This window comes from Camelus dromedarius, chromosome 28 (assembly GCF_036321535.1).
Source record: "Camelus dromedarius isolate mCamDro1 chromosome 28, mCamDro1.pat, whole genome shotgun sequence".
Lineage (NCBI taxonomy): Eukaryota > Metazoa > Chordata > Mammalia > Artiodactyla > Camelidae > Camelus > Camelus dromedarius.
In genome coordinates, this window is record NC_087463.1 from 6,575,596 (window position 1) to 6,837,892 (window position 262,297).

The following is a 262,297-nucleotide window of genomic DNA, read 5'->3' on the forward strand; positions in this document are numbered from 1 at the left end:
ACTTTGGTTGCATTTGTGGTCATCCTTAGGGGGAAAAATATTAATATTGGGGCTTAATTCGGGGTTTGGCAGATGAGAGCCATTTATTCTCACCTGAGATTTAGTAATCAGATAACTTGTGGGTCACTTCAATAAATTAGAAGGGAGTGGAGTAACGTACTTAGTAAGTGCTGGGTATGGCTCTGATAGCTTTACATATATTTTAAGTCTCAAAAATGACAAACCCAAAAAGAAAGTATTTTTATTATCCTCATTTTACACAAGAGAAAACTGGAATATAGGGTACTTATGTAATTCTGCTAAGATCACACTCATAAATGGCAGAAAGGGAGGTAGAATTCGAACCTAGGCAGTCCACACCTGTTCCTTGCATATATTTTTTGGTCTTTCATTTCATTAAGCATGCTAAGATGGCCATTTCATTGTGTGTCTCTAATAATTTCATTATCTGAAATCCTTGAAGGTTTTTGTTGTTTTATTATTTCTTCCCCTTGATCATTGTAAATTGTGAAGTATTTTTTGTTTTACTTTGAGCAGCTCATTTTCCTTGGAATTTTTTTTTTTTTTTTCTGGGGTGAATGTAGGTTCTTCCAGACACTTGGAATAGAATGGTTAACAAAAGAGACAAAACTCCTAGCCCTCATGGAACTCACATTCTAGTGGAGTCGACGGGTGTGCCAAAGAATGTGGGCCAAGTGGCGGGGAAAGGGCGGCTAACGAAGCAAACTTACACCTGCATGTACATTTCCAGGGCAGAGAGGAGGAAATGAGTTCCTGAAGAAGACAGAAAACAAATTGTGTCATCACAAAAATCAAGGAATAAAAAGGACTGCGTCAAACACAGATGTTGAAATTAGTAAAAGTCAGGTTTGTGGAACTTGGCAATTATGTGCCCATCCTGACATCAGCAAGAATTAATTTCAGGAGTGTGATGGTAACTAAGATTCTGTCATGTCAGCTACTTGCCAGTACCCTTAAGAGTTTACTTCTGTTTTTATTCTGTTGCATCCACTTGACAAAACCCAGCTCTGAACAGGATTTACCAATGAGCCTGCTGAAGAGAAGTCCTCCAGACAGATGGATGCACTGTAAGTCTGCAGTGTCCAACTCACTGCTGGTTTTTTTTCTAGTCCATTCTCTTTCCCAGTCTCCAGAACCACCACTTCTGTTGTCTTTGTACCTCCATCCTTACCCCTCTCCCCACTTCTGGGACTGGCCGTATCACTTGGTTCTCAAAGACATGAAAGTAAAACCATTAGGTGAAAACTTTAAACTCTCTGCTACCCAGATGACATACACGCCTGTGACCATACCCAATCCTTCATCTGCCATATGGATCCTTGGCCAAGCCCTCCTTCACCCCTGCATTTTCACCTCTCCCTCTCTACTGATTCCATCCCACTCTCCAAATTAGCATTTAAGCATCAGACTCGTTTCTGATCTTAAAAAAAATTCCCCCAACCACACATAGTCCTTTTCTACAGCCTCACCCTTCAGCACAGCCAGTTTTTGAGTTATCTTGCCCACCTCACTCCTTTACTTTGCAGTCTTCATCCCACTGCAACCTGGATTTACCCTCATCAGTACAAAAGGAAGATATAGATTACGACTCCTTAAATTCAAATATGCGTATTCATTCTTCCCCCACAGTTTAATGGATGTCTTACAGCCAATGTAGTTAATGGGTCATAGTTTAATTACCAGATTTTTGTTTATATCAGGATGTCAGATTCAATCAAATATAGTGTTTCTGAAATTAAAGGTTGTTTTTTTTTTTAAATGGATAGTCTATTTCTTATACGAGGCGCTTTTAACTTCATTGAACATCCTCTTCCTGAAATGGTCTGCTCTTGGCCTCTGAGGTCTCTCTCATTTCCCTTCTGTAGAGCTCAGCTGCTCCTTCTCAGTCTCCTTGTCATGTTCCTTGTCTAGCCCTCTTCTCACTCATCAAGTTCTCTGGATGAACCCTTGCACATCCATGGCTTCAGTGCTACTCACGTACCATAGGACAAGCCTGTAGCTCGTCTAACGGCAGGTGGGCATGACTTTAAGAGACATCAAATTAACTGATTCTTGTTCCAGTTCCAAAGTAGGGTCCAATACTGACTTAGGTGAAGTTGTTAGCCTTGAGAGGCAGACAAATTGCAATGTTCACATCCTCGACTGTGTTTGCACAACTCAGAGCAGCAATAGTTGGCCCAGATGACTTGACCTTAGTATACAGAGATTACATGCAGAGTTTCCCCAGCCTTACATACACAGGAGGCCGAGTCTACGAGGGGCCACTTAGGCTGTCAGGTTTGACACCTACTCGCACGTTATCATCTCCACTGTGCACGGCCTTACCAACCCCCCATTCCCAGCCCTTGCCCCATGTGTCTGAAGTCTAAATGTCCATGTGCTGACTTCCTCCCATATCCCCACCGTCTTTCATCCATTTGCCCCAAACATGTATCTCCTCTTGTTTCCCTCCCTTGTGAATATCTGCTGCTCAGATATCAAGTGATTTCCACAGTCAGCGTAAGTCAGATATAAATGACAATCCACCATTTCTTCATTCAGAAATATTTATTGAGCACCTACTATGCACCATACCATGTTAGGCTCCGGATGCAAGTGAAGTAAGATATCACCCCTGCCCTCATGGAGCTGACAATCTAGTAGAGGAAACAGACAACACACAGAACTAATACATAAAACAGACACAGGCTGTGCAATGTGCCATTAGGATCTCAACAGTGATGGGACAAGGATACGTTTGAGATAGAATGGTCAGGGAAGGCCTCTCTGAGAAGGCAGTGAAAAACTGGGTAGGAAGCCTGGCTCCCCGCTTACAAGCTACTAGACCTTAGGCAAGTCACCTACCGTCTCCGAATCTGCTTCCACATTTGTAGAATGGAGATAATCACACCAAACCCCGCAGATGCTCATTACTGTGAATGACCGTGACTACTCTTCAATGACTTCATGACGCTTGACAAGGCCTTTCATGATTCCTTACATACTTCTTCTAACAGTCCTTAGCACATTTCCAGCTGCTCTGAACATTTTCAGTCCCCGCCACCTGTGTGCTCTACAGCACCCCGCGCCCCGCCTTTTACCACTGCACTGCCATCTCCCTATTCACTTATCTGCATATTTGACTGGATTACAACTGTGGTAGAGGTAGGCATCTATCTATCCTGTGTTCCAAGTGCCTGATACAGTGCCTGGCATATGCAATAGGATTGCAAATATGTGATGACTTGATACTTTTTTTTTTAAGCCAAAAGCAGCAGCAGAGAGGGGGAGGACATGGAGGAAAGAGGGAAAGTCTGATAGAGGAAGGTCCTGAAGGTTACAGAGGAATCAAAGGCTCACATGGCTAAACTGGCCTCTGGCCGACCTCACCCTCTGAGACTGGAAAAAGGAAGCCAGGAAGCAGCATCACCTGCTGAGAAGGGTGTAGTTAGAAAAGGAGGGGCAGGCTATCACCAAAAAGAAAACAAAAGTGTCGGCAAGGGTGCGGCAACCCTCACGCACTGCTGGTGGGGCCGTATGTAGGTGTGGCCACTATGGAAAACAGTACGGAGGCTCCTCAAAAAGTTTAAAAACAACCACCTTGTGACCCAGCAATTCCGCTTCTGGAAGAAAGCAAGAAACATGAATTCAGAAAGATACCTGTGCACCCATGATCACTACGCTGTTATTTGCAATCGCCAAAATATGGAAGCAACCTAAGTGCCCGTCAGTAGATGAATGGGTAAAGAAGATGGAGTATTACTCAGCTATTAACAACAACAAAGGAATTTTGTCATTTTTAACAGACATCTAGAGGGTATTAATTACACTAGGTGAAACAATGCAGAGAAGGACAAATGTCATTTATATGCGACCTAAAGAAACAAATGAAACGAGAGCAGACTCAGAGAACTAATGGCTGGTTAAGAAGAATAAACCTCTAGTTATAAAATAAATAAGCCACAGGGATGAAACATACAGCATAAGGAATATGGTCAGTATTATTATAACTTTGTATGGGGACAGATGGTTACTACATTTATCACGGTGACCCTTGCATAACGTTTGCAAATGTCAAATCATGTAGCACACCTGAAACTAACATACTGTTGTACATCAACCATGTTTCAAGTAAAACAAGAAAAAAAAGGAGTGCCGACACGTGTATACATTGATGAGAATGGGCAGAAGAACAGCGCAATGCCATGTCAAAGGACTGGTGGGTGACTCTGAGAAAGGGCTCTGAGATTATGCTGAAGGCTGTGGTAACGAAGGGCCAAGTCTAAGTTGGACAAAGAGTACAGAGGAAAACAGAAAGGGTGAAATAGTGGTAGGGAGTTTCAATGGAACAAAATGTTGGAGGTGAGGTAACCAAAAATCTCACTGGCTGAAGTGTTGGATGGACCATCCACCAGATCAATGAGGATACTGAGAAGACAACAGAATTAGAGATGGTAAGATACACTGTGAGCCAGGAAGTGAGGTCTTCAGCAGATCAAAGGGAGTGATCAGGACGTTACTCGATAAGCGTACAGGTCACCGGAAGTGTAAGTTCTCAGCATGGGCTGCAAAGGGGCAGATTTTTTGTCAGAAGCCTCAGGAGAAATTTAGAAATCACAATAGAGAGGAAGGGCAGCAGCCAGCGCCTCCAGAGACATGTGGAGCCTGAAGACAGCGCACACCGGGGAGAGCCGCGGGGCACGGCAGGACTTCGGGGGACAGCCACATCTGCGGTGGGAAGGCCATTAAGAGAAAAATCAAATGAAAAGATGGAGACGCAGCCAGGTGGGGTTTAGGGAGGAAGGGAGGGTGGGTAGGCAATTGGGAGTGACTAGAATAGATACAGACGGGAGGCAAGTGAAGGTGAAAATGGGGGCAGGGGAAGCCTGCAGGAAACAAGCATGAGCTTCTTGGACGCTTCCTTTCTGAAATCTCACACTTACATCAAACTCACCATTGTCTTCCCTGAATGACTAACATCCACTCTAACCGCCTCCTGTCTCTGTAACAGCACCACTGGCTTGAGAAAGGGACTCAGCCCTTAACTCCTGTATCTACTCAGACATGAATCTTGGAGTTTTCCTTTGAAATGGCTCCAGTATCCACTATTTCCTTATCCCTGTGGCCATTATCTGAAATCAGTTTTTCCTAATTTTGTCTAGATTCCCATCAGTCTCCTAAATAGCCCACCTGACCAGGGTCACTTCAATTTAGTCAGAAGGCTTTTGAGGTAGGTCTGTTTCAGATTCCCAAGTCCACTGCGAAATTTAATGTTTCTTCATTTGCAAAATGGAGACACTACGACTTCCCTTGAAGGGCTGTGGTAAGGAATGTGACATTTTGTAAGATTCTCAGCACATCTGTTGGTAGGTTAAGAATTCCTGATTTTTGAACACTTGACTAGCCTTATCACTTTTCCAGTTTGAGCTGGACTGCTTTTGGCTCAGAAGACCCTGGCGCTGGGAACTGAGAAAGGCCGAAGTGAAGCACATGGGAAGAGGAAAAGAGCTGGCTACTAGGGGCTGGCCCCAGGCACAAAGTTTTCCAAAAAAAAAAAAAAAAAAGAAAAGAAGAAAAGATTTTCTAACTAAAAATGGAAAATGGGCTACTTCCGACTAGTACAAGTAAAACTAAGTGAAAAATCATTCGGTATCCTTGTGTAGGTATTTCTGGAACGTATCAGATAGATATATTTGAAACCGAGACACCCCAGGAAAATCTCTGCCAATCATCTCCAGATCAGTCAGCCCAGACCCCCAGGCTCAGGAGGGAGAGAGGGTCTCGACGCAGACGTCTGCAGGGACAAATGGTCCATAATCTTGGAAAACATGGTTAGACAGTCCTCTCATGCCAAACGGCTGGAGTACAAATTAGTAAAGCCACTTGGAAAAGTGATATGAATCAAAAACTACATATTTATAATAACCCTCAACTCAGAAATTCCGCCTCTAGGAATTTATCCTAGGGAAGTAATTCCTGTGCAGAGACGTGCTCTGTAACACTGCACCATGAGGTGCAGCTAAAGCGTCCAGCGGGCAAAGCTAACAGGGAGGCAGCATCCACACAAGTTTTTAATGACGTGGAGTAATGCCTGTAGCCTGAGAACAAAATCAAGACACAAATTATACTGAGAATGAATGAAACTATATAAAATCATACACTAGTAGCAAAGACTGGCAAGAAATACGGTGCTTCCCCCCTTTTCTGTATTACCTAGATTTCTCACAGAAGCATGTATCACTAACGTAAACAGAAAAAACCAGAACAGTACTGAATCAGGCAAGCACTAAAGAAAAATGGGCATTTTTATGTAGCTTTGTTTGTTTCTGCTGGGAATCGGAGCGTGGGTCCTAACAACAAAGTGGGGGCTTACAAACCAGTCATCCATCTGACTGGAGCATCAGACTCTTAAAAAGGCAGAGAAATTATTAAATTTGTTTCCACAAGTTTTACCACATTCACGTAGAACTGCTACAGGAAATAGGTGGTCAGCCAGGTCTAGTCATCGGTCACTGATCTAAATGACAACTCCACAACCCAGAGGCCCAGGGCCACAAAACACTATGTCAGACCCAAGTTTAAATGGCACACGGCTTGACATTTTCCAAGTAGAAAAAGAATAGAAAACTAAAAGTGTTTACTTGGGTGGGGGAAAAAAATGAAACCGCTGTGTGTGTATGTGTGTTTACCCACTGGGGGCTGGGGAGAAAGGGCATACCTGAGAACTGCTGCTTTGCAAAAATCAACTTTACTTACAAAAACAGACTGTTAACTAATGAATACCTTTTGGCAGAAGAAAAGCAGACAAGTTGGTTACTAAATGACGAACGTCCAGGACTGATGAAAAGGGAGAATGTCTGAAAGGACTGAATCTAAAGTCAGAATAAGCTCTGTTGAGTATCATTCATCTAAAATCTGACATTTTACCTTTTTTTTTTTTTTTTAAATTCCTTAAGATTCTAGCCCAGGAGAACTTGTCTTATACCAAGAGTTATGGTTCTCCTTATTTATACTCACAATCTCTCACCTAAGCATGGCATTTTCATTCTAGCTTTTCTGATTACCAGATAGATGTCCCATAAGCTTCAATTTACCTCTATTGTTCTGTTTGGCCTTTATAATTATCCTATGACAGATACTAAGTGTTTATACCTTCTGGGTAGAAATGGAAACAAAGCCCTGAAGTGGCTCACCTAAGGGTCAGAAAGTTAGTGAAGTTCAAGTAGACCTTAGGTGTGAAGCGAGACTTGGCACCCAACACACTGCAGGAGTTACCAAAGAAGGAAATCCCTTAACGTTTCTATGTGAATAAAGATGAAAGAAACAGGTCGGCTGAGTGTAAATGACAGACTCGTAATTGCAGCTTCTTTCCTTAAACATAACCACTGGTTGGCTGACATCTAAGTAAAAGCTATAGATGACCTCCTCTGAAACTGAATCACACTTGTTTGAGCAGACAGCTGGGCTAGTAAGAGAAACTGCTACAAAGTCAGGGTCTTACTAGAAATATTTAGTGACTGTACTGAAACAAAGGACAATGGCTTAATAAGCACGCTGTTGTCACAGGGCCAAAAGCATAAAGAAAAGTACTCATCTTCAAAGACACATACACAAAAGTCCCAATTTTAAGATTATAAACTTAAAAGTATATTTTTAAAAATGTTAGTCGCCTGCATGAGATAAATTAAAAACTGACGTAATTCAGGGGAAAGCACCAAAAATGAGCAATAAAACTGTTCGCGTAAAATAGTGAACAGGAAACAAAGCCCAGCTGTAAAAGCACAGAGGTACCACCTACAAGGACCAAGTAAATTAACTCGTTTCTATTAATTTTCTCATTTACCTTAGAAAACTTCGTTGGTTAAACTGGGGAGGGGAGGGTCTCTGAGAATCCAAAGGGTAACAAAATGATAACAAATATACAGCATTTCTTTATTAACAAATTATACCACACAAATCAGTTTCCTTTCTCTATCTGATTACAGAGTTAGCAGAACTTGCATCCATATTTAGAGCAGCGACATAAAATGTTACTAGGAAGAAATTCTGTGTCTGGACCAAAGAGCTGTAACTTGGACAAAGAAGGTCAAACGGGCAACTATGTTACTACTGTGAGAAGATGCAGGTTTGTTTTCCGTGTTTTTCATAATAAGCAGCTCTCCGAAAGGGATAAAACACTTAAGGGGATGATGCAGCTGAAGAAAGGATGATGCAGAAAATGACAGGGAATTAAATCAGTACAAAAAGAGCACAGAGGCCAAGAAAACTTGAGAAAGTGTAAAAAAAAAAAAAAAAAAAAAAAAAAAAAAAAACAAAAACCCAAGCAGTGACCAGTCAGCTCCTGAAGCCGCACCAGACCTGAAGCAGTGTGTTTCCTATTCTAACTGAAACAGGCAGACTCTTCATCTGGGCACTTCAGTTTGAAAAATCAGATTAATCATTTTATTAAAAACAAAAAGGTTTATTTTTAAAGTAGATACAGCTTAGGGAGAGAAAGCTAAACATTAGGGAAGTATTAACTCCTTGAGAACTCAAAAATGATTTAGGAAGCCAAATGAAGCAAAGGAGAATAGAAAATTTGGATAAAAAATGTTTCTCTAAGGGTAAAACTCAGTTTCCTGAGAGACTTAAAATCACACAGTAAGAGTGGTTTTCAATGTGGGTTTCAGGCCCATCCTCTGCAATCCTTTCTTATATTCAAACACTTCCAATTCTGTTTTGTCTTTTTGTGGTTACAGGAAAGACTTCCTTCTAAAAGAAAAAAAGAAAAGGAAATCTGATGCCATCCCCAACCCCTGTAATTGTTTGTTCAAGTTTGAAGATCACTGCTATGAGAAACAGGAGATCTAAAATATGTTTCCTTTGTCAGTGTTACTGAACTGACAAGTTTCAATGCAGATTTGTATATTATTCTATAAAACGCATGAGCAAAAGAAGTTCTTGGGAAGATATTAAACTTTGTTATCCCTACTGCCCCTAGATCTGTTCTTCCATTGTCTCCAAGCTCTCAGTATTTCCGGACAGTGTGAACAGAATCCTAACACTCCAGCCACACCCTACTCCAAAAACATTTCACTCAATGGCTGCAGAAAATTTGTTTTGAGAAGGTAAGCTCCCAATTTATAGAAATCTCTAGAATGAGAATGTACAATTACCAAAAATAACATACACAGGGCAGACTCTGCATAGCATTCTTCAACATAAACACTCGTGAACAGCAGCCAATCCCAGAACTTCACTCCGCATCCATCGGCACACAATATCAAAATTAAACGAAAACCAGGGAAAATGCTTAACACAAAGGCCATTTTTCTTTGATGGAATCAGGAAGAAGAGTAGAGCTGCAGGAAAAAAAAAGTGAAACCCAAGCTTTGGGCACGTATGAAGGCTTCATTACTTCAACGAAAACAGAACAAATCTCTGTGGAAAGGACTCATTCGGCAAACATAACTTCTTTCCATGTATTTTTCCTTCACATCAGGTTAAACAAAAGTTGCTGTCATTTTAGAATCATTGATTACATCTTTTTAATTAGAAAAAAGTTTACTTGAATATTTACATAATTTTATTGCTGTTTACTACAACAACAAAAAAATTAACTGATTTGTAGAATCCGTCCAGTAACACGTGAAACTGAAATCCATCTCTGAAGACACAGTTAAATGGCTGAACACATCGGATGCTCAGAGCACAGCATGAATAGGAAAAATCCTCGCATGTCATGTGGTTCTTGCTGTAGTCATTTGTGTTCATCTTTCAGAAGGCAAAAGAATCCGTCTGACATTTCAATAAATATCAAAGTAATTGTTACCAAAAAAATAGCTTCCACGGACCAGAGATCCAAGAAAGGGAGGTTCTGACGAATGATTCCCAGAATCGAGTGAGTCCTCCTTTAGTCCAACGAGATGACGTCAGGAATGTTACTTCCGCTGCTGGCTATGACCCCCGGCTCGCTCCTGCTGCTGGACGAGCTAACGTGAGTACTGCTCTCATGGGGGCTGGTGGTGGTGACAGACGTGCTGCTTGCTGTTAAGGGTGAGGTGAGACTATCCAAAAACATAGGAGGACAGTACTGCTTGAAACAAACAATGATGCCGATGAGGAAGAGGCTACATTGATTTTTAAATAAAGAGACTAGAAATTGTTAGGTATGCACAAGCGATAGTCACATATTTAAATCCCAGTGGGGTTTAAACGTTCCTCAAAACTTCACATCTTTGGATGGAAGGTGGCATGAATTTAATATTTACTAGTGAGCGCAGTATTTTCTTGATTCTCTCAAAACTGACAGAATTTGTTGACTAAATTATGAAGGAACAAGTACAAAGTCAACAATAATTGAAGTTATTTAATACTAAATACTGGCCCCAGAATTACGACTCATAACTTAGTCTCAAAGAGAACCTGTTCACTAAATGTATTTATACCAGGTTTAAAGCACACTGTAAAAGGGTAATACTTATCTTTAATGGTATTAAGCAAAAATTCTAATGCAAAATTCAATAATTCTTTCAAAATTTAATATTAATCACACCCTTCAGCAATATTAAGACTGATCAGCAGAAAAGCAGCAGCTGACTCCTCTGTACATACATGTAACAGTACCTGGGTAACCAGAAGGCAGCAGACACTAATATTGAGACTACACGGTAGCTAATTACCACAGGATGCTCAGAACGAGAATTACCACAAGTATTCACAAAACTTTGGGATAAGTCTTAAAGGAGATGAGATCTTATCTAATCTAATCTTCCTTTGAGATGTCTGCTTGACAACCCTCTCTAAGAGTTCATACTTCTAGTTTCCTTAACATCTGAGTTGCTGATTTCCAAACAAATTCCAACCTGAGGTTAGTACTCTAATATTGGCCAGGAGGAACAGAGAGACAGAGTTAAAAGCTTTATTTTATATCACCACAAAATATTTTATGTAAGAAACAACTGCACTGACTTTAGTGAGATAAGCGAGGTCCTGTATATACTACAAGAGAGGTCCTAAGTTTGTGTTTAGATTGTATAAAAAAAGATCAGTAAGGATATCTGACCAATATTATCAATTCTATATATTTTTCAGCCTATGATCAGAGATATTAAGAACAGAAATTAAAAAACTGAAGTTGTTTAGACTACGTGATCTTCAAAAAGATCGTAAGATGGGAATCACCACCTCACGTTTAAGGCTGCCAGGCGGCAGAAGAGCAACGACTAAACTCCAGGCTGCCTTTCAAAAAGTGATTCAAGTTTAGGGCGGACAATTGCCTTGGTTCACCAATAAAATGAATGCCAGGCACAGAGAGCTCCCAGGGACACTGGTAAAGGGGGAGAAGCTCCTGAAGAGCTTCTAAGAAGCTCTAAAGAGAGTTGCATTATCAGGTATTAAACAACTTTAAAATCAAATCAACTTCTAATTTTCCACTAAAATTAAGACAAGAATCTGGAAGAAGCCCCCAGATTTAACATTTTATTGCTACTAGCTCGCAGGCAGTTTCTGACTGCCTAGTAGGAGAAAGGTCCCCTTTCTGGTTCATAAAATGAATGCCAAATACAGCCTTGCCATCAATAGCCTCTATGCTTTGAAATCTTAACAATACTCAGGTTGCAGCCAATTTATTAACTCTACATCCTTTATGTGTAATCTGAACACATCCGTCCAAGGATAACCGGGATAAGGGAGAAATACGGAGGTAAAGCAGATCAAATCTAAGGATTCCAAGCAAAACTAAAGGCCCCACCTCACCCTTCATTTGGCTGACACCAAGCATGCCAAACAGCCCTAGAAAAACAAACTCCTCTCGGTTCCAAGGTCACTTTTTAAAAATAGGACGGTTCGCATACAAATCAGTACTACTTTAAGCCTGAAGAATCTATCTCCTAGGAAAATAGACACTTTGTGGCTTTTGAAACTACTGATGAAACAAAGTCAGCTCGGGGTGAGAAGAAGAAACCCCTCAATCTGGGCACACCACCTGGGGCCCCCGTTTCCAGGGCTGCTTGCGTGCTCAGACACAGAGTGCTGGACCAGGAAGCGGAGGCGAGACCTGGGGCGAGCGGATTCTGAGCAGCCTCTGAAGCAGTGGTCCACAGTTCTTCCTCTACCCCTCCCTACTCTCAACACTGCTCTCCAAGTCTCCTTCTCTGTCCTGCTTCCCCCTTCTGCTTTTCCCATGCCTTTTCCTCCTCTGCTCTAAGCCTATCAGTAGAGTCCATGCTCACTGCCAAGGCCTTCACGTTGGGAGGCTGGGATACTAAGAGTTTATCCCTGACGGAGAAAACAGGAAGGACTGGTTTATAACAATTTCACATCAGGGCATCCCCAAAGTCTGAATCTGCCTGCCTGCAAAAACAAGGGAGAATCAAGCTAATGCTTCAGTCTGTTTAATCAGTTTCGGCTAACTTCTCTATATAGAACAAGTGTTTAACAAATTATCTCTGTAAAGTTTTTTTTTTAATCTCCGTAAAGTTTTAACCTCCAGTCATCTAGCACTGCTTCTCCTTATCTTAATCACTCAAATGCTTGTAAGGAATGCTAACTGATTATATTAGACTAAACAAAATCGAATTTAAAATTTCAGTATTAAGGCTGAAATATAAATGGAAAAATAGCAATTTTATCCCACCAGTAAAATTGTGAAATATTTATATACTTCCTTTCCATCAATTTAAGTAACTGAGAGGTGACTGTCCTGATTTTATGCAACTGGTCATTTTGAGTTAGTATGACACAACCAACAATCACATACAAATTAGTTGCTTAAATTCAGGATACATACCTGGGTGTCAACTGGAATAAGGGAAAGAAAATCCAAACCTAAAACAAAAATGCTCTGTTAATAGGTGTCTCGTATTTTGGAGACAAGAATTATTTCCCCAAATCATTTTTTACTTATCGTAAGTCATTAAACATTTGGGCTAAGTTCTTACCATTCTGCTGTAGGCAAGAGCTATACCACGACCAGGCTCTTTCAGGACATTTAATGCACATAAAATGCAAAAGTGAACATATTTCCTGCCAAAACAACTGGAAAAACCACCTCCCAGAGACTTACAGGGAGCAGTCCAAAAGTTTTCAGATAAATAGAACTAGTCAAAACAAACTTTCCTCCTTCATCACTCAGCACAATGAGAAGCCATAAGATGAAGAAATAATGATCTGGATTTGGATCATTAAAAAAAACATACTTAGACTCTTCAGATACTTCACATTTATTTTTTAGACGTACACCACATTGAGCTTCACCTAAAATACTACTTCTTAGACAGAGAGATGTCTGTTTCATGGACAGCCTTCCATCTCCCTGTTCCCACAACAAGAGTAGTAAGTACACAGCTCAACGCTCTGCACAAAGCAAGCACTTGGTAACTGATGCTCACTAACATGCTAAATCTTACCAAGGTTTACTGGGTTATAAGCTAATGCAGTTTTCTAAACCAAACATCTGGGCTTCTCCGATGATGCTTTAGAAACAGGAATGTGGTAAAGGTTGCCCAGTAATACTGTTTTGAAATACTGAAGTTGTAACAGTGAATAATAATTTCAGGTCTGAAAAGTCTAGCAATTAACTTCAAGTTCAGGTCCCCTAGACCTGTTTGACTAAATTTCAAAATTGAAAAAAAATAATAAAAATCACACAGCAGGTATAGGTTACGAAGACAGGCCAATTTCTGTTCATTCAATGAATTTTTATATGTCAGGAGTCAATGCCACCTCAAATATAACGATCACACAAGAGTGTTGTCGGATACTAGACTGTTACTCTAAGTGGAGAATGTCAGTGGGAAATATTTAAGATACTGAGTAGCCAGTGTGAACAATTTATAACTCAAAATATTAAAGTATATGTATTCCTTTATAATCTCTAAATAAAGGTATGATAAAAAAATACGTATCAAGAAATACAGCCGTAGCACCAATCAATTGAAAGAAGTCATCCAACTTCTAAAGCATTTTTGAGACTTGCTGATACGACTTTTCATTTCACAAGCTTGTCACTAGCACTATGACACAGCAAGGTCTGAGCCAACACTGGACAAAGAAAGGGAATCACAACAGACTTTTCCCAGGAGCTCCCCATTAAACTGGTAACAAGGAGGTGACATCTCAGATACGCAGAGCTTCTCTTCACATTAATTACACTGTCCAGTAAATCCTCTCTCTGCTTCAGCTGAACAGTAATACAAAAGTTGTCTAGCCCTTATAATACCTTCTGAGAGTTTTACACAGTCAACATTTCTATCATCGACTAAGTCACAAAAATAGCTTACTGGCATGTCATTTAATCAATTGGCTCAATTTTATTAACTGTTTTGCTTCAAATGGTATATAACATCTTTCTTTATATAATACCTTCTGCTTTGAATAGTTTAATTTTATATGTTCAATCACTTTTAATGTTTGTTGAATCACTCAGTCCATTTGACTAAGTGAAACTTTCTTAATAAAGCTACAGAAAGTATTGCTGTTTCTGCTGGAAGACCATATACTGAATCCAAACATTTTCTAAATGTTTAGTCCCATTTCATGACCTCAATTTAAATAAATACGTAGGCGTGATAGAACTTTCAACCTGTCTCTGCAGCTCTAGCACTGAAGGCTGCCCATCAAGGTGCCAAGTGTCTCCGTATTTTCATTATTTCAGTTCCCAGCTCTCCAGAGGTACTGTAATTCTCTTTGACAAGTATTTCGTGTGTGCAGTAGATTGTATACAGTCTACTGATAAAAGATTTTAAGAGATTACCTGACCTGTATCTTTTGACACCTCATTCAGGATTAACTGAATATGGTGACTTACACAATGCCATATTAAATAAATAGCATTTTCTAAAATTTTGGTTGAAACCCATTCATTGTTCCCCTAGCATTACAGACGCTATCTATACAAAATTTAATAATGTTTCAATGTAAATATTTCTCACTGAAACCATTTTTTCTCAAACGGTAACACTGAAGTTTGATATAGTATTTCAGATGTTATTCCTTCTAGCAAAAAACTTTAAACTATTATCAAAGTCTTGCAATTATACTTTGTAAGCAGACTACTGAAACTCTTATACATGAAATACATAAAGTTTCATGAATAGTGATTAAAATGTTACTGCCTTATTTTATAAGTTTAGTAAAATGCTGTTTTCTTATTTCACCATTTCAACTGCAATGATATGTTGTACTGATACATTTTTAGGGCCTCTTAAATATTTTATGGTTGAAAATGCTCAATTATTTTTAACTGAAAAGCAGGTAGTGTTAAAAATTCTGATGGTATGGTTTTTATTAATACGAACTGAATTGTAGTTTTTAGATTTTAAATGTTTCTTGATGTCAAACTGACTCTACATTAGTCTTATTAATAACAACACATTTTCCTTACTTGAGCCATGAACTTTAACAAAACATAATCGCTACATGATTAAATATGTAAATGTTTAGCATTTCCAAATCTTAATGATACAACTTTTGGGCACCATTCACACCTGACAATATGGCACTACCGATAATAAGGCAGTCATATTTTTTCGTGAAATAATCAAGCTGTTTTCCATTCCATAAATACAAATTATTTATTTTGCATTCACTGTTGCACAGTATCAGAAGATGTTCCAAGCTGCCATTCATTATTAATATCATTTCTTCTTTGTTCTCCTGCAGATTCAGAAGATTCATGTTTATGATTTTTAAAAGGAATGTTAAGAAATGTAGTAAAAGTCTGTCAGCTCTCCGTTCTTGCTGTTCTAGTTAATATTTTATTATAAACTATTAAATTTATAAGTATCAAAACTGTACAGTATGACTAATTACATCAAAAGTATGCACCAAAAACCCCAAAGTAATTACTAATTACAAAAGAGCACATTAACAGTAGAACCAAAGTAAAAACTATTTAGGTGTAGTAACTGCTACATAATTCATAAATGACGATAAACTGGTAACTCTTCTTAAGTACAACAGATCGCAGTCTATGCAGTTTATCAATTGATAAGATAGCATTTCTACATTTTAATAATCAGCCCAAGATATTAGTCTTAGTTCCTTAATACCAGCTTAAAATGTATTTTATGAAATACAGTTACCATATTTTTCTGCATTTTCCTCAAATCCGCACATGTTATCAAATAAACAGTCTTACTTTATGCCCCAATTTTGAAATAATGTAAATTCTCTGAAATTAAAAATTCATCCAAACTCACATAACCTGAAAACTGACAGAGCAAGTGACTTGTACGTTGTATCTATTCTACGGCTAAATGGCCAGAGTCACTCAGTAAACAGAGTATGTTCATTCCTTTTTTCAGAATTAATTTTTCATTCAAAATCCTTAGAAAATGAATCCTTCTGGAATGCTTGTTTATAATATACACTAAGATGACAAATGAACACTCCTTAACTTCATTTACAACTAGCCACAGTTAAAGCAAAATACGGCAGTTGGGAATTAAGAATCTCTGAGTTTCCATCTTTCTTATGGACCATGAGACCTCACTTGTACCTCAGCATCAAGCTTTGTACACAATAAATACTTTATCATCGGTGTTTGCTGGGTTTACAAATAATTTTTTAAAATGCCAATTCCCGAAGTACATATGGAGTAAACGTATTTGAGAAGTAAAAAGTATTTTAAACTTTTTTTGATGGATACTATTTTTAGTCTATTCTTTTCCATTAAATTTTATTCAAACTGAATAAACTCTGAACAAATTTCAAGTGGCAAAATTATACTGGGCCCGAGTACACAACTGTCAACTGTTTCAACAACACAAATTTTGTCCAACAGAATATACAGTGGGCTGAAAATAAAGACCTTATCAAGAAGGGTAAAAGAATAAATCACAGGTCAAAATTAAGTTTGTAAATCCAGAAAAGAAAATTAGTAACAGGAGGAGGTCGCTGTATTCCCACTAAAAGGGGCATTCACAGAGAAGGGAAGTCACAAATTTAAGAGTCACTGATTCTAAGTTGCTCAAATTTGATTAAAAAAAAAAGTCTGCAGAAACAATGGCTATGGAAGGAGGGAAGAAGAGTGGGGGGGGGGGGAAGGTTAAGTTTTATAATATGGCCTTGGTTGCATAAGTCTTGGTAATTCAAGTAGTCTTGAAGTTTTTACCCGTTGAGTTAATATATCCATGAAAGGTGTCCCTACATATCAGCAGTGCTCTGGGGAAGCAGCAGGTTGACCCTATTTTCACAGGGTAAAGCTGGAAGGCAACACTGACCCCACCATACACCACTATATTCTGAAGTGATGGGCTACCAAGAAGTGATGGACTACTTAAAAAAAGGTATGAAAAACATCCTCCCTAACCTGTGAAGCTTCCATGATCAGTAAATCAAGAAAAAGTCCCTGAATATAAATTCTCTATGAGGGGGAATAATTCTGCAAAATTTTCCTAGTGTCCTACTTATTTATTTCCTCTCAGCAGGAATCCATAGATTGCATTATAGTTAAAATGACAGGAACTGAATGTGATATATTTAAAACAGGTACTGTATTTACATGAACCCTTCAAATTTTCTCACATTTCTATTTAAAATATTTATATTTGCTCCACAGATTAAGATTGAAAAAAATAAAAAGATAAAATTTGATTAAAAAAAACCAAACAACGCTTCACATACCTGGCAAATCGGATGACATGCTTGATATTGGCGTGTGGTGGAATGGTACTGAGTAGTCTGTTAATGAGGGCGGAAGAGCAGCAGGATCAACCGAAGTCACACTGGGCACCCTTACAGAAGATGGCTGATACATGAGAACCCTGTTTTAAATAGCACGGGAAATTACAAACAGTCTGGCTGTTAGTTCACAGGAGAGAAGGGCTGTACCTCTGGGCATTCTCAGTCGTAAGTTCGCTAAGTTTCAAAACAACTAAATGACGCTACTCACTACACAGTGCTCCAGCTACTCGCCTGTCAAAACTTAGTCTGATTCACTCTAACGTGGACATACGTTGGCGCTCAGCAGCAGCTGAGATGTAAGAGCAAGGTGGCATTAAAACATAATGAACGGTGCTGGAGTAACACAAAACTCTGATCCACAACAGAAATATACTTTACGTATGTTTTATTAATGTATGTGTAACATGTATGTGGATATTAGTAATTTTATAGAGAGAAATTTAGTAAAAAAGACTCTGATGATTTTATTTAAATCAGGGTATCTTTATGAGTGAAGCTACTTACTATATAGCTCAACCATAATTTCTTCTATTCTAACGTGAATCGTGTCTGTCATTAGCAATTTTATCCGGCAATTTCACCTGAGCAAAGATAGTCAATGCTAAAGCCACCCAGCCTGATAACAACAGGCAGCAGATAGAAATTAGAATTAGATGACCACTTAGGATTTAAGATATAACATCCAGAAAGAAAAACACTGGCTACCATGATACCATCTACCCTTCTAAGAGGGCTTATGATTTTGAAATTAGCTGTTCATGTTACTAAAAATACAAATTAAATACACTTAAGATACACTTTATAATTGGTATGTTGTATATATGTACACACACACACACACTATATATATATATATATAATTATAGCTTTATAATTTTAAGAAGCAGTATAATTAAACATATTTTTGAAAAAGTTCAGGGAAAAAGAGATGATTCTGCATTCTTCCTACTTAACGTTCATTTTACCTTAGTCCAGGGTAAGCAATTTGTAAGTTCTCAAGAAAATATTGAATATATACAAGAAACTAAACAATGTTCCTGACTTTGTGACTGATGGGGACCATTTCTTGGTCCCACACCTTAGCATGGCTGCAGTGGTAGCAGCCTCTCCGAGTTTTGCAATGCCACCCGAGGGTGACAAGAGAAAGAGAGACGCTGGGAAGTGAGTCAAGATAGACAGAGACCCGGTGAACAAACCTGAAGGCAAGGCCAAAAAGAAGTGATTCAAAGGCAAAATTTGGGACAAGCTCAATAATCTAGTTTTGTTTGACAACGTCACGTAAGACAAACTCTGTAAGAAAGTTCCCGACTACAAGCTTATAACCCCCGCTGCCATCTCTGAGAGACTGAAGGTTCACAGTTCCCTGGGGGCAGCCCTCAGGAGCGCCTTCGTAAAGGCCTCATTAAACTGGCTTCAAAGCACAGAGTTCAAGTAATTTCTACCAGAAACACCAAAGGCGGAGATGTCCCAGCTGCTAGTAAAGACGCATGAACAGGTCCCACCATGGTACATTTTGAAAAATAAACTTTACTAAATAAAAATGGGGAGGCAGGGGATGGGCACAGAGACATTAAGGTTAGCATTCCAAAGTGCTGCCACTGCGAGTTTAATCAGACACACACAGAATTCTGCAGCTGGAAGGGACCACTACAAACATGAAGCACAACCGACAGAAACTTAAAAGCAGAACCATCAAAGTCAGACCAAGATGACAAGCAGGACTTCTAAGATGTCCATTCCTCCTATTGTTCAGATTTTTAAATACTAGTAATAAGAAATGAAGACATAACATTATTTGCATAACATTCTTCATACTCTAAACACCTGACAAAACTATTTCATAACCTCGATTTAAATCTCAAACCACTTAAATAATCACAACTTACACAGACACTAGAGTCCTTCTAACACTAGTCTGCATTATGACATGAGGATCTTGTCCGGCTGTTATTCTGTAGTTTGTCAAAAGTGTAGATGTCGCTGGAAATGCAGAAAATGAAGTCACCTTGAGAGGACATAGAAGGCTGTGCTGGCAACTGTTAGTCTCAGAAAAGTGAATAAACAACATAGGTCAGAGTTCACAAACCTTAAACTGATGCATTAAGGGGGCACAGGAAGTATAATATGCTTGAGATGATAACATAAGCCTGGTATTTCAAAACATTTTCCAGACATAGCTGAAGACAGAAAAAAGAACCACCTGCCTCGGTCAGAATCAAGAGGTCTCCTGGCTTCCGGGGTTACCTGTCAACCTAAAACCACAACGGTGGACTCTGGAGGCAGAAAGAGAAAACCTGAAGTGAGATCAAGTAAGTCTGTTGTATTAAAGCACATTTTTTCTGGACGTTTGAAGACACAGGCCCTCTATAAGGATGAAAGCAGAACAAGAGATGACCGAAAGTGTTTTCAAATCACACATGATCCTATTCGTATCAGAAATGAGGGGATAGGGCAGGGGGGTAAGAAAGAGACTGCTTTATGTTAGTGCTGAGAAAGCAGTTTTTCTAGAAGTGGCTCTGATTATTCTGCCTTCCTCACAATATTAATAAATCTTAATTATATACACTTTCTTAAATTTAAAAGGCAAGCTTTTGAAGAAGATACACACACACACACACACACATACAAACATACATCTGATCTCATTTATTTTAAAGAGTTCCTACTTAAAAGTACATTTAATCACTTTTTCTCTGATACTGAAAAGAAACTGAAAGAAAAATTTCAGGTTTACAAGAAAAAGACAATGGCTGCCTTCCTTCTGCTCCCCATCTCTTCCTTTGATAACTCACACTGGAGATTGTCTTTTGTCCTGATCCTGAGCTGACCCTTCAACCTGGATCAGACCTATAGAAAACAACAACAAAACACACTTTCACACCCTGGCCCCTTCACTTACATTTGTAGAGGAGTGAGGTCAATGTCCCAACACACATCACACATGTCTCTTAACATGAAACCTTCAGTGATTAGGTAACTACTCCTTGTTTCTCCAATACAAAATGCTGTCACAACGTGTGGAAAATAGCACAATCCAGTGACAGTGCAAATTATTAAGTTAACATCCAAAGCCTCAGCAAACATCTGAAAAATTTAGTGGAGATTAATTTCCATTACCTGAAATTTGCAGCCATGAACACAAATTCAACTTTATATAGAATGGGTGAAATTCGCTGTTTGCTAGGATATCAAATTACCTAGTGGTAGCAGATTTTTGTTTGAATCAGAATCTTCACTAGGACCACGCTCAGAAAGGTAAATTATTCTAATGTTTACACAAAACACAGATATATAGATATGGAGTAAAAGGAATCATGGAGACATGTAAATGGCTATGTCTGGTGGAATTGTGGGTATAAAAATGTGATGCTATAAAATAATGAAACATTTTAAGTTTTTATATTTTACCTCCTCCTCACAGGATCAGCAAATACACAGGCATACGTGTACATAGGTTTTAAAATTTTACAGCGTCATCCATAATATCACAGCACAAGGGTGAACTGCTGGAACGCTGCTAGACAGCATACACTGGTATTCCAGACTGTGTATCGGATCACTGAGTTCATCATACTTGGCCCAGACTTAGATGTTTGAAAATTCAATAACTTGAACTTTTATCCATAAACCTGAAATTCACTGGGTGCTCCCACATTATGATCATACAAATATTTTAAAAGATTCAATTTTGATACCAATTCTTAATGATTCTTAATCTAGCTCTAATCTTAGTTTCCTGTCTTTAGAATACTTCGTTATTAATAACAAAGCAGTCATTCAATTTTCTAGGAATGGGGTAGGGGCATAATATTTAAAATTATCTTTTAATGTAGAAAAATTATCAGAGGTTTTCTAAAAGTCTAAGATTAAGGGGCCAGTTTCTTCTGATAGGGCATGCAGGTTAAGAGGCTAGAAGAATTACCATCAAAATGTTCCCAGTGGTTATCTCTGGGCAGAATACTTTTTACTTCTTGGTGCTTTGTAAAATTGTCTATAATTTTTTTCTTAAACAATATGTCTTGAAAAACAATAATGCTCAGATGATTTTGGGACTGTAACTTAAAATAAGTTTTCCTGGTTTTTTCTCTATTCTTTCTCCTTTGCTTACTACCATTGACCAAGAAGTCCTATGATAAACTTACACCTCAGAGAAAAACCATAAAAATTCTAGATGCTAACGCAAAAGAGAGGATATTAGAAGAATGACAGGAACAAAACCTGATCGAAGCCTAAGAGCTGGAAGGGATCACAGAGATGATATAACCACAGCACGAGTCTCCACCGAGACAGGCGGCATCCACTCTCCCTTCAAACAGAAAATGCGAGTTTAGCACAAAACATCAACTTTCTTAGTGTTCAGAAAACTCCAATGGAAAGTTTTTCCATGTATCTTTCCCCCACTGGACTTAGATCTGCCAGATGGTATAACAAAGAACAAACTTAACCCAGTTAATCAATGACTCCCTTTCAAGAACTAGAAGATAACTATATCCCATTCTCTTCTCCTGGCTTAACACCTTCAGTCCTTAGGACCCATTCACCCCTCAGGCTACAGTTCCCACTATGACCATCCTGTCCCTCTCCTCTGGCTGTACTCATTCGTTAATCCCCTTCTTGATGATTGACACCCACTCAAATGGTCTAAGTGAACGCTGTCTCACCTACAATGGAACAGAACTGGCACGGGTATGTATCCTAGACACTGCTTCTTTAACAATACAGTCTAAGAACAAATCAGCTCAAGTAGTGAACCCGTCAAACCGCTTAGTGAATTCTGACATTTTAAATAGTTTTTATCGGGAATGGCCATTAATCTACTGATGCCTTTCCGACATCTATTAAGATGATTATACACAGTTGCCCCTCGGTATCCATGGGGGATTGGTTCCATGGACCGCAACACACCTGCTCCATGGGTACCAAAATCCATGGATGCTCAAGTCCCTTATACAAAATGGTGTAGTATTTGCATATCCTCCTATATACTTTAAATCATCTCTAGATTACCTTATACCTTTTAATGTCCAGTATAATGTAAATGCTATGTAAATAGTTGCTGGCAGTAAACAGCAACTTCAAATTTTGCTTTCTGGACCTTAAAAAAAATTTTCCCCCCAAATATTTGTAATGATTCAGGTTGCCTGAACCCACAGATACGGAGGGCTGACCTGTCTTTATGACAAGATCCATTTTATCAATGTATTTTCCTAGTAAGAAAGCATTTTTGGATAAATCCTATTTGGTGGTCATGAATGCCACTTTAATATATAATTAAATGATTTCCTAAAACTGAATTCAGAATTTTCACCGATCTTCGTCATGTGAGCTTGTTCCATAATGGTTTTTCTGTTTGGCTATTGATGTGTAAGTCTAGTTTGGATATCAGGAGTTATGTCGACTTTGTGGAATGAGCTGGCTGGCTTCAATTTATAGACGTTTTAAACCAAAACTTTCATGTGTTACTGGTTTAGTCACAAATTTCTACCTTAGACTCACAATGTTAGTTTTCCTTGTCTTCTGACCCTAGATGAGGAGACTGACATCTGTCTATGGCGGCTGTCTCTGTGGTGGGGTGAACCATCCTGATCCCTCTGCGTGCTGAAGTCACTTCAGATTGTTACCTGATGTAAGTGCCAGTCCTCCAGTTTTGAGTCTTCATCAAGTACTGGTAAAATGTGCTAAAGGTCACAGAGAGGCTAGACACTGATGGCAAGCCACCACAGACACCCTCCAAGATCACAGTAATTCACGAGCCCACACTGCTATGCATGACCCTTTAACCTGGCATGAATCCACCGAACCACAGTCCTGTGTAACTCATGTGTTTCCAGCATATTCTGAAGGATATCATTAGAGTATAAAGTCGGGAAATACCACATCTAACTATTCATTCCCATGAGTCTCCACTTCAGTAAACATTTCAAAATTATATTTTCATTTTTTGTTTACCATTTAAATTCTGTAAGTGCCAACCAAACTGTCTGAAAGGAACAATAAACGATCAGCATCCCAGAAAAAAAAACCCACTTGAAATACTTACTTCATTTTCTGTTCTGCTTAAACAAACAAACAAACAACCCACCTTACTATGTGTAAATCACATCAGGAAATACAAGTATTTTAACAGTGAAGAAGGCAGCACAAGAAGTTTAATTCTCCTGGTTTCAAACAAAGAATGTTGCAAAAGTGCACCGAGAATACAATTTCATTTGCATAAAATGTCCAGAACAGGCAAATTTACAGATGAAAAGAGGACGAATGGTTGCCTAGACTTGGGGTGTGCATGGGGATTAACCACAAATGAACACAAGAGTTTACTGGGTGTTGAGAATATTCTACAGCTGAATTGTGACGATGAGTGTACAATTCTATGAATTTACTAAAATCACTGAATTGTGCCCCTGAATACTTAAGATGGGAGAATTTTATGGTACGTAAATTATATTCCAATAAAGCCGTTAGAGAAAAGTGCACCGAAAGGCCAAGAAGACAAGACAGGCACACCCAACTGAAACAATATGCTCGTGGGATGTCAAGAGGACCCTCTGCTACTCTTTTGCAGGCTCCAAATCTCTACGAAGCACCTCTTGCTAAATACTCAAATCTGTCACTGACTTACAGGTCAGCAACAGCTTCCGCCAGATAAATCACAAATGCACGCTGGACTGCATTTACTTGCTCGTATTTTGCCCTGGAGAGAGTGAGATCGGAAGGCAATCAATTTTTATTGAGAAAATTACCACGTGCCTGACACTGAGGCGATGTTCCTTCACTATCTTATTGAAACCTGAATATAAGCTTATGAGGTAGGCATTACTTAACCCCATTTTACTGAACAGAAAAAAGGAGGCTCAAACACGTATTTCATCCAAGATCACAGAAAACGTAAGCAATGGTGTCACAAAACTGGAATCCACACTCATCAGATTTCCAATTCCACGCTCCACACTCTAGGCTTGCTCATGTTGGTCTCTGATGCCAAATCTACTAGTTACAAATAGGTTAAAGAAAATGGGTATCAAATGCGAAATAAATCCTTAGACATGAGAAGATTTCAACTCTCTCTTCCCAAAGATGGGAATATTTTCTTCATCAAAATCTGCTTTCCTATAAACAACGTGCCCACTTAAAAATATTTCAGCTAAACAAAAGGCAAACTAAAACAGCCTTCTATGGTTATGCAACTCTCAGAGATATGTACAAACCTACCCCAAGAACAGTTAGTTCCACGTGTAATAAACAATAGTGAACTATAAATTAACAAACCCTTTGGTTGGGCTGCTTTGTGTTTCTGACATAAAGATGCATTTCCTTTTGGCAGGAGGGTCTTCCTCTTCATCAGAAGAGCTTTCTATCGTTAGGTCAATAACGTCCACTTTCTTCTTGCTCGCCTCATTGGCTACAGTCACTGAACAAGGCTTACTGAGGACACTTGAAGCTGCATGTAGGAAACAGAAGGAAAAAAAAAACCATGGATGTCACACAAACTCTAGCCATAAGAGCCTTAACTGTGCAGCACGTCCCAGAGAATTCACAGCCAGTAAAACCGCATACTCTGGCCCATGGACAGAAACCAACTCCCTAACTCCAGACGCCTGTCTGTAAAATTAGTTACTGACGGAGGTAGGGTGAGCTTTATGCCATGTTAGAGGATCAGAAGCCTCCTTCCGAAGGCAGCTCTGTTACCTCCCCAGCACTGCTGGCAGACACACGCAGATTGTGCTCCTCACGCCTCCCCAGGTAAGCACTCGTGTTAGACAGCTGGAGTCCGGGGGCTACGCTCTGGCCATGGACGAGAGTTACATGGCTCTACCGGCTGCGTATTCACAGACGTGTGGTGCTGTCAAGTCAGAATCAGACACTTGCATTCTAGCAAAGCTATCGATGGTGCTCATATCAAAGAATGGCTCTTCACTGTAAGCCAGAACTTGATAAAAATTTTCACACTGATAAGCTGAAAAAAAACCTTAAACATCTCACTTAAGTCACTCAGACATTTAAAGTTTTTCTTACCAACTTTCTACTAATCACTTAGATCCTTTCTGCCCAAGATATCACACACTGTAAGTTAACTCACCAATTCAAAGAAGGTATATTATGCCCTACGTTCTATTTAGAAAACGAATGCTACTTGATAACAGAAAACTAAGTAAGCAACCAATTAAGTAAATTATGATCTTTCTTGAAAAATGAGGGAAAGTTTGATCATTCCACCCATAGGGTCAGTAACAATCACAGGAGAATGATTAATATTGATTAAATGATTAATATTTTCTTCACTTCTTACTCTGAACCTATTATATTCATCACATTACCAGAAATGTTAAATATAGTCAGCATAAAACTCAAATGCAGTTGCGTGGATTATGTCAGATAAAAAGTAAGTTTAAGTTTACCTATGGGCTTCAATTACTCAAACTGCCCTTAGTTTCCTTACTCAGTGTGGACAGGGAGTTTGAAGGCTGAGTTAAGTATAAATCCTTGGTAACCATGACAATGGTCAAATGTCTTCCCACAAAGAGATGGAGACAATCTGTTTACTTTTTAGCAACTAACCTCTGACCACCTCCTCCCACCCTCCATTAATGGATGATGCCACCTCTCTAATCACACCTCCACCCCGTGGGGCTCCTCTAACAGGTGCTGCGAAAACAATTCTGAAAAACTGCAGAAATCTCACTTATAACTTTTCATGTTGTAACAAGCACCATATATTAAAGTGATTTTTAGGTGACTGTTTTACTTTATGTAAGAAAAATATACTATGAAAAGACTGATTATAATATGGTATAAACTTCAACACGCGTAAGAATAAAAATCACTAGGGAGACATCACATATGTAACAGCTGATCAAAAGACAAAGTGAGCAAACTGAGCTCCACATGGCAGTTCTAGCGGCCAAGGTTAACGACAAAGACAGCGCTGCACGAGCCTCCCTGCTTCGCTCTCTGCTGCCGTTCTGCACATACTTTCTATTTTTGTACACGGTTGGCTGGATACTTTCATAGCTTCTTTCTTCGGTCTCATTGGACACCAAGAGCCGTCCTCCTGGAATTTGATCTCATCCACATCAGAACAGTCATTGAGAATTTCCATAAAAAGCCTATAAGCCAATTAAGAAGTACATAAATATAATCAAACAGCTTTGTTCAAAGGTGAAATAACAAAGTAATACATTTTACCTTGGAGACAAAAGTCATGCTTTTTTGGTTTGTTTTGATATTTTAATACATCACACTTTATAACAAGTATCATAACCCCCTTCTTCCTAGGTTCTAGATCTTTATTGAGCAACTAAAGAATTCAGTGACTTACTGAGTATCAACTAAAATAATCAGTGACTAAACAGAAACAGACACCTGGAACCTCCTGGCGGGGACTGGCAGGGAAGAACCACCTTCAACATAAACACTACACAAACATAAAAATCACTGAATAAAAATAATTTATAAGCTTATTATCAAGAAAAAAGGATCACAGGGGTAGGGAAGGGAGGTAGAAACAGGGACATAAAAGAAGTCTCAATAAATTGAAAGTAACTCAGAGCATACAAGTTATGTTCTATGCTCAAAGTTAAATTAAATTTGAAATCAACTTCAGAAAAATACCTGGAAATGGAACGAAAACCATGAAACAAAGAGAACATAAAAACAGAAATCAGAAAATATTCTGAACTGAATTGAAGTGAAAATATAACAAAATCTGTGGAAGGAAGTTAAAGCAGTACAATCTTCCTATATTAGAAAGACCCAAATCAATAACCTCAGTTTCTGCCCTAAATGAAACGAGGAAGGAAAAAAAGAGCAAATTAAAGTGACAGTAAACTAGATAAGGGAAATAACAAAGAACAGAAACAAATGAAACAAGAAATAAAGAAAACAGAGAAAAATCAATGAAACCAAAAAGCTGGTACTTTAAGATCAATAAAACTGACAAACTTCTAGTCAGACTTGAGCTCATTCAAAAAAAAAAAAAAAAAAAAAGATAGCCTAGCCTTATGTCTGTTAAAAGAAACTGAATTTGTAAAAACTTTACTACATAAAAAAATTCCAGACCCTAATGTCTTCACTAGGAAATTCTACCCTATATTTGAGGAGACATGATACCACCACCTCCCAGCTCATCTACTGTTTAAGGCCAGCATTACCTTGATACTAAAACCAGACAAAGACATTATAAGAAAACAACAGGCCAGTCTCTCTCATGAACTCAGCAAAACAAATCCAACAATAAACCATACAAAAATATAACAAATCATGACCAATTGGGGTTCATCCCCAGAATGCAAGGTTAGTTTAATATCTGAAAGTCAGTATCAATCACCATGTTAACAGACTAGTCAGTTCAAGACAGCAAGACAAAGAAATAAAAGACATTCAGATTAAGAAGGAAGAAATAAAACTGTCTGTATTCATAAATTACTATTCTTACAGCATATCCTATGCTGTACAATAAAACTACTAGAACTACAAAAATGCATTTAGTAAGGTTTCAAGATAGAATATACAAAAATCAATTATATTTCAATATACAACAGCTAGAATTAATATAAAAACAACACATCAAAAATACAGAATGAGATAAATCTGACATGCAGCATGCAAGTCCTATATACTGAAAACTACCAAGCATTACCGAGACCTAATTAACTCAAGAGATGTATCGTATTCATGCATCAGAAGACTCAATACTGCAAAGTCACCCTTAATCTACCCCTTAATGTATCTATAGATTCAACATGATACAAATACACCCTTAATCCATCTATAGATTCAACATCATACAAGTCAAAGACTCTGCAGGATTTTTTCTAATTGACAAATCGATTCTAAAATTTGCAATGAAATGCAAAAGATCTATAATTGCTAAAATAATTTTGGAAAAATAAAGCTGCAAAGCTGGAAGATCCACATTACCCTGATTTCCAGACAGCACAGTACTGACATAAATATAGACAAATCAATACCCTGGGAATGAATTAAATTAAAGTAATACCTAGGGAGTGAATTCCAGTTTTGAACTTACCAGCTACGTAACAAAACTCTATGTACCCTACCCCTTGCTCTGCATTTCTCCATAGACCTAACTGCTCTTCAAGAAGTTCTAGGTAGGCAAAATGACATCACTAAGGTGACTTTACCTTCTTTCCTATGGGCCAGGAAATCTGATCATGGAAAGCAAAAAGAAAAGGAAACTACTCACTCTCTTGCCCCCAACACAAATATTGTAAAGATAAAAGGGTCACTAACCATAGTTTAAAACTAAGACTGAGTGTAGTTAAGTATATGCTGAGATATACCTACCCATCTAAAATGAGACTTTCATAGGCAGCTTTTTTGTCACACACAGGACAAATCCAGGTGGGCTTCTTCTCATTCATTTGCAGATAAAGGGCCGCATCAAAACACTGCAGATGTGTACAAGTCACTGCACGGCACGGGATTGTCAGCCTCATTTTCCCTAACTACAGGACAGGGAAGACAACAGGGAAACGTTTCAGAAAGGAAAATAAAGCCTCAATAGGAACAGTCAGTCATAAAAGTCTGAAGAAGTCACAGAAGAAGACCAAAATGAAAAAAATTCAAACTAGAATTTATTTCTATCAAGATCACTGTACATTTCATTTGGCTTCACTGATTGTGATTTTTAAAAGACTATTTCAAGTTTCTAAAGAAGGGAACTTATAAATTCACAGGCGGAAAAAGATACACATACAACGAAAACATGTCTTTCTCATCTGTTCCCCTATTTAGAGGGAACCACTTATCCATCTCTTGCATGTCCTTTCACAGATGCTCTATGCAAATCAAATTAAAAAATACTTCCCACAAATGGTGGCATGCAATACACACAATTCTGTACTTTGTCACATAATATAACTTGCTGCCTGTTTCACATGTATCGGTACATAAGAAGTTACCATGAAGGTACCGTAACTGATATGAAGTATATGATATGAAGAGTCATTATTTATTTAACCAGTACCCTCCTTAGTGATGGACATTTAAACTCTTTCCAATCTTTTATCACAACAGATACTGTTGCAATAAATTATCTTTAGCATAAATTCCTAAAGTAAAATTTTGGGGTCAAATAAAAAGTGTTTTGTGATTTTTGTCACATTGACAAAATATCTTCCACGTAGGTTACCTACTGACTTACACTTGTGCATGTACTAATGTGCTTGGTTCCCCTCAACACTGTCAGCACAGTGCTACTGAATCCTTCGATTTCTGTCAATCTGACAGGTGAAAAATACCCCATTATAGTTGGGGAATACATTTCTTTTTGTAAGTGAAGTTGAGCTGCTGCTTCTTTCTTTTTTTTAACTTCTAAAGGTCATTTGTGTTCCCAAGAACTGTCTATTTGCAATCTTTTCTCATTTCCACTTGGTTACTAATCTTTGGCTACCTATATTAATCAGCCTTATGTATATAATATAAATTGCAAATACATTTTTCACTTATGAAAATTTTTTACTTTTATATAATCACATATGTTGATATTTCAACATACTTTCATATAACCTAGTGCTCTGTTGGATTCTTATTCCAACTGGAAGAAGAGTATCAACAAGACATACACAGCATCGAGATTAGACCAGATGAAGTCTTTCTGTACAGACTTTCAAACCTCCCTGTATATTCCCTTTACAGAAACTGTTACCAGCTCTTTTATTCTGATAGAAAATCTGTTTCTCCTACCACACACCAAGCCCTGCAAGGACAAGGTCTACGATGCTGTTCAGCACTGTAATCCAAGTGTCACAACACACTACCAAGCACTCAGCACCTGCTCAGTATCTGTCAGCCAGATGGCAGAATGAATGGAGAGAGACTGAGTAAATGGCAAAGAGAAAGAAAAGGAAGGACTTCTTTACATACATCACAAAGGAAGTCACAGCAAACCTGTAACACCGTTAACTCTGCCTAATGGGTAGGATTTTTCATATCGTACTATTAATAATGTTACTTCCAAATAGACCTTAGTAATTTAAAATTTTCATTTTTGTTTGAACAATGGTATAATAAAGTCAGTATCATCTGTCAATGTTTATAATTTGTTTCTTTAAAATAATCCTCTAACTAAGCCTACTATGGTTTTTTCAGCCAACTGGTCTTCAAACTTTTGATTTCAGAATCCCTTTACACTCTTATTAAAAATTGAGAACCTCTAAGAATTTTTATGCATTTAAGTTGTATGTATCAATATTTACTGTACTAGAAATTAAAGACATTTTTAAAACACAAGAATACACAAGTACACATTCCATCAGACAGCACAGCAATGGCATCATCACTGTCAGGTAACACCTGTTAAATACCACTGTCTACCCAGGAAAGCATGAGAGCAAAAAAAGGGACAAATTGTGTCCCAGTATTATTTATAAAAATAGTCTTAACTTAGAGGAGCTCTTCAAAGAGTCTCAGGGATCCCCAAGTATCCCTGGGCTGCAATTTGCAAAGTGCTGCTTTTTCCTTTTTCTTCCTCTTCTATGCCATTTTCATCTCTCCTGTCACTGTTTTAGAATTTCCACAGCACAAAGAAATGAAAACATTCAGGACTACAAAGTTGCTGATCCTACATTTAATCTTACTCAAGTGTTTTACAAGACTTAATGAGCATTCCCCAAGTTAAGAAAGCATTTATTACAAACTGGCAAAATCTGACCAATTTCCTAATATTTATTATGGCATGTTAATTAAAAAAAAGATTTGAATGTGCTGAATTCTATTTAGTCAGATGATGGTGCTGTTTTGAAACTTACTGACTTTATGAATAAAATGGTATCTAACACTGGATATGAAACTTTTTAAATTAATATTAAGCAGGTAGTATCTAAATTGATTTTTACTTCATTGTAGACTACTTAGTATCTGTCTAAATTAAGAGTATAGTATGTGTAAAAATGGCCCGAATCAGTGGTTCCAAACTATTTGTAGAAGCAAGCAGAACCTTATTTTGTTTTAAATATATGAGTCAGAAACTTAATCCATAAAAATCAAATCTAGTTTGTCTCCCCCACCCTATGGGACAGAATGAAAATCACTAGCTAATATCACTAAGATGGCACTCTTGTGTAAAATTCAGACATTGTGTTCAAAAATATTATTATACACACTCAATCAGATCCCTCTTCAACAACTACCGTAAAATTACCTTCCTTACGTCCCAGGGACAGAGGTTTCTGCACTGTGCTCTCACCAACCAGACTCGTGTCTATCCTAAATCACTTTACAAACATATTGTGAAATAGAACATTTCTCCCACCACTTTAAGCTAGCATTTTCTCTCACTTTTGCCTGATAAACCCACAGGTCACCGCTTATCCTTCCAGGCGCCAACGATCCTGTTTTTCCTTCTCCATTTCCCATAACCACCCAGGACCCTGAGTTATTTCCAGAGTCAGCCAGCTGCACTCCATTCTGCTTTCTTCAACTGCTTCTAGTACTTGTCTCTGCCTCCAAAACTACTTTCATCATCTAACTTTTATCAATCTATCTGTTAAATCTCATCAAAACACCAGTGTCGAGTTTTCCAAGAACATATACCACATCCTACAATCAGCTACCCAACTTTATCACAAGTACAGCCGGAAGAGTAGCGTGCGCTTTCCTCAGAAAGTCCTCTGGAAAAAACAGGCAGGATAAACGCTGCAATAAAGCTCGAAAGACAGTCTCAGAAACAGACAGCCCTGTTCTCACTTGTAAAGAGAAAGAAAACATTTAATGAACTGAAAACAGAATCTTGTTACTTCATTACTTCAAATAATTGAAATGTTAATTTCCTTAAAACTGTTTTATTAAAATTGACACATTTAAAAGGAATGCTCCCTATTTTTATATAGAAGAAACCCTATATAACCACTTCCATATATCATTTTCACTATTTTGAAAGTCTGATAATCCATTAGTTTGCTTGCTGTGTTTTGTTCTGGTTGTTCTCATGTAGAATGGCACAGTGTTTTGAAGGAAAAAAGCAAAAAACAGGTTCCAAGAATACAAGACTTACAGAAAATGGCCTTGTGCAACTGTACAGCTCCTTAGGTTAATTGTGTAGAGGCACTTTCTTCCTGATAGAATAGTCTGACATACTAATACAGGTGACATGAGTTCCCGCCCCAAACAGCTGGCAATTAACATTTGCTGAATTTACTGCAGTTAAACCCTAAGAAACTGTTAATATCTAACTTTTTGACCAAAGTGGCAATGTCACATGTTTCAACTTAGTATCAATTTTAACTCAAGAGGGAAGAGAAAGGTAACGTGAAAACACTCAAAAGACCTCATGCCTGAAGGTTTGCACACAGCTTGCGAGTAGAGGTGGCCCCAGGTCGAAACACGTGGCCTCTGCCACCACCTCAGGGCATCAGTGGCCTCCTGCAGACCTCTGTTTCATAACCACAGGTTCCCAGTCTCAAAGCAATCCCAAGTTCATGTAATTCTATCCCTTTTCCATAAAGGTAAGCTAAAGTTAATGATAATAAAAAATAAAGCTTTTAGAAAGAACAGTATTTGTAAACACTGCTTTCCAGGATGGCAGAGAGGTGGACATATAGTCAGGATACTTGTATTTTTGGCCCAATGTGGCAATATGGTATATTGTTAAGAGAATCAGAATAATGTCAGAAGAGCAAAACTTTTATCCTTGCTCAACTACAAACTAACTGTGTGATGTGGGTTAGCCAACCTCTTTCAGTCTCAGGTTTCTCATCTGCAAAATGGGAACAACTCCATACAGGCTTGCTAAGGAGAAAGCATAAGGGGCAGATAATAGGAGCTCAAGAAACGGTTCCGTTCTCTCTCTGACCAATTCTCCCTCCATCTGAAAAACTACTCATTTCTCACAGTAGTAGCTGGTTACCAAATACCCCCCCCAAGCTATATTACATATTTTCTCATGAAGTTCCTCTCGTCTGGAAGGGGTCCCCTCCAACAGTACTGATGTTAAAGAAGACCTCATCCGCTATTCCTGACACCCCTCATCTCTTCTCCAGTCCTCCAGCAGCACAGTTACACGTGGTAGGTCTGCTTTTTCACGGGAGTTGGTTTTATCTCTCAAACTAGGCTATTAATTTCTGATGACTCCTTATCAAGTCTTCTGTATTTTCTCCCACAATTAGCTCAGTACCAAGCACACAGGAGGATCTCAGAGCTGCTGACTGCTTTCTCCCTCACAGTCTCTATGTTAGGAAATACAAAATTAAAAACAATGCAATTTAGAAGTACATTATAAACAGATTAAGACACTTCATACATTCTAATTCATTAAGCCAGAACTATCAAGTAGCATTTATTAGCTCCTAATAATCTTATTGCTAGTTTTGAATACCATTTATATTCTGATAAAAGGAGCCAGCTCTCAGCGGGGAGGGTGGTAGAGTACCTGCTTAGTGTACAGGAGGTCCTGGATTCAGTCCCCAGTACAATCAATTAATCAATCAACCTAATTACGTCCCCCTCTAAAAAATAAAAAGGAGCCAATTCTCTCTATATATTCAGTATTGGCTGTGGATTATCTACACTAATAGTGACAGATTATTCTGAATCTAAATCTCTCTTCCCTCTTGGATATGACATCCTTCTAGACCTCTCCTTGCTTTGTCATTGCCTGAAGAATGTTTGCTTTCTTTGGAATTACAATGCTTAACCACAAAGTCCTTAACAGGAAAATGAAAAAAGTTCAAAATTCTATCATAATATATCACTCATTCCCACACTTACTTTTTTTAATAGGAAAATTAGTAATTTATAAGAAGTAGAACGCCCCAGAATGCTCCATCACTGTACTTACAGGGCACATCAAGGAGACCCGAAGGCTAGTGGTGGCAATTTCACTATCAGGATCCGCAGTAAGTTTTTCTTTAACTTGAAAAAGAGGAAAATAAATTAAAAAAAAAATTAATTGTGACTTATAAACAGAATTATACAAATATATATCATCTTATTTAAAGTTTCCCAAACACTTCAAATAGGTCAAGAAACTACAAAAACAAAACAAAAAACCGAAGTGTTAAGTATTAATGTACTGCAAACACAGTACTTCCAGTATTAGGTTAAAGAATTACAAACTTGCAAACTCTAGATCAAATGTTTAATTGAATGCTTAAAACTCCTTTTTAAAAGTAAAATTGCAGGTAAGGAAGTGTTTCAAAACAGAAAGCTGTCTAAGACCTCAGAACCATACAATTAGGAAAGGAACTTGGAAGGCAGTGGTACTCTGAGCTTCAATGCTTTTCTAAAACACATTCACGAATGTTTTAATTAGGGAATATTGGTAATTTCCAACAACTGTCAAATCTGTAAACAGAAAAGGTAAGATATTCTTATATTTCCTCTGACAAATGAAATCTACTATGGATGTACACATGTGTCTGTGATCTTATTCACTGGGTAATGCATGCAAGTTACTGTCTATACAAGCAAATAAATACATATATTGCCTGTAGATGCCTAATTCTCAACACCACCACAAGGAGAACAGGACTGGAAGTGAAGACAGTGGAACCGAAGCAGGGTAAGAAAAATTAGGGAAGAGCTTCCTTGGCTCTCAGCTCTAGGCAGGAAGATCAATACTGTGCTGTGTGAAGTGAGAAATGGCTTCAGCATAAAAACACAAAATACCATTTCAACAGCCCTACTTGGCTCCCCTTTCAACCTACAGATCTCCTTTCTGGTTTGTTCAGTAACATGGGAGTAGCTGGGGGAAAAATACACTCTTTCCCCCAAAAAATGTTTTGTTCACTTAAATTTAGTTACTAAGCTGAAAATAATTTGGTTTGGGTTAGACTTTTTTCTCTACCTATTATTATACAGTATGCAAGCAAAGTACAAAATAAAACACCTCAGAAGGCAAATATTGGATGGATATCAACATTTCTTTTGCAAAAAGACCTTCTTCTTAGTTAGAAGTTTGTAAATGTACATCACACCACACAATGGAGGTTTTGAAGACTCGCATTCCTATTCTCAAGCCAAAGTAGGCATTAAAATTGCCATCAACTTGACATTTATCTAAGTAACTTCTTATAAAAAGGCAAAAAAAAAATCAGACTAGTTGGGATTTAAAATTAATCCTCTTGGGAGTGGTTTCTAAGAGGAGGGTTTTTCAATTTATAGGGCTCTGTTCTTAGAGCATTTTAAAATTCATTTTAGGTTTCTAATAATTGTTCCCAAATTGTTCCTATATGGATGTGTACGTGAGGCTTTTTCCCCCCATTAAAACATCTCATATGCTCAGTCTTACCAACATTACTTACTTAGTGCTCTGGAATGATCAGGGTTTCTAATACCTTTCATTTTTAATCTCTGTAATAACATGGCTGATGTGAGCTGTCGTACAAGGTATACAGACATGGAGTAATTCTACAAAGAAAGATAATCTGTATTAAAGATGAGAGACAATAGTCTCTTTATTTACATAAAATATTTGTCTAAGAAATTCTGGTTTCTAAAAATAACATTCAAAGTAACTTCCACAGGAAGGTCAATGACTGGGAAAGGAACAAAATCAACTCAGCGACTTCAGGGAAGATGAAAGCTTAATCATATTAAAGATGTTTCTCAATCACTTATCACTTTAAAACATCTATGTGAAAGTAAGATGGCTCAGATCAGTGGTTTTCAAACTGTGTTTCTAATTTAGCAAAACCGGGGCCACCATGGTGTAAGTGAGAATATACCATCCCATGACCACTTCCAAGTACAATTTTGTTTTTATGTAAAAGAGCTCCCATAATATTTTCTTTGAAAAATGAGTTCCACCACTGAAACAAAGTTCAAGTACCAGTGGTCTAAATTAACACCTCAAATCCAGAGTCCCACAGTTCTAACTCTGGCAGACACTTGCTACATGGCCTTGGGCAAATCATTCATATGAACCCCAAATCAGCTTTATTTTGAGAAAAATTAGGACATTAATTTCTGTTCCCAAATGGGCATTTATTTTACTGGGGCAGGGGCAGCTACTACAGCAGGTAAGACACATGAAGAAATGATAAATATACAAAAGACAAGGCCGGAAAGTAACAGCATCCAATCACACCCTCTTAGATCTGGCATCTTCATTAGCTATTTACAGAGCTATGAAAAGAAGAAATATAATTTTGCCTAAGTGCTAAAAATCTACCTTACCATTTCACTACATATATTCATTCAATCTATTCTACAAGAAACAAAACACTTTTAATTTAATAGCTGCCAAACCAAATATTTGAAATATCATTTTTAATGTCTTGCCAATAGTCCTTTCAACATCTGAATATACAATACGGTGTGCAAATTTTAAGTCAATTAATCATCATAATTGCAAGGAAAGAATTTTATTCCCATTATGTGGCCGGGGGGTGGGGGCACAGAGAACCCCTGCCAGGCCTTCAAAGTCTGCAATCATTTACTCAGAAACTCTGTAAGTTAATAATCGTTTAAAAAAGATACATTACTCTTCTGTTCAAATTCTCTTTGCTAAGCTTAAGAGCATTTATACTTCCTCATTTAACAATGCGCCTTACATCTGTATATAACAGCTATTCTCAAGATTTTTCATCTTCTATATAATAAGTAGGCCTCAGGGAATTAAGCAATTTTGCCAAAATCAGACAAAATTGGCCAACTTGAGACTAAGCCAAGATTTCCCGAATCCTTTTCCTTTATAATGCTTTATCACTGTACATTCAGTTCACGCAAATGAAAAGTATTAAGGATCATTGTCTTATGATAATACAAGTTCTGGTAAAAAGTCAGAAATGAGAGCTCAAGAGAACAATCGTTAAAGAGAGAGCAATATTTTTATAGTCCAAAGATTAATACAAAACTATCCTTCATATCCAGCTCTGCAATTACCGTGGTGATAAAACCACATAATTTCGGCTACAAACATGACTCAACTCCATACATAAATAGGAATACTACCCTTTACTTCTATGAAATAGCAACATTTAAGCTAATGTTCAGAAATTAACTGAAATCTCTTTTGCAATTCTATTATTTCAGTTATATAAACAAGCAGTTCTAAAATGGAAATCCCGTTGTATTAATCAGTATCTCATAAGTGATAAAATGCATTTTGAGACCAAGAATCAGGAGAAAGTCAGGTTTCTCAAAAAAGTATAGAAGAAACAATATAAATCGAAGTCAATATTTTCATACGAGATGCCCACTTGTCATCTGAAGTGTCAGCTGTTCATATAAAGGCTGGAACAGGTTATTTCTAATCACAACTTGAGTACCTTTAACCATTTTCCCCAAAGCCTGATAAAGCTTCCTTTGTTCTCTTCATAAATACACGACATCACCCAAAATTCCCAGTTTCTTAAAAATACTAAACACACTCATAAATACAACTGTGATTAACCATTAACTTAAATACTGTAATTATATTTATTTCCTTTATAAGAAAATGAGGGGATCATACGCAAGAAACGTGTAGTTTTTAACCTGAAGAATCTCCAAGTCTCTGCCCTGAAATGAAAATTACTGCTTTTGGGGGGTTACAAACAGAAAACTGAACAAGCCGGAGCTAGTAGCCTAAGAAAAAACAAAGTAAACCGACACCTAGTGGCATCACTGTCATGCTACTCAGAGAAGAGAATCATTACCTTTCCAATTTCTGATGCCCAAGAAATGGAAATCTGGTTTGGCACAGCAGAGGATAACCTAACTAAAGATGTGATATTCAAAGGGCGTCCAGGGCGCTTCTGTTCAATCCCATTTTTGGGTGGTGGTGCATAGCCCTATAACCATAAGAAAGAAAAATAACTTTAAATTCTCTGTAGAAGAATAAACATTTTTGCCAAGGCAGGTACAATATCTTGCCTAATTTCAGTTACATCAAGTTATTTTTATTTTATCCTTGGAAATCATATAGTCCTCACCCTCAGGTCACCAAGCCAAAATGACCTTTGCAAAACATTATAAAATATTTCACAACTTCAGAAAAATACAACAATAAAAATCCATGTTCCATCAAGAAAATGAAAGATGCTGATATCCCGCCATATTGGCTATGAATCTGTTTCCTTTTTAAAGCTAAAGTCGCACCCCTGTACACTGATTCTTTCTAGGAGCTCTCATTCAAAACACATTCAAATACTAGGGGCATTATTCTCTCCCACCCCCTGCCCTTACCCCACCCCATTTTTCCCCAATGCTGTTGTTTTATTGGAGACACCAGGGCTTTTGTCCTGAAAAACGACTGCATCTCCTGGATTGGTAGATTGCTTCCTCATAGTATGAAAATGTGACACTCATATGTTCTGAACTGGTAATTAGTTGTACTGGCTTGATCAGATTCAAGTTTAAATTTTCAGACACAAAAGCTATGTAGGGAATGTTGCACACTTCCTCTTGTACCACATCACAAGGTACATGTCTGTTTGCCCCATTTTCAGTGATGTCATAATGGATCAGGAGTTCCGCTGGCATCAGCCTGATGCTGTCACTACCCAGTTCCCCATTCAGCTCTGACTTGATGGTTCTAGTATCCACTGATGATATATGATGGTTACCTAGATCCATTATATGACTATGGATTGCATAAAAAAAAAAAAAAGGTTTTCTAATCCACTCTTTCTGTCTTTTGCTTGTATTAGTTGAAATCTTTCCATATAGAACCTGACCACATCAACATTTGGTTACCTTGAAATCAACAGTTCTCCCCCTTTATCAATTTTTAGAGCAATGAGTTAGTGCAATCTCCAATGGTTTATTTCAGTATGATCATAGACTCATTTATATATTTGAAGGTTTTGAGTCCATAGTATTTTTTAGATGTCAATATTATCCCAACTCAGGCCAAGGGAATCTCTTCAAATTGGCTTGTGTGTGTGCATGTGTGTATACATGTGTTTTAAAATAAGAAAATGTTGACTTTACTTCAATCCAGATTTACCATGAGGCAGACCACTGGTATAACTAACATATACAGGGAAAAGATAATATATCAGGAAAAAGAAATCTACGAACTCAGAAAGAGATATAGACTAGTGGTGCCAGTACTGATAAATTTTCTGCTGCACAAAGAGGAAATAGTTAGGAGATTTTTGCCAGCAGAATTGTAGCACACAACCTCTCCATTTTTTTGAATCTTTCCAAGAAATACTCCCCCGTCAATCCACCTCCAGACCCCGCAAACTTTCCACTCCACAGGTTTACCAAGATTTCTCAAAATCTGTTTAAAAGGAAAAATAATTCAGCCTCTCAAAATAACTTTCCAATCAAGGAGGGTTTTTTTTTCCCTCTTCTGCCCTTAAGAAGATGTAATTTTTGTCATCTGGCCGTCAGTCTGTCCACTGGCAGCACTTGAGTCAAAGGTGGAGGTGTGGGGAATGTTCTCGAAGGCAGCTGCACTTGTCTGTCCACGCTGCACTCAGCACTCTACAAGTCCTGTTATGAGCTGCTTACTGTCATTCCTGTATCGAGAGACTCTGGAAAAATCAACGGATGAAGGTGTCTTATAAAACTCGTCATCCCGATGTGGTAAAATGGCACATAAACTGCTTTCATCACTATTAGACAAGAAGAGAGGGACAAATTGCTACCACCAGAGTAATACCATTTCCCATTCAGTTCATTCTTTGTTCATGAAGCATTAACAGCTAACCATCATAGTTCCATAAAGACTGGATACTGCAACAAGGTCATACACACAGGGACTTGTCCCAGGACACAAATTTCAATTTATTCAGGGCTCTAGTTGGAAATCCCTTGACTGTGTCCAGTTTATTCCTCCAAGATTTGTTCTGTAATACACCAGGATCATGGGCAAGGACCACAGGTCAAACTCCTTTATGGCCTGTTGATGCTTCTTACAACTGGAACCAAGTCTCTGAAGATCTCCATGGTGGTGAAGAGATCAATATATTAGCTCCCACAGGGTCACTAGTTTCTTCTTCTGAGGCTGCAGTATACTCACATGATTCTCATCAACTTGCTTTATGCTAGTAAAGGCGCCAAATGTCAGTATCCCAGTCAAGAGAAACTGTGGGTCCAGAGGAGGTCTCAGTGGTTTTCCATCAGTTGCATGTAAATTTACATCAGCTGTTCCACAGGGGCTCGCAGGGCTGAAGAGGAAAAACCTCTTTGGGAAAGGCTGACATCTGATCTTTGGGATGATCCTACCAGGGTCAGGCAAGCTTCCCACTGCCCCCACCACCACCCTTATTGCATTCTGTTCCTGAAATCTGTTTTTGTCTTTGTTCTAATGTTCCATTTCTTCACGTCACTCACAAGTGCCCCTGCAGGACCCTGGCTGCAGAGGCGAGTGCCTGACTCATCAGACAAAGGGTGTTTCACGTGGTAGCTGGTATGTTCACAAACAGCCTAGTGTAAGCACTCAAGGGTTGGTTAGTGCTTTTGGAAAGAAACCAGCATGACTGACTAACAACATCCCAGAGCAAGGGCTTAGCTGCCTAATTTCTTCTCTCTCAAGTCCTGGGAGAGTGACAAATTCAGAGCTATCCTCTGTGGTGTTCCAAATCTCATGGATGAAAATCTCATACCAAAGTACGACACTGGCCCATTTGGAAAATTCTGTGGAGCCTGTGTGTATACGTCTCTGTAGCTACCATTATTTTCTGCAGCAATGACAGAGTTTAGGTAGAACCTCACACATTTCAGACTCAGCCCCTCATTGGGACTGTCATTTAATACTGGACAGATCTTCAAGGTGGGTCTACAGATCCCAAGAAGTTCATCACAGATCTTTTCCCAAGAGAATGAGAGCGTTAAACAGCAACAAAAGTAAAGGTCAAAAGAAATCTTAGCACGTTGTGGACAAAGAAAATTGGATTTGAAAAGCCATGGAAAATGTGCAGTCATTCCAAAATTCCAGGTTTCCTCTGCCACACATCTGGCCACCCACTGGCATCCTTCAGCTCCAAGTAAGGCTGCCTCTTCCCTTGGTTTAGATCTTTGTATGATCCATCCAGATAAAAGCCAAAAAACCTCCTGAGATCTCCTGTTGCTTACTGCCAGAAACCCAAGAGGCAAAATGTCCCACCTGGGTTTTGAATGTGCTTGAGGGCACGTAAGCATTCCTCCCAATCATGTCTACTCAGCCTCTGAACTTTCCCTGTTCGTCCCTAGATTACCTCAGCCTTACAGACACCTTTCATAAAGAGGTAGTGGGTGCCATATTGCTCAAGTCCGATAAATTTCATGAAGCAGTTATTTCTCAGTTCTCTAAGTCCGCAGGCTAAGTATGAGCAAAATGAGACTCCTGACAACCAAGAAGTCAGGTCTTTGACGACAAGGGTCGGCTTTGGCCAGGAGCCATCCTCACTGTGGGGTTCAGTAACAACCGCTTGGCTCTGGTCGAGCCCAGTCCTAGACTATGTTGTCTGGCTTGCTCAGCTGCTCACAGGTATTTTATTCCAGAGCCACGTCTTGTGCTCACCAGGGATGCTAAACAGCTGCCCATCTCCTTCTCAACAGTCACTCGGCTCTGCTGAAACAGCAACTTAGCCTAATGGTGGAATCACTGTTTTCACAGCACTTCTTCAGTTAGATACACCTCCACTCTGCAGTTCCCGAGAAACTGGCCATTCTCTACTATTATTTTAATTAAGGCTTTGCTGGCCTTCTACATAACTCTACCAAATTTGCAGTTTAGTCCAAACCTCAGTGGAGACAGATACATGGTCCAGTTGAACAATGAAGCATTATTCTAAGATCTGACTAGCAGGATCTGAAGAGCCTGGAGCTATCTGTCAGGTCAGAAACAGGCTATACACATAAAGAGTGTGCCAGGTGCCGAAGCCTGGATACTAATTCACTGCTTAAACAACAGGTTGTCAATCAAATACCGCTGCATCCATTCCCCATGTGTGTACATCAAGACCCAAGCCTGGAATCCTTAGCCTCCACGTCCAGTCACTCTCAGCAGCCTCTAACTGTATCTCATCCATGGCTGGCGCCCAACTAAATTCAGACATCCAGCACAACACGCTGCCCTATCTATATACGCATGTCCTGCCCTGCTACTAGGCCACGTGACGTGATCCTAAGACTCTTTCACAGCTTCCTTGCTTCCTGGCACAAGATGCTTCAGGCTCACTCATCTCCCCCAGCCCTGGAACCGCCATTCTTCCAAGAAGCCATGAATCTCTCTAGGGGAAAACAGTATTCAGTCTGGATGCCAGGACTGTTCACTGGTTGTCACTATTTCTAGGCCTTGTTAGTATTCTACTAAACTTACATGCAAGGCTGGCGAATAAAAAGCAACTTACAGGCAAAGGAAATAGCTTCCCATTTACTTTTATACAGAGGCTATTAGGATAATTATCTTCTTGAGGGCAACTTGTCTCCGCCAGGCAAAGCCTGCATTTAAAAAAAAAAAAGAAAGAAAAATTCTTAGTGTACTCAAACACACTATGTATTTCCAAATTCAAGACTACATGCACATAGTTAGAAAGCATAAAATTAAAGTAACAGAGAATTTCCAACTCGCCTCAGCTGAACCTGGACCGTATAATCCCTCCTACCACCTGGCAAAAAATCCCTGTTGGAAAAGAGAAAAAAACTGGGTTAAGAAAATACAACTGGAATTTACAGAAACATTCTCGCCAGAAAAAAGCATTATTGGTATTTTTATTCTTAGTCCTTAGAAAATGAACATTTGCCCACCAACGGCACAAGCCTTAATCAAGATGCTGCAGTGGTAACAGCCCTCATTTGTCTTTACGGCAAGTCATGTTCAATTCACGGGAACTTTCACAATGCAATTATTATTTCAACAGACAACAGATTTGGTTAATATGAAAAGGAGCACATTAGGTTCCAAAAGAGTTTAATAAATTGTTTGCTTATAGTGGTTCTTTAACCTTGGCTGAGCACTCTAATCACTTGCAAAATTTTTTTAATACAAAGACCCATTCACCAGGTATTCTCACTGGTTCTGAAGCACAGCCTGAGCATTAGTAGTTTTTGCAGCTAACACAGAACCAGGATAAAGAACTGGTACCTAGAGTCTCAGAATCTCTGTATCACGGCAATATCATAATTACATACTCAATTAAGGACACAGAATCTCTCAGAATTTCTAGATGAGAATCTAACAAGAGTCCCGTATCAAATATCTTTGGCACTGAACCTTCCGAACCCTTGCCTCTCAAAAAGGAGCCCGCAGTGCAGCAGCACTGTCACTGGGAGCTTGTTAGCAGCGCTGACTCTCAGGCCCCATCCCAGACCTGCAGAACTAGAACCTGAATTTTAACAAGATCCTCAAAGGACATGTATTCACTTTACAGTTTAAGAAGTCTTGTCCTTGGCTAGTATTATAAATCCTGGACTAGGTCAGAGAGAAGATCACAAGAGATTAGTCCTTTCTTGTGAGTCACAGAGCCCTCCATCTTGCTCCAGCTAGGCCAGTCCTCTTACTGTTTCCAATTCTCTCTGTTCACTGGAAGGCAATACAGCACTGTAGTGACCAGCCTGAGTCCCAAACTGGATGACCTTGGGCAAATTCCCTAACCTTTCTGTGCTTCAGTTAAATCTGTTAAAGACGTTAAATTACTGCACCTACTTCATGGAGTTACTGTAGCAAACATGTTAGTAACACAGGTAAAGTGCCGGGACATAAGAAATGCAAAACGCGTGTGAGCAGCCGGCTGCTATTATGTTAACTCTGTTCTGTTTCCCTTGCCAGCGGTAGTCTCCAACCTTCTCAAGTGTCTATTCAAAATATCCTAAACAACACTGACCTCTTGTGAGTAACCCATATAATTCCACTCCTTAAAATCAAGAAACACTTCAAAGTCTAGGCACTGGAGAGTCAAAGATAAATAAGACACAGTATTTGCTCTCAAAGGTCTCACATGCTAGTAGATAACAGATACAACTAAAATAACATGTAGGAAGTGCCACAGTGTATTATGGAAAGTGTGTGTTACGGAAAAGAGGGAAATTCAATTTTGTCTTGAAAGTTCAAGGCAATTACCATAATTAGCCCCAACAAATTAGAAAACAGCGTTTATACAGCAGTGGTTCTGCCTATTTCTACTTAGAGAGACAGGCTTCCATCAGTAACAGTGGCTTCCCTAGTGGGGTGAGACGCAACCAGAGATACACGGCAGAAACTTGTTAGGTGGGGAACATGATTTTTAAAAAGAGAAATGACAGAGGATGAATCTAGAAAGATAAATGGGAGAATATTAAAAGGGGTTTTGAATAGTTCATTGAGGATTTACACTTTATTCCAGTAAGGAAAATTAACATAAACTGAGAAGTGCAATGTGCTATATTTCTTCATAAATATGAGTAATGACTAAGCAACTTCCAACATCCGTTTCCCTGCCAGTCACTGTTCTAGAAACTTCCGCATGTTGATCTCATTCACCAGATATAAGGTAGGCATTTACCGTATGACACTGGGACAGGCTTTGAGAATATAAAAATGAGTAAGACAGTTAAAAAAAAAATGAGTAAGAGATGCTGGTTTCATCAAGAAGTCTGCAGATTCAAGTAGTCAAATAAATGCAGGAAGGCTGTAACAGCAAGTAAGAACAGTGCAGTGAGAGACAAAGAATGCGTTTGAGGAAATCTGGAAAGGCACTGTAGAAGAGGAAGACTTGACTGGCCCTTAAACCATGACTCAGGTTTGCCAAGCAGAGTGAGGAGGAAGAGGCCATGCGAAGGTTCCGAGCTGGGAGAGCCCAGTCAAAGCGCAGGCTGCTGGGGAAGAGAGCCAGGAGAGGAGCTGATAAAGAAAATGAGGGGAGCAGGATGCTGAAGAGACCTGCCAGGCAACGGAGTGAGGACTTCACGGGGTATCACTACAGGATTTTCGAGCACAAGAGAGAAAAAACTGAATGGGCTTTAGAAAGATCACTTGAACAGCTGGGAGAGTTAGGAGACTACTACAATTGTATAGGCAAAAGATGAGGGCTTGAAAGTTATTTAAACATAATTTACTAATTGATATTTAGAGATATTTAAAAGCTGACAGGACCCAATGACTCACTAGATACAGAAAGGGAGGATAAGGGGAGGAGGGCATCTAGGATGGGGCCCAGATTCTGGAAAGGTGCAGCTGGCCAGACGGCGATGCCGCTCACCAGGAAAAGAAGAGGCAGAGCCAGGTATGGCATTCAATCCCCAACCACTGAGTGAGGTGGTGATGATTTTTCCAACTTTACACACTGGGCAAGTAAGATTCAACAGGCTTTAGTAACTTACCCAGGGGCACACAGACCTCAGTGGTTGAGTCAGAATTCAGAATCCAATTGTTATTACTCCAAAGACCATGCTAGCTCCCTCAAAGGTTGAGCTGAGTCAAGTTTTAAATCTTGAAAGAGACACAGAAGCATCATCATTGGAGTGCAGCAAACTGACGGGATGTGGCAGATGAAGTGTGGGGTAACACAAAGAAGCCTCTGCCCAGGCAGATTCCACACCATTAGCGAAACAGGCAATAGGAGGAAATATACTAAGCAAAAATCTCCTTGAAGCCAGTTTATTTATCAACTCTGCACCCCAGGATGCCTGGAACATTGTCTAGACCACAGCAGATAGTAAATAAATATATGCTGCGAGACTAAATGAATAAATTAAAGTACAAAGACAAACAAGCAGGTCTGGGAGGAAGGCAAGTTCCATTCTGGATGTGCTGTTTGATGTGCCTGTGGGTCATGTATGTAGAGGCAGTGAGAAAGGAATTCAGAGGGAAGTGTTGGTGATTCTGCTGTCATCAATATAAAAAAAGACAAAGCACATTCACGGATACCATCACAGGGCAGTGAGAAGAGATTCACACAGATTCCAGTAACATGTAAGAGAAGTCACTGTGAGAAAATGAGCGCGCGTGATTAGGGAGGCAGTGGTACCCCATGGAAGGAGTAGTGCTATAGCCAAGAACAGAGCGGAACTCACTGATCAGTCTTCACAAGATGTAACAAAAAGAACAAAACCACCCAAAGCTGAATGTATTCAAGCCTCTGGTTTAGACCTTTTCACCATTACAGGCAAAGGGGAGGAGCTGGATGCACAGCAGTGGTTTTCAAATTTGCTGCACACTGGGAAAACCTACGGAGCTTTTAAAACTATTACTGGTTCCATCCTCAGAGACTCTAATTTAATTGGTATGAATGAATTCTGGGTATGTGGATTCTTAAAAGCTCCCCAGTTGATTCTAATATGCAGCAAAGTTTGAGAACCATAGGGAGAGAAGTTAGAAGGTATCACAAGAAGCATACTCACCAATCTAGAATATGTAATGTGCTAAGAGAGTCAAATGAACCACTTTTTTTCCAAAGAAAGTGGTAGGAAGTACTCGAAGAGCAGAACCAGAGCTCCTTGGAGAAGCTATCCATTCCAGAACAGGGGCAGAGAAGTCACAAGATGAGCCTGGAGCAGTGCGGGCATGATCAGAAACAGGTGGAGACATATCAAAAGGGCACAGGAGGCAACCTGAAAGAATGGCCAATGTTCCAAGGTGGAAGTTTGAGCAACAGTACAAATTACTATAGCACTGGATTATAACCCACTGCACTCAAGGGCCCACGCAGATACAAGCAAATAATTGAATAAATAAATGGGGAGAAAGGGACAGCTCTTCCTTACAGTAACTCCAATGTGCAAAAGAATAAAAACAGAAAATCACACCACTGGAACACAAGAGTGTTGATGATGAAGTAATCACTGAAGGCAAGATCCATGAGTGAACACTAAAATGGTGGGCAAAAATTTAGAGATACAAAGAATATGTGCCCAATCTCAACGTATCTTCCCCAAGATATTTACTAATAATAAAGGAAAAAACAGCAACTTTCAGTGCAGAAACCTGGTGAACAGTACCTTACCCAAGTGACTGAGATTAACATCACCAAAAATAAGATGTATCACTATGATGTAGCTCCCGATATGATACACGGAGAAGTGCGTGTAACTTGAGGTCTTCTTGCCAAAAATGCATAAACCCAATCTAATCATAAGGAAACAACAGACAAACCCAAATCAAGGAACATTCTACAAAACACCTGACCAGTACTCTACAAAAGTGTCAGAAGTTATGAAAGACAAGGAAAAACTAAGAAACCAGCACAGACTATAAGAGATTAAAGTGACTTAACTATGAAATGTGATTTGGGATCTTGGACTGGACCCAGGAACAGAAATTAATTAGTAGAAATCTCATGAAATCTGAATAAGGTCTGCAGCTTAGTTAATAGCATTATACCAAAGTTAATTTTGTGATTTTGATAACTGCATTTACAATTAAGCAAAATATTAATATTAAAGGAAGCTAGCTGAAGGGATTAACTTTTTATAACTCTTCTATAAACCTTCAAAGTAAAGTTTTTTAAATAAGTGCTTTGTACTTAACAAATACCTAGTAAATATTCTCAAGCAAGGGATCATCAAGGAATAACAAAGATGAATAATGATATGGTTTTAGATATAATATATAATTTTTAATTTATTCTATTTGTTTGTTAGTTGGCTTATTACTGTCCCCAAGATGGAAATTACTTCCAATTTATAAAAACTTCTAGCAATGCCTTGCGCTGGTGGACGTGAACTACATCAAGCTACATTTGATAATTTCCTCCTCTAAATTTTCTACTTTTTCTGAAACATCTATTATTTGGACACTGAGTCTCTTTCGGACTAATCCTTAGTAGGTTTTTTTTTTCTTCCTTTTAATCTTATTTTTCAACACTTTGTCTTTTTCCTGTTTGTGGAAGAACCAGCCTATCTATGCACTACTTTTTAGGAGCTCAAACTTTACCAGGTCAAATTATAAAATTATTTTGAGGTTTTGTTCAGAGCGTTCTCTCCCTCTCTCCTTATATACACACACACACACACCCCATACTGGATATACCATATATATTTTTTTTTTCACTCATATATATATGAGTAAAACAAATGTGATTAGTGAAAGAAATCTAAAGCTGTGTCCCATACTCTTCCACATAACAACAGAGTATCTTCAAGATGCCAGAGATGTGAGGCCCATAAATTTGGATCTAGCATCTTGGAAGAACTGACAATGCACAGTAACATATTAAGGACTCTGAAAAGCTCAGCTTTAAGAACTTACGTAATTATAGTGAATACTGAGTTTCTAAAACTTAACCACAGAATGCTTATTTTTGAAAAAATACTCAACTCTTTGTTCAACTCTTTGTTCTACTTTTAACTCCACAATCTCAGAAAATCATTTAACCTCCAGGAGGTTTGGCTTTCTTATCTAAATCTTTAAGAATGTAATTTTTAAAAGTCACATAAATAATATATTACTAACACTAAAGATGACTATTTTTTAACTGGAAAAGTATATACTACAGATTTCCTTTTCTTTCCTCTTACATTTCTTGGTTCATTTGCTTTTTATAAATGTGTCTACTTTAAGTTTGTCCTATTTTTTGAAACGGCGAAGTTAAGAGTACTTTTCATAACTGTTTTCAGATTTCTGCCAATTTTTTGGTCCAAGTGACCATACAGCTCAGGATGGTCCCAGTGTATGTTCTTATCCCAGAAAAATTATTCATAATGTCCACTTTCACTCTAGAAATGCCCGTTTGGATGATAAAGTTTACGATCATCTTATCTTTGAGCTGTTATCACAAGTTCTTTATGTTGCTATATTTAGAAGAAAATTTTCCTTTAAAAAAAGTTATGCCAAATGTGACAAAAAGTAATTCAAAAAGGGTTTTATTCAAAAAGGGTTTTATTCAAAATCTAAAAGTTTTTTTTCTAACAGAGTATTTATTAAATATGTGGCTAATCTTAGTCAAAGTATACTATGCTTGTTTGAGGAGAAATGGTCCAACTGTTATGGACTGATTCATGTCCCCCGCAGAATTCCTATGCTGAAGCCCTAACCCCCAAGGTGACTGCTGTGGAGATGGGGACTTTGAAAAGGTAATAATGATTAAAAGAGGTTGTAAGGATGAAGCCTTAACCCACTTCGCCTGATGTCCTTGGAAGAAGAGGAAGAGACACCAGGAAAGCACAGGAACGCAGAGGGAGGGCCATAGGAGGACACACAGCAAGGTGGCGGCCTTCTGCAAGCTGAGGAGAGAGGCCTCAGAAGAAACCAAACCTGTCAACACCTTAGTCTTAAACTCTAAGCCTCCTGAAATCTGAGAAAATTAATTTCTGTTGTTTAAGCCACCCAGTGTGGGGTACTTCACTTTGGCAGCCCCAACAAACTAACACACCAACACCCTGGAGAAAGATATCCCAAACATTCCTCTTACCTGGATATGCATATCTCTCTAACTTGTTGAGGTGTCAGAGCAAAAATAAAAAACTTCTCTTGAAAGCGCTGAATACTGCTTTGAACTGGGGAGGAGAGAAAAAAGAAAGATAATATTCAAATAACAAATCCAAGGACATAAGAACGTGTAGTAACCGGGCACTTCTGGTCAGCGTCTGCCAAATTCTGAAATTTTTATGGTTAAAATATGCCAAAATAAAGTACTAAGCTACATTTATCTTAGAATTATGAAAGTAAAGTCACTCTAAACCAGGTCCAGTTTTAAGCATTTATCATCCTTTATTCTCACACACTAATTACAGTCAAAGTATAACACAACTCTTCAAAATTACATTTCATCTTTGACTATAGTATCATCTAACGAAAAACCTAAAGAAGTCAAACTCCCCTCAGGAGAATTCTATCCACAACTCAGATTTTTTGTTTGTTTGTTTTGTTTTGTTTCTTTCTTTGTTGTGTTTTGTTTTCAATACTTAATTACACAGAGCAGACACATAAGAGAAAATTTAAAACTGAAATGTATTTTCTTCTCAAAGAACTTTAACAGATTATACTGATGCATTACTTAATGATGTTCTAGTAGTCATTAGAACAACGAATGCTTTCAACAGACCCTTGACTGAATACGTACATACATGCATTTCAATATTCAATTGTTTACACTTATCACTGAACACTGTTTTATGTGAAGATTTTAAAAATGATAATACTCCCATACACACACCAAATCTTTTCTAATTTTGTGAGATTTAAACAGAATATAGAAAATTTGAATCATCTGAAAGAATTTTTTTCTATATAGAAATAATCACCATATTAATAATCACCAGTGATGTATAATACTAAATATTTCTTTCCTTATAACAGCTGCAAAGACCATTTGTGGGACGCAGAGTACTGAGGTTTCATGCTTCTTGTAAACAGTGGCCTCAGTTCAGAATTAAGAAAGAGGAGAACGTTACCAGCTGTTCCATCACTAGAAATCATTCATTTCCTTTAACTCAGTCGTCATCCTCATCCCCTGTATCCAGTAAGTCATTAAGTTCTGTTTTTAAAAATTTTCTTATCGCTGCTTCCTCTCCATTTTCATTACCACTGTCTTATTCAAAACCTGTTATTACTTTGCACAAATGAAGGAGCAATCTGCCTGTTGGCCAGTCTCCTGTCAGAACACAAGTGCGGAGCTGGTCATTCTTAGCATCAATTTCAACACTACTCCTCTGCTCAAAAATGCTGAGCAGTGTCTTATCTCTGAATGAACCAAGTCTAAAACTCCTTTATCTATAAGAGCCTCCATAACAGTGGTTTCACCCCTTAGCAAACATCCATTTCCAATGTCTCCCCAAGTCTTACGCTATTCACAGCAAGTTTCTTCACTGTCTGGTCTCACAATTGTGCCATTTTTATATCTACTCTTGTGACTATTTACAGTTCTCCCCTCTCTTGATGTTTATTCTCCTATAAACTCCATCAATTCAAAGTGGGCACATTCATCCTTCAAAGTTCCTTCCAGTCTCACTTCTACTCCAAGAAGTCTGTTATCTCCCACATTCATTAGGCCAATGCGGTATCTACGCTTCCAGTTCCCAAGTTACAGGGATTCCCCATACAGGCATATACTGCTTGCTACTTTTCTCTCATGTTAACATTATCTTCCCAACTAGACAGACTTCCTAAAGCCCATCTCGTTCTCCCGACTTCTCCACAGTTAGTCTACATGAAGATATCCAAATTAAATACTCACCACATACTTGTTAACTGAGTTAAGAGAAATGAAACACAGTGTCTGAATTTATCCAACTTCTTCAGAAGTGAGATTCTATTTCAATAGCTTTACATTAATACACATATCATTTTAAACCTGTATCCAGAGGCTTAATGAGTACTTTCTAACATTCAAGAATTTAGGAATATGAAAAGATGTTGACCCTCATTAATTTTTCACCTACCAGATTAGCAAAGATCAAAAAACCAGTAATAAAATGCGGATGATGTATAGGGAAAATAATACACTCAGATGTTACTGCGAGTACAAATTGGCACCATGCTTTTGAAGCAACTGCCAAATTTCCCCACAAAAGTTGAATATCAAAATACTAAACACTCATACTACTTAACCCAACAAATTCACACCTAGGCATTTATACCTCATAAACATGCATGTTAAGTATTCAGAAACACATATGCAAGAATCGTCACAGAAGCAATGTCTGTGAGACTGCAAGAATAGTGCCTGAGACAAGGTATAACTAAAATACTTCTGAATAAACAATGAACATTGAAAACCACTGAAAATATACATCAACAGAATACTGGTTCAGTTATGGTACATGTACAAGATAACAGATCTACTATAATCTACAGATCTATAATACATTTCCAAGAAATTGTTACGATAGATGGTCATTGCAGGCTCTATGCACAGTGGATACAAGTAGAATCACGCCCTTCTCCCTCCACCAGAAACGCGGCACAGTGGCTCTGCAGGTGGAGAGGCTTTTTTAACGAAGGGGAAGAGAAAGAAGATGACGTAACATGCAGAGAAACGATTACCAATAAGACTCTAGCTGAGTGGTAACTGAGGTTATGAGGGACTTTCCCTTTCTGTTCTATTTCTTATGTCTGAATTTTCAACTATTAGCAAAAATTACTTCTGTAATCTGAAAAACACTGTGAAGATATTTTAAGGAATCAAAGGCTCATAATACCCTGAAGGTATTTCCCAAAATACCAGACATAGCAACACAGAGATGCTTCTAAACACGGTGAACAAAAAGAGCCAGCTGCAGAAGAACACAGTATACAGTGTGCCATCGCAAAAGCAAGCCAATTAAACATGACTTTTCCTATACATACACGGTAAAAGAGAAATTCAAAATCCAGAATAATGATAGGAAAAGGCAAGGAGACGGTGTCAAACATACTGGGAAAAAAAAAAAAAAAAGACACTGGCAACGTGCCTTCTTATAAAAACTGGGTAGTGGTTTCACAGGTGTTCATTCATGGATATTCTTTATATACTTTTATATTTTTATTTTATATATATTTTTTGAGGTAGATTGAATATAGACAAACTTTTAAAATAGAAAAGATTTCATCAAAAATTATCTTAAAGAAGAAAAACAGACAACTGAAAAGAAGATAAAAATACTACCTGTGAAAGCAAGTTAGAATAGCTATTTAAGGGAGGAGAAAAGAGATTTTTGTTAACTTGCTTTCAGATTAAGGGATTATCCACTTGCTACAGTAAAAACCTCAGCTACACAGAACCTCAGTATTACTGTGCACATTCTTGTTTTCTAGATGCCACAGTTTGTCATTTTAAATGCTAAAATATCTTTATTTAAACTATTTGAATAGAAATAATACCAAACTGCAAAACTATATAGTAATGTATCTACTTAAATAAAAGCTACTCATCGTGGTTGTTTGGGGGTTTTATTTAGCATCAATGCATGTGTCTTGCTGAACACTGATTTCCTCAATACTAAAGGGCTATATAGGTTTCATTATTACTGAGAGGTCTGGGGATGACATTTTTTGACTTTGTTTCTGTTTTTTCTTACCAGGGCTCTTCCAGTCTCTCCCGTGTTGTTACTTAATTCCTGCTCAACAATATGTTGATGGCTTAGAAATAAAAGTCATCTAAGAACTGTATATAAAATCAAGAATACACAGACTGGCCCACAAATGTCAAGAATATGTGCTTTGAAATAAAGATTTGGTATCTCCTTCAATTCCTGAGGATTTCTAATTCTCACTTCCCATAAGTAAATAGGTTTCTCCATAACAGTGTTCCAAATAAATGAATTTATCCAGAATTTTTATTTTTGTAAGTATTTTTGACATATATAACCAAATTATTAAAAATTAAGGCAAATTCTGAATGTCATTACATTGCTTTAGATATTATGGCACTAAATATTTTAGTTAAAGGTCATTACTAGAAAGGATTAAATTTTTCTACTTTTATTTGACTGACTATAAGGTATTATGCTGATTTTTTAACTTTCTACTTTACAAAGTCTGAAACAGCCTTTCTTAGATCAGTGTTATCAATCTGACATAAGACGACTACGTACACTAAGAAAATTCTTTTTCTTTTTAGGGAAGGCAGGATGAGGAAATGCTTAAACCTTGCTTTGAAACAAGAATCAGTTTTTAAAGTTTATAAAAATAATGACAGGTGGGACTCCTGAAAAATACATGAGTCAACAATTTTTTAGCTCAGGAGCCAAAAGCTATTTTATAAGCCCTGAAGTTATACGTATTTCTTACATTCTAATTTAAACTATGAGCAAAAGGCAGGTTTTTCTTAGCCACTCTTCAACACAAAATGCCTCGGGCATTACTTTATCTAAACCAAATGAGATACAAATGTTTTATTTCAGTAAACTTCTAAAAAGCTTACTACTTTTTCTTTTAACCTTATTGAGTGAGGATAATGAAAGAGAAACTCTATGAAGAACACAGAAAAGTAAACAAATTCCTACTTCTGTTTCTGAACAAAGGAAAGCATGGAAAGAAAAGCACAAAGACTCTTCAGAGCTCACTGCTTGGCGCACCACCGATGCTAAGGAGCAGAGAAGACGTGTTGCTGCGTCTTTTCTCATCTCCAGGCATCTTCCTTCCAGGCCACCAGCCATGGCTCTGAAACACCTTCCACTGTGACCTTCTCAGTTCCGCCTTAGCCACTTTCCTGAGGGGTCCCATGAGGTAGGGTCATTTAAGCGTATTACTGGTCTCAATATTTCTCACAACACATACAAAGAAATAAATTGGCCATAGTTTCTGAGAAAGAAACAAGTGAATGAGCCATGATGCTGTACATTGGTATAAACCAAAAAGCATGAAAAAGGGAGAAATAAAAAAATTATGGAAACATTTTAACCAGATAAATGAAACCATTAAAAAAAAAAGGTTAAAAACTAAAGTAAAATCATAAAAGAAAAACAGCTGGGCAATAAATGTTTAAAAGGTTTGTTCCTGTTATTTATTTAAAAAATGAAAAATCTAAACAAGATACAAACTTCCATCTATCAAAAGTGCAAAGATTAATAAAGACAGGAAGTAAAAGCGCCATGAGAGACATTCATTCTCTCACTTTGTGAAATTCGAATTGGTACAGCTATTCTGGAAACTAATTCAGCAATATGTTATCAAGAGTCCTTACTCTTTGATGCAATAATTCTACTCACAGGACTTTGTACAAATAATAAAATGTGAACCAACACAGAATCCTTATTTCAGAATGAATGTCATGAATGGATAAATGATTACTCTACCTGCATGCTCAGTTTTGCTAAACAAAAACAATGAAAGCCAGGAGAGAGGGCCTGGGAAAGGCACGGCCTCCTTGGTCTGCACCGCCAGGCCATACTGACCCCATTAACCAGCCCTGTCCCTCAAAACTTCCTTCTGGCTCAACCAAGATATACAAGTACAATTCTATACGAAACGAAAAAAGTATATTAGAGTTTTCAAATGACCTGAAACAAAAAGGCTTTTTCCTAAAATGAAAAGGAAAATAATCTCCCAAACTAACTATGAAGTACTATTTCCCCAACAGTTTATTTTATGAATAAATTCGAATACCTCTGTAAATAATTTCACTAGGCAGTAAGGAATTATGCCATTACAACACAGAAGTCATCAACCTCGGTAAAAATTCCTTCAAGTCACACGTAACACATGTTAATAACATTTAATAATATGATAAAACGTATTACATTTTCTAAGCAGTCAATGGCTATTAAACAAAAAGCTAAAATCCTGTATCAAACTGCCATTTTAGAAAAAAATTAAGTATAAAAGGTTTATCTCTTAAGAAAATTGTTTAAAAAGTGAGGTTAAACAGAAACTAACTCTCTTTGTAAAAATATCAAAAGGTGGAATCACAGGCAATAAATAAGATTGCTGTCTATTCTTAGACACACAACCTGAGTTCTAAGTTGCAAGAAGAAAGCTTGATCGACAAATTAACAGTTTTATATTAGATTTTTGTCGCGGCTGCCAATATTTTTATCTCTACATTTAAACATTTGGCATTTTAATGCCTCACTTTTATAATATTAACAGCAAATCATTAATCAACAGTTGAAGGCCTCTTGCTTTATCTGCTCTTGTCTGGAAGATACCTAATTTCTCTCCCACTTACCTAAACTTGTGGGCTTGATGAGGACATCAAGGACATCATAAAAGGGCAAGTTTTTTAACTGCACATCAGGATGGACAGGAGGGATTGGGGGAGACGGCTGCTGCATCTCAAACGTGGGTTTAGTGTCTTGAAGCAGCACAGAACCAACAGGAGAGGATGGCGAGTGAGGTGTAACTGAAGTGGAAGGCAACGAGTGGATCCCAGCCACGGCCAAGTCAGGCTCTACAGGTGAGGAGCTACCATCCAAACTGAAAACTGATGATTTGATTGTGGATAAATCAGAAAGGCCTTCAAGAGTCCGAGGGTATCGGCGTCTGTACAGTTCTCGGATTTTAATCTGAACCGCAGGGCTGCAGCCGCTCTTCAATAAATGCAACGCCCTCATCAGGAGGTCATGCTTGCGTCCACTTTTATTCCGTCCGGCAAAGCCTAGTAACACTTGTAGTTCAGAAACCCTAAAACTAGAAACCATATTCTAAAAGGAAAGAAAAAAAAAAAAGGATATAAACCAATAGTCAGCCCCAAGCACATAAAAACCCTATTTAAAATACACTGTAAAATCGGATTTTTCCAGCATTCTATCAATTGGCATGTGCTAATAAACAGCATTTTCACATATCACTTAGAACTGTTACTGTTTACACAGGCACCAGCCCTCCACCCAATTGCATTCATGCTATAGTGTTAACTACATTTTGTTGTACTAAATTTTCGTGATCTATGACCTGCTGCTTTCTATTAACCACCTCATTATCTGATTATGCTCAAATGTAAAGCCGTATTTGCTATATGACTATGAAATCTATAACCAGTGAAAATGTGCCTTTTCAAAAAACCAAGCCATACCAATACACAACGTAATATTTGTTATTATGGTATTATCACTAATTAACCAAACAAAAATTAGATTTTTGCAACCCTGTATCTACAACTTCTGATGCTAAGCAGGAAACTGACAAAATTAAGCCAGAACTGTAATCCAAAATCCAATGCTTTTTTTCACCCCAACTCAAATATGAAAGAACAGACAACATAAGAAAATAATATTTTTAAATATTAAAGGTAAAAAAATCACATACATCTTATTTAGCAGTTGAACTTCGGAAAAGGACTGAAATTCCCAGCTAATTAGCCCAAGTGAAAAAACACCTCTGAAGAGCAAGGATATGAGTGGAAATAAATCTTGACGGGCAAGAGTCCCTCCTTGCCACTCTGCTGACTTGTTGGCGGGTGTAAAAGGAAGATTCTAAGTAGCTCCCACATCTCACCTTCTATTTATTCAACAAAACCTAATAAATTCTTGTAACCACTTTGTGGCCTCGTAAATCCACCTACTTAAGTAATTTTCAGTCAATTCTGAGCTCAGAGGTAATCCACACCTGTGTCACACATAAGGCCAGAAAGAGGAGTAGGACCTGGGGCAGACCAACAGCCCTTCCAGACACCGACCCTAGGGAAACTTCCCCAGTCCTCCTCAGTGCTGCACACTCTACAGCTGCCTGGGATTCCCTCTCAACCAGGGGTTCCTTCTCAACCTGGAGGGCTGAGGCGATACCTACAGCTGGCACTGATTCATAGTCTGAAGCTTGTTTATATTTCAGTAGCGTAAGTAACATTACATCATGGAGAACACCAACACCACCACCAGCAGCAGTCATACAGACACAAGACATCTGGGATTCTTTCTAAAGAAACCAAGCTAACTCAGAATTCGTTATATTGCTTCCCTCCTTACACTTATTTTCACGTATTCTCACTTTAAGGGAATTTGTTTTATAGAAATGACAAAACAGAGCAAAAGGTCACCCTAAGCTTAACTGTCTTTTTTTAAAATAATATTTTATTGAAGTATAGTCAGTTTACAAGGTTGTGTCAATTTCTGGTGTACAGCACAATGCTTCAGTCGTGTAGGAACATACATACATTTGTTTTCATATTCTTTTTCACCGTAAGAAGCTTGACTCTCAAGAAGTAATTTCTGGAAGGTCTGATATTACTTATTTCCAATGGTAACTTTATTAGCAAAGAATGCTAATGCAACTGGTCTAATAGCTATTATAAACATACAAATGGAAGAAACAAAGAAAGGCTTAGAACAATGAATCACAGGATTCTGAAAGCAAAACAGAAATCCCCTGGTTTGGGGAGGGGGCAAAGGAAACAAAAGAGGACAGGATAGTCTTTGCTCTGCAAAATGCTGCCAAGACAAAGTACTGCTGGGCACTCGCTCAAAGATGATGGCTGTGAGAGTCAATGGCGCTCTGTGGAAAACTTCACACCAGCAATTAGTAGTTGAAGGTCAAGTCCTGGCATCAAGACTGAGGACCTCAGCAAAGTCATGTCATCGTTCTGGTCATCAGTTTCTATTTTAAAACAACAACAACAAAACTCTCCTTTATTTAGAGTTTACTATTAAGATATTCTCTAAGGAGTTTACGAAGTCAAATTCTATGAATATGTTTTTCTTGGCAAATCTTGCTGGATCCCACTTCTTAAAGCGATGTTTATCTTTTTTTTTTTTTAACCTCTGTCTTCAACCAAGTTTCAGCAGTCACCAGGAAGGTGAGCCTGCTATGAATACTACCAAGAATGAATTTCAGCTAATGTTTTCCACCAACCTCTGATGTCTACATTTTTCGTACAATTTTTTTCAAGTGGATTTTATCCAGTCTACCCTGCTTCCTCCCAAAGTCTGCCCTCTATACTTCAGTTACAATTGCTACATGCTCTACGAAGAGGAATTTCTCAATAAATGTCTGCAGACCCACTTTAAGGAAATTCATGAGCTACAGAAAACTATGTTGGCATGATTGATTTTTAAAAAGATACATAATCTGATTTCTAAAGAAAAGCTAATACAAATTAAGACTAGGACTTTAAATCAACCTTCTTCTTTATCAGATTTGAATAACACAAAACTATAAAAACATTTTAAAGCTGGGACTTTATAAAATTGAAACTTTACACACAGGCGTGAAGGCAAGTTGAAGGTGCTAAGAAAACTGGCAAAAACAGCACAGACTTTGGGGAAGCTCTAGTAGGCTGGAAGTCGTGGTAAATATCAATACAGCCCTGTAGGTTCTCCATCCGCTAGGATGTGTAACACAGGGAAGGGAGAGGAGCTGCTGAAACTGACAAGTCATGCTACTAACATCGCCTACCCTAGCTACAATATGAAAACCACCTACATCTTCATTTACAAGTAGGAATAAATTTTTAAAAAACCACCAGATAATCAATACATCAAAGAGTATGATCAAGCTGATGCCCTAAGAGAAACTATATGGCAAAGTAGAAAGTCACTCCAATTCCAGAAGTTACAGGAGGACCCAGCTGGTGGCCCTGTATTCCTGTGAAATCATGTATTCCCTATAATGAAATCCCTTTTTTACTTGAGAGACTTAACGTGGATCTCTTCCTTACAACACATTGATTAAAATAACTACACAGCCAAAAGCATCAAAACTGAAAGTCAACTTTAAATTAAAAAAAAAAAAACCAATAAAAAGAATACTACATTTTTTAGAAACCTATAAAACAAGCCAAAGCTTGGGAGACTCAATCTCCCTAAACGCTTCTACTATTACACAAGATTTAAAATAAATTAGGTAGTCAGTTCAAGAAACAAAAAAGTAACAAACACACACCCTCAAAGAGTGAAGAATTAAAGGATAAAAGCAAGAAAACATGAATTAGAAAGCAAAGTGCAAAAAGTCTGTAAAGTCAGGCCAAAAAGGAGGGAAGAAAATAAACAGTCTAGAGAACAAGAAAAGGAACATAAAGATCACAAATACGAAGCAAATTTCTTTAAACAAAGAGAAAAACACATGCAACTATATTCTAATAACTTACAGGCAAATCTTATTTCCTAGAAAAATGTAAATTACTCAATCTGATTCAAGAGGTATATTATCTTTGTCACCTTCCACTTCCAAAAGTATCTGCCTAAACAAGACAGCTTAATGGATAAATTCTACTAAGTTTTCAAGGAAAAGATGGAATTCTGTTCCTTAAACTTCTCAGGAGAGTAAGACTCAGAAAATCAAATACATGATAGAACACAAACATGGAAAAAGCTGTTGAACACAAATACAAATTTTTTAATATGCAAATTACTGTTTTTCAAACTTCACCAGGGGAGTCCACTCATCCAACCAAAATTTTAGGCAAAAGCCTGATGAAACAGGGAGCCTAGAATGCCACTTACTCTGTCATTTCCCAAGATGGATGATAGTGAATCTTTTTGTAGCACGTCTATGTTTCCTACCAGTACAGACACAAAAGCCCCTGAAGTGCCCAAATATAGTTTAATCTACGAAAATACTGGTTTAACATAAATTTAGTAAATTACTTGCTTAAGATGATTTCTGTCCTTACAGTCACATACTGAAATATTTATGGATAAAACTATAAAATACATGGGATTTCCTTTAAAATCACTTGGGGGAGAGTAGGTGGGGACATACACAAAAAAAGACCAGAGCTGATTATTGCTGAAGCTGTGTACTGGGTACATGGGGAATTCTCTACCTTTGTAAGTAAGAATGTTTCCATTAAAAAAAGTTTGTCTGAATAGGAGAAGCTGGTTGCAGGATAGATGGCATTGTACTAACGCCCCACATTTTCTATTAACATGAAAGTATTCTAGATTTAACCAAACAAAAAATTTTACTTGTTTGGAGACGGGGGAAAAAAACTGTGGTCTAAACACCATTTCCCACAAAAGGAAATGGCTTCAGGAAATGGCTAACTGCAAGTTGGACAAAAAATGCACAAGATGAGCCTAGAACATCTTATCCAGAAAGCAAAGAAGTCATCAAAGACCACTGGAATCTTGTCAGGACACAGAAAACAACCCAGGAGCCCAAGACAAGACAATCTGAGCAGCAAAAAGAACAGTAACTGCATCAGATCCCAACATATCAAATACATTTTTTTAAAAAATCATTGGTACAAAATGATACTAGAAAACAACTCACTGATCTCCTTTACAAAATACTGGAAAACCAACTCATGAGTATTCTGAAAATTGATAAAGAGGAAAACGATACAGAAAGATTTACTGGTTAAAAAAAAAGCCATATTATTATCTGGATAAATGCCAGAAAGGTACTTGATAAAATCCACTCCTGATAAAACCTCTCGATAAAAGGTTCTTTTATGTCCTGTGAGGTTTTTTAATATAGCTCTTGCAAATTTTTAAAATTTATGCCTTTGCATTTTATAAAAAGGTATCAAAAAGATAATATGGGAATACTAAGAACTCTACAAACATGAATTCAGCAATTTAGGTGAAATGGACCAATTCCTCAAAAAACACAAACTACCAAAACTTACCCAATATGAAATAATTTGAATATCCTCTAACTACTCAGGAAACTTAATTCTTAATTTTGAAACTCCTCCCTAAAAAAGATCACCAAGCCCATATCATTTCACTGGAGAATTCAACCCACCATTTAAAAAAGAATTAGCACAATTCTACATAATTTCTTCCAGAAAATAGAATGTGAGAGAAGACTTCCAAATTCATTTTATGAAGCTAGTACTATTCTGATACCAAAACTCATGATAAAGAATTCTCAGAAAAACGGGAATAGGGAAGAACCTCTTCAACTTAACAGAGAGCATCCACAAAAATCTAGGACCAAGATCTTAATGGTGAAAGACCGAATGCTTCCCCCTGAGACTGGGAATAAAGCAACGATGTGCTAGAAATTCTAGCCAGTGGAATAAGACAAGAAAAAGAAAAGATATACAGGCTGAAAAGAAAAAAATAAAACTGCCTATATTTGCAGATCCTGAGCAATCTGCAAAACAACTACTAGAACTGAGTTCAGCAAGGTCACAGGACCAACATACAAATACCAATCACATCTCTGTATCTAACAAAGAACATGAGGAAACAAGTTTAAAAAACAATGCCATTCATAATCACTCCAAAGAAAATGAAAATACTTATGTTCAAAAATACAACAAAACACAAGACTTGTATTCTGGAAACTATAAAATGCTAATGAAATAAGTCTGAAAAGATCTAAATAAATGGATTCTTCATGGATTGGAAGACTCAGCAAAATAACATGACTTTTCCCTACAATGATATACAGATTAACACAATTCCTAACCAAATCTCAGCAAGACTTTTCAGATATAGATGAGATTATTCTAAAATGTATATGGAAAGGTAAAGGAACTAAAAGATCCAAAATAATTTTGAAAAAAGGAAAGAGAGAGGAATCAGTCTATCCCATTTCACAACTTAGCTCAGTAATCAAGACTGTAGTATTAACAAAGGGACAGACACCGAGGTCAGTGGAACAGAACAGAGAACCCAGAAACAGACCTTCACAAATACGCCCAGTTTTTGACAAAGGTGCAAAAGTAACTCAATGGAGGAAAGACAGTGTTTCAACAAATGGTGCTGGAGCAATTGCATATCCACAGATCAAAAAAACGAACTTCCACCTAAGTCTAACATTTTATACAAAAGTAACTCAAAATGTATCACATGCTTAAATGCTAGAATAAAACTTTGAGGAAAAAAACACAGAAGACAATCTTCAAGATCTAGCGCTAGGCAAAGAGTTTTCAGACTTGACACTCAGAACAAGATCCACAAAAGAAAAAATGATATACTGAAACTCACCAAAATTAAAAACTCTTAAGTAAGACCATGTTTAAAAGGATGAGAAGAAAATCAAGAGGCCTGGAGAAAATATCTGTCTACCATATATCCAGCAAAGGGCTAGTATCTAGAATACATCTAGAACTCTCAAAACTCAACAGGAAAAAAAAATCCAATTAGGAAAAGGACAAAAGACATGAAGAGACATTTCATCAACGGGAATATATGGATAAAAAATAAGCACATGAAAGTATGTTCAGTATCATTAGCCATTAGGAGAATGTACATTAAAACCTCACTAAGGTATCACTAGATACATATCAGAATGGCTAAAATGAAAAACAGTGATAACACCAAATGCTGGCGAGGATGCAGAGAAACTGGATCACTCCATACATTGCTGGTAGGAATGTAAAATGGTACAGCCACTCTGGAAAACAGTTTGGCAAGTTCTTAAAAAAACTATACATACAATAACCATACAACTCAGCAATTGCTCTCCTGGGCATCTGTCCCAGAGAAATGAAAATTTAATGTTCAAAAAACAACAACAAAAAAACTATGCACAAATCTTCATAGCACTTTTATTCAAATAGCCAAAGACTGTAAACAATCCAGATGTCTTTCAAAAGGTAAATGGTTAAACAAATAGATACCATGGAAAACTACTTGACAATAAAAAGGGATTAACTATTGATATATGTAAAAACATGGATGTATTTCCAGAGAATTATGCTGAGTGAAAAAAACCAAACCCAGAAGGTGACAAAGTATATGAGTTCATCTATATATCATTCTTGAAAGACAAAATTATAGAAATGAAGAATAAGTGGGTTCCAGAGATTAAGGAGATGGAAAGGAAATGGGTGTGTCTATAAAAATGGTAAGATGAGGTATCCTTATGTGATGGAAATGGTCTGTATCTTGTGTCATTATCAATATCCTGGTTGTGATACTATATTACAGTTTTGTAAGACATTAGCATTGAGGGAAACTGGGTAAAGATTATATGGATGTTTCTGATATCTCTGTATTATTTCTTACAACTGTGAATGAATTGAGTTATCCTAATAAAAAAGTTTAATTTAAAATTACAAAGACCAAGACTATCACAGCAGGTTAATTCCTTTAATTCAATAGCATGACATTCACAAGAATGTCATTGACATTCACAAAAGAACACAAAAATGTAGGGGGAGAGGGAATTTTAAAAAGCAGGCAAAGTTAGCTGACCAATAGAAAAATAACAGGTATGTTAATATTAAACAGTAGTGTGTAATACAAAAAGCATTACTAGACATAAGGAGTCACTACACAGAGTAAAAATTCCAATTCAACAGCAATATATAATAAACTTAAATTTCATGTACTAGCAACAATTTTTAAATATAAAAATTGTAGAGAAGCTACAAAGAAAACAGAAAAAAATTCTAGTAAAAGATTAACATACATCTGCTCTCTAGACAAAATAAAGATAAAAGATCTCAACAGCAGAATTAACAAGCTTAACTATGGGACATATATAAAACTTTGCACCAACAACTGGAAAATAAACATTCTCTTCAAATAGGTAAAAAATGACCACACAGTCTCAACAGATTTCAAAGGATTGTACCATATACCGATCATCGTGCCCAACCACAACACAGTTACAGGTCAGTAACCAAATTAACTAAAGGAACTCCCATATGTTTTGAAATAAAACTTTTAAATAACTCATAAATTGAAGAATTCACCCCTATGTGATGCGGGAAAGCAAATACATAGAGTTAATGATCTTGAATGCCTGTCAAAATACTGAAAATTAATAAGCAAGGTGTTCAACTTTAGAAATCAGGAAAACAACAGAAATAAACCCAAAGGAAGTATAAAGGAAAGAAATAAAAAGCAGAAACTAATTAAATGGAGGAAGGGGGGGGGAATACATTGAAGAGCACTAAAAAAAAATTTAGTTCTTTGAAAAGTTTTGAAAAAGTGGGACTTTTAGCTTTTAAAACTCATCAAGAAAAAGGCATCTTGAAAAAGATAAAAAAAGACATTAACTACAGGTATTACAAAATAAGACATTAACAACTTAATTCAAGAACATGGATGAAATGGACAGCTTTCTATAAAAGTATAACCTACCAAAATTGATTTGAAAATTGAAAATATGAGCAATCCTATAACCAAAGCAATGGAATCAGTGATTATGAAGTGACTCACAAAGAAAATAACAGTAACAATTCTACAAGGGAATTCTACCAAACACTCAAGAAACAGATCTTTCTAATCTTAAATAAACTCCTTCAGAAGAAAGAGGAAAAGTATATATTTTTTAAATTATAGATCAATATTATTATTAGAGGCAAAAATCCTATTTTAACTTGATTCAAACTGAGCCAAGTAATGAAAAAAAGGGTCAGACCAGGGTTGACTTTATACTTGGGAACACAAGGTTGATTTAAGTATTAGAAAATCAGTCAATGTATTTCACTGTGTTAACTAACAGGTTACAGAAGAAAAACATGTGATCCTCTCAAAAGATGCAGAAAAAGCTTTTGATAAAAATCAACATCCATTCACTATTTTTTTTTAAGTTAGCAAACTAGTAATAGAAAAGCACATCCTTAACCTGAAAAGGTTATCTACAATAAACCTACAGCAAGCATCATACTTAACTGTGAAACTCTGAAAGCATTCCCTTTAAAATCAGGAACAAGATCAGGATGCCCCCATCACCGCTTGTATTCAACATTGTACTGGAGATCCTAGCCAGCACATTAAGGCAAGAAAAAGAAAGAAAGAAAACAAAGCATAAGAATTGGAAAGGAGGAAACAAAGAGGTCATTATTCACAGATAGTTCTGTCTACACAGAAAATCCAAAAGAACTCTACAGACAATTTATCACAATTAGAAGGACAGCAAGGTTGTTACACAAAGTCAAATTGTACTTTTATATATGAGCAAGGTAGAAAATATAATTTCAAAAGATACTTTTTTGACACAAAAATAAGGTACCTAGAAGTAAGCCTAACAAAATATTTACAATAGTTTAGCTGAAGAAAATTATAAAACTTTACTGAAAGACATTGCAAAAGACCTAAATAAATGGATATTATGTTTATGGTTAAGAAACTTAACAACAAAATGTTAGTAGTCTTCAACCTGTTTACAAATTCAATTTCCCATCAAAGTTCCAACAGGTCGTGTGTCTGTGTGTATCTACATAATTTTTTTTAAATGGTTCTAGAATTATACAGAGGAGAAAATCGTCAAGATGAAGGCAGGAGGACTTGGCCCACTTCTGTGTCCTTCAATGACTGACTGGATCATTTCAGACCAATCCTCCCTACGAAAACTTAAAAAACTGAGCATATACAAAACATCTAATTGAAAGTACGAAGCACTACAAGGCAGCAAGAACCTGGGAGGCCAAGACTATGGAAAGAAGCCTAGAAAATAGAGTCCAATATTTAATGTCTCTTTTCCCCTGGAGATATTTGCAAAATATAACCTGTAAGAGCCGGTATTTGGGATATATAATAAATGCAAATCAGTGTAAAAAAGACAGATGGCCCAATATAAAAATGGGCAAAAGATTCAGCAAGGCATCTCACACAAGATATGCAAATGGCCAATAACTATATTAAAAGGGGCTTAACATCATTACTCATTAGGGGAATGCAAATTAAAACCACTAAACATCCACCAAAATTGTAGAATTAAAAGGACAGATGAGAAAGGATGTGGAGCAACTGGAACTCTTATTATTGTGCAAGCGGAAGGGAATGAACAAACTAAAACTACATACAATGAAATGGATGAATCTCTTAAACAAAATTGAGAGGAAAAAAAGTCAGACACAAAAACATACACATACTATACAGTTCCATTTATACAAGGTTCAAAAAATAGGTAAAACTACTGTAAGATGTTAGTCTGGCCAGTAAGCGTCCTTAAGAAGGAGGAGTTAGTCACTGGGAGAGGACTCACGGGAAGTCTCGAGAGTGCTCGTAATGTTCTATTTCTTGACCTGCATATAGTTATTTTGACAAATTTCATCAAGCCGTACTCTCAAGATCTGTATGTTTTCTATTATGAATACCCTATAGCAATAGAAGTTTGTTTTTATGGAAGTTGTTATAAAGTTATAGTAATTAAAATAATGTGATGGTGCTGTTAGACTAAGAGACTAGAGTCCAAAAAGCATAGATAGATCCAATTGTAGAACTATAACAAATCAGTAAGAAATAAAACAGCAACAAAAAATCAGTACAAACACAGGCAAAAGACATGAACAGAATCTCAGAAGAGGGAAGAACATGTTAATAGTATAGTAAAAGATGCTCAAATTCATTAGCAAAAGGAAAAAGTAAAAAACTAAAAGGTGATATTTTATACTCACTGGCAAAAACTTTTAAAGTCTGATAAAAGTAAGTATTAGCAAGAAAGCTAAGCAATGAAAACCACTGCTTGCGGGAGAAGGCAAACACTGATACAATCCTCTTTGGAAAACCACCTAGCATTATCCAGTATTGCTGAAGATGCACATATCCTTAAGTCCCAGTAATGCTACTCCTAGAATTCCTAAAGTGAAACACACTTTATTAAACAGTCGCATTAAATGAGATTAATAAAGATTACAAACAGCATCATATCAGTGGTTAACTATGTTCACAAAGTAAGTTACTTTTTTCCTTTTTTTGCATTTTCAGAGCTTTTTGGATTTCAAAAGTATAAATAAGGGATTTGGGGACCTGTAATTGGGGGGGACTACACAAATTTCCAACAAGAATAGATAAATTGGCATTTATACAATGGAAACTCAAAAACAATGATAAACAACAACAAAAATCCCAAATACATACAGCATTATTTGATTTGTATAAAATTTTAAAACACACACACAAAAATATATATATGTGATTTCTATATATAATTTTATATATCTATATAATGCGGACAATATCAGGAAGGGGATCCTGCTGACCCAATGAACTATTTAACTTGTACGTTTATTTACCGATACCTTACCTATTATAAACAATATTTTGTACCTATTAAATAACTTAAATATTTAAATTTTTAAAATTAGCATGATATGCCTAAATACATAAACCAATTCAGAGAACTGTCTCAAGAAAATTTTTTAAAGGAATTAGTATCCTTAGAGAGTTCAAGGTTATTTTCCCCCATAAATCAAGGACAGGTTGCTATTTTAAAAAAAGGAGGAGGGGGAGAAAAAGAGGATAAAGCTCTTAAAAATCAAAAATATAATTACTAAAATAAATTCTATGGAACCATGGAAGAGTTCTAAGGCAAAGTCATGGATATCTTCCAGAATGTAAGCAAATAAAAACATCAATCTAGAAAGTTCAATATTTACCTGTCAAGAGTCTCAGAGAAAATAGGAAAGAAATTACCAACAAATAGAAGGTAATTCCCCAGACCTGAGGAGTCTTAGAACTGAAAAGGTCCCACCAGAAAGAATGAAAAAGGCCCACAACTAGACACACTTCACAACACCAAAGACATGGAGATCACCTTGAAGACTGTAAACAAGGTTACCACAAAAAGACAGCCAAGACGTTTGCAACGGACCTCTACTAGCAACACTGGGTGTTTTAAATTCCTAGAGCAAAGCATTCAGAATTTGGAGAAGAAAACTGTACTGCCAACCTATGATTCTTTTATCTAAACTTTCCATCAAGAACAAAGGCAAGCCACCCTCAAACATTTAAGAAATTATAAAGTGTATCATCAGCATACCCTTCCCAAAACAACTACTCAAGATTATATCCCAGTAAAATCAAAAGGAGTCTAAAAAAGAGAAAGGCATGAGATCCAATAACAGCCGACCTAACTCGGGAATGCCATGCAATCCCAGGATGACAGGTGTGCAGCAGATTCTAGAACTAAGCCACCCTAGGAAGGTTGAGAGCTCCACAAAGCCTATCTTCGAGGAAAGATGAATGGTTACAAGATGAGAACATATTGTGATATTAAAGTTTAAAAATAATTTCCATGAGCTCTCCACAATCAAGCAGGACCTGGTTGTATTTCTCCTTTAAGGAGCACAGGTTTAATAACAGAAGCAAAGTTCCTCCAGAGTGCCACACTACTTGGTTCTACAGTAACTAATACTTCCATCAACATGCATATTAGAAAGGCTGGTTATTCATATTTAATTTCTAGAATCTTCCTGTAGAAGCACAGGAAAGTTCAGAAGAGTTATAAACCATAATATAAATGCTATAAACCTTGACAACATAATAGAAAATGAAGACTAGAGGAAGGAGAATGGTGGAGGTAGGCAGAAACAAAGGGGGATGAATGTTAAATCCTTCTCTGAAAGACTGGGAACTAAAGAGATACTGTCTAAAACTGATAGGTCAAGAAACAGACATTTAACTATTAGAAAAAGTTTAAAGTATTCAACAACAGAATTAGGAACAAAAATGCAACTGGTAGAAATCAAAGTGCTAGGGCAGGTGGAAAACACAATCACCCAAATTTCTTTTCTACCAGAGAGTCAGGCAACAGACACCGTTTAGAGTTGAGAGAAAAATCAAGATACAGAAAGATATGCTTTATTTTTGAGTTTTGGGACTAACCTAAGGAAAAAAAACTTAAAAAAAAAAAAGTTAAAGGCAGTTATATCCAGGACTTCAGAAAGAACTTTTACTTTTCTTCTTGAATTTTTATGCAGTCTGCACAAGTATTGCTTTCATTAAGAAAGAAAGAAAGAAAGAAAGAAAGAAAGAAAGAAAGAAAGAAAGAAAGAAAGAAAGAAAGAGATGAGGAAAAGAAGTAAGAGATTTAAAAATGTTATTAAAGCCATCTTCCAGAATTTGGGGGGGGGGGTCACATAATTTGTCCAAGGTCATACAGTTGAAAACCATGCCTCTCCAATACTAATACCAAAAAAATACTTTCTGCGGCACAATCAAGATTTGCTTTTTACTGACTTGTATGAATAACCAAATGAAGATTTCTGAATGTCTATGTTAAGTTTATACTGCTCTCTGCAGAGTCACAAAAACACTTATTTGTTTCAAACCATTTTTCCAAAAAGTCTAGAGTAAAGGCCATGTTATTAGTGGGTTCAAAATGAATATTCACAGAGAATAGTTTGGACTTTAATACCAATTGACTCCATATCACTTTTACTTCAATTCAACTGTGCAATTTTTTAAGTTCTGATATTTGAAAAAAACAGACTAGCGGTCAAGATAACTCAGTGGGGAAAGAATGATCTTTTTAACAAGTAGTCCTGGAACAACTGGATATCCACATTCAAAGGGAGTTATAGCTCTACCTCACACCATATACAAACCTCAAATTGGATCAACAATCTAAATGTAAAAGCTAAAACTTTAAGTAAAAGCTCTTAGATGAAAACAGGCATAAATCTTTGACACCGGATAAGGCAATGGTTTCTTAGACTTGACATCAAAAGCACAAGGAACAAAAAAGAAAAACAGATCAATTAAACTTTGTCAAAATTAAAAACATCTGTGCTTCAAAGTACACTATCAAAAAACCAAAAAGACAGCCCATAAAAAGGAAGAAAATATTTGCAAACCATGTATCTGATAAAGAACTTGTATCTGGACTATATAAAGAATTTAAACAAACAGACAAAAAAAGCAAATAACCCAATTAAAAAACAGGCAAAAGGTCTGAATAGACATTTCTCTAAAAAATAAGCCAATAAGCCCATGAAAAGATGCTCAACATCATTAGTCATCAGGGAAATGCAAATCAAAACCACACTAAGATACCACTTCATACCCACGAGGACAAAGATGTGGCAAAATTAGAACCCTTATAACACTGCCGGTGGGAATGTAAAATGGTGTAGCAGTTGGAAAAGATTTTGGCAGTTCCTCAAAAACTTAAGAGTTACCACATGACCCATCAATTCCACTCCTAGGTATCTATCCAAGAGAATTGAAAACCTATGTCCATACAAAATGCAAACACCTGTAGATGAATGTTCATACTATCCAAAAAGGGCAAACAATCCAAATGTGCACAAATTCATGAATGGATAAACAAAATGTAGTATGTCCCAGACAATGGAATATTATTCAGCCATAAAAAAGAATGAAGTACTGATATATGTTACAAGAATATACCTGAAAAGATTGTGTTAAATGAAAGAAACCAGACAAAAAAGGCCACATGTAAGATTTTATTTCCATGGAATGTCCAGAATAGGCAAATTCATAGAGACAGAGTAGATTAGTAGATGCTGAGGGTTGGGGGAAACAGGGCACAGAGAGTGACTGCTAATGAGCATGGGTTTCTTTTGGGGTGATTAAAATGTTCTGGAATTAGACAGTGGTGATGGTTGTAAAATTTTGTGATCAGACCAAAACTACTGAACATTTTAAAAGACTGAATTTTATGGTATGTGAATTACATCTCAATAAAAATTTTTTAAATAGACTAGCTAAGATCCAATCCAGAAAAACCAAGGCAAAAATGCTAAGAGAAACATCTGGAGAATACAACAGTTATCACAAAAGAGATTCATGTTTACCAGAGGGAGGGTGCAGACCCAAGAAGCAAACAAACATAAAAATGAAAACAGCTAAGAAAATCTTGGTTTACTGACTAATTAAAATTTATCTATTTCATTTTAAGTTACATATTTGGTTTTGAATGTGCTAACATAATCACCTGACATGATCTCAAATGGAGTCCTGGAAATTTTAGTTGTGTCCACTAATAATAGCTTTGAATTACAAAGTGAATTCTGTTACATCTATCATATCTATTAGACTAGTTTTCACCCAATACTTGCGGGCCCCAAGGGATGAAGACCTCTAACCTCAAATCCCCCCATTAACTTTCCATTCTCCACCTGTATCCCAACAGTGTCTGAAACTATCATGATGGGAAGTAAGGAACCAAACATTCAAGCCTTCAACGCAGAAAATCTTCTAATACAGAATTACTTAAGCCTTTCAGTAGATCTTCTGTGTCTGGTTTACCAGTATCTATAAAGAAAGTTATAATCACTGGCTCTTTCACTGGCCCAAATACATATCTACACTTTTGCACACACATTCACTGGAGATAATAAACTCTCAATGCACAAAAGGAAGGGGGTGAGGAATACAGGAGAAAGAAATCCTTAAAAAGAAGAATGTTACCACAAGATTCCCCCCTCCACCCCCGACACTTTAAGTAGGGAAAGTGGATTAACCAGGTTAAACTGTAGCAAGGACCTTTTTAAGGACTGAAATTATGCCACCAGGAGACCAGAGTAGAAAAACCACTCTGGCTGAAAAAGAGATAAGGGACTTCAGACCCCAATTACTCTGCCTCTCCTTCTTCACTGAGTTTGGTGCTACTGGAGACTATTTTGGGGAAAGAAAGTGGGGCAGCAGTGACAGATGTCCAGGTAGTCAGATTATATGAGCCTATCCCAGGTTAATTCACAACTAGTTAGTTAATTCACAAACTAGTTAATTCACGAACTCCTAGTAACATAAACGCTTTAAACAAGCAATTATTCAACTGAATAATTTCTTCTCTAGCGCCTTGAAAGTTTCTAATACGTGATGCATTACTATAATCACCTCTGACTATACAGACCATCATTTCCCTTCACAGAGAACTTACCCCTTTTCCCTTCCCTCAACCCATCAGGATGATCTTGAGAATCAGGTTTGTATAAGGTGACTCTAACCTCCCGGCTATAGACCTACAGACGATTAGAACAGACGTGGACCCCGCCCCCCACCTAAGCTCAGCCAATCAGATCCTCTCCCCGAGAAGAACTGAAGAGAGATGTGCTAGTATTTATTGGTCACTTGAACTGAAGGCAGCAAAGTGTAGGGATGCCACATTCGGCTGTGACTGAACAAGACCTCTGGTACTGGCTCACAAGGCAGTCTTAACTGAAATTTGCCAGGCAGCTTCTTAATGTTCTACAGGAGTTGCCTCGTCAGGAACTCCCCTCTGCTGAGCCTAAAAAGCAAAGGCACAGGAGTCACTGTCGCACAGTGAAGATGACCTTTCCCCAAATTCCCAACCTCCAGTACAAGAGATGGCAGCACTAGCAGGAAGTGACCTGGTACAGTTGTACAGGCCCTAGGGAGTCACCCTGAATGAAAATGGACAAAGATGATGGAAATTCTCTCAGCGGCATTAACAGCAGCCAAACATGTGGCATCCAGGTCGGCTGGCCATTTCCTCTGCTGCCAAGAAGTTAGCCAACAAATCAATGCCTATGACTTTTCTTGGTCCTTTTCCTTTAATTCACTTCATTATCACTCTGATCATCAGAATATATTCTGAAGCAGAGATCATTTAGAAAACGTGTGATGTTTCTTCACCTCCTCCTCCTTTCTAAGGAGATTTTTAGTCAGCTGTCCGGTTTTCCCTACAACACTGTATGTCACATGAGAAGGGTGCTTGGTTATTTATCATTCAATTTAGTTCCTAGATTGCAAGATGATAGCTAGGAGCTCGATGTGGACCCAAAGGAAACTGAACAGAGCAGTACAGAGTACCTACTCTAAAGCTAGACCTATGAGGTTAAAAATCCCAGGACTTCCAGTATCGGTCAAGCTGTGTGATCTAGGTCAGGTTATTCAACCTTCCTTGTGCCTCAATTTTTCATAGAATTGTTGTGAGAACTAAGTAAGTATGTATGTAAAGTGCTTAAACCAGAGCCAGGCATGTAATAAGCACTTTATTACAATGGATATCTGCCACCATCATCATCATCATTGCAGTGGGGAGTGGGGAGAGATACAGCACATCTTTAAACATAGAAGATGCTACTGAGCAGCTAAGGCAAAGACTGGGTTAGATAACTCAGCATTTGCACAGCCCATACCTCCCTTCCTCTGAAAACTCTCTCCAGTTAGTCTCTGTTGCTCACCTTATGTGAACTGTGGGGGAGTGGGCCATCTTCTATAAAGGGCAGGGAGAAGACAGCTCATTTATAGAAAAAGATGATGAAGCTGATCCACAAAACAAAATGGGAGTGGGGAGAAAGAGGGGTAAGGGAGGAAGAAAGGGTAGGGGGAGACGGTGGAGAAGGGGGAAAAGGTCGAAGTGCGGGGACTGGGAGGGAGAGAGACAAAGAGAAAGAAAGTGAGAAAATCTATGGTTTCCAAACACTTTCTAGTTCCAGGTTCCATTCCAACCTAAGCACTGACTGCCCTTTCTGCCCTATACCAATAAAGACATTCTCCACTTTTTTTAAGCTTTAACCAACATTTATAGAGTCTAACACAAATCTTGGAAAAGTTTTCATTGATAAAAAAATCTTAGAAGAGAAAAAGTTGTGTACATCCGTTATTACACGAAAATTAAGACAATATTGCAGATAAAAGTAAATTTAACTACAAACTTCAGTATTCTCAACCCATCCTAAACCTAACAAATGAATGTACACAGGTGAGAGGCTCAGGCCTGATTGTTTCAAAAGCTCTACAGCTGAGGCTCTGAGACACTAAAACCCTCGCTCTTATCAACATGAACACTCTACCTACTATCAAGGTTCTCTATATAAGCTAGTACAAGGCATAAAATACATTAATCTACTTTTCTCTCTACTGAGAATTAATTTCTGAAACAGCAGAGGGGAAATGGAAGGCATTACTCAAACTGAAACAATTTCCCTTTAGATCGAAACCATGTTCACCACATCAGCCAGGTAACCAGCCAACATCCTTCCCCCAATCCCATCCCGAGCCTAGTAGGAAACCTACAAACTGAATCTTTTGGAAGATTCCTCTTCCTCCTTATTCGGAAAAAGTAATCCTAACAACACATGTCTATGTTGTGCAAACTGGCCGCGGTTAACTTCAAGTTCCTATTCATCCCTTCTTTGACTTTTTTTTTTAATCAGGGTTTCCATCCTTAAGTATCCCATTTATGTTGTCAGTAATTCAGCGATCGATTTAAAAAAAAAAAAAACTGGCTGATTTACCACGGTTTTGCCTCAGTTGAGGACTGTGAAGGTTATCAGCCCAGGGAGACATATCTTTTCCATTCTAACCCCAACACAGCCCATTTCAAACGTCTACTATACAAAGGTATCAACAATAAAGTTGTGACCTTGTTCTAAGGCGAGGAAGAAAAATTTTCAAGAGCAAAACGAGTTCACAAACAAACCTCATGACAGCACGGACTTTGCGGATTTCTTACCACGGCACTAAGAAAACATCAAGGTTTAAGGCCGACTGTTGAAGGCAGGGTTCCCCAAAGACCATGCTTCTCTCCAAGATGTTGAGGAAGCACTGGTGGGAGGAAGGGGCCTTTCTCGTGACAGATCTGACTAAACGGTAGCGTCAGCCACAGAAGAGAGAATCCCTAAAAGCAACTTCACGTTTCAGAAAACAGTCACCCACCAAGTGAGTAGCCTGTAGACTTAGGAATCGCCAGACACGTACACCCCCTTGCGAAGGTGGAGAAGCAAATCCTGCTTCCCACCTCATCCCTTAAAACAAACGGGGAAGTCGGGTCCCCACGAGCCCCTCCCGAGGGAAGCCCCGGGCCCCCGCGCGAAGCCCCAGGCCCCCGCGCCAGGTGTGCGGATCCCTGACCGGACCCACCGGCGGGCTCATCCTGGGCCCCAGGCCCGCCACCCCCGCGCGGCCCGGGCGTCCTCCGCCGCCTCGCTCCCCTCCCCCGCCCGCCTGCCCTGGCGCCCGCTAGGAAGCCGGCCGGGGCTCGGGGCTCCGCCAACCGGTTCCCGCGAAACAAGGTGGCGGCCGGCGACGTTGCGGCTTCCCCGCCTCCCCTCCCCTCCCCCGCGGTCTCCGCTGTCCACTCCCGCGGCCCCGCTTACCCTCAACTCCTCGAAATCCGCCATTTTATACCACCCGCGGGCGCCGCCGCCGCTGCCGCCACAGCACCCCCTCCCGCTGCCGCCAACAACGCCGCCGCCACCACGGCCGCCGCCGCCGCCTCCAGCACCATCCTGCACTGGGCGCCACTAAAGACGCCGCGGCCACCGCCGCCGCCGCTGCCGCCGCCGCCGCCGCCGCCGCTGCCGCCGGGCCCGTCACGTGACCGGCGCCGGAGCTCCGCCCCGCGCGGCCCCGCCCTCCCGTAGCCCCGCCCACCCGTGCCGCCCCCTTCCGCCCGCGTCTTCCGCCCGCCCTCCCCGCGAGCGGCGCTCGCCTGCTCTCGGCCTCCTCCTCCTCTCGGCCCCCGCCCTCGCCGGCCGAGTGCCCGCCTCCCGGTCGCCTTCCTGCGCCCGGCCCTGTCGCCTAGCCCGCCTCAGCGCCAGCTGGTGCCTCCCTGCCCGGCGTGAAGGCCCGGCTCGATTCCCTAAAGCGCCGTCGCGACTCCACTGTTACCGGCGGGCCTGGAGGAGGGAGTGACTGAGGGGAAGAAGAGGTGGCTGGGGACCCGTGACAGGAACATTTCGGGAAAATTCTTACGGTGCCCTTCCCCACGTTGGCAGTGGAAGGAGGGAGCACCCATAAATAAAGCCATCCCCCTGAGTAGTTTTGGCGGAACAACCTAAATATGCGTGTTGAATAAGCTTTTGTTCCGATCTACTGGTGCAGGGTTGGTGAGACCTGATTGGGTTGCTAATATCCTCAGAGTACTAACCTGGCTGGGTCTCTCCGACTTTGAAGGGCGGCTGAATGTCATGGACTGCAGAGTTGAGAGAGTTAGGGGAGGGAAGTTGGAGAAGTGAAATAGGAGAGCGCCCAAAAGAGTCCTGATGAAAAGTCGAGGGGTCAGGGAAATCAGATAGCTAGGAAAAATGAAATGTCAAAGGCAGAAAAGATGGAAAGAAGCTTCCCGGCACCCCTGACGTGCTGACAAAGGATGAGAGGGGATGCTAGATCAAACTGATCAAAAAATTCACTGGAACAAGTCCAGGGTTTAAATTTTCTTGAAGAGGTAGTTGGAACCCAACCATGAAAAGACTTTAAAACAGGTAATACAATTTACAAGGCCCTGCTTAATCTGGTTCCTACCTGCTTCCTCTTCTCACTCCCCCTTCACTCCACCAGCACTGAACTTCTTCCAGTTCTTCCATCAGATTCTCCCCACCATCAGCAGCACCGCCTTTTAAGACTCTTAATGTTGATCTGTGGGCCAAGAATAACTTCCCACTCTACCTCTTCGCCTAACTCCTGTTCATCCTTCAGGTCTCAGTTTAAATATCACTTCTTCAGAAAGACCTTCCCTAAACCCATATGCCCCATTGTAATTCAGATCACTCTCTGACTGCTCATAGGACCTGAACCATTCCTTCACGACATTTTTCCATGGTAATTATATAGGTCTTTGTGTGATTATTAAATCAATCATAATTATTGTTTAACTTTTTTCTTAAAAAAATTTTTTTAAACCCATTAGACTGTAATGACTGACAAATGCCTGGAAAATTGTTGGCTTCCTACTTGTTTAGTGAAGAAAAGAATGAAGAGTCTCTAGAGTAGGTCCTAATTCTGTATCTCCACCGTTAATTTTGCAGTCTTAGCTTGGCTTATTCTTAATCTGAGTTTATTCTCCATAGGCCTTGATTTCCACCTCAGCAGAGTTTAACATTGTTCAACAAACATTAAATAAAGGCCAATATAGGCCAGGAGCTTTGGGTAAATATAAAGATCAACAGGATACAATATAGCGCTCCCACCAAGGAACTTACAACCCATAAGAGGCACCAACACAAACAGAATTATAAGAAGCAAAGCCGTGCTGAGATTGTTTGAAGTGTTCATTGTAGGGATGGGTAGGTTTGACTGGAAAGAGTTCTAGATGGTGCCCTATTCTGGCCTAAACCAGTAATAGCGGGGATTAGATCAGGACTGTAGCTGTCAACCCAACTACTACAGAGCATTTCCAGGCCAATTAAATCAAGTGTGGGCCCATGCCCCGAGGTAGCCTAATCAGGTAGACCAGTTAGCATCTGGGACATGTATTCAGGAATTTTAGAGTTGAGGAGATTTTCTAGCACGTGAAACACTGTAGTCATTTTCCCACAATGAGGGGCTAACCTGAAGACCAACCCATCTCATAGGTAAGAATCAGCAAAAAATATCAGAATTAGCTTTAACACCTATCTCTGTTTGTCAGTTTTCTTAAGCCAATCCCTTTCCTTTACTATTGTAGATAGTTTGAGATGGGTTTTCTATTAGTTGCAACCAAAAGAATTCTGCAATAGGTTGCTACTTTGTCTCACCAGGCCAGATGACAAATTTGGCATCTTTTTAAAACTGCATTCCCTAATATTCAATATTTGTTTAAAGGAAAGACAATGGTAAAGGGTAGAATGGAAGTCTATCTCTTTACTGTGATAAACAATTTAGCTCTGGTCCACATTTGTATATACTATTCATCAAAAAGAAATCTCTGCAACTTACTTAGATCTAACTTCCTTGTAATGTGGCATAACATATCCTTGGATGGGAGTGGGGAAGGAGAGAGGTATGGAAGCCTCACCATTACTATAGGCCACATATAGAAATGTTCCCCTAGAGGAATTCTGTTAAATTTTCTCATTACATTTTCAATGGTTAAATGTGTTAACACTCTTTATGGATTAAGGTTCTAGGCAGTTACCCAGCTGGGCCAACCCTTTAATTTGGCCCCAATTAAAAAACATAAGCATTGTAATTAAAGTGTTCTAAGATTATACTACATGGACTGACAAGTCTCAGGAGTAGCTTTTCTACTTGTCTAACTTTGGCAAAGTCCCAACCTAGTTTTTCTGATCTGTTTCAAATCTCAGGATGCTGGAAGATTAAACAAGATAAGGAATGTGAGTACACTTTATAAACTAACAAAGTGATAGATGATCAGATGATTGTTTTTTAAAATTTAAACAGCTGATAAGCACACACCCCAAAAAAGTATTTAGAAGCACTCATATACCCATATGAAATATGCTAGTATCTTTTGAAAAGAGTATTCAACCTAGTTGGACCATGCATGGAATATTGAGTTTACCTTCCAAGCAGTTGTCTTGTGAACCCATTCTCTTCCTGTCCCTGAGCCCATCAATCCTCCTTGATCTCAACATCTCTCTTTTCCTTTCCCTGGATTTCTTCCTCTTTCACTATATCCATGTTCAAGCCAACTAGATAATTTCAAGCCACTGTTTTTCTTTTGCCAAGCACACACCTATTTTAATCACATTTCTTCACTCCTTTACACTTTGCAGATAGTGCCTGGCCTCAACCTTTACTGAAACTAATACAGTATCAAGGAAAATGAACAATGAGCTTATCTTTTATTTTATATTTCCAAGTTTTATTCTGAAATTTTAAACACAAAAAAGTGAAAGCATAACACAGTGAACATCTATATACATTCTAACTAGATTCAACAATTCTCAATATTTAAACAATTTATATTAAAGTATAATTTATATACAGTTAAAGCCTCATGTAAATGCTTATCAAGATACAGAACATTTTCATCGCCCCATAAAATTCCCTCCTGCCTCTTCCCAGTCAAACTTCCCGCCAGAAATAAACAACGATATGATTTCTTATACTGTAGAGAGAATATTTAAATAAAGAAAACCTCTCTACTTATTTTAAAATGCTAGTATAACCTTAATGCCAAAACCAGACAAAAATTAATTTCTTATCTAACTTATGAATGGATCTTATCCCAGTAATGCAAGGATGGTTTCACACTAGCATATACGTTAAAGAACTTGGTGATTTGATACAACTCAACAACTGAGAACAATCAAAAAATCTGGATTTAGAAAACCAAAAGCAAATGCCTAATATAAGGAATTATCCAGTCCAAATCTTAGAAGGTGGTAGTGCAGGCAGTTAAACTGAACATTTGTCCTGAGGCATTTGATAATCCAAAAGTAAGATCTATAAACTGAGCTATGGCTTTTGCAGGATTGCTGGGCAAGAGAGAAGTAAATCTAAATCTAGTGCCATAGAAGATGTAAAATCTAATAAACAACCCCCATATGTAATACAAGACCCCAGGGGGTAAAGATAAACCAGAGATAAATCAGCACTTCCACAAACTGCATTCAGGTTTTACAGTAATCAGGAAATCTCACTCCCTGAATATTAAATAAACAGGTCCTAGAGTGGTACTCCACAGGCACTGGGCAGAAACAAACAAAAATTCTCTTTAGATGAAGATGTCATCACCCCAAACCTCAAATTATCGTACAGATAATTTTCCAAATAAAACGACTAACATATAGTCAAGATCAGAAAAAGACTGCAATAAAAGCATGCTTACAAAATAAATAAATAAACCTTGAAAAACAATCTAATAGAAACTCTAAAATTGAGAAGTTTAAGAACACAATGGATAGGTTTAATAGCGTATTACACAAAATTAAAGAAAGAATTAATAACCAGAACATATTAGAAGACTATTTAGAATGAAGCACAGGGAAATGAAAAGATGGAAACTGCAAAAGAAAATAGTAGAGACAAACATAGACTTGAGACAGAGAAGATAATATTGAAAAAGTCTAACAAATATTTAATTGAAGTCCTCAAAGAACAAAAAACCAAAATGAGGCAAAAGCAATATGTGAAGAGATAAAGCCTGAGATTTTCAGACTGATTAAAAAAATACTGCAGATAAAGGGTTAAAATGCTTTCCCATTCTGCATGAAAACTTCATTTAATTTTCATTTAATTTTCTAACTCTTGGAAACATGATAGAGGTTTATGATAAAATGACCTCTGATTAGTAAATTGTCTCTGGACCAGGAAGATGTATAAGTGGCCTATAAATACCTGATGGGGATCCCATACTTGGGACTTAGGATCCTGAGTGAGTTCAATTCACCAGTAAAATACAGCAATTTTTAATTTGTATGCACTTAATGACATGCCCTTAATGTATCATACAGAACTGCAGTGAGAAATAGACAAAATCCACAAGTATAGTGAAGCATTTTACCATACCTATTTCAGTAATTGATACAAAAGGCAAACAAAAAATCATTAAAGAGAGAGATTTTTTGGGCAGCATAATTAACAAACTTGACCCAGTGACTACAAATAATGTGCAGGTAATGTATTATTTTAAGCACATATTGAACATTTATCAAAACTGAGCATACACTGACAATAGAGCAAGCCTCAACAATTTTTTAAAATTAAGTATACTTGATTTACAGTGTTATGTTAGTTTCTAGTGTACAGCAAAGTGATTCAGTTATGTGAATATATATATATTCTTTTTTATACTCCTTTCCATTATGGTTTATTACAGGATATTGAATATAGTTCCCTGTGCTGTAGAGTAGGACCTTGTTGTTATTTTATATATAGCACTTTGTATCTGCTAATCCCAAACTCCTAATTTATCCCTCCTCCCTCCCCCTTTCCCCTTAGATAACCATAAGTTTGTTTTCTATGTCTGTGAGTCAGTTTCTGTTTTGTAAATCAGTTCACTCATATCATATTTTAGATTCCACATATAAGTGATATCATATATTTGTCTTTCTCTGTCTGACTTACTTCACTTAGTATGATAATCTCTAGGTTCATCCGTGTTGCTGCAAATGGCATTATTTCATTCCTTTTTATGGCTGAGTAGTATTCCATTGTATATGTATATCACATCATCTTTATCCATTCACCTGTTGATGGACAGTTAGGTTGTTTCCATTGTCTTGGCTATTGTGAATAATGCTGCTATGAACACTAGAGTGCACGTATCTCTTCGAATTGGAGTTTTCTCTAACTATATGCCCAGGAGTGGGATTGCTGGATCATATGGGAACTTTATTTTTAGTTTTTTTAAGGAACCTCAATACTGTTTTCCATAGTGGCTGCACCAATTTACATTCCCACCAACAATGTGGAGGGTTCCCTTTTCTCTACACCCTCTACAGCATTTATTATTTGCAGACTTTTTGATGATGGCCATTCTGGCTGGTGTGAGGTGATACCTCATTGTAGTTTTCGTTTGCATTTCTCTAATAATTCGCAAAGTTGAGCATGTTTTCATGTGCGTATTGGCCACCTGTATATCTTTGTAGAACTATCTTTTTAGGTCTTCTGCACATTTTTTGATTGGGTTGTTTGGCTTTTTATTATTGAGTCATATGAGCTGTTTGCATACTTAGGAAATTAAGCCCTTGTTGGTTGCATTGTTTGCAAATATTTTTTCCAATTGTAGGTTGTCTTTTCATTTTGTTTATGGCTTCCTTTGCTATGCAAAAGCTTATAAGTTTGATTAGGTCCCATTTGTTTATTTTTGCTTTGATTTCTATTGCCTTGGGAGATTGATGTAAGACAATGTTGCTATGATTCATGTCAGAGAGCGTTTTGCCTATATTCTAGGAGTTTTATGGTATCACATCTTATATTTAATCTTTAAGCCATTCTGAGTATATTTTTGTGTGTGGCATGAGGGATGTTCTAACTTCATTGATTTACATGCAGCTGTCAAGTTTTCCTAACACCACTTGCTGAAGAGACTGTCTTTTCTCCATTGTATATTCTTGCCTCTTTTGTCGAAGATTAAATGATCATAGGTATGTGGGTTTATTTCTGAAGCCTCAACAATTTCCAAAATTGTGAAAAAATATACATAACATAAAATTTACCTTCTTAACCAATTTTAAGTGTACAATTTGGTGCCATTAAGTATAGTCACGTTGTTGTACAACCATCACCACCATCCATCTCCAGAATCCGTTTTCATCTCGCAAAATGGAAACTCCATATTCACTAAACAATAACTCCCTATTCTCTTTTTCCCCCCAGCCCCTGACAACCACAATTCTGCTTTCTCCATGACTGTACCTACTCTAGGTACCTGATATAAATGAAATTATACAGTAATTTGTCTTTTTGTGGCTGGCTTATTTCCCTTAGAATGTCTTTAAGTTTATCCATGTTGTAGCATATGACAGAATTTGCTTCCTTTTTAAAGGCTGAATAATATTCCATTGTATGTATATACTATATTTTGTTTATCCATTTATCTACCCATGGACATTAGGTTATGTCTTAGTCAGTTTGAGCTTCTAAAACTAAATACCACAGACTGTGTGGCTTAAATAACAGACATTTCTTTCTCACAGTTCTGGAGGCTGGGAAATCCAAGATTAAGGTGCTAGCAGATTTGGACACCAATGATGAGGATCCTTTTCCTGATTTATAGATGACCACCTTCTTCCTGTATCCTTACATGATGGGGAGAGAAAGAGCTCTGGTTTCTTGATCTCATAAGGGCATTAATCCCATTATATAGGGCCTCCTCCCTCATGACCTCAACTAAACCTACTTACTGCCTGGAGGCCCCACCTCCAAATACTGTCACATTGGGGATTGAAGGATCAACATATGGGTTTTTGAGGGACATAGACATTCAGTCAATAGCAGGTTGCTTCCACCTTTTGGCTATTGTAAATAATGCTGCTACGAATAAATATCTCTTCTAGACCCTGCTTTCAAATCTTTTGGGCATATACTCAGAAGTGGAGTTACTGAATCATATGGTAATTCTATTTTTATTTTTGGAGGAACTTCCATACTGTTTTCCAAAGCAGCTGCACCATTTTACATTTCCACCATCAGTGCATGAGGGTTCCAATTTCTCCACATCTTCATCAACACTTGTTATTTTCTGGTTTTTAATAGTAGCCATCATAATAGGTGCCAGACGATATCTCCTTGTGGTTTTGATTTGCATCTCCATAATGGTTAGTGATGCTGAGCATCTTTCCACATGCTTGTTGGCCATCAGTATAACTGCTTTGGAGAAATGTCTATTCAAGTACTTTTTTTTTTTAATCAGGTTATTTGATTTTTTGTTTTTGAGTTTCAACAAATTTTAAAGGATTGGAATCATATAGATTAAGTTCTGTGCACAATTAAGTTAGAAATCAATAATATATAACTAGAAAATCACCATATTTTTGGAAATTAAGAAACACCATTCTAAATGACCTACATGTTAAAGAAGAAATCACAATAAGAAATTTTGAAACTATTTACATGAATGATACTGAAAATGCTACATGTCAAAATTTGTGAATTCTGTGCACCGTTGGTGGTATAGTGATGAGCGTAGCTGCCTTCCAAAATTTGTGAATTCTATCCAAAACCATTGTTACAGGGAAATTTTTAACCTTAAATCATGTGTTAAAAAAGAAAAAAAAAAAAGGCTGGATGTATCAGTTGATCTAAACAACTCTAAGAGACAGAACAGAAAAATAAACTCAAGGAAAAACATATTAAACATAAGAGAAAAATTAATAAAAGGGAAAACTAAACAACTCATACACTATGCTTGGCCTTTACTCAAAAATGATCAGAAAACAAGATCAAATGACTAAAAACTAACATGGCAAGTTTGTGAGAAGCTGCTACAAGTCTATTTTTCATCCACTTCTCTATCACAGAGATTGTCTTGAGACAGTTTTTTATCATCTCCCAGGTTCTGATGAGATATAATAAGCCATTTTAATAGTATGTACCTTTGACATAATGTGACGAGAATGGCACTTTACCACTGTGATTTTCCTCTCAAAAAACCTACAACCCCAGTTTAATAATGGGCAAAAATATCAGACAAATCCCAAACAAGGAGCATTCTACGGACCTCCTGACCAGTATTCCTGAAAACTGTCAAAGTCATTAAAACCAAGGAAAGTCAGAGAAACCATTACAGCCAAGAGGACCCTAAGGAGACACAACAACTAAACGTGATTTGGGATCCTGGCATAGAACAAAGACAATAGGCAAGAACTAAAGAACTCTGAATAAAGTATGAACTTCAGTTAGTAATAATATGTCAGTATCTATTCATTAGTTGTGACATATATACCATATTAATTCAAGATGTTAATAATAAAGGAAACTGGGGTATATGGGAACTCTGTGCTATCTGCCCAACTGGAATCTAAAACCTATTGTATTTATCATAAAATTTTTTAAAATTATAGTTGTCAATGATTAAAAAGGATTTTTAAAAAATAATCTCAACTTTTGAATGCTTGTAAAAAATATAAAATTTCCTGTCAATTATGTCTGCAAGAATTGGAAGACATTGACATTAAGATGTCTTGATCAGGAAGTACAGACATCTCAAACATTAAATCTGCTCATAGAAGTGCTCTTAGCTCTTCACTAAAATTTCTGAAATTTTTTATTTGAAAGTTGGATACAAATTTAATGTTTTCTATTTTCCTTAATACTTTAGTATTCCATTCTTATAATTATGAGGCAAAAAGTGATGAGCTTTTTCACCAAGCTCCATAGAGATGTTTGTAAATCCCTTCCAGTTTATCAACATGCCTCAGGAATTTTGTTTTCTTTGTGTTAGGACCTGAAAAATGTTAGGAAGCACTAACCTAGAGAAACTCTTATGCTTGCACGTGTGCACCAGGAGATATGTACAGATATTTGTTACATCACTGTTTGTAACAGCAAGAAATTATAAACAACTTATCTTGCCCATCAAGAAGAGAGGTGGATATATGCACTGTAGTGTGTTCCTGCAAAAGAATAAGTAGGAAAATATAGAGTAAGAAAAAAAATTCACAAGCCAGAACTGCATATAAGAATATGGACAAATTCCCAAAACAATGCTAAATGAAAAAACATCATTGGAAGAAGTTATATACCCTTTATATAAATTTTGCAAAAAGATAAAACTAAGCTGTGTATTTATGAATATGTACATAAATGATAGAAGTTGAAAAACATACACATGAATGATGAAAATCAAAACCAGAACAGTGGGTATCTCTGAGAATAGGGTTTGTAGGCTATTCTGGGGGATTCTATGTGTTTGTAAAGCTTTCTTTCTTTAAAAAAAAAAAAAAAAGATCTGAAACAAACAGCAAAAGGTTAAGATATGAGAGAACTGGAAGGTTGATATACCAATCTATTATTTTCTATATCTGTATGCTTGAAACATTTCACAATAAAACAGAACACAAAATATATCCTAAATCTGATCATTTTTGACTACTTCACTGTTACTGCCACCATTGTTCTGGATGACCACAGTAGCCTCCTGTCTTTCTATCTTGCTTTCTATCTTGTTCCTCTACAATCATGCTCCGTATAACAGCCAGAATGATTTTTTTCATAAATATAAATCTGATTTCACCATCTCCTTATTCAAAATCTTTCAACAGGTTTACAGCACTCTAAAGATGAAAATTAAACTCCTTACCACAGTCCACAGGCCCTGTTTTATCTCCCCCATTTGGCCCTTACTCTTCCTCCACTATCATTATTTATTCCCTCAAACTGTTTTATTTTCCTTTTGGAACTTCTCATTATCCCAAATTATACTAAGTGATGGTTTAGGGAAACAGTTCTTCCCAGAGTCCCCACCCCAACGGAATATAAATTCCATGAAGGCAGGGGCTTTGTTCTCCATTCTGTCCCTATCATTTGACTCATATTAACTATGAAATAAATATTTTCTGGACAAATAAATAAATGAATTATTTCGTTTTCATTCAAACAGAGGAGGAATGGCATTTCAGTGGTTAAAAAAACCCGGTGTAATCAAATGTATGGAGCCTGAAAATTACAGGGTACTCTATTGGCAGTAACAACAATTGCTAAGACTCATTAAGCACTCATTATGGGCCAGGCATTTCCAAGCACTGGACCCACCTACATTTTGGGGTGCATGTCAGCTTTCCTCTCCTTCTCATGGGCCCTGCAAACCCATTTGTGACACGGGAGCCTACTCCCCAGTCACACAGCTGGTCAGATTTGGAGGAGGGCAGACTGAGAAAGGCCCATCTGTTACCCAGGGGAAAGCAATCAGTTTCTTTTTCTTGAAAATTTGTGCTGAGTGACGTGTCAGCTAAAGAAGTTTGAAGATGACTCATATGAATGGCAGGACATTTTTGAGTGAAGGGAGCAGCTGCTGCGGTCCTTGCAGCTGCACTGGTTTCTACCCTTTCTGAACCTCACTGTTCAATGTTTCCTTGGCTTAATGGCATGTTACCCCCACTATTCTTCCAGGAAAATCCACTGCCTTCATTTAAAAAAGTAATATGGGTAGGTAACTCTGTCTTGTTGATGATTCATTCTTCTAGAAACAAACAAGAAACTTACAATCTCTTAATCAAGGAAACTTGACTAAGGCAGTCTTTCCCACACATGGTCTCATCCAACTATGAGACGATATTACTATACCCATTTTACAGATGAGGAGACAAGGCCTGAACAGGTCTAATACCTTTACTAAAGTTACAGAGCAGTAAGTGACGGGGCAATATTCCAATCCTGGTCTGTGTGCCTCTGAATCACTCTCCGTGGCTGCAGGAACAGCGGCAGGAGGACTGTTGTGGAGATGAAGTTAGAAAGGCAGGACAAAGATTTTGATACCACTTAGAAAATGACACTGAAAACAGTGATGGGGTAAAAACCAGATTTCGTTCCATTTTTGGATAAGGTCCAGTAAAAGGTCTTTATTCTTACATTTCAACAACCTTTGGCAGAGAAAGATTTATACCAACACAGAAGATACAATGAAAACGTCTTCTCTTCTCACTGACAGAGTTGACAGTTTTTAAGGAATGGCAGGATACATTCTTTTAAAGCAACAATGAAAAATGGAATTTTAACAATATATATTCAGAGATGACATAGTTGCCTGTCACAGGATTGGCAGATAAGCAGGTGTATTTCTTGTCGTTCTTGAAAACTCCCTCTCATTTCTCTCATGCCTGGAGAAGCTCTGGGGAGGGGGGTTTGACATCAGTGAGTTTGTGAACACAGAATTCCGAGGTGTTTGCGTGGGGAGAGGCTGGTGGAGAGAAAGGGATAGGTACTGACGGATTCACGCACAGTTTGAAAACAGTGATCAGTAAAACGAAAAGCTTATGATTAAAAAACACCCAGAATTCACCCTGTAAAACATCCTTGCTGTAAGAGGAAGAACAAGTGGGAAAAACTCTTTTTCTCCAACTGAAGTTGGGCTGTGTTTTTCAATACTTTAGAAATATTATGCCTTGAGAAACAAGTGACAGTGACAAAACTTGGAAGCGTTACCAAGGTGCACACCAGACACAACTTTGTTACTTCGGTGACTATTTGAACAATGTTTTAAAACTCAAGAACAAGAAATTTAATGAATTTTTTATGAATGGAGAGGACAATAACATTTCCTTAGAAAGGGGAGTTTTCCTTTTCTCTGTAGGTATTAATAGTTTAGAAGGCAATTAATGGATACATTTTAAAAAATGGGTCCAGTAATGCTGGTAGGGTCTTCACTCACCTGACGCCCTCCCTGAGTCCGTGGAGTGACAAAGTCCTTTTCTGAGGCAGAAGCCACACTGTCTTCCCATGGAGATGTCTACTGCTGTGCGGGTCCAAGTCCTCCACGAGCCTAAGGGCCACATTGTGAATGTGAGACACCCTGTGAGGCGTCCCACGGGAAGTTCGTGAGGCCAGGACAAGAGCTGCCAGATGTCCAGCATCACAGGCCCCCAAAGAGATGGCTGAGTGGCTCAGCTGGAGCAGGTGCGCATCCGTGGCTGGAAGATCTGCTTTCTGATCTTGCCCGACATGTTGGAAAACGCACCCACAGTAAAGGGCAGAAAAAGAAAAACTAAGGCTTGTGCGGCTGGGGAAAAACTGCTATTCTGAAGGCCCAAGTGGGCACGAGAGAAAGAGGATGTGGATATGGGATGCGGAAAGATCTTCCAGGAGCTAAGATAAATTTGTTGAATAGAACTTTGCCCTTATTTTTTTCTTTTATGTTATCTGGGTTGGATGGTGGTGGTTGTGATGTATATGCCCTCGGTTTTCTTTTGACATCTTTCTCTTTAGATCAGGGGAAATGTTAAACTTATTAAATATGGTGGTGGGTTTTTGCTTTTGTTTTCTTTCTGAGAGAAAAAAAAAGTTCTAACCTAGGGGCAGTTTTGCTCTCCAGGGGTTCAATCGACATTTGGCAATATGTGGAGATATTTTTGGTAGTCATAATTTGGGGGTGCCACTGTATCTAGTGGATGGAGGCCAGGGATGCTGCCAAACATCCTTGGATGCACAGGTCAGCTCCCTAACAACAAAGAATTATCTGGCCCCAAATGTCAATGGGGCTGAGATTGAGAAATCCTGCCCTGGCCCAACAAATCTCACTGGAGAATTTCAGTGAGAAAACATGCATTCCTTTCTAAAAAGGACAAAAACTCATGCTTCTGCCTTTGCTTTTTCTTTCTAAAATGGTGGCATTAATTAAAACAAACTTATGGTTACCAGAGGGGAAAAGCGGTGGGAAGGGATAAATTGGGAGTTGAGATTTGCAGATACTAACTACTATATATAAAACAGATAAACAACAAGGTCCTACTGTATAGCACAGGGAATTATATTCAATATCTTATAGTAACCTATAATGAAAAAGAATATGAAAAGGAATATATGTATGTATATGTATGACTGAAACATTATACTGTACACCAGAAATTGACACAGTGTAAACTGACTGTACTTCAATTTAAAAAAAAAAACTAATTTAAATACAGGGTGAGATGAAATTGGGGAGGGTCAGACATGTTAAAATAAGGGATTTGGATGCTCTAGGACACAACATAAAATTTTGTAGGTAGTAGTGTGATAAGATCTCTATTCTAGAAAATTAACTCTGGAAATAACTCTGGGGTCAAGTGACTTCCAGAGTCTCTCCTCTTGGTCCTAATAGTCCCTGTCCCATTATTTCTCATCTAGACTACTTCCACAGCCTCTTTTTTGACCTCCCAGCTGCTGGCAGTCACACTGTCAAAGTCACCTTGATTTCTGATGAATGCTTTCACCGGATATAGAATTCTAAGTTGACAATATTTTGTTTTCTTCCAGCACTTTAAAGATGTATTTCTATAACATCTGGACTGTTTCTTTGTCTTAAGTCTTGTAAAGAATGCTGCAATGAACATGGGTATGCAGATATCTCTTCAACATAGTGATTTCATTTCTTTCAGATATATACCCAGAAGTAGAATTGCTGTATCATATGGTAGCTCTATTTTTAATTTTTTGAATAACCTCCATAGGGTTTTCCATTGTGGTTGTATTAGTTTATATTCTCACCAAGAGTTCCCAAGGGTTCCTTTTTCTCTACATTCTTATCTTTTGTATTTTTTATAATAGCCATTCTAACAGGTGTGAGATGATATGTCATTGTGGTTTTGATTTGCATTTCCCTTATGATTAATGAGGTTGAGCATCTTTTCATGTACTTGTTGGCCATTTGTATGTCTTCTTTGGAAAAATGTCTATTCAAGTCCTCTGCCCATTTTTAAAAAGGGTTGTTTGCTTTTGCTATTGTGTTGTATGATTTCCTTATATATTTTGAATATTAATCTCTTATCAGAAAGATGGCAAATATTTTCTTCCATTCTATAGGTTGCCTTTTCTTTTGATTGATCATTTATTTTGTTGTGCAGAAGCTTTTTAGTTTGATGTAATCCCACCTGTTGATATCTGCTTTGTCATTTGTGCTTTTGGTGTCATATCAAAAAGAAATCATTGCCCAGACTAATGTTAAAGAGCGTTTTCCCTATGTTTTCTTCTTGGAGTTTTATGGTTTCAGGTCTTACATTTAAGTCCTTAATCCATTTCAAGTTAATTCTTGTGAGTGGTATAAGATAGGGGTCCAATTTCATTCTTTTGCATGTAAATACCCAGTTTTTCCAACTCCACTTGTTGAAGAGACTGTATTTTCCCCACTGAATATTCTTGGCTCCCTTGTCAAACACTAATTGACCAAAAAATGTATTCCTTTCTTTTTTGGGGTCTTTTTTTTTTGAGAGGGGAGGTAATTAGGTTTATTTATTTATTTTACTTTTTTAGAGGAGTTACTGGGGATTGAACCCAGGACCTCATGCATGCTAAGCACACACTCTACCACTGAGCTATATACCCTTGCCCCCAAAATGTATTTCTTAATGCGGGTCTCAGAAACATTTGAAAGCCAGTGGTAATGTAGAGAAAAGTCTTTAGAAAAAATTATATTAAATTTGGAAATAAGGCAGAAGAGTACAGCATGTCCTTTCAATGTTATACTAGAGCAAAGTTTAAGAGGCCCAACTCTGTCCAAAAGGACTTTTTGTGATGATGGAAATGTTCTGTATCTGTACTGTCCAATACATTAGGCATTAGCTACATATGACAATTGAGTATTTGTGGCTAATGTGACTGAGGAACTGAATTTTTAATTTTAATTAGTTAAAATTTAAATACAAATGGCCCTAGTACTAGAAGAATGTATCTCTGTCCTTTAGAAAAGAAAATGTCAAGGTTTTATTGCCCTGTGGAATGTTAACTAGTTTTGTATCTAACCTAGCAATCTTATTCTAACATTTTTTTCTCAAAATGTCTATAAATACCCAGTTCCTCAAAATGCTATTTAAACCAGCTTTACCATCTTACTGGCTCCCTCAAAGAGTTAGGTAAAATCTTTGACATGTGTCTGTTCATATCAAAGAGAGTCATATTTTTGACTTTTTGAAAATCATGTTGACAAAACAATGTAACGAGTGTAACATGAAAGGTATGTAGTAGAATCAGGAATTAAGTTTCTCTCCACCTCGGCCCTGCCTGGAGTAAGTGTAGTGATCTGATAAACTCCACTGAATTTTCCTAGAAAGTGATTCCTCACCTGGCTCTTAGTGGGCAAAATAGGCTTTTATTAGGCAAGTGTGCTTGTGTCGGGGTGGGAATGACAGGTGAAACTGGACAGAAAGAGTAGCAACATGGTGCAGTGGAAAGGAACACTGGCCTCAGTCAGGAGACTTAGGTTTGCATCCTAACTACCTTGTTGAATAACCCAGAATTGGTTAATTCAGCGCTTTGAACCCATTTCCACAGCTGTCAATTGGGAGTTTAATAACTTCTCCATGTGGTGTTAGGATTTAATTAAATAACCACGTAGATCATATAATACATTATCTATCTGGTCTATAGATGTTGAATAAAGTATAGCTATTATTACTAATGGGAGAGTGGTGAACAATTTCAAGTGGTGCCAAGTTTAAATAAGGTAAAGTGCAAAATAATCTATAACTGGATTTCCTAATTTGGAAGTTACTGGCAACTCTGGCAAGAACAACTTCACAGGAGAAGGGACAAATGTGTTGAGAAATGAATGGAAGGTGAGGAAATGAAGAGAATGGCCAGTCCTTTCAGAAAGTTCGAAATGAATGCCAGCCAGGTGATTCAATTAAACAATTATACGATAAGAACTTTTTTTTTTTAATTGAGGAGATTTGAATATTTTTGTATCCTTAGGGGAGAGAATGGATGAAGAAAGTCAAAGATAATGAAGAGGGGATGGTTTAGAGTAAGAATCACAGCAAGAGAGACAGAAGGAAACAACATTGAAGACACAAGAGTAGTTAATACATGAAGGAAATAAGGTGGAGGAAAATGTCAAGTCCGTGTTTGTTCACTTCTTTTGAGAGTAGGTATAATATGGAGGACGTTGGAGAAGAAGGGAAAGTTTAATTCACAGTTTGTATCCCAGAAAACTCCTGACAGCCAAAACCTACAGATTCTATCAGTCTAAATGGACTAAGTACAGACAATTTAAAAGTAAAGCAGGAAGGAATTTCCAAACCTTTACCTTAATTGGGAGGGAGGGGGGAGCCTAGACAAGATGGGATGCCAAAATAGACTTGGGAGCATAAGCTTAGGCCACAGAGGCCTGAATAACTGCCGAAATCAAGGACAAATACTCTGGAGGGGGAGGGCATGGTTCAAGCGGTAGAGCACGTGCATAGTAACTTACATAATGGTCTAGGGTTCAATCCCCAGTACCTCCTCTGAAAATAAATAAGTGAACCTAACTACCTTCTCCCACCAGTAAAAATAAATAAATAAAAATATATAAGAGAAATTTCAAGAAAAAAAAATTTTTTTAAAGGACAAATACCATGGGATATAAACTTCAGAGACAGAATTAAGAGAAAGAAAACAATTGCAAATGCCCCAGGATCTGCCAATCACCCCCTTTCTGTCTCTTGATTGGCCAGTACAGGCGCAAACGTCGGGTTTAACGGGCCTATTTTAACGTTGATTGGCATGAGTAAAGAATCCTCTTTGCCCAGTGATTGGCTGGCATGTCTAGGCTCTGGCCAATCCTAAAGCGAGCGGGCTAGATGAGCGTCAGGTTTCCCTGAGCCGCCTTCCTCGGAGGCTCCTATCCTCCCTTTTCTCGGTCTGTAACAGTGTCCTGATGGAGCTTTCTTACCAGACCCTCAAATTAACGCACCAGGCGCGGGAAGCGGTAAGGAAGGCATATACACGAAAAAAGCTGTATTACCAGGAACTTCTCTCCCCTTGTTGCTGCGGGCGGGTTCGCGTGTCTCCGGTTGCTATGGCGACCGAGTCCACTGCCCGAGTGCCGCAAGGGTAGTGTGGGCCCTTACGCCTCACCGGTTAAGTCGGGGGCTGGGCTTGAGGCGGTGATGGGGAGGAATGGGTCTGAGACCCAGGCGGGTCTGGGCTTGACAGCGGGTTTGGTGAAAGATGGCAGGTTGGTTTGTGACTGAGGAAATGAGGTGTCGAGGGGTGGGTATTATTACGCAAGCTGAGTCTTGATGGGTGAGCGGGTTTGCGGAGTGGTCAAAATGAGATTGTTAAAAGGCAGGACAACACTGTCCTGGGAGTTGGAATACTGGGCTCTGGTCCTGGTTCACTACTACCAAGGCTGAGAGGCCTTAGGAATTGAATTCCTTTCTCGGGCCTCCGTTCCCCCTTTTGGAAGTAACGTAATTGGACTATAATCCTTTTCACACAGAGATTACATGCATTCTCCTGTTGTGTGTGTTTTTGGTTAACTGGCCCAACAATACTTTCCACAACAAAAAACATGAATTGAAGATGTACTGTATGCCAGTCACTGGGGAAATAAAAACAAAGCTTTAGTGGAGGAAAGGGATAAAATTAAAAAAAAAAAAAAAAAAAAAAAACCACTGATATCTGGTGCCACCTCCAGAGATTATGATTTACTGGTTTTGGTGTTTCTTGAGCATTGATATTTTAAAAAACCTCAATAGGTAATTATAATCTGTAGCCAAAATTATGAACCACCACTCCCACCTTAAAAAAAAACAAACAAACAATACAGGAGCTGTCTCCACTGGCCATCTTGGCTGACACCACCCACTCCAACGTTTTCCTTTCCCCACTCTGAGTGCTTTCCTCTTCCCTGCTCCAGCACTTTCTTTCCTTCTCTTCTTTTGAAGAAATAAAGCAGCCATTTGCTTTGGGGGGAAAAAACAATATTACAAAAAAAGGTAACCCTTTGGCCTCACATCCCCTCTACCTACCAGCCTCTCTCCAACTTCTCCAGTTTCTCTCCAACTTCTGGGAAGGATTGGCTGCATTTGCCGTTGCTGCTTCCTCACCTCTGGACTGTGCTAAGCCCATTCCGATCTGAGCCTGTACTACCTGCATCAGAACGTTTTGGGTTGGCTTTTAATAAATCAGATTCTTGGACCTGCCAAGAATTACTTAATCAGAAATTCTCTGGGATGGAGGTCTTGAAACTTACATTGTAAATGCACACTCTAGGTTTGAAAACTACTGCCTTAGGTGGTCTCATACGGTGTCATGACCTCTGGTGCCGCCTGTATGCCAACAACTCCCCCAAACTGACTCTAGACTGGACTTCTTTGCTGAGCCCTCAACTGGGATGTCTTGAAAATTCAGATTGTGATCCAGTAGTTCTGGGGCGGGGCGTGTGTCATGAGTTCCTGCGTAGTACTGATGCTGCAGTGATCTCTGGGTAGCAAAGACCTGTGAGTAGAGAATTTGCTCCTATTCCATTTTGAATTTCGTGTTTAATTAAAATAAGACTTTTCAATCTGTAAACCTCTGCCACTTCCTTTTTTTTTTTTTTTTCCAACTTGAATGTAAGATCCTCTAAACTGTGCTAAGGGCAAGGAATCTGTGAGGAGCAATTGCTTCAGGGTATTTAATTTGACCACCCAAGAACAAACACAAACAGTAATTGGTACCAATGCAGAAGAATGGTTTTTAGAAAGTCGTAACTGAGCCGCATATTCATGTGAACATACAAAATAATCTGAAACAGTTGCTTTGATTTATTCTCGTGTCATTACACGTACTTTTCAAAAGATGGGACTTTGCTTATGTGAGACTTTTATATTAAATATCTACTGTAAAAGTGTTAGCTAATTAATGAGGTGGATGACTAGGCTTTTAAATGAGTGTTGTTAAATGCCTTAGATTTTATTAATTGCATAGGCCTCTTAAAAAAAAACTAGAGTAATTGAAAATTTAATTACATCTATGTTTTTCTTCAGAGAACTAAGGCTTATTAAACTTTAAATTATCCAACATTAAAGGATCTATTGAAATACCAATAGCTATAAACAATGTGCAGTTCTAAATACTAATTAAACAAACTCTAAATCACCATAAAGCTAAGCTGAATTTTAAGTAACTCTTATGCTTTAAGTGATCAGTTCTCTCTTACATAAGAAAGATTAACCACTTCACTGCTGACCACTGCTGTAGCCTTGTGGGCGTCTTTAAAAATACTGTGGCCGCTGTTGAACCACTTTCTTCCTGTGCCTGGACCAAGAAAAGGAAACTGATCAGAAAACCTGGGACATATTGCTCGTGTCACATTGCTACATTTAGAGATTTGTTCTTTTTTTTTTCCTTTTTAACTACTAACTGAGAATATGAGAATCTACAGCTATGAATTTGTATATTTGATGTTTTGGGTTTTAAAGATCCTTTCTTTTGTAAAAATAACATTAATTATACTAGGTTTTATTTTTAAGTACAGAAAGTATATATCTCACTAGAGAGATAAATCTTGTAAATGTTAAAAAAAAATTGGTATGGCTTTCTGCTTTCAAATGTGATAGTGTAGATGGTACCAGACTAGCCTTTCTGCTCTAGGTAACTAGAAAACTGGACTAAATATATGAATAATCTGTTTTCAGACAATGGACAATGTGATCATGAGAGAAGGTCTTCTGATGGGTTCCAGCACACAAGGAATATCTAAGCAGAGCACAGCAGTTTTGCAGAGATAAGGCAGAGAGTTGAGTTTGGGAGGACTTAGGTGCTTAGAATTGGGAGGAAAGGAGGACCAGAAAGGAGGGAGCTTTGCAAACAGTTCCATACTTCTGAGTTTAGGGCTGAATACTAAGCTGTGCATACATGGAGTGAAAACGTTTTGAAACTGGGGAAAAACCAATTACCAGGGAACTCTCTATACTGAACAACTACAGTGCTCACATAACACTGAGAGACAATTTCATTCCAACCGAACCGAGTGGAGACACCTTGTGGAACAGCAGAGCATTTTGTAGAGATTCCAGGAAGGCAGTGCCTTAAGAGAAAGCTAAACTTAAAACTGTAGAATACTGGTGACTTGAGATAACCTCTTTCCTGACAAAGTTTGATAGGATCAGACTTACCTGCAAATACTAAACTATCTGCCCTCCAGAACCCCTCAACACACCTAAAAGAAGGCAATAAAATCTAGATTCACAAGACTGGCATCCAAGAAAAAGTTACTAGCTGTCATTAAAAAAAACAGGAAAATGTGGCAAAACTGGGACAAAAATCAGTCAACAGAAGATCCAGAAATATGAGAAAAGACAGAATTAGCAGACAGGGTCTTTAAAAGTAGCTATTATAAATATGTTTAAGCATTTAGGAAAACATGATTATAAAGAGGAGAAAAACAGAAGATATAAGAAGAATAAAATGGAACTTAGAGACTTGAAAAAGAGGCAGAATTGTTTCTGGGTCCTCAAGTCTGTTCCACTGGTCTATTTGTCTATTTCCTATGCCAATACCACACTGTCTTAATAACTGTAGTTGTATCCATTCTCAGTATCCACTTGAGCAAAGACTTCTGCTTGTTCTTTTTTGTCAAATGGCCACTAGTTTTGACAACATCTGTTTACATGTTTTAGAATCCACAAAGATTGCTGGATTTTGATTGGGGAGGCAGTGAATCTGAAGATAAATTTGAGAAGAACTGACAGTTTAAAAATAATGAGTCTTCCAATCAAAGAATATAGTGTCTCTTTATTCTGGCTTCCTTAATTTTTTCAGTAGCGATTTAGAGTTTTCTGCATAGATGTTTTGCCCACCTTTTGTTAGAAATACCTTTTGTTTCTTGATACTTTCTAAATGGTTTTCATGTCAGTGTAAATGGTTTCTTGTTTTTTGGGGGGGAAGGGAAGAGGTAATTAGGCTTATTTATTATTACTATTTTTTTTTCTTTTAATGGAAGTACTAGGGATTGAACCCAGATCTTTACCACTGAGCTATAACCTTCCCCCCCACCCCCGTTTCTTGTTTTTTTAAACTTAATTTTATGTTTGTTATTGATATGTAGAAGTGCAACTGATTTTGTGTATTGACCTTATTTTGGCAACATTGCTAAATTCATTGATTACTTTTAATAATTATCTGTGAATTCTTTAGATATCTTTACATACTCAATCAAATTATCCATGAATAAAGACAGAGTTAATTCTTTCTTTTCAATTAAAAGAATTTTTTTTATTTGTTTGGGGGGAGGGAATTAGGTTTATTTATTTATTTTTTAATGGAGATACTGAGGATTGAACCCAGGACCTTGTGCATGCAAAGCATGCACTTTACCATTTGAGCCATCCCCTCCCTTCTTTTCGATTCTTGATGCCATTTATTTCCTGGCCTACTCTTACTGATTAGGACATCCAATATAATGTAATATTGAATAGAAGTGGGGATAAGAGGCATTATTGTCTTTTCTCCAATCTCAAAGGGAAAGCTTTTAACATTTCACCCTCTTCTACAATGTTTACTGTAAAGTTTTTTTGTAGATATCTTTTTGTCAAGTTAAGGCAGCTCTCTTCTATTCCTAGTCTGCCTGAGTTGTTTGCTCTTTGTTTTTTTTTTTCTTTAATCAAGGAAATGATGTTTAATTTTATCAAATACTTTTCTATGTTTGTTGAAGTAATCATATGACTTCTCTTTATTTTGTAATGTGGTGCATTAACTATATTGCTTGATTCTCTAATATTCAAACAACCTTACCTCACTCCTGGGCCCCTGAAGTTTGGTATTACATAATGCTGATTGACTTTGCTAATATTTTGCTTAGGGTTTTCCCATCTGTATTAATTAGTGACACTGGCCTATTACTTTTCTCTTTAAAATGTCCTTGTCAGCTTTTGATGTAAGGGATATGCTGTCCTCATAAAATTAATTGAGAAATGTTCCCTCTTTCCATTCTGTAGAAGAAATCATGAAGATTGGCATTGTGTTGCTATTGTTGAATGTTTGGTAGAATTTGCTTTAAAAGAAACCTAGGTATGGAATTCCCATAGAAAGGGTTTTGTTTGTTTGTTTGTTTGTTTTCTTTTTTTTTAAACAGATTCAAGTTCTTTTCAACAGGACTATTGATACTTTAAAAAAATTTTTTGGTGTCAGTTTGGTATATTGTGTTTTCTTGGAATTTATTCATCTCATCTAAAATTTCAAATATATTGGCATAATTGTTCATAATATCCTAGCTTTTAAAAATAAATATATGGAGGATCTGTAACCATCTTCCCTTTTTATTCTTAACATTGGTTATTTGTGCCTTCTCTTTTTTTTTCCATCAGATTACCAAAGGTTTATCAGTTTTATTGGTCTTTTCAAAGAACCAACTTTTGTTTTGTTGATCCTGACTATTGTAAGTTTGATTTCTATTTCTCTACTTTTATATTCTTAAAATTATGACCTTATACTTTCCTTGGATTTATTTTATTATTTTCTAATTAATATAGTTGGTTAGCTTATTAATATTTACCTTTTTTCTTTTTTAACAGATGCATTTAAAGATATAAAATTTCCTCTAATCACTGCTTTGCCTGCTTCCACATGTTTTAATATGTAGCATTTTAATTTTTTCCTTTTCATTCAATTCCAAATATTTTCTAAGTTCTATGGTGATTTTTGTCTGATCCGTAAGTATTTAGAAGCGTATTATTTGTGTATAGGAAGTCTATTGGTACCTTTTTACACTGTTTTCTAGCTTAATTGCATTGTGTTTATGTAACAATATTCTACATGATTTCAGTTCTGACATTTGTCCAGAATTGTTTTATGGCTTAGTGTATGTTTAAATTTCTTAACTGTGTTGTTTAAATCTTTTATATCTTACACATTTTTTCTTCTTGTTCTATTAATTATTGAGGAAGGCATATGAAAATCTCGCACTGATTATACTTTTTGCCTATTTCTCCTTTTGATTTTATCAATTTTTGCTTTATTTATTTTGATGTCATGTTATTAGGTACATAGAAATTTAAGATTGTTCAATTAATTTGTGTGTTTGTGAGATAGAGGTTAAGCTTCATTTTTTCCCTATTTGGTTATCCAGTTGCTCCAGCACCTTTTAAACATTTTTTGAATTACAGTGGCAACTTTGTAAAAATTCAAGTTACCATATATTTGTAGGTCTATTCCTGAGCATCTTGTCATATATTTAAGAGTCATTTGTGTTTCCTTTTGTGTAAACCATCTTTTCCTATGTTTTCGCATTTTTATAGTAAATTATTGTCATTTTAATCATTGATTTGTGGGCCCTTATTATATATAATTAGGGAATTGACCTTTTGAATGGTAACTGAGTTGTAAATATCTTTCCCAGTTTATTTATCTTTTGACCTTTTTTTTTTAATATATTTTAAATTTTTGGGGGGGAGGTAGTTAGGTTTATTTATTTTTTAATGGAAGTATTGGGGGGTTGAAATCAAGACCTCATTCATGCTAAGCACACACTCTACCATGGAGCTATACCCTTCCCTGTATATTTTTAAATTTTTATACGGTCACATATATCAGTCTTTTAAATTAATGGCCTCTGGGTTTGTGTCCAAGAAGGCCTCATCTACTCAAGAGATTTAAAAAAAAAAAAATCTCACGTTTAGTACTTTTATTTAATTATAGAAATACAATCTGGGGATAATATTTATTAAGACTATGCCTTACTGTTTACAAAGAGGCTAGTTAACAACAAAAGCACAGTTGATCTTAAAATCCTCAGTGAGAATGAGGCTTCTCATCTTCAGAATCCTAAAGTGTTCTCCAGGCAGGGAGACCGTGGCTGTGGCATGAACATTCACAGGTACAACACTTGAAAACTACAGGAGTCAGAGTCCAAAAGTTTTTACAAAGCAAAAGATTCTGGTCTCCTTTGGAAATCCCATTCCCTAACCCCCAATGCCTCTATATTCCTCTTCCCTGAATTCCATCTCCAAGGCAAGGCCTCAATTTATCATCGGGAGAATCTGTTCTTGAAATCTTTAATGGCCTTGGCCATCATTGGGGCAATTTTTTTCGCAGGTTTTCTGCTGCTGACCACACGCATCAAATGGGTACTAGTGGTGCTTGGGCAGGCATAGGCCGGCTTCTCGTGGATGAGGTCAAGGCTATTGTTGTTGGAGGGAGCATGGCTGCCTCCTGTGGGGTATGGGGCTGGCTTGATCTTGACTTTTTCTGGGACAGCTGCTCCTCCTATTTCAAACTTCTGCCTCCTTCGAACATCAGCAGGTGGCCTGGCCACAGAGTTGAAAAGGATCATCTGTGCTTGTCGGCCTTTGGGCTTATTGGCGTGCGCAGATTGGATGTTCACTGCCAGCGCTCGAAGCCGCTGCTCTCGGGCATCCTGAAGCCGCAGGTACATCTCTCGCCATGACTCATCCTCTTTTGGCCTTTCTTTCCTAAAGTTTTGGTGACAGTGAATTTTCCATAATTTATCTGTTTCTTTGACTAGTGCATGATTGTATTTCTCTATGCGATACAGCTGATCAGGTGCACAGCTCTTCAAAATGGGTTCAAGAACTGAATATGGGACTCCTCCCACTTTAAAGATTGAATTGATGTTGTTTTTAAGTACCCAGATGCACTGTTGGCGCAAGGTCATCATTTTGGGGAGATAGGCACACTTGGAACCAGAATATACCTGCATCTTAGAGTTCATTCTGCGTCCAGTAAATCCAACGTCTTCCTCTTTCTGGGGTGAGGGCAGTGCTTTTTGCTTTGGTCGGAAGGAGGACATCAATTCAAAGGCTGGAAGTGGACAGTACTTGGCCTGGACCCTGGGTAACGGGAGGTCTGGCCATACTGGTAATGCATCAGGGGGCACCTTTTTCAGTTTGGCCCAGTCGTTTCCAGATGGTGGCAGCTTCCCTGATTTGTTTTTATTCACCTTAGATAGTTCCTGAACCGAGTCCAAGTTTTCACTTGAATCATTTTTTTTAAGTCCTTTTTCTTCAAGAGCAGTGGCTGAAGTTTTCCTAATCTTTTTCTCCCTGGGCTGGTCGTGGTTGAGGTGTGACTCCAAAGACATGGTGGGCGGTTTGAATTCATTATCCGTAAATTCAGAGAGGGAGCCCCCTACTGGCGTTCCATCCGAAACAGGAGGTCTCATTTTTCTTGTTTGAATCTTTTGGTTATTAGAAATCTTCTCTTTCACCTTGGGCAAAAGGCCTCCAGAACACTCGGCTGCGTCTAAGCGGTCGAGACTTCGCTTGTTTTTGTCCCATTTGGTATTCACAGAGTCTTCGTGCTTTCGCTTTTTAAGATGGTGGGAAAGTCGCCTGAAGGGAGGTGAAAACTGGATGCCGTGGCCTTCTCTTTCCTTCTCCTTCTTGACACCACTAGAGGGCGGATTCTCCTTCGTGTGGCCCAAGGAGAGAGGCGGCCTTGGGCTTTTCTGTCTGGAGAAGTCAAGGCTTGACTTCTTGCTGATCAAAGCAGAGGACGTCTCGTGTCCCTTGGCACCCACCGGGCGCTTGTCCCCATGATGAGGCTGGTGCCCTCTGCTTTGACTCCCAGCCCCGCTGCCGTGGGGTGCACCCAGGCGGTGGTCTTGACTGAGCCCCCGTCTGGCGTGAGGGGCATCAGAGGGGCCTTCTCCGGGCCTCCGGTGTGCAGCGCCGGCCTCGGCAGGGCGTCTGTGACGGTCCCCGGTCATCAGACGAGGACGCGTAGACCATGGAGGGGACTGGCCGTAACCAGAAGATCCTGGCCTCGAAGAAAAAGCTGGAGAAACCCTGTGGCGCTGCCTTCTGTCCTCGCCCCTCTCCGGGCTGCGGGACCTGTGGTGGGACCTGGCCATCTCTGAGGGGTTTCTGTGCTTCTTCCGTCTGTGCTCGGGGCCGCGCGGTTGGTCCCCACGGTCCTCTCCCTCCATTTCCTCCTCCTCCAGAGGAGCGGCCCTCGGGCGCTCTCGGGAATCGCCGTCGCGCTTTCAGCTGGCTCGGGGCCTCCACTGGCCGGGCCCGCCGCGGCGCCGCCGTTCGCGCCCGCGACTTGCCGTCGGGCGGACCCGGCCCTCCGCCGGAAGTGCTGCCGAGCCCGGCGAGGCCAGGGGCGCTTCGCGTCCTCCCACCGTCCCCTCGGGTCGGTGTGGGCGGCCGAGCGTGGGCGCGGCCGCGGCTCCTCCGCACCTCGGTGCCCCGACGCCGCGGGCCCGGCCGGCTGTCCGCGCCGCGCCCACCCGGCAGGCCCGCCCCCCGCTGGGGGGACAGTGAGGCGTCGGCGACGGAAGGAAGCCCCAGCGCCCCCCTCCCGTGGCGGCCGCGATTGGTGTCCGGATCGCACCGCCTGCCGTCAGGGGTCCGCGGGCAGTGGGAGCCCCTCACAGTGACCGCCCAAGCGCTGTGCGCCTGCCGTCGACTAATTCCAGCCTCAACACAACCAAAGACTGGTGTATTATCCCCATTTTACGGCTGAGGAACCTTGGGGCTTCTTGGGGGCTGGGGGACAAAGTAACTTGTATGCGGTCACTTAACAGGAAGAGGTGAAGTCGGAATCTGAGTGGAGGTGGTTTAAGCCCACTGTGAGCACACGCCTATTGTTAGGTCGGGAAGCTGAGGCCAATTAGAGACAAAGGGGTTTGTCTGAAATCAAACAGCTTAGCCTCCTCATTAATAGTCCCTGTGTCTGATTTGCCCTCAAAGTGTCTGACAAAGTCTTCAATAATTCTTTTTTGGGGGGAGGGGGGTAATTAGGTTTATTTGTATATTTTTTTCAATGGAGGTACTGGGAATTGAACCAGGTCCTCGTGCATGCTAGGCATGCACTTTACTACTGAGCTATACCCTCCCCCTCAGTAATTCTTGATAATGATCGAATGGCCATTTGCTCTAATTACCTGAACAGCAGCAGTAGGACCTGAGTCACATCAGTCTGAAACACCCCAGGTATCCTTGAGGGTAATTTATCTTAGAAGAACTAGATTCATTTTTATTATTATTTATTACTAAATTTATTACTATTATTACTAAAAATAACAACTAGACCTGACTTAAAATGCCAGTATTGATTGCATCTCCTTTGGTTAGATCAGGAGCTAATTCCGTCCTAGATAGATCTCAAAGAATGCACCTGGCCTGACCTCTTGCCCAAATCAGAAAAACCCAGTGGTTGCTCTTTCTTTATTTTCTATATTTACATTTTTGACCTCTTGAACAATTCTTTAGTTATACAATCTGAGGTATCAATTTTTCCTTCAACTTTCCCCAGTTGCCTTCAGATTTTTATTGAATAATCTATATTTCCCACCATCATTCTAGGATTAAAGATATCCAAAGTCTTAGAATTTATTAGATCTAAGAATTCTTGACAGTTATTTTTATTTTCAATGTTCTCAATAGTATAAATTGGCAGTTCTAATAGCATATGATTACTTACATAATTCTAAATCAAGTTTAAAGAAATGATAGTAGCAGAGTAAGAAGATAAAACCACCACAGTCCTACAACCCAGATACACTAAGGAGTTACCTGTCAATGAAAATTAATCAGTAGTCAATCTATGAAAGAAATGGAAGTTTTATTTGAGCCACATTTGAGGATTATAATCTAGGAATAGCAACTCAGAAAGCTCCAAGAACTGTTCTGCTCATTAGAAATCAATGAGCAGTTACACAAGCTTTTTGAGACAGAGGACTGTACATCAGATGACCTATAATTGGCAGTTTACATAATCCAGATCTAAGCGCCATGTGACTCCTGAGATCGAGAAGGAATGTTATCTTTAAGGGGTTGTCTTACGATACTAGGAGAATAGTGCTCTTTATGGTGGAGCAGGTATTTCTGCAGATGGGGAAATTTTGGTTGATGCAAAATACAGATAAACGATGTTGAGGGGGGCAAAGGGGAGAGAAAATTTTTTATATTTAAATTTTTCACGTGCCTGTTGGCCTTCTGGCAGCCTTTTTTGAAAAAATCTATTCAGATCCTCTGCCCATTTTTAAATCTGGTTGGTTGTTTTTTTTTGATGTTAAGTTGCATGAGTTATTTGTATATTTTGGATACCAACCCCTTACCAGATATAATGTTTGCAAATATCTTCTCCCATTCAGAAGATGACCTTTTTTGTTTTGTTGATGGTTTCCTCCACTGTACAAAAGCTTTTTAGGTGGATGTAGTCCCATTTGTTTATTTTTGCCTTTGTTTCCCTTGCCTGAGGAGATATAGTAAAAAAAAAAAAAAAAAAAAATAGAAAACCAGTGTCGAAGAGCATAGGGCATATGTTTTCTACCAGAGGTGTTATGGTTTTAGGTCTTACATTTAACTTTTTAATCCATTTTGAATATACTTTTGTGCATGGTGTGAGAAAGTAGTTCAATCTGATTCTTTTGCCTGTAACTGTCTAATTTTCCTAATACCATTCATTGAAGAGGCTGTCTTTTCCCCATTATATAATATTGCCTCCTTTGTCATAGATTAATTGCCCAATAAATGTGGGTTCATTTCTGGGCTCTCTATTCTGTTCCATTGATCTGTGTGTCTATTTTTGTGCTAGTACCATACTATTTTGACTACTGTAGCTTTGTAGTATAGTTTGAAATCAGGGCTTGCTCTCTTGATGCAGGACCCCCAGGCCGGGGAGCCTGATACGGGGCTCAAACCCCTCACTCCTTGGGGAGGACTTCTGCAGTTGTAATTATCCTCCCATTTGTGGGTTGTCCATCTGGGGGGTTATGTCTTGTCTGTACAGCATCTCCACTCTTCCTAACTGTCTCGTCGTGGTTCCTTCTCTACATCTTTAGTCATAGATCTCTGCTAGTCTTCCAATCTTGCTCATCAGTAGTTGCTCTGTAAATAGTTATAATTTTGATGTGCTCATAGGAGGAGGTGAGGCCAAGGTCTTCCTACTCCGCCACCTTGGCTACTCTTATTTCATTTCATTTCATTTCATTTCATTTCATTTCATTTCATTTCATTTCATTTCATTTCTTTTTAATGACACTGTTCATGAAACCATGCCAGTTGTTCTGCAGAACTTCTCCCCATCTAGATTTGTCTAACTGCTTCCTTGAGGGTTCACCTGCTGTTCTCTTCCTGGTGAACTGGAACTTGGTACTAGAGGCTTGATGGATTTAAGTTAAACCGTTTAATTGACCTCATAGGTGATACTGGGAAGTTCACATTGCACACGTCAGGAGACTGTGGTGTGGTGGCAGTCTGATCTCTCCATCAGTAGCTGTGTTGCAACTAGAAAGTAGCCTGTGTGAGCAAGGGCTTCTGAAAAGAACATAAATGTCATAATTCCATCATCTAGTTCTTCGGTGTTTAATAACAATAGCCTGGTATGCAAAGTCCCCTGTATTTCAGTAAGCTTTATCGTTCTTTGAAATCCCAAATTCTATAACCAGTTCATACTTGGGGTTAACAAATGCCTCCCTTTCTGGAACACTGTTCCTGAGCATAGTTGACCCGCTCTGACTTTGTACTAAGTACAGTGAATGCCTTTCCTGGATCTGTAGACACCCCTTTCGGTAATTCTAGTGCTTTGTCAAGTTGTGCAGCATTTGAAAACTTAGGAAGTTTCCTGGTAGAAACCGGAGGTAATCAGGAAATGAACAAAAAACAAATTAGAACCTATGGGTATATATAGTCAAGCTTTTAAGTGAGTATTAGATGCAGGGACTGTAAAATAGAACTACAATAAAAACATTTGAAAAGAAGAAATGTGTCCTTTTTAACTGTTTGTTTTTGAGATGGAAAGCTTAATGCAAAATTTGGATCTTATTACAGAAAATTGAAACGAGCTCATGCAAATTAATCTCCATTGCACCCGTAAAAAAGAAATTAAAAGCACTAATGCTGCATGTGGTGTATATACAGTAACATTTCCTAAATATCTTCTGGGTCTAAAAGTAGGAATGATATTCAATGCTTCCTTTTCCTCAGGCTACAGTATCATAGGATTCAATTTTGAATCTGATAATAGAGGCACTTTTGTCGCACAATAGCCCACAAAGGAAATGAAGGAGGTAGAAAACAGCCAGATTATTGAAGCAGAGACAAATGAGACGCCTCCGTTAGACGTTCACTTCTGGGCCTCCTTTCTTGGGTAGACAGAAATTAATTGAGCATCTAATTGTGTCCACTTCAGGGGAGTGCCATCTTTACAGTTTAAATTGACCATTGGTGCTGGGTTATTAGTTTTTTAATTCAGAAGACAATTTGCTATGCTAATTTGAAAGGCATGAGTAGAAAGGTGTTATAGATCTGGCCAACTTTATACTTTAAATTAACAAATTTATGAGACCATATTCTGTGTTTCAAGTAACATCTTGAAATACATCTCAAATATTTAGTACTAGATACTGAATAGAGTTTTCTTATCTCTCTTTTCTATTCTTACCAAATTCTGAATTTCCATCAAACTTATTTCAAAGAAAAAGTAGCATTATTCTTTCAAGGCCTGGGCGCTCCCAAGTATAAGCTGCGTAGTGAGAAAGCCATTGCTGAAGTAGCCTCATTACTAAACAGGATTCTAAGTCACTGGCCCAAAGAGTGTCCTTCACTCCCCATCATCTGCCATAGAGATCAGGACTGTTTGCCAAAGTATGTGACTCCAGAGAAAAAACCCTAGAAATACTCTTGACTGGAGTTGGGACAACTACCATTTTCCAGGAATATAATAAAAACCCCACACAAGCCCTTCTGATAGATTATTTATAGTCTTTGAAGGATGTGGTCAACATTGCTCAGATCAGCTCAGGATCCAGAAGTCCCTCTATCCTAAGAATGAGAGTATTGCCCATTCACCCTGATGTACCATGATTCACTAGGTCAGTGGTTCACTGTTTAAGCAATTCTCCAGGGATTCTAAAAGGAATTTGAGGGAGATTATTCTGACAAATCCTCCAGCTCAAATTCTGTAGGGCCAGCTATGAAACCCAAGCTCTACTTATGGACAATAAGGCTCCTGGGTTTCTCTGCATTGGTGTCTATGCACATGGAGGCAGGGAGGTGAGGTCAGGGGACGTGGGAGTAGGAAGTGTGGTGTGGAGGAGGTGCCTTGGGGTGACTTTGTATGGATCCTTCCAGTGAATGGAACATCCAAGGCCAGCATCAGTGTCAGGACATACCTACTGAGGCAGGAGCAGGGGACCCGGATGTCAGAGCGGCTCATCTGCCAAGGTGATGATGGAATTCCTTAGCCTAGAAATTTTTTGATCTGTGAAGAGTTGACCCAAGTCAACCTATCTCTTTGCTTTTTACTTGCCGAAGTATTAAACAATTCAGAAGTCTGTGGATAAAAATCTAAGTTGCTGTGCCCCATCCCATTCCTCTACCCCAAGGTGACCACATAATCTAGGCTTTTATTTCTTTCTTTTTCTATGAGCGAAGGAGTGTGGATGTGTATTGCTGTGATTTCTCGTATTACAACGTCTTAGCATTCGGTAGATCTGCATATGTTCGCATAGAAAGATGTTCAAGACATATTATTAATTAAGTGGGGGGGTGGGGAGCAAGATGCCCGACAGTATATACGAAATGATTCCATTTTTGCAAATTTAAAAAAGTTTGTGTATATATTGATATATTCATAAACCCCTTTCAGAACTATTACATGAGAAATTAACAATGGTGCATAGAGTGAAGAGAGAAACTTTTTAAATTTTTGTACTAATCGAAGTTTTTCTTTGTCAAATTTAAACATTATCTTTAATCAAACATTCTATCCCTGAGTGACACAATACGTGGGAAAGGGTGGTGAGTGGGTGGAGAGACAATACGGCTTTGTCAAAATCTTTCCTCATCGGTGTAGTTAGACCACCTCATTCTTTTTACTGGGGCATCATGTTCCATAGGAAGGCTGTATCATAACTTACTTAACCACCAATGGACATTTTAGGCTATTTCTAATTTGGGGGGAAATACACATAATGCATTATTAAACATCCTTGAACATTAGGCATTTTGCACACATGGAGTACTTCTATAATATAGTGTAATTGATCTAGCATAAATTGCTGGGTGTGGAATTGCAGGCTCAGTAGCCATGTGCCTTTTTCATTTTGCTCTGTAAAACGATTGTGCTAGTTTACATTTCGACCAATTATATCTGAGTACATTTCTTTCACACCTTGCCAACTCGATATTATATGGGTACATTTTTTTCATTTCTACATTTTTTAAAATTTGAGATTCTTATGGAAAAAAACTTATTTTTGTCCAGGTGAACTGAAGAAATATTAACAGTACTAATTCAAGTGCTTTCTTCAGCTTTTCTGTGCATTGCAAGTTAGGATAAAACTGAAAAGAGAAAGTAGAAAGGGAACATCTGCCGAGATGATTTTGTGTTTTCTTTTCTGGCCGATAAGTCTACCCTGTAGCCACACTGACCCAGCAAGTTTGTTTTACAGTCAATTCATCGGAGCAAGTAAAGAAGCATCATTGCTACATCCCAAGATGAGACTGGGCTTTACCATCAGGGTGGCTGTGTGGGTGTTACGCAGCTCCGCCCCCACCATTACCATTTTGAATAACTTCAAAAGATTTCATGGAGTTATTTCTATTACCAGTCATATCATTAATTTTATATATCAGGGCAAAAAATTACTCAAGTTATTTACATTCATTTTAGCCCTTTCCCCCCTTTACCTCACCATATTTTTTTTAATTTTAAGACAGCTTTATTGAGATATAATTCACATACCACGCAACTCATCCATTTAAAGTGTACAATTCAATGGCTTTTAAGGGCAGGGGTTGACAGTTAAGGGGTGCAGAGTTTCTTTTTGAGGTAATGAAGATGTTTTAAAATTATCGTGGTGATTGTATAAATCTGGAACTACATTAAAAATTTTCTGACTCTACCCAGATGATCTTTAGGAAATTCAGGGCTCTCAGCCAAACCCAGTGTAGTAAGTTTCCTACTGAGGAACACAAACAAAACACTCCTGGCTGTTTTCTCTCAGCATCCTAGTCATAGGAACATTTGCATTAGTGCACTCGCTTCCAGATGGAAGGATGGAGGGACTCTGAACTGTGTGAACAAAGCAACGAACAGCTGTTGAGCACCTGCTAATCACTGAGAATGATGCTGGCAGAGCACCCGACAGTTTGCAAAACACTGTGCAGGTAGAAATGTCCCTGCTCAGCATCCGTGCCGTCCCTCTGGGAATGTTCATGGCTTTCAGGGCTCTTTAATCCAACTTCTTTGTTCCCAAAGACTTTTGCATACAAAAGAGATGGACTGGCTTTCTGTACAGCAGGACTGTGACTCTTTAGGAATTAAAGGCACGATCTCCTATAAGACACACTACTCCAGGTGCAGCTGGGTGACTGACTGAGGCTGAGCCGGTAGTTGCTTTGAAATGGTCACTAAAATTGTGAGATACTAGGTTTGAGGAATTGTAAGAGACACCATTCGTTGCTATGTGAGGTCAGCTAAGAGAGACTGGTAACCACAGTTATTTAATTTTGGCAAATTTGGCACACAATTTTTGGTAAATCAGAGCAGCAGCTTCTCTCTGGTCTGCTGTGAATATGCAGGGATGGGCGTGGACAATGATGAGGAGGGGTAAGTGCAGGGGAGGAATTGGGGGAAGGAAGAGCATTGGCCTGGAAGCCAGAGACCTAGGTTCTGAATCCAACCCCCGAGCATGAGTTTGAGAATGTGTACATTTAGAAATATATATCATCCATCTTATTACTGCCTGCTTAATATGCAGTTTTGTTTTTATTTTGCAAACTTGATTTGGACTGTATGTTGTGATGACTGTCGTCTTTATCATGGAAATCGTAATTTGGAAACACCTACATTTCATTTCCCCCTCCTCATACACTAGATGGCACTATAGGCAAGGCAAATCAATTTGCCAAAAAAGACTTGGACTCTCAGCGCCAATTTTGGTGAATTAGAAAAGCTTCAGTCTTCACCAAGAGGAGTTGTGTCAACATCTTCAGCAAGATGAGGGAAAGCTGCCAGTGTTGGACATCTTAATAGGATAACGTCATTTTGTGTAGTGGCTTTCAAGGTTTTCTTCTTTTTTCCTGTGACCAACTGTAAGACGTCTTAGACTGGGATCCAGTTCACATACACACACAAAAGCAACAGAAGTTTCATGAAGCAGTACTAAGCCTTCTTACCTGTTGTGCATTCTGTGATAATTCTCTTGCATTGAACTATGAAGCGTGTGACCCAGTAAGTTGATTTCATGTTCTGTAGTTTTAAAAAAACAATTATCTGGTGACCTTATGGAGAAATACCAGCCTTTGCTTAGCACTTGGCACCGTGCTAGGTACTTTGGGAGACTTAAAGAAATAGTTAAGTGTACTTCTGTTTTCTGAGAAAGAGAAGAGTTACGTGTCGAGAGACATTAGCGAACAACCCTGTAAGACGCTGTGAAATTGTGCCTACAGACAAGGAAACTAGTAACTGCGGAAGCAGATAACTCAAGTGGAGATATTCCGGAATAGCTGGATCACATCTAAGCTTTTAATTTGATATGAACTTTTTTGGGGGGAAATGACATACTGTGAAACCAAAGTAGTCAGAAAAATAAATACATTCCATTTACATAAAGTTCAAAAATGTGAAAACTAAACAATATGTTTTTTAAGGATGTATATATATATATGGTTGGTCAAACCGTAAAGAAAACATAAAGATGAGCATAAAATTCAGGATAGAAGTTACCTCTGGAGGAAGGAGAGGAAACATCTGAAAGGAATACACCAGGGAGTTTCTGAGATGTTGAACGTGCTCTGGGGCTTAGCCAGGATGCTTGTTATTATTACCATAATTATTATTAAAAATGAATGGATGCGGAGGGTATGGCTCAGTGGTAGAGCGCATGCTTAGTGTGCACAAGGTCATGGGTTCGAGCCCCAGTACCTATGTTAAATTTAAAAATTATAATAATAAATAAGTAAACCTAATTACCTCCCCCCCAAAAAAACAAAAAAAATTTTAAATGGATGTTTTATACGCTCTTCTGTATGAATTATATATTTCATAATACCATAAAAACACAGCAAAGATTACTATATAATTGCCTTCTTTATTCTTTATCTTGTCTTGGTAAGTTGCTTCTGGTTTGTTAACTCACCCTGACTAAAGGGATTTCTTCAAGGACAGAGGTAGAAATGCTCCCAGGGTCATTGTTAAAGAATGGTCTGTCATACACTTTTAAAAGTTCTCACATTATCTGATCTGTCCTTGAGAGCAAATCTGGATTTTAGAAACAGTCAAATCTACTAATAACATTTGATGAGGCATAATTTCACATAACAGGACTCTCCACAGCTGAGGGCTGTGCTTTCTGTGCAGTCATTAAAAGTCATGTTTTAGAAAAACTTTTAAAGACTTGGTAAAATATTTACAAAGTCTTTTTAAGAAAAAAAGCACACAGGTTATCAAAACACATGAGAAGCCTATTTTGTAAGAAGGTGGAAAGAATGTGACTAAAATATTTAATTTTTTTCTTGTGCCTTTATGCAGTGTGCCAGTTTTCTCCAGAGCCACATATACTTTTTGTAAATATGGGCTGGGGAAAGACTGTGGTCATTAACCTATACTGAAGATACTTTTAAATGAGGAATTTCAGAAATGTTTTGAGCAATGAAATAAAAGCATGACCTGCTAAGGTGACTACTTGGAATGGTAACTCCATTTAAATATATTAGGTTTGATGTATGTGTTTAAAAATTAGTTAATACTTAAAAAGATAGACATTATTTTTTAGAGCAGTTTGGGCTCACAACAACATTGAGCAGAAAGTACAGAGGATTCCCACAAACCCCCTGCCCCACACATGCACGTGCTCCCCCATTATCAACATCCTACATCAGATGGAACTCCACTAACACATCATTATCACCTGAAGTCCCCAGTTTACGTTAGACTTCACTTTTGATGCACATTCTATGGATTTTGTCAAATGTATAGTGACATGTAGCCACCAATATAGTATCATACAGAATAATTTCACTGCCCTGAAATTCTCTGTGCTCTGCCTCGCTCCCTCTCCCCTGGACTCTGGCCACCGCTGATCTTTTCACTGTCTTCATAGTTTTGCCTTTTCCAGAATATCACATAGTTGGAATCATACAGTAGCAAACTATTGATACAAATAATCAAGAAACAATCTATAGTAGGAATAGAAAAGAGTTTTATTTGAGCTAAACTGAGGGCTAGAGTCCAGGAGACACAGATTCAAGAAGCATTTGAATTGTATCCTGCAGGACTACAAAATGGGGAGGCTTATAAAGGCAGAAACTGCAAGGTTACAACTAGTTACATGAGTGTTTATCAAGAATTATAATTGGAGCTGGCAAGAAGTAAGGGAGCTTGTTTTTTTTAAAACATTTTTTATTGATTTATAATCATTTTACAATGTTGTGTCAAATTCCAGTGTTCAGCACAATTTTTCAGTTATACATGAACATATATATTCATTGTCACATTTTTTTCTCTGTGAGCTACCATAAGGTTTTGTGTTTATTTCCCTGTGCTATACAGTATAATCTTGTTTATCTATTCTACAATTTTGAAATCCCATCTATCCCTTCCCACCCTCCACCCCCTTGGCAACCACAAGTTTGTATTCTATGTCTATGAGTCTATTTCTGTTTTGTATTTATGCTTTTTGCTGTTGTTGTTGTTGTTTTTGTTTTTGTTTTTTAGATTCCACTTATGAGCGATCTCATATGGTATTTTTCTTTCTCTTCGTGGCTTACTTTACTTAGAATGACATTCTCCAGGAACATCCATGTTGCTGCAAATGGCGTTAATGTTGTCAGTTTTTATGGCTGAGTAGTATTCCATTGTATAAATATACCACATCTTCTTTATCCAGTCACCTGTTGATGGACATTTAGGCTGTTTCCATGTTTTGGGTATTGTAAATAGTGCTGCTATGAACATTGGGGTGCAGGTGTCATCCTGAAGTAGGGTTCCTTCTGGATATAAGCCCAGGAGTGGGATTCCTGGGTCATACGGTAAATCTATTCCTAGTCTTTTGAGGAATCTCCACACTGTTTTCCATAGTGGCTGCACCAAACTGCATTCCCACCAGCAGTGTAGGAGGGTTCCCCTTTCTCCACAGCCTCTCCAGCATTTGTCATTTGTGGATTTTTGAATGACGGCCATTCTGACTGGTGTGAGGTGATACCTCATTGTAGTTTTGATTTGCATTTCTCTGATAATTAGTGATATTGAGCATTTTTTCATGTGCCTTTTGAATCGTAATAAAATTTATATGGAACCATCAAAGACCTAGAATTGCCAAAGCATTACTGAAGAGAAAGAAAGAGGCTGGAGGAATAACTCTCCCAGATTTCAGACAATACTATAGAGCTACAGTCATCAAGACAGCATGGTATTGGTACAAAAACTATGGAACAGAATAGAGAGCCCAGAAATGAACCCACAAACTTTTGTTAAACTAGTCTTCGACAAAGGAGGCAAGAATATACAATGGGATAAAGACAATCTCTTCAGCAAATGGTGTTGGGAAAACTGGACGGCAGCATGTAAAACAATGAAGCTAGAACACTCCCTTACACCATACACAAAAATCAACTCAAGATGGATCAAAGACTTAAACATAAGACAAGACACAATAAACCTCCTAGAAGAAAACTTAGGCAAAACATTATCTGACATACATCTCAAAAATTTTCTCCTAGAAGAAATAAAAGCAAGAATAAACAAATGGGACCTAATGAAACTTACAAGCTTCTGCACAGCAAAGGAAACCAGAAGTAAAACAAAAAGACAACCTACGGAATGGGAGAAAATTTTTGCAAATGAAACCAACAAAGGCTTGATCTCCAGAATATATAAGCAGCTCATATGACTCAATAAGAAAAAAATAAACAACCCAATCCAAAAATGGGCAGAAGACCTAAACAAGCAATTCTCCAAGGGAGCTTGTTAAGTAAGGGTTGGTTGGGGTCCAAAGTGGTTGCATCTGATAGAAGACATTGTTTTGAGAATGGCTGTTTGTATCCTTGAGTCTGATATAGTTCAGAAATTCAAGTTCTCAGGGATGCAGGAACGTGTCTGAAACCACATCTACAATGGCCACCAGGCTCCATTTTTGAATACCTGAACCACAGTTACTCCTTTCTGATTTTTAACTGCATTCCTATCTTTAATGGTTAAAGCAGATGTACAATGTATGTGTGGTAGGCCACAGAGCAGGGTATCCTAGATGAAGCCAAATCATATACAAGCCAGAATGACTTCCCCATACCTCGGTCTGTGAAAATTTCTTTGTAACCTTTTCACATTGGCTTCTTTCACCTAGTAATGTGTATCTAAGTTTCCGATACGTCTTTTCATGGCTTGACAGTTTTTCTTTTTATTACTGATTAATATTCCATGCTGTAGCTATACCACACTTTATTTATCCATTCAGCCACTGATGGGCATTTTGGTTGCTTTTGTAAATTATGAATAGAGCGATATCAAAAATTCAGTGTGCAGATTTGTGAGTGGACATAAGTTTTCAACTCTTTGGAGTAAATCCCCAGGAGAGCGATTGCTGGACCATATGGTAAAGAGCATACTTAATTTTGTAAGGAACCACCAAACTGTCTTCCAAAGTGGCTGTAGCCCTTTGCATTCCCACCAGCAAGGAGTGAGAGCTCCCAGTGCTACATCCTCACCAGCACGTGGTGGTGTTAGTGTTTTGGATTTTCACCATTCAAATAGGTGAGCGGTGCTATCTTGTTGTTTTAATTTGCCATTCCCTGAGGATATATGATGCTGAGCATCTTTTCAAGTGTTTTATTTGCCATCTGTGTATCTTCTTCTGTGAGATGTCTTTTCATCTCCTTTGCCCATTTTTAATTGGGTTGTTTGTTTTCTTATTGTTGACTTTAAAGAACTCTTTGTATATTTTTATTTATTTATTTATTTATTTATTTATTTATTTATTTATTTATTTATTTATATTGGTGGGGGGAGGTAGTTAGATTTACTTATTTAGTTTTAGAGGAGGTACTGGGGATTGAACCCATGACCTTTTATATGCTAAGCTTGTGCTCTACCACTTGAGCTATACCCTCCCCCTCTTTGTATATTTTTAATAATAGTTCTTTATTAGCTATGTCATTTGTAAACATTTTCTCCCAGTACAAGTCATTACGTTTTGTGTTATCTTTTATTACTATGTTGTAATTTTCCTTTTATCTCCTTTTCTCTTGGACTTCTGATATCCCTGATTTTATTTATTTTAGCCTGAACTCAAAGCAAAACATTTAACTAACAAGAACCAAAAAACCCCCCAAAAACCCCCAAATGTATACAAAGCTATGTGATAAAATGCAAATTAGTTTTTTAAAAAAGCAGTTACTATCTTTTGAAAACAAAATAGAAATAGGCAGAAAACAAAATAAATTTTGGTTGGAAAGGTGGTACTTAACTGTGCTTCCTTCACAAGCTCTTTGAAACACAAGTTGCTCTATTTTCTGTATTTTTTGGAAATCTAAATAAAAGCTTATCACCTTAAGCAGCAAAGTTTTATTTGAATCATTTTGGATGGATACCTTTATAAAATAGTGTTTTACCTGCCTACATGTACAGCAAATATTGGACGTAACTGCCTTTTAATCATAAGAGAATAGTACATTCAAAAAATAAGAGCAAGATACTGTGAAAAAGGAACAATCAGAGAATAAGAACAAGCTCTTGGAAGTTAAAAATTATCATTGTCTAAATAAGTTTTGTAGAATGGTTCAAAGACAAGGCCAAGGAAATTGCCCAGAAAATAGAAAAAAGGGACCAAGAAATGGGACACTATAGGAAAGCAAAAAAATCTTAAAAGATCAATCCAGGTGATGCCCCGTTCAGTTTGTAGAGGTTCTTAAAAATAAACCAGAGAAAACATAGGGGAGTGATTTAACAAAGAATTAATAAAAGGAATTTACTTTGAGAATGGAAACATGAGAATGCCCAGCTTGACAATGGCCAGCACAGTGACTGGAAGAAGCCTGGCACCAAGGAAGTTATATGATTTCAGAATGCCAGAGTTAAAAATAAGATTCTGAAAGATTCTGGGGAAGAAGAGATCCTTTACTTGCAATGGATCAGGAATAAGAATGTTATGTCCTTTCAAACTATCAAATTTAAAGTAGAAAAAAGACATTTTCAGGCGTGTAAATTCTCAACCACCTTTATCCCTACGTACCTTTACTTTAGAGGATGTGTGCTGTTAAATAAACCAGGGACCAGTGAAGGAGAAGACTGCTTTCTAGGGGATCCAATGCAGCAGAGTTTCAAAGGGAAACCCCCAGATGAGCATCCACAGCAACCTGGAGTGGAGAGGGAGGCTGGAGGGCTCAGGGGAGCCGTGGGTCGCGGGAGTGTAACTGATGCGTCATCTGATGTGTTTGATGGTATGGAAAGTGATATGAGGGGCCTTTAGAGGTACATTGGTGTTTGAAAGTTAGCATTAGGTATATAGAAAAGTAACCAGAGTTTTTAAATAAGGCAATTATTCATTCCAGGGGAAATAATGTTGTACAGAAATGGTAAAGTAACCGTAGTATTTTTTGATTCAGCAGTGAATGTATTTACATGGTCATAATAATGTAATCACTGAATACTGCTTATACCTCTAAGAAGAGGAGAGGGTGAGAAATGTGTAAGGCAGCTCAGTTCTCGTCTACCTTAACGAGAAGTGAATAGTGTAATGTCTAATATTCACATATTATGAAACCGTGATTTTGACACATAATACAACACAGATGGCATTATGGTAAGTGAAATAAGCCAGTCACAAAAGGACAAATGCTGTATGAGTCCACTTGTCCAAGGATCCTGGAATAGGCAGCTTACTGAGACAGAAAGTAGAATGGTGGTTGCCAGGGGTTCGGGCGATGGGGTTGGGGAATTACTATTTAATGAATACAGAGTTTTAGTTGGGAAGATAAAAACGTTCTGAAGATGGATGGTAGTGATGGTCGTACAATTTGTACTTAATGCCACTAAACTGTACACTTAATAATGGGTAAAATGGTAAATTTTAAGTTAGGTGTATTTTATCACAGTAAGAAAGCAACTTAAAAAGAAAAACATTATGGTACCATTTGATTTTTAAATAACTATGCATTTAAAATTTTTATTACATTAAGTTTTAGAAAGCTTGGATGAATGCCTGAAAAGTTTTTATGTGTGTCATCAGCGTGTTTGTGGATAGATTTTATGACATAATATGGGCCACTTAGCACTCTTTTTTTGCTTTTATTCAGTTCTTACCAGTGTTCTCCTTAGATAAAGGTAAGTTATTTTCAAATAAGGGAAATGTTATAGAAAGTAAATATTTTATGAACACATTTCCAGGGAATCTGAGGTACCAGATAACGTAATGGAGCACATTAACACTGTGGATAAAAGTACAAATTCATCCAGGTTGAATAAGGACATCATTATGCAGGAATTTCCCCTTCAAGTCCCCTGCTACTCAGTGGGTATTCTATATGCTCGGCTGTGCGGTCCCCCTAAATGGTTTACTGGACCTCATCTCTCTTGTGCAGAGTCTGGGTGGGACTCCGAGTGAATTTAAGACGGAGCAGCAGGTAGGTACCTGTGATGTCAAAGCTTGATTTCTGGCTCACAAGTTTATCTTTATCATCACTTTCCTTTGCGTGGTCCAAATAGACATGTATATTTCTTTCTTTGTGGTTATAAGCAATAACATGCCAATTAGCTTGGCAATAAGAAGTTAACTAGTCAAGTGCAAACAATCCCAACTGAAATCATTGTGCCTTCAGTTTACAATTGAGAAGGCAGCTCCAGAAGATGGTAACAATGGAAAACAACTTTATACATCCTTAGAGACATCAAACTGCCTTCCAGCCTTTAAGTGATGCTTCTTGCTTTTGACAGGTTACATTTACCTTCAAGGGTTTATTGCTCTAAGAGGAGTGTTATATTTCATTGTCATTCCATCTAAATTTTCCTTTTTTTTCACAGTGCGAAATGAGGACAGAAGCACGACGAAAAAATCTTCTTATTTTGATCTTGCATTATTTAACACAAGAAGGGTACGTTACATTACGGATATTTACAGAGATGATTCCTCTCTTTCTCTGACCTCCACTTTTCCAGATACACACTTTTTTTTTAATCGAAGTATAGTCAGTTTACAATGCTGTGTCAATTTCTGGTATACAGCGTAATGTTTCAGTCATACATACACATACGTATATTCATTTTCATATTCTTTTTCATTATAGGGTACTACAAGATATTGAATATAGTTCCCTGTGCTGTACAGAAGGAGCTTGTTTATATTATATATGGTAGTTAGTAATAGATACATGCTTTTAAAAACAATTAATAATTTAATTTTTTAGAGGAGTTTTATATTTCCAAAAAAATTGAGCAGAAAGTACAGAAAGCTCCCATATACCAGCAACTCTCAGCCCTGCCCCATCTCCCGTTACTAAGGTCTTATACTGGTGTGGTATGTTTGTTGCAATTGATGAGCCAATATTGATAAATTATTATTAGCTAAAGTCCTGGTTTGCATCAGGGTTCACACGTGCTGTACAGTCTATGAGTTTTGACAAAAGCATAATGTCATGTCTTCACTACTGTTAGCATCGTACAGAATAGCTTCCCTGCCCTAAAAATCTCTTGTGCTTTACCTGTTCCTGCCCTCGCCCCACCCCAGCAATCTGGACACATATTTTATCGCCTCATTTGCATAGATTTTTTTACATTTTATGCATTTGAAAACTTTTTAAACAAAGCTACCCAATTCATGAGATACTTTCCCTTCCTGGTTCAGACTTGAAGATAGTGTAAGCATTTCAAGTAGGGTTTCCGAGGTCCCAATGCTGGCCAATGTACCCAATGATAAAGTTGTGACTCCTCAGTTTCCCTTCCCTCAATATGAAGGTATTGCGTTTACCTGGACCACCTGTGCTCAGCAATGCCCACTCTATAACTGGCAAGGGGAGGAAAATTGAAAGTATTGGAGGTGGCCACCTACATCATTTAAAAATGTGCAAGTGTAGTGGGGAGGGTACAGCTCAAGTGGTAGAGCATGGGCTTAGCATGCACAAGGTCCTGGGTTCAATCCCCAGTACCTCCTCTAAAAATAAAAACAAACCTAATTACCTCCTCCCTACCAAAATAAAATAATAAATAAATATTTTTTAAAAAATTAAAAAAATAAAAATGTACAAGCACTCACAGTGAAGGCTGCTGATACGCTGCTGTGTTGAGAGGAAGAGAGCCCACTAAGTATCTAAAGGCTACCGTTTGCTTTAGAGTTTCCTTTCTTTTCAATTTTTAGCCAGAAAGAAAATAGTCAGGATTCGGGCTTAGGGCTTAAAACTTTCAAGTTAGAGCAGTGGTTCCTAACCTGGAGAACCCCTGGGAGGACCTCTGGCAATGTCTGGAGACCTTTTGGGCAGCACACGGGCATCTGATGGGTAGAAGCCAGGATGCTGCTAAACAGCCTTCAGTGCATGAAACAGCCCCAAACATCAATCATAGTAGGATGGAGAGACCCTTCCTTAGAGCAGGAGGAATCAGCCAGCAGCTGGCGTTTTCCTGAAAGGCTGAGTGAGCGTCTTTTCCTATGATGAACATAGTAGCTGTCAATGATTCTGGAGATCTACTGTAACTGAAAGTCAGATTTAAGCATCTGGTAACCCTAGTGTCGAGGTAGGAAGGAAGGAGATAAGGAGGGTGGGAGGCAGCGAGGACAGAAGTAAGAGTTTATGATTGTCTCACTGAACTGTGCTGGCAACAACTGTTTTATTTTACTTTTTAAATTTCTTATTTTTTTAAGCTTTTTTTTTGAGGGGGTGGTAATTAAGTTTATTTATTTATCTGTTTTAATGGGGGGGCTGGGGATGGAACCCAGGACCTTGTGCACACACTCTACCACTGAACTATACCCACCCAGCGCAACAGCTGTTTTAAATAAATCCAGCGCCCTCTTGAGGGGGATGACTCTTCTAGAGACCTTGAGGAATTTTTCTTTGAAAATTTAAGGGAAGTAGTTGTTAGGGTCCCCACTTTACATTTGAAGAAATTGAGGTGTAAAGGAGTCAAGGAACTTTCTGGAAGTCTCCTGGCTCTAAGTGGGAGCACTTTCTAGGCCCGTCTCAGCCCCAAAGTCTTCCAGCGTCCCATTCCTCTGCTCCGATGTGGAAGACTTGTCTTTATTTGAGGATCACCTTGGGAAAATCAAAATGCGTGTAGCGCATATTTTTGGAGTTTTTTTTCTTAATGGCTTTTTTAAAGTCAGAAAATGAAATCTCTACAACTGGACTTAAGCATTCTTTTATTACTTAAGTCTTTGAACGATTTGTATTTTTTGTTTTTCTGCCAGAATTTCAGATGCATGCCTTTTGGTGACAGATTATAACACTGCACGTTTGAACAAGCTTTGTTATTGAGTAATGTGACTTATTTTCTCCCCTGGCCTGGCCATGTAAGATCTGCAGTTACAACATGTGGCCTTTCTCATAATACCTTAACATCGCAGTTTTGGAAATGGCCTTTTCCCACTGGTAAATATGATGAACTACCTCATTTTTAACACAAAAACGTTTCTTGGTCCATTTACTTTGAAACACAGGGTTTTATCAGACACTCCTCTTTTTGGTGCTGGGAATTTAAGTTTTATTGAAAAAATGGCTCATTCTTTCCACATCACCACCAGTCTCCGACCAGAGAAATGAGTGCCCCTCCCCTCCCCAGCTGGCCCCCAGCAGGCCAGTCAGGTGATGCCCAACTGCTAAATCTCTGCGTCCACACACAGGTGGAAACAAGAACCAGAGCAGAGCAAAGCTGACTTCGGTCCTCTCTGTGCCTCAGTTTCCCTATATGGGATATGAGAGAGTTCCTGAGATTGACGAGCCTGGCATTCTGCATGTGGGCGGTGGATTGCCCCGCACTGTTCACCATCCATCCGTGGAAAGCAATTCCAAGGGCAGCATAGTGCCGAGTGTCTGCTCTAAGACAAGGGCTGGTGGGTTGGCGCGGTAGGGAGGGCTTCCTGGGGAAGAACACAGACTCAGGAGCCAGCCTGCCTTGGTTCAAACGCCCACTCTACTCTTTGCTAGCCAGTGACCTTGGGCAAGTTACTTACTCTCTTTGTCCCCTGAGTTCCCTTGCTTGTCAAATGGAGTAATGGAAAATAGTGTTTAAGTATCAGTTAGACACTATTATTATGAGGATTAAATATGTGACATGCTTAGAACAGTGCCTGCCACAAAGTAAGCATATATGAGTGCTTGCTGTTTTCACTATGGAGGGGGTAGGATTTGGTTGTTCTTTTCATACCTAACCTGGTTCAGCTAAGGACTTAAAGCAGCTGGAATGTGGGTTTGGCCCATTTTACTTTATCTACTGATAAAATCTCAGCTCCATTCAAAAAATCCTGAGCTAAATTACTTCAGGGAAGTGTTTTTGAAGTGTGTGGAACACTGGAACAATCAATCGTTCTGCAGAGTGTCAACTGACGTTACTTTAAAAGAGCTTTATGGTCAAGTAAGCTTGGCAAACATCGGGTTAAACTGAGTTAAGCAGGTTTCCTCACTTCAGGACTTCTCAGATCATCGATTTACTAATGTGCAATGGGAGTATATGTCCTTAAGTCACAGGAGTCAGGGTTTTGCAAGCCAGTTTGGCCGAAGAAAACCTTTTTTTCACCCTCAGGCCATCTTCAGAGACTAGTTTTCCATGGAACACTTTGAGAAATGCTGCCTTCACAGATTAACTGACCTTTGTAAAACCTGAACTCTGCTTACAAGACCCGAACACTGTGAACATTGTATTAATAGACGCTCAATAACTGTTGCTTGAATAGGCTGTGAGGAACTCACTAGCATGTAGATGGGTAGAATAATTAGAGAACAAGACACAGTCCATTACACAGGTAATTCCTGATTTTATTGTAATGTATTGTGTATTCCAGAAACTGTATCAGAAAGGAGAATTGTCAAAACAAAAAGACAAAGAAAAATCACAAAGCTATCCCCTTCTCCTCTTATGGCCTCAGGAGTCTACTGTGTATTTACAAAGCATGCACTTCCCCTTTCAGCCACGAGATGGCCTCTTACACATCAAATCAATGACAATTCTACTAGAGTTGATCATTTTCCTGAGACCTGCTGGGAAAGGGACTTGTGAGTGGATTATTTCAAGATGAAAAGTCAACTCTAGGTATTTTTAAGGGCATATCACTGTCAGAAAAATAGACCTTCCTTTAATGAAAAACTGAGAATTCAGTGAAGAGGATCGATTACTGTGGACTGGAATAAACCAAGAGAAGGCTTTGTAGGGAAGGTGACGTGAGCTGTTCTCGAAAGACGTGTAGAATATGGATAGACAGAAGTGATGGACAGATGTGAGGACATTCAAGGCAGGGGCACCAAGAAAGAAGGGGCAGAGTGTAAGTGGAACAGTCAGGTACACAGAAGGACCAGAGTCCAAATGTGCGAGGGTGAATGGGTGAGATCAGACAGTGGAAGTTCATGCATGTGGGTTCTTCTAGTTCCGCACATGCATCTCATTTGGCTTGAGTGCCTGTCAACAGCCTCCCATCTCTCCTACCGTGTCTTTCTCATAACTGCTCATGCCTCTTCCTGCAGTCCTGTCCTGTCGTCTTACTAAGTTCAGACCTCATTCAAGCTCAGACAGTGGAACAGAAACACACAGAAATGGTTTTGTTTCCCTGGTCGGTCAGTTAGGAAATACGGCAGCTGCCATCATCTATCTTTTACAGTTTTATTTAAGTCAGAATTCTATGATCCTGGAAAAAGTTCAGAATATAAAGTGATGGCAGGAAAGCAATCTTCATATACAAGCAATCTGTACTGTATGTTCCCGTCTTCCTTTTCTTTTTATTTTTAACAAGTTCATACAAGTAAGTATATGGTATTTAGTCATTAAAAATGTTTTGAAAGAGGGAAAAGGTTAACAGTCATTATCTGAGTGATGGGATTTCTTCTGACTTTTTATTTTCTAGTTTTAGTCTTTGGACTTATCTGTATTTTCTATTTTCTATTACTTAGTTTATCTTAAATGAACATGTATTACATCATACTAAACAAAATTTTTTAATAAAAATGGATTCTGTTTTTCTCTCTGTAAAATGAGGATTAAGACATAGAGCAGAAGCCTAGTGAGCCATTCTTAAGTATAGAAGCTGACTGACAATTGATGTTTGCAAATTCTTTAAAATTAGCCAAATCATTGGAAATAATTATGGCAAACTCTTTGAAGAAAGTTCAGTCTTCTAACTGATCTGAATCTGGGGCAGGGAAGAAAGCATAATAAAAAAGAAAGCTTTCTCCCCTACCTTCCTAGATTCAAAATCAAACAGAAAAAACTCCAGCTGCAGGGAGAATTCTTAATCTGAAGTTTTTGGATAAGCGCCTGCAATTGTATGCTAATTTGTGCATATCGGCACATTTTTCAGGAGAGAGTTTTTGGTTTTAAAAGAAGTTAAGAACTCAGATTGAAACCTGGGGAGTTTTTCCACTTTCAGAGGATTGTGAGAAAGGAGCTTGCTTTTACTGCTAAGACCACTTGAGTCAGACAGCCTTAGGATGGAGCAGGGTAAAAGTGAGCCAAGAATCCATGGTGAAGACACTTCTTACATACAGAGGTACCTGCTAGTGTAGTCTGCGAGTGATGAAGAAATGACCAGAAATAATACATCCAAGTAGATGACGTCTTCCACTGCAGATCCTCGGTGATGGCGATCTGCGTTGTTTTGGAATTCCCTTCAGAGCTCATGATGTTTTCTTTTGAATTGCCTCAGTGATGGGCAAATCTTGCCTGTTGGGGTTGAATTTGGGTTTTCTCAATTGCCAAGTGTTACCTGAAGTGAATACTGGTAGAGAAAGAAGTGATCAACTTGGGCAAATAACCATTTTGTCGAAAAAGAAATGAGTGTGAATCACAAGACATTTTCTTAGTTGACTCATGTATTTGACTTGTAAGTCCTTCCAAAATGTTTCGAAAGATAATATTTGGTTATACTTAACATACATGAGGCTCCTTATTCTGTAGGCAAAACTCATACATTGTAGTTTTCATCTTACATGCTATTTAATGTAAGCTTACTATTTGTATTGGGTCTCTTTGGACTTCTAATGCCTTTCTTTTGTTTACCTAGAGTTAATTTTTTTGTTTTTTTTCCTTCTGTGAAATGGCCAGATACATTGATGCAGCCAATGCTTTGGAGCAAGAAACGAAACTTGGGCTACGACGCTTTGAAGTTTGTGACAACGTTGATCTTGAAACTATCTTGATGGAATACGAGAGCTATTATTTTGTAAAATTTCAGAAATACCCCAAAATTGTCAAAAAGGCATCAGACACAGGTACATGGCTATTTTCCGGAAATAAGGCTTTATCTCATCTTTAATTTTGTGTTTTTCCCTCATTTTATTCCCAGATAGATGATAACCCTTAGCCGGCACTGAAGGAATAGACCAGAAGGACTGGGTGGCCGCTCTTAGATCCAGTGCAGAAAATTTAAACACGATTGTCTGGACATTGACATCCTTTTAGTCATGTTGGCATTTGTTTGAGGAATATTTTGGGTCAATGAAAGCAAAACCCCAGTGTATCACAGGTACTTTTTAGAAGATCAACATTACTGTTTCTTGAGAGGTGAAAAGAGCTGTTGGAAGACAATAAATGACAGAAGACTTGTTTCTTGTTAGGAAGACCTATTATCTATCTTGAAAATAACATGAAAATGAGTATTGGTGAGGCTAATAGCTCATGTATAGATAATGAAATGCTTTTGAAAGCCATCAATCCAGATACTGATCAATATAATGCAAAGACCCAGTATAGGTTAGCAGTCAGGGAGGCTGGCTGGAGGAAAGATCTAAAGTTAGGGCCCTCTTTTGTAGTGACATTGACTTAGAAGTCTGTAAGTGGGGGAAGTAATTATAAACCAAGGGAGATCATTGTCCTGTTTACAAGGCACTTGTTAAGCCACAGACTTTAACATTTCATGTGGGGACCAGGAAACCAAGAGAAACATCAATTAAAAATAGCCAGGGCCGAATCTCTGAGCTGGAAGGGGTCCGAGAGAGAGGTGTTTTATCTGAGCTCCCTTCCAGTGCCGGGTTCAAAGCTCCACATCGTTGGCTGGTTGTTGGATCGGGGTTTTGGCAGAAAAAAACACTGACTCCTAACCCCTGGGCCACCAGGACTGGTATTGACATGATCTGATTTCCAGAATGCTAGTTCTAGCTTGGAACCACATTCTCCTGGGATGCTGGACGCAATGTCTTTCTTTTAAGGTAAACCGGCAACTGATAAGTGTTCCCTGCCAGACTCATGCAATCATCCTGGTGTCCCAAGGACCACAGAAAAATGGTGTCAATTTCATGAAAACTTAATGAAATGGAAACTATAAAGCTAGCCCACATTGGAGGTGCCACCGAGTTTGTGGTCTCCAACACGTTTAATATCTGACGCCTTCGGGGTCTTTGTGTGGAAATGCTTAGGGAACACGGGCTTCTTTCCCTTCGCTGGTAATTCCACTCCTCTCTAGGTGAGAACAGAATCTTAGAATTTCTGGATTCTAAAAGGCTATAGCACGGATTTTAAGAACAATGGCAAAAGACAAATATACCTGAAAAAAATCACTTTCTCTTACAAATTTAATCTTTCCTTTTCTTCCCAATATCTGTTTTGCCACAGCAGAAAATAATTTACCACAAAGAAGTGGAGGGAAGACCAGAAGGTAAAGTCAATGGTAATTCATCTTGACCAACTCAACTCTAGGAGTTTGTGAGATCCATTTCCAGAAGATTCTCCAGTGCGGCTCCATGTCTGCCCACCAGCTATACCAGCCTGTGGCCATGTGACCACGGGTTCCCCTCATGTTACAGATATCCAGGACCTGGGCCAATGGCTGTCACCTCTCTGGTTTTACCACACTTATTTGCATCCCCGATGCTCTGTCTTTCTAGACTGGGTGGTGCGAAAAGTATGGATCTCAGAGATTAAAAGACCCAGGTTCAATTCCCGGCTCTGCTACTTACAAGTTTAGAGCAAGAGACACATGGTGTGTTCCCGGCACCTAGTAAGCACCCAAGAAATATTATTTCCCCTCTTCAGATCGTACCTGTCATTACCTTGTGCACTCCCAGATCACCTGTCCTGACTGTCCGAGGGAACGCGAGTCTGTCTTTTCCTCTCTTTTTTCTTACACTCACCTTCTATTTCTTTCTCCAGCTTCTCAAATCCAAATCTTATTTGGGATTTGTGGGCATCTGACTGGAGCCCCTCCGTCTCTTGACTGTTCTGAGTTGACACAGTCTCCCCCACTCTTATCTCAGTGTCCATCCCGTTCCCCTCTTCCCACTCTGACCACACCCCTGTCGTCAGCGCCTGTTCAGAGATGCCCAGGACGGCACAGCTCTGACATCAAGGCCTGTGAGTTTTTGCTGTTACAATAAAGCCAGGAGGGGAGGTTATAGCACAGTGGTAGAGCGTGTGCTTAGCACTTTAAAAATAAATAAATAAGCCTAATTACTGTCCCCCCTCAAAAAACAGCTAATAAAGCCCAGACCTCAGGGAAAGGGGGATGTGGGGTTCCGGGAGGGGCCCCACAACCATTCTGGCAGTGAACAAAATTTTTAAAAATCTTAGAATGCAATTGAAAGAAGAAAACTTTGATTGTGATGGAAGCAGCTCCTTAGACCCTCAAGAGGTGTCGTGAATCCCGGGAGCCCCACTGGGCTCCCTGCTCTGCGACTCCAGCCCCGGGCCTGTAGCCTAAGAAGGAAGGGATGGAGACACCTTACCTCTTACACGAGCCACGAGGTTTGGCATCACTCATAGAAGCGTCGTGGGGCCCGGCCTGTTTTGTGATAGTACCCCCAGTGACACTCGGCCTTAGGCTGCCTTCGCTTTGTGCTGTTCTTGAGGAACTGTTCCATCTTTTTGACCAAAGCATTACTCTTTTATTTATAGTTTCCGTAAAGCTAGTCAAACTCCAGTAATAAATGAGAACTACTTGTGAATACTAACAGTGAGGAGCATCTTAAGAGGCCAGCTTTGGAGCGCATTTGGATTCTGCTTGCTTTTCAGGCACACGTTGATGCCCGGAGCTTCGTCAGCATTCCTTCCCCAGCAGAACATTCTGTGAACAAATGGAGCAATTTGCTGCCCTTTGGGGCTGGGGCTGGGGGCTCAGGACAGCTCGGGGCTTCTCCAGCCCGTCTCCGGCTAGCTGTTTGTACGCGGCCACGTCGAGGTTGGTTAGCAAGTGGTTGGAGTCAGGAAGGGTAACTAGGAAAGCGGTGGATGGTGTTTGCTTCTAATTTTATACTCAGAGATAATTATTGAAGTGAGAGGTTGGGTCGTGAGACTGGCTATTAGCAAATGAAAGGGCTTTTCTCTAATTCTTGCATCTCACACCAGAGAGCAAGCTCCCGCTCTACAGATTTGCAGATGACCCAAAGGAGGAGAAGTCATCCGGTGTGATGGATGACAGAATCAGGACACCAAAAGATCTTGACAATTTGGGAGACGGGTCCAAAATAACAAGATGAAATTTAATGAAATAAGATTTAAGCTCCAACCAAAGATCACAACAGAGAGCTCTGTCATAACAAAATCCAAGACCTGGAAGTCTGAGTTAACAGCAGACGCAGAGTGAGTCGACAGTGTGATGTGATTGCTACTGTGGTCTTGGGCTTCATCAATAGGAGTACAGTGTCCAAAAAGTAGGAGGTGACTCTGTTCTGGTCGGATGACAGTGGACAAAGAGAAGATGACCGGGATGAGGAAGCATCTGGGCGCCAGGTAACCTTAGGGTTGCTTGGAGCAACTGTTTAGCTTGAAGAGCAGAAGGTTGTGTTGGGGCGAGGGTGGGCGTGGCCTACAGCAGCACAGCCGTGGTCCTCACTCTCTAAAGGAGCATTGGGCCTGCTTTGCAGAATTCTGCAGGGCACTCCAAGGACTGGTGACTAAAGTTAAAGCCGGGTGAGTTTGGTGTCGTATTTGGAAGGATTTCACAGCTCATAGAGCTGACTGGAAATGAACTGAATTGCTTTGCACGTTAGTGCACTTGCCTTTGGTCACGTTGAAGTAAGTCTGTGAGTCAGTTACCTCCAGGGGGAAATCAACGTGGGAGAATAGACTCCTAGCTCCTTGCCAGCTTCGCAAAGATCTCCTTACTTCATTTAAATCAATGCTTCGAAGCTGTTTATAAGGGTTTGTGCTTGTGAAATGCTTGGTACTCGTTTCATAGATATTTCATTTCTGTACCAGCAAAAGCCCTGAGGGACGGACCTTCTTCTTCTTAGTTTACAGATGAAAAACAGATGCCTTGAGACACCACCAGGTGCCTGCCTTTTATGACACCCACCCCAGTGTGCCCAACGCTTGGGTCACCACGGGCGGACGTGGGTGGTGGTATTGGCGTGGTGGGATTGCTGGCCAAGTAACTATGCATTTATATCAGACACAAACAACTTTGTCTTTCCCACGAAGAAATGGAGTTGAAATAGCAGCTCTGTGAGACCGCTTAGAACACGGGGAGAAATTCTTTCAGCAAACATCCTATAAATGCATTGCATGTGAAGGACCAGAGAACCAAACAGCTCCTCTTGGGGAAGCTCAGGTTCTGTCCCCCGCACATGTCTGCCTCTTTCTGGATGTCATCTCCTATCTAAGAATATTCCAATACTGAAAAAACGAACAACAACGACAAAAAACCCCCCAAAAAACAAATTCCAATACTAAATCTCATACGGACTTATGAGGATGTAGTGAACAGATTTATTTTACCTTTGAATTGATGTATGACACAAATACAGTCAAATGTATATATGTTCTTTTTTGGGGGAGGAGGTAGTTAGGTTTATTTGTTTATTATTATTTTTTCAATGGAGGTACTGGGGACTGACCCCAGGACCTTGTGCATGCTAGGCATGCGCTCTGCCACTGAGCTCTAACCTCCCTTCAGTATGTACCCTTGTAATCACCACATGTCCAGCCGCTCAGCAGGCCCCCTTCCAGTCAGTACTCCCCATCTCCACCGGAGTTGGCTATTCTGACTTCTAGCCCCATCAATTCATTTTGCCTTAAGTGAACAACATTTGGTGAAAACTTGTTCAGCAAATGTGAATGATCTGTGACAACAGAGATGAGGTAAGTTTTGTTTTCCTTCCACGAGCCCCCTCTGATGGTTCTTATACACGGCCCGAGAGGTACTTTAAGTGGGCAGGGTACACCCAAGCAGACCAGATTAAAACGACAGACAAATCCCTCGGTTTCCTAATGTTTCTTCATTTGAGCCAGAGGACTCCTTTGTCTCCTGCACCTTTCCCCTGGCCTGAGTGCTAGTCTTTAAGGAAGGTGGGGAGAAACATTGGCAGAATTCTTATAAGGCAGTGTGTTCTGGGGACATAAAGCTATCTGCAGAGGCCAGGTGGTGTGAAGGGAAATGAAGAGAGGGAGCTGGGGGGCCTCCAGGAGGAGGTGAAGCCTCTAGCCCAGTCTTGGAGGAACCCAGAGGGTAGACTGATGAGGGCCGGGCCCAGGATGGGCAGGGTGGGAGGACAGTGCAGATGGTTTTGCACCTGTAAATCTTCTCAGAACTCTCTTGAAGCATGTTACCCAAGGTGATTAGCTACTCAATTATTAAATTTATTTACATATTGTTAGAATTATTTCCTCCAAGGTCTTTGTTCCCTCCCCCAGGGTGATGAGTGACAGTTGTCAAAATCTTCCCAAGATCAACCAGCAGAGGCCACGGTCCAAAACCACAGTGGGGAAGACAGGCGACGCCAGACCCCTCCCCAAGGAGCACCCTAACCAGGTCGGGATGGCTTTGCTTGGCGTTGGTAAAATTGCACGTGGCTAAGAAGCAACCCCAAGAAAAACGTCACATTTATTTGTTTATTGAGGACAATTTGATTGTGTTAGATTGTAGATTTTTATCCAGCACACTGGGTTCAAGTGACAGGCAGATCCCCGGGCTTCCGAATGTTCCTTCCACTGGGCAGGAGGATTCCTTCCTCCCCACAGGCTTGCTCCTGGTCTGAGTGCTGGGTGACAGGCCTTGAGGGCTGAGTCCTAGGCCCCATCAGAGCAGGAGGGCCAGCTTGCTGCACAACTCAATCCTCCTGCCTGAGGGAACTGTGGGCGCCAGGCCTTCCTGTCCCAAAGCTCGTCCCCAGGTTCCTAAGTGTAGCCAGGGGTGGTGTGGCTGGGCTCAGAGTCTCCTGTTGGGTTTCTGCAAGGCCTACATGGTTGGTCCCCACTCCAGACCTCCACATGGGACTCCCTGTGCGAGGAGATGGGCAGCAGGAGGAGAGAGCCCAGCAGGTGCGTGCAATCCCTGCCGAGAACCTGCAGCTTTAGGGCAAAACATACCAGCTTTCACAGGAAAGAGAACCAACGGGAATGGCGGAGAGGGCCGGGGAGAAGGGGCGTCAGAGTGCCCGGTGGGACAGACAGACAGCATCGCAAAGTCAGAAGGAATCTCGCCTTTGAGGAGGCTGTGTGCTTCTGAGTGTTGCAGACCGACTCGGGTGGAAGGGAGGGGAAGCGGGCAGGGAGGCTGAATCGCACGGGAGGCTGGTTGACTGTTGACTCTGCTGTGTCTCCAAACTCAGCCACCCTGACCGCAGGAGAACTGACAAGCCAGTGAGTGGCAAAGGGTTGAGGCCCAACAGTTTCCTCCACTGGCTGTTCTGCTCGGAGCCCGTGGCTTCCTAGGGCGGTTCCTCTCAGTGGCACCGGCAGTTTATTCATCTTGTTGGATCTGCCCAGAAGTGATGGAACCACACATGGAGTTCCCTGTTTACAGAACAATCTGGGAAGATGGGACGGGCAGCTACAACCAGCATCTCTGAGTTGCTGGCCACAGCTGACTTCTCACCGTCTTCCTCTTTCTTCAGCAGCTTGTCAATCACACTTACGTGGGAAGTGCTGACTTTGGCTTAAGCGTATCAGGACTCAGCAAAGCCAGCAGAGAAGAAAACTCGCGCCCGCAAAAAGTAAGTGGAACTCGTGAGCCTTACACTGAATGGGGAAATTCCTTTTTCTTTTCGAAAACGAACATTTTTAAATGTTATTTTTGACACACGGGAAAGTTAATATGTGATGATCAAAGGTTAGTTGCGAGGTGAACTGGGAAGAGTGCTGGCTGAGGATGAGAACCCTGGGGCTAGTCTGGATCTTGCTTCTGGATAGATGGAGTTTTTTTTGTTGTTGTTTTTGAATGAATGGCCGCATCTCTAAGGGGCTCAGTGTCCCATTTGTAAATTGCAGGGTTTGGCTGGGGAGAGATGGCTTCTAATGCTCCTTTTGGCTTAAAAATCCTGTGATGACAATGATAACCTGTTCTGCATTATTTAAGGAGCTGTGACCTCATACTCTTTCTCTCCTGCCCTGAGAGTGGTAATGGATCAGTGGTGTGCCATCCTCCTTGGAGACTTGGCTCCAGCCTTGAATGTAATTTAATGTGAACCATGAAACCTCAGCTGAACATACGTCGTACCTTCAATAGTTATTTCTCCCCCTTTCCTAATGAATCTCATTTCCTAATTTCGTAAATAAGAGTCTCTCAAACAGAAAAGACCCATATTGGGTGGTTGTAGGACAAAGGTGGGTAAAAACATGTCATGTGGAGATAAAAAGCAACATCGACACCAGTTTGTGTCTCTTGATTGTAAGTTCAATGGTTGGATTTCTGTAAGTCATCCGTCTCTCTTCCATCACACGGGACTGCTGACTTAGCTCTGGCCAGCAAGCCTCAGGCAAACTGAACTCTCGTGTTAAGGGCACTGGGAGTGTCTCCCTGGAGGTCAAAGGGAGCCGCTTCATTGGCCTGAGCTGGCTCCTCTCGGGGGTGATCACTGGAGGTGGCACAGTTGAATCAGCACCTCCCATGGAGAAGTCCTTCCCTGCTCGCCGTCACCTACTTTTGTCCTGTTTTGCTGGTCACGTGTGTGCCCAGCCGTGTTGGGGCATCAGTTGCTGGCATGAACATCTCACACTGATGTGAATGGATCTTCCTGATCAGGTCAAGGAAGGGGCTGTTTAACCCAGCACTTAACCTTTGAAAGAGTCTGGCTATAAATCCTCTTTGCAGCAGAAATGTCCTCAGGGTATAATGTGGCAGAGTTTTCTCCCTAATGTTTCATAAGCTGAATGAGGGTGTCTGATCAGGGGCCCATCTCCAGGATGGGTCTCTAGTCGCCATCTCGGAGCCCCTGGCTTCATGATTCTCAAGTCCCCCTGAAAATTTAGTAGCTGTATTGTTCTTAAAGGCACATGCTTTGGAGTCAGGCTGGCCAGGTTCAAACCCCCGGGTCAGGCCTTCCTGGCTGTGAACCTTGGGTGAGTTGTTCAGTCTCTCCAAGCCTCACTTCTCTCACTTGTGAAATGGAAATAACCATGGTGCCCACGTTCAGTGTCATAATGAACAGAGAGCATTAGTACAGTGGGGCACGCCCAGCGCATAATAAACACTCAATAAATGTTGGCTTCTGCTATTGTTATTTTTTACACGCATCCTTGCTTGTTCCTTCTGCCTCTAGGGGAGACAGGTGGCATCGGACGGAGTATGGGTATGGGAGACAGATATCTGGGTTTCAATCCTGGTCTTAATTCACTTGTTAGCTGTGTGGCCCTGGGCAGGTCACTTAACTTTTCTGGCCTAACCTTCACATCTTTGAAACTAGGATGGCACTCCCGATGAGCAGAAGTGTCTGAAGAATTGGAAATAATCCTCACGAGGTCCCTCGCACGTCTGCTTTGTGCCAGGCACTCTAGTGGGTGGTGGGTGTACGGTATAATCAGTAAATAGGAACTGTCATCCTTCTTCTGCCAGTGAGTTCTTCCCGTGTGAAACATTGTAAAGGACGAGACAGTATGGGGAACAGATGGTGTGTCAGGGGCTGAAAAATGCTGGGGGGTTTTTATTCAGACCCACGTCATTCTGAAGAATTTATTTACAATTGTATTTCTTTCCTAGAGTGCCCTGGCTTGAGGAAATCGTCTTGTTCATTATTAGCACAGAGTTAAGTTCCCTTCAAGTTCGCCCTTCTTCCCGAGGTCCATGCATGTGTCTTGCTTTAAGGAAGCTGAGCCATTAAGGATCGTCTCCTGTTTTAATGGTGTAAAGAACCCTTACTCCCTTTCAGGGCCAAATCATTGACTTCCGAGGGCTGCTCACAGATGCCATCAAAGGAGCCACCAACGAACTCGGCTTGAACAGCTTCAACTGCAACCCAGACCCCTCAGTAAGTGGCGTGTGACATTCCCCTTGCAAACTGCCAAAATCCAGACGAACTTTAGGAATAGAATCTTGAGTCCCGAGAAACCTTGAGATCAAGTCAAAGGTCATAGCAACCTGCCAGGGTTTGTGTCACAGAGATCCATGCCCTGTTTTTCTTCCTAAGTGATGGAGCCGTATTGTAATGCGAGGCTTTCTATTCCCACCGTCAGGAACGGCTGCTGAAGCCTCTGAGTGCATTTATTGGCATGAACAGTGAGATGCGAGAATTGGCAGCCGTGGTGAGCCGGGTAAGATCTGATATTCGATTCACAAATTTACGGAGGCGGACTGGGGCTCCTGGAGCATTGTGGGCTGCTTCTTTTATTAATAACAATAAATATGATCATTTATTTATAAAGTGCCCCCACTTGCAAAGGCACTCATATTGTTTAGAGGCACAATAATGCATGATAAATAAATTATAGAATCATAAAATTACAATACAAAAAGCCCACCATCTCACTACAGAGGCCAAGAAAACCCAAAGAGAAAAAGACATAGAGTGGAAGGGACAGGTGAAAGGTTTTAGAGCTGAGCCAAGAGTTAAGGAAAGAAAGCCTCTTAGAGAAGGAAAGAGCACGTCTGCGTCTTGTTGAAATAGTCAAAGCCTAGAAGTAGGGATGTTGGGAGTCTGATTTCATAGTTGGAAGTTTCCATGAGAAAACAGATTAGCAGGAAAGCTCTTACCATCCAGACTCCTGATTTTTCAAGCTGCCCCCAGAACCTAAAGGCAGTGAAGTCTAATGGTTAATGACAGAGGCTCTGGAATAGGTTGACCTGGATTTGATGTCTAGATATTCCTCTGTGTGACTCTGGGCAGGTTCCTTGGGAAGAGAGTAGATTCCTGAGTTACAGGAGATTTCTCTAATTTCCAGCGATCTCCTATTTAATGAAGGACTGAAACCTAGGCAGGCTCAGACAGATGTTTAAAATGATGCAGAAAAACTGCAGAGCTGCTCTGAGGTCACGAAGGGTTCCCTGGTTCTCTGTGCAGCCCAGCAGTTGTCCCCTGCATGCCTCTGATGTGTCAGGCATGTGCTGGCGGCTGGAAGCACAAAGGTGAGCCAACCAACACAGTCCTTGCCCGCAAGAGTTTCTTGTCCCACCAGAAAGGTGCACTTGGAGAGTGTAAAGGATGGTTCTCGTTGTGCCAAAGAGTGGGGAGGGCATTAGCAAAGACGATACACAGGAAATAGCCATGTGAAAAAGACTAGAAGAGGGCAGGGGAGGCAGTCTGGGCAGAGGTACACACCTGTGTGTGACATTGCACAGCTCATGCAGTGTTTCTAGTGAGCCAAGAGGGACGCAAGGGGTGGTGGGTGATGGGGCGGGAGGGAGATCCCAGGGTTCCTGAGTGCGGGCGCTGTGAACTGGGCCCAGGCTGCATCAGGCTGTAGGGGACGGGGAACCTTTGAAAGGCATCCATCAGGAGAATGGGATAATCAAATATGCCTTTTAGATAGCTTGTTCTAATGACAGTGTCGAAGGATGTCAAAGAAATTGAGACAGGGAGACCAGCTCTGAAGTTATCACCAGGGAGCGAGGATGAGGGATTGAGCCAGGCTGGTAACTGGGGTACATAAGAGAGCAGAGAAAAATATTTTTTATAATCCCAAGTCAATAGTCTTGTTACTGTGTTTGCAAAAGGATAGCATGACTAGTGATGATGAACTTGTAGAGTGGAAGTGGCCGGAAATGCTTCCATCTGGAATCCTTTCTAGAGCACCATGGGAAGCGGCCAGCCAGCCTCTGCTTGAATGCTGACAGTGACGGGGAGCTCACCACCTTGAGAGGCAGCCCTACTGAGTTCTGACTGATGACTTTTGATCAATATAAGGAGGAACTTGCTATTGGGAAATTGAACACTCCCATGTGGAACTCAATGTCAACTCTAGGAGAGAGCAAGAAATACTGAGACCTTGAACTCCAAGGTGGCTGAATCCCCATTGTGTGCCAAGCTTTCCCTAAGAAAGTGAGGTAATGAGTGTTGAGTGGGCCGGCATGCAGGTCTGTCCTTTAAAGACAGGGTGCTTCTCCCAAGATTTTGGAAGACTGAGCCCTTTCTCTGTCGTCTCACCCAGGAATGGATCATATATATTCTGCACCACCAAAATCACCTGCATAAATAGTTTCTCTAATAAAAAGTGTCTCCCCTGGTGGAGGGAACCGGGAGGTTGAGGGAACAGGAGTGGGAGCCTAACAGCTCACCAGGATTTAAAAAATATGTTTTTATATTTTTGAACCAGGTGATTGTATCACTTATTTAAAAATTAAATTAACATAAAAGTATTTTCCAGATTGTTCTGTAGTCACTCAGAATGACTTTAAAAGGGCGAGTTTTTACTTTTTCTTTTTTTTTTTTTTTTTTGCTGTAACATTCTAGATATTCAGTTTGCCCGAAATAGCTCCTACTGAAAAAGGCCCCTGAGTGGCTCTTCTGAGCATCTTCTGAAATTGAAGTTTGGCAACTGTAAATTACTTATCAGTAAAAGCTACCGTAATTGATTACCCTCGGTGGTTGCTGCAAGGCTCTGCTCTGCGAGGGGAAAACTGTACTTTTGCTTGGTTGTTGGCGTCCTTGGATTTTGTTGAAGCAATCACGCCTGATGGAAGTAGGGAGCGATCACTGGGGAAAAAGAGAAATTGGTTTCAGAGGAGCATTATCTCTTTTATGCAACAAATTAAGAAAGTGTTTTCGAGATCAAGGAGCAAGAGAGAGGCCGGGCAGCAGCTAGGAACCATGTTTTGAAGTCAAAGCTAATGTAATTTGAAGGCACCTTCTGCAGCTTGTTTGATTAGGGTCGTAAATCAGCATGATTTGCTATTGACTGAAGACAGGTCTAGGAGATGGTTTTTTTTTTCACCCTAAAAGTGCCATATTATATCAGCAATATCTTCTTCAGGGAAAATCACTGAATATTTTCATGGCATCCCTTTACTGAACTAACTCCAAATATATATACACATATGTAGTATATGTATATACACATATATTTGCTATGAAAAGTTTTTATCACAAGCACTCTGTGTCCTATTGTAAGTCCAGTATTCTGCTGTTCCTGTGTTTATTACAGCTGTGCAGGAGAACATTAGTTTTAACAAAATGATGAAATCTGCATTGCAGGACATTTATCTCCATAATCCGAACATCAAGTGGAATGACATTATTGGGCTGGATGCAGCCAAGCAGTTAGTCAAAGAAGCCGTTGTGTATCCCATCAGGGTAAGGATGGGAAGCCTCTGGGGAGCTATTTCTGTTCATTCTCCATTGGACAAGCTGTAGGTCACATACCCACCAGGAAGAGGAGGACAAAGATGGTTTTCTGTCCACAAGTTAACTTTTTGCCTGTATCACAACGCTTTGTCCACACCGGAGCACCAAGGCCCAGTCCATTCTAGGCAATTTGACACCATGTTATGTATTGGCTGAAGGCAGGTGTCTGCTCTAAGTGGTAATTTAAGATCTAAGACTCTAGTATATATGATTTGTCAGTTACTATAGGTTCAAATCAGACAGCCTCCCTGAAAATACACTTATATAGAAATAACCCCGTAGGAGGGAGCATCTCACTTTGTTTGCATGGGTCTCCCCCCGCACCCAACACCCCTATCATCTGGGGCTTTGCTGTGGGCTGGCTGTACAGACGAGACAGCCCCTTCCAGGGCATCAGTCAGGAGAGCCATTGTGTTGCTCTCATTGCTCATTCTTAATAAAGCTTTGTGCAGTGCGGCTCACTAAAGAGGAAGAAAACTAGAAAAATGAGACTCTCCATGTTTGCTTTACAGCAGTGATGATGGGAAGGTCAGTGTACCACACAGCTTTTGCCCCACAGTGAGTGCAACAGAACAACAGTCACGTGTTCATTTGCAGTTCTAGGGGTAGGCACTTTGGGCTGGGCTCGGCGGGGCCGGCTCGTCTCCTCTTCTACTCCTCGTATTTGCTAGTCTTGATTTTCAAGTCTCTTCTTACATTCACTAAGGTCCCATGGGCCAAATTCACAAGGCCAAGTCCGGATTCAGGTGGTGGAGAAATATACTCTGCCTCTTGGTGGAAGGAGCAGCAAACAGTTGTGGCCATTTTTGGTCATCTCCCGCAGTCAGGGTTACAAACTGATTTTCTTGAATAATCTATTTATGCTCACCTCTGAGCCCTTGCAGCCCCGGACTTCTGGTTGCTTCTATTCTAATGAGTTATTCTGATCAATACATTTGGATTGTTCTTTCCTTTCTTACTTCCTGCGTCCCGACATGGGGATGAGAAATATACTGGGGTGCAGAATGAGCACCAGTGTATTCCCTGTTTCCTCCAAGTGACTCTATTGTGCAAGTCTTCTAGAAAGGCTAGACCATCTCACTGAATCTCTCTGGATGTGTTATCTCCGTAGTATTGTAAGTACCATATGATGTCGAGAATTTGACTTTAGCAAGAAGCTAAAAACATCTAGTTATAATTTTACTGTTATTTTCCCTTCTCCCTCCTTCTCTACCAACTCTACCTTCCCTCCAGATTGTCTGAATTTGAACTAATGGGAGAGACTCACTGAAGTTCCATGCGTGTCCTGTTTGGAGTCAGTGTCTCATAATATATTCTGCACTGGATGGTCTCAAGCTTCCAAATCAGGCTTCACCAGAGCTTTGAGCTTCATTCACATGCACCTTTATTTATTTGTTGGTTCTAGTGTGCATCTTAAAGAGCATCCCTGCTTCACATCATTCAAAAGATTGCCCAGTGCTCTGCATATAGAACTCTGGGAAAAATGATATGCATGCAAGAAATGATGAAAAGGAAAAGTACCTACATAAGCCTTTCTTCTCCTTAAAATGCTCTTTTAAAATGCTACGAAAAGGGGGGAGGGTATAGCTCAGTGGTAGAGAAGCCCTGGGTTCAATCCCCAGTACCTCCATTAAAAATAAATAAATAAACCTAATTACCTCCCCCACACAAAAAGAAATGCCACAAAAAAAAAAAAAAAGCCATGCATCCCATCAAATGTGAAGGTAAAATTGGGATAAATAAGATGTATACATAGAGATCGAGAGAAAGCCAGCCTTCAACAAAGGAGGGCCCAACCCAGAGGCATGCAGCGCTTCTCTGGTTTTCCTAGCTGGCCGGGGTGGGCTAAGGGCGGGCTGGCTGCCGTACAGGTGCCAAACCTCATCGTTGTTCCTTGTTCCCATAGTACCCGCAGCTGTTTACAGGAATTCTTTCCCCCTGGAAAGGACTGCTGCTCTACGGACCTCCAGGTAAACGAAGCTTTCTGTTCTGGCCGTGGAATTAAGCGTGCGTGCAGAGGATGAGCTGCCCCATCTGTCCTCACTTCAGTGACCGCTGAGGAAGCACCTCGTTCTTGGCTTGTGCGACTGACTTCTGTCTGTAAGCAGAGGAATGGAGTTTGAGGGTGACTCGTCTTTTATCCACCTGTGTCTCTAGGTACCGGAAAGACTTTACTGGCCAAAGCTGTGGCGACAGAGTGCAAAACAACCTTCTTCAATATCTCTGCCTCTACCATCGTCAGCAAATGGAGAGGGGATTCGGAAAAACTTGTCCGGGTAAGGGTGCTTGATTTGGGTTTTTTCAAATAAGTGCCGGCCGAAAACAGTGGTACAAAATGATGTTACGTCGTATCTGTTTTTAAGTGACTTACATGTTCGACATCCTAGATCTTAATTACCAGAGACCGGGAGGTGGACTGACTGCTCTATGCGGGTATCAGTCGTGCCCCCATCAGCAAACATGATCTCCCTCCCTTTGGGAATTTGACCAACAGCTCTTTTTTGATTGATGCAACTTAAGAATGCAAGCTGGAAAAGATTGTTCCTGAAGTGGCCTATTTTTCCTTCGTTCAAGAAGCATTTATTGTTATTAAGCATGTGCAGTATATTCAGTTAATTTTTTTAATGTATTTTCTTTTTTATGCATTTTTTCCTATTAAAGCAAAGCTGAATAGGATTGTTCTTTTTTATCTTAGTTATTATTTTTGTGTGTTGGGGGGAGGTAATTAGGTTTATTTACTTATTTGTGTTTAATGGAGCTGCTGGGGATTGAACCCAGGACCTCATGCATGCTGAGCATGCGCTCTACCGCTGAGCGAAGCTCTCCGCCCCTTACTCAGTTAACATTTATTGAGAGGGTGTGCTAGTCCCTATACCAGCTACTCCAAGGAAGAATCAAGAAACTTAAAACTTCGTTATTCTTTCAGATGCTCTGAGCAGCTTTCCTCCACGGTGCCCATAGCCTGCAGGGATTTTTCTTCCCTTCAGTGACTATTTCCATCTTTGCAATATCTCCTTCATAGTATATAGTACATTGTATATTATAAATTTAACTCTATCTTCCAGTCGCCTTATGAGACACCTGTTTTTGATTTATGCCTCAGTGTAATGTGGATCCTTCTCAGAAACCTGTTAAACTCTCGCGCTCTGTAGGGTGACTGATAAGTCATCAATACTAAGAGAATCTAAATCTGATACACCTTCTGAGAAGAAATTACTCTAAAATTCTGCTTAAATTACACTGCCTTGGATAGACTCATTTTCAAAATGTTATGGCTTATTTAGAAGTGATAATGAAATATTTTTAAAGGATTAATTTACCTAAAACAGTCTATTATTTATTACTTTGATATTGTTCCCAAGTTACTTCAAATATTTAAGTTTTTCTAAATTCTTATCACCCCTAGCAGATTGTAATTTGTGGAAATCTATGCTGACATCTTTTATTTCATTGTTCTTGAGTCTGACTCAGGGCCAGATGGAGTTTACACTTAGCTGCTCCACGTGATTCTGGTTAGCTAGATTTCAGTTAGCTTAAATCCAACTAACCAGAATTCTTATCTGCCTGAAGACTTTTTTTTTTAACATTCCTTTTCTGTGTGCTGAGAAACAACAAAACTTACAAGAGTTCCCCAGAATCTGTTTAGATTCATCTCCTATTATGAAAAATGGTGTTTAGAACTATGCAAGGTGCCCAGAGAAAGAATTCCTTATGTCCCCTGGACAGGACTTTCCTAGGCAGAAGAAGAAATTTAGATGTTTTATGCCTATTCTTAACAAAGATTTAAACTAAATGGATTTTCTTGTTTAATGTTGAATAGCCAGGGAAGTCTTTTAACTAGAATGCTTCATTCTGTGCCAGCATTTTATATAAAGTTTTCCTCTGCTTCAGTATTCTTTTGTTAGACTTCTAAGTCTAGGAAATGATTCTGCCCCCAGTTTCTTTCTTTCCCTTACCATATATTTAAAAAGTAATCTTTCTTACAGAACGAAATGGTATATAGAGCCCTGAGCCTTCTCCCCAGAGGAAATTATTGCAGTTGCTGGTGTAGCCTTCCAGGGCATTGATTCAAGACCTTGTGGGCTGTTTGCACTTAACAACATAACTTGAATGTTGTTCCACACTATTGTGGATAGACAGAACATGTCTTTTATGTCTGTGTAGCGTTTCATTGCATGAGTATACCAAAACGTGATTAACCAGTCGTTTCTTAATGGACATTTAGGTTGTTTCCAGTCTCTTGCTATTATGAACAAAACTACGCTGAAGGGTCTTTGCATATAAGTGTAGTGTAGGGCAGTTAGTTTCTTTGAAGTAGAGTTGCTGGGTCAGAAGGAAAGAAAACCACTGATTGCCAAGTTCCCTGCCAACAGGGTTGTACCAGCTTACACTCCCATCAATGGTGTGTGTGTTTGCTTCCTTGCACCCTGGCCAACACCAGGTGGTACCCAAATTCTAAAATCTGTGCCAGTCTGATAGTGAAAGTAATATTTCAGTGCTCACATATGCATTTCTTTAATTGTGAATGAATTTGAGCATCTTTTTATAGATTTAGAAGATACTCGTATTTCTTTTTTTCTGTGAAATACAGTTTTACTTTGGACATTAAAAAATAATTCAAAGGGAGAACAGCTAACTTCTGCTAACCTTGAAGGATCTTATTATTTATCCTTTCAGAAATTACTCTATTTTCTGAGCCCTTAGAAAGAGCCTTAGATGGAAAACCTTGGTCATGCTGTCAAGATTCTTATTGTGAAGCTTTCAGGTAAAGCCCTTCAAGACCTTCCCCTAAATCAGAGAAGCTTTCCTACCATTTGCTTCTCTTTCTATTGCAATTAAAGGGTTATTTATAGGGAACCCTTCGGTTATGTCTCTCCCTCGTCCCTAATGTTTGTGCCTCTTAGGAGTTGATGCTGTTGAATAGTTGAGTGGTGTCTTTAGCAAATGCACACACCTGTTGGTGCTTACGTCTTTCAGCACTCCTCCTCCAACCCCCAGTTGTATGATTTAACTTCCTCTAAGTACTTTCGAAAATTTTAGACTAATGCTTCCAGAGCACTTACCACTTACCCACTTACATTCTCGGGCCGTGGGAAGAGCAGTGTCTTCAATATGGGGTCGTGGGCTCCAGGTGTGGGTCTCCTTCCAGCAGGATGTTTGGTCTCAGAGAGTCTCCTGGTCTCTCTGCACCTTAGGGAGCTCCTTAAAAATGTGTATCATTCTAAAAGAATTCTAATACTCCCATTTTTCATTGGATAGATTGCTGCTGTTGTAATTATTCTTAATAACAGGTATATTCTTTTTGTGTATATATATTTTTTAAATAAATTTTTTATATATATTTTTTGAGCTTTTCTTTTTTGTGATGGGAAGACAAGCTACCTGCTTCTAATGAGGTGCTCTCTGTTGTGTCAAAAAGGCATTGGTGAGGCTGCCGCCCCCTCTCTCCCCCTCTTTGGAGACAGCCTGCACTGTGTCTACGGAGTGTGTACCTACTTTTACTCTAATCTGAGCACCCAACCCTCACACCTTGTGGCCTCTCTCTTGCCTTTCGATGTATCCCTCTAAATAAATCTACCTTTACTCCAAAAAAAAAAAAAAAAAAAAGGCATTGGTGATGAGTGTCCCAGCACTGACACTGTTCTCTTGAGCTGCTTAGGCTGAGCCAGTTGTCTTGGCCAAATGAAACAGGACTCTGTGAAAGGAAAACACTTGGGCCTCAGCACAGAGGCACCACACACATAAGCAGGGGGGAAGGCGAGGAGTTTCCCGCAGGCGGGCCTGGAAGGGATGACCTGCTCCTACCGTGAAAACCACAGTCTGGCCTTTCGTGAGCCCCTCCCCTCTTACTCACTCTGTGACGCTTTGCTAGTGCTAAGTGATGTGGAGAGTAGGTCGCCTATGCCTATCAAAGGACACCTGTTCTTTTCTAAATCTCTAATGCTTTTGCTGATCAACCGGTGAAGAATTGTATATGGTGCTCAAGAGATCAGTTTCAAGGTTAAAAAAAAAAAGGTATGTTTTTTATACTCTTTTCATCACCACCGCATCTCCCTTTAGAGCTCTTTATTTTGTTTTTATATGTCTGTTCTTTTGCTGGTTGCTTTCCTATTCTTGTTCAGTCTATAATGTTTTATTCTGGGATGGAACATTTTACTCAATTGGGAATTGCCTTCAGGTACCTATGCCTACCAAGCAGCAGTGCTGGGGACCCCGTGGAGTAATTTGGGGAGCAGAAAAGGGCAAAATTCTTCAGCCTCGCTACCCATGACCGAAACTGCACCCTCTTCCTGCCATTCTTCTTTCTGAGAATAACCCTCTTGTTGTCCCTAAGTGTTAAAGGGAAAAAAAATCATTAAGTGATTTTACATGTGCTTTTGTGTCCATATAGAACATGTCATTAGCAGGGCGTGTCAGGGGTTAACTAACCAATTGGAAGCTCAGGAACTGAGTTTTATCTGAAGCTCTCCCATTTATGATTAGTAACCTTGAGCCAACCCCTTATTCTCTCTGGCTCTAATTTTATCAAGTGATAAATGGGAATAATTGGACCATCCAGCCCCATGGGGTGGTGCTAGGGAGAAATAATCATAATGATTATAAAGTTGTTATGAAATAACAGAGTGCAGCATAAATGCTTAATATGGCAGCCATCGTAAGCTTTTAATCTCTGGGAGCATCTGAGGACTTTAAGTAGGTGAATTTGAACATGTGGTTGCTTTTCTCCCCCACCAGGTGTTATTTGAACTTGCCCGCTATCACGCCCCCTCCACCATCTTCCTGGACGAGCTGGAGTCGGTGATGAGTCAGAGAGGCACGGCTCCTGGGTAACAGACAGGGTTTTTTTTGGTCATCACTTCTCCCCTCTTGTAAGTGTGTTTGATGGTCGGAAGCCCATCGACATTTACCAGCAGAATGAGCCTATTAATAAGCCCACAAATTTTCTGCAGACACACGGAAAGGTCTTTAAATTAGATCCTGTTAACTGAATAGCTGATTTAAGTAGTTTTTATAACCGGAGGAAATGTCCTGCCCCCTCCCCCATTCCCCACAGAGTGGTTTGCAGGCCTGAAGATCACCCAGCCCCACGCTCCCGGCTGCCGGAACGGTCCTGGCGGCTCAAAACAGCTGCCCGTGAATGCCTCCTCTGGAGCCAGAGGGGCTGCCTGCGGGGGACGGGGCTGCCAAGGGCCAAGTCCCGGGAGGCAGTTCTCGACAGGGTGTGTGAGGCCAGGGAAGTCACCACTTCTCTGTGACACCAGGTTGTGGCTCAGCCTGCTCGATTTTAAATATGTCACATGTGTTACCTCTAAAGATTAAGTGTCCGCTCATGTCCCCAGCAGGAGAGAACATGCCGCAGACTAGTAAGTTTCTCTGTGCGCGTGTGTATTTTAAGAGTGCCTTTCTGTCTTCCTCAGGGGTGTTCTTTGAACCTTTTTACTAAACCTGGTGTCCCTGGCTTGAAAAAACAGACCTCTGGGTAATCTCAACACAGCTGCATGTATTGATGGCCTCTAAACGCCTGTCATCAAGGCAGAAGTCATAGTAATAAAAAGCAAATAATTATCTCATTGGAAGTATAACTACAGTGCCGTTTATGAAATTTTACTTATTAAAGATCATTCTCCCAGCAGGGAAAACAACCACTGAAATGCACCCAGGATGCATGGGATTCATGTCGGTGATTGAAACGCGACAGTTTCTGTGGCTTAACGGGTGCTAGTCAGCCCCAGGCTGGGCGCTCTGCCCCTCCAGACCGGGCCTGGTGGGAGCAGGCAGCTGCCCGGGGGCCAGGCTGGTCGCGCGCCACACTGCCGTGGTGGTCACTCCCTCTGCAAAGCCCCGCGCACCTGGCCCGCTTTAACTTACGGTGGTGACACTCGCTCTTAGATGCCCTCTGTCCGTCTCCGTCCCCGGGGTTCTCCACAGCCCTGATTGAGCTAATTTGGAAACTCTTCATCTGCTACCCAGGCGTGTGTCAGTTTCCTTGTCCGGAAGTTTCACACTAAAACTAGAGTCTTCAAAGGATCAGAGCATAGGAGCAGGTGCTCTGAAGACTTTCGGGGTCATATTATGTTAAAAGAATAATAATTACTGTAAATGCTAAATAAATATGTAACTATACTGTGAGACGGGCTTCTCTCTTAGATAGTAACGGGTACCGTTTCTTAAAAGACCCAAAACCTTGGGCTGCTACTGTATACATGGAGAGATGAGAATTTGAATACTGTGTTGTGCTAGAAAGGCATCTGTGGTCCTTTTAACTCAGTCTACACGAGTGTAGAGGAAGGAGGGCCTGCTGGAGGTGGCCAGTGTTTAGAGCTAGTTTCTGCTGTGCGGGTCCAGTGGTGTAGGGAGCTGTTCCTTGGCGGGAGGGTCACAGACAGTGGTGGCAGTGGTGGCAGCGGGGAAATTGGAGGGTGTATTTGCACAGAAAACCGCCTCTAATCTGCTGTGTGAGGAAAGCATAGTTTCTGCATCATTTTCTTGCCTCTTAGAAGAGAATGAAACAGATTCTGTGTGGTATTTATTCATCTGTCTTCTGGAGTAGTTTATATCCATAAATTGGGCTAAAAGAAATAGTGTGTGTAAAATACTTTCGTGCCTTCTATATAAATAAAAAGGATTATTTTCAATTAAGTCATTTTTTTAAAAAGGGTAAATAATACTGCAGGTAGACACACCTGGGCTGCCTTTAACCCACCAGCACCACTGTCTCCCCTTCAGTTATTTTCTGGTTCACTGCCAATCTTTGGTGCTCTTTTATATAATATCTTCATTATATTCATTTACTTCCTTTCTTTTACTCTCTGTTTGAAAATAGTACCAGTTTCTTATTTTCTCCAACCCTGGGACGAGTAGCTCCCGAGAAGGTGGCGGGGAAGGGGCTGATTGTCAGGAGGTAGACCCAGGCTGCAGTCACTGAGTCCTTGCTGTGGGTGTCACTCTTGTCACGGAAGCAAAGACCCTGCCTCTCGGGAGAACCTCACCTCCTCGTCTTCCTCTAGGGGAGAGCATGAAGGGAGCCTGCGGATGAAGACGGAGTTGCTGGTGCAGATGGATGGGCTAGCTCGCTCTGAAGATCTCGTGTTTGTCTTAGCAGCCTCCAACCTACCGTGGTAAGAGATCTAGGGAGTACGTTTGGAATACATTTCCGGGAGCCTCTGAGTACAGATGGAGGTACCGTGTTGACCACTTTGGGCAAAGTCTCCTCGTTGGCTTTCAGCCTTGGTCCAGTCCTCAGTCCTTGCTCTCTGTACTGCGAAAGGATCTGCCTAGAAAGAAGCTACATAGGCCAGGGTTGCCACTGACAACATTTAAAACGGACATTCTGAGCTGAAAGCCAAATGATTTACTATGTTTAAGCAGGACTTTGGCAGAGAACTACAAAATGCTAAAATCTCCAGGACTTAAAGACTATTCCAGAAATAATAAGGATTTTAACAGTGTTAAAATTAAACTTTTATTTTTAAGTTAGGAGGAAAAACCTGTAACGTTGCACAGTAAATAGGAAGCTAACTGATTTCTAATTGAAAATACAATCTACTCTTAAGAGTCTTTTATTCAGACTGTATCCCAGAGTGGTGTAGGAACAATTCTAGAAGTAGGACTGGGAAATGAGATGTTGACTAGAGAAAAACAGTATCTACTCGGAGAGAATATTTTAAAAAATAATTATAATCCCTTTGTAGTTCCAAGAATATTTTCGCATACATCATTTCTTTCGAGCTGCAGGTGAGACAGGAGACAGATAAGGAAACCATTCGCAGAGGGGGACCAAGGTCAGAAGAGGTCAATCCACACAAAGTCAACAGCACACTGACGGAGCTGGGACTCCTGACACCTTTCCCCCGTCCCCTGTCCTGTCCATTTCTGTTTCCACGTTCAAAGATGAAAAGAGACATTCTTTTGTCCATGCTTGCTGGTCCTCTAGGTCCCCCCAAAAAGAAGTCCCTCAAAAGAGATAGGATCTCCGTGTGTAATCTATTATTTTAACTGTATTCATAATTTCAGCCTGGCTCCACCGCTTCTCAAGTTTAGAAGGCTTTTCTAATGTGCTAACGTGATCAGCATTTTACACTTTGAAGATAGAGGTGTTTACACACAAGGCGAAAGTTGAATCCAAACAAAGAATCATCATTTAAATGTGGCCGTGAAATCCTTTAGAGAAAGAATCTCCATTCCTTCCCCTGTTTGAAACAGAGCTGAGCATAACCACGTTACTTCTGTGCCAGGGGACCGGGAGAGTCAGCTGAGGAGGGTGTGTGCAAAGCGGAAGGCTTGGTGCATGGGTCTGGGAAGGGCTGTGGCGACGAGGGACAGAGGGACCCCCCCCCCCGGGAATAGCTAGGTCTTCGCTGAGGAAGCCATTGTGTTGCCGCAGTTTCCCTAAGGTGATCAGTTTTGGGTAAACCTCAAATAAAATAGTTCAGAGAAGGAAAAAAAAAGCTAGTAAACAATCAAAATTAAGAAATGAAATGGAGAAAGGCTTTTCTGAAGGAACTGCAGCTCATGTCAAATGGTAAATACATATGTGCTTACTCTAGACTTAGAAGTTAGATTGATTAGATTCAGGATCAGTATAGTGTTTTAGCAAACATACTTCATAGGGGGTGCCGTGAGCATCACACTGCGTCGCATGCAGAAGTACGTAACGCCCTGCTGCCCCCTTTTGGTGTGTCAGGCTCCTCCAGTGCACAGCTCCCATCCATAGGCTTAGCATCCATTGATGACTTTGCCTAAATCACATATTTCTCTAGGGGTGTGATTCTGTCATTCCTTCTGATTGACAGCTGGAGTTACTCTCTACCACAGAACTTTCCCCCATCCAATAGGGTCGTTTGGCTACCCTGAAATATAGTTTATAGCAGAAAAGTAGGATTCCTTCTCTTTGATTTTTAGACTCATGAGTTGCTGCCCTAGCAATCTCCAGTGGTGACCAGTGAATCACCACCCCCCACCTCCGTCTTATCACTATCTCATGACTTGTTTGCTATAACCTCGTTTCGTTTTTTTTTCATAGCTTTATTGGTAAAAAGTTCACATACCATACAATTCACCCATTTAACGTGTACAATTGAATAATTTTAGCTATATTTTTTATGGTTGTACAACCACCACCACAATCAATTTTAGAACATTTTTCTTCACCCCAAAGAGAAACCTGATATCCATCAGCCATCACCCCCAAATCCCCATCCCCGGCACTAAGTAAACACTCATCTATTTTCTGTTTCTATAGATTCGTCTCTTTTTATACCTAAGAGTGGAATCATTATGAAAACTCTGTATTTAATCATTTGGGGATCTACTAAACTGTTTTCCAAAGTGGCTGCACCATTTTACATTCCTGCTAGCGACGGATGAAGGTTCCAATTTCTCCACATCCTCATCAACACTTGTTGTCTGTCTTTCTGATTATAGTCACCCTAGTGGATGAAAAGTGGTGTCTTGTCTTTTTGATTTGCATTTGCATAATGACTAATGATACCGAGCATCTTTTCACGTACTTATTGGCTGATGGCATGCTTTCTTTGGTGAAATGTCTTTTCAAATCCTTCGTCCACTTTACAATTATTGAGTTATACGATTTGTTTTATATATTCTGTTTTATGTATATGCAAGTCCACTGTAAGATATATGACTTGTAGAGCTGCTCTCCCATTCTGTGGCCACTGGTCAGCCCTCCCTCCCTCCCTCCCTCTCTGGATTTTTTGTCCCTCTCTCTCTTTCTGCCTTTGCTAAACGTCCCATGTCTGTTCTGCTTCCCAATCTCCGAGCCTTTCAGAAGACCTTGTAACTGGTTATTCTGCAGCAGCGCTGTCTAACAGAAACATAATATGAGGCACACACATACCTTAAAATTTTCTAGTCGCCACGTTCAAAATGTGAGAAGAAACAGATAAAATAAAATTTAGTAACATTTCCTATTTCACCCAACATAGCCAAAATATTATCATTTCAATATGAATCAATATAAAAGTTATTGTGATATTTTATGGGTTTTTTTCATATGAAATCTTTGCAATCGGTGTACATTTTACATTTAGGGCACGTTTCAGTTGGGACTAACCACGTTTCAAGTGCCCAGCAGCCACACGTGGCTGGTAGCGAGCGTGTCGGGCAGTGCAGACCCAGAGGCCAATTAGCTGCCCCCATGCTGCTGTGATAGAGGGTGATAACTGCCTCCCCGTGTTCACTTCGTCCTCCTAATTTAACAATAGAACCCCAACTTTTGGATTCTATTTTTTAGCCTCGCCTGCTGTTAGGTGTGGCAAGGCCAGGCTTCTTTGTTATTTGCACGAGGTGACGCAGGCTCAGTTTGAATATTCTGCCCCAGACCTGGAATCAGGCACTGATTTACAGAGCCCTCCTTCCCTTCAATGGGAAATACTGTTTTTAGAGATCACAGTCTCACAGTTACGGGTGTTCCTTGCTCGTGGATTATCATTGCTTCTTGGCTTTTTGATTGGGCAGAGCTAGGAAATACATACGTCATTTTAAAGATGAGTTCATGCTAATATGTCCCGTTCAAATTTAAGATGACAAGGTTTTTAATTAAATTATTTGATTTTATATTTGTATCTTTTCTCTAATTGTGAAGGTTTTAGTTCTTAACAACATTAATATAATTACTATTCACTTTATCCTAATATGCAGATTATGTAGATCTCCCACCATGCAGATTATGTGTCAATAACAAGAGTTTTCAGAAATAGTACCAGCTCGATCATGGCAGTAAACGTTTTGATGACGACAGTGGTACAGACCTGGCGTAACTGAGATGGGAGAGCTAACTCGGGATTTCTCAGGCTCAGCACTCATGACATTTTGGGCCAGATAACTCTGCTGTGTGGGGGCCCCGGTGAGCCAGCATCCCTGGCCTCGCCCCACCAGATGCTGGTCACATCACCCTCAGTTGTGACAACCCAGATATGTCTCCAGGCATTGCCAGATGTTCCTGGGGGAGGGGGCAAAGTCACCCCCAGTTGGGACTTCTTGGACTAATGGAAGGAATGACGGACATTATATGGAGACAAACTATCACAAGCACCACTAATAGGCTCCAATTTTCTTTTTAAGAACTCCATAAAACGACTGAACTTGGTTTACTTACACACAAGGTGGCATATTATAGAAATTGTGCTGTATTTTGATTTTTTCCAGAACAGTATGTTCTGCAGACCTTTCCAAATAAGGACAGAACATCCTCCCTCCCTCCCTTTTTAGCTGCGTGTTTTCCGTCTTGTTCATATGATAGTCTATCCCAGTCACCTGCTGATGGGCGTTTGGGCTGTTCCTACTCTTCTGCGGTTACAAGAAATGTTGTGTGAGTAACGGTGTGTGTGTGTGTCACTTAGTGTATTTGCTGGTGCATCTTTGGAGTAGGTTTCCGGAGGTAGAATTGCTGGGTCAGAGGGTTCGTGTGCATGATGCTGTAACAAAGGCTGCCAGACTTAGCTCCGTAGAGGTTGTACATTTTGTACTCCCGCCAGTGTCCCGCTTTCACTACTTGACATTATAGAAAGAACATTTCCAATGTCATTACATAATCCTTGAAAATTGGATTTTGTACTGGCTGCCCAAAATTCCCACATGTGAATATACCACAATTTCATTAAACATTCTTTTCCTGTTGAACATATATAACTTTCTCTATTATAAATAACACTGAAATGAACTTCCTTGAATAAAAATCTTTGACCAAAATCTAGTTAATTCTTCAGGACAGAGTTCTGAAAGTCTGAGTGCTGTATCAAAGGGTAGAGATGTTTATTTAAAGTCCCATGCTACGTGTTGTCCAAGTACTTCTAATAGGAAATAGAGTGTATTTTTATCAATATTGGGACAGACCTTTATTTTGGCTTCAGGGTCTTAGATGAGGGAATAAAGTTACCTAATTCAAGCACTCTGTCCTTCTTGGGGAAATAACTCAGTCATACAAACTATGTAGAACCCTGTCCTACAATCCCCAAGGAAATTTTTGATGGTTAGTGGTGTTTCTCATCTAGCATCTTCCAGGGCACTTGACCATCATTTACTGCTTGTTAACTCATCACTTCCCCTAAACAAATCCATTCTGTCCCAAAGGGTTAGCCATCGTCTCCCTTCTCAGCAGGGGGACGGCGTGCAGTGTCTTAGTTTATTCAGTGCTTCTCCGCTGAGGAGCCCCTTCCCTGATCTATAGCATCACAGAGAGGATGAGAAGGAAGCAAGATTTAACAGCCCGTCTGTGTCATTTGATGTGCAAATAAGCAATGAGAGGAGTAACAAAGGTTGCATCTTTAATATTACCACTCAGAGTAACAGCCATGGAAGTGAGCGTTTAACAAGCACAATCAGGACTAATTTGACCCGTCTCAATTGTTGAGTATTCACAAACTCAGGCCCAGGAGTCCAGAGGGAAACAAAATACTGAACAGGGCCATTAAAGCGAATGCCATCTTTAGACGTCTATTTAACTTGATGGTAGTTCGTACAAATAAGGTGCAAAAATTGTTACGTGTGCAGCGTGTTGAAACTCATCTTTTCCTTGCTATTTGCAAAAGGGCTAGACATTTCACTGTCCCTCTTAAAAATCACCCGCCTGGTATAACCAAAGTCTGGATTGAAAAAAAAACTTAATATGGAGAAGAAAGCATAAGATCCAAGAGATTACTGCACTGGAAATGGGCAGGAATGTACCGTGTAAACTTGCTTCTTCCCATACGAGCTCCCTCCTGTCCGGCGTGAGATGTCTGCAGAAGGGTACACATGTGATTGAAGAGCTCAGCGGGTACAACCCCGGGCTTTTCCACAACAACTCCATGCATCTCCTGGGCTACAGGGGGAAGCTGTGCTCTCTGAGGTCCTACCTTTTAGCCTCCTGCCTTGACTGTCATTAACTTCTAAATTAATGTTTCTCCAAGAGTGGTCTCCCACATGTCAGTAAGCATAGTCCAAAAAATAGGTCTAATGTCTAATGAGTTCAAGAGATACTGAGTTAAATAGAGTTCAGCTGATTTCCTCAGTGGCAGGACTTCTCACTGTCTTTAAGATGCTGTTGTTGTGACTCTCCAAGAAAAGCTATGAGAAAGCAGTATGTTCCATATTTATTTGACCCCAGAATTCTTCCCTTAAGGAGCATTTCATCAGACCGGTGTTCTATTTGAAAACCTTCTGGGAAACTGGTTTGCATTAATTCACTCTGATCTGATGATTGCATCTTTCAATGCAGTTACATTCAATTAGGCTTTCAGGCTTTTAAAATCTTTTATAGTTTTTTAAAAAGTGACAAGAGGCCCCAAATGAAGTCACTTGTTCTAAGCCTGCGTCACCAAACTGAGACTCAGTACCTAATCTAATTGCCGTTTCAGCCTCCCCAGGAGTGTAGCCTTAACCAGTCAGGCTGGAATTACCTGGTGGGCACTAGTGAGGTAATCTATCGAAGGACTCCCGCTGTCCCCCAAAGGAAGGTGACCTTACCTGAAACAGTCCACTCTTTGCTGATAACTTCCTTCTGCCTATAAAAGGCTTCCATTTTCTGCAGCGTTTCAGATAGAGCTCCTTTCAGTTTGCTGGACGGGATGCTGTTGGATTCCTGAATCACTGAATAAAGTCAAATAGGTATTTACCTTTACTCATTTGAATTTTGTTTTTTAACAATGGCACGTTTGTGCATACTGGTGATGGAACTGCTTCTCTCCTTACAAAGCTCCCCTCCCCCACGCAGTAATATTAAGTCCGTGATCCCCACACGTGGTTGGTGGGTGACTCTGATACAACCAGGAAAGAAGTGCGTGGTACAGGGTTTCGTAGGTGCAACGGGGCAGACACGTGACTGACTGTGTTGCCGGTGATTAGGTTCTCGACTTGTCACAGAAGAGACAGGGAGGTTAAGAAAGTCAAGTGAGGGTGTAGAGAGCGGGCAGGCTCAGGTGAGCAGCTGCCCTGAGTTTCTTTGGCAAGTTGTTACATAGGGTGCAAAAATGAACGAGCGGAATATTCGTTGGGGAGGGAAGGGTTTGGAGTCATATTCCCTGATTTTCATCCCGACTCCACCTTCCTGAAGGGAGGATGGAGTTCTGTCCTTATTTAGTCTGAATCAGAAGTGTCATGGCTTCGGTGCACGATGGGGACTTCTAATCTGCAAGGCTAATCTTATTGAAGCTTGTCTTCTGCTTGTGAGCTCGCTTCTCAGAATGAGAAGTGGCATCTCTGAAGATGACAGTCCCCGCATAGAGACTACGTCCTTCACCTCCTCTTCAAAAGCACCGCCCAGCCAAGTGAGTGGAATGAGTCATCCCCTAAAATCATCATTTTCATTGTTTTCACTAAAGATGAAAATAGAATGTTTCATTCCCATTGCCCAAGTCGATGCTGGTTTTCTCTGTTACTTCAAACGAATGATGAGTATAGGATGCTAATTTTCAACCAAGCGAATCAGCTTCCTCAGTAGAGCCTGAGCTTTAAGGAAGCATGAAGCCAGCCACCCTGCACCACAAGTTCCTTCATTCACCTAAGTAGTATTTGTTGAGCCCCCGTTGTAAGTATTCTGCCTCATGGAGGGAAGGGGGAACCCAAGATACATGGTCCATGATCCTTGGCCTCTAGACGCTGACCTTCTGATGGGACAGTGGATGAGATACAAGCGCAAATCACTGTGACGTGAGGCTGTAGCCGGCCATGGCACTGGTACCGACAATAAGTAGAATGAAATTGTTATTGGGAAGAGGCCATTTCCGATGAAAGAAGTTTCACGAAGAAGGCACAGAGAGCACTTGAACGGGGCCTGTAGAAAGCCCCTGGCTCTTGGCAGACAAAGTGGAAGTTCCCAGTGAAGAAAGAGGCCTGAGTAGATCCTCAGCTGTGATGGCAAAGGACGGATTCAGACAACAGCAAACAGAGCCGCCTGGCCCACGCGGGCGGTGGAGGTGGGAGCCAGCCTCTGCGGGGCTCACTGTGGGAGACGCCGTAACCTTCAGTGCGGTCTTCGCTGGCTCCCTGTCAGCAACCAGAGGATACCACAGTTCCTTAACCTGCTCCGCATGGATCGCCACGGTCACTCGCTCCATGCTGGTTGTGGACGTCCTGCAAAGACTTTGCCTACAGCACTGGAGGTTGCTTTTCTCTTCCCACACTCAGATGGTTTGAACTTCATGTTTTAACTACAGAATGAACAAACGAGAATTGTGTTTGGTTTCCAAATTCTGTCAGATTTGGCATGATTACTGTTCCAGGAACAACATGGTTTAACAGGGGAGCTGGGCCAAGGGGCTGAGGGAGGGGCCCAAAGACTTAGGGCAGGATCCCAGGTGCTCAGTGGTCCATGCGGGCTGCCTCGGTGGCCAGTGGGCGCTGCCACGTTGTATAGAGCAGTGGGCGTGGGTCCAGTGGCCCGTGGTGAGGTCTGCGAGCCTTCCCTGTGTCACATGTCACTCTCGCTGGTTGCTTTTGACCTCTGAGGTGATGGAACTACCAAATGACGAAAGGAGATGAGAGAAAAGAATAATGAACGTTTCAGAATCAAAGTGTAGCAGCTACAGGGACTGTTTTCTGGTTGCCGGAGGTTAAATTTTTCACATAAACATATTGACATAAAGAATGATTCCTGGGTACGTTGCATTTGCCCTTTGTTTCCTCCCCTGTATGATTCTACTGTTATTGATGTCATTAAAAGTGCATTCATCAGGCCCCGCTGTCGGTGAGTTGCACTTATTTTGTGCCCACAAGCAGTTTTGAGGTAAATCTCTTGCTTTAGGGCATTAGCTGATCAATACGACCATCTGCAGTGAGGGACCGTTTTCCCACCTGGACTCCCATTTTCCCAGTGCGTTCGGGGATCTGGTCTCCCTCTCAATACGAAGTCACTCTGGCTGGAATGGGGAGACCTGAAGGTGCTCCTACCAAACAGCCCCGCTTCTGCAGCCCTGCCCTTTCTGGGGGGGCAGCTGGTCCAAGGAAAGGCCTTGGAAGAAATACGGCACCTGCTTGTCACCCCATCTCTGCCATTTCCTCACCTTATTCTCTCTTCCTCCCTGGTTTTCAGTTTGGGGTTCTCAAGTCTTATTTCATCCTTGGAGTTTAGGGGACCAACATGCATGCCGTCCCCTGGACCAAACCTCTCCTCTGTTTACTTAGAAGCAGGGAGTTTGTCGTCGTCGTCGTTCCTGTGTGCTGGAGACGTCGCAGTGACAGTGCATTGGGCAGGTGGTCGGCGTTTCTGCACTGAGTCCCTAAATGTGACTTTCATGGTTTCTCCTCTCTCTCCTCACCCCGCCCTTCACGACTCACTTCACCGCCTCCTGCCGCTGCTTCAGGCCCAGCTCCCTGCTGCTACAGCCAGCCTGGATTCCCACGGACGTACCTGGCGTCCAGTTGGTGTCATCTTCTTGGAGACGTGTCTTCCAGAGCCTCCTTCCCGGCTCCAGACTGAGCTGGCTGTCCTCTGTTCCCGGGACCCCGCTTGTCGTCCTGGAGACTTCCTTCTCTTTCTGTGGCCCTTTGGTTTGGTTTCTCTCTCCCATTGGTACTTTCCTGATAAAGGGACATGGGACGTAATCTTTCTAGGCTTTGCATGTTGAAAATCTCTTTTTTCTAGCTTTCCATTTAATTGATGATTTGATCAAGATTCAGATGTCTATGTTGGAAAGTATTATTCCTCAGAACTCTGAAGGTGTTGCTCAGTTTTCTTTGGTCATCTCACACTGCTGATGAGAAGTCTTCTCCATCCATTGTGTGCAGCCCGTTTTTTCTCTCTGGAAGCTTTTATGAGCCTCCGTTTGCTCTCAGGGTTCTGAGATTGCCCCGTGATGTGACTTTGAGTCTCCTTGCAGTTGCCGTGGTGACTGCCCCCGTGACGGGCATGGGCTGCAGAACCTCACTGTTCCGGTTCAAGTTCAGAGCCGCCATTCACTAGCCTTGACCGCAAGCTAGCTACTCAACCTCTAGGCCTCAGTTTCCTCATCTTACATGGAGGTAACAATAGGAGACCTACCTCATAGGGTCGTTCTGCAAATTAATTAATATCTGAGAAATGCTTCAAACAGTGCCTGTCACTCGGTGAGTGCTATTTAAGCATCAGCTTTTATTAATATTTGAAATATAAAAAAATAATCTCCCAGAGGTCTGCAAAGTTCCCTTGACCCTGTGTCTGCAATATAAATGTTGGCCTTGAGAGGGGTCGTGGTGGTGCAGGTGGCTGAGTCTCTGATGTGAGATGAATTTCAACAGGGTGAGGCTGAGAGATAACAAAGCAAAAGGGAAAAAGAAATAGGATAATCGTTACTGCTGGTTAAAAAAAAAAAAAAAAGCTCTTGGATGTGGATTCTTCGCTCAGGATCGGAGGAATAATAAGTAATGAAAAGTCACAATCTCTTAAGAAATCTGGCCACTCCAATTCAGGGTTCAGATTCGCTACCTCGAAAGGTGTTTTCATGTTTTCAGTTTAAAAGGAAATATCATGACATAGATCCAGGGTGAGAGTAAGAGAAACGGGAGGGTGTTGGGGAAATTCCTGGTATCTTCATGAACGAGAAAATCTGGTTACAGTGTTTTCACTGCTCCTCTTTATTAGAGGCTAAGCCAGACCGACACATAGGCACCTCCAGTTTCTATACTAGAAAATCAAACAAGGATTTCCCTCCCATCTTGGGACTTGAAAATTTAACATATAAGGAGTTCACAGACACACTCAAAATGATGTTTTCACTAATTTTTAATTTTTTAATTGAAGTGTAGTCTATTTACAATGTCGTGTTAACTTCTGGTGTACAGCACAGTGATTCATTTTTGCATATATATATATATATTCCTTTTCATTATAGTCTATTACAAGGTATTGAATATAGTTCCCCGGGCTATACAGCAGGACCTTGTTGTTTATGTGGTAGTTAGTATCTACAAATCCCGAACTTATCCCTTCCCACCTCCTTTCCCCCCCGGTAACCATAAGTTTGTTTTCTATGTCTATGAGTCTGTCTGTTTTGTAAATAAGTTCATTTGTGTCCTTTCTATTTTTTCAGATTCCACATATAAGTGATATCATATGGTATTTTTCTTTCTCTTTCTGACTGACTTCACTTAGTATGACAATCTCCAGGTCCATTCATGTTGCTCAAATATTTTATTCTTTTTATGACTAGTAGTATTCCATCTCACACACACACACACACACACACACACACCCCTCACAACTTCTTTATCCATTCATCTGTCGATGGACATTTAGGTTGCTTCCAAGCAAGTAAATAGTGCTGCTATGAACATTGAGGTGCATGTATCTTTTTGAATTAGGGTTTCCTCTGGATATATGCCCAGAAGTGGGATTGCTGGATCATAGGGTAAGTCTATTTTCAGTTTTTTAAGGAATCTCCATACTGTTTTCCATAATAGTGGTACCAAACTACATTCCCACCAGGATAGGAGGGTTCCTTTTTCTCCACACCCTCTCCAGCACAAAATGATTTCTTTTTTAAATTGAAGTACAGTCAGTTACAATGTGTCAATTTCTGGTGTACAGCACAATGTCCCAGTCTTGCGTATACCTACATAAATCTGTTTTTAATAGGAATTGTAACTCAAGATAACCAAAGAGCCCCAGTTAATGAGGAAAAACTCTACTTTACATAATAATTCCAAATAACACATTTGGAATGGAAACAATTTTAAATTGCTGTTTTGCATCCTTCTCATGAAATAATTGATTCAAAGACCACGAACTAGTTGAAAGGGAATGGGAAGCGAGGTATTCACATGGTGCCAAAATACTATATGTAGAATAGTTACTTACTTGCACAGAGGTGAATGAGAGATCATGCAATGAACAGATCTGTGGTCTCCAGATGATCTCAGTAATTAAACACCACATCACTAACTGGGACACACCAATATGTGGATCCCAATGTAACGAATATGAAAACATCATCATCTATGAAATATACTTGCCAAAAATGTTTCTCCTGATTCTAATTAAGCTTTTACATCGAGCCTTCCATCTTGGAGGACAGGGGATGGAGGAGCCAGTTTACCTGATACCGTGAGCAAAACCTCAGGTGAATCCGGAATTTGGGACATTGTACAACTAGCCTTGTTGTTTCAAAAAGGAGCCGAGACAAGGAGACTGCTTTAGATTACAAGAGATTTAAGAGACATAATCATATGCAGTGCATAATCCTTGATGGAATTTTGGTTGGAAAAGATATTTTGGGTGTGATTGGAGAGATTTGACTACGGAATGAGCATTAGACATATTATGCACTCAGTGTTAATTCTGTTAGCATCATGGTGGTATTGTAGCTCTGTAAGAAAATGTCCTCTTGGGGAAATGCATATGAGGCATTTGGGGGTGGGGTTTCGTGATGCAATTTACACCGAAATAATTTAGCAGGAAAAGATAAATAGATATGAAGCATATATGGCAAAATGTTAACTGTTGTTGCATCAGGATGGTAGGCAGGTATGTGGACATTCGCTGTTTTAGTCTACTTTTCTATTTGCTTGAAATTTGTGTACTAAGAACATTCAGGAAATGGACTGCAGACGCAAAAGTGCATAAACCTGGCCCGACAGTGTTTTGGGAGGAGCAGGAGTGAGGGTCTCAAAGGGCTGCATTTGCCTTGGGCACCCCGGAAGGCGCATTCACTCTTGAGTTCACCAAAGCAGTGGCGTGAGGTAGCCATTCAGGCCAGAATGGGAAGCGCCCATGGGTTTGCGAAGGATTCACGCACTTCCCAGAGTGCCCGAGTGACTGCCAACAAGAATGCATTCGCTGGCAGGATCAGACTGAATAACTGATGTGACACGTGCAATGAGGACGCTTACAGGCATGGTGGTTGCAATTTATTTCCCCTCAAATTGTCGCCTAAAATTACCTCCTTCACATGGGGTATTTGGGGGAGGTATTTTCTCTTTCTCTGTTTCTCTCTCTCTCCTTCCTCCCTCCTTCCTCTCTTTTTTTCTTCTTTTTAACCACTTCTCCCAAACAGCATGCAGTGACAGCCCCATCCACCCAGGATAGACGCAGTCACAGGTAAGAGGCGGCACTGTCTCCTGCGATGCTAAATTTGTTCTTCAAATAGAGTTGTTGCTTAAGAAGTGAGTCCTCCACCACCCCAGGCAGCTCGCGTCTCTGGCGTGGTTTCAGGGAGCTGGACCGCGCCATGCTGCGCCGCCTGGAGAAGCGGATTCTGGTCGGTCTCCCCAGCCGGGAGGCCAGGCAGGCCATGATCCACCACTGGCTGCCCCCCGTGAGCAGGAGCAGCGCCCTGGAGCTGCGCGCGGAGCTGGAGTACAGCGTGCTGGGCCGGGTGAGCTTCCCCGGGGCCTCTGCCGGCAGGGGGCTGGCCACGTGACAGTTTCTTGAGGGGCAGGGTCTTCTCGTGAGCTGTTTGGAGCCTTGAGTCACTTAGAAAAGATCCCAACAACGCAATGGGCCTCTCCTTCATGAAACAGTGAGCTCTGTCCCTTGGAAACATTTGGGCAGAGAGAGCTGTGATGATGTGGAAATAGCATGGGGTTTAGACTTAGAGAAACTGAGGTCAGATCCTGGCCCCACTGCTTATTAGCTGTGTGACCTCAGGGGAGTCACTGACTCTCTGAGCCTCAGCCTCTTCACCTGCAAGCTGGGTAACACATATGCCGCAGGGATGCTGTGACGGTTCAGTGAAAGTCTTTCACAGACGGAGAAGCTTTAGGTACCTGCCTGTCACCCCCATTGTCACTGGTACCGTTGCCTCTTTGAGTGGACACTGGAACACGATGTTCTCTGATGTTCCTCGAAGCGGGTGTGATCTCACATACAAGAAGGAAAGTGCCTACCAAGTTTGATCGTTCTTGGACTTGGGCACAAGGGCCCCGTCAGGCTGACTTGGGTGGTCCAGACCTTCACCAGCTACTTGCCCCTTGCACGTGGATGCTGTTAGGCAGGTGTTCATTAGCCAGTTTCTGAGGTTATCCAAACACGTTAGCAGCCTCTCTCCCCCCAAACATTACTTACCTGGGGAGCTTTCATACAGTGTTCACGGGTGACAGATACAGACTCCAAACAGGGGCTCTGATACTGGGTCCTGCCCATAAGAATGTAACCACCACTGGCGCCCTGGCTGTGCCTAATGGCTGGGTCTGCGGCTGTTTCAGGAGACCGAGGGCTACTCGGGCTCGGACATTAAGCTAGTCTGCAGGGAGGCAGCCATGCGGCCTGTGAGGAAGATCTTCAGTGCCCTTGAAAATCACCAGTCAGGTATGGTTGGGATGACAGCAAATGTGCTCCGGGAGAGAAATGTGTTTTAAAATTCAACTCTCACCAGCAGGTGGCGCCCTGCTCCTGTTCTTGGTGGCTCTTTACACGCGCACTCCTTCCTTGGGCAAAAACCTTCCTGCACTCAACTCCTTCCTCCTCTGCTGTTCTGTTTTGGATCAACTTTGCCCCTAGAGATGATAAACTCCTTTGGGCTCGGGCTTTTATTTCTCTGGCACACTATGGCGTTGGGCTGGATCCATTTGCGGCCCCTATATAAATATTAAATAATACTTTATAACAATATATTTAAGTCACATTGTGTGTATGGGCTTCAGCCCTCTTTAGTCTTGCCTTTTGCTGCATTAACCATTAAGAATGCTGCATTATGCATTGTCTCGAAAGAAGGTCTATTAGCGTTTCAAGAGCATCGATCACCATTAGGTCGATCCGTGTGCCGTGACGCCTGTGTTTTTATCTAGAGAGCAGCCACTTACCTGGGATCCAGCTGGACACAGTGACCACTGCCGACTTTCTGGACGTGCTGGCTCACAGCAAGCCTTCAGCAAAAAACCTGACTCACAGATACGCAGCCTGGCAAAGTGAGTTCGAGTCTGTCTGAAATCACGTGTACCCTGACCTGGCCACAGAGACAACCGCAGAGGCCGCCCTGTTTATTAGTGTAAATAGAAGGACGTGATACTTGGAATAGAAAAGAGAAAACTACTCTTGAAGACTGGACGGGTTTGGACAGCTGTATCATTTTGGAAGTAGTTTCATTGTTTTTTCATGGTCAATGTTGGTGAAATATCGAGGATTCTAATTTACAGGCCCATGTGCTGTGCGGCCGTGCAGTGGAGACTTTTCTCACGGTGAGAGGCCATAAAATGTTGATGAACAACTTCTTGTGAGTTTCCCTGTTTGTGAACTGGTATTTTCATTTGGAAGGGAAGGATGTGGTTGGGAAGCTGGGTTGGGATGCACAGGGTGGTTCGGCGTTGGGGGGCCGACGGAAAGCTAAGCCTGACAGACCATCTGATCAGCTGACAGTTCAAGACGGGGAAGGAAAAGGAGTCCGCTTCTGTAGACAGTATTCTGAATCTCATCAGTTCTCCCCGATTCCAACCCTAACCAGTTTCATCAGCAGCAAACCCCTCCCAGACTAGCCCCACTCAGGAATGTCCCCGACCGTCTCCAGGGATGAGCTAAGAGCAGTGGGGGCCAGGAGACCACCTCCACTAGCTACCAGCTGGAGTGTTTTGGGTTCTGGCTCCTACTAACATCTTTGACTGTTCCCATCTCACATCCCGTGTGCTCTTCCCTTCTCTTTCCATTGCCACAGCTCCCCGGTGGAGCCAAAGCTTAGGATGGGGTACCTGAGCTTCTAGAACAGACATCCCATCTCCCCTGCTCTTAGGTGCCTTCCTCCACAGCTAGAAGCATCTCCTTCAGAAACCCACAATCTCAGGCATCTACTTTCAACTCCTGGTAAACTCTGAAGGCTTCCACTCAGTCATGCCACCCCCTCCCCACCTAGAACTTTCCTACCATAAGTCACCTGTTCTCTCCTTCGCCTTGTTTTCTTCATCCCTGCAAGGCAGACTCCCCCAGAGAAGACAAAGTTCCAGGAAAAGGGACACTCAGGGTGGCTAAACAGTCCAGAGGATTTTACCCTTGTAAGCAAAAACATTTTGGGGTACTGATTAGAGTAGAATATTCTCAAATGCCTCATAAAATGTCATTTCACAGAAAATGTAGTCAAATTGAAAATATACCTTATACAACAAATTTAAAATAAACAAAAGGACATTTCATCTTCGTGTAAGCGAAACTGAAACTTCGTGACCACTGGGGCTCGCCCTGCGCAGCACTGCCGACACCCGGGGTGTCAGGGTCTCTTAAGCGCGAGTGCCTCGGACCACTGTCGTTACCAGTTTCCAGCATCTGCCTTCTGTGCCTTTGGGTCATTATCTTTGTCAGGCTGTCAGCTGTCACTTCTTGTAGCTGTCAGCCCATTTGCTCATGGCCTTTGTCATCCTTTCTGGTTTCATAAAATCTCAAGTGGACGGAACCTCAATTATTGTTCATTTGCTGTGGTTGGAAAACAGGTAAGTGTGCACCGTGTGTGTCCTTAAGAGCGGACAGCACGCTCTGTGCCGACAGGGCTGGGCACTCTTAGCTCACTGCCTGGGAGTTCTGGCTCCATTCGGGACCAGTGTGGTTTGGCCATCCCTCACGGCAAATGCCATAACCATCCACTTTCAAAGCCACCTCCACGTCCGTCCTCCATCTCCGCAACACTCCACCTAAATCCAACCACACAGCCCCTCCTTCTCTCCTCCCTCCCTTGGGAAGTCTGTAAATACTCATGCATGTATGTTTTTAGGTCATGTTTTTATTTTGGTGGCTGCTTGTTAGTTTTATACATTTTCTAAGGACTTCCTGCTTTGGATGAAACGAAATGTAGTTCTTTCACCCCTTTGTCCCATCACAAACACCTCTTTCCCTACCATCCCCAAATAGGTTTACTACAGTTTCAGGTTAACGGAATAATCAGTATTATTATGACATTGCTCATTGCAGAGCCAACTAGTGAATTAGGATTACATTTCCTTTCTTGTTGTTTTGTCTTTCTTAGAAATAACAACTGCCTTGTTTTTTCATTTGCTTAATTTTCTAAGAATTTATTCTTATTTTTATTTGGCAACACTCTCAGATCCGTCACATACCCACCAGTATTGTCTTCCAAATGGCCGAACATGTCAGATAAACTTTCAGTCCCATTCCCGCACTCTCCGGTCCTGGCAGTGTTAAGGGGAAGGGGACCAGGACTGCTGCAGAGTAAGCAGAGATTTGCTGAATTCCATCTTCACCCTGTGTCTCACTGCGGCCCACCACCTTGCGTGCTGTCTCTAAGGCCTTAACTTCCATAGTCCCGCTTGCCACTCCATCCACCTTCCGCCTCCCAGCTTACTGCAGCTTCTCGTCCACGGGGGTCTCCTCTACCATTCTCCTCTGGGTTGTCCTTGTGGGCTTATACCGTCTTTGTTCCTTCTCATTTCAGTGGGGCTTTGAGGGAGATGAGCAAACACGAGTGACCGATCTACTGTTTTAGTCTCTGGTTATTTTTTTCTTTAAGCAGATTAAAAGTGTATGTGAGTTTAAGGGATACAGGAGATTGACCCATTAGCTGTTGGTGGAACTTTAACCCCACATGTGGTATTTTCGTCTGAAGCAGAGGTCACACTCAGACGCCTGTGGGAACCTGCAACACAGTAACACACGGAAAGTAAGACACGGAAGGGGCGGGGGCCGTGGTGAGCTGCAGAGGCCAGGGCTACCTGACCCAGCTCCAGCGGGATGCGGACAGTCAGACCCGACTCTGCCAGATCGCCCGTCCGTCCTAGGAAAACCAGCCGCTGATCCGCACTCGCCACCTCCTGACACTCAGATGCTGGCGACTGAGGCCAGCCGCCCGCCTCCCCCGCCTCCCCCGCCTCCCCCGCCTCCCCCGCGGCTCGCTCTCCCGCACTCCGTTCTGGCCGTCGGGCTTTCCCGGGTGCACCATACTTACCTAAGGTGATGGCACCCTCACTCTTGCTGGCTTTCTCCGTCTTCGTCAGTCATCAGCGTCTCTACCGCGTTGCGTGGGTGTTGTCTGTTGACCCTGCCCCAGGGTTAGCGCCGTGGCTGTGGGACTTCTCTCCCTGCTGTGGAGTGAGCGAAACACTCCTTATAGTGACGCAGACAAAGGCCATCAGCACTGTCCGCAGCACTCCGTGGCTACAAGTCGTGATCGCCGGTCCACAGTATTTCGCTCACTGCACGCCAGCCCTCTTCTCTGAGAGGATTTCTTTACACAGTCATCTTTAACCTGTCAGAGCCCTTTGGACTTTAAGATGTATTTTTATTTTTCAATTTTCCAACCAGAACACACCTTAGGAGTACGGGATACAGTCTGTTCTGTCGCCCTTAGTGCTTTACCCTCGGGGGCATTTAATGGTCTGATTTTCTGAGGCACAGGAGCCAGGGAAACAAGCAGGCCCTGAGATGTGTATGACATTGGGGTGAGCACTGGAAAAAGGTCTCAAAGTGTGTTTGATTTGAACAGATGAGCAGTTTGGACTAGGATAAATGATGTCTGGGGCTCTGGCACCCTGCTCTGGTCGCCTCCTAGGGAGAGCAGCACGCTTGGGGTGCAGGCCTTGATGGAGGGTGGAACACGAAGTCAGCAAAGGCCCTGTGCACTCAGGCCGAGAAAGGCTTTTGTGACTTATGTCGGAGAAACCCCATCATGCAAACCCGGCTCCGTGCAAACAACTGGTGCCAGGAATAAGGGACTCAGCTGCGTGAGGTCGGTGTGTTCATGACACAGAGGACTGCAGTTGTCAAAATTCTTTATTGTCGGTGCCCAAGGGCTGCGGCTTCATCCTCCGTGAACGCCGCTGATCCAGCTGAACACGACCAGCGCGGGTGAGTTCTGACTTTCCTGTCCAACTTGCTTCAGTAATTTTTAAACGTGGGACTAAGAGTGAGGTGACAACACCATCATTCCAAGGGAACTGCTGACATCCGCAGCTACAGGTGTATGATGGAGCCGTCACTTAGACATGGGCTAGCCCCCTCTTCCCTCCCAGGCATTACATCAGCTCTGACAGGTGCAGAATGGCAGGGGCACAGCCACCGCAAAACCAGCTGATTCTGGAGGTGAGAGTGAAGAGGCTGGAACAACCGTGCCTCCTCCACTGGACTGGCCCTCTGCCTGCCTCCGCCCCCCTCCTCACCAGTGCGCACCTGCCTCACAGCGGATGCTCAACAACCATCTCCTGACAGTGGGTGCCTCTCTAAGGCCCTTTCTAAGTCCTAAGATGTCACTTGGTCCCTTTTCTGGGGTCAGGACAGGATTACAGAAAAGCTGAAGCAAACACTATCCTTGGGTCAATACCACCAGGCAGCCCTTGAAACGAAATGGCTAGAAAGTGAAGTCCTTGACATTCTTCAGCTGTTAAATCTCCCTCATGAGGCCCAAGGCAGACCAGCCAGCCGGGCTGGGAAGGTTTTCAGTAACCTCGATCTAAACCAAGATTTTTATTTATCCTCACAAACTTCACTGTGGACGGGTCAGTTAGTAAGATCTATATACTGTTTGTTAAATAAATAAAATACCCAATTAAAAGTATTTTAATGGCCTACAGGGCCAGGCTAGAGTGGAGAAGAGCGGAGGAGCTGTTTCTCCTGGCTGGGCAAGCTCGCCCACTCCCGCCACTCACCCACCTGCGACGTCTCCTGCGTGGCTCTAGCTCTAACCTGTCTCCAGGGCACCCCGGCCATTACTGAAGTGTCTAAGGCCTCCCCTACGGGCAGTAGGTCTAACATGAAACTGTTACCCTCCCTCCCCACAGCATTAAACTCCTGTAACATTCACAGCTGGTTTTTACAGGCTCGGTGACCACCTGAGTGCCCGTGCTGTGGGGACAAGAGAGGTATGAAGACCTAAGTGCCATCCAACAAGAGCTATGTGGGAGGAGGGAGCACTTCACCCCATCCTGCGGTCAGGGTGGCGTCACAGAAGCGGGGACACGGCATCTGCATGCCGCCTGGGGTCTTCTCACCAGCTCAACTAGTAAGGCCCCTCAAGGCAAAAATCCTTTTCTTAAATGCTTCTTTTGCAGCATGGCACTTGCACACAGCAGCTCGCGAGGAATCACTGAGCTGAGGGCGGCCCGCGCACCAGGCCCCGCGCGGCCAGCCCCTCTGTCCGCAGCCGGGGCTGCTCTCTGCCGGGGCTGGCCTGAGGGAGTGTAAAATGTAGCAGGACGTGGCTGTTTTAAATTCTCAGGAAGTCTTTCCCTACTGAACTGAGATGAGTCCCACCAGCCTTTTTCAGGCGGTTAAATGCGACACTCCTGCTACCTCTGCACGGTCATCACTGCAAACATGGAACACTTAGCATCCGCCTGATTCTACTCCAAGCACTTAACATACAGGTTATGCATCTGGCCCCCTCAGCAGGCCTGTGGGGTGGGCACCAGCATCATCTCCACGGCACAGGTCAGGGGAGGGAGGCACGGGAGGCCCACAGTCACGGAAGCCAGGTGCCGGCGAGGCTCCGGACCTGTGCCCTCTGCCCCTGTACTCATCTTCCCATCGGGGTGGTGGTCCCACCACAGCTGTCCTTCCCACTCTAGGAGGTATAAATACTAAGTTGGGGCAAAAACAAGAACAGTGTTCACCAAACGACCAAAAAGAGGGAGCTGCCATTTATTTCGCTTTGCTCCCTCCCATCCAAGACCAAGCTGATCTCTAAACAAGCATCAAAACCCGAAGCTCATTAACACCGTGCACTTCAATAAGGTGAACACTACAGCGATGCACAGTCACGTGCTAACAATTCAATGCCCACGAGCCCTGTAAGACAATTGCAAAGGCCCAGGATCATCACGGTATGCAAATGACTGGGAAAATCATTACTTACTTAGTCCCCCTCATTCTGGTGGGCTTGACACGAGAAGAATAATCCATGCTACAGGACGAGATTTCATTTTACAGCTGTAGTAACCAAGTGCATAAAAGCCTGAATCTGTCCCAGTAGCTTCTGAAAGATTTCTCCCACAGTGTCAGAGGCAAAAATAATGAAATCCTGCAAATGTACAGTTAATTGGACCCTGGTGGACACTAACCTCAAAAATGCATGGTCTATAAGACATTAAAAGCTTGATTTTAGTTTCTGCACTGTTCCTGTTAATAACAATGTCTAATTAAAACATCTGTAAAATACTGATAGTTTTAATTTTACATAAAATTTCCAAAACAACTGTTACACAGTGTAATAGGTATCTGCAATGAATAGGTTATTAATGGAAATATTATTTTAAATTAAAATCAGGTTCTAAATTTAAATTAGTCATCTCTGGCTAATGAAGAGAAAAAGAAGTCACCCGTGCTGGGAATAACACAGTAGCTAATCTAGTTTTCAACATCTGTTAAAGCAAATTCACTTGATGGCTTGGGCTAAAGGACAATTCATTTTGCTGCTTCTGTCCTGCACCCCACTTGGCACTTCTAATGGATCTCACAGTTGAACTCAACATTAAAACTATAGCCTAATGCACCCTTTAATGCGTTTAATTCACAGCCTGAACCCCACCCCACCCCCACTTTACCAGGGAGCAGACAGCAGAGGGTAAGGCTCCCTGCAGCAGACTCTCCCTCCAGCCCTGTGAACCTGATGAATATTTTAGAAAGAATGGCACAGAATCTCAGCTCTCCCTTTCTTTGGGTCTCATCTTCTTTTACAAAGTAAAACAAAAGGCACCAGCAAGGCTTAGTGCCGGGCTGCAGCTCAATACCCCTCCTAGTTACGGCGCAATCGCGACCAGCGCTGAGGGGTCTGTCTGTCTGTGGTGGCTCTCACAGCACAGGGACTCATTCCAGATGATGAAAAGCTGCGTTTCAGGTTGCTTCTGATTCGCATGATGGTTCACAGCAGATGCTGCAGAATGTGGTCCACAGCATGAGGGAAGCTCTCACAAGTCAGGTAAGGAGCTGGATTAATTTTTTCTTCATCTGCTGCTCGGTATTTCCCTGAAATGAAAGTAAAGCCAGTGAACAGAGGCCACTGCTCAGAAGCCACATTCATCACACCGGGGCCACCACAGACGCACCCTGACAATGACCAGAGAGTCGGCTTTTATGGAGGCTTCAGGATGCAAGGAGGCAAGTCAGAGAAACACCGTGCTCAGCATCTCCCAGGCCCTCTGGTCTGTCACCAGGGCCGGTCACAGGTCTGGCTGTCCTGACAGCTCAGGCTGCCTTCACATCTCCACAGCTGGTGGAATCACTTTCTCTCCCCACCAGCCCTTAGATAGGAATGGTTACTAAATCAGTGCTTTTAAACGAAAGCCCAGACCCCACAGGGCAGAGGCCTTGTCCGATCCCGGGGGTGACCGGGAATGGCGCGTGCTGTTCCCAAGCAGGAGCCGTGAGCCGGCAAGTGAGCGGCCTGGGGAGGGGAGGGCGGGCGGGAGGGATGGACGCTCAGTGCTCACAGCCTGGGCCCAGCACGCTGCTTAACTCTCCCGGACTCTGGGATTCAGGACCCACAACCAAACAGCCCATTCTGGAAGCACAGGATCCCAGAGAGCTCTCACAAGTGTAAATCAGACGACGCATGGTCCCTATTTAAATACCCTTCATCTGTCCCAACTCCCTTCAGAAAGACCCTCAAGTCTCCACTGTTGCCTACCAGGCCCCCGGTCCCCCAGCCAGCACCCCTCTCTCCTAAGCACGTGCCGCCCTCACGGGCTGCAGGCCGCTCCCGGACGCCCACCACCCCCTCTGCCTGGAACATTCTTCCCACCTGACTCTGTCCCTCACGCTTCGGGTCAGACCCACCTTCCCATCTAACTGAGATTCCCTCCCTGTTTCTCTCTCTCAGCATCCTGTTCTCTGTCTCCACTGTATTTATGACAATTTGTAATCACGTGTGTTTAATGTTGGTCTCACGGCTGAGATGATAAATTCTCTGAGAGCAGCAACCAGGCCCGGGACATTCCCCAGTGTACTCCCAGCACCCGATCCCCAGTATTTTCTTTAAGAACGATGGAAGGAAGGAGGCAGGATGGACAGATGGACGGACAGGCAGAACACACCTCAGCAGAGGCTGGGGAAGAGGCCAGCCGCCCTGCAGCCTCAGCACTGCGTCTGTGCCCGCCCGGCCCCCTCGCCCTCTCATCCCCTTTTCTGTGATCCTACTGTTTACTCTCCTGCACTTCCCAGTATCCTCTGCCTCCATCCAGTTCCCCAGCAATAGACCCACCATGTTCTACACTTCCTTCTACTTTCCAGAACTACCTCTTTAAGAGCCTTTGTCCAGCAAACACCAAGCCTGAAAACCCCTTGCCCCACACCTCTGCTCCCGGCCCTGTCCTGACTGAGTTCCTACAGGAAGGGAACCAGCGTCAAATGTCCAAAGGCAGTGAATGTACGCCTCACTCACCTGAGTGTCCTCAAAGCACCTGTCCACGGGATGGTCCACAGAGCAAACTCTATTGCTAGTTTTTAAATTTTTTTCAAGCTTAAATCCTACTGAGTATAAACTCCTTTGCAAGATTCCTGCTTGGTCGCGTAGGTAAGTTAATGGCTGACTACTGCTGTACCGCCCACTTCCTGGATCCAGGTCTAAGGGCAAATGTGTGAAAATCAAGGTCCTGAGCCACAGAGACAAGGGCATGCAGAACACAAGTGGGGTTTCTACAAGGTACAAACTGACACAGAGGCTCAGGTACGTGTGACAGTTCCAGCAGCTCGCCTGCGTCTGGCATGCAGCAGGTGCTCAATAATGCTGGCTGAGTGGATAAGGCAGGCCCCCATCACTCAGGCCTGACTCAGCGTGGCAGTCTATACTTCCCTGGATGAATACATGGTGAGTGGAGGGCGCATGCAGGAAGCCACGTGATGACATTAGACCGGGGGACTCCCGTCTCTTCTAGGTGGCTGCTTTACATGCTCAACGGGAAATAAATTCTGGTTAGAGTGAATCAAAAGCCTGTTAACAAATCATGGAGCAAATATATACTGAGCATCTATCGTGTGCTACTCACTGAGGAACAAAATTGCTCCAGACTATCGCCGAAAGGCATACGAACTCACAGAACCAACTACGGAACCATTTATCTGCTACTGAACTGACAGGAGCTGATGACAATTCTTGGACAAGACTCCTGGTTGCCGTCCTCAAACCTGTGCTGTCCGTCCCAAGCTTAGCAGGTGCCATTTGGGGGCAGACTTCTCCATTTTATCCGGAAAGGCTCATTAAGTTCCCACACACAGTTCTCATACCTGCTCTGTCCTTACCTTGAAAGGACTTCATTAATCACATGCCACATAGGAAAACTGCACAGACTCATATACCAAGAGTGAGAAGGGACCAGTCTAACCCCTTCATTCGTAAAGGGCCCAGAGAGGTGAAGGGCCTTGGCCAGAGTCTCACACAGACGGTGCAGAGCTGAGACCGAGACCCAGGACACCCGACTGGTCCCCTGCCATGATACTCTATTAGCTGAGACTTTCCCATTAAGTCCTTTCCCTTTCCTTAAATTTGTTTGAGGGACCACACTTAGGATACCTAATTTTGGTATAGAAAACAGTTACTAAAACAGTAAGTGAAAAGATAAGAAAAGGTTTTTTTTAAAACATTAGACATTGACACAAAATTTTTATCAGATCACTCAGCCAGTTCCTGAAGAGACCACGCCAGCATCTTACAGCTGGTGCAAAAAAAAGGTATTTTGACAGAGCCCCACAACCGCCGGTCTTTTGGCCCAAGGGTGATCTGTACACCCAGAAGCTCCCATAAACGCTGTCAGCTGGGACGGTCACCTCTGGGGAAGTGTTACAGCACCTCTCAACTTGGTTCGGACGTTCCTGGTTTTGTACAGTGCAGGTCCTCTCACATTGTCTTTTTCTCCCCTGTGGATCCTAAGCCCATTTTATTTTTGCTTTGTGGCAGAAAGAGAATTAAAATGCCCAGTGGGCTTTACAAAGACTGTTCTTTAAGCAACTGTGTATCCTACCGTTCTGTTTGAGAGAAAGCTTACACAGAAGATACGTACCAGTCTTCACCAAGATGCCCCGCATGCCGACATTCTGCGCCCCACCAACATCATCCCTGCAATCCTAGAAAAGCACAAAGAGGCACTGAGTCCAGTGCCGTCAGCTCGCCAAGAAAACCTACCGACTGACTGACTAGGCTGGGATGGCCAACTGTAACCCCATGTTTTTTTCTTAAAATGAAAGAGAGGAAGGTATAAAGAAAAGGGCAACCCCACAGGTAACAGTCTGAGGGAACATACCATTTAGAAAGGGAAGCGTCCCAGAGGTAACAGAGCAATAATCCTAGTAACCAAACATGAAAAGTACACTTACAGGGCTTCGTGTTTTGCCACATGTACATCTATTTCCCTTTAAAAGAGATCACAGAAAAAAAGGATTCTATCACTAGGCAGCTTTTGAGGCGAGTGATCCAACTGCAGGGCAGTGAATGAACGAGGCTCAGAAGACAGCTTTTCTGCCGCCCGTGTATCATACTTTCCTTACTTTCCATCGAATCGTCCCTCACAAGCGGAATCAAGTCAGATCAGCTGCTTAAACAGATTGTGAGACTATCTGATGTTCAGTTCACACTAGGGGATAAAAGATCAGCTTGAAAGGGAAAGTCTTCTTTTCCAATTCTTACACAAGATAGGGGAGAATATACTTGGTGGACGGTGATGACAAATACAACATAATAAAAATCCAAGAACTGGAAGAAAACATTAAAAAAAAAATCAATCCTGCCATCTCATGTCTAGAAGTAGGGTTCCTTCAGACCATGCCCCATAATATGCCCTTAAAAAGCATGCGTATTATTCAACAACAGCCCTGGGGAATGAGTCTTAGAATGTCAAAATCTTCATTCAGGGTCTAACTTAAGATGTTTTCTGTTGTGTCAAAACTTGCCTTGTTGAAGCTGTGGAGACGGGGGAGGGAGAGAGAAGGGAGGTGGGAACACGTGGACAAGGAAAGGGAGGGAAGAAACGACCACTCTCCCGATAGTGACCCTCCCCGCAGCAGGACGCTGCTGCTGTGTGCCCTCCCACCTTCCATTCTGTCCCAGGACCAGTATCTCCAGGGATGAAGAATTCTGGAGTCCCCAGGCTAAGGTATCCACCTTCCCAAACACACATTTGCCTGGGAAAGTCAGCTCAAGGCCTGCCAAGGGGGAAAGGCATTCCCGAAAAGATGGTTTTTCAAAACAGTATTGAGTCCAGCAATTATCCCACTGGGTTTTAGGTGAATGATGTGGAATGAAGGGGAAGGTGGAATCAGGAGGACCGTGACACAGCTCACCCAGCACGAGCTAAGAGGGCACGGGATCTGTAGTTGGCCTGGGAGGCAGCCCAGGGCCTCGAGTTCTACCTCCAGCTGCGCCACTAATGAGTTACGGGGACGCCGGCCTGGAGATCCACCTCTCTTGGCTTCAGTTTCTCAGTCTATAAAATGGGGGTTTGGACCAGACAATCTCCATGGTCCCTTCCAGCCTAATGCGTTATTATTTAAAATTGAAATATAATCCTTGCCACCTCCTTACCACAAGGCAGTGCGCTTTCTAGCTCTTTCCCCCTCATGGCGCACATAGAAAATAAAGTTTTCCCAGTACACAGGGGTAAACCGACAGGGGGCCACAGCTGGAGGGCACTGGCTCGGGGCCCCCAGTCGTCCAGGTCCAGCCCTGCCGCTCAGAGGGCTGAGACCATCAATATCCTCAGCTATCTGTGGCACACTGACTGGGGAGGGAAAAAATCAAGAATGGGAGAATTCTTTAGGAACAGGTAGGTGTTCTCTGAATTAAGTAATATTCAAAAAAATTAAATTTGTGTAGAAGCTTTCTTCAAAAAGACATACAAAGCATTTCAGTGACTTGCATTTGACGGTCTCTTGCACTGTGCATATCTCATCACACTATGAAGAATGTCAGAAATAACCAGCGTTTCAGTTCTTTAGAGGAGCACCAGTCCACACGTACTGGGAAGCCTGTTTCACAGGCAGCCACTTACTCCCATCTGATACCACCAATTACAGTTTCAAAGTATCTGACGCTGGCTCTTCCCAGCAGGACACGGGAGCTCGGGGCACTTCCTGGGCTCGTCTACTTACATCTCCTATCATGACGGCCTCCTCGGGTTCACAGCCAGTGCCCCGCAATGCCTCCAAAAAGAACGTTTGTGCTGGTTTCCCCACGACTGTGGCTTTGGTGTCTGTGGCAAACTCCAAAGCAGTCACAAATGGTCCAGGCCCCAGGGCTAAGCCATCCTTCCTCTTGTAATACCTGGCTTTGTGGATTGCTATCAGAGGCGCCCCGTCCAGGAGTAACCTAGAGAGACAGAGAAAATGGAAACTGGCTAAAAGCAAGGCTTTTATGACTGGGAAAGAATGTCAGACTTACAAAGTGGTTTTAGTCACACTCACAGAAACAAATAGTTTCTTATTAACTTTTAATGACTTGCTGTCTTCTAATGAATTCGCTAGGAACTGCTGGGAATTACACTCAGATACACTAAAGAAAGGTGATAGATTATTAAATTTGGGATTGCTTCAACCTTTTACCTTTAGTGGTTTCAGACACTTTACCCAAATCGCCAGGGAAAGAGAATTAAGAGAAGTAAAGCCAAATAAGACGCTCAAGGGAAGCAGCTTAACTTAATGAGGAAAGTTGTTTCAACCTCCCTAACGGCAAGCAGGTGGCTCCTGAGCCTCTGACGCCGCGGCACACCTGCTGCTGCAGGGATGAGCCAGCTCACCCCTCACAGGCCTGGACTCCTCTCTCCTTGACTCCAAAACACAAGCTTCCTTCTGATTCAGAAATTCTTCGGAGCGCTGTACAGACACTTTCTGCTTGAATCTCCTTCCCTCTTCGTTTTACCTTTTGGCTGCTTCTGACATTACTCTGCAAATCAGGCCATCCTCCCTGAGGAGCACACGGGGAGGGTAAGGGACAGCCCATGTCTCAAGTCCCGCCCTCTGTCCTGACGTAGGACAGATGCTCTCAGACCAAGCGAAACGCCATAGTTTCCCGTTAGTTTGAGAACCAAACTCTACACATACCTAAGGACCCTTGTTAGTGACTCAGGCAAAACACAATAAAACAAATCCCCAAACCCCACCCAAAGAAGTCTGCCATCCAGCCCAACAGCGCAGCCTAGTCACACAGCAGGGACAGTCACGCACGTGCTATCATCTAATGGAACGCGGGACATGACGGTCGTCTTAAACTGCTTTTATCCAATGTGATAAATGATCTCACTAGCTTAATTTACTTTAAGCCATCTACTTAGTTAAAATATTTAGTATGTCCATCGAGGAAGAATTCATCACATCTTACCCTTCACAATTATGAGTAATTAAGCGCTCAACTATGAAACTGCTAAATTATTCTTGTCAGTGGGCATGGAAATGCCTTCCTGTGGGAGATGCAGAATTCAGGCATTTATGATTATTTTATTAAGTAAAAACCAATACTGGATTATTACAGGGCCTTATTGTTAGTTACTACAAATTGCTCACAGCACAAGACAGATCCTTAAAATTTATTCACTAATATTAACACAAATTTATTTCTTAAAGCAGATCTTAAAATCCAACTGCTGGGAAACCTGATAAAGCCACCATGCTGACCTTGAAGAACCACAGCTGCAGCAACGAGAGAATGACAGGTGGTTTACCGTCTCCCCTCTCCCCCAACCTCCCCGCCGCCCCCAATCCCATTTATTTGCTGCTCTGCCACGGAACTGGAATTCTTTATGCAACAGACCTCAAAATTGCTTTCCACTTACATAGCTAAACTAAAAACTCATTTGATTTAACTTTGTTAATATTTTATAATGTATTAACTGGGGATAAGACTTATCAGCTTGATTGATGTGTGCACTTAATTCCCAGGCAGCACTGGAGTGCCTTCCTTGGAAGGGTGGAACCTGTGGGCTCCTCTCCATTTCCCTAAGTGGGAACTGGTCCTCCAGGAGGCTGAGGGAGACAGGCAGCTCTCACGGAAGTGGTTCCTGCTTCTGTCATTCTCCTCCGCACAGCATAAGCTTTATTGAGGCTTTGAAGAGCCAAGGCATGTTCAGGATGGACTGAAAGGTAAATGTTTTCTAGGACACAGATTAAAAGATTTTTCATAGTTAAACATTTTCAAAAAATATGCAAAAATCGACACCCCAATACTTGGGAGTGTTTTTCATACCTCCTAGACAGGGCAACAGAAGGTTGGTTGTTTTGTTACCAGAAGTAATGCATCGGCAGGAAATCTGAGAGTTTTCTGTCTGTATTTAACTATAAGCCCACTGAGGCATAAGAAGTGAGATAAAAGAGGCACAAAGAAGGCCTGATGCAAAAATCTCTGGGTATGAATTCCACGTAGGCAAAGGGAAAAAAGGATAAAAAGTCCTAGCCAGGGAGCGGGGACAGAATATAAAAAATCTTAGGCAGAGAGCAGTGAGAGAAAAGCTTATGGAATAACTTAAATTCAGAGCCACAGAACGTTATTGAAAGGGACCTTAAAGAACACTCAGTCCAACATGCCCCGTTTTATAGTCCAGGAGAACACCCGGCGACGCCCGCCAAGACCAGCGAGAGCCAGACCCAGGACTCCTGAAAGCCAGTCTAACACTTTTCCAAATAAACTAACTTTTCTAGAAAAATGATCAAATTTTCACCTTTTCTGCTGAAGACGGTACATGTGGAAATGAAATTACACAGAAGCTTAAGTAACTGTCAGAAACCTCCCAAATGTCCAACATCAAATGTTGAGTCCTTTTCTTCCCACTCCGCAAAACAACCCTCCCCCAATCTTTCCCAAATCAATAGTCACCCCGTTGCTCAGGCCAGAAACCCAGGAGTCCTCCTGGAAGTCCCTCACTGCCCCACATCCTCATTCACCAGCAAACCCAGTCATTTCCAAGTTCAAAACAAAAATAAAGACATCTCAGACAGCCTTACTCTCTGCTGAACTTCTGAGACAGTCTGACGTTCTACACTTGCCCTGTTACTTCAATCCACGGTTCAGGCAAGAGCAGGAGGGTTAGAAGCACAGATGGGATCATGTCCCTGCCCTGCTCAGAACCTTCCACAACCTCTCACCACAAAGAGGATGAAATGCAAAGGCCTCACTGCAGCCTGGAAGGCCTTGCCTTGTCTGGCCACTGTCTACACCTCCAAGCCCAAGTCACTGTCCCTGCCATTATGTTCCAGACACAACAGTCTTCTCAATTCCTAAAAAAGGTCAAGTTCTTTACTGCTTCAGCCCCCACCCCTCCCACGCTGTTCCCTCCTCCTGAAACAGTCCCCCACGCTGTTCACACAGCCGTCTTCGCTCATTTGTCAGGTGTCAGCTTACATGTCAGCACATTGAAGGAGCCACTCCCAGCGTCCCCTGTGAAGTGGACTTCCTCACATTTCACCTCTGCCTCGCCCCCCTTTTTCTTTTGTATCACTTCCCACAGTTTGTGACGCTTATTTAACTGTGTTTGGTTTGTCTTCCTCACTAGGATATCATCTCCACTTTGCCCATCAGCTCTACTCATCACTGAATTTCTTTCAAAAACAAAAAAAAAAAACAAAAAAAAACCCCAAAACCAAACCAAACCCTGGTAGCTCTCACTAAATATTTATTGAATAAATTCTGGATGAAGCACCGTATGCTTCAGTGTCTTGAGCTATAAAATGTTTATCTTCTTGGGGAAGAGAGATGATATATACAAACTTTTTCACATTATCTGACAGTAATGACAACTGTTGCAAATATAGCAAGTGTCACACCTATGCTACTTAGAACAGGTCACAGCAAATCAGTTCATGTGCGCGGGCCTCGGCTTTCTACCAAATAAAGGGGCTGAGTCAGATCGGGTCTTTTCTCCCTCAGCACTTCTGACAATTTTTTTTTTTTTTTTTTTTACTGAAAAATGCTTTATCATGGGGTCTGTCCGATACACTGCCAGGCGCTGAGTGGCATCACAGCCTCTACCCACTAGATGCCAGTAGCATTCCTCTTCCTCCAGCTGTGACAACCAAAAAACATCTCCAGACACTGCCAAATGTCCCCTGGGGAGCAAAAGCATCCCCAGTTGAGAACCAGTGACCCAGATGAAGCCAAGATTTTGACATCAATACATCTAAAACTAATACCAATCAACCAGACAAACACAAACCACCAAAGTTCAAATTAAAACAACAAATCATGAAATACATCAAAGGGAAATCCTACCAACGTGTCACTAACTGAAGCCTTAAGAACGTCTCCAGTGCTACACTGACGCAGCGACATTCTCACTGACAGCAGGCTACCCACTATCACCACTTCTACTTAGTGCTATAGCTGGGGGCCCAGACAGCATAATAAAACAAGAAAAAGAAATGAAAATACAAAGATTGGTAAGGGAGAGATAAAACTGCCATTATTTGTGGTTGACACAATTGTCTATGTAGAAAATCCAATTTTAAAGATTCTGCAAATAAATTACTAGAATTAGCAGGTAAATGTGAGGTCACTGAATACAAAGTTAACACAGAAAATCTCGATTACATTTCTATGTATTAGCAACAAGCGATTAAAAACAAAATTTAATAAAATCCCACTTACAATCATCAAACAACATGAAATACAACAATTAGTTTAACAAAATGTCTAAGATCTATACTCCGAAAACTGAAAAACACTGAATGTAAAAATAAAATCTAAATAAATGAAGCTGTATTCCATTTTCATAGACTGCAAGACACATTATTGTTCAGATGCAAATTCTATCCAAAACTATAAATTTAATGAGTACCAAACTCCTAGTGGGCTTTTTTTTTTTGTGGAAATTAACAAGCTGATTCCAAAATTTATATAGAAGGGATATAGAATCTTGAAAAAAAAAAGTTAAAGAAGTTACACTACCAGATATTAAGACTTATAAAGCTACACTATTCAAGACAGTGAAGAATGGCACAAACATAGATAAAGAATCCAGAAACAGAGCCACACCTATATAGTCACTTGATTTATGTCAAAAGCACCAAAACACCACCGCAATTCTGGAAGGGAAAGAGTGGAGCTATGCAGTAAATGTTGCAGAAACAACTGGACATCTGCAAAGAAAAAATGAAATTTACCTCACACAACTCACAAAAATTAATTCAAAACAGACCCCAGACCTAACTGTTCAAGGTAGGACAACAAAGCTTGCAGAAGAAAACACTGGAGAGCATCTTCATGACCCAGAGGTGGGCATAAATTTCTTAAGCAGAACAGAAGAAAACATTGACAAATTGGACTCCACCAAAATCAAAAACTTCATGTTCTCATACTGTTAAAGGAATGAAAAGGCAACCCAGAGAGGGATGAGACACCTGCAGTACATACAGTCAACCAAAGACTTCTGTACGTAACACACAAAGAGCACCAACAAATGACTAAGAAAACTACAACCCAATCAGAAAAGGTCAAGGACTCGACTGGGCAGATCACAAAAGAAGTTGTCCAAGGGCCAATGAGTACATGAAAATGCTTCAACAATATTATAACAAGGAAAATACAAATTGAAACTCAGTCAGAAGCTGCTCTACACACCAGAAAGAACAGCTGCAATGCCTGACAAGAGACCGGTGAGAACGCGGAGCAAACGGCGCTCTCATTCACAGCTGATGGGAACGTAGGACTTGGCATAATCACGGTGGAAAACTGTTCGGCAATATTTACTAAAGGTAAGTACTTGTCCTATTATCTAGTAATTTCACTTCTAGACACAGATCCAAGAGAAATGAGTGGGTATGTCCCCGCCTCCCCCCAAACATGCAGAAGAATGTTCATAGTAGCTTTAAACGTAAGAGCCAAAATCGGAAAAATCCAAATGCCTATTAACAATAGAATAAATAAATAAATTGTGGAATATACATACAATAGGATAACAACAACAACAAAAAAACAAAAGCAAAGTCCTGCTACATGCAACAACTTAGATAAATCTCAAAAATAGACAAAAAATGCTGTAACTGTCATTTCATTCATACGAAGATCAAGAACTGCCAATATTGATAAAGCCGTAGTAGTGGTTACCTTGAGGAAGAGACTGTACTGACTGGGACGGGGAGCCTTCTAGGGCACTGGAAATGTCCTGTATCTTCATGAGAGCAGGGGTTACACGGGTATATCAATGTGTAAATTTCCATTGAGTTATATACTGACAATTTGTACATCTTACTGTATATGTTACATGACAATTGTAAAAAATCAGTAACAATGTATTTATGTGGTTTATTCACCTAAAGCTTTTATTTAGAGTAGCAAGAGTCGCCTTGACCATAAAAGAATCTCCCTAGTTAATTAAAAAATGAGTAGTGTGATATTAAACTCAATTCTGTATTCTGTGATTTTCAAATTGGCATAGAAAGTTGTCCTCCCGCATATACTAATGGAACACTTTAAATAACTCAAGTTTGTAAGTCTTCAACAATTTCTCATCTCCAGAGTGTTTTTATAGTCTGGACTTTAATTAAAAAGACTGCATAGCAGCCAATCCTTCCAAAATGGAAAAAGTCCACAGAAATACTTAATTTGAGCCCTGCTGCCACACACATGTCTAGAATTCCTCATGCCCAGGGCTCTTAGAAAAGGTTCAGGAGTTACTGTATAAATGCAGTCATAACCAAGGCCATTACTGTTGGTTTTTCTCCCCTCCTTTCTCTTCTTCCCTTTCTAAGGAATTGAATATACTGGAGTAATGAAAACTTTTTATTTTTTTCTTAATGAGATGGGGAAAAGAAAGGAAGCCAACATTCAACAGAAACCATTTATGGGGATAAGACTCTCCTCCCAAAACACACAAGAAACTAATTTATGCGCACCGCTAAGACTTTCGGAGGATTCTTGTACCTTGTTAACAATTACAGGAAAGACGCCATTAACAAAGCTTCAAAACACTATACGTAAGCAGACTTCATCTCTGCATGTAAATGTGAAAGTTATGATGTACTTGTCTTCAGTTGTAACAACATTTTAATAGGCTCCTCTAGAAGCTGGAGAGCAGCTGCTCTTAATTTAGAAAAAAAAAAATTTCTGTGAACTTTTCCTAGGTTAGCAGTCCTGTGCAGTTTTCCCCCCAAATTCCTTTGATCCAGCAGCTGTACTTCTGAAAAAACATCTTAAGAAAACATAAATGTTGCTTAACAAACATTCAGTTTTTTTTTTAAACTAACTAAAATTCTGGAAATAACCAACAATTAGAAATACATGGCTACAAAATTTACTGCACTTTTTAGAAGTGGAATATGCTCTGGGAATCAAACATGTTTTAGAATATTTAAGAATACAGAAAAACATGCACACTATATTGTTGGGGTTTTAAATGGCAAGTTACCACACAGTGTATGTAAATCCTCTGTTTTGTCTAACTACGTATGTGCATGGAAACAAACTAGCTATGTGCCAAAATGTTAACTGTATTTCTGTTAGGTGCAGGATTACAGGTAATTTTGTTTATGCATTTTTCCTTTTTGAGCATTTAAAAATTTCCACAATGATGACATATTACTTTTGAGGGTAGCTATTTTTAAGTCTTTCTAGTTCAAGTTAGACTAAGTGATCTGCTTGCCCAGGTAGCGTTTCTCCTAACAGAGAACATCAAATTTAATTAAAATTGGTCCATTACTAAAATATTCAACCTTTGGGTTTCTAACAGGTTAGAAGATGAAAAAAAAAAAAAAAAAGACCTTGCTACAAGCTACTATAACTGTGAAAATAAATGAACTGGAGCTATAGGTATTCATATTGATGAATCTTATTTCTAGGGGAGAAAGCAAACTGATGAACACAAAAAGTATAAAACACTCAAGCAACTACTATATACTGTCTAGAAATGTGTTTCAAGTACAGAGAAATGCAAGACAATGATAAACACAAAATTCACAATTCAGATTATTTTGGGGTCGTGCTTGATAAAACTAGGGAGGGCTACACAGGGGATATCAAACAGGTTGATAATCTATCTTTCTTAAATTGGTTGATAGGCATATGGGTATTCATTATATTACACTTTGTATCTTTTAGTATTGGGTAAAAAGAAAAAAGCCATCAATGGCTCTCAGGATGAGAATGTTTAATAGAATTCAAACCCAAATCATGTCTGTTCTCTGTAACTGGTTCATATCCTTCCCTCAAATCAATTCTTTAAAATTCAGTGTTCTCAATTTCATTCAGACATTTAAGACATGTTTGTAGACAAACTGTACTGGGCATTTCAGTGGGGCCCACCCATTCCAAATACAGTAAGAAGCAGTGTAATGTGGAAGGCTGACATATCTGCCTGAGGCCGGTATGCCCCTAAAGCTGGTATTCAAGGCAGCAATACAACAGGATTTAAAATCCAATGTTTCTTCTCATTATGAACTTGAATAGTAATTTAAGCAACCGGGGGTTCATCTGAGATGTCTTTACTTGCCACTCACAGTCCAAAGAGCTGCAGTCATTGGTTGGAACACGTAGTCTCTGTGGAGACATCAATATGCAAAGAAGGGCGAGGCCTAAAATCTTTCTGTTAACTCTCCACCAGCTGTTAAGTGCATTTGTGAAATTAGAGCTGACCTATAAGTGCACTGTAATGCTCTCAAATGCAGTGTTTAAAAAAATCGATATGGTCAGGGAAGTGTACTAATTAGGCAGCATCCGAGCAATTACAAAGTCAGTATTATGTCAACACACATTTTTATTACCCTGAGTCTAGTATTTATCTAAGACAGAGACCTCCCAACTTCCTATTAAATATGTCCTTCCCAAATTACCAGCTAAAATCAATCAATACCTTCTCCTTAAATTCTGCGGTTCAAGAAATGAATAAAATGTAGTAGGGGTAGATTCAGAGGTAAGAAGTAACAGCAGGTTCTCTATTTCAACTGAAAAGTAATTTTGGTACAGTTGGAAACCTTACCTAAGGAGCAGGTGAGATAATCCCCCTGTCCCTTAAGAAGCGAGCGCATGTAACTGAAGCTGGTGAAGCCAAGAAATTTTAACACTCAAGCAATCTGGCACAGCAGTGGACCTCTGGGAAATAATGTCTAGGAGCGGCTACAAAAAAGCAAGTTTGTTTTTATTTAAAGAAAGGCTTCACTGTCACAGTGACTAAGAGCCACAAATGAAAGTGCATTAAGCAGCCACAGTTTTCAGTAACCAAGGATATAAAGTTAATGTGCAAACGGGAAAACGGTGACCATTCCCAGAGTGCTATTCCTGGTCAGAGGGGCTGTACACGAGGACAGCCATCTTCAGTATCAAATACTGTGCCCAGATGCGTGCACCTTGCAGGAGTTTTAAAGTTTCCCATAAACATTCTGATTCTAGGGTATATACATCAATAAATGAATTCTACATCAAGTATAAGTTAGAATGATTCTTGCAGGCCTTTGTACTGGTAAGAATATATTGTTTTTATAGCATTCTTGCAGTTTAATACCAAAAATTTATCAAGCTATTAAAAAAAATGTTTTTTTCAGTTAGTTCAATGTATGCCCATGCAGTATTTAGAACTACTTAACTTGTCATAAACTTAAAGGCAAGTTACATGGTTTAACGTTCAACAAGAAATAAAAGGCAAGATGAAAAGTGAAAAATAAGTAAAAAATGAAAAATCCAAGGGAAAAGAAAAATCACAATTTCACTCTAGGGCAGAACTGCGAATAAATTCTGGTCTAATTTACTTAGGAATCATGATAACCAGTATTTTTAGAAGCAGCAGCAAAAAGTTCATATAAGTAAAATGCACACACAAGTGAAGATTCGTAACGTTTTACATGTTAGTTGTGGTTCCTCCCATTTCTACCAACAGCCACTGGAACATCTCTACTGATAAGGCCCCCAGTTGGAACAGCCCCACCCTAAACTTATCACCTCCCGGGCCCTGCACAGGCAATGTTCTCTAGCATGTGTGCTTAGGTCAGAAACATGGGCATCCTCCTTGACTCACTGTCGTTCTTCACCCCTCAAACCAACGGTCCATCAGGTCCTGCTGACGCTACCTGAACCTGATTTTCTTCATCCCTGCTGCCACTAACCCAGTTCAGACTACCATTATCACTCATCAAATAATTTCTGTGCTAGAGTACTCAAATGTGCCAACTTTTTCAACAGCCTGGATTCTCACTGGAGGAAGAATTGCATTTACCGTTTTTGGTGCATTAGCCTGGATCCTGTTTTCTTCAGAGATCACAGTCAGTGAAGAATCACAGGAGTGATAATAAAACTGCAAGCTTTATTTATTTAAAATTAATTATTTTGGGAGGGAGGTAATTAGGTTTATTTATTCACTTATTTATTATAATTATTTTTTTCTGAAAGGAGGTACCAGGGATTGAACCCAGGACCTCGTGCATGCTAAGCACTGCATTCTACCACTGAGCTACATCCTCCCCCTAAAACTGCTAGCTTGAGAGCTGCAATTTTATTATAAAATTTTGGCACCAAAGTATTGATCCTATAAGCCAGAAAAGCTCCAATGTTAATCACATTTTATTTATTTATTTATTAATTAAACATTTTTTTACAATATTGTGTCAAATTCCAGTGTAGAAAACAATTTTTCAGTTATACATGAACATATATATATATCATTGTCACATTTTTTTTTTTGCTGTGAGCTGTCACAAGATCTTGTATATATTTCCCTATGCTATACAGTATAATCTTGTTTACTATTATGCATTTTGAAATCCCAGTCTGTCCCTTCTCACCCCCGACCCTTTGGCAACCACAAGTTTGTATTCTATATCTATGAGTCTGTTTCTGTTTTGTATTTATTTATTTATTTATTTTTTAAGATTCCACATATGAGCGATCTCACATGGTATTTTTCTTTCTCTTTCTGGCTTACTTCACTTAGAATGACTTTCTCCAGGAACATCCATGTTGCTACAAATGGCGTTATGTTGTCGGTTTTTATGGCTGAATAGTATTCCATTGTATAAATATAACACTCCTTTATCCAGTCATCCATTGATGGACATTTAGGCCGCCTCCATATCTTGGCCATTGTAAACAGTGCTGCTATGAACACTGGGGTACAGGTGCCATTTTGAAGTAGGGTTCCTTCTCCCTAAAGTGGGTCTCTTGTATGCAGCATATTGAAAGTTCTTGCGTTATTATCCAGTCTGCCACTCTACATCTTTTGACTGGAGCATTTAGACCATTAACATTTACAGTAATTAAATTAAACACAGATGTGTGTTTATTGCCATTTTGAACTTATTTTTGCAGTTGATTTGGTATTTCCTCTTTGTTCCTTTCTTCTTCCTTTTGTGATTTGGTAATTTTCCTTTGTATTATGTTGGATTTTATTTAGTTTTTGTGACTCACTTGTAAGATTTTGGCTTGTGGTTACCCTTTTTTGTAAGTCTATTAACCCATTACTATAACTGTTTGTATTAAACAAATAGTAATATAATCTCAAACCCATCCTACAGAGAACAAAAAATTTAAAAAAGAAAAAAGAAACTCTGTATTTCCTTGTTTCCCTCTCCCACTCTTAATGATTTAGATGTCTTCTTTCACAATTTCATGTTTATTTTATTTGTAATTCATGATAGTTATCTCCTTTCCAGTTATGAGTTTCTCATTTTTGTAGCATCCTGCTTCTTTTCTATTTAGAGTAGACCTGTCAATATTTCTTCTAGCATGGGTTTAGTGATGCTAAACTCTTAGTTTTTGCTTGTCTGTGAAATTCTGTCTTTCCTTCTATTCTAAACAATAGCCTTGCTGGATAGAGTACTAGGCTGCATCTTCTTTTCATTCAGGACTTTGAATATATCTTGCCACTCCCTTCTGGCCTGTAGTGTTTGTGTAGAGAAATCAGCTGAGCACCCTATGGGGGTTCCCTTGTAACTCATTCTTTGTTTTTCTCTTGCTGCCTTTAGGATCATTTCTTTATCCTTGACTCTGGCCATCTTGATTATGATATGTCTTGGTGTGAGTCTGTTTGGGTTCTTCCTGTTTGGGACCCTCTGAGCTTCCTGTACTTGGATATCTGATTCCTTCTTTAGATTTGGGAAGTTTTCAGTCATGATTTCTTCAAATATCTTTTCAACCCCCTTTGTTCTTTCTTCCCCTTCTGGAACCCCTATTATACATAGATTGGCACACTTTATATTATCCCATAGGTCCCTTATATTGTTTTCATTGTTTTTTATTTGTTTTTCTCTCAGCTGTTCTGCTTGGGTGCTTTCTGTTGTCCTGTCTTCTAGATCACTTGTACACCTGCTTTGTACAGCCTTTAGGTCAGCTCTCATCTCAGCAAATGAGTTTACTGATTCTACTTGGCTCTTTTTTATAGTTTCAATTTCATTTTTGACATATTTTATATCTCTAAACACTATCTCTTCTAGTTCCTTCAGTACTTTGATCACTTCTTTTTTGAAATCTTGACCTAGTAGGCCATCAGTGTCTATTTCCTTGATCGTGCTTTCAGGGGATTTCTCTTGATCTTTTAATTGGGAGTGGTTCCTCTGCTTCTTCATATTGCTCATATCTCTCTGGCACTGTGGCTTAAGGAGTATCAGTTATCTATTGTGGTCCTTAAGGAGTTTATTTATCTACCTAAAGCCTATGCAGGAATAAAACTTCAAAAAAAAGAGAATTTTAAAAGAATGGGGGAAAAAAAGGTTTGAAAACAGTGTAGGATCAATAATAGAAGAGCAAGTTGAAGCAGAATAGCAATTGAGTTGAGACGTCTTTTAAAAACCTTAAAAAAAGGAGAAAAAAATCAGAAAACAATATTTGAAACCTGTGTATAATCAGTAACAGGAGCTCAAAACCAAGAGAAATAACAATGAAATGAGGTGGATTTTTTAAAAATAGTAATAATAAAAAGATTTTAAAAGAAAAATTCAAAAGGAATTAAAACAGTAGACATATACAACTGTTAAAAAAGTAAAAATTAAAAAGGTAATAGAACAGATATAAAAAAAAATTAAAAAAAAAAAGATGTGTTCTCCGGAAGACTGTATGCTCTTAATGATTTTATCGAGGAGTCTTTCTGTCTTCGCCCTGTTTCGTGAACTCAGCTTGCTGTTTCCAGAGGCCCTCCATTGGCGCCCTCCTCTGTGCTGGTCTGCGCTGCTCCCCCTGTCGGCAAGCAGATCGCACCCCCTCCCAGCACCGTGGTCAGGTGCTGCGTTCCTGCCTGGAAGGCGGGTGGCCGACCGCCCTCTCCCAGTGGTTGTTCCACTGCTCTGTGCAGCTGCCCACTCGGCCTCAGGTCAGCACTCTGTAGGCGGGCTCGGGGAAGACCGTGGAACAGCCATGCCCCTGCTCCGTGCCAAAACCCAGCTCCTTGCTTGTCTTGGCAGCAGTTCTGTCTGAGGTGCCAGGGCAGAAGGACCCTATCTGCCTCGGGCTGTAAACAAGCCTCAGTCCTGCCTAGGAGGTTGCAGAGCCCCTGGGTGCAGATTCAGGGCTCGGCCCCGCCCCCACCGGGGCGCTGTGCATAGGAGGAGATGGCGGCTGTGGCTGTGCCCCGCCTCTCCTCTTGTAAGAAGCGCCAGTAATGGCGGCGCAGGTCTGAGGAGACAAAGGCTACGGTGCCCCTCCCCCCAGGGTACACCAGCACTGTTGCTTTGCGGTTTTTTTTTGTAATTTATGGGGGGCCCAGGTTGTTCTGCTCCGTATCCCCTCCCAGCCACAGCGAGCAGCACCCTGCCGTCCCCCGGGGCTGCCTCAGTGCAGCCGCCCCCGTCCTCCGCCCAGCTCGGGCGGCCTGACCTGGCCCCCAGCTGCCGGCTCGAGTCTCAGGACCCCTTGTGCCTGTTTAACTTAGTTCTGTCGGTCAAGGGCTGCTCCGTGCAGATCTGAGCCTCGGAGGTTCCCCTCCGTCCCGCTGGCCTCTCCGCTGGAGGCAGGAGACCCAGCGAACGAGCACCAGTCCTCCTTTGCCACTCCCTCCCCGCGGGACCGTCCCACACTGTTTTGCTTTTTCTTCTTTTTTCCTTTTTCTTATCAGGTTCGTGGTGTCTTTGTCTTTTGAAGAGGGCGATGTTCTGTCAGAGTTCTGCAGGTGCTCTGGTTGGCTGGGTGGGTCCCCGGATGTGAGTTTTGGTGTATTTGTGGCAGAGGATGAGCTACAAGCATCCTTCTACTCCGCCATCTTGGTCCTGCCTCCCAATCATATTTTAATACACTGATTATTTTTTAAAAATTAAGCAAGATAGTAATAAATATTATTTGATCTTGAAGTGATCTATAAGATACCTGTCCTCATGTATAATCTAGGTAGCCAAAAAGTAAAATACGTATAATCTTACATGACAAAGACTTAAGAAGAAGAGAGTATGTCATCACATAAAAAATAAATAGCTAAAGACTCACCGGAATGCTTGATTCAGAATTTGATAATGAAAATGTTCTGGTGCCAGTCCTATGACCACAGCATTAGGATCACTTGTTTGTATTCCTGGGAATGAAAAGAAAAAATTATTGAGAAATGCAATTAACAGTAATGTCACATTTTATAATAAAGTAATTTTAGTCAATCAAGTACAAATTTTTGCTATGACCATAATCTAAAATTTAAGAGATTATCCTGCCCAGTGTAGTTTGGAAGTATAGTCAATCCTTAAAAGAAGAAAAAAAAGGTCTGCTAGTGTTTTTGTGTATTCCTTTTGCATAGTCTTACACCTCCTTAGTAACTAGAAGATTTGATCTGAAACTTGTAACCTGATGCTAACAAGTAACAATTTCTAACTTCAAAAGCTTTACTGATTACAATCAGCAGCCTTGAGTTAAAGCCATCAGATCAATAGCACCTGATGAGGGATTGAAAAGCTAAGAGGCAAAAGAAATTAGACTCTCTAATTGACACAGTTAAGGCTAACACATTCATGATAAATACAGAACGCACCATAGATTTTACACTTTTCTACATAATGTCTATTCCACTTTTAGTTTCACAAATATTATTTTACAATTAAAACATGTTTTAAGGTCTTGGTACATGATGACAGGACTCCAGATACAGAACCAAACAAGTACATTCACCATCACAGTTACTACAGGTCTGACTGAAGGTCCTGTGTATTATCTCTCTGCCAATTCCTATTTGCCTCTCTCACTGCCTGCCTTTAAGCATTCTCATTATTAGTTCTACCAAAATGTGAGGGGAAGAAACAGAAAGAGCAGATATCCAAGATTTCCAATTTCCTCCTTACCAGCAGCCAGTGTATTGAGTAACTGGTTAAAGTTTGTTGAAGGAAGAAAATAAAATCAATGGCTCCAGTTAAGTTGTGTTCTTTTTATTCTCTCCATCTACTGCTAGCAAAGATATTCAATATTAGCAAAGATATTTCCATTCCCTTCAAAAACCCATCCAGTTTGGGTATTTTCATGTATATAAAGATGATGCAAGTTTAGTCCTACACCAAATAACAAAGATTTCTTTCAGACCAGGGATTCTGCTTATATATGCCAACTCCAGCTCATTGCTAACACAACTAGAATCTTAACTTTCTTCAAAATAAAGTAAAAAATCTGAATAAATTGTTTTGCAGTGCTTCAGCTAACCCAGAAATATACATATGGATTATAGAATGTATTTGTCATTATTTTTGGTTTCTGCATAGCATTTTAATTACTAGGGAATCCACTAGTTCATTAGGCTTGGTGAGAAGCAGAGCTTACCCTCTCCTAAGAAGATGAAAACACCAGAGACTCACTTTCCCAGCCTCCCTGCAGCTACGGATACTGGCTTGAGACAGAGGTTCTGCCCATCAAAAGCACCCACCCAGGGCTTTAGACCAGGAGCTAGCGACACAAAGCAGCAGGGAGAACCCCCCTGGGAATTCTGAGGCAGCAGTGCTAGCTGGAACACCCAATCTCCAGCGGCACTGGGGTCAACAGGCAAGCTGGGAGGTCAGCGCTCAGCAGGGATGTCAGGGAAACCCGGTCAGTTCTCACATGGGATGGTGCACACCGCTCCTTGCTCACCGCACAGCCCAGTGCCTGACGCTAATCCAGCTCCCCCTGGCAGTTCCGTGGGCTACCCAAACAGCCTTTTTTTCTGTCATGGACATTTCAAAAAATATTAAAAAAAAAATAGAAAGACTAGCTCATAATGAGCCCTAATGTACCCATCACCCAGCTTTAGCAGTCACCAACATGATGCCAATCTTATCTATCACCCTCTAAATTTTTTAAAGTAAATCCCAGATATCACATCATCTCATCCCTTCATACTTTGGTATGTATCTTTAATGATCAAGACGTAAAAATAACTATCTTAACACTATTATACCAACAAAGTTAAGTTCTTTAATATTACTCAGTACCAAGTCCACATCTGAATTTCCCCAAATGTCTCAAAATGTCTTTCCACATCTGGTATGTAACTGGCACCCAACATTGTTCTTGATTGTTATCCTTTACATCTCCTGCTACAGCAGCATCCCTTCCCACTTACTCGAGCAACTAGATCATCAATCCTGGAAAAGGTCCCACGTTCTGCATTTGGCTGACTGTAATATTATTTAATGTGTTCCTTTACTCTTCTTATTTCCTGTAAACTAGTAATTGGATCTAGAGGCTTCTTAAGTTCACAATGAATTATTAGGCAAGATTACTTCATAGGCAATGCTGCGAGTTTCCTAGTACAACACATCACGAAGCACAAGAGTCCTGGCTGTTGCACTTCTAGTGATGTTCAGATTGATCAGCAGGTTCAAGTGGTGTCTGCCTGACCCTGCATTTTGAAGTTCCCCATCAACTCTTCACCTAGTGTGTTTCAAATCTATTTTATATTTGCATCTCTTTCACTTACACTTAAAATCTGGACTACTAACAATCCTAGCATAACCACGGCTTTGCTTTATCCTGTATCTAGAATCATAAAATAAAGCAACACTGCTAATAACACCAAGACCACTGAATGCAGTTTTAGATTTCTCTGCAGTTCTTTTATTTTTGAACTTATCCCACTATGAATGAACTGTCAAAATACTGTATTTTAAAGTCATTTGAAGTAATTATTTTCTCTGAGTGGTTACGTCACCAACTTTCTACAGAGTTCATTTGTTTCGATCTGTTTTTTGTTTTCAGGGCTTGGTTTTTGTTTTTTTTTTTTTAACTATATAAAATATTTACGTGGTTCCAAAGTCAAAACTAGATAATACAGTACTTTTAGGGAAATCACCTCTCCTCCTCCCGCCCTCTCCCTAACCCTCTCCTTTTTTTGAGTAAAGGTAGATTTATTTAGAGATACACTGAAAGGCAAGAGAGAGGTCACAAGGTGTGGGGGTTGGGTGCTCAGATTAGAGTAAAAGTAGGTACTCACTCCATAGACAGAGTGTGGGCCGTCGCCAAAGGGGGAGCGGGGAGAGGGAGGGCAGTTGCCAGGCGCTGTGTTGCCAGTTTTTATGGGCTTGGTAGTTTCATATGCTAATAAGTGGAAGGACCAGTCTAAGTAGCCTGGGGAAGGGGCTGGGATTCCCAGGAAGTTGGCCACTGCCCACTCTTTGGTCTTCTGTGGCTAGCCTTGGGACTGCCATGGTGCCTGTGGGTGTGTTACTCACCATGCTAATATATTACAATAGTCATGTAATGAAGCTCAAGTTCTACTAGAAGTCAAATCTCCCACCATCTTGAGCCCCAAGGCCAACTGGGGGTTGAATCCTCAGCTATCCTGATGTTGACTATTGTGTTGTTCCTTGAATGGCTGTGCTGTGCCCCCTTCCCTCCTGTCTCATACCCCCCTCAGAGATTTTACTCCCATAATCTTATGGGGTTGCAGAGGGGCGATGGTCATCTTCTGAAACTACTTCCAGGCTGAGTGGGGGTGTTGACCCCACCTACTAGGGAGTAAAAATCTCTGAATGCCTAATCTAGGGGCCCCAGGGGCAGGACAGACTTTTGTTTCTTTGTCGGAGCCACTCTTCCCCTTTAGACTACTGTCTTCATTAGTTTTTCATTTATCCTCCTTCAGTTTCCTTTCATAAGACAAATACATATATATCCATTTTCCTCTCATTTTCTTACACAGAAAATGCATAAGGTTTCCTTACTTTTTTCACTTAATATCCTATGAAGATCACTCTTTATCAGGAGACAGAATTCACCACTTATGTTTCAGTTACAAAGCATTTCATTTTGTGGGTATATCATAGTTTTAGTCTCTTCCAATGAACATTTGGGTTGTTTCCAATTTTTTGTTATTACAATAAGGTCAGCAGACCTTTCAATGATAATATGAAGAAATCTGAATAAACATTTTTAAAGATCTAGTTTTAAGAACCAATTTTTAAATCTTTCCAAATTGCCCCCACCTTTAAAGTCAGGTAGGGCCCGATCATCAACCAGCAGCATGGGTCGGACTTGTTTCTGCTCTACCAAATTTCTGGCTGCAGTCAGAGAAGTGAATATTTCATCTTCAGAGATATCAAACTCCAGTTTTTTCAGTCTTTCCATTAGGTCTTGCTTGCTCTCTTTGGTTGTATTGGTCACAAACTTAACCACTACAGAAGTGGCACGTAACCTGCAAAAGTAAAGTCCAGGTGTCAGTAGGCAGCTTTAACATTCTAGCCCCCATAAAACCTCCTGATTTTGAAACACTTGCCAAAGGTCAGAAAGTGAAGGATAAGTCACCAAATTTAGGTGTTTTTATGGCCAACAGGTTTATAATCTACCCAGAATTGCTTACAAATTGTCCACACTTTGTAGGCCACTGCATCTCCGAAGGCTTGTAAAGTCTACCTTTTCAAGGGCCTTCTATACTTTAACTGAATTTTACTGCAGGGTTTTAGTAAAAAAGTGTAACCAAAAAAACCCAAAACCAAAAAACAAAACCAAAGCTTAGTAACCACCACACTCACAGAACATGAGAGGCAAAAGGTACCTCAGGGATTATCTGCCAGTGTAACCTTCTCTACCCGAAGATGAGAAAACTCAGGCCTGATGGCTGGGCTCAGCTTTCTACAGCTGGGTAGCAGTGGCAGGACTGAGACAAGAACCCCGACCTGTGTCCAGACAGGGCTGACCCCCTAACTAAGAGAACAGGAGGCACCTGAGGAGTTCTTCCTTCTTCTTAGCCAATTAGACACTGGCTAAACCCTAATGTGCTACTAAGTCTATAAACAGAAACCACCTGGAGCGCTCAAAGAAACATTCCATTTTTACAGATTGAAATATGTTTTTTCTTTAACTACTTACATATAGGATTGTTCTGAGTCCATAATCTGCTTTTGGAACCTAAACTGGCAATCAGAGAAGAATTCATGATAGTCTAGCTTTCTTTCAAAACAAAAAATATTCTCTTGGTCCAGAGATTTTTACTCTAAAAATAATTGCAATTTAGTTACAATTAAAAAAATTTTATATTAATACCCTGTTGCTTTTTATTTTATGCCTGCCCCAAATGGACACAAGGCATAAAAGCACTATCCACAATTTAAAATAAGCAAGCAACATAGAAAAGAGATTTTTTAAGTATTCACTCAAAGAGCATTAAATAAATTTATATGATTACATAGTTCACTATAATCCTGATTATCTCTATAATATCTGTATGGTAGCTTTTCTGAAAAACATTAAATTTGATGGTTTATCTCTCAAAAGAAATTGATCACTTCAATGTAACTATTAACCTAAAAATGAATAAGTGTTAAGTACCGAAATCATCATATTTTTAACGAGGATTTAAAAAAACTTTTCTTTGTACTAGTCCCTCAACTTCCCTTAGTCTGTTTGTTTCTACAGAAACCGAAACTGGCAGGGACAGTACAGTGAACTCTCTGGGATGGAAACCCGCTGGGGCCAGTGAGAGAACACTCTAAACCTACCGGGGCCAATGAGAGAACACTCTGTAGGCTCCTGCCCCCCGAGAATGGCAGGCTCACGGCTTACACAGGTACTCAGAGATGTCACTCAAGATTTTTCTTTTGATCCAAAGTAGAAAGTGTGTCTTTAAACTAGCAGAAGCTCTTGTCCAATGGGACAGCAGACAGATCAACAGACATCTTTCCCCAAGAAAGCCTGAGAGAGGCAGACCATGGCCAGAAGTCCAGCTCTCCAGCTGACTTTCTTCTGGCTTTAAACCACATGGTGTCCACCTGAGAAATGATCAGGACTCCTGGCTAAACTGGCAGCTTCCCACTGAGGGCTACCAGACTTACAAATCTCTTCATACTTGTTGATGCCCCAACTGGAGAGTAAGCTCCTTGAGCGAGCGCGAAGTCTAGATTGATCCTTTACCCTAACACCTGGCACCGCGACACTAGTCACTAGGTTTCCTGAATGACAGCATACTATGAATACTTCAAGGTCTGAAAATGATAAAGCACCACATGCTAGGTATTGCTGATTTTGAAAAACCCTCTGAATTACTTTAGGATGAGGTGCTTAATAACATTATTAGTTCTGTTGTACTGAGGGGTATTTTTTCTTTCAGGATACTCAGAAATAAACATTCACATTCAGCTCACTGTAACAGGCTTTTACTATGTATCCCTGGTTCGTATCCAGACTTGTGGTAAGCAGTGCATCAGAAATATGACAGTCTCTAACTTTCGAGAGCATTCAATTTACTTAATGGAAATAATTCTAAAATTTCAAGTCCCTTAATTAAATTTTATCTGAGCAGCTGCGCACTCAATGCTAGATCTTAGGTGAAGGAGGAGCAGGCAGAACTGCCTTTGTGCATGTGTGTGTGTCATTTTGTGTGATTCCAGGAGTCATTTGTGATTTTTCCAGTGCTTATTTATTCCACATTTTAGAATCTTGAGTTTTCATTCCCAAATTTACATTACTGACTTAGAAAAAGACACACACATAAAGAACAAAAAGCCGAGACTGAAAAGCCAAACCTAATGAAGGCTGGGACAACAATGTCTGGAAGATGTAACAACGCATACATCTTCCAGGAAAGCCCAAGGCAGCTCCCGTGTACATGGTAAACTGGTAAAATGCCATCTTCAGGCCAGCCATTCAGCTAATGATCTGCCTTGGTAAAATGGCACTTACAAACATATTTGTCAGCTGAACCTGGAGGATAGCTTGCCTTTTAAGAGCTTCCTGTGCGCCTGGCACAGCTGCATCTTCAATGTGAAGTGTGCCATTGAGATCTACCAAAACAGCTTTTAACGCGCGGCGTGCTGCCATCCTTCATTCCCTAGGAGAGAGCAAATGAAATTAAAAATACAGTTTAGGAAACAATGGACAATTAAAAACTGGTAAGTCTTCAAAATATCATTCAGAGCTAGAAAGATACTGCTTAGTGTTAAGCTATTTCTCTCTTAGAAAAAAACGTGCTTTAAAAATTAAAAAATCCAAATTTGTTCCATAAAACGTTATAATGGTTAGTGTCTTTCTTTTGTTTGTTTTTAAAGTCTTAAATTAAAACCAGAGGAAAGGAAATGTTACTTCAGGTTTCTTAAAATAACTCTTGGTGGGACAACTCATTTATTTATCTTTGAATTTGAGAAAGTGTACTCTGAAGAATGGGTAGATGGACGGAAGCCCTAAACCAATGGCAAAATTTTTTTCATCTTTGGTTACAGACAATGAAAATGTTCTAATCGCCCATCTACACTGTTACATCCTGAAGTGGCAGGTGTGGCTCAAGGGCTACCAGGAATTATATAGGTCACAAGGAGGAAATTTCAAGTTACACAGTAATTTTGGTCAGGAGACATTTTCCTTACCTTAGAATGTCCAACTTTCCTTTGGCACATTTTCCTTTTAAAATAAGTTTACTATGAGCTGTATCACATATATAGTGGAGTATAAGGTATATGTATGGTTTAAAGACAATAAGGGAGTGGGTAAGAACAATATAGAAGCCAAAAATGAAAAGGATGGGACTTCATTTTTAGTTTTTATAATCAAATTAACTCTCCAAAGGTACCCTAGCAATACTAAATTAATATATATATATTTGTATCTTCCAGGGGCAGAGAAGAAAATAAGGAATTCTTAGATCTCAGTAAAAGCAAGAAGCTGGGAGATGAGCAGCACACTGCAGCCTGGTTTGGTCCCACGAGCACCTGCCACACTAGGTGATGACTGAGGTTCTCCCCTGCCGCCTCCTTGGCCCCTTCAGGGAATAAGATAGAACTCAGGGCCTACATGAGGAAACACTCTCCCAACCTAAACGTTGAGACTTCACTGTAAGAACGAACCAGAAATAAGCCCACCGCCGGCACCGCAGCCCACTTCGTCTCAGTTCATTACAAGATCAACTGATTTCAAACTTGGCCGAAGGGGTGGAAGGAAGGAAGCACCTTAGCAAATTCAGAACTGTAAGGCAGCCCTGGACCCAGGATGCAAGCTAAGTTCACATTGTGTAAGATAAGTCCTCAGACAAACTTCAAAATGTTAATCAGAGTGACCTTGATTAGCAGGTGCCTGGCTGAAGCAAACATAAACCCTCCCCAAGGTATTAGTTTCAGTCCAAACAGCAAAGAAATCCCACAAATAAGATCAAATAAAATTCTAAGCACAATGAGCAAGTAACCTAAAGAAACCAGGTGCTGTAAGAGAGATCCTGCAGAAACAATAGTGCAGAAAGCAGGCCTGTAAAGGCTCCTGATAATGGAATCACCAGACTACTGTAAAATGCCTGTTTAAAGTATAAAAGATACAAAAAGTATGCAGAAAACACGAAAGACTCCCAATGTACAGAATCAGAAAGTTCAAAGAATTCTGAGCAACATAAAGAGAAGTCCACACCTACACCCTGGCTGTACACTAAGGCAGAGAAAAACTTCAAAACAGCTGAGGAAGACCAGGTTACTTTCAAAGGAACAACAGACTGTGAGCTGACTGCACAGCAGTAACAATGACAGCCACAACACGTCAGAGTAATATTTTCAATGTGGTGAAAAAACAACTGTCAATCTAGGGATATATTAAAAAAAAATCCATGACCATGTTGGAGTTACCTCAGTACTACCAAGCTGTTTTAAATTAGAAAACCAATTAATGTTATTTACCATACTAATAGATTTAAAAAGTAATTAATAATTAAGTATTTAATAGGTTAAAGAAAATGATATTATGATCATGTCAATCCATTCATGCACAAAAGCATTTGATAAAATTCAGCATCTCTCTGCCCTAAAATACTCCAAACAACATAAAAATGGAAGGGAACTTCTTTAAGCTGATAAAAGAGTATCTGTAAAAAGCCTACAGCCAACATTAGACTTAACAGTAATATACTGGTATTTATTTATCAGTATACAACTTGTATTTTATACTGTGATATCACTTAGTAATACACTGAAAGCACTGAGGGAGTAACACAAGGATGTTACTCTCACCACTTCTATTTAACACTGCAAGTGATGCTTCAGCTAGTGCAGCAGGGCAAGAAAAAGGTGTAAGAATTGGAAGGAAAAAAGTCAGAAAATATCAAAGGTTTTCAAAAGCAACTCCCATTTACTGCTAGTGAGAGAATAAACCACTACAATCCTTTTGGAAACCAGTTTGGAATCCCCATACTCTACCATCCAGCAGTTCCACTCCCAGGCACCATAGCCTTCAGAGATTCTTTCATACTGTACTGTCAGACATGAACAAAAACGTCCACAGCAGCACTGTTTGTAACAGCCAGGAACTGGAAACAATACAAATGTCTATCAACGGACAGAAGAATGGACAATTACACTGTGGTATATTCATACACAGAATATAAAAGGCAGTGGAAATGAACGAGCTACAGTTACACACATCCTAGATAACCCTCCAAAACCTACTACAGAGTCAAAGCAGCAAGTCACAAAAGCACACACACCGCGTGGTTTCGTATTACAGCACTTAGGAACAGGGATGCACACACAGGTGATCAAGCTGCAAAGAGGGGCAAGGGAATGATTATCACGAGAGCGAGGCTAGTGACTCCTCCAGGGGGCAGGGAGGAGACGCAAACCAGGAGCACAGGGACGCCTCTAACTTCTTCTTGACCTAGATGGTGAGTACATGGGTGTTTTTTATTTTATAATAATTATTTAAAACTTTCATACACGTTTTACGTACTGTTGTGTAGATGACATATTTCACAGTAAAAATTAGTCCTGTTACGTTTTAGTCAGTCATTTCTCATATATTTAATATAGTTATAAAAAATTAAATTAGTCCAATCATTATACATCAGTATAATAACCCTAATCAAGTATTTTGATTTTAAAATAAATCCCTAGTTCTGTTTGTCTTTCATAATGTAGCTGCTGGAGGGAGAGGGGGTGGAGGGGGTGGAAGAGCAGAGTCAAAAAAAAAAAAAGATATTAAGAGTTCTGGTTAAAGATTCTGCTACAGAATTCTCTCTTTTATAACAGTTCTCATATGGTATTCTATTTCAGATCTTTATTGTGACCTTGAAATGGAGTACTTTATCAACAGTAGTACCAACCACTATCTGCCTGAGAGGGCAGTTTGTTAGTCAAAAGAATACCTGTTTCTAGCAGCTCCATGCGGATGTGTAGCGATTAGAGTCTTTAATTTAAAACACACTGTGCCACAAAAGGTAAGGCTATGCAAAATGTAGACAAAGCATTCTCTTCTTACATATCGCGGAACCTAAAATTGCTTCTCTCAAAACTTAACTTTTATGAGACATCTACTATTCAATAAAAAAAAGTTGCCTGAGGTAATTAAAGAACAAAATATAAACAAGACTGGAAAAACAACAAAAGAATTGTACTGTTTAAAATAAAACAAAACTGTCCAATTAGAACCAGTGAATGGTCATAAAAAATATTGATAATTCTAACCTTCACTGAAGTGTCCATGTAGGGTTAATGTTACCAAAGCATTTAAAAAGCCTTTATTTTTACTTTTGCCAGTTTCATAGAACGCACTTTTAAATCCTAAAATGCTCTTCTGGAGCATATCTGAAAGAGATTAATTGAGGCCTAGGAGAACATTACTGAGGTGCCCCCTCAAACCTCAAAATATACTTCTTCAGTTAGCCCCCTGCAGGCCTTCACCACTTGGACCATGATCTCTTTTCTAGTCTGAATCTTTAACAGCACTTGTAACCTGAACTACAAGTTAGCAGCTGATAAACTATAACTGTAAAATATTAGTATCACCCCCAGTAGAACTGCGAAGGCTTCAGAGGTAGTCCGCGTGTGTTTATACTGAGTCCATGTCCTACCACCTCCCATGGCTTGGACAACTTACGTGGGATACACTTCGGAAGAGTCATAAACAGTTGATACTGACACATGTTCAATGCAAAGAACAAAGTAAATTCTCTTTCCTTTCCAAAGGAACTCTTCAAGATACTTCAGAGGACATCTCTCCTTGAATATCCCAGGGGTATCTCAATCCAACAAGTTCTCATGACCCTCAAAGCTGCTCTTCAACCTGCGATCTTTATGAGTGAATGGCAGCACCATCAACACAGATGTACCCACCAGCCTCTGCCTCGCCTTCCTCGCACCCAATCAAGGGACCAATCACGCGCTAGCTCCGGTATGGTCTTGAATCCACTCACTTCTCTGCATTGCTCAAACTATCTTAGTATTGAAATCATCATTTCTCACCTAGCCGATTTCAATACCTCCCAAATGTCCTCTCTGCTTCGAAACTTCTCCCTATTATTAGTCCCAAATCCATTCCCTGAAATGCAACAGTGCACAGTGGTTAAGTACAAGAACTGAGGAGTTGTACATGACTGGACTTGAACCTCGACTCACTAGCTATGTGAACTTGGGCAATTTTCTTAACCTCTTAGCCTAGTTTCTTCATTTCTAAAGTAGAAAGAATAACACTCATGTATAATGGTTGATTGGAGGATTAAAGGAAGTAATATATGTAAAGTGCTGTGAACAGTGTTCCACACACAGAGATGCTGGCTTTGGGTTATGTATGTACTGGGAGCTGGGGGGCTACATGATGGATGTGTCAAGGGTTACAAAAATCATAGGATAAATATGATGCAATATCCTAAGGCATCAGTGTAACTTGGATTTGAGAAAACATCTTAAACCAAAATAAGGATATATTGTGGCATAAAATAAAAAACTTGCATAAATATTTAAAAAAAGAGTTCAATAAAAATCACTTCTCCTAGGTTAGGGCTCTTCAGAGCATGTCTCTTAAACTCCTTGGCGAGCACAAATTCTCTTTTCTTCCCCATGATTCCAGTCAGAAAGTCTGGAACCACTGCAAACACTCAATAAATAATGTTATTGTGCAGTCACTCCCCAATGCCCCCAAGATAAATTACGAACAATGAACACTGCTGCCCAGAACCCCTCTCCAACTCACTTGTCTCCACTTCTGCACTAAAGTTCAATGGCACTGCGGTTGCCCACAAGTCCCATCTACACTTTACCTCCCACATCGCTGGACTGTTATCTGAAATCATTTTTGCTCCCTAAATTCTACCCCGCCGGCCCCCTACATCCTCCCTTTCCCCGGTCAACCCCTTCAGTCCGTGGTTCTCAGACAAATTATCATTTCCTTGGCATTCCTGAGTCCAACTCCCTTCCTTTCAGGGCTGGGCCAGGATCCCCCATTACTCATCACTCTGCCCACTCTGCGGAGCTCTGTGAGGAAAGGGGCTGTGTTACCTGTACTACTGATCGCTCAATAAAGACTTCTGAATTAACTCAATTCTTGAATTCGTCTCTGTAACTGGAAGGCGTCCACAATCTAACCGAATTGAGACCCACTCCTTCTCCTGGGTGTGCAGGGACCTCAGGACCGGTCCCGCACTCTGTCCCTGCGCAAGTTCCAACGCCCGGCAAACGCCCGGCTGCCCAGAAGGGACGCCAGCTAAGAAATGCAGCCCAGAGGAACGTCCCCAGGAAGAACTAACGCAGCGCAGCTGCCACCTGCCCCTGGGCTACAAGAAGACCCGCGCATCCTCCGCCCCGCAGAAGCGCCTCCGGCCCCGCTCCGCGCACGCGCGGTAGCGCCGCGGCCGAGGAACCGCCCCGGCCGAGAGGGGTGTGAGTCCTCGCGGAGCGAGCGCGCGGGTTGGTCCAGGCCCCAGGAGGGTGGTGGCCTAGGGACACAACGGGTATGTCCCCAGCCTGCTCACAAAGGAATGCAGCCTCCAGACAGGCGGGCGCTCCCCTGCCTCGGAGCGGCTCCTCACCCCGACTCCGCACGCCGTCCTCCGCAAAGGCCCAGCTAGCAGGGAAGTCAGTCAGCAAAGCCGCAACCTCCGCGGCGTCCTTGCCGCGAGTCCAGGGAGCCTGGGTAGCTCCCTGATGACGCCGGAAATGGCCCGGCCCGCACCGGAAGTCCCGCCTCCCCGCTCCCGTCTCCGCCCCACCCGCCTAGAGTTCTTCCGGGTTTAGGACGCTCACTACTTGGTCAGCTGCTACTCCTTCACCACCCTTGAGGAGATTGAGTTGTTCTTAAAACCGGCTTCCTCGAGGGCGGGGCCTCTACTGGGCCTAGATGCAGGAGGGAAAACAAAAGCTTCTGCCTTTGCTCGGCATCTGTTTGTCTTTCCACAACAGTGTCGCTAAACTAAGTTATTATCAACTTTCTTTGCTGCCATCCGCCCTCGTTCCATCACTTCTGTTATCGAGTCCAAGTTTGTATTCCTTGCCTCAGGACAAGCCAGAGGCAGACAGGTGTTGGGGCGAGGATTAGAGATAGATTTTATCTGGAAAACCAGCAAATGGAGAAGAGAGTGGACTGGTGTCCCAAAGAACCATCTTACTTGAGTTATAATTCAGACTTATTTTACATTGAAAGGGTTACGGTTAGGTTGTGGCTGGTTGTTGCAAACTTCTCCGTGCTGGCCAGACCCTGAAATGGATGTGATGATCCTCTGTTCTTTCACCTGTCTACATAGGTCCTGTAAGAATGTTCCTCCAACGAGACAAGTGTTATTTTCTGTACTCTTAACTTTTTATCTATGTATGAATGTAATGTTGTATCTTTAAGTCAAGCCTGGGAGGCAGAGCCTTGAGAACGGGCCATTATGTGTATTTCAGGCTATAGGCAACATTCCTTTACAAAGTTGCAGAGCCTGCATGACTAAGCACAGGCAACAGAGCACAAAGGTTAGAGATAAAAGAATAGCTCTAATAAGGAGTCAGGTTTGTTCAGGTTTGTTCTCTGTTACACTTCTCGCTTATTCTTAAGGGCTATCTCAGAAGTGTGTCCTTGATAGTTTCCTTGAAATACCCAATCTCTGAAGCCATCATTTCCTGCTTTACTACTTTAATAGCATACTTATTGCTGTTTTATTAACCACCCCCACTGGCAGCAACAGCTTTCTCTTCCCGCATCAGCCTTCTCTTCCTGCATCAGCTATCCCTTACGACGCTGGAAAGGAAATTTACAGTCAAGTTTCCTAGCCTGCCTGAGAGAGATAAGTATCTTGGGATGCACAGAACCACCTCTCTCACGGCTCCTTTCCCACACACATCTTGGGAATTTCTACTTGTCTCCCGTTGGTCCAAATAAGTTAAACCCCTTGAGTGCAGAAATGGTTATCTTATGAACTCTCTATGAAAATGACTAAATGAAAAGCCTTCAGGAGCAGTCTGACATAACAAAATACACATTCTGGTTTACACATAGGGAACCCTTTGACAAAACTGCTGCTCGCCCTTGACTGGGGACTTAAATGCTGCTAGAACACCAATACCCCCTCTGCCCATTGCTGCAGTCAGCCATGTTGTAAGCTATAACCCTTTCTGTCCCCCGGACTAGAGACCCTCTGCTTTTCCTCCTCACTAGGTCTGGAGGTTTTGTTTTATGTTTAAGTCTAAGTTTTCTGTGTGAGGGCCTATTTGGTTGAAGGAAAAGGAACCTGCTTCTAGTTTCCACTTCAGAACTAGGAGTCATGTCTTTGACATGATTAAAATACCACTGAAGGATTTTAAGCATGTATTAACATTAATACAGTCATTTTTCTAAATGCTTACTCTGGCTGCAATGTGAAGGATAGACGGGAGAGGTGCCTAAGTGTCTATGAGACCAGATAGGAAACTACTGCAGGGCTACAAGAGAGATGTTTAAACTAAAATGTGGGAAGCAAAGCAAACAAGACAAATTCAAGAGGTCTTTAGGAGGTAAGAGTCAGAAATTGGTGGTAGATTAGATTAAGGGTAAGGGACAGGAAGGCTTCAAGATAATTACTAGGTCCCAGGTTTGGGCAATTTGGCACTGTAACTGATGGTGTCATCCACTATGATGTGGGATAATGAAATAGGACTGGTGGCTTCCTCCTCAACAAGACTCAAATGGCTTTGTTTGCCAAAGAGCAAGATTAGTAAAGATGGGATGGGACCTCAAAAGGGGAACTCAGTAAAGAAAAATATGGGGCAAAACCCCAGGGGAGTGGACATGTAAAGAAAACAGTATCAGAACTGAAACAAAGAGTAGGAGTCCAAAACTTATCCTGATCATTAGTACCCATGGACGCTGCCCAACTCAAGGTCCCAGGTCCTTGCACAGAATGTCTTCACAACACATGACGTCTAATGACCAAACAAGGGCCAAGGAAAATTTTAGCAAAAAAGAACTCCATTTTGCTGGGTATCAAAATTTTATTATTGGTAATAAATTTGTAAGTCAGTAAGAAAATGATTCATTTCACCAAAAACATTTTACTTCAAGAGAACATCCCTTTGGTTGGGGTACATCTAGAATCAAAGGTGACCTGGAAAAGATAAGACATATATCACCTGGAGCTGACTTCTGTTCTGAAACAGTTATTGACAGATGAAGCACCCAAGAACTGAGGAGGAGTTAGGAAGTTTATTTAAGTTACATGACAGAAGGTTCTGGTTGGCATTTCAGCAATATCCTGCCTATTGTACTTAAACATACTGCTTTTTCTCAAGTCATTTCACAAGCACATATACACACGCCACTATATACACCTATAGAACACAGATTACCTTGCCTACTCTATATAAAGCATGGATTAAAAAAAATTACTATTTAATCATGTTTTTGAAGGCTCAGGGTTTTGTGGAAGCACTCTAGGAAGCTTGATCAAAGTGAGGGGGAGGCTGAACAGTGGGTCTTTGGGCCTTATCCCTGATTCAACTGAAATAAAGAAATTGACCTGCCTCATCTGTTTTAGATATTGAAGCATTACAGTTGTCACTATTCCTTTGACAATCTGGTCCTGCTGTTAACAATCGAAGTTTGAAAACCACTGTACTTGATTACGGATTAAGGTATTAATCTGGTTAACACTGATAAAGAGTCTTCACCACAGGAGAGAGGCATATAGATACCGTTCCGGAATACATAAAACCATTAACATCATGAATATTTGGAGTTCAGAATGATCACAAATTGTTAATCCTAGGAATGGCTAAGGGAGAGGATGTGGGCAGGCAAGCAGGCACTTAAGTTACTATCTACTAAAATACGATGCTGTAGTTAGAGTCGCAACTGCTCTGGGGGAACCATGGTTAACCTGTGAAAGCTTACAGACCTCCTCTTCAGGCACAGTAAAGCTACAATTTTCTAAGTGGTCTCAAGAGATAAAATATTTTGATGTTCATATTTCACTGCTTAGAACCACTTTGCTATAGAATTCTCTGATCCTGCCCTGCTGGGACTGTTCCCCATTGGAATATGAACAGTATCCTGACACTAAATGAGCATGAAGGTGTGTTGTAATGGCTCACATGAAAATATCAGGCCAAGGTCTCTCTTCTTTCTTTTTAAAATTCTGTCTGGCTCATGGACTGTGGGAGTGCCCTCAATTAACTGCTTCTTTTAAATCTTCTTAGTGGCTTAAACTCAGACTCATGCATCAGATCTTTGTAAGGCCAGAAGAACATTGCCTGTAAGTGCCAAATACGTTACTCACATGAGCCAAGTAATCAACTAAGGGTTCCCGGTACAGTTCTCTGGTTCAGTTGCAAGGACCCCACGGCCCAGGGATCTTCCACCCCTCCAGCTGAGGCATGGCCAACAGGCATCCAATACCTGTTCCAACGTTTCAGAAGGAATTTAAGTCACAGAATAAAAGTTGACATGAGTCTTCTTGATGATGACAGCAATTCAGTTAATTCATGAAGAAAAAAATGGAATATGAATGTTTACTTCCCTTAAATCTGTGTTCAGTGATTTTATAGCAAAGAATACATATATGAAGTATTACACACAAAATGAGATTAATTCAGTTAACACTGACAGGTATGTACTAAGGTACAAAAACAAATGCTTGAGTTGGAAATTTAACTTTATTTACAAATGTTCTCCTGTAAACAAAGATGCCATTCCACCCCCTTTAACATATTATAACTAATTTCCAGAAAAACCATTTACATAGTTTTAATCTTTCTGTATAAAACAGTATTATGAGATAAACAAACATGGGATGGTCTAAGACATAAAAACAAAACAAAAAACAATTTATCTACCATGAATGTTCTATTGACTGACAGAATGAAGAATTACAAATCACACCCCTCAATGTGCTACTCCAAGAAATGGAAACGTGATAATTTGGGGGAGTAAACATATGACAATAAAGTCTTCTTACACAGTATGGTTCAGTGGTGATTGTTTAGGATTGCTCTTGCAGGCTTTTATGCTGATTTTATAAAATAAGTCATCATTGTTAAAAGGGCATAGACTTTTCCACACAGATTTTTTTACCAATGGAAATATGTAGATACTGATCTGGGCTCATCATTCAGGCCAATTAATAAAACAACAAACACATGAGAAGAACTTAAAAATAAAAACACAGTCATCATGTGACTCTCTGACTTACAAAATTAGGAATCTCCCTGAAGTCAGAAAGTATTGCTCCTCAATAGTTACTACAAATTTGAGGTTTTCATGGCTGAGACAGTATACAGATAAAGTATTTAACCAAAGAGTTAAAGTAAAATAATCCAAATTACCTATTTATCATTTTATATGTAGGAATTACTTTTTAAAAATCCTTTAAATTTTACCTAGGAGGACAGTCATTCTTACATCATGGCTAAGTCACAAGGAACTTCAAAACTTTGAAAGAAAAAATTCATCCCTGAGAAGCGAAAGAGAAAAATCTCTAAAAACACAGAAGTGACAGTCCTGTACCCTTTAAACAATCTTTACCATAGCATGAACTCTTGTTAATAGTTAGCAATCAAATGTATCCAATCCTGGATAGTTACTGCCTCTGATGATCTGATCTTTTTGTAACGAAACTGTAAGTGCAACATGTAAAAAATCAGATAAATAGGGACGCGGGTTTTATTGTCAGGTTTAGATTTTTGTCAAGTCCAAGGACAGCCAGGTAAATAAGATATGTATATTCCAATAAAGACTGAAGTAGTAACTTCTGGCAGCTCTTCTTCTGAGTCTCCACTTCCCCCATTGGTCTTCACCCAAATAGTAAAAGTAATACAATTGCAATTGAGTTTACTATTATCAATGGCACTGCAAAGAAAAAAAAGTTTTTTATTATAAAGAATGTATCAGAAAAAAAACTAAGTCATAGTTACTAGCATCCAGGAAGGATGGAAATACTTAATAATATGTCATCATAATCACACTGCAAATCCTTATAACATTCAAACATGCACTGGATCATAAAATCCAAAACTTATCTGAAAGGGGACTTATGGGACCTTTAGTTTTTCTCTTGAAAGCCTTACAAGACTCTAGATGACTCTACTCCTTGGAAGCAATAGTTTCCAAAAGGCAAGAACACCACTGTCTTTCAACTGCGAGGTAACATATAAACAGATTACGCCACTGGGCATCAAACAGCTTAGACAGAGAGAAGAGGCAAGCTAGGAAAGAAACCAGGAAATTTTAAGCAGTAAAGCCAAGTTAAAGAGAAGTTCCCGTTACAAAAATGGTATGTGACAGCAGTCACGCTTGGAAGCTCTGTTACTTAAATCAAACCACAAAATTAAAACCTAAGAGTATTCCACTAGTTTTTCTTCTTACCTCTCATCACAGTTCGTACAGATCGAATAAGGTTCATTAGCTGAGATTTAATTCCTGGCTCTTCTCCGAATCCACCAATTCCCTGGTCTGTTCCCCAGCCAACTGCATAATATAAAGATGATTAGCTGTGTGAAAATGTATTATGTACTCACCTTGCTCTCTCATTAGTTACCTTCTGAAAGACGATCTTGAGTCTTTGTTAAAAACATAAAATAAAGTCACAGGACTTAAAAACTTTACAGTATATTTTTTTTACTTTTGACAAGTAGCATAAACTCATTTAATTTCCACTTTGATTTTACAAAATAACTAGTCTAATAAATTATTCCATGGCATTTAGTTCAGAGATGACTTGTTACACCCTGACTGTTTTCTTTCTCCTTTTTTTAAACTAACAAACAAAACATCTTTTTCAGGTGAGAACTGAAAACCACAGAATATTGTCAAGTTGAATAATTAACGAGCTCAACTCAGAATTTGTAAAACCCAACATCGGCATCAGTGTAAAAGCACTGTAGCTGAGATCCACCGTCTGTACCTCCTGGGGGCACGGTGATGTCAACCTGGTCACAGCCTGGTTAGGCTCACGGCGCGCTCTAACCTGCCAGCAGATGCACAGCTTTTCAACTTGATCATTCCTCCTGATTTCTCAATTTTGAGGTAAGGAACTTAGCCTACTACCCAACTTAATTTCCTGTAAATGAGTCTTTTACCTTCTTCTAAATCATTTTCCTGATATTAAGAGTCATTATTTCTTTACGTTTATCTGCTAGTTCTTTTCTTCTTGCCTTACATCCTTCTAGAGGCTGCCATGTCCTCGTTTCGGCAATGTCTTTCTCTTGTCCTCATTTCAGGTCCACTTTCCATATCTCATATGACTGTATTTTTTTTAATCTCATATGACTACAGGGCTTAATTAATTCCTGACATGCTAACCCTTAAACTTGAAGACAGAGAACAAGCCTTAATTTTATACATGAAAGAACCAAGTATGAGGTAAAAAGATTTTACTTTGCTTAATCAGCTTCTGCTTGCTTGAAATCAAGGTTAAATAATGGTTGCTTGCTTTTTTGTCACATCAACACTGAGGTATGTTGTGGTATAAAACTAATTTAAAGTTCAGATTCACAACAGAGTTGATATGTTTTGACTCCAACTCACCCTTCAAGGCCTAGCTTCCCGGCCGCCCACAGGGGTGGACAATTTTCGAGCCCCTGTGGGGCAGCCTTCATCACAGTGGTTACTGTCACAGCTTCTACTGTCTCTACTATTTCAACAGAGGCCTCAGCAGTCTTACCTCAGCCTCTTGAGTTTTCTCCCTTCAAGGGTCAGATCTTTCTAGCTCACAATGTGATGATTCCCACTTCCTACTGAGTGGAGTTAAAAAACTCCTTAAACTGACAGGCTAGTCTCGTATCATACCGCAACCCTCCAAGTATTCCCCCTTACACTCAGTTACCCACTAACTGGTGTACATGTTAAACGCAGCTTCTCAGTCTAGGTCTGTCTGACATCAATGTCAGGGCCTTTCCTAAGTCCCTCCCATGCCATAATAGACCTTTCTTTTTGCTCCTAGATTGTAAGTTAAAAGTTATAAATTCCTGGATGATGGGAACTGAATTTAGTCCGTCTTCACTTTCCCCTCTACCCCACCCCAGAGCAAATACTTAGTAAATGTTTGTGGAATTAAGGTGAATTTATAGCAGACAGAGTTAATCTTGGATAAAGAAAATTAGGGTAAATTCTACGATCATAGATAAAACTTGCAAAGAACCCTATTTCTTTACTTTTAAGACACATAAAGTATAACATGAACCAATCATTCAACTGCAGTTTTAGGGGAGGGGAAAAGAAATCCTCCAGGATTACGTGCACACCACTATAGAAGCTGGAAACAATTCCAGCTGGTCCACCTGCCTCGTTCTTCCTACTAGATCTGCTTCTCTCCCTCAAGCAAATATACTCATGCTGCTTCTCCATTTACTTTTACCGTATCACAGGTTCTACTAGAACTTCTTCCTTCCACACATCTGTCTCACTCCTCCAGGCAGCTCAATCAGCATTTTCCACTCCAAGGCAGTCCTGTTTTTATAATCTAAGTTCAAAGGCATAGCACCAGCCTTTAACTACTTATAATGTGGTCAAAACTATTTCATATTAGCGTCACTAGACAGACATAAAACCCCAAATGACCACCAGCACCAGCTGTATCATTTTCTAAGCTAGTTTAGTCTTACTCATATAAACCTATTTGACAGCTCTGCACAATAAGAAAGTAGCCTGGTTCTGGTTAAACACAGTGGTTACTGTAAGGAAGGAAAAACTTTTCCTTGACCCTCTTAGGATCCCTGGCTAGGTCTGAAGATTAAACTGACAGAGTAACAGGAAAAAAAAAACATACAAGCTTATTAAGCTTTTAAATATATCTGGGAGCCTTCACAAGAGAATAAAGATCTGAAAAGTGACTAGAGCAGGAAGCTTTTATGAATTTCAGACAAAGGAATAAATTTGTGAAGAATTAACAATACAAAGGAGTGTACGCTATGGGTAGTAAATGGGGAAAAAGTACAGTCTGTTAACACAGACTTCCAGGCCCTAAATTCCCCATCTCTAGTGATAAAAATGTCTCCCTTCCTCCTGGTACAAGGAAGGCATCTTTCACGTGGGAGATTCACTCCTGCTTTCAGAAAAGAAGGGCCAGGGAGGGAGAGGGGCAGTGATCTCTGCTTCTGCTGTTTTCTCAAACTCCTACAGCTTAAGATATTCAATATGCCAAGGTGCCTTATTTTGGGGTAGTGTGTCCTGAACTCCATCAATGGATACACACTTTTATCTCCTCTTTTAATGTCACGAGTAGGATAACAAGTTTTGTCTCCAGGCAAAACTCCACGCAAAACTGGGAGAATAAAAAATAAATGTTAGAGTAACTGATGTAGCAGGGGAAGCTGAAGGTTAAACTTTCAGGGAGGACACAACAAAAAACTGAGGTGAGTCGTGCTGAGAACCTTGGAAAGTTGAGAGAAACTTCAAAACGCCAGTGAGGACGACACAGCTGAAACACAGGAGGACTAACTGCAAGTCTCTACAAGGGTAGTGAGTGCTGCTCCCCCCTCCCCTCCCAGCCCCTTCCCTAGACTGAACCGATGGGAAGAGTCACCCCCTCAGAAGACAGGGGTTTACTCTCAGCACACACGGAACGCAGGAGCTCTGGACTTGGGGATGTCCAGGGAAGGTGGAAGGAATGAAAGTCTGCTGGAGATGGGGGAAAGGGAGAAGGGAGGTATGTTTGCACTTGTGCTTACACACCATGAGTGTGCTGCTGCTCATATAATTGTGCTAAACACTTCCACAGGAGTAAGTACATGACTTAGAACTTGGAAGAGTTGAAAATAATTGCTTTTGAGGAATGGGAGAGGTTGAGGAGATGGGGCAGGAGGCTTCTCTCTTTCTCTATAAACTGAAGAGGTTTATGACTTTAAAACCACATACATACCCTGCTTCCATAAAAAGAGAAACGACTTTAAAAAAAAAAGCCTACAGAGATGCTCCTCTATTGGAGAAACCCCTCTGGAATGAGGCCTTCCTCTCCCGAACAGGCACAGCCTGAGGGCAGGGATGAGCTCCTCAAGTGTGGGGCTTCCACCGTGAGTCACTTTGAATATTTAAAACTGTTTTAAAACCACCTTGCTATATGGTATTGTTGGTTTCCTTTCCTTTACTTACTTTCTGGAAATTAATCATTGCTCAAATTACCAATTCTTTCCCTCCGTGGCTGAAGTCTCTTAGATGGTTAAAGGACTTGTTTTAAGTACTTTGTAGATTATGCACTCAATTTTTATTAAATAGAGACGTTGATTTCCAACAATCTTTTTTCTCTTTTAGACCCATTCCAAAAAGATGTTTAAATATATTTTTGTCAAATTATATTTTTACATAAGGAGAGGAGTGACTCCCAGAAAAAAATATATCTTCCAACTGCGCTTCAACAAAAAAAGGATAAAACTCTACAATATTGGGAGTACCATAATTTAAGCATCAGCATTGAAATAATTTTAAGAGTTATTAGCTAATTTTAGCCTCTCTATTTTTATGCCAGTAGAATGAAAAAGAAAACTGAATTTTGGGTAGAGAGTAAATTATCTGTTTTCTCTCCAACTGCTACTTAGGGAGTCTCAGTTGTTTTTCAAGGAACCTGGCCAAACCTTTAAAGAGCTTTGCTTTTCTTTTTTTTTAAGGAGAAATATTTCAGCTTTCTTGCCCACAGCTAGAGGGCCTAGCAGAGAACAAATGATCAGACCAGGCAGCAGTAGTTGCTGCCGTAATTTCAGGAATGAACTTAAATAGAAGTTACTAACTGCAAATACCACACACGTTCTTCCACTGCTGGGACTTCAAAAAGTCACACACAAAATGGCAATCCATCCAGGTTCAGCTAACAATGCTCAGCTAGATACACTTTGATGAAAAACAGTATCTGCTACAGTTTTGAGAACTGGCTGACCCTGGCAAGTCTCAGCATCTTTTGAGATCAGTTTCTGTATCTGTAAAGGAGAATACATGTGCTATACTTTGTCCCCACATGTAAGTCCTTCCCAGATCGCCACTCTGGGCACCAGACCTGTATATGCAAGTGCCCACGTGTCACCTCTTGAAAGTGTTAAAGGTACTTAAAAATTGGCTAATTTCTATTCCTATTTCAGGACTCAGCTTTTAATGTTGTTTCCTAGGAACTGACACTGTCCTGATTCAACCAGGTTACATTCCCGTGGTTCTTACCCAATTCTCTTCCTTCAAACAAGTTAGCCTAGACTCAACTGTTTGCGTTCTGCCATTAGACTGTTCTACCATCCGACTCTAAGCTATGAAAACAAAGACGCCGTGTCATGCTCACTGCGACCTCTCTCCCACCGAGGTCACAGTGACTGGCCTATTTGTTACAAGGAGAAAAGAAAAACTGCCTGCCACCAACTCTAGAAACCTCCCACTTCATCAGCTAATCCTTCCTCCTTTTCAGTGAAGAAAGTATGGTGCCATCTCCTCCATCTGTGCCTTAGAACCCATCCCTATCCACCTTCTTAGAAACCTTGAACTACCAAATATCTCACTTCTGTCCTACATCTTTCATTTTTCTCTCATTACTAGATCCTTTCCATAGCAATTCTTTTTTTTTTTACTTTTAATTACTTAACTTTTAAAACATACCTATCACTTAGATTTAATAATTGTTCATTTTTGCCTTATGTGCTTCATCTTTTTTCTGCTTGAATATTTTAAAAATAAAATGCTGGTGCTATAATATTTCACTTCTAAATATTTCAGTATGCATCTTCCTCACACTGAAGATTTACAGTGATTCCTTAATATCATGTAGTAGCTAGTCCATATTCAAATTTTATCAAATGTTCCCAATATCTTTTATAGTTGATATGTTTAAGCCAGAATTCAATCAAGGCCCACATGCTGCATATGAATATCTCCCTTACATCTCTTTTTGTCTTTCTCGTATTTTGTATATTTGCCTCAGTGGTCACTTCCTCCCCACTTTTCTCATGGCACTGATTTGCTGAAGAGACCTGGCTGGCTCTGTCACTGCCGAGACATGCTCAAGCTCTCCTACCTAAAAACAAAACCACCATAAAACATATCCCTGCATCCCCGTCCAGCATCCTTTCTTCATTTCCTTGAACTTAGTGATGCAGTTGGATGATCCTCCCATTTCCATTCTGTCACTTTCCACTCACTTCTCACTCAACCCCATTCCAATGTGGATTTCGCCCACTGCTGCAGCTGCTCTTGTAAAATCACCAATGACCTCTACTACCCTTAGGACGCCTTTCAGTCTTTATCTTGCTTGGCTTGTCAGAACATTCCACTCCTCCTTCAAATACTCCTTGGCGCTTCTGTGAAACCCCACTGTCTAGATTTCCCCATCTCCCTGTTTTGCTCTCGCATCATTTCTCCTGTCAGCTCTCCTATCTCTACCTAAACATTACACACTGGAGATTTTAGGACTGCCCTGATGAACAAAGTACCCTACTCCTTCCCTGAGCAATTTCCATCTCTTCATATGGCTTCATTTATCATCTGTGGTTGACAATCTCAAATTTCAGTCTCCACTCTGGCTCTCGCTTCTGGTCTACGGACTCAAGTCCAACTGGCTAGTCCACATCTCCACTTGCATTATCTCCCAGAAATCTCAAACTCAGCATGTCCAAAACTTATTTCATTATCTCTTCATCTTCTTACCTCCACCCCGCCAATTTTCCTCCAGGGCTCACTGACCTTAGTAAAGGTACTAATCGTCACTCATTTGCTTACACCAGAAAACCAAGAAAGACCTTTGCTTTTTCCTCTCTCCTCATTCCCAATGTCCATCAGTAAATTCTGTCTTTTCAAACTTTAAAATATCTTCTGATTTGTATTAGTTTCCTAGAGCTACCATATCAAAGCACCACAAACTGGGTGGCTTAACACAACAAAAGTTTATTTTCTCGTGGGGAGGGTAGAGCTCAAGTGGTAGAGTGCATGCTTAGCATGCATGAGGTCCTGGGTTCAATCCCCAGTGCCTCCAGTAAAAGAAAAATGAATAAATAAATTACCCTCCCCCCAAAAGTTTATTTTCTCACACTTCTAGAGGTCAGAAGTCCAAAACCAAGGTGTTGGCAGAGCTGGTTCCTTTTGGGGGCTCTGAGGGGTAATCCTGTCCATGCCTCTCTCCTAGCTCTGGCTGTTACTGCCAGTCCTTGGCATTCTTTGGCTCATGGCTGTATCGCTCCAGTCTCAGCCTCTGTTGTCTCAAGACCTTCTTCCCCCTGGGTGTGTGTGTCTCTGTATCTCTCTCCTGACAGGGACACCTCATTGGGTTTAGTGTCCATCCTTATCCAGTGTGACCTCATCCTAACTTGATATCACCTGCAAACATCCTATTTCCAAATAAGATCACATTCACAGGAACCAAGGGTTAGGAGTTTAACATGTCTTTTAGGGGCATACAGTTCAACACACGACATGATTCCTTCTACTTTTCTGGACAGCGTAGTGGTGAAGAGATGGACTCTTGCATCAGGCTGCCTAGACTGAATCCTGCCTCTGCCACTTCCTAGCTGTGTGATCTCAGGAAAGTCATCTACTCTTGTGCTTCAGGTTTTCCATCACTAAAGCGGGGATGAAAACAGGACTTGTCTCATGGGTTGTTGTGAGGGTCACACAAATGAATACGTGTAAAGCACTTGATGCAGATCCTGGCACGTGCTAGGTGTTAGTTACTTTATTATATGCACTCAACTTAGGTTATATCCACCATCTCTCCCTGCCCAATTTGGAGTGGTGCTTTCCGCATCCACTCTTCTCCACTTCCAATCTGTTCTCCACACAGTAACCAGAATGATCTGGCAAATAGCACAGATCTGGTCCTGTCACTGCCCTGCTTTTTCCATGCCAGTGTTCACATCAGCTCTTACTCCTCACCTCCTGACCCTTCACTTCATTCATATAACTTACTTATCAGATTTGGGGTTAGACACACTTCCTCCAAGCTTCCAAAGATTCCCAGTTACTATCTCCCAGCACCTCTCTTCCATAACATTCTGCATACTTGTTATTGGTGCTTGTTCAGTTTTTATTTAGATTAACTTCTATTAGAAGGGCAGGCTAGCCTCCCTCAGCTCCTATTACGTGGGCCTGGCACGTAATTTGTGCTCAAAAAATCTCTCTTAAAGGAATAAATGAAATAAAACAATCTTGTTCATGGGTTTGAGTTTCGGTGACCCCCACAGGCATATCTGGTAAGCTGTGACATATGATACACATCATGCAGTATCCTGCCTTAACTGTGCCTCGTACGGAACGAAGCAGGCTGCCCAGGAGGCAAGGAGGTCTCTAGATTCTGGGATGCCGGTAGGCTTAACTTCTGTCCTCTTTGTATTCTTAGATTCTAGCCTGGCACATCGTAGGCACCCAATAAACTGTGCTGAATAAGCTTTTCTTGAAACGTGGATGGCAGGATGTCGTGATACTCCCAACACTTTCCCTTTCCTCTTATTCCCAAAGCCCAGGAACCCCTATGGCCCTCCACCACCTCATTCTAATTACCGATGCTCCAAAACGAGCCACGCCCCTCCCTCTTGAACTGAAAACTCATGCCCCAGGTTTTCGACTACGTCAAAGAGGAAAAGTGCATTAAATTCGTAACCTGAACTGGTCTCAAGCAGAGGGGCGTCCCTGGCTCATCTCCACATCCTCCCATCCCGCCCCGCCCCCAGGGCCCGGCACACAGCGGGCGTCTGTTGGACAATCTTCACCCCACTGTGGAGTCCAAACCTGGTGAGAAGGAAGTGGCTCGGCTTCCCCACCCAAGGAAGGGCCCCAGGCGGCGAGCCCTCGGCCGCGCCTCCTTCCCGGCCCAGGCTGTCCCCTCGCGGGGCCCGACTCGGGGCCGGGGCCGCGCCCCCGGAGCGCCGCCCCTGCCGCCCCTCAGCCCTACTCACTGTTCTTGAGGAAGCGCTCCTCGTGCAGCACGGCGATGGCATTGACACACAGCAGGGCCGCCTGCAGCAGCGAGTACAGCGTAAAGGCCATGGTCACCGGCCCCGAGGCCCAACGGATGCCGCTCCCGCCGCGGCCGGGGACGTGGCGCCGCCGCCGCCGCCGCCGCCGCTCTGCTACGGCAGCCAGTGAGGCCCAAAACGCGCTCTCGGAGAAGCTCCGCCCCCACCCAGCTAAGACCCGCCCTCACCCGGCTAAGACCCGCCCTGCGCTGACGTCAGCAAGGCGTGGCTGCTTAGTGGTCCAGATCTGCTCGGGCCAGTGCAGCAGCCACGAATGGGTACTGAAGACTCAAAACTGTGGCTTGCCCGAATGTAGGTGTTGGAAATGTGAAATACACAGGATGAAAACAAGAACGGGAAAATCTCCCAATAACTTACAAATGTTGACTACATGTTGAAATGATAGTTTTAATATATTAGGTAAGTAAAATAAATTACTAACATCAATTTTTACTACTTATTTCTACTTTTTTTGTTAAAAAGTGGCTATGAGGATACTGATAAAAACATGTGAGGCATGTCCAAAACTTCTGTTGGACAGTGTTATACTAGATGTGCCCTAGAACTGTATGAGATGTCAATACGTAATTCCTGTTTCACAGATGAAGAAAGGAAGGCTTTGGCAAATAAACCTTAAAAGAAATTTAAAGTAAACTAGTATGTCTTAAAATTACTCAGTGAGAAACATTCTCTCCTTGATCAAACTCTAGCAGGCCCTCTGAGCCCTCTTCTCGATTAGATCTCAGCGTTGGACTATAAAAACTACAGATTCTCAACTCAGTGATATCATCCACTCCCCTTAACCCCATATTAACAAGCTTAAACCTAACATAGTTTCTAACAGCTCAAGTCATCCCTAGGATGACCCCAGCCCCCCTTAAAGTGCCTCCCTGAGAAAGCTCAAGGCTCCCAAAGAATTTACTGTTCGTTATAGTAAAGACCTGCAAATAGGGTCCTGCCCACCCTTTCTTAGATCATTAGCATTTATTAAAATGAGTTCACATGGGATGGGGGTATAGCTCAGTGGTTAGAGTGCGGAGGTCTTGGGGATTTAATCACCATTTAAAAAATGGGTTTACAATTGTGAATCTTTCCTCTGTCTCTTTGAGATGTATATGCATCTCCTACACTTCACTGAGTGTCTTTCTCGGGTACCTGAAAGCATTTCCTTTGAAGTGTAATCATGAGGAAGGAGAAGGGCCTCCGTCTCCCAGCTTCTGTGGGAGGGAAGAATCCTAGTTTTGATGATTGCCCCCTGACAGACACCGCTGGCCTAATCAGCATTTACACTGACCACGCATTGGTAATTTTTCACTTCCCTGACTCTACTGAGCCCTGCTCACTTCCCTTATGTACTCCCTCATTCTCCCTTTAAAACGCCCAGTTACCTCTGCACAAATGAAAATTGCAATAGAATATTATTGATTACAGTCTGTCTTTACCACTGTAACTGATGCCCAGCTTTGTTTATCTTTGACAGCAGCAGTAAGAGGCTGAGTTCAATCATGGCAAATTTTAGATACTTCTTGAAAGCAAGTATGCAAAATAATCATCTCCTGAATTTCTCAGGTTCCCTTAAAAAAAAAAAAAAGGAAAAAGCAGCACATTAGTCTCAGGAAGGATTTTGGAAGCCTGTATGTTGCTGCTGCTGGAAGAGACATCAGCAAAAAAAAAAAAAAAAAAAGAATAATTAGTTAAACTCCCAAGAAGAGATTGAGCTTAAATAGGACAACTAGTTAGCGCCTACAGGGAAGAAGAGATGTACCATTTCCCACAGATACACATAAACACTATCTCCAGAATCAGCCTTAGTGCAAATCAGGTAGGGAGGAACACAAGAAAATAAAGTAAGGGAATAAAAGAAACAACAGGATGCCAACAAATTCTCCAGTTTTTCAAGGCCCACAAGACTCTATAGACACTGATGATAGAGAAGGAAAATTGTTCTTGTAAAAGGACAGTGACCACTCCAGGATTTCTACACTGGGCTGGGGTCAGTGAGGGGGCCCCTGGGGGCCTTGTCTAGAAGCTTTGCTTGATCAGTGAATCAGGTTTTACTGGATTTATGCTTCTTGAAGAGGGGGTAACGAGGGATGACTGGATTATATGGACGGATGGAGTGGAGGTGGGAGTAAAGCACCTTAGAGTCACCCCTTTCTGTCCACCCACCGCTGGGTTACAGCTCACATAATCCGATTCTTCTATTGTCAAAAGAATCAGGTTAACCTCTCTGGGCCTCTGTTACATCATCTATAAAATTAGGTGATTATGATCTCTAAGGCTGCTTCAGCCCCCCAAAATCTCTAGATGTAGCAAAAGCAGCTTAAAATATAAGATAGTGTACAAGTACTAGTACCATGTTATCTGATTCATTACTTTTCAAAAATCCAGGTTTGTAGCCTAAGCTGGTAACAGCAGATTGTGGCTTTAAAAAAGAATTTTCCCTCTGATCTTACTTCCAGAATTTTTTAATTCTGGAATTTTAAAATATATTTATAAAATAGTTATCTCAGGCAAAAAAAAAAAAAGCTGTCCCCAAACAAAGAACTGGGTAAAATGTATATTCTGCATCTTAATAGCTTGAAAAAAAAAAATTACTGGCTATGGCCTATTTAAAATTAGAACTGGCCAAGCTTCTGATGTGTGTATGATACATTTTAATACATTCATGTCAGATGTCCTAACTACTATTGAGGATGAAACTGTTTTTCCAATTTTAGACACAGATGTCTCCTTATCATTTGCTTCCTCAAGTTTTGTTTTGCTTTTTTTCTCTTCTAACTATTAGATGACTCACCTTAGCATCTTGGACCATCTTGCTATAGACTTTCTTTGTAACTAGTAATATGGAGCCAGTGTTTTTATTCCTTTGATGGGAATCAAAAATTGGATGTCTTCAATAAAGTTCCTTCAGGCCAGGGGGAGTAATGGTTAAGATTATGTCTAGGGTAATTTTTATGTGTGGCCCCTGATTAGATGTGGGGAGCAGAATAGATGCAGAATTCAAACTTATTTTTTAAAGTTCAAATGACCGAGGATGGACTCAGTCCTTGGACTTCTGAGAGACTGTGTTAATGAACTCAAAATTTTACCCTTCCCTGTATCAGTGCCTTTGCCTACCATTTTGCTGGTCCTTGACTTTGAGTTCAGCTATGTGACTTATTCTGGCCAATAGAATGCCGTGCCGACTCTGAGCCTAGACCTCAAAAGAACTTACATATTTCTGCTTTCTTTCTTGTGCTTCTGACATTATCATGAAAAAAAAAAAAAAAAGCCTCAGCTAGTTTACCACTTCTAGGAGAAGGAATGAGAGGCACTTGGAACAGAACAAAGTCATCCCAGATCCGTGAGAATAAATGATTGTTGTTTTAAGTCACTAAATTTTGGGGTTGCTCATTCCACATTGTTGTTGAAGGAACAGAGGAACTCTACCTACTCCCTTGGTGATCTAATTTACTGTAATGGCTTGAAAACATTTATTTACTCTGAAAACTCCCAAGTTTATATCTCCTACCCAGAACTCACCTGTGAACTCTTGGCCGGCAGTTCCAGCTGAGCACCACTTGGTGTCTAATAGATTATCTCAAACTCATCTTGCCCCAAACTGAGCTTCTGGTTTCCCTCTGAACCCTACTTCTCCTGCAGTCATCCCATTTCAGGTAATCACATCTCCATTCTTCTAGCTGTTTCTCTCACATTATACAGTCAGTCCATTAGCAAATTCTCTTGACTTAAACTTCAACACACAGTATATCCAGATCTGACTACTTCTCACCTTCTCTACCATTAAAACCCTGATCCAACTCACGATCACCTCTTGCACAGAGTACTGCAAAAGCTCCTAACACGTCTCTGTGTTTCCACCAGTGCCTCTCTGAAGCTTATTCTCCCCAGAGTAGCTCAAGTACTTCTTTTAAGGCCAAGCAAGAAAAACAATTTACTCGCTGAGAGAACTGGGTCATTTGTCCTGGAGAACTTCCCACATTGTGGATTTTGCTGATTGCATCCCCCTTGTCCTGGATGGCTAAAGTGCTAGGCGTAGTATCTGAATCACCTGCAAAAATGGAAAAACACCAGCTGACTGAAGATAACAGCCACTGTTTAAAGCTAAAACCTTTTACTGACTCAATGAAGAATAACAGGTACACTGTAAGGAAACAAATTTCACAAGTCAGATCTTTCTTAGAATAATTCTTTAATAAATGTGTTAGCTGCTCTTTTTCCATTCCTTTTTTTAAATTTCAGCATTTCTATTTCTGCATTCATTAAAAAACTGTTCATTATGATAAGGATTAGGCATAGTATTTATTAAATATTTAGACTCACCATGAAGAATAAAAATGGATGATTGGGTTTTAACATGTTTAGCCTAATATATTTTCATAGATATATTTATTTTATTGTCTACGTGTGAGGTATGAATCAGTGATGACTGAGGTATGTTTGCTTTTAATCCTGTTATTTACAATGGCTACCTTCAGTTTCAATGCATTTATGGCAGCAGAATTCACCCACATGGATTCTATTTGAGGTAAGCATTGGACTAAAATAGGAAAATCCCACAAGATGAGCCTCATTCATGTTTATGGATTCATACAAGCTATTCCTGGTATGAGACTCAAATGGAACCATTTGTAAGCTGAAAGCTTGTGCATTATAAAGTGTTTCTGGAAATAGGGCTCTTAAAAATGGAAAGTTTCTTTAAAAAAATAAAAATAAGTCGCTGTAACTATTTTTAAAGGGAATTAATCCTAAATGGCTACATATAGTTGACTAGTTCTATTTTCAAAAAATCTGAGTAAATGAAAGCAGAATTTAAAAAAAAAATAGAGAAACTGCTTACTCAAATGCATATCATTGCTTCATGTGTTCATTCTTTTACTCAAGGCGAATTTACTGAACTTCTAAAATGTGCCGTACCTTGTGCAAGGGGTGGGGTAAGATGCAGTAGGCTAAGCACGAATAGTAATCAGACATCCTGCTCTGATGAAAATTATCAGCTAATGGGGAAAATGAGCCATAGAATGCAAGGAGTTGCAAAGCAGTAAATGCTCAGTGCTTAAAATAAAGGGAAAGTGAGAACAAAAGATGGTTTGGAACAGTGTCTCCCAAACTTGGCAGATCATCAGAATCGCCTGGGAGCTTTTAAATATATATGCTTTTCTTCTAGATCAAGGGGGCACAATGTATACTAGAAACTGGCTTACCTTGCCTGCAAGCAGTAAGATCCAGTTTTACTAAGAAAATGGAAAACTTGGATAATTTAAGCCACTTAAGTGGATATTATTTTAAAGAGCTTCCACTGTATTTTTTAAGTGTTATTTGATTGACCTGAGACAGTGGAAGTGAAATTAAAATACACGTTCTTGGCAGAAGGGAAAGGAAGCCAGTAGCTATGAGATGACAAAAGGGAAAAAATACGTAGGAGCCATTCAATGGGATCTTCTTAATGCAGACCAGAATATATAAAGAATAGATTTATTTTTAGCTTTTTATTGTGTGTGCTTATGGCCCCAAATTCCAAAATTCAATATAACATTTAAAAACTTAAAATTCTTCTCTCCTTTCCCTCCATATCCCATGTCCCAGAGCTAAGGTTTTATCCTTTTGGAAATGGCTACTTGCACAAGCCTGTTTGTATTTGTATATATGGCTCCATGTCTCTTTTTCAATCAAAATTGTATACAGGCAGCTTCTACGAAGATAGATAAATTGTTGGTAGTTACCTAGATCTTCTTTCTTCTAGCTATATAAAATCCCACTGCTTAGATATAATACAATTCATTTAACCACTTTCCCATTGATAGAGAACATTTCTATTTTCCATGGACAGTTCTGGTTTATATGTGATGTCCTTGCATTATTGTTAACAGCTCTTCCATTCATTCTCAAAATCGTCCCAGTTCAGATGATAAATTGTATGGTCACCTACTTTACTTCCATTTTTTGTTACCTACATTACTGAAATAAAAATATTTGTTGATTTAAAAAAAGATGGCACATCAAGAACATGTATTTCTCTTCTCTATTTCCTAAGACTCCATTAAATTATAAAGGAATAAAAATGTGAAATACATTTCTAATAGTAAAGATATAGAGGAACATAAGAAATTTCAACAATTTCTGGAAGACAAAAAAAAAAAAAGGGAAGAGAGCATAGCAATAAATGACACTCAGTGGTTAAAACTGTAGCCCAGAATGAACCACGAAGGGGTTGCGTGCAAGTGGAAGTTACTGTCCTGAAGAATTTCATGAAAGCTCCTGATTCAGAGGTACAACAGAGATCCAGAAGGGAAATCGGGGCTGAAAACAGGTGGACTGATTGATGATCTGCTTATGAAATAGTCAACTTTCCCAACCCTGACTCCCAAACTACTTGGACAATATAGCAAACAGTATGCATTTCCCACCAGGCAAGACTAAAAGTACTTTCCTCTTAAGAAATTAAACTATCCGAGGAGAGCTACACCCTTCTCGTGTGCATAGGGCTGCTCTAGGGTAGGGCCGTTCTTATTCTGACATCGAGGAGGCTGTTAGCTTGATTACTCACTCCTTACGAGTCCAGTCTACAGCTAGGTTGTTGATTACATCCTTTTCCAAATACATAGAGCTTCCAGTTAGATATTTCTCCTCACACCATTATACAAATATTCACTCAGCTTCATTATTAACAGGTAACCGGGACACATGATGAAAACCAGCAACATGGAGAGGAAAGATTAAGATGAAAAAAAATCAGTAAAACTGACTTCAGAAGAGGACAGTGATAATTCAGGGGGAAAAAAGGCCAATTAATGATAATGAAAGTGATTTAAAAGACATTTAAACAGTCCCCCCCCCCGAAATTTCTTTTAAAATGGAAGAATCAGAGAAAAAGAATGAATTCTTAAAGTTAAAATATGGTAGCCCTCCAAAAAGGTTCATTGGAAGATACACTTGAAGGAATATTCAAGAATATAGAAGAAAATAGAGACAGAAAGATAGAAAACAGGAAAAGTGAGGGTTTCATAAGAACAGAAATGAAGGACACAAGAAATAATAATAAACAATTAAAAATTTCAGAAATGACAAGTGCATGAATGTTCAAACTGAGAAGACTCCGTGGGTACTGAGTAGTTTAAATGCTTAAGAAAAGAGTAATGAGAAACCCAAGGCAGCACATAAGGAGGGCCAGGTGACTGGTGCAGAAATCCAACTCCCTTTGTAGGGTTTAGAGGATGGAGAAAATCGGAAAGTTTTAGAGCCAGATCCAAGCATGAACTTCAGCTGCCGAACCTTGAAGATTGGACAGAGTTTAGGCAAGAAAAGAGGAAGAAAGAAGGGCATTCCAAGTGGAGAAATGGTGTCAGCCAAGGCAAGAAGGTAGGAATTGAGGGCCAGCATAGGAAAAGAGTCCTGCTGTGAGATGGCAGATGCAGGTTGGGTCCAAATTACAGGAATAGCTCAGAGATATTGTGGGTTTGGTGGGTTACACAAATTTTTTTGGTTCCCAATGCATATAAAAGTTATATTTACACTATACTGAAGTCTATTAAGTGTGCAACAGTATTATGTCTAAAAAACAGTGTATATACCTTAATTAAAAATGCTTTATTGCTAAAAAATGTCTAACCATCATCTGAGCCTTCAGCAAGTTGTAATCTTTTTTCTGCTGAAGGGTCTTGCCTCAGTGTTGACAGCTGCTGACTGTTTAAGGTGGTGGCTACTGAAGGTTGGAGCTGCTGTGGCAATTTCTTGAAATAAGACAACAGTGAAGTTTGCCATATTGATTGACTCTTCCTTTCATGAATGATTTCTCTGTAGCCTGCATTTTACCCGTAGCAGAACTTTTTTCAAAACTGGAGTCAATCTTCTCAAATCTTCCTCCTGCTTTATCAACTAAGTTTATGTCACAGTTTAAATCCTTTGTTGTCATTTCAACAATCTTATACAGTATCTTCACCAGGAGCAGATATCTCATGGAACCACTTTCTTTGCGCATCCGTAAGAAGCAACTCCTCATCCATCAAAGTCTTCTCATGAGGTTGTGGCAATTCGGTCACATCCTCAGGCTCCACTTCTAAGTCTAATTCTATGGCTGTTCCCACCACATCTGCAGTTACTTCCTCCACTGATGTCTTAAACTCCTCAAAGTCATCCAAAAGGGTTGGAAGCAATTTCTTCTAAACTCCTGTTAAGTCTGACATTTTGACCTCTTCTCTGGAATCATGAATCTTCTTAATGGCATTTAAGAATGGTGAATCCTTCCTGGAGGTTTTCAATTTACTTTGTCCGATTCATTGGAGGGATCAGTATCTATGGCGGCTATAGCTTTATGAAATGCATTTCTTAAAGAATAAGATTTGAAAGTAGAAATTACTCCTTGATCCACAGGCTACAGAATGGATGTTGTATTAGCAGACATGAAAACAACTTTAATCTCATTGTACCTCTCCATCAGAGCTCTTGAGTGACCAGGTACTTTGACAATGAGCAGTAATATTTTGCAAGGAATCTTTTTTCTGGGCAGTAAGTCTTAACAGTGGGCTTAAAATATTTAGTAAACCATGTTGTAAAGCAATGTACTGTCATCCAGGCCTTTTTGTTCCATTTATAGAGCACAGGCAGAGTAGATTTAGCACAATTCTTAAGTGCCCTAGGATATTCAGAATAGTAAATAAGCATTGGCTTCAATTTAAAGTCATCAGCTGCATTAGTCCCTAACAAGAGAGTCAGCCTGTCCTTTGAAGCTTTGAAGCCAGGCATTGACTTCTCCTCTCCAGCTATGAAAGTCCTAGATGACATCTTCTTCCAATAGAAGGCTGTTTCATCTACATTGAAAATCTGTTGTTTGGTGTAGCCTGCTGCATTAGTTATCTCAGCTAGATCTTTTGGATAACTTGCTGCAGCTTCTACATCAGAACATGCTGCTTCACTTTGCACTTTGATGTTACAAAGATGGCTTCTTTCCTTAAACTTCATGAGCCAACTCTGCTGGCTTCAGACTTCTCTTCTGCAGCTTCCTCACCTCTCAGCCTTCACAGAATTGAAGGGAGTTGGGGCCCTGCTCTGGATCAGGTTTTGGCTTAAGGGAATGTTGTGGCTGGCTTGATCTTCTATCCAGACCACTCAGACTTTCTCCTTATCAGCCATAAGTCTGTTTTGCTTTCTTATCATTTGTGTGTTCACTGGAGTGGCACTTGTAATTTCTCTTAATTTTTTTTTTTTTTTTTTGCCTTCACAACTTGACTAACTGTTTGGCACAAGAGGCCTAGCTTTTAGCCTGTCTCAGCTTTCAACTTGCCTTCCTCACTAAGCTTCCTCATTTCTAGCCTCTAAAATGAGAGCAAGGCAACTGTTCCTTTCACTTGAACAATTAGGGGCCATTATTCATTGGCTTAGTATCCACATTGCTGTGTCTCAGGGAATAGGAAGGCCTGAGGAGAGGGGGAGGGATGGAGGGATGGCTGGTCGGAGGAGCAGTCAGAATACATGCAATGAATATCTATGTCTTTTATTTTGTTTCTGTCTGTTGCTGTCTAATGTGGGCATATTTGTGCCCCCCCAAACAATTATAATAGTAACATCAAAGATCACTGATCACAGATCACCATAACAAATAGAATAATAATGAAAAGTTTTGAAATATTTCAAGAATTACCAAAATGTGACACAGAGACATGAAGTAAGAAAATGCTGTTGGAAAAAGTGGTGCTGACAGATTTGCTTGGTGCAGAGTTGCCCCCAAACCTTCCATTTTTAAAAATAAAAACCCAATCTCTGCAAAATGCAGTAAAGTGAAGCACAGTGCAAGGCAGTCTGCCTGTACACAGGGCCTTGAACAACAGGTAAGGATTTGGGATTATTTTGCATCAAAAATTTTCAAGGTAAGAGCGGTGGTACAAAACCTTAAACCGTATTATTTTTCCAGTATTAGTTTTTAAGCCTTCAGATATCTGAGAATATGATACCAGTTCAGTCTGGTTCTGGGGCAGCCACAAGGGTCAATTAGCCTTGGCTTATTGAGTTAAGAATAAAAAGTTCTGTTCCGGAAGATGGAACACCCATCTGCTATTGCCAAGATTTTTCCTTCTTTGTTACTTAATATTAAAGGAAGGAAACCTCTTAGGCGTTCTGAGAATTAATTAGTATCTCCCAAGGGATTTCCCTATGCCTGTTGTTATTTATGTAGCTTATTAAAGAAAAGAGCTCTCTTTACAAACATTACCTTATTAATCTCTGTTGAATCAACCTCATACACTCAGGAAAGATGGGACAGGCGGGGAGGGCAGGGAAGCCACAGTATATCAGGAAGGATGCCTTACAGATGTTAGATAGGATATGGCACTGGCAGGGCTCTGAAGACTTGTTGTATTAGGGGATGCCTTTCCTTTTTCTAAGTAGTAGGAAAAATGCATGGTTTTCTTGTACCGTAATTTCCTTGAGCAAGGAATCCAGAAAATGTCTTTTATGTCTTTAGACATAAATGTAAGTAAATTAGGACTATAAGAAAGCAACACAGAGAGTGGGCTAAGCATGTTTGTAGGTTTTACTGGTAGAGGCCGATCCAAGTAATTTCAGGTACCTGGAGTTGACTGAAGGATTTATACCTGGCAATAATGAGAACAGGAATCTTGTCTGTGCACCCAGGCCTCACAAGGACCCTGGAGTGCCGCACAATTGTCACAAAGACAGGGATGGAGCTTGGATAGTGACCTGGATATTCAGTTTCCAGCCCAGCAGTGGGTCTGTGGCTCCCTCTTTCAATGCTTGGCTGTTATGTTGTATTAAAAGGTAAACTGAGGCACATTAAAATTTGTTTTCAAGAGTTTATTTGACCAGACATTGCTTTGAATAGGGCAGTGCCAAACCAAGGTGGTTAGGAGTACTCCAGGACAGAGGCCAAGGTTTTTGCAGAGAAGATGCTGAAAAGAGCAAAGCAATTATTTGATTGGCTATAGCTGAAGCAGTTGCCTTATTTGGGAAAAGTACTGTTTGTGGTTGTTCTTATGTTTCACTCTCTTGGTTTCAAGTGCGTTGACACTGGCTTAGGTTTCGTTTGCTGATGTAAGCTACCAAAGTGTGAGAGCCACACCGGTCTACAGGCCTCTTTATTTGATTAAGACTTGACTTTGCATTAGAGTTCTCTCCGGATATATGCCCAGGAGTGGGATTGTTGGGTCATATGGTAAGTCTATTTTTAGTTTTTTTGAGGAACCTCCATACTGTTTGCCATAATGGCTGCACCAAACTACATTCTAACTTGAAAAGATACATGCACCCCAGTGTTCACAGCAGCACTATATTCAGTAGCTAAGACGTGGAAGCAACTTAAACGTCCATCAACAGATGACTGGATAAAGAAGTTGTGGTATCTGTGTACAATGGAATACTCCTCAGCGACAAAAAATAATAATAATAAAATAATGCCATTTGCATCAACATGGACGGACCTGGAGATTGTCATTCTAAGTGAAGTAATCCAGAAAGAGAAAAATTGGTGATATCACTCATATGTGAAATCTTGAAAAAAAAGAGGACACTAATGAACTCATCTACAAAACAGAAACAGACTTGTAGACATAGTAAACAATTTTATGGTGACCAGGGGAAAGGGGGTGGGAAGGGATAAATTTGGGAGTTTGAGATTTGCAAATGTTAATCACTATATATAAAAATAGATAAAAAACAAATTTCTTCTGTATAACACAGGGAAGTATACTCAATATCTTGTAATAACCTTTAATGAAAATGAATATAAAAACAAATATAAGTATATATGTATATATGAGCACACACACACACACACACACACACACACACACACACACACGACTGGGACATTATGCTGTGCACCAGAAATTGACACATTGTAACTGACTATACATCAATAAAAAATAAATAAGTAAATTTTAAAAAAAGGGTTTACTTTGGTTTTTGCTGCCTTTGCTTCCTACTGCTCCTGCCTCTGACAACCACCTTCTCTCAACTCTCCTTTTCTTTGCCTTATTGCTTCTGATTACTCATAGCCTCTGCTTCCTTTTCGTTGCTTATTAATTACTCTTACTGCCCCCTGACTTCTGCTTATTACCTTTTTTTCTCTCTCTATTTTGGCTTCTGGCCCCTGCCATCAGCCACTCCTCTGTATGTCTTCAATTTAGATTCCCTGAATCCAAATGCTGGTCTGGGGTCAAGGGCAGAGGTAGGAGTTGAGATTTGAATTGAATGAGGGGAAACCTCATCCTCTGAGATGGAAGGGGAGAAGGTGAGGTAGATACTGCTGTGAGTCGGGAGCAGGAAGCTGAGAGAGGTCATATGCGATGACTTATGTCTCCTTAGTGGAGAAGGAGCATTGTCTGCTGAGAGTGTGGGAGAAGGTTTGTGTAAGGAGCTTACAGTGCAGTCGAGGGCTGGACTAGCTTTAGAGGATGGTTGGAGAGGAACTGACCAAAAACAGGTGAACATATTGTGAGGTGGGACTGAGAGCTGAGATTCTAAGACTAGGGGAGGCAAATCTGTCAGTCCCAACCCTCCCATCCCCTGGGTAGGAATGATGGGGGCAGGTGAGAAGAGAGCTCAGGAGATCAACCACTTACCCTGAGAGAGAAGAAAGGTTAGGAAGAGACTGAGAAAATCGAGAGGTCAGGGAATGGAAGTCTTGAAGACAAATGCAGAAAGAAGGGTGACTGAGGTTAGAAAGGACATTTCAATGACGAGAGCTGGATTTCAGAGGTGATGCCACGATGTGGTGTGTGTGATGGATTAATTCTGGCCACAACCGCCTTGCTGCTCCTCTTTCCACTCTGAATCTGAGCTGGCCTTTGCACTTGCTTTGACTAGTAGAATGCGGAAGAAGTGACAGATGCAAGTTCTGGGCACTTATCTTTCCAGGAACATAATACCTTAGTCCAAAGAATCATACTATCGGTGGAATTTCAGCTTCAAATGAGGTTGGTGAGGGGAGGTATTTTTAAGACAGATCTCCAGCACCCTTCAATCTGTGTCAGTCGAAGGACTGCCAGTTCACTCAGGTGTACAAGAGGTCTTGCTCGGCTCACGTGGCAGTGAGCAGTGGAGTTTAGTGGTTAAAAGCAGAGGTTCCAAAGTCACAACGGCTGAAGGTTCAAATTCTTTATTCACTCACTTATCAGCAGAGTGACTTAACTTCTTCAAGTTTCAATTAAATAGTTAAATACTGCAGTCCTGGCATCATAGGGTTGTTAAAAGAATTAAATAAAATAATGCATTAAGACACTTAGCACAATGTCTGGCTCCATCACTCATTGAAAGTTGGCTGTTGTGATTATTATTGGCTGCCAAGTAATTGGGTGATAGCGCTGTATTAAGTGGCGGGATGAGAAGGCTGCATATAAAATCACAGTTTCCCCAATGATGGTTTAGTACTGAATTCAAACAGTATTTAACCATGTTTTAAAGCACACAATTTGGGGGAAATGTTGATTCTTTATAAAGTCAATCTCTAGAGGGCCATAAAAGCTATTTTAATCACTACAACTAATTACAAGGAAGTATAAATCAATAAACTTTGCCAAATGGTCTAAAATATAATAAAGAAAGCCATCATTAACAATCATCCAGGAAGCCACTGCCCTTAAGAGTGAGATGATATAAAAGTTGGATGAGAAGAATGAATTTGATTATTTGAAAACTCCAGACGTTACCAATGCTTTCAGGGAAGTTCTTAATTTAGTACAGAGACGTGAATTTTCAGCATGATTATTTCCTTTAGGTAACTTGAGCTTATTACTTCTAAATTGTCTGTATATTAGGCCTGCTATGGAAAAGTACTGTCAGCTCTTAGGGTTCTTCTGACCTTTTCTCAGCTCAAAACCAGTCCTCTTTCCATTCCCCCTCCTAAAGCTGCAACACTGTTTCAGAGCTGGAATCAAGATTGGAGTCAAGAGGCATTTAGAAAGCTTTAGCCCTCTTCTAGTCTTGTGTGATGGTTTCTGACCCAAGTCTGGGAGTCCCGGGGCTACCATGTGATCTCCTAAGCCCACCTTGCTGCTCTCTCCCACTGACTGGTAGAGCCAATGCCCATATGGGTTCCTGAGCCAAATTCCTCTCTGCCTGTCACATCCCTGAGCCAAGGACTGAGCTTGCTTCTCGCCACACTACTTATTCTCAGTGGTGTGTTTTCCCGAGGCTGGAACCTGCCCATGAACGCCAGGTGAGCAGCAGGCACCTGTTACCACAGGTAATGACGACTGACCACTTCCTGATGCCAAGAAGCCTGTGCCACTGGGCTCTGTTCCCTGTGGGATCCTGGCTGTACACCTGGTCACAGCTTTGCTTGCCTTTTGGACAGTGTACCTTTCTGACTCAGTTTCTGTCCTACTCTGGGGAGCAGATCAGGTTCAGGCCCAGCCCCTTCCCCCACCTTTACCTGTCTACATTGCAGTGGGGGATATCAGAGATGTTACAGACCGGCTCAGTTGTGATGATGAGGCCAAGAGGTTGAGTAGGATAAGCTCACGGTGGCAGTAAGAACTGGATGTGAGGCTTGACTTGGCAATTAAGTAGATTTCATAACCACTGACCTCCTTTAGCTAAATCACAGGGCTAATGACAACATAAAATAATGTGACCAGCATAGATATGCATTGGAAAGTTGTCACACAAATAGGAAGGTGTGTTACTGTTGGCTGATCAGAGCCCCCAAATAGAAAAAAGGATTTTGTAATCAGTTAGAGTTAACAGAAAAATCTAAAGTGACAGTGGTCAAACAAGATAGAACCTCATTTCTCTTCAATATAAAAGAAGTTTGGGATTGGGCAGTTCAGAGTTGGAATGGTGTCTCAGTAGCTGTCAGGGACCCAGGCTTCTATTATCTTTCTGTGCTGTGCTAGCGTATGGCTTCTGTCCTAAAAGTCACCTCACGGTCCAAGATGACTTCTGAGGCTCCACCCACAGTCCAGACATCAGAAAAGAGGAAAAGGGCAGGGGGAAGGTATAGTTCAACGTGGTAGAGCACACACAAAGCATGAATGAGGTCCTGGGTTCAATCCCCAGTACCTCCTCTAAAAATCAATCAATCAATCACTCAATAAATAAATAAATAAACCGAATTACCCCCCCCCCCAAAAAAAAAGGAAAAGGGAAGGAAAAAGAGAAACACTGTGTAAGTCAAGCTCTTTTGAAGTGACCTTCCTGAAAGTCCCACATATTCCTACACACATCTTATTGGACAGAGCATTGTCGCACAGCCACATCTAAGCGCAAGTAAGCCTGGGAAATGTAGTCTTTTATTCACGGGGTATTGCCACCTGAGAGTGGATACTGTTGGATGACAACTAGCAACTTGCCACGGATAGTCATGTGAAATCAAACGAAATGTCAACATTCTTAGAGAGTTTAAAGGGATAACAGCCAAATGAGCTGCTCTTACGACTGGCCCAAATAAAATAAATGAGATTCACTCACTCATTCAACAAAACTGTTTTGTCTAGCTAGTGCATGCCAGGGACCAGTCTCAACACGAGGGAGATGGTAGTGAGCTCAGACAAACATCTCCTGCCTTCATAAAGTTTACAGTGTATTCCTTCCCACAAAAGAGGGTATAATTACATATTGTAGTGGAGTGAGTATATGGAGAATCTTGCAAGAAGGTCACACTTGAACTTTGTGAACTCAACTCTGTAGAGGGAGACAAAGGAGCTTTCCTTGTCGGGGCTGGAATTGACTGGAAGTCCCCCACTGAATGACACGGTTACACATCTTTAGCATGGCAGTGGTGTTTCTCTTCTCTGAACTTTCCTACTGCTGACCAAGGCTGTTTCAAACCCTTACCCTTAAAAGAAAGTGATTCCTCTCTGCTTGATTATATCCCCTGTAACTGGGAGAGAATTCGTCTCTGTTTTCCAAAGAGCTGAGGCTACACTTACTGCACAATCTATGGAAACTGGGACATGATACCTCACCCTCCTTGCCTGTGGCAAAGGGATGAGCAGTGACTCAGGCATTCTGAGGGTCAAAAGCATCAGTCTGAAATGTCTAGTCTAATCCCAACAGGATGGGCCTGGATTTCTGCTTTGATTTGCTTTGGCCCTTTCTCACCTTACAATTTCATTTGGAATTAAAATAGAAAATTCTATTTGTATTGCTTATATTCTTCATTAGCTGATACTTGGGTCAGCCTCAGAATGATAAAACAACCAAAGGAAAGAACACAGCATTTCTCTGCTGTCATTTCACAGAGCCAAGAATTTTATTTGTCCTTCTAAAGAGTGGCTTTATTTTTAGCTCCATGCAGTGCTCTAAATGAATGTCCTGTCTGTTTCTACACAGCAGGTCAGATAACCCAATCACGTCCAGTTTTAGGGAGAAATTCTTTTTGTTCCAACTTAGAAGCATCAAGCATCCCTTAGAATAGAGAAGAGGTCTTTCCTCCCCTCAATGAGAAAATATATGGGTCAGTGACACTTCCATATTGTATGCTGGATTTCCTTCTGAAGGTTTTGGGTTGTGGTGTGTAACTTCATGGTTGCATGGAGGATTGAATGGCTCCAGTGCTGTAAAGGAATAGACTCAGTCTGACAAAATACCTCAAGAAATGGGGAGGTGCTAAGGCCATGACAATAAGGATGACAGGAGTCGCCTGGTGCTCCAGGGAAAGGTGCACAGAGGGGCTTCAGTGGAGCCTGGGATTTAGGTGGAGAACAGGAAGGCACTGATGTACTTTCAACATTCTAGCAGCAGACGCAAATGGACTTTCACACTGAACTTGGCTGTGAACTCAGTTCACAGCTATGCCACGATTAACTCCTCTAGGCTCTCAGACCTACTTGTCAAGTTATCTGGCTCTCCTTTTTCTTTTGCTCAAAATCATTTGCTGATGTTTTAGCACTAAGAACTCTGAGACATTTAAAGTTGCAATTGGAAAGTAAAGAACAACCTTTCAGGCTTGTTAATGGTCAGTTGATGCAGCTGCAGGACAAAGACCTTAAATTCATCTGCAAATCTTTAATTATTTTCTCCTTCCAGAGCTGCTGCCCTCGCTCTGAGAAGCTACCTGGTCCCTGAGTTTGTATTGGGTTCTGCGGAAAATGACCTCTGCTGTCCCCTGGTGGCTGGTCATGAAGCCAGGGTTATGTCCACCCTGGTAATTTTCTGTCACCCTTGGTGTTATCGGCTTTGAGTACAAAGCTAAGGATGCTCAGGCTTCCATCCCTACCTGTAATTTAAAGCTTACATAAAACAAAATGCTCCACCAACTTGGACTGACCAGCCATGCCCCCTGCCAAGCACAACGGTCAGTTTCAGAAACTGGCATTGGAGAGATACCTCTTATGTCAGGATGGCCCTTGGTAGCTCCAGGGTAGATTATCCACAGTGGACTTCTGCCCAACCCAGCATTACTTTAGAAATCCCATTTTGGCTCTTCTATCTCATCTGAGAGGCAGGATTTTTGGCATAAAATAATCATGGACTTTGATTTGACATCACAGTGAGGAGGAAGGCATATTATCAACTCCCTAACCAGTACTGTTAGAAGACCTAGCAGGAATTTAGGACCTTCCCTTACCCATACAAAGATCCTACCATGATGGGAGGACTCCAGCTGCTGACAATGGCCAAAGGCTAACTTGGACATTAATAATCATTTTTGGAGGAATTCCGTTTTCAAAAATAATTTATTCAAGTATTTTATGCCAAAATAATTCTTAAAAGTAAGTTTCTATTAGTTACTCTCGAGCAAATGTGCATTTAACTACATGAACACAACTATTACTTCATAGTTTTTTTTATTATAGACTTTTTTTTTATCCACATGAATGTTAAAGAAACTACAACAGAGTTAAATACCATTTTTGATAACATGATTATATTCTTAATTACACTCAATATTAAACTGTAAAATATTTCCAGAGGAATACAATCTTCATTCATACAGCAGGCAAAGGAGCAGAGAGGAAGAGGCCACATGTAAGTCTGTCCAGTTTGCTGTGAAAAGCAGGTTCGTACGGCTGACCCCATTCTAGCCGTCGAAACGTGACCCCCACTCCTAGGACAGGTCTTGTGTTTTCTTTCCACCGAGAATCACTTCTTCAAATGTAAAAGACAGTCTTGGTGAGCTGCTCTTTCCAAGTGTGCGGCACTGAGATGCCCTGGGACCGTCCATGGATTGCCCACCCCGGTTGGCTAACAGCACTCCCACGCTCTGGGTCCAGCTGGCCTTTAAAAACACAAAGACTCAAACTTTGGTTCCACCAAAAGATGCGACAAGCACTGACTGCTCTGGTTGGCCCCCCTCCCCCCACCAATGAACGGCCGCTGCAGTCCATTTTACATGGTTATCCATGCTGCTTTGAGGTCACTCGTCCTTGGGTTCTCCCAAACCTGATTTTGTATTCGATTCCCAAGCCCTTTCAATTTGCAGTCTCTGTGCGGGTCAGAAGTGCTCAGCGGCAGGCTGTATCTTACAGGAGAACAAGAGTAAGGGGTTCTGGGCACCTGGGATATGACGAAAAAGCACAGAATGACAACCTCAGCATGATATAATCGGATAACTGAAAAGTACTGAAAGTAATATTTAGTATATCCTTAAGACAAGACATTTTTAGTACCATTTGGATAAAAATGTTTAAACAGTGATCATGAAAGCATCTTCCTTTTTACATTTGTTGGCCTGCTGTCTTAGAGTTATGCATCTCTGCTGACACTGAGCCAAACCTGAACTATTAAATCAGAGTGTGATGGTTTGCTATGCCTTCTTTACAGTTCAAGTCATTTGCTGGGTTCTGGAAACTTCGATTTGTTGTTGGGCAAACATTAAGGCAGCCCGCAGTATAAGGGGCAGACAGAATTCTATGCACTGATGCTCGGCTGGCTTTGGCCGGTTGGTCCAAGTTATGTCTTATTTTTCTTGTCCTGGGGTCTTAGGGCAGCTCTAGAAGTGTGACTGGAGGTTTTGCAATTCAACATCAATGAAAGCACCAGATTGGTTACTGACTTCATGTTTCTAAGTGATAGCAGAAGATGTGAGTGAGGCCACGACTGCAGGTGACAAATCAGGGAAGGACAGATGAAGTGTGGGCTGCAGGGCCAGGCAGCATGGTCCAGATCCTGTCACTTGCTAGCAGTCAGACCACACGCAACTCACTCATCTCAGCAATTGTTTGCTCAGTGGATGAACTGTGACAGCAGCAGTGTGTCTCTCAATGAGCGGTTATGAAAATTAAACAAGATAACTGGTGTAAAGCACTTAGAAGTGTGGGGGCACCTTGTCATTGCCCTTGGAGCCTCTTGAAAGAAACTGGTCCTCTTTTGTCTGACTGCAGAGGAGAGAAATGGACACACCATCATCCCGTGTTTATATTTTATCGTTGCAAAAGGAAGACACAAGAGTGTTCAATGAGAATCTCTCCACACCCTTTTCATTGCTATTGTATCTTAGAAATTCTCCCAGAAGTGAAACAAGAATAACAGGAGTTTACTAAAGAGGTAGATATTGTTAGCATAAAAAAAAAATCGCAGTTTCAAACTCTCCAGAAGGATGCAAAGTAGCAATTAGTGATGAAGAAAATGCAGACATAAGGCAAAAAGTAGATGGGTTACACCGTTGGGTGTTATAGATGGTTCTGAGCAGACTTTAATAAAAGCACCCCCTTTGGGGAAAGAAGGGAGAATCTGGCAGAAGACTAGCATGAAAGAGTGATGGTTGAAATTTTGGTGGGGAGAGTATAGCTCAAGTGGTAGAGTGCATGCTTCGCACACACGAGGTCCTGAGTTCAATCCCCAGTACCTCCTCTAAAGATAAATAAATAAACCTAATTACCAACCCCGCCCTTAAAAAAAGAAATTTAATTTAAAAATTTGAGCTAGCAAAGCCTTTGATCAGGTTTGACCATCCACATTTATATAGAAGAAAGAGCCTCCAAGAGTAATCTCTTAACATAGGGAGGTAGTGTCAGATTTAGAAGCCAGACTCGCTTAAAACCAGTCCAGTGATTCTAGAAAGACACAGGACGGGCTTAGAGTCAAATAGACCTGCATGGAATCCAGGCACTGTCACTTCCTAGCTAAGTGACCTCACTGAACCTTGGTGTTCCCATGTATGAAATGGGGAGAATAATAGGACCTACCACACAGAGTTGGATTGTAAGGATCAAAAGAGAGAACATGGCAAAACACTTAACCCAGTATTTGGCATAGTTAATGCTCTATAAGTGATAGTTCTTATTTCCAGCTTGTTCCACAAGTTTCTGTATGACTCTGAATGACTCACATCCCATGATTCACTTTCCACTTATGTAAAATGATCACGTTCACTGTGAAAGACATAGATGCTTCAACCAGTTACAGGCATGACATTTGCAGAATGTTAAAACGCGCTTGGGAAAAAAAGAATGTAAAGTAATAATGAAATTGGTGTTAACATCATGACATTATTATTTGGGGTGCAGATTTTGCACAGATTATACTGGAGTGTCTGTGTAGGAGCTGGGGTACAGAAACAACCAAAGGTAAGGAAGAACATGAAAAATAATCCTGGTGTTTAAAAAAACATTTCCAGACGAAAGGATAATACACACAACATTCTGAAGTCCTTTTCTTAAAAACTTTTTTTTTCAAATCACTTCCTTCGTACTTGTGAGCTCGTGATGAAGCAAATACTCAGAGCAGTACAATTTCTAATCTACTAGGGCTTGTTTTAGCAGGGAGTTTGAAGATAAATAAAATAAACTACGGTTTACACAGCTGGTAGCTAAACAAATAGGATTCATTGCCCCAAAGGGGACTATGCTTAGGTGGAAGAAAGGTTTAAGTAAATCCATGGATAATGGATCTTCAAGGAGTTATCAAGGGAAAGTTAAGAGTATTCAATATAGAGGTCTACATTTTGAGGTTGGGATTGTTAAGAATAACTGTTTGGCTCTTCTCATGGAATTGCAGTTAGGACCCTGGGATGGGTGGACTTTTATTTTGACTCAACGTGAAATTTCTTACGTCCTACTGTAGGCAAAAAAGATGTGTAGAGCAGTGATATGTGGCAGTAATTGCTCAGCTTATTAAGTGGATTGCCTGTGGTTTTGAAAAGCTTCCTCCTCTTAAGAGTCATGTTGGAATCCACTGGGTGGCAAGAACACAGCCCACTACCTTAAGGGTCACTCTTGCGTAAGACATTAATGCATCAGTCCCTAATTTGGAAACCTGTGGTCACTCAGCAAGACGGAATTTGTCTCTCTCCCTTGGTGTAATGATTTTTATTTTGTAATCTCTCTCGGGGTAATTCCTTGCAGGCTTGGCATGTTGAGAATCAAATACTGTCTCTAACAATATGGTTGTGATTCTCTGCTTGGCTGATTTAGCTCAGCATTTAAGTAACCACTAATCTTCTGAAGGCACCAGGGTCTACTTAGAGAAATCCCTATTGTCTGCAAGGATGGAAACAAAATCAGCATGGAGGAAGCATTAGTTACTAAACACAAATCAATCTTTTTTTTTCCAACCTCGCTGTATACTCTGTCACCATCGAAGGCACGCTTTCTGGGCGGTAAGTCTTCATTTTGCAGGTGCAAGAACAGCTCATGTCTGACAAGCAGAGAAGATGAACTGGGGAAGTGGAAGGAGTGAAAAGAGTTTATTGAAGTTCCTAAGTATAAATCAAACTGCATTCTAATGGATGAATCACAAAAGTGGAGTAAAAGGAACCTGATAACAAGAGAACGTTCTATGTAACGTCTTTTACTAAAGTTTAAAACTAGGCAAACCCAATCTTTTGGGGGCAGGGGAGTAACTGGGCAAGAGCACAGGTAACTCTCTGGATGTTGGAAACCTTAAGCGAGTTGGCTGAGTTTTGATTTGCAGACTTCATGGCTTGTATGACGATGATTTATAGGCTTGAGTGACTAGGTGTTAAGACTTCAATAAAAAGGTTACCTAAAAAGAAATTCCAATATATACTCTTCGATTTGAAAGAAAACGAGTTTGACATTTTTAAACTTTTATACATAGGAGTTTATCAGCATTAATTTGGGTGATTCTTGTTTGATTACCTTGATATGCTGAGTTAAGATATATTAGAGCCTGAATGTTCTAAAATTATTTATTTCACACTGCTGGCACAAACCTGGTCTACAATAATGAGAAAGAAATCGCCCAAAGTCAACTTCAGACTTAAGAAAAATACTTGAATATACAGAATTCTAATGAAGCCAAGCTCACAGGTCCATCTGTGTATGACTTCACGGAGATGAAAACAGAATGACTTATTATCTGGGCAACTCTGCTGTGAAATATCTGCTCAGAGAAGACAGGAAAGTCCAAGCATAAGGGGCAAGCAGGCACTGCACTGCAAGTCAGGAGCCCTGGAATCTCTTCGTGGCTTTGCAACAGAGACAAAACATCACAGCTCTCTGCACTGTAAGTGGATTGCCTGTGGATTTGAAACAAACAGGATTCCTCAAGTTCCTGTGAGTAACATTAAGGGGAAGCGTATGAATGAGAGACTGCTTTGGAAAGAGTTTTGAGCTCCTAATGAAATGTGACATAAATATAATTATTTAAGACAAATCCTGAAGATTATCACGAATAAAGATGATGGCATGAAGGAGGACTGTCGCGTGTACATTGTAGAGGCGGCTTGTGATCCACGGAAGAGAGGAAGGGAACAAAAGGAACCGTGAACCTGCACTGTACAGGATTTTTTTTTTTTTTTTGCCATTAAATTCTCTTGAGTTGAAAATATGTTCCAGAGGGAAGGAGTGGGAAGAATTGTACTGATGGGAATGAATAAAACTGATAAATGTCTGCAATCCTAGTTGGCCATGAGCACTTACAAATGCTACCTCTGTAACATAAGAGTTTTCCCCTGATTTAGCAGTTCCAATTGCTACGTCATCCTCATGTCTTATTGCAGAAACAGCAATTTCCTAGTTTTTGTATTCCTTCAATTCTAATAATTATATATATCTTCTTCCATATAATCAAAAAGTTGCTTTTGAAATGTTTAGGTATATTCTGAATATAGTCATTGAATTTTTACTGTCTTCTTTTCCTTAGGAGTCCTGAATATTTGTCCTTTAAATTGCTGCCAGGTGTGGGACATTGGCTCTGGCTTCAGCTGTAGCGAAGCAATGATTGGCTTAGGGGAAGAATGAATGATTACTCCTGCAGTAGAAGTTCTCAAAGGTCTACGCTGTCAGCAATTATTTACAGCACCATCTGTCAGTAACTCACTGAAAGTCAGATTTCAGGAAGAAATTTTTGGAAGCAAAGGAGAGAGGAGGAGAGGAGACACAATAAGCATGGCTTCTGACACTCATGGTCCCTTCAGAGGGCCAGGAACCAGGGTGTCAGGAAGAACCAAGAAAGAGCAGAAAACCTCCAAACAGAATGAAGACCATGTCGGCAGACCGAATCGAGGATTTTCTTAGTTACAGGAATTTTCCACAGAATTTATCAGGCACACTTACCCTTTCATTTAGGAAGTCTCAGGCCCAGAATGAAATTTCTCACCATCTTGGCTTAAACACAAGATGCAGCATCCCCAGTCCCTTGGACTATTTCAAGTACATCAGAGAATACAGCTGAGCAATAGCTATTCAGAGAGTTATGGAAAGTCTGTTTCCCTTGGTGAGCTCACCTTTTAGCTTTTGCTGAGATGGGCACCAAGCTTTTCTTTCCTGATCAAGCTTGCTGCATAGGGGATCTGCAAGATAAAAACAAGCAAAACTCTCTGGGTAAGCTAAATTTGGAGACAGATGAGTGATGGAGATCCTTCATCATGCCTAGCAATTTGAATGCCAGTGGATCCGCCTTGAAAAGAGAAGCAGTATGAGGTTCCTGGGGTCCAGCTTCCCTAAGACCCGTGAGAAAGCGTGTTAAGGACAGACCAGGTAATGACACTAGGGTGTTGCCACTGCTACTCTCTGAGGTTCCTTGGTGACATTTCACTTAAGAAGTTTTTTAAATGTATTTAATAATGTGGTATTCTTATTTTTTTAATTTAGGTATGAAAACTAACTCATGATGGTATCATGTATGTCCAAGGTCACAAAATAAGAATGTGGTGACAAACCAGAGCGATGTCATCTTTCATTCAGATAGAGTGATGAAATATGCCATCATTACAAACCACAAATAAGACTAACTATCTAAACACAAGCTGTTACTCTGGGTAATTCCCCAATAAAATAACTGCACGGAATGGAAAATATGACCCTTGAGAATTCGACCTGGATAAATCTGAAAAGTCCTTTTCAATACTGGGGCTTTGAATGGAAGCCTATCGCATTTGGTATGCTACTTTTCATTGGAAAATTCAAATGGTTGAAACTGGACCACATGTATTATTTAGATTTGCCTCTTCATTAACCCCAGGTACGTTACTTACCTTCATCATTACAAGGTGAACTTCAGGACGCGAAAGATATAAATCCATTTTATATTTAAAGAAATATTCAGCCTTCTAGAACGTAACACGAAATATGGCTGATATTACATACAAGCAGTAAAGGAAATAAAATCATTGTCATTCAGTTAGGCAATATATTGAATACTGCTAGATGCCTTCCTCACACTCGCAGGATATTTATGTTTTCTCTCCTGGTTTAGCAGCCCATAAATATGAAACTTTATTAATGGGGAGGAGCTGCAAATCTACAATGATGCTAGTGACTAAGATTAGCTGTACCTTTTTGCCATAACTGGCCAGTTGAAACAAAAAGTCCTTTTAATGGAAAAAAAGGGAGAAGACAAAAACAACCACCTCACTATTTTGATACACAGTCACAACACGGATATACCTGACAGGGACATACCTGATAAAGGTCATAATAGCAGCACTGAAATTAATGATTCATCGAGGACCATAAAATGTTCAGTGTCCTAATGTCACATTTTAGGATGAGAGCTGAGATCAGCCTGATAATTATGACAAGAACAGTTACACTGGGACCTACTCTAGTTACCTCTTCTTTCCACTCTGGGTTATGCTACACCTGCTATTAACAGAGACATATCTGAATCTTGATTTTCCATTATGGTGTATGCTGCAATGGCAAAACACATGGATCACCTCTCTCTTTAGATGCATGACATAAGAGAGCTTTGAATGGAATTCTATTATTGAGGATAACAAGCAGAAACAACGTAAACCTTGGGGTGTGAGGAATCACCTAGTGAAATGTGGTTGTGCCAGTCTCACGTTTAGAAAGCGTTCCGCAACACCAAAATTAGATGCCACAAAGATTTAGTAAGTGTCTGTTCTGTGCCACGCACTACACGAGATAAGTTAATATCGTCATGAGCCATCTCATCAAAGCCAGTAATCTACTCATTCTAAACCCAAGAAAACTGCTGGAAGGGCACTACTTTTTCTTTTTCTTTCTCTATTTTTCTTTTTCTTTTTTTTAAAGAAATAACAATGTAGCATTTCATTAAGATGGGAAGCTGATAAGGAAAATAAAAAAAGTACTCAGGGAAAAAAACACATTTCCAAATAAGCACATTTGACCCCCCCAAATTTCCAGACTGAAATTTAAATCTGTGTGAAGAATGATTCCCCAATCGAACACTGATTGATGAGTTTATTTCATTAAAACAAAATGAAATAAAAGCTGAACAACAACAAAGAAAAAAAAAAAAGCAAAGGTTGTAAGCTGAGAATCATTAATTCTAAGTCCTAAATCATGAATGATAAATAAAGAGTATATTAGCACACGGCCCAGTGGTTCATGGACGCTATCCTGTTTCACTGATTCTAAGATGTACGTTTTTTCCCTCACATTTTAACATTTCTGAAGTTGGGTGTATTATAACTGATGGTATCTTAGACTAATGGTTGGAAGCTTTTTTTCTTGTGACACATCAAATAATGAGGGCTCCTACAATTGATGGTGCTTCAAATTCTGTATTTCCCAACTTGGGGAGCTCAGGATCTCAGAGGCTCCATGTAAGATAATTATCCCACATGAATGTCCTATAACAGAACTTACAAAAGGTTTCTTTTCATTTTGACCAGCTAGGAAATCACCAAGATTGGCATGGACAAGAAACCCTCAAAGCTGCCGTGTAACTTCTGAATTATCCAGTTGGCTCTAGTCTATCAAAAGTATTGTGATTTTTACCGAAAAAGATAACTGCCTAGTTTGTGCCAAGAGAGTCAGCCTGAGCTCAGACATTAAGGTGGGTCAACGTCTCAAAAGGAGGAAGATGAGGGGAAAAAAGGATATATAACTGAGAAACAAGTGATTGCATTGTCAGCATGCCTGGCAATAGGCCAATAATTGGAAAAGGACCCACTGTGGTTGAAGTCTGTCTCCTGCAAAATCTTAAAGCAGCTTCTATGGAAGTTCAGACTTACATCAAATCCTCTGACTTGCCGGGACCTCTTTTTGTTATATATTTAGTCACAAAACCAAAATCCTCTAGTGGCCCAGCACTTTTCCTAAAAATAAAGTGCTCTATCTATCTTTTAAGAAATATGTAAAACATATTTTAAAAACTCTCTGGGTTCAGATGGTAGAAATCTGGGCAAGTTCCCATCCTAATAAATACTGGAGAACTGCCAAGAAAAGACCGTATATCACTGAAGAGCTGTGCCCTTGCCAAAGAGAGAGCACTCCTCCAGCAACGGTGAAGACCTGTCATCGCTCCTTTCCCTGCAAGGAAGCGCAGTGCTCACACCATCAGAAAGCGGTAAGCTGCTTTTTTACAAGTCCACAGTGAATGAAACATTGGTACTAAATCTATTGATTGAACATTATTTTAATTGAGTCTTTTAATGAAGAACTTTGAGACCAGTTCCCCCTGGCTGCATGTGACTGCAGCATTCTAGAAAGACAGTAGAGGGCACTTCAAGACTAGCACATTTTTTTTAGCACGTTTTTCTCAATCTATGCGCCCTTTGGTAACAATCCAGCAAGTTCAAAGGATGTGAATCTGGGTTTAGCCATTTATCATGTGTTTTCTGTTGAGCTTCGTAATGTACTTCAAGAACTATGACCAATGTCTTAAGTAACTATGTCTTCAACTATGACGTGCCTTCAACAAATCTATGTTGAAAATTATATTATATTTCCAGTCCTCAGAAAAACTTTAAAGGGTTATACACTTAATAAAATACTTTCACTCTCTTCTTTAAAAAGTTTTTAAATTGAGATATAATTTACACATAATGTTGTAATGGTTTTTTCACCTTCTTCTTACTCCTTAGGGGTAATGGATTGTGTTTTAAAAATGGAACACATTTCCCCTAGAATCACAATTCACTTGTGAAGGAGCAATCGTTTGCTCTTTATTGTACTAAACACTAACATCTTTGTGAACTTGCTAAATTCTCAGACTTTTGATTTGAGATTCCTAGTGAGAGGCATGTATTTCTTTGCTTGTAATAAATCAATGAAATGGTAATGAAAACATTTTAAGCATTTGAAAACCCAGGGCAAAAGTGGGGGACTTTAACACAAACTGTGTTCAGGACTGCAAAACTCTAATTTTAAGCTATTTGTGAAAAATGTTAGCTTGTGGTCCATGTACAAATGTTAAATAAACTGCATGTACTTTAAACTTTGCATTGGGATAAATGCACATTCATACGACTTTGTAGTCCTCACAACTTTGCACTTAACAAATTGGAGAAGGAAGCAATGGTGTAGAAATTACAGTCAGCAGAGAATCTAAAAATGTAGGAGCCAAAGAAATTCATAAGTTTTCTTTCTATGGCAATGATACCCAAGACACTTTTGATATAATCTTTTGAATAAGAACACTGTGTAACAGCATAGGATAAATGCATTGTGGGTCTATGGGAATTGTTACAAAATATGATGGTTTTAATATATTTGAATTCTTCTTGATTGCAGGATAGAGTGGGTTTTTATTTCATCTGAAGGAAAAAAATGCCTATTCTGTAGGGAAATGACTAGTCTGTAATATACTCTGTAAACTTTAAATATAAAATAATTTAAACATAAAAGAATAAAATAATTTTGAGTGAATCGTTCTGTTCTCAAGGAGGAAAGCATGTAACCATATTTACTGATGAATCAGAACATTCAACTAAAAATATTGAGAAAGTCAGTAATTGTGATACCTGGCAACTTCTTGATAATCTTCAGATATAATTTTCTAAAGACGTTTCTCCCCAGGTACCACAAGCTGAATAAGGGACGGGGTAAGTTTCTGTTCAAGTAACCTTGAGTCTGCTGCCTCAAATCTAAAGCAATGGTATAGTATGGACATAGGCCCTTCCGGCACAAACATGTCTCTGGTCAGCAGGGCTTAAACAGATCCACTATCAGAAGTGCTACTTTGAGGAGCACGCCATTAAAGTGATTACTCATACTGGCATAGCATTTTATGATTTACATGTGATTTCATGTTTATTACACACTTGTGCCTTATTATATCCCTACCAGGGTACTAGGTTGGACCTTACAACAGGTTCCTTTGGTTTAGGAACTGACATTAATGAACTGTGGGATGAGTCTTGAACTCAAGTTTGCAGACCCTTAAAGCTTATTATCTGTTAGTCACAAGGACAGTGCAGTAATACATAAGCTCCTGGTAATTTACTAGTATGCCTTCCTTTAGTAGTTTTGGTAGTAGTTACTTAGCACAAAAGAACATTTGAGGAAATTAGGACTAAGCCAGGGAAATCTGGAAAAGAATTCAGACGGCTGCTATATGAGAGTATCAGAGTTGGTCGGGGGCATCCACGGGTGGTGATTAATTCAACAATGTCTACTAAGAGCTATTTGATATTAGACACCAGGCTAGGCGTTGAAGGCAGCATGAAGACCTGGGCATCTTATGGTGGGGGACACAAAAGAAGGGGAAGGAGCAGAAGGGACAAATCATGTCTATTTCACCAATTTTCATGTTAGTAGCACGGGTGTGCCTTTGTGAATTTCAGGAATTAGGTAGAGAGAAGGCTGGGGGAAAAAATTCTAGCTTCTCCCAGAGACTTTAATTTGCAACCAGGAAAATTTACTATCTAGAGGAATATGCATTAATAACACTTGTCTAGATAAATGAATAAATACATGATGATAAAATATTTAGTAATACAGTATAATAAAGGTATTTTGTAATACCAATTTATATCTTCCATGTACCAAATATCTCAAAAGACATGAGACATTTTTTCTTTTATTAATACTGCCTGCTTATTACATGGATGTAATATTGTTTTCTCTTCTACTAAAGAAACCAAATAGCAAAGAAATTTCACACATTAAAGTTACATGACTGGCCGTAAGTAACTGGCACTGGAATAGGTTCCTTTCCTAATGCCCATTTTGCTATGCTCGTCACCACCCTGAAATCACACATTTTTGGCTGCATGTGTTGCAATTTTTGTTTTAAGAGTCTGAAAATGATATCCTATGTTAAATAAGTAAGGTCTTAAAGTTTTATATCCTTCTGCCTCTGATTCTATATTCACAGCCTGCCTCTGGATGAATAAAACAATAAATAAATTCACAGCAAGTGATGAGCAGCTCCTATTATTCAGGTATCAAAAGCAAAGAATAGTAGATACTTCTTTTTTTTAAACCTCGGTAGGGGATTAGTCATCAATTGACTAAGAAAATCCTTTTGCTCCCCAGCGGATTTAGGTACGAATAAAACCAAAACAAGAAGAAAGATCCTGTTTAAGAGGCGTCTTATGTTGAGATGATTTTCAGAACCGAGAGTTGTTACAGCATTTGAGAGCCAGGAAAGCCTCAGCAGAGATAGAAGTAGCACTTTTAATAGAGCCCCCAGAAGCGGGGGAAAACATCGTGAAATACAAGGACGCTTTCGAAATGACTCTCAGCAATCTCCATTAACACAAGTATGATTTCTCCCACGCAGAAAGGAAACATTAATAACCATCTTTCTTGAATAATCCTGACAGAAGGCTAGATGCCTGGCTCTCAAGAAAAGAGGGTCGGCACAGATACACATTTAATGGTATGAGGACCACATGGACCTGCCTAGAAATGCCAAGCAACCCAAATTATAATAATCATGCTGTAAATAACACTAAGGATCAGTGTATGTCTTGACCCAGGTAATTACAAATATCTACAAATACTGAGCAGAAATTATTTCCCCATTGTACTCATGAAAATGAGGACGCTTGGGAGACTGCTTTCCAAGCACTAATGAATAATACCAGATGTATCTACGTGGGGACAGAGGGTGAAGAATTCAGAAAAAAAATTTTTGAGAAAAATGAAAACCAAAAAAAAAACAAAAACCCCTCACTCCGTTTCTCATTTTCCTGTTTCCCTGCTTGTGTTTAAATAGAGCTTAGTGTCCACTTTCAGACATGATTAGGATAGAGTGAGTAACATACTTCATTTGGAGATAATTCATTTCTTTTCATCATCCTTCAAGTGAACGTAATTGATTAATTGTGTTTATACTACATTCTATTGACAGCAGAGGGCCTGGCTCAGGTCTGGGTGGTGAAAGGATGGGGAAGACAGGAGACTATGGCCCTTTTCCGAGCTGCTGGTGCAGCCCAGGACCGTGTTTGGAAGTTTGCACAGTGGAAGACAATGCAAGTACCTCTGGTTCATCCACGGGGACAATGTACACATCTGTCTATTAACACATGGTAAGTAGTTACATTTAGAGGAAACGTACCCACACATCTGTTTATTCTGTGTCTAAGTAAATCTCTTGGCAATTAGCATCTAAACCAGCTGAGAGGTAAGTGGACCAATGGATTTCAAGGCAAAAACACGAACAGCTTCCTACATACAGGTGGTTTGCAGACAAACCCACCCCTTTGCACTCATTTTTAAGTAGAAATGCATCTTACAATTTGTAACTGTTGCACCATTTCTTCTCGGTAGGCTAGTTCCCGTTTCATCTGATCCTGGAAATTATCTGGTAGGAGTGAGAAAGAGAAAGAAATTCATTAAAGCACAAAAACCACTTTTGGTATATTTAGCAAAAATATTACTGATGGTCCCATAAAAACCGCATCCCTCTTTTTTTTTTAAGTAAATAATATGGTTGTTTGAAGAGATGTTTTCTTCAAGACTATAATTTAATCAGAATAGAGTAAATTCGGAGAGGCTAAGGTCTAGATTGTACATTTCACAGTAGCTCACAGCCATCTAATGTCATCCCTTGTGAATAACTCTCAGGAATGTTGAGGGCAATCACGTTCACTGGTCTCTGCACACTTGAGCAAGTCACAGCTTCCACTGTCTTTGGAAGTCTAGTGCTAGGGAGGCAGTGAAGCTCAGAGAGAGCTGATCACAGGAAACGTGGACCCTTGTGCATGTAACGCCTTCTGGGAGATTAGACGTAAGTCTGCTAGATATGCCTGCCTGGCTTCACCGCAGCTCATCTCACACCTAGGAGAGTGATAAATGTATTCTGGCCAGACTCTCCCAACCTGCAAACTCTCTCACCCGGCATCAGCCTTATTTTATGTTCCTCCTTGGGCCACAGTGGGTCTACAGACCTTGCCTCCATCTGAGAAGGAATGAACTTGAAGAGATATTGCTGTGCAAAATATCTTTGAAATTCTACGTACTGATCGTTTTTATTGTATTTCCGGAAAGGACTGACTTCCTAAGGTAGATCTTGTGGTTGCACCTTCTCTGTGTGATCTTTCTTTACAAGATGGGCTTAGCTAACTTTGGCTTTTTCTGTTTTAAAGGAGAAGTTAACATGATTTCATATGAACCTGCGGTGGCTGGTCAGGGCAACAGCTCAAAGAAACCAGAAAGAAACTGGTGCGAATCCTGCACATTCCACCTCCATCCTCTTTTCTCTTTGCCATCGTCACCTCCCAAATGTAGACACCTCTTCCCTGAATAGTTTCCCAGCTGACCACCTGGCCTCCAGTGCCTACCCCTCCAAATTCCTTTCATTCTCCTGCTTGGAAGTCTGTGATGGTTTCCATCACTTTCAGGCTAATACGTCCTTTACCACTCATGAGATTCTGGATACTTAGAAACTAAAAATACTGTTCTTTTTTTTTTTTGACTTCCACTTTTCTATATGATTTGAATTTCTTCCCCAGTCTCAATTATATATTTCTGTTTTGCTTTGTTTTATTCACTTTTTATTGTAAATTAACTTGAAATTTTTTTCCAGTGAAAAAAGAAAGAAGGTGGGTATCTTTTGAAACAAGGTGACCTGAGGATCAAAATAAGCAAAAAAGAGGTCCTGAGAACAGTGAATTTGCTCGTTTTTTCCTGTTTCACTCCTATTTTCTAAGAATGCAGCAACATTTGGCTGCCGGAGATGTTTGGTACGTTGTGTATAAAGTACACACTAGACATTGTAAGTAACATTATAATAGAAGGTCCAGTAATGTAATGAGGTGCACGTGTCCAAAGGCGGCTTTGAGTAGTGTCTGCAATTTAGCCACCGTTAAATACTCATTTTGACCCTGTGTGTCTATTTTTTATTGGGAATAAAGTGAATTCATTATTTACGGGTTGCTTTACAGAAAAGAAAAAGAAAACAAAACCAAACCCAACAAGGCCCATCACTGTGCTGTTGTGACAGTATTTCAATGTATTCTCTTATTCTGTGTGAATTTTTTTTACAGTACACAGATCTTAAGTATCATAGCTAAAAAGCTGATATGGTTTGGATTTCAGATGATAAACACTACCAAACAGTCTTGTATTAAAATGTAAAAACCCTGCATCAAGTGTGTATTTTTAATTAATTAGTTTTAGGAGTTTTTTTTTTTTTTTTTAAAGAGCAGTTTTAGGTTCACAACATCATTTAGAGGAAGGTACAGAGTTTCCCATATACCCTCTGTGCCCCCCTCAGCCTCTCCCCATTTTCAATATCCCTCATCAGAATTGTACATTTGTAACCAAGGATGAACCTACATTGACACCTCATTATCACCTATTACTTGCCTTAGGATTCACGCTTGGTGTTGTACATTCCATGGGTTTGGACAAATACATAGTGACGTACAGCCACCATTACAATGGCATACTGACTATTTTCACTGCCCTAAAATCCTCTGTGCTCTGTTTATTCATTCCTCCCCGCCATCCCACCCCTAGCAATCACTGATCTTTTTACTGTCTCCATAGCTTTGGTTTTTATAATATATATTTTATTTATTTTTGGGGGGAGGTAATTAGGTTTAATTAATTAATTACTTAATTAATGGAGGTACTGGGGATTGAACCAAGGACCTCGTGCATGCTAGGCATTCACTCTATCACTGAGCTATACCCTCCCCCCAGTATATAAAATTTTTAAAAGACCCATTTCCTACCCTCACCTCTAAATTTAATGTGACTATAATAAACACGTGCAAGGTACGATGCAAGGGTTAAGGGAGGAGTCCTCGTTCCCTTGGAGGGTGGGGGGAGGAAAGCCTTGGGCAGAGATGTGATCGGCTGTCTTCCCTACGATGTGGGAGCAGGAGTGGGCAACAGCAAGTGGCTCAACTGACTGCATCAAAAAGGGAGGAAGACACCCCGTGGACCCCACCCATCAAACCACACCCCAGCGTTCACACATGCATTGTGCTCCTAGACACTGTGTGTGTGTTTGCCACTGCTGTGGTTTTGCCCTTACAGCAAACATCTCCCTTTTCTTTAAAGTCCAGCGCTAATGTCATCTCTTCTGGGATGTTCTCTCTGATTCTCCTGCCTCCTCCTGCCGAAATCGCCACACTTCTCCTGTACTCCTCCAGCACGCTGTATGTACCTCCATTAATGCAACCATAATCTGTACTATGATTCGTTGTTATACATCTGTCTATCAACTAAACAGTGAGTTCTTGGAGGGCAGGAAGATAAATTTTAGACACTTTTTAAATTTCCAAAGCCCATCACAGTGCTTGGCAACACCACAGGGGTTAGTTAATGAATGAGGAATTAAAAAAGCACTGAAGTGTCCACCAGAAGGCCTGGATTCTGCCAGGGACAGTAATTACCACACTCTAGGGGTTCGGACCTTTATCTGAATAAACAAGGGTGTGGAACGATGTGCTTGCAAAGGTCCTTTCTTGTTCTAGTGCTTCAAGATATAATGACAAGGTAAACAGACTTGGGTAGGCTCTGTACACCTAGTTCTGTCTTTCCTGTGCTGGAAAATGGGAAGTGGGTAATCTTGATTTACAATGATAACAATTAGGAGGGGCTGGCACTCACCTGCCACCTCAGGATGCTCTGGAGGTAGGTCAAAGCCCATGGGCTGGGCACAAGGCAACAGGAACCAGTGCTCCACAAACTGCCCTGGTTCCAGTGCCCTTGGCCAGGCCACCTCTAGGAAGATCAGTATGTTTTCCAGACACCAGCGCACATCCCAAGCAGGTCTCCGTCTGCGAAGGAGAGACCTGCCCTCTGAGCCTCGGCAGCCTTCTCTGTCCTTCTCAGGCTCCGCAGTGCCTCTGATCAGGGTGGCCACTGAGATGGACTGGGAATGAAGGGCTGCCTGAAGCTGGCTGTGGTACCTTCCTGGAATTCTAGGAGAGTCTGATTTTGAAGGAGGAAACAGCTAAAGGCAATTCAGAGTGGAACGATGATAACTAGTCCTTACTTAATTCATGCTCACTGCTCTATGATGGTACACAATACAATTCTTTAAGTTTTAAAACCAAAAAAAAAAAAAAGCCATTAAAGCATTAGAGAAATGGTGAATATTTTTATAAAATTTTTTTAAATGGAGGTACTAGGAATTGAACCCAGGACCTCATGCATGCATGTGCTCTACCACGGAGCTATACCCCAACTCCCCCTTTTTAAAAAATTTTTGCTTCATTTATTTATTTAAAAATTTTTTACTATCTGCTATTTGATCTGCTTTATTGAATCTTTTTTTTTTTTTTTAACGGAGGCACTGGGGGTTGAGCTCAGGACCTTGTGCATGCTAAGCACACGCTCTACCACTGACATATAACTTGCCCTATTTTTATAAAATTGGAGTGGGAAAAGGCATCAAAGACAAACACCAAACGGAAAAGATCAGTAAGTCTGACTAGATACAAATTTAAAACTTTAGTATGACAATACACTACAAACAAACTAAACTCTCCAAATACAAAAGCACTACAGTCAATGTTTTAAAAAAAAGGGTTACAAACAAAAGAATATTTGCAACGTGGCAAAGAATTAATATTTTAGTACATAAAGAGTTCACATAAACCATAAGAAAATGAACATGTCCAAAGAAATATAAGAGAATATAATAGGCATTCACAAAATCTACAATGGACAAAAGACACATGCAAAGTGTTCCGTATCCCTGGCAACGAAAGAAAAGGAAATAATATGAGGTACCACTTTTTCCACCAAACTTAGCAAAGCTCTAAAGAAAAGATGATACGTGGTGTTCCAGGGATGGGAGTATAAATTAGTACAATCTTCCTGGAAAGCAACGTAACTCTATGTATCAGGAGCTTTGAAAAGTTCATACTCTTTAACACAGTAATTCTCTTAGGAGTTTATCCTAAGGAAATGATCACAGATTTGTGTGAAGATTTAGCAACAATGATGTCTAAAACTTGGATAAACTTTAATATCCAACCTAAGAGTATATTTATAGTTTGCTGTGTAGTCATGAAAAGCCGCTCAGTGAAGTGAAAAAAGGGAGGGTAAAAAATGGTGTGTATAATACTTCATTTTGTTGAAAGCATGAGTTAATTGGCATTAAAAAAATTGAAATTCCAAAATGTTAACATTGGTTTTCCTCTAGGTGACAAGATTACAGGTGATTTTAATTTTCTTTCCTTTATATTCCTGTATATTTAAACTTTTCTCCAACAAGCATGCGTATAGCTTCTGTGATAGAAAGATTGTTAATTGGCAAAAGGGAAAAAAAAACCCTACTTTTTTTCCCTCCTATGTTCTAAGGTTAATGAAAGCACAATTTAACTGTAGATGAAAACATCATTAAGCTGATTTCTCTAGTGAGAATCACTTAAAACCCAACTATTTTTGGAAGATGACAGCATAAAGGGAGGTAATAGGGAAAAGCACTGAAGTTCAAGGCAAGGGCTGTGCTCTGCAAACGTGGACAGTTTGAAAAGCGGAAGAGGTTTTGAAACAGCACCAAAAAGTATCCTGCCTACATTCCTGGTACCAGAAATAAGAGGACCCGGTAGGTCCTAGCCATCAGGCAATAGGCTTTGGGGCTTATTTCATTTCCACAATCTTCATTTTGTTATCACTGCTTTTAAACAACAATAGAAACTTTTGATCCGTACCGTGTTTTAGAACAACTCACATAAATGCTTAATACGTTTAATCCTTTCTGCAAAGCAGTGAGGTAGGTAGCAGTTGTTGAAAAGGAAGTTAGGAAACTTGCCTAAGGTTACTCAGTGGGGGAGTCAGTGCCCAAACCCAGAGTCCCCCACCCCCTTCCGGCTACTAACGTCCACGCTTGCCTGCCCCGCTGCCCTGCTGTTTTAGCTCCTGTCATCCTTCCTGTATTTCCCCATCAGGGTCTTGCAGCTCTGGACGCCTCTGTCCTGGCAAATGGAGAAGTTGCTTATTCTTTTTCCTTCTCCCAGCCTCTGCCTCCAAAGCACGGAGAATTGCTTTCTTCTCCCCCCTCCTTCCCTCCCTCCCCTTGGTTTCCTCTTTCTCCTTCCTCTAATCTTTATCCTCACTCTTCTGTGCCAAGGATCATTCCTGTGGTCCTTATTAACCCCCAGAACCACAACAAGAAGCCCAAGAGAAACTCAGAATTTGGGACTCATTCTTTTCTAGAACTCAGTTCTAGGACTCTCTTCTCTTCCTGCTTCGTCATCACCATCACCAACGCTGAGGACATTACTGAGCGCTTGTCCTGTGCTGGGGATGCGCGCAGACCTTCCTGGGGAGCCTCTCACTTAGTCCCCTCCTCTTCCTACGGGACAGGAATGATCTGGCCCATGTTACAGTTTCCAAGGTCTTACAACCAAGGAAGTAGCAGAGCCTCAAAATATGTCAGGTCTGGAGGGTTTTGAGCCTGGATTTCTATTTGTCACACGCCATAGCTTAGCCTAGCTCTCCCATGTTCTAAGTGAACCGGATTTAAAGTGTCCTGGCCATGAGTCCACCTCTTGGTAAAAAGCTCTGGCAGGGGTTCCTCTCTGATGTGGCTTTACAAAGTTCCGTCCTCCCCTTTCCATCTGAGAGAAACTAAATCTGTCTGCCAGCCTCACAGCCTCTCATGTTTAGTTAACAAGCACATAATGGGCACTTGCTACTTTCATTGGTGTGAAATTAACTGCCTCTTTGTGGTGTGTCTAAACCACGCATTATTCAAACTTGGGCACCCACCACTTCCTTGGTCAGTGGAGTACACTACAGATAAAAGAGAGGAAAACTTTTCTGTTGTTGGTTCATTGAAGTGTTTCTTATACATGGCCATCACAGAGGAGTCATTTTCATTCACATCAAATGGATGAGTGATGGATCTGAATGGAAACAGGCCGGTTGCACTGTAACATTCTAATATCTTAAAAATCAGAAACATGTATTTGTTGTATTGTAGAGTGATTAGCAAGAAAATGTATAAATTATTATAAATTACTTAATTCCTTACAATGCCTGATCAGCTTTTATTAATGAGATAAATTATGGCTATACTGGCTTTTCAGGGGGTTGGGTGGGCACTTCAGGGTCTCAGTAGGACTGGGACCCACTCTGCTAGATCTGCAAACTCAATTAATAGATTAACGTCAGCTTAGAGGGAACAAATCTCTCAGTGTCTGCCCACTGCCGCAAGGAACTGTGCAGTCTTTCTTAAGATGCCATTTTAGAAATTAGAGAATCCTGGATCCTCTGAAACCACCTGGTTTTTTAGGTTTCAAAGACATTTTTAACATGCTTCTCTTTTTCTGGAAGCTACAAACGTCATAATGACCTTAACACACTATCAAAAGCTAGTGGCCATTCTCCTCTCTTTGATCTTATTTTAAGCCTCAGTGGGCATCCTCCAAATTCAAAACACTGAAGCAATGCGAGCTGCAAATCTCCTTTGTGGGTACTGACAGATCACAAACTTGGCCGATCTATTGCTCCTTGTGGCCAGAACTCTCTTCCATCATGAGTCCTCCTTATTTTTAATCCCTGCTAAGTGTTCTGGTGGGACTTAGTTTGACATGTTACCAGGAACACAGTACTATTCAAAAATGCTACCAAAGAGGGCATGTCTTTCCCCTGTGCTGATGATTACATTTGGGAAGCCCTGGTGAGTGCAGACCTTCATGCTCATACTATTAAACCTACCACAATTACCAACACACCTTTCTCCACGTGCTCGTTTATGGGTCTAGCACAGGAATTGCCAACACGAGTTTTGTGATGCTTGGATTAATAAACAAAGGACACTGACGTTCTAAAAAGGTGCTCCCCCACCCCCAAATTAATTTTAAATGTATATAATTTAAAATGTAAGTTAACATACTATTTTCTTTCCCACTTTCCTCTCTCTGGAGAAAGGAATGTGACTAAACAAAACTCCAAAGAACTTGAAAAATTCTACTGTGAAATACCTGTCAAAATGTGATTCAGAACAGAACTGGTGATTTTTAGAAATCTGGACAACTTGTCACAAGTTCTTTCTGAAATTCCAGGACTCTGGGAGAAGAACCAACAGGTTTTAATGCTATAATATCTCTTGCCACCAAATTTGGAGTGGATTTTTAACATTAAATATGAGTGGAGAATTCAAACCTACTAAAATTATACTAATTTCAATTAACAAAATATGTACACATTGAATTGTTAAATTTTAAATCTTCATATCTTAAGCACCACGCAGCTCCCTGGCACTATCTGAGAATAGGAATTAATTGTTCTTCTGTTTTTCCTGCCTTCAAGAATAAAAATACCTGAGTAATTCTTCTGTTTTAAAATATATAATCAAAATATATCTGAATATTTAAATATATCTGCATATTTAATGGTACATTTGCATATACATTTTAAGTATACATAATACATATGCACAGATACACATATACCAGTACAATCAATACCAAAAGATTCTTGTAAGAAATTTTATCTGCGAGCTGATTCAAAGCATAAATAATAGACTAAAATTTCCAAATACTTAAAGACCATGGGAAGACTGTGTGGTACTTCATACAGCCCTTAATACTTAGAAACATATGCTAAAGCCAAATAATAGAAATGTTATCAAATCTCATGATGCAATGAAATAAAAGTGATTTCTTACTGAATACTGGGAAAGATGTATTTCCTTTTAACACTTGGAATTCTTGTTCTAGTCGTCTCCGTAAATCAATTTGTTCAAATAAAACCTTCTGAAGTTCTTCTAATAAAGAAAAAAAGAAGAGTCATTTTACTAATCTTTACAAATAACTCTCCAGGGAACTGTTATATATAGCAATTTATTATTAGAAGACAAAATATTTTACCAGTTTAGAAAGTGTTGCATAGACATAGGATAGATTTTGTGCAGAAATCCATGAATATAAATCAATGTAATATATTATTTTAAAGTATTATATTACAATGTCATGTATTGATTGATATGTATGCATTAATCTCAATTATATCCACCCAATGGTCCATATATTATTCATATGTTGCTTGTCAAGCTTAAAATATGGTGTAGAACAAAAATATCCTCCTATTATCTCTTTAGTCTTTTAAAGCTAAGAGCAGTTCTACAGAATTAAAACTTTTCTTTACCTTTCCCCATATTTTCTACATCCTTTTTGAGTGAATGGGGTGAATTCGTCTCTTGCGTGTGCTCACCTTGAAAAAAAAAAGGAGAAAAAAATATTAGTTTTGGATAGGCTATTTTCTGCAAGTTTTTATTTTCATTATCTTTTAATATCTACAAAAGAGTTTGTTTAATATAACTTCAAAGTGGAAGTCCTCGGAGTCAAATGCTGTCCTCATTTACTCATGTATAATTCCCACAGAGGGGAACAACGAGGGGAAGATGAGGGCAGTCTTCCTAGACTGTGATGGCAGCTCCGCTGAAAGCAAATTTCCTGATGTCAGCCCTCCTCCCAGCCCTCACCACTACCCATCTTTTACAACGAAGTTAATGGCCAGAATGGAAAAGAGGAGGTTGAACAATTGACATTTCTTGTAGAAACCTGATCAGAGTCCCTCTCCTTCCAGAAGTATCGAAGCCTGGTGTCAACAGGAAGGCCCCCAAGACTGGAAGCAAAAGCCTCCAGCCTTCTTGGGCCACCAAAATGTGGGGTGTTGAAAAAGAAGTAGGAAGAGGCTTTAGCTGTCCCTGGGAGAGAATTTATAAACCTGGAGTGGCTTCCTAATAATTGATAGTTGGTTTAAAAAGAAATCAACCAAAAAGAGATTTGAAATAAGGTACATTACTTTGTAATGTTCACATGCTTGCTGACGATGGTTCCTAACTACCTATCTTTGACTACATTGTGGGTAGAAGTTAGATTGTTGTTCTTACCTATTTTGCTTATGTGCTAACTTGAATGATGGCTAGCTAAGAAAATGAACATATTGACAGTCATAAATTGAGTCTATATAATCCAGAAAACATAAATAAACCAAAGAAATGTAATCATGCAGCTATCAGAATTTTAAAAAAATTTCAACTTGCTATTGGCAGTTACCTACATAATTCAAGTAAGCTTTCCACTTTCATCAAAAAAGATGTGGCTGTACAAACAAAGGTGCTCTGAGAAGGTTTCCCGGCTCCCTCTCCCACCCCTGCTCCCGCCCCAGGTTAGCTCTTCTGTGTCTTTGGTGCTGTTTGCTTCTAGCCTTCAGAACCTACTAGGCAGTCAGCTACTTGGAGGCAGGGGCTCTGTTTTTTTCTGTATGGCCAGTGCCTAGCGCAGTGCTGGACACACACTAGGTACTCAGTAAAGTGTCTTTAGCTGTCACTGAAAGGGAGGGACCTTAGAAGGTCATAAATTCTAAATTATAGCACAGACCAGATGCATCACTTCAGTCCTCTTCTCACTATTTTTTCATTTCCCTTCCTCAGCAGGAAATGGAAAGTAATGGCCCTGGGCACTTGCAGGAATACTGGGAAATTTCACTGTCAAAGTAAAAATTTCTACAAAGAGGGAAACAGAATTTCCCAAAGCAGGAGCCTATAGTATCAAGGACAGGCAGGAAAATCCTTAACATGATATTATAAACAGCGATCCTACAGTCTACCTGAAGACTGTCAGAAGTATGTATGTGCAGGTGTGCAAATGTGTGTGCATGTAAATACACATACAAATATTTCCAATCATGTGCATAGTTATGGGAAGGCACTTCCTCTGGCTCCCCACCGTTAGCATATAATATCCAGGGCATCCTTGAGTTCCTTGATGGCAGTCATTTCGTGTACTATCTAGATCATATTTGCACACACTCATTCTCCCTCTCAGCTTGGACATGCCCTTTCTCTCAAGACTTTTGCACATTAATGCCTTGGCTTTCTTCTCCATGTAATAAAATAAGGAGGAAATACCTGTGAAGCATTTTAAATACTGATCTCAACGTAATTCCTATAAACTATCATTATCCAAAAGAAGATTAACATGAAGGTTGATAACAAATCATAAACATATAAACCAAGAAAATGGTTATTTTTAAATGAAGCTAAATGTATATTATGTGCAGTTTGCCTATGTTTACTTTAGTCTCAGTTAACCAGTTAAATGTATGAATGTTTCATGCCCAGATATAATGTTGAGGTTGAACAAGAAAAGTCACATGCAAACATCTCCCCATCTATCTACAGAGCGTAATGAGATTTTATCATCCTATGATTTTCCCAACCACTCAAGACATGATTTAAATGAGATAGTTTGTTTCTGAATAGGCAACTCTACGAGCTATTTCCTTGTCACATTATAGACCAGCTTCTTTTGGATCTACTAGTGTATTTTCTGGATTGTTTACCTTATATTACATTTCAACCAGATAATTAACTTTAACAATTAAAATGTATACCATGGGGAACTATAGTCGATATCTTGTAGTAGCTTATGGTGAAAAAGAACATGAAAATGAACATATGTATATTCATGTATGACTGAAGCATTGTGCTGTGCACCAGAAATTGATACAACATTGTAAACTGACTATACTTCAATTAAAAAAATATATAATATGCAAAAATACATTTTTTCCTCTTTACAGTTAGGAGGTTTACCTAGATATGAAGCATTAAACAAATAGCAAGTGAATGAAAACTATATTAACCACAGGCGAATCTACTGATGACATTAATAATAAACTTTTCTTTTCCCCAGCTTTGTGGGGGTTTTATTAATATTTTACACCAGTGTCTATTTCAAACAGAGATTTTGCCACAACTTTCCAGAAAAAGCTGCCAATTTTGAGCTTAGAAGATTCAAATGTCTCACTTACAAGGGGTTTTAAAAAGTGGATCACTGTTAGGTAGCTAAGGCGCACAGACGCTTCAGTTGCCTTTCGTGTGTCTTTTACTGGACCGTTGCCTTTTGTGTATTACTAATCTGCGAGAACCAGATTGTTAATGGTGGTTAAAAATGACCTCTGGGAGCCTGGATGTGTTTGTTCACTATTACGGCTAATGTTTTCCATCTGGTTAAAAAAAAAAAAAAAGGCAGTCTAATACTAGATTAAATACACGAGATTTAGTTGACAATGAGCTTCTCATTTTTATAAATATTCCATAAGGTTAAATGCATCTTACTTTTCTAAAATGAATGAATGGAGACATCCTAAAACTGAAATGTTTACTTTCCTTCTCATTATATTCCCCTCTTAAAAAAACAAAAAACGCCAGGGGCAGGGGGCATAGAGATCTTAATTGTGGATCTATAGGAGAGAAAATTAAAATGTGGAAAGAACATTTTTCTTGGAGGCCTGATCTAAAGTATATATTAAGTCAGACTGTAAGACAAACTAGTTGGGTGGCTTTAAGTTGGAGAGTGATGAAAAATTAGGGCCTAAAATGCATCTTGTGGACTGATGTGACGGGGAGCTGCTGCTCAGAGATGAGTCTACAGCAGTTCTCCACAAGTGCACGTTCAAGGGGCCAGTTAACTGTGACCTTCATCGTTGCCGTGAATCCTGCTCGTCCCAGGAGGGTAGAGGCAGTGTGATGCCACATCAGAGAAACCACACCTTTGCTGAGTACAGCAGAGGCCAGAGAGCCTGGAGCCGCATGGTTCCTGCTTCCCTTGTCTCTCCAGGGTCCTCCGGGACCGGGTGGTCCCACACTCCAGGTGAATGCTCCACCCCACCCTTGGTTCTATCCTCACAGAGCCATCAGAAACTGGAAGTGCAAGAGGGATCGCTGTGAGAATACATCAAGGCAAAGCAGACACAAGCAGTAAACAGCAGATGAGGAGGAGGCTGGAGTATCCAAAGGAAAAAAAAAAAAACCCAAAGAAATAGCCAACAGATTCATTAGTACTATGTTTCAAGGCACAAGGGTAATTACTTTCTCTTAAACATCATGGCACTTCTGCTCAAGAAGCTTCAGTGGTTCCCCATGGTCTACACTGCAGAATCCATTCAATTCCTCCCCATGGAGCCTCCACATTCTCCCGTAACCTTGTCCCCTCCGGCTGAGCCAACCTGTCAGGAAGCACGAACACTTTACCCAAGTCACGCCTTTACTTCTCACATCTGCTGGCTCTGCCTTATGCTGCTTCTCTTGTCTAAGGTGCCTCCCCTCTTCTCCCTGTGCAGCCAGAACCAGAATACCATCCAAGTGGCACCTGCCTTTTCATTAAGCCTTTCCCAACTTCTGCAGATCTGTTCCTTCCTGGGCTGAAGTTCTAAGTCCTAATCATCTTCACTCTGCTAACTTGTACCCAGTACTCTAGCGTTTTACCTATGTTAGCCTGGTCTTCCCCAGCTAGAAAATCTGCTTTCTGAAGGCAGAAGAACCTGCCATATAGATAATCCCCGTCACCTCCACCCTAGGGAAGGGTACAGATACACTCCACAAACACTCGTTGTGCTTCATTTAATCCAATCTAGTTTGTGAAAGAAATACAAACTAATGCTACTATAAATCCTCAATTGTCATAAGGTTTTTAAAGCACTAACTCATTCCTATGAATGAAAAAAGCACATTTTGATCCACTGTCTATTCTAAGACTCACTCTATATTCTCAGTTTACTGGGGAAGTTTGTGATGTTTCAATTTCTGTTCCTATCTGACATTTTGAAAATTTCTTTCAGAGACAAACAAAATCATAGCACTGGATGTTAACCGAGACATCAAAGTACTAATTCACATACATGTCTGCTGTGGCCTCCGATAGCAAAAATACCTTACATATTTTTAAAACTCATTTAACTTTAAGAGCCACATGAAGAGGTCAGATGACCTGTTCTATTAGTGGTCGTGAGATGGGAGGAAAAGCTGATTAAATATATACTACTGTTCTCAAGCTAAGCTTGAAGTCAATAAATAAGATCATTTAAGTATTACATCCTGTCTGTGTACAGAGCATCTGAGCATATAGGGTACAATACAAAATGCCTGACATTTGGGTAAAGAGTAACAATTTGGGCATTCGCCCATCCCTTCCATGGAAATACACCCTTTCCTCCTCCTTTCAACCCCACTCCATTTCCTACTCCTTATCTTGGCTGTCTCCCTTTTAAATTTTCCCTCTGAGCCTGCCACCAGCACTCAGGGGCACTACCCCAGCCAGCAGCCCCAGGGTCTAGCAAGTTGCTTGCCCTTGAAAGATACTCTGTGTTCTCCCGGGATTCTTGTTGAAGACACTCGATGAAAAACATTTGGAGAAAATGCATTTCAGAAAATGCATAGTGAAGGGTAAATTTGGTCAATGCAACTACCTTGGTTTACATGAGATACACATGCATGATAACATTTGGATGAATAAAACAATTCCAGATGTTTCCATCATTCACGGGGACTTGTGTGCCACCACTGTGTGTGTTCTGGTGCAGGGGAGCAGACCCTGGCAGGGAAGGCACGATCTGCACACAAAGCCACAGTGTCTGCCCGCAGTTCCCAGGGCCCTGTCATGCCCTCAGGGCTGGGCTGAGGTCCTGCCCTCAGCACAGGGCCTTGGCGTCTGTTCAAGGAGAGAGACTGCATTTATAGACGTTGAACTCTCAAAGAAACACTGAATTTTAATCATTAATCTCAGTTTTATCATCGGGCTTTAAAATTTCTGGAATTTTTATTTTCTTTTTCCCTAGCAATCTACCTTAGAGGTACAATTTGGATGGGGTCATAGTTAATCTACAGTTGATACAACGAGCATATTTGACACTGACCAAAATGGAGCACAATGTATGGTTTAGAGAGGTTTTAAAGAACATGTTGCGTTAAGGCATTAAAAAAATCAATTACACAGAAAGCAAGGTTAAGTAATTTTCTCCTCGATCAGTGGGACACGGACTTCTGCTAATTTCTTGGTGTTACATTCTACATTAAACTCTTCCCCTGTGACGTCTGGCCCTGTAGTGAGGTCACAGAACAGAAGAGAAAAGAAAATCAATACCACCGGGGAGGGTATGCTACAGAATAAACTAACTAAATATTATTAGCTAAAAAAAGGAACAAAAGTAAGATTAATATCGGTAGATTTAGTAAACTAAGAGCAAACTTCACAATTCATGATCGAAATTTATCGTGAGCTGCATACACGTTGCTTCTTGAATCAGTATATCAAATACAATCGTTAGTTCCTTTAGAATTCTCCTGAGTTTTAGACTGTGTTGTCAATTAATGCTATTTTTCTTTCCCGAGGAGTTTTCTATTGTCCCTGTCTCCTTGATTTTCCTATAAATTTTTAAAAATCACAGGAAGGAAAAGGTTTCCATAAAGAAAAACTGGTATCTGAAACATATGGATTATTTAGTTCTGATTACATCTATTTAAATATCTCAGTATTCATTGCTCATCAAAATGTCTGTAGGAATTTTACAGGTGGATAAACTGAGGCTCAAAAGAGTTAAAAGCCTTACCCAATGTCATCTCGTAAGTGAGAGAATTACAACTCAGATCTACTAGTCTGTGCTTTTTAGAATTTTTCCTCTTCTTTTTTTTTTAAATCATAAGCATGTTCTAAAATAGAATGGAATAATAAATCAGAGTGCCTCATCCGCTATATATTCATGAGAAGTGTAACTGCTTCTCACTATTCTCAGAAATCCGTCCGTAAGCATATTAAGTACACCAGAGAATCATACCAGTGAAAATCAAATTGATTTTAAAACTCCTATATATATAACAAGATGCAGCCACGCTCCGAGTCCAATGGTGCTGGCGGTTCGACAATGAAAGGGATTGAAATCGGGGATGACTCCACTTCCCGTGATTTCCTTGACCTGCAGTGGCTTTCAGCTGTCTCACCAGCTCAGCCCCCTGCATTCAATTTCAAATCACTTAACTTCACTAAAGTTATTCAAAACGGCTATGCAAAACCTTACTCTGGGATTGCAAGCAAAATGCTGTCATTTATATTTTTGAGTAGGTAATATTTTGACCAAACTACCATCCCCCTAAGTCAGTATTACTTGGCTTTAAAGCCATGGGTCTTATTTTAAAGGGACCTACAGATAAAACTTATACTGGCTTCTGGGGGATTTGCGCTGCTTAAAACTTTGTTTGGTCCCTCTAATTATAAAGAATATCATATAATATCAGCTGTAAGGTTAATGACCACGAACATGGAGGTTTTAAAAAAATCATTGAAAAACGTAATCTCTTTGGGGCAGGGTATAGCTCAAGTGTTAGAGCACATGCTTAGCATGCACAAGGTCCTGGGATCAATCCCCAATACCTCCTCTAAAGGTAAATAAGCCTAATTACTTCCCCCCGCAAAAATACTAAAAAAAAATAAAATATATATTTAAAAAAAATGTAATCTCTTTGAAATTGCTGAGAATTAACAGTTACCAGTAAGACTGAAAGGTTGAAGGATGGCCAAACTTAAAATGATGAACTAAAAAAATGAACTGGGATTGAGTATTCTTGCTAAACTGAAATTGTATAAGGGAACAATTAAAGCAAGTATCTATCATTTAAAGAAGAGTCTGTTTTTTTACTTGTTTAGAGAAAGGTCACAGAAATTTCCTGATAAACTACATTTATGATTGTCATGGGATTGAAAAATTCACATAAAAATAAAAAATTCCATACTTATTAGGCAGTTTGAAAAGACATTTCATTCTTCTATGTTATACTGCATATGCAGAGAAATAAAACACTAATATTTCACAATAATGATGACTGAATTAAACACTGGCTAAAGAGACATATGGTTATAACCCTTCTTGGACATTATATTGTGTAGACTGCTATTATAGGATTCACACTGCATTACAGCTTATCTGTCCCCTCTTTTTGATTGGAAGCAATCTGAGAGCAGGGACTGGTGTTAATTCTATCTCTAAACTCTAAACCAGAGTCTAGCACACAGTAGACATTCTGAAGTATTTAGGGGAGTAATTGAGTAAATAAACGCACGAATGCTATCAAGTACACGTAGAAGTTAACAGCTGTTGTTACATGGGGAGAAATAACTCCGTTAACAAGCATGGTGTTCTGGATAAAGCATTCCACTGCTACCACTCCAAAGCAGTTAATCACAAGTCTTCGTAGTCTCTTTGGCGCATCTGGATTTTTGACACTTGGCTAAATGAATGGATTCCTGGAGTCTGACCACAAGTAAATACATTAATACCAAAAGATAGGCCAATTAGGTGACCATTTTGGAAACTTCTCAAATGTATATTCCAGTGTGAAGACCCTAACAGCAAGGACACCTGAAGGTACAGCAAATCCTACAACAACCCAAACTCCTTAACACTTCCTGGTGTTTAAAACATTCTCTCTCCAGGCTCAGCAAAGGAATCATGAGGATGAAATTCTTGTGACCCAAGATTCCAAGATCAATTGAACAAAATATATTCTTCACCCGAACATTTGTTCATTTCAACAGTATCTTTTCATCCCTTCCACGTCCCACCTGCCCCCCATTCAATACAGGATAATAATATCGTATAACCTACTAGCTACATACTTCTCCTGGATAATGTGAGAATGAAATTGTAACATGGAAAATCAATGTGGAACAAGATTCTCCGGGAGTCTGTATCAGATTAATTATTGTGAGGGAGGGATTAGTAATATATCAATAGTATGACTAGGTGTTATTACCAACGTAACTATTGACCGCATTGTGCTGAGCTCCGGGCACCGTGGAAATGTCATGCGAACACCGATCCTGACTATACTTTTTCTTACTTCCTTTTGGCATTTGTATTTTCATCTGAACATCAAACAACAGTGGATTCTGTGATTTTTGACCTACTCTGGCCATCATCCTGGGGGTTCTAATGACTTTTCAGGGTTTACTGAACTTACTAAATGGGGGGGAACCAAGCCCCTTTCAAGGACAGGAGAAACTTGTTTTCCAATGGAACTAGCACAGCCAATTCAAATCAGAGGAAGACAAAGAAGAGAAATGCAGTTTCTAACAAATCTACAGACACTATTATTGTACACAAAGTGAATATAACTCGTTAAAGGCATCAGTATGTTCTCATACATTTAGATTTCTAATGGGTATACACATTTGTTGAAATAGTAACTTAAAATTGTTATAAGAATTATGAATACTAGCTGTGAAATGCAAAGAAGGAAATTAGACTTCCTAAAAAGATGATTTCAGATTGTGAAATTTGGATTTCCTCCTTCAATCTATGGAAACTAGTTTAAATTTAATAATTTAAACATCAAATTATCCCATAGTTTTGTACAAATCATTGATACTGCTTGAAAAACTATG

General features: G+C 40.4%; 6 protein-coding genes and 1 pseudogene across 12 annotated transcripts in view; 2 read left to right on the top strand and 5 right to left on the bottom strand.

The window, feature by feature from the left end:
- Positions 1–2,549: 2,549 nt before the first annotated feature.
- Positions 2,550–75,647, bottom strand: PIAS2 (protein inhibitor of activated STAT 2). Of its 3 annotated transcripts, none has more exons than XM_031441975.2 (14): positions 75,477–75,647; positions 56,046–56,520; positions 49,869–49,953; positions 43,115–43,165; positions 42,894–42,984; positions 38,265–38,399; positions 35,928–36,033; positions 34,463–34,536; positions 28,972–29,132; positions 26,638–26,771; positions 24,934–25,105; positions 17,608–17,747; positions 12,770–12,807; positions 2,550–10,046 (listed from the first exon to the last, which is right to left on the bottom strand). In XM_031441975.2, exons 1-14 carry the CDS (start codon positions 75,498–75,500, stop codon positions 9,990–9,992), a joined length of 1,743 nt encoding a protein of 580 aa, XP_031297835.2. In that variant the 5' UTR covers positions 75,501–75,647; the 3' UTR covers positions 2,550–9,989. The 3 variants fall into 3 exon arrangements, with proteins under 3 accessions (XP_031297835.2, XP_031297833.2, XP_031297834.2); XM_031441973.2 differs by having other exon boundaries at positions 2,550–10,075; XM_031441974.2 differs by having other exon boundaries at positions 2,550–10,072; positions 75,477–75,646.
- Positions 18,788–19,158, top strand: LOC135319522 (small ribosomal subunit protein eS25-like; annotated as a pseudogene).
- Positions 75,648–92,782: 17,135 nt separating the features above from the next.
- On the top strand, positions 92,783–160,550 carry KATNAL2 (katanin catalytic subunit A1 like 2). The gene is made up of 16 exons (XM_010990144.3): positions 92,783–92,866; positions 117,853–117,923; positions 124,069–124,235; positions 125,575–125,617; positions 129,589–129,706; positions 130,791–130,889; positions 133,041–133,139; positions 133,345–133,422; positions 136,299–136,397; positions 138,355–138,418; positions 138,606–138,724; positions 143,184–143,275; positions 145,457–145,567; positions 158,572–158,734; positions 159,564–159,666; positions 160,146–160,550. Exons 1-16 carry the CDS (start codon positions 92,816–92,818, stop codon positions 160,283–160,285), a joined length of 1,617 nt encoding a protein of 538 aa, XP_010988446.3. The 5' UTR covers positions 92,783–92,815; the 3' UTR covers positions 160,286–160,550.
- On the bottom strand, positions 99,592–107,049 carry LOC105097600 (elongin-A-like). Its single transcript, XM_064480294.1, has 3 exons — positions 107,006–107,049; positions 104,686–104,720; positions 99,592–101,853 (listed from the first exon to the last, which is right to left on the bottom strand). Exons 1-3 carry the CDS (start codon positions 107,047–107,049, stop codon positions 99,890–99,892), a joined length of 2,043 nt encoding a protein of 680 aa, XP_064336364.1. The 3' UTR covers positions 99,592–99,889.
- Positions 160,551–165,901: 5,351 nt separating the features above from the next.
- On the bottom strand, positions 165,902–199,439 carry HDHD2 (haloacid dehalogenase like hydrolase domain containing 2). Of its 4 annotated transcripts, none has more exons than XM_010990145.3 (7): positions 199,308–199,439; positions 193,257–193,367; positions 190,528–190,736; positions 186,584–186,668; positions 172,360–172,576; positions 170,277–170,340; positions 165,902–167,247 (listed from the first exon to the last, which is right to left on the bottom strand). In XM_010990145.3, the coding sequence occupies exons 2-7, from the start codon at positions 193,355–193,357 to the stop codon at positions 167,144–167,146; spliced, it is 780 nt and encodes a 259-aa protein (XP_010988447.1). In that variant the 5' UTR covers positions 193,358–193,367; positions 199,308–199,439; the 3' UTR covers positions 165,902–167,143. The 4 variants fall into 4 exon arrangements, with proteins under 4 accessions (XP_010988447.1, XP_010988448.1, XP_031297831.1 ...); XM_010990146.3 differs by lacking the exon at positions 199,308–199,439 and adding an exon at positions 198,778–199,075; XM_031441971.2 differs by lacking the exon at positions 170,277–170,340.
- A 3,924-nt stretch (positions 199,440–203,363) lies between these two features.
- Positions 203,364–213,755, bottom strand: IER3IP1 (immediate early response 3 interacting protein 1). Its single transcript, XM_031441972.2, has 3 exons — positions 213,577–213,755; positions 205,091–205,192; positions 203,364–204,574 (listed from the first exon to the last, which is right to left on the bottom strand). Exons 1-3 carry the CDS (start codon positions 213,665–213,667, stop codon positions 204,519–204,521), a joined length of 249 nt encoding a protein of 82 aa, XP_031297832.1. The 5' UTR covers positions 213,668–213,755; the 3' UTR covers positions 203,364–204,518.
- A 17,688-nt stretch (positions 213,756–231,443) lies between these two features.
- The window catches only part of SKOR2 (SKI family transcriptional corepressor 2), a 37,335-nt gene continuing 6,481 nt past the window's right edge, over positions 231,444–262,297 (bottom strand). Inside the window, exons 4-8 of one of the 2 annotated variants that reach the window (XM_031441966.2) lie at positions 253,221–253,286; positions 252,742–252,840; positions 244,397–244,464; positions 237,224–237,289; positions 231,444–232,089 (exon numbers count right to left, since the gene is read on the bottom strand). In XM_031441966.2, the coding sequence (XP_031297826.2) occupies positions 237,227–237,289; positions 244,397–244,464; positions 252,742–252,840; positions 253,221–253,286 (296 nt within the window). In that variant the 3' untranslated portion in view covers positions 231,444–232,089; positions 237,224–237,226. The other variant, XM_064480321.1, reaches the window with a different exon arrangement.

Excerpts from the sequence above, each read along its gene's own strand:
- PIAS2 (XM_031441973.2), bottom strand. The coding sequence starts at position 75,500 with ATGGCGGATTTCGAGGAGTTGAGG. Across the intron at positions 49,954-56,045 it reads CATCAAGCCCACAAGTTTAG|TTCAAAGCAGTATTCAGCGC; the intron begins GTAAGTGGGAGA and ends TCTCCTCCCCAG. Across the intron at positions 36,034-38,264 it reads GGGCATCAGAAATTGGAAAG|AATTACTCCATGTCTGTATA; the intron begins GTAATGATTCTC and ends CTTTCTTTGTAG.
- KATNAL2 (XM_010990144.3), top strand. The coding sequence starts at position 92,816 with ATGGAGCTTTCTTACCAGACCCTCAAATTAACGCACCAGGCGCGGGAA. Across the intron at positions 117,924-124,068 it reads CATTATTTAACACAAGAAGG|ATACATTGATGCAGCCAATG; the intron begins GTACGTTACATT and ends TGAAATGGCCAG. Across the intron at positions 130,890-133,040 it reads AAAACTCGCGCCCGCAAAAA|GGCCAAATCATTGACTTCCG; the intron begins GTAAGTGGAACT and ends ACTCCCTTTCAG.
- LOC105097600 (XM_064480294.1), bottom strand. The coding sequence starts at position 107,049 with ATGAGCCGCTCTGACATCCGGGTCCCCTGCTCCTGCCTCAGTAG. Across the intron at positions 104,721-107,005 it reads CCCTGCTCCTGCCTCAGTAG|AGCAACTACTGATGAGCAAG; the intron begins GTATGTCCTGAC and ends AACTATTTACAG. Across the intron at positions 101,854-104,685 it reads GCAAGATTGGAAGACTAGCA|ATTCCCGAGAGCGCCCGAGG; the intron begins GAGATCTATGAC and ends AGCGCGACGGCG.
- HDHD2 (XM_010990145.3), bottom strand. The coding sequence starts at position 193,357 with ATGGCAGCACGCCGCGCGTTAAAAGCTGTTTTGGTAGATCTCAATGGC. Across the intron at positions 186,669-190,527 it reads GGCCCTACCTGACTTTAAAG|GAATACAAACAAGTGATCCT; the intron begins GTGGGGGCAATT and ends TTTCATTCCCAG. Across the intron at positions 170,341-172,359 it reads AGGCCGTCATGATAGGAGAT|GATTGCAGGGATGATGTTGG; the intron begins GTAAGTAGACGA and ends GTGCTTTTCTAG.
- IER3IP1 (XM_031441972.2), bottom strand. The coding sequence starts at position 213,667 with ATGGCCTTTACGCTGTACTCGCTGCTGCAGGCGGCCCTGCTGTGTGTC. Across the intron at positions 205,193-213,576 it reads GGAGCGCTTCCTCAAGAACA|TTGGCTGGGGAACAGACCAG; the intron begins GTGAGTAGGGCT and ends TATATTATGCAG. Across the intron at positions 204,575-205,090 it reads TGTACGAACTGTGATGAGAG|TGCCATTGATAATAGTAAAC; the intron begins GTAAGAAGAAAA and ends TTTTCTTTGCAG.